Genomic DNA, 288,358 nt, shown 5'->3' with positions numbered 1-288,358 from the left:
GAGAAGAGGCTGCACAGGGGGGGTAGGAGAAGAAGGAGGAGGAGGCTGCACAGGGGGGGTAGGAGAAGAAGGAGGAGGAGGCTGCACGGGGAGAGAGAAAGAAAGAAAGGGAGAGAGAAAGAGAGAGGGAAGGGCGGTTGGGGGGAAGGGGTGGGCAGTTGGGGGGGAAGGGGTGGGGGGGCCCGTGGGGGGGGCCATGGGGTGGTCAGGTGGGGGGAAGGGTAGGGAAGGGTAGGGACAAGGGTAGGGAAGGGGGGTGGGCAGGGTGGAGACAAGGGTAGGTACCCCCGTCCCGCGCACATGCGCGGGGCGGGGTAAAAAAATTTGCCGTGACGGGATTGAAATGGCGCGGGGAAGACGGTACGGGTTATGCGGACACGACCGGGGCGCGTGGAGACTCGTAAAATCGAAAAAGGGCGCGTTCACGCGCAAAACGGGAGCGAGAAAAACGTAAAAATAAAGAAAAATTAATAACTCCCAAACCGGACGTCAAAACGAAATAGCGTAAAAACGAAAAGTGGGCAGGACAACAGGGGGGAAACAAGGAAAATACGGGACGGGGGTTCCGGGAGGGGTAAAGGGCGGTCACGTGCAAAAAACACAAAAAACGAACCAAAAACGCAATTTAAGAATTAATATCGAAAGATCCGTGCATCGGAATGAGGTGCAGAAAAAAGGAAAACTGTGCAGAAAGATGTACCCGACAATCCTATCATGTCAAAACATAATCCCGACTGAGAGAAGATGCGTTCACATGGGAAAAACTCAAAAAATAAACCCAAAAATGGGATCGAAAATTAATATCGAACAAACCATTCACCGGAATGATATGCAGTAAGAAGGAAAAATGTCCGCAGGAAGGGGTGGCACAGGGTTATCACGTTAAAACACAGTTCCGGCGGAAATAGGAGGGGTTCACATGTGAAAAACTCCAAAAATACGCTCGAAAACTCATTTAAAATTTAATAAGTAAAAATCCAGAAGTCGAAAAAGGGTGGAGGAAAAAGGAAAAAAGGAGGGGAAGGCACAGGGGACACGGTTGTCAAATCAAATTGGAATTCCGATGCAAATAGGGCAGGTTCACATGAACCATGTATCGAAATGATGTGGAATAAAAAGGAAAAATGTCAGGGAAAAAGCGCTGGTCAGGGCTATGACATCAGATCACGGTTTTGAAGCAAGAAAAGCACGTTCACATGGAAAACCGTCTAAATTGCGTAAAATGCTTCAAAAATTAATAACTCAAAAACCGTGCACCGAAACAGGGGTAGGTAAAAAGGAAAAATGGACCGTTCAATGGGAGGAACAGAGCTATAAGGTTGGATGGGGACTTTGGTGAACGTAGGGTGCATTCACATGGAAAAATCTCAAAATCAGGGAATGAAGGAAAACTGCAAGGGAACAGCCCCAAGGGTGGGTGAAATATAACCGGATGGGTGGAAAGGGATCCCATTAGGGTAAAAGCAAGTCATGGCATACATGCATGAGGAGGGTAAGGCATATGCAGAGGGGTAGACAATACAGACGCGCAGGGACGCGTCCCCACACTTAAGATCTTAACGGATAGGGTTAACCGAGCAATAGGGACCTAGGACCACACCACAGACCATCCACTAACTTCCCCACACTTAAAACATGAACATCACTAAGAAACAGAAGTTGTAGGGTTAGAAAAACTTGGCCCGTTGCGTCAAGAATCAAGGTTGAGTATCGATGGCACGTCCAGTGTTGTTGTCGGCGCTGGAGGGACCAAGGCATCTTCACAGCACACGTTTGTCATGGCAGGGACCACGCCGCAGCACCCAGGGGGGTAGCTGATGGAAGGAATCGCAGGAAATTCGTCGATGATGAGGGATATTGCACTCAATTCACAATCACTCAATTGAAATGAAAGAACAGTCACTCGCCCCATGACTAATATCACTCGAGGAAGCATGATTAAAACCCATATCTCATACCCGGTTGAGGAATCGTCAAAGGGGAATTGGTGCAGAAGGAGTATGCCAGGGTGCACAGTTGATGGTGCATTAGTGCGTCCAACCCGTCTGGCATAAGTGCAAGGAGGAAGGCAAGGGAGCCTTACAGTGCAGTGTACAGAACAGGGTAATGTGTCTTGTGATGATGGCAAAAACCCATCCCGTGGGTGCATAGGGAAAGTGGAACATACCTGACTCCAAGTGTCGTAACGTCCCTCAATCTCACCTCTCGGTAATTGATTGAAGAAACTCCAGTCACACTCATCCCACCCTCTGTCTCACTCTCTGTTGATAGATACAGGAGGGCAGCCTTTTCCTGAAACCCATTGATGTAATCCTCACAGTCGCTTGTGCAAAGGGTGTATGCCTTGTGCGCAGTTGATGGTGCAACAGTGCATCCCGCCCTGTGCCGGCATACAGTGCAAGAAGGAAGGCCAGGGAGCCTTATAGTGCAGTGCACCGAACAAATCGTGCTTTGTGCTTTGAGAGGCCCATCCCATGCGTGCAACACTTCATTCACACTTCTCACCTCGCATTTGATTTGAAGGGAAAAGACTGGTCTCTCGACCCACCCTCTGTCTCACTCTCTGTTGATAGATACAAAGGGCAACCGTACTCACTTCCCCATCCGGTTAGGATGAAAGCTCACATCACTCAAGGGGTTGTCGATGAAGATCGCGTCATCAGTTGTTGAAGAGGCATACCCAGGGAGGTAGCCATCAAATCGAACATTGTATTGGATAGGAACATGTCGTCTGCTAGAGGACAGTTAGTCACTTTGCAAAGAGACCCAGGACACAGCGTACCAAGGGAGGCAGCGTCGGAATTGGATCCTAGGGATATCAATTAATGAATCCACTTTCTGGACTGCTGGGTGTTACCACCTTTTCCACAGCCAGCTTCTCGCCCAAGGGTGTTTATCACCTTTTCTTGGAACGAGGCCTGCTATGACAGGGAATTGCTTCCTTTTCTCTCATAACAGATTTGTTTTTTTTTTCTCTCTTCTTTGTTTTTTCTTGTTTTCCCCTATTCCCGAGGGTGTTTCCACCTTTTCTCGAAGAATAGGTCGGCATGACAGGGACCTAAGTCCTTTTCTCCCATGACCGATATGTTTTGTTTTTTTTTTTCTCTTTTTTTTTTCTATATTGAACAAGGGAATGGTAGAAAGACCATTTGTCAGAACCCACCTCGCCACTGTCGCTGGTGGAAAATAGAGGATAAGAGATCAAGGCTGGAAGGGGGTTTTGAGGGGACAAAGGGTTGCGTCCACCTCATCAGAAGTGGCTGAAGAATGGCTATCAGAAGTAGCATCATAAGAAGTACAGTGCTGCGCCAACGAGGGAAAGGATCAAGTGTCCATAATTGTCAAGATCCCCAAGGAGGGAAGTACTTCTTCAGGCGATATCCATTGATCAGAAAGGGATCATCAGAGGCATCAACGGTCTGCACTTGGATAGAGCCATTAGGGTTGACTGCAAGTACCTTATAGGGGCCCATCCACCGCTGTTGGAGCTTGCCAGGAAACTTGCCAAAGTGTGAATCATAGGCTAGGACCAAATCACCTTCTTTGAACTCCTTGTGCTTGATGAAACTGTCATGGTAAGCCTTACGTCGAGCTTGCGTGGCTTCCATGCATTGTAGAGCCATCCTACGAATTTCGTCCAAACATTCCAAGTGCAGAAGACGGCGTTGCAGTGAATCATCATCCCCCAAACGCTCTTTGATCGCCACTCTCAAAGAGGGTAGTTCCAATTCAACAGGAAAAACAGCTTCTGTACCATACACCAACTGGAAAGGTGTCTGTCCCGTTGCTGCTTTATGGGAGGTTCTGTACGCCCAGAGGGCCTCTGTAAGTCGATCGTCCCAATCACGACGATCTGCAGCAATTGTTCTTGTCAGAATCGAGCAGAGGATGCGATTGGTGACTTCGACTTGGCCGTTGGCTCTGGGGTAATAAGGAGTGGACTTGCGATGGCGGATCTTATACAACTCTGTCAACTCTTCCATGACTTTGTTGAGGAAATGAGTACCTTTGTCACTTACCAGCTCTAAGGGACTGCCAAAACGGGTGATGATATTCTCGTACATGAACAGGGCCACGCTGTTACCATCGTCCCGCTTTAGGGCTTTAGCTTCACACCACTTTGTAACATAATCCGTACATACGAGGATGTATCGGTTCTGTTTCCTTCTGGTAGGAGGGTCGATTGGACCTACGAAGTCAATGCCCCACTTCTCAAACGGCTTCAAAGGAAGGATAGGTTGCAATGGCATGGCACTTGTCTTGGTGGGTTTCCCCATTCTTTGACAAGCATCACATCTTTTACAGTAATCATAGGAATCTTTGTGGATGGTAGGCCACCAATATCCCGCTAGCAGAGCCTTCCTGGTTGTAGCTTCTCCTGCAAAATGACCTCCACATGGCTCGTCGTGGCGAGCCTTCAGAACAATCCCAATCTCATCTCCTGCAACACATCTTCTGAGTACTTCATCTTTGCCTTTCTTGTACAGTGCACCGCCTAGCAGGGTGTATGGGGCTGATTCTAGCATGAGCTTCTTCCTTTCCCGACTAGAAATACCAGGAGGATACTGCTGGGTTGCCAGCAGATTGGCAATGTCTGGATACCAGGGAGTTACAGTTTCTACCAAGAATAGGGAAGCATCAGGGAGGTCTGGATCATCCTGCTCCTCGTCTGCAGTTTGTGGGATACGCGACAGATGATCAGCCAGAACATGGGAACGACCAGGCTTAGTAATCACCTCAAAGTCAAACTCCTGGAATAAAAGGAGCCATCTCATCAAAAGTCCCTTCACATCTGCTTTGTTCATCAAGAAGGACAGGGCCTCATGATCCACATAAAATTTAAAGTGGGTAGATAGGAGGTAATGGCAAAACTTCTCCAGGGCAAACACCATTGCCAAGCACTCCAGCTCTGTCACTGTATAGTTTCGTTCCCTATCAGTGACTTTTCGGCTTGCATAATAGATCGGTTGATCCAACTTTGAGGAGCCCTTTTGGCAGAGGACAGCACCTAAGCCTTCAATTGATGCATCAGTGTGTACATGGAACTCGTTCGTCCAATCAGGAGGTTGCAGAACGGGTGCCTCTATCAGGCACTGCTTCAGAGTGTGGAAGGGTTTGTCACATTCTTCCATCCAAGTAAACTCTGCATCTTTCCTCAAAAGCTTGTGCAAGGAAGTTGCCTTTGTTGCAAAATGGGCTATGAACCTTCTGTAGTAACCCACATGGCCTAGGAATCCCCTCAACTGTTTGAGGTTGGTGGGTGCTGTCAGAGCTGCGATCTTTTCGATCTTTGCAGGGTCTGTTGATATCCCTTGTGCTGAGACAATGTGGCCCAACAGAACTCCAGAAGAGACCCCAAAGATGCATTTGTCGGGGTTGAGGGAAATCCCATACTCCCGGCATCGATCAAAGCATTGCTCCAAATGTCCCCAGTGTTCACTGATCAAACTGTAGACACAGAAGTCATCCAAATATACCTCGATAAAGTCATGCAGATGATTCTGAAATGCAGCCATCATGACTCGTTGGAAAGTAGCAGGGGCATTGCAGAGCCCAAATGGCATCACTCGGTAAGCATAGGTCCCCCATTCTGTGGTGAAGGTTGTTTTGGATTGGTCTTCTTCTGCGATTTGGACTTGGTTGTATCCACTGAATCCATCCAGAAGGGAATAAAGCTCATGTCCTGCCACTGTGTCCAATAGTTGGTCTGTGAAAGGGATAGGAAAATGATCCTTCTTCGTCTTGGAATTAAGCTTTCGGAAATCCACACATATTCGCAATTTTCCATTCTTCTTGGGTACAACCACGATGGGTGAAACCCATTCACTGTTTGCCACTGGATAGATGAACTCAGCTTCCAAAAGCTTCAACAGCTCCGCTTTCACCAATGTGGAATAATTCGGGTTCATTCGCCTCTGTCGTTGCCGTACTGGCTTGGCATCAGGCTCCAAGTCAATATGATGTTGACATATTGTGGGATCAATCCCCTTTAGGTCTTTGTAAGACCATGCAAACACGTCCAAATTCTCTTTCAACAAGTTGTACAAAGTTGACAACTCCTATTCTGGGAGACTGCTACCCACCTTCAAGTGGCGTTCAGTGCCTTCTGCATCCACAAAGGTTAACTGCCTTTCACCTTCTACTTCTCGGATGAAGGTCCCACGGACCGCTTCTGGATACAGATCCGACTCCTTCAAGGGAGTGGTGTCCTCGTCTGATGTCCCACTAGAACCAACTTCTTCTTTTGGTGGAGACTTAGGTTGCTCGTTAAGATGTTGGAATGGGATTAGAGCTGTTTCGGGTTTGGTTTCAAAATTAATTACCTCGTGGCTTGAAGACTCATCTTCTGAAGATGACACATCCAGGAACGTCACATAACAGGGACCCTCTGATGCTTGTTGGGTTTGTGGGATTGGTGCTTGTTGGCACGGTGCATCATCATCATCTTTCTTTGGCAAAGATGGGTTAGGACGGCAGGAGCCACTCTCAAAAGACGGCTTGCTCTTCTTAATCCATTTCTTATAAAGGTTTTGCATATGAGAAGATCCATTTACCAAACCAAATGGTACCATTGCCATTCTGTCCCGTAGCATGAGCTCGTCTGCTTCTGATGCTTCTAGAACTTCTTCCTCGAATGTATCCTCTTCAGGTGGGATAGACTCTTCTGTTTCTCTTTCATAACCTTCTTCGTCCATTTCATATCCAACCTCTTCTGTCTCTGTCTCTGCTTCTGCTTCTGCTTCTGTCTCTGTTTCTGCATCTGTCTCTGTAGGAGCTCTGTAACAGAAGAACAGATTCTCTGTTTCCTCTCCATCCTCTGTCTCTGCTGTGGCCATGTAACAGGGAGAGCAGTACATCCATGCTTCTATCTCACTGTCAGAAGTGATTTCAGAAGTCATTCCTGGTTCAGGCAGGAAGTATTCACCCATTGATAATGGCTTTGCCTCTTTTGGAAGTTGGCCTACAGTATCCACTGTTAAGGAATGTGCCAGTGTTTTCTTGGGAAGGATCTGTTTGACAGCATCTTCGTCTGCTGATGTTCCATCCGCAACCTCATTAGGGGAGTCAGAAGATAATTCCAAGGAGGTGGATCCATGTCCTTTTTGAGAACCATACAGTTTCAGCACCACTTTGTTGGGTCCTCTACCCAAGGTCAAAGTTCCTTTAAACCAATCCGTCCTTGCTCGGGCTTCAAAAAGCCATGGTCTGCCTAGTAACAGAGGATAGGATGTACCATAAGAGTTTGGCTTCACCACCAAATAGGTCAGCCAATAATATTTTCCAGCCACAGTAGTCTTCACATATGGAAGAATGCCCAAAGGCTTGATTCTACTCTGATCCGCCAGTCTGATGAGCCATTGGGTTGGTTGCACACCTTGTAGGCCTAGATCCTTCATCGTCACATCCGTCATAATGTTCACTGATGAACCACCATCAATCAGTGCATTTGCAATGAAGCAGCCTTCTATCCATGCGCCAGTCTCTGGAGTACCCGGATCTAGGAAAGCATTAGCCACATCCACTTCTTTTACAGGCTCTAAAGCCTTGTTGGGCTTTGTTGCTGTTGAGGGAGCAATCCTTAAACCACGTCTTTTTGTCAGTATACTTTTGAATCTTTTCCGGCAACTGGGAGACAACATCAATAATTGTCGGAATGTGAGGTTTGGTTTAAAGGTATCTAGATCTCTGACCAGATCGTATTCCTTAATAGGATCCACTGGCTTCTCTAACCGATTAGGGAATGGGGCAACACCCATTTTCATTTTCCCTCTTCCTTCCATCAGAGGAATTACAGGAACTTCTTCTGCCACTTGTGGCACTTCCTCCTCTTCTGTATCCTGGACCTCTGGTCCTGCCTCTGTAACTGTCTCTGCTTCACTGTTCTGGCAGGAGGGTTATTTTCTTTCTGGATAGGTGGTTCCTTCTGCTTTGCACGCGTGATGGCAGCAACTTCCAATTCTACCAAATTGGAGGTAGGCTCTTGGGCCTTGACCGGACTATCAGTAGCACTGTTTTTCACTGGGGCTGGGCTTGGACAGTCTTTTGCAATGTGGCCTTCTCCTTTGCATCGACTGCATAAGGGCTTGTAATCCATTGACCTTCGAGGATTTGGACAATTTGGTGAGACGTGTCCCTTTTCTCCGCATCTGTAACACTCCACTTCTGATCTCTGACCACCGCCAGACTGTCTTCCTCTGTAACTTTGAGAGGGAAATCTTCTGGGTCCGAAATTAGGACCAAACTCTCTAGGCTTGGGTCCAATATCTTGTGTTGTCATTTTGGATTCCAACAAGTTAAATCTTGCGTCTTCTTCCTTTCTTCTCCTATCATGCATCTCCTTCAGAGAGCAAATGTCCTCTGTATGATTCTTTCGCAAACAGTAGGAACAGAAGGCTCCAGGGATGGTTGGTTTCCGTGTACATTCAGTGGCTAAATGGCCTGCTTGATGACACTTACCACACCAAGTATTTGACCGCATCACATCTCTTCCTGCTCCTGCAACGTTGGATATGCTAGCGGTATTCACTTTCAACGTCTGTAGTTGCTCTGTAATCACATCCATCAACTCCTTCTTAATGTTTGCAACTGAGTTGGATAAATAATCCTTCAAGCTTTCTCCTTCGAACGTACTGGCAGGAGGGTTTTGAGGAGTCTCTGTAATCACTGCATAAACGGGTTGGGCTGGTACAGAGGGGTCTCTGTTCTGGTTCTGATTCAGTGCTCCTGTTTGAACTGTTGGCTGTTGACTCCAGTTGGTAGGGTTCCACTGTTGCTGCTGATTTGGCATTGAGGAAATTGGTTGAGACCATGATTGTTGTGGTGGAACCACCATTTGAGGCATGGATTGTGGCCACTGTGGATTTGGTGCACTATACTGTGATACTAAGGGCATCTGTTGGTAGGGATAGGGAACAGTCCCTGGAACTGCATTTGGTGGGTACATCATTCCTGGCATCAGAGGAGGTAGGACTCCTCTTCCTGAATTCATCGCCAATCGAGCTTCCACTTCATCGTACAGTCTTGCACCTTCTGTTGCAGCTTGCAGTGTGGCTGGTCTTTGCAGCTCCACAAACTTACGGACTTCTGGTTGTAATCCTCTGAGAAACACTCCCTTCTGAATGCCATCATCTAGATTATGGTTAGTCCATCTCTTCAGGATGGATTCCATTCGTGAGACATAGGCTTCCACTCTTTCTCCAGAGGACTGACTTAGGTTCATAAATTCCTCTCTCATCCGCTCTTCAAAACCTTCACGCCTGAATTTAGTGAGGAAGGCCAACTTCAGGTCGTCCCATGTGCCAAAAGTTCCTACTGCTTGTCTCTCATACCACTGAAACACCGCGCCCTTGAAAGTGGCGGGGAATATTGCTAACCAATGCTCAGGGGTTCTGGCATTGTTAGCCACACATGCTACCATAAAATCTGCTACATGAAGATCGGGGTCTTCATTGTACTCTCCCTTAAAAACTGGCAATGGGACTACATTCGCTGGTCTGTCATCAATATTTCCAGGACGGATCTGGCTTGGAAGTGGACCTCCAGCAGGAGGAGGAAGGGCTTGATGTGCCATTGGGACTTCTGTAAAGAGTTCCGCAAGGGCGTCAAAGGCGGCTTCTGCTGCGAGCTCGCTCTTGGCTCTGATTCTTGCTTTCTCTCTTCTCACGTACCTCTGGACTCGTTCCAACGCTTGCCTTTTTATTGCGTCATTCATCAGGGGGTTGACTCCACTATGTTGTTAGTGCTCCACAGAGGGTTAACAGAAGGCTTCAGTCTCTGGAGGACTCTCTTGCCAACATTTCTTCTACTTCTTTCCTCTCAACGTCCCTAAATTCTGCTTTCATGCCACTGCACAGAGGAAGGTATTCGGTTCTGAAGGTGTCAAAATGCATACGTCTGAGCATTGTGGTGGTGCCATCATTATAGTAATGCCAGCTTCTGATGGTTTCAATAGTGTATGTTGTGAAAAACACTCTGTCTACCAACTTCCAGTGGGTTGCTAATTGAACAAACAGAAGATTATCAGTACACCAAGCATCCCATATATCTTGCTGTTGAGCATCCACGAAAAAATTCCAACTCTTTTCCTTCTTGTCTTTGTGAACCTCTATAGACCAAGACTCCTGAAGCTTCTTCACAATCTCCCACTTGATGTTGTCTGGAAACTTCTCAATGAATGCCAAATCTTCCATGGATGTTTATTCTCTCTGTTTCTGCTCTTCAGTTTGTTCCCAAATAGTTTGCCACCAAGATGCAAGTTTCTGCTGCTTCAATAGGAAGAGGAAACTGTCCACCACATAGAGCATGCATCATGATGGTGATGTGTTTCCGCCATTGTGGGATGAACTTCTTGTGGAAAGTGGCTTTGATTATGAGAAATTCCAACTCTTCAGTGGAAGAAGGAACTTTACAAACATCCATTGAATTCTTCTCTTCTTGGCAATGCCATTTCCTTCATTTTCAGCCTCTTTTGGTGCTTGTTGATGGCAAGATTCCCCGGCTGCGCACCAAAAACATGGAGCCCCGAGAGGAACACCAAGGAAAAAGGAATTCTCTTGCAAGAAAATCTATCTTGTAACATCAACAAGCTTGTTTATCATGTTTCATATGATCCCAATGAAGAAAAGAACACCAGGCACAACAAATCTTCATGCAGCATCATGTAGATCTCCCATGGTTTTTAATAGAATCAACCATATTCTTCAACATCTTCACAAAATCCATCAATAGAACAAAGAAAACAAAGAAATACACCATCTTTGAATGGAAATACATCACATAGTATTCATCTTCAATATCTTCATAGTCTTTTCTCTCAATCTCTCATATACAATCACTCTGTTTGAGTAGAATTGGCTATCTCTGACTCTCTCTATCTCACTCCATCAATAATACATCATGTCCTCACTACAATCTCTCAAAAATTACTCTCAATAATCACTCTTAGGTCGTGGATACCCCTCCCAAGAGGTATGTCTGATATGAAGAGTCACCAGAGCCACTACAGTGTCTCTTCATAGCTCACTACTGTCACTTCACTCTAGTCTTCTCTTGAGTCTTTAACAGCTACTTCTTCCACTTCCTTCAGCTCTTTTGCACTTGTATTCACCTCTTTCCAAGGCTAGAAAACTTTCCCAAAGTCACACATACATTCCACAGAACACTTACAGAAGCATACATAACAGTCTACAGAACAGTACCAGAACAGAAACAGAACAGAAGCAGAAGCTCTACAGAAGACCTACAGAAGGTTACAGAAGGTCATCAAAACTTCATAACTCATTCTCAAATCATTCCAAACTCTCACAAACCATTCAATAAACTTTCACAAGATCTCAATCTTCATTAATCAATACTTCATCCCTCCCTACAGAAGACAATCAGAACAAAACAGACCAAAACAGAACAAAACAGAAGGTATACAGAACCATTCAGAACCTATCAGAATATCACAGAACCACCAACAAACATCATGAACTTCCAAAACACAATCAATATCATCCAAACAATTCTCAAACCACTTCCAAATCAACCAATCATCCCATAAAATCAACCATTCAGCTCTCAAAAACAACAAAAATCAGCCAAAAAACAAGTCATTTCAACACTCAACATAAATGACAGCAACCCTCCCACAGCAGAAAATAAACATGAAACCAAGGTAGAAGCATGCAAAATCTATGCACATGACTGAGCCATTAATCTCAAAATTGAAAAGAAACCATAAATCTTCCACTTAATAATGAACTGATTCGTTATCTTCATCATCTTCATCCATAGCTTCAACCATTATACAAGAACAAAAGGGAAAAGAAGAATTTCTGCATAAAAGACAGAGGAGAGAGGAGAGAGAACAACTTTTTGCACCACCAAAACGGAGAATGTGCCATCGGACAAGAGAGGGAAGGGAAAGAGGCACATAACCATTCGTGCACTCCACCCCATCTCTTCCCCAAAAAGCACACCCCTTCGTATTTTATTATTTCTTTGAAACTTTTTTTTTGATACATTTGATATTATAAGACCTTTGGCCTTTAATTTTGAGTATTCCGACCCTTCACAAATGCATGCACGTAACACTTTTGTGTATACCATTTATTTATGATGGTGGATGTGGATGTGGATATGGATGTGGATGTGGATGTGGATATGGATATGGCCCCCTCATATCTCTATCTTTTTTTGGTGATTTTGTAACAATGTAGTATTATTCTCTTGACAAAAAATGAAAATATGATGCATGCTTGGATTCTTTTGTGCCTTGTTTTTATGCTTCTTTGGGTGTCATCATATTCCTCCCACACTGAAATGTGAAGCGTCCTCGCGAACCTTGTTAAAGAAGAACCACTGTCTAACACAAACAACTTTCAAAATTGTTAGTAAAACAACTTCGATCATAAGGATGAGGCCTAGCCATGGTAGGGTATGGGACTCCAAATCCATGACCACCAGAGTAAGGAAACTCCTGCCTCAAATACTCCCACACTAAAAAACTTTACTAGTCTTCAAAAGATAGGGTTCTATCTTCAATAATGATCACAACAACAACTTCTCCATTCCAATAGAGGAAATAATGATGACTCCCTTCATCATGTAGCTCCAGACACACTCGAGGTTTGGTTAGCATTGTTAGTTTTTAGGATTCAACTTTAATAGAAATTTATATTTATAAAGGGGTGTTCATTTTGAATGTTAATTATAAACATCAAGCTTAGAAAGGCTTTAGGGTATGTGTTTAAGTTTGATATTATATTAGTTAATTTGTTTGGTTTGTTTATGATTCTAAGTTTCATATTGAAATTGGTTTGTATGTCCTCTGAAGGAAAAAAACTATTGGAGCTACATAAGAAAATGGTCACAAGGACTCCCCCTTAGTAAGGGATAATGGAGGAAGGAGAGCGACGTAAGAATTTAGAAGGTGAAGGGAATAAAATACCATTGTACTATGAGGAATAGGAGGGTTATGGTGGAGAGGCATAGGGTAGAGCGGAAAGGTGGATTGATTAGGTGCCATCCAATCTAGAAGGGTATGTCTATGAAAATTTTATCTAAATGCTTTTTATTTGTTTTTTATAATTTCTTTCTTGAATAAATTATCCCTTTATTCACATTTAGGGTGTTTTGGAAGAGAAGACGAAGGGATGGGGATGAAGAAGATGAGGGTGGAATGGAGAAGAAGAGAGTCGTTTTTTATGAAGGACGAAGATGGAGGGCTATCGATGAGGAAGAAGAGGCCGCCTTTGTATTTTTTTCTTCTCATTTTTTTTTCATCATGTATGATGCCTCATGCTAGCCTCGCTCTATATCTGTGTGTGTGTATCTCTGTGATCTCTCTGTGCTCAGGAACATTGTAAAGCTTCAATTTGCCAGTGGTCTCGTCCTTAACAACACGGTACGATGGCGGTATGGGAGGGAAGAAGGTGAATCTGGCAATGACAGAGGAGGTGACTGCCCCCATGGCAGAGAGAGGGGGAAGAGGAGGAGGAGAACCCGCAATGGGTCCTCTGAAGGCACACTGGGTGTTAGAGAAGCCACATCTTTCTCTCTCTCTCTTTGTTTTCCTTCCTTTTGTGTTTAGAGGTGTTTGTGACGAAAGCAACAGCAGCAGCAAGTGGAGCCCTCCTTCTCTCCCTCTCTCCTCCTGCTCCTCCTCCCCCCCTCTCTCTTCTGTGTCTCTGTTCTAGTGTCGCAGCGTCTTCCACGTAGCTTTTCCATCCGATTTTTCCTTGTTGGCCACTTTGGCATCTTTGCTCAAATTAGACATTTGTTCCCACCCACATTCGATTTGGCCTCTTTTCTTCATCCTCTACATGCCTTCCCCTGTTTTCCCCCCCTCTCTCCTGCCGCCCCCTTTCTTTCATCCCAATCGATGAATCTTAGCACGGCTTGAAAGCATGGACCTGCTTTATCTTCTTATTTGTCGTTTTTCTTGTGAATAGTCATGGACGGAGGAGACCTAGCTCCCTTGATTCCGATGTCAAGCTCGTCAGACCGGCCACAGCTCAACATACCTCTTCTGGACTCCAGCAACCAACAGCTCCAAATCGAGGTGGAAGGACGGCTTGTATGATCACAGTGCCCTTTTCAAGATCACATTCGCTCTCCTTCCCTCACTACTTCTCTCTCTAACTCTCTCTTGGATAGACGTTGATTGAGCTAGAAATGCTATGACCACCGTGTGGTGGTTTCCTCTCGCATCTCATTGGTGTCCGTTGTCTACGTCAAGTCTGGAACCAAGTTGCCCGTCGCGTGGTACTATGGATGAGTACATTATACCTCCCTGTCTCTCTCTCTGGAATCGTTGTCTGTTTGTGCTAATGGTTACTATCCATATTCCATCCCAGCCTCTTTGATCTCTTGCAAAATCTACCTATACTTAAGAAGAAATGTTGTGATTGTAATAGAGAGAGGGGCAAACAAAGGACATGCATGCACAGGGCCAGAATGGGGTGCATTCATTTTCTTCTCCCTTCTTCTTGGGATGGCAATCTAGCAGAACTTTCATGAACCTTCTTTTGAGCGCCTTTGATAGGAGTACTCAGTGACAGGAAGCCATGGCGAACTACCTTATGATATCAACCTTTATTCTTCGTCTTCTTCTTTCCTTAGTAGGGTACAACTCTCTCTCCTCTCAACCAGCAAATTCCCGATGTCAAGAAGCCATCGCTCTGTCTCTCTATCTATATATCTATATATAACCTTCTAATGTTTGTAGCAACATCTCTCCAACTAGCTTTTCGGTTCTCACATTTTTGTCTCAACATTGACAATCATCTGCTTTGCAGCTTGACAAGATTGCTTCCTGAGTGTGGTTTTGTTTGAGCCATTCTGGTTGTTGATGTTGTTGTCAGGTGCCTCTTCATGTGGCGAGCCTATTTTCTTCCTCCCAATGTTGTTAACGAACGATAAAGGCCTTCTTTAGAATCCTTCCTCTATTCAAAAATCCCTTCTGTTTCCTCCATCCTCTATCAGAATCCAAATCCAATCCTTTTCCTGTTATAACTTATAAATCCTTGGGGTATACCTCCTTATTCAATTCAGCATCGGCTTCTTTTGCAACTCCTGCATCTACTTCTTTTTATTCTTCTATTTCTAAAAATTCCTCCCTCATCAAGAGCTATGCCACCACAACTGCTTCCACATTGATGCACACTATTCTCAACATTTGAAGTTTCTTAACAAGATTTGAGATTAGTTGTTCCCCGGCTGCGCACCAAAATGACAGCAACCCTCCCACAGCAGAAAATAAACATGAAACCAAGGTAGAAGCATGCAAAATCTATGCACATGGCTGAGCCATTAATCTCAAAACTGAAAAGAAACCATAAATCTTCCACTTAATAATGAACTGATTCGTTATCTTCATCATCTTCATCCATAGCTTCAACCATTATACAAGAACAAAAGGGAAAAGAAGAATTTCTGCATAAAAGACAGAGGAGAGAGGAGAGAGAACAACTTTTTGCACCACCAAAACGGAGAATGTGCCATCGGACAAGAGAGGGAAGGGAAAGAGGCACATAACCATTCGTGCACTCCACCCCATCTCTTCCCCAAAAAGCACACCCCTTCGTATTTTATTATTTCTTTGAAACTTTTTTTTTTGATACATTTGATATTATAAGACCTTTGGCCTTTAATTTTGAGTATTCCGACCCTTCACAAATGCATGCACGTAACACTTTTGTGTATACCATTTATTTATGATGGTGGATGTGGATGTGGATATGGATGTGGATGTGGATGTGGATGTGGATATGGCCCCCTCATATCTCTATCTTTTTTTGGTGATTTTGTAACAATGTAGTATTATTCTCTTGACAAAAAATAAAATGACAGCAACCCTCCCACAGCAGAAAATAAACATGAAACCAAGGTAGAAGCATGCAAAATCTATGCACATGGCTGAGCCATTAATCTCAAAATTGAAAAGAAACCATAAATCTTCCACTTAATAATGAACTGATTCGTTATCTTCATCATCTTCATCCATAGCTTCAACCATTATACAAGAACAAAAGGGAAAAGAAGAATTTCTGCATAAAAGACAGAGGAGAGAGGAGAGAGAACAACTTTTTGCACCACCAAAACGGAGAATGTGCCATCGGACAAGAGAGGGAAGGGAAAGAGGCACATAACCATTCGTGCACTCCACCCCATCTCTTCCCCAAAAAGCACACCCCTTCGTATTTTATTATTTCTTTGAAACTTTTTTTTTGATACATTTGATATTATAAGACCTTTGGCCTTTAATTTTGAGTATTCCGACCCTTCACAAATGCATGCACGTAACACTTTTGTGTATACCATTTATTTATGATGGTGGATGTGGATGTGGATATGGATGTGGATGTGGATGTGGATATGGATATGGCCCCCTCATATCTCTATCTTTTTTTGGTGATTTTGTAACAATGTAGTATTATTCTCTTGACAAAAAATGAAAATATGATGCATGCTTGGATTCTTTTGTGCCTTGTTTTTATGCTTCTTTGGGTGTCATCATATTCCTCCCACACTGAAATGTGAAGCGTCCTCGCGAACCTTGTTAAAGAAGAACCATTGTCTAACACAAACAACTTTCAAAATTGTTAGTAAAACAACTTCGATCATAAGGATGAGGCCTAGCCATGGTAGGGTATGGGACTCCAAATCCATGACCACCAGAGTAAGGAAACTCCTGCCTCAAATACTCCCACACTAAAAAACTTTACTAGTCTTCAAAAGATAGGGTTCTATCTTCAATAATGATCACAACAACAACTTCTCCATTCCAATAGAGGAAATAATGATGACTCCCTTCATCATGTAGCTCCAGACACACTCGAGGTTTGGTTAGCATTGTTAGTTTTTAGGATTCAACTTTAATAGAAATTTATATTTATAAAGGGGTGTTCATTTTGAATGTTAATTATAAACATCAAGCTTAGAAAGGCTTTAGGGTATGTGTTTAAGTTTGATATTATATTAGTTAATTTGTTTGGTTTGTTTATGATTCTAAGTTTCATATTGAAATTGGTTTGTATGTCCTCTGAAGGAAAAAAACTATTGGAGCTACATAAGAAAATGGTCACAAGGACTCCCCCTTAGTAAGGGATAATGGAGGAAGGAGAGCGACGTAAGAATTTAGAAGGTGAAGGGAATAAAATACCATTGTACTATGAGGAATAGGAGGGTTATGGTGGAGAGGCATAGGGTAGAGCGGAAAGGTGGATTGATTAGGTGCCATCCAATCTAGAAGGGTATGTCTATGAAAATTTTATCTAAATGCTTTTTATTTGTTTTTTATAATTTCTTTCTTGAATAAATTATCCCTTTATTCACATTTAGGGTGTTTTGGAAGAGAAGACGAAGGGATGGGGATGAAGAAGATGAGGGTGGAATGGAGAAGAAGAGAGTCGTTTTTTATGAAGGACGAAGATGGAGGGCTATCGATGAGGAAGAAGAGGCCGCCTTTGTATTTTTTTCTTCTCATTTTTTTTTCATCATGTATGATGCCTCATGCTAGCCTCGCTCTATATCTGTGTGTGTGTATCTCTGTGATCTCTCTGTGCTCAGGAACATTGTAAAGCTTCAATTTGCCAGTGGTCTCGTCCTTAACAACACGGTACGATGGCGGTATGGGAGGGAAGAAGGTGAATCTGGCAATGACAGAGGAGGTGACTGCCCCCATGGCAGAGAGAGGGGGAAGAGGAGGAGGAGAACCCGCAATGGGTCCTCTGAAGGCACACTGGGTGTTAGAGAAGCCACATCTTTCTCTCTCTCTCTTTGTTTTCCTTCCTTTTGTGTTTAGAGGTGTTTGTGACGAAAGCAACAGCAGCAGCAAGTGGAGCCCTCCTTCTCTCCCTCTCTCCTCCTGCTCCTCCTCCCCCCCTCTCTCTTCTGTGTCTCTGTTCTAGTGTCGCAGCGTCTTCCACGTAGCTTTTCCATCCGATTTTTCCTTGTTGGCCACTTTGGCATCTTTGCTCAAATTAGACATTTGTTCCCACCCACATTCGATTTGGCCTCTTTTCTTCATCCTCTACATGCCTTCCCCTGTTTTCCCCCCCTCTCTCCTGCCGCCCCCTTTCTTTCATCCCAATCGATGAATCTTAGCACGGCTTGAAAGCATGGACCTGCTTTATCTTCTTATTTGTCGTTTTTCTTGTGAATAGTCATGGACGGAGGAGACCTAGCTCCCTTGATTCCGATGTCAAGCTCGTCAGACCGGCCACAGCTCAACATACCTCTTCTGGACTCCAGCAACCAACAGCTCCAAATCGAGGTGGAAGGACGGCTTGTATGATCACAGTGCCCTTTTCAAGATCACATTCGCTCTCCTTCCCTCACTACTTCTCTCTCTAACTCTCTCTTGGATAGACGTTGATTGAGCTAGAAATGCTATGACCACCGTGTGGTGGTTTCCTCTCGCATCTCATTGGTGTCCGTTGTCTACGTCAAGTCTGGAACCAAGTTGCCCGTCGCGTGGTACTATGGATGAGTACATTATACCTCCCTGTCTCTCTCTCTGGAATCGTTGTCTGTTTGTGCTAATGGTTACTATCCATATTCCATCCCAGCCTCTTTGATCTCTTGCAAAATCTACCTATACTTAAGAAGAAATGTTGTGATTGTAATAGAGAGAGGGGCAAACAAAGGACATGCATGCACAGGGCCAGAATGGGGTGCATTCATTTTCTTCTCCCTTCTTCTTGGGATGGCAATCTAGCAGAACTTTCATGAACCTTCTTTTGAGCGCCTTTGATAGGAGTACTCAGTGACAGGAAGCCATGGCGAACTACCTTATGATATCAACCTTTATTCTTCGTCTTCTTCTTTCCTTAGTAGGGTACAACTCTCTCTCCTCTCAACCAGCAAATTCCCGATGTCAAGAAGCCATCGCTCTGTCTCTCTATCTATATATCTATATATAACCTTCTAATGTTTGTAGCAACATCTCTCCAACTAGCTTTTCGGTTCTCACATTTTTGTCTCAACATTGACAATCATCTGCTTTGCAGCTTGACAAGATTGCTTCCTGAGTGTGGTTTTGTTTGAGCCATTCTGGTTGTTGATGTTGTTGTCAGGTGCCTCTTCATGTGGCGAGCCTATTTTCTTCCTCCCAATGTTGTTAACGAACGATAAAGGCCTTCTTTAGAATCCTTCCTCTATTCAAAAATCCCTTCTGTTTCCTCCATCCTCTATCAGAATCCAAATCCAATCCTTTTCCTGTTATAACTTATAAATCCTTGGGGTATACCTCCTTATTCAATTCAGCATCGGCTTCTTTTGCAACTCCTGCATCTACTTCTTTTTATTCTTCTATTTCTAAAAATTCCTCCCTCATCAAGAGCTATGCCACCACAACTGCTTCCACATTGATGCACACTATTCTCAACATTTGAAGTTTCTTAACAAGATTTGAGATTAGTTGTTCCCCGGCTGCGCACCAAAATGACAGCAACCCTCCCACAGCAGAAAATAAACATGAAACCAAGGTAGAAGCATGCAAAATCTATGCACATGGCTGAGCCATTAATCTCAAAACTGAAAAGAAACCATAAATCTTCCACTTAATAATGAACTGATTCGTTATCTTCATCATCTTCATCCATAGCTTCAACCATTATACAAGAACAAAAGGGAAAAGAAGAATTTCTGCATAAAAGACAGAGGAGAGAGGAGAGAGAACAACTTTTTGCACCACCAAAACGGAGAATGTGCCATCGGACAAGAGAGGGAAGGGAAAGAGGCACATAACCATTCGTGCACTCCACCCCATCTCTTCCCCAAAAAGCACACCCCTTCGTATTTTATTATTTCTTTGAAACTTTTTTTTTTGATACATTTGATATTATAAGACCTTTGGCCTTTAATTTTGAGTATTCCGACCCTTCACAAATGCATGCACGTAACACTTTTGTGTATACCATTTATTTATGATGGTGGATGTGGATGTGGATATGGATGTGGATGTGGATGTGGATGTGGATATGGCCCCCTCATATCTCTATCTTTTTTTGGTGATTTTGTAACAATGTAGTATTATTCTCTTGACAAAAAATAAAATGACAGCAACCCTCCCACAGCAGAAAATAAACATGAAACCAAGGTAGAAGCATGCAAAATCTATGCACATGGCTGAGCCATTAATCTCAAAATTGAAAAGAAACCATAAATCTTCCACTTAATAATGAACTGATTCGTTATCTTCATCATCTTCATCCATAGCTTCAACCATTATACAAGAACAAAAGGGAAAAGAAGAATTTCTGCATAAAAGACAGAGGAGAGAGGAGAGAGAACAACTTTTTGCACCACCAAAACGGAGAATGTGCCATCGGACAAGAGAGGGAAGGGAAAGAGGCACATAACCATTCGTGCACTCCACCCCATCTCTTCCCCAAAAAGCACACCCCTTCGTATTTTATTATTTCTTTGAAACTTTTTTTTTGATACATTTGATATTATAAGACCTTTGGCCTTTAATTTTGAGTATTCCGACCCTTCACAAATGCATGCACGTAACACTTTTGTGTATACCATTTATTTATGATGGTGGATGTGGATGTGGATATGGATGTGGATGTGGATGTGGATATGGATATGGCCCCCTCATATCTCTATCTTTTTTTGGTGATTTTGTAACAATGTAGTATTATTCTCTTGACAAAAAATGAAAATATGATGCATGCTTGGATTCTTTTGTGCCTTGTTTTTATGCTTCTTTGGGTGTCATCATATTCCTCCCACACTGAAATGTGAAGCGTCCTCGCGAACCTTGTTAAAGAAGAACCATTGTCTAACACAAACAACTTTCAAAATTGTTAGTAAAACAACTTCGATCATAAGGATGAGGCCTAGCCATGGTAGGGTATGGGACTCCAAATCCATGACCACCAGAGTAAGGAAACTCCTGCCTCAAATACTCCCACACTAAAAAACTTTACTAGTCTTCAAAAGATAGGGTTCTATCTTCAATAATGATCACAACAACAACTTCTCCATTCCAATAGAGGAAATAATGATGACTCCCTTCATCATGTAGCTCCAGACACACTCGAGGTTTGGTTAGCATTGTTAGTTTTTAGGATTCAACTTTAATAGAAATTTATATTTATAAAGGGGTGTTCATTTTGAATGTTAATTATAAACATCAAGCTTAGAAAGGCTTTAGGGTATGTGTTTAAGTTTGATATTATATTAGTTAATTTGTTTGGTTTGTTTATGATTCTAAGTTTCATATTGAAATTGGTTTGTATGTCCTCTGAAGGAAAAAAACTATTGGAGCTACATAAGAAAATGGTCACAAGGACTCCCCCTTAGTAAGGGATAATGGAGGAAGGAGAGCGACGTAAGAATTTAGAAGGTGAAGGGAATAAAATACCATTGTACTATGAGGAATAGGAGGGTTATGGTGGAGAGGCATAGGGTAGAGCGGAAAGGTGGATTGATTAGGTGCCATCCAATCTAGAAGGGTATGTCTATGAAAATTTTATCTAAATGCTTTTTATTTGTTTTTTATAATTTCTTTCTTGAATAAATTATCCCTTTATTCACATTTAGGGTGTTTTGGAAGAGAAGACGAAGGGATGGGGATGAAGAAGATGAGGGTGGAATGGAGAAGAAGAGAGTCGTTTTTTATGAAGGACGAAGATGGAGGGCTATCGATGAGGAAGAAGAGGCCGCCTTTGTATTTTTTTCTTCTCATTTTTTTTTCATCATGTATGATGCCTCATGCTAGCCTCGCTCTATATCTGTGTGTGTGTATCTCTGTGATCTCTCTGTGCTCAGGAACATTGTAAAGCTTCAATTTGCCAGTGGTCTCGTCCTTAACAACACGGTACGATGGCGGTATGGGAGGGAAGAAGGTGAATCTGGCAATGACAGAGGAGGTGACTGCCCCCATGGCAGAGAGAGGGGGAAGAGGAGGAGGAGAACCCGCAATGGGTCCTCTGAAGGCACACTGGGTGTTAGAGAAGCCACATCTTTCTCTCTCTCTCTTTGTTTTCCTTCCTTTTGTGTTTAGAGGTGTTTGTGACGAAAGCAACAGCAGCAGCAAGTGGAGCCCTCCTTCTCTCCCTCTCTCCTCCTGCTCCTCCTCCCCCCCTCTCTCTTCTGTGTCTCTGTTCTAGTGTCGCAGCGTCTTCCACGTAGCTTTTCCATCCGATTTTTCCTTGTTGGCCACTTTGGCATCTTTGCTCAAATTAGACATTTGTTCCCACCCACATTCGATTTGGCCTCTTTTCTTCATCCTCTACATGCCTTCCCCTGTTTTCCCCCCCTCTCTCCTGCCGCCCCCTTTCTTTCATCCCAATCGATGAATCTTAGCACGGCTTGAAAGCATGGACCTGCTTTATCTTCTTATTTGTCGTTTTTCTTGTGAATAGTCATGGACGGAGGAGACCTAGCTCCCTTGATTCCGATGTCAAGCTCGTCAGACCGGCCACAGCTCAACATACCTCTTCTGGACTCCAGCAACCAACAGCTCCAAATCGAGGTGGAAGGACGGCTTGTATGATCACAGTGCCCTTTTCAAGATCACATTCGCTCTCCTTCCCTCACTACTTCTCTCTCTAACTCTCTCTTGGATAGACGTTGATTGAGCTAGAAATGCTATGACCACCGTGTGGTGGTTTCCTCTCGCATCTCATTGGTGTCCGTTGTCTACGTCAAGTCTGGAACCAAGTTGCCCGTCGCGTGGTACTATGGATGAGTACATTATACCTCCCTGTCTCTCTCTCTGGAATCGTTGTCTGTTTGTGCTAATGGTTACTATCCATATTCCATCCCAGCCTCTTTGATCTCTTGCAAAATCTACCTATACTTAAGAAGAAATGTTGTGATTGTAATAGAGAGAGGGGCAAACAAAGGACATGCATGCACAGGGCCAGAATGGGGTGCATTCATTTTCTTCTCCCTTCTTCTTGGGATGGCAATCTAGCAGAACTTTCATGAACCTTCTTTTGAGCGCCTTTGATAGGAGTACTCAGTGACAGGAAGCCATGGCGAACTACCTTATGATATCAACCTTTATTCTTCGTCTTCTTCTTTCCTTAGTAGGGTACAACTCTCTCTCCTCTCAACCAGCAAATTCCCGATGTCAAGAAGCCATCGCTCTGTCTCTCTATCTATATATCTATATATAACCTTCTAATGTTTGTAGCAACATCTCTCCAACTAGCTTTTCGGTTCTCACATTTTTGTCTCAACATTGACAATCATCTGCTTTGCAGCTTGACAAGATTGCTTCCTGAGTGTGGTTTTGTTTGAGCCATTCTGGTTGTTGATGTTGTTGTCAGGTGCCTCTTCATGTGGCGAGCCTATTTTCTTCCTCCCAATGTTGTTAACGAACGATAAAGGCCTTCTTTAGAATCCTTCCTCTATTCAAAAATCCCTTCTGTTTCCTCCATCCTCTATCAGAATCCAAATCCAATCCTTTTCCTGTTATAACTTATAAATCCTTGGGGTATACCTCCTTATTCAATTCAGCATCGGCTTCTTTTGCAACTCCTGCATCTACTTCTTTTTATTCTTCTATTTCTAAAAATTCCTCCCTCATCAAGAGCTATGCCACCACAACTGCTTCCACATTGATGCACACTATTCTCAACATTTGAAGTTTCTTAACAAGATTTGAGATTAGTTGTTCCCCGGCTGCGCACCAAAATGACAGCAACCCTCCCACAGCAGAAAATAAACATGAAACCAAGGTAGAAGCATGCAAAATCTATGCACATGGCTGAGCCATTAATCTCAAAACTGAAAAGAAACCATAAATCTTCCACTTAATAATGAACTGATTCGTTATCTTCATCATCTTCATCCATAGCTTCAACCATTATACAAGAACAAAAGGGAAAAGAAGAATTTCTGCATAAAAGACAGAGGAGAGAGGAGAGAGAACAACTTTTTGCACCACCAAAACGGAGAATGTGCCATCGGACAAGAGAGGGAAGGGAAAGAGGCACATAACCATTCGTGCACTCCACCCCATCTCTTCCCCAAAAAGCACACCCCTTCGTATTTTATTATTTCTTTGAAACTTTTTTTTTTGATACATTTGATATTATAAGACCTTTGGCCTTTAATTTTGAGTATTCCGACCCTTCACAAATGCATGCACGTAACACTTTTGTGTATACCATTTATTTATGATGGTGGATGTGGATGTGGATATGGATGTGGATGTGGATGTGGATGTGGATATGGCCCCCTCATATCTCTATCTTTTTTTGGTGATTTTGTAACAATGTAGTATTATTCTCTTGACAAAAAATAAAATGACAGCAACCCTCCCACAGCAGAAAATAAACATGAAACCAAGGTAGAAGCATGCAAAATCTATGCACATGGCTGAGCCATTAATCTCAAAATTGAAAAGAAACCATAAATCTTCCACTTAATAATGAACTGATTCGTTATCTTCATCATCTTCATCCATAGCTTCAACCATTATACAAGAACAAAAGGGAAAAGAAGAATTTCTGCATAAAAGACAGAGGAGAGAGGAGAGAGAACAACTTTTTGCACCACCAAAACGGAGAATGTGCCATCGGACAAGAGAGGGAAGGGAAAGAGGCACATAACCATTCGTGCACTCCACCCCATCTCTTCCCCAAAAAGCACACCCCTTCGTATTTTATTATTTCTTTGAAACTTTTTTTTTGATACATTTGATATTATAAGACCTTTGGCCTTTAATTTTGAGTATTCCGACCCTTCACAAATGCATGCACGTAACACTTTTGTGTATACCATTTATTTATGATGGTGGATGTGGATGTGGATATGGATGTGGATGTGGATGTGGATATGGATATGGCCCCCTCATATCTCTATCTTTTTTTGGTGATTTTGTAACAATGTAGTATTATTCTCTTGACAAAAAATGAAAATATGATGCATGCTTGGATTCTTTTGTGCCTTGTTTTTATGCTTCTTTGGGTGTCATCATATTCCTCCCACACTGAAATGTGAAGCGTCCTCGCGAACCTTGTTAAAGAAGAACCATTGTCTAACACAAACAACTTTCAAAATTGTTAGTAAAACAACTTCGATCATAAGGATGAGGCCTAGCCATGGTAGGGTATGGGACTCCAAATCCATGACCACCAGAGTAAGGAAACTCCTGCCTCAAATACTCCCACACTAAAAAACTTTACTAGTCTTCAAAAGATAGGGTTCTATCTTCAATAATGATCACAACAACAACTTCTCCATTCCAATAGAGGAAATAATGATGACTCCCTTCATCATGTAGCTCCAGACACACTCGAGGTTTGGTTAGCATTGTTAGTTTTTAGGATTCAACTTTAATAGAAATTTATATTTATAAAGGGGTGTTCATTTTGAATGTTAATTATAAACATCAAGCTTAGAAAGGCTTTAGGGTATGTGTTTAAGTTTGATATTATATTAGTTAATTTGTTTGGTTTGTTTATGATTCTAAGTTTCATATTGAAATTGGTTTGTATGTCCTCTGAAGGAAAAAAACTATTGGAGCTACATAAGAAAATGGTCACAAGGACTCCCCCTTAGTAAGGGATAATGGAGGAAGGAGAGCGACGTAAGAATTTAGAAGGTGAAGGGAATAAAATACCATTGTACTATGAGGAATAGGAGGGTTATGGTGGAGAGGCATAGGGTAGAGCGGAAAGGTGGATTGATTAGGTGCCATCCAATCTAGAAGGGTATGTCTATGAAAATTTTATCTAAATGCTTTTTATTTGTTTTTTATAATTTCTTTCTTGAATAAATTATCCCTTTATTCACATTTAGGGTGTTTTGGAAGAGAAGACGAAGGGATGGGGATGAAGAAGATGAGGGTGGAATGGAGAAGAAGAGAGTCGTTTTTTATGAAGGACGAAGATGGAGGGCTATCGATGAGGAAGAAGAGGCCGCCTTTGTATTTTTTTCTTCTCATTTTTTTTTCATCATGTATGATGCCTCATGCTAGCCTCGCTCTATATCTGTGTGTGTGTATCTCTGTGATCTCTCTGTGCTCAGGAACATTGTAAAGCTTCAATTTGCCAGTGGTCTCGTCCTTAACAACACGGTACGATGGCGGTATGGGAGGGAAGAAGGTGAATCTGGCAATGACAGAGGAGGTGACTGCCCCCATGGCAGAGAGAGGGGGAAGAGGAGGAGGAGAACCCGCAATGGGTCCTCTGAAGGCACACTGGGTGTTAGAGAAGCCACATCTTTCTCTCTCTCTCTTTGTTTTCCTTCCTTTTGTGTTTAGAGGTGTTTGTGACGAAAGCAACAGCAGCAGCAAGTGGAGCCCTCCTTCTCTCCCTCTCTCCTCCTGCTCCTCCTCCCCCCCTCTCTCTTCTGTGTCTCTGTTCTAGTGTCGCAGCGTCTTCCACGTAGCTTTTCCATCCGATTTTTCCTTGTTGGCCACTTTGGCATCTTTGCTCAAATTAGACATTTGTTCCCACCCACATTCGATTTGGCCTCTTTTCTTCATCCTCTACATGCCTTCCCCTGTTTTCCCCCCCTCTCTCCTGCCGCCCCCTTTCTTTCATCCCAATCGATGAATCTTAGCACGGCTTGAAAGCATGGACCTGCTTTATCTTCTTATTTGTCGTTTTTCTTGTGAATAGTCATGGACGGAGGAGACCTAGCTCCCTTGATTCCGATGTCAAGCTCGTCAGACCGGCCACAGCTCAACATACCTCTTCTGGACTCCAGCAACCAACAGCTCCAAATCGAGGTGGAAGGACGGCTTGTATGATCACAGTGCCCTTTTCAAGATCACATTCGCTCTCCTTCCCTCACTACTTCTCTCTCTAACTCTCTCTTGGATAGACGTTGATTGAGCTAGAAATGCTATGACCACCGTGTGGTGGTTTCCTCTCGCATCTCATTGGTGTCCGTTGTCTACGTCAAGTCTGGAACCAAGTTGCCCGTCGCGTGGTACTATGGATGAGTACATTATACCTCCCTGTCTCTCTCTCTGGAATCGTTGTCTGTTTGTGCTAATGGTTACTATCCATATTCCATCCCAGCCTCTTTGATCTCTTGCAAAATCTACCTATACTTAAGAAGAAATGTTGTGATTGTAATAGAGAGAGGGGCAAACAAAGGACATGCATGCACAGGGCCAGAATGGGGTGCATTCATTTTCTTCTCCCTTCTTCTTGGGATGGCAATCTAGCAGAACTTTCATGAACCTTCTTTTGAGCGCCTTTGATAGGAGTACTCAGTGACAGGAAGCCATGGCGAACTACCTTATGATATCAACCTTTATTCTTCGTCTTCTTCTTTCCTTAGTAGGGTACAACTCTCTCTCCTCTCAACCAGCAAATTCCCGATGTCAAGAAGCCATCGCTCTGTCTCTCTATCTATATATCTATATATAACCTTCTAATGTTTGTAGCAACATCTCTCCAACTAGCTTTTCGGTTCTCACATTTTTGTCTCAACATTGACAATCATCTGCTTTGCAGCTTGACAAGATTGCTTCCTGAGTGTGGTTTTGTTTGAGCCATTCTGGTTGTTGATGTTGTTGTCAGGTGCCTCTTCATGTGGCGAGCCTATTTTCTTCCTCCCAATGTTGTTAACGAACGATAAAGGCCTTCTTTAGAATCCTTCCTCTATTCAAAAATCCCTTCTGTTTCCTCCATCCTCTATCAGAATCCAAATCCAATCCTTTTCCTGTTATAACTTATAAATCCTTGGGGTATACCTCCTTATTCAATTCAGCATCGGCTTCTTTTGCAACTCCTGCATCTACTTCTTTTTATTCTTCTATTTCTAAAAATTCCTCCCTCATCAAGAGCTATGCCACCACAACTGCTTCCACATTGATGCACACTATTCTCAACATTTGAAGTTTCTTAACAAGATTTGAGATTAGTTGTTCCCCGGCTGCGCACCAAAATGACAGCAACCCTCCCACAGCAGAAAATAAACATGAAACCAAGGTAGAAGCATGCAAAATCTATGCACATGGCTGAGCCATTAATCTCAAAACTGAAAAGAAACCATAAATCTTCCACTTAATAATGAACTGACTCGTTATCTTCATCATCTTCATCCATAGCTTCAACCATTATACAAGAACAAAAGGGAAAAGAAGAATTTCTGCATAAAAGACAGAGGAGAGAGGAGAGAGAACAACTTTTTGCACCACCAAAACGGAGAATGTGCCATCGGACAAGAGAGGGAAGGGAAAGAGGCACATAACCATTCGTGCACTCCACCCCATCTCTTCCCCAAAAAGCACACCCCTTCGTATTTTATTATTTCTTTGAAACTTTTTTTTTGATACATTTGATATTATAAGACCTTTGGCCTTTAATTTTGAGTATTCCGACCCTTCACAAATGCATGCACGTAACACTTTTGTGTATACCATTTATTTATGATGGTGGATGTGGATGTGGATATGGATGTGGATGTGGATGTGGATATGGATATGGCCCCCTCATATCTCTATCTTTTTTTGGTGATTTTGTAACAATGTAGTATTATTCTCTTGACAAAAAATGAAAATATGATGCATGCTTGGATTCTTTTGTGCCTTGTTTTTATGCTTCTTTGGGTGTCATCATATTCCTCCCACACTGAAATGTGAAGCGTCCTCGCGAACCTTGTCAAAGAAGAACCACTGTCTAACACAAACAACTTTCAAAATTGTTAGTAAAACAACTTCGATCATAAGGATGAGGCCTAGCCATGGTAGGGTATGGGACTCCAAATCCATGACCACCAGAGTAAGGAAACTCCTGCCTCAAATACTCCCACACTAAAAAACTTTACTAGTCTTCAAAAGATAGGGTTCTATCTTCAATAATGATCACAACAACAACTTCTCCATTCCAATAGAGGAAATAATGATGACTCCCTTCATCATGTAGCTCCAGACACACTCGAGGTTTGGTTAGCATTGTTAGTTTTTAGGATTCAACTTTAATAGAAATTTATATTTATAAAGGGGTGTTCATTTTGAATGTTAATTATAAACATCAAGCTTAGAAAGGCTTTAAGGTATGTGTTTAAGTTTGATATTATATTAGTTAATTTGTTTGGTTTGTTTATGATTCTAAGTTTCATATTGAAATTGGTTTGTATGTCCTCTGAAGGAAAAAAACTATTGGAGCTACATAAGAAAATGGTCACAAGGACTCCCCCTTAGTAAGGGATAATGGAGGAAGGAGAGCGACGTAAGAATTTAGAAGGTGAAGGGAATAAAATACCATTGTACTATGAGGAATAGGAGGGTTATGGTGGAGAGGCATAGGGTAGAGCGGAAAGGTGGATTGATTAGGTGCCATCCAATCTAGAAGGCTATGTCTATGAAAATTTTATCTAAATGCTTTTTATTTGTTTTTTATAATTTCTTTCTTGAATAAATTATCCCTTTATTCACATTTAGGGTGTTTTGGAAGAGAAGACGAAGGGATGGGGATGAAGAAGATGAGGGTGGAATGGAGAAGAAGAGAGTCGTTTTTTATGAAGGGCGAAGATGGAGGGCTATCGATGAGGAAGAAGAGGCCGCCTTTGTATTTTTTTCTTCTCATTTTTTTTTCATCATGTATGATGCCTCATGCTAGCCTCGCTCTATATCTGTGTGTGTGTATCTCTGTGATCTCTCTGTGCTCAGGAACATTGTAAAGCTTCAATTTGCCAGTGGTCTCGTCCTTAACAACACGGTACGATGGCGGTATGGGAGGGAAGAAGGTGAATCTGGCAATGACAGAGGAGGTGACTGCCCCCATGGCAGAGAGAGGGGGAAGAGGAGGAGGAGAACCCGCAATGGGTCCTCTGAAGGCACACTGGGTGTTAGAGAAGCCACATCTTTCTCTCTCTCTCTTTGTTTTCCTTCCTTTTGTGTTTAGAGGTGTTTGTGACGAAAGCAACAGCAGCAGCAAGTGGAGCCCTCCTTCTCTCCCTCTCTCCTCCTGCTCCTCCTCCCCCCCTCTCTCTTCTGTGTCTCTGTTCTAGTGTCGCAGCGTCTTCCACGTAGCTTTTCCATCCGATTTTTCCTTGTTGGCCACTTTGGCATCTTTGCTCAAATTAGACATTTGTTCCCACCCACATTCGATTTGGCCTCTTTTCTTCATCCTCTACATGCCTTCCCCTGTTTTCCCCCCCTCTCTCCTGCCGCCCCCTTTCTTTCATCCCAATCGATGAATCTTAGCACGGCTTGAAAGCATGGACCTGCTTTATCTTCTTATTTGTCGTTTTTCTTGTGAATAGTCATGGACGGAGGAGACCTAGCTCCCTTGATTCCGATGTCAAGCTCGTCAGACCGGCCACAGCTCAACATACCTCTTCTGGACTCCAGCAACCAACAGCTCCAAATCGAGGTGGAAGGACGGCTTGTATGATCACAGTGCCCTTTTCAAGATCACATTCGCTCTCCTTCCCTCACTACTTCTCTCTCTAACTCTCTCTTGGATAGACGTTGATTGAGCTAGAAATGCTATGACCACCGTGTGGTGGTTTCCTCTCGCATCTCATTGGTGTCCGTTGTCTACGTCAAGTCTGGAACCAAGTTGCCCGTCGCGTGGTACTATGGATGAGTACATTATACCTCCCTGTCTCTCTCTCTGGAATCGTTGTCTGTTTGTGCTAATGGTTACTATCCATATTCCATCCCAGCCTCTTTGATCTCTTGCAAAATCTACCTATACTTAAGAAGAAATGTTGTGATTGTAATAGAGAGAGGGGCAAACAAAGGACATGCATGCACAGGGCCAGAATGGGGTGCATTCATTTTCTTCTCCCTTCTTCTTGGGATGGCAATCTAGCAGAACTTTCATGAACCTTCTTTTGAGCGCCTTTGATAGGAGTACTCAGTGACAGGAAGCCATGGCGAACTACCTTATGATATCAACCTTTATTCTTCGTCTTCTTCTTTCCTTAGTAGGGTACAACTCTCTCTCCTCTCAACCAGCAAATTCCCGATGTCAAGAAGCCATCGCTCTGTCTCTCTATCTATATATCTATATATAACCTTCTAATGTTTGTAGCAACATCTCTCCAACTAGCTTTTCGGTTCTCACATTTTTGTCTCAACATTGACAATCATCTGCTTTGCAGCTTGACAAGATTGCTTCCTGAGTGTGGTTTTGTTTGAGCCATTCTGGTTGTTGATGTTGTTGTCAGGTGCCTCTTCATGTGGCGAGCCTATTTTCTTCCTCCCAATGTTGTTAACGAACGATAAAGGCCTTCTTTAGAATCCTTCCTCTATTCAAAAATCCCTTCTGTTTCCTCCATCCTCTATCAGAATCCAAATCCAATCCTTTTCCTGTTATAACTTATAAATCCTTGGGGTATACCTCCTTATTCAATTCAGCATCGGCTTCTTTTGCAACTCCTGCATCTACTTCTTTTTATTCTTCTATTTCTAAAAATTCCTCCCTCATCAAGAGCTATGCCACCACAACTGCTTCCACATTGATGCACACTATTCTCAACATTTGAAGTTTCTTAACAAGATTTGAGATTAGTTGTTTCCCGGCTGCGCACCAAAATGACAGCAACCCTCCCACAACAGAAAATAAACATGAAACCAAGGTAGAAGCATGCAAAATCTATGCACATGGCTGAGCCATTAATCTCAAAACTGAAAAGAAACCATAAATCTTCCACTTAATAATGAACTGATTCGTTATCTTCATCATCTTCATCCATAGCTTCAACCATTATACAAGAACAAAAGGGAAAAGAAGAATTTCTGCATAAAAGACAGAGGAGAGAGGAGAGAGAACAACTTTTTGCACCACCAAAACGGAGAATGTGCCATCGGACAAGAGAGGGAAGGGAAAGAGGCACATAACCATTCGTGCACTCCACCCCATCTCTTCCCCAAAAAGCACACCCCTTCGTATTTTATTATTTCTTTGAAACTTTTTTTTTTGATACATTTGATATTATAAGACCTTTGGCCTTTAATTTTGAGTATTCCGACCCTTCACAAATGCATGCACGTAACACTTTTGTGTATACCATTTATTTATGATGGTGGATGTGGATGTGGATATGGATGTGGATGTGGATGTGGATGTGGATATGGCCCCCTCATATCTCTATCTTTTTTTGGTGATTTTGTAACAATGTAGTATTATTCTCTTGACAAAAAATAAAATGACAGCAACCCTCCCACAGCAGAAAATAAACATGAAACCAAGGTAGAAGCATGCAAAATCTATGCACATGGCTGAGCCATTAATCTCAAAATTGAAAAGAAACCATAAATCTTCCACTTAATAATGAACTGATTCGTTATCTTCATCATCTTCATCCATAGCTTCAACCATTATACAAGAACAAAAGGGAAAAGAAGAATTTCTGCATAAAAGACAGAGGAGAGAGGAGAGAGAACAACTTTTTGCACCACCAAAACGGAGAATGTGCCATCGGACAAGAGAGGGAAGGGAAAGAGGCACATAACCATTCGTGCACTCCACCCCATCTCTTCCCCAAAAAGCACACCCCTTCGTATTTTATTATTTCTTTGAAACTTTTTTTTTGATACATTTGATATTATAAGACCTTTGGCCTTTAATTTTGAGTATTCCGACCCTTCACAAATGCATGCACGTAACACTTTTGTGTATACCATTTATTTATGATGGTGGATGTGGATGTGGATATGGATGTGGATGTGGATGTGGATATGGATATGGCCCCCTCATATCTCTATCTTTTTTTGGTGATTTTGTAACAATGTAGTATTATTCTCTTGACAAAAAATGAAAATATGATGCATGCTTGGATTCTTTTGTGCCTTGTTTTTATGCTTCTTTGGGTGTCATCATATTCCTCCCACACTGAAATGTGAAGCGTCCTCGCGAACCTTGTCAAAGAAGAACCACTGTCTAACACAAACAACTTTCAAAATTGTTAGTAAAACAACTTCGATCATAAGGATGAGGCCTAGCCATGGTAGGGTATGGGACTCCAAATCCATGACCACCAGAGTAAGGAAACTCCTGCCTCAAATACTCCCACACTAAAAAACTTTACTAGTCTTCAAAAGATAGGGTTCTATCTTCAATAATGATCACAACAACAACTTCTCCATTCCAATAGAGGAAATAATGATGACTCCCTTCATCATGTAGCTCCAGACACACTCGAGGTTTGGTTAGCATTGTTAGTTTTTAGGATTCAACTTTAATAGAAATTTATATTTATAAAGGGGTGTTCATTTTGAATGTTAATTATAAACATCAAGCTTAGAAAGGCTTTAAGGTATGTGTTTAAGTTTGATATTATATTAGTTAATTTGTTTGGTTTGTTTATGATTCTAAGTTTCATATTGAAATTGGTTTGTATGTCCTCTGAAGGAAAAAAACTATTGGAGCTACATAAGAAAATGGTCACAAGGACTCCCCCTTAGTAAGGGATAATGGAGGAAGGAGAGCGACGTAAGAATTTAGAAGGTGAAGGGAATAAAATACCATTGTACTATGAGGAATAGGAGGGTTATGGTGGAGAGGCATAGGGTAGAGCGGAAAGGTGGATTGATTAGGTGCCATCCAATCTAGAAGGCTATGTCTATGAAAATTTTATCTAAATGCTTTTTATTTGTTTTTTATAATTTCTTTCTTGAATAAATTATCCCTTTATTCACATTTAGGGTGTTTTGGAAGAGAAGACGAAGGGATGGGGATGAAGAAGATGAGGGTGGAATGGAGAAGAAGAGAGTCGTTTTTTATGAAGGGCGAAGATGGAGGGCTATCGATGAGGAAGAAGAGGCCGCCTTTGTATTTTTTTCTTCTCATTTTTTTTTCATCATGTATGATGCCTCATGCTAGCCTCGCTCTATATCTGTGTGTGTGTATCTCTGTGATCTCTCTGTGCTCAGGAACATTGTAAAGCTTCAATTTGCCAGTGGTCTCGTCCTTAACAACACGGTACGATGGCGGTATGGGAGGGAAGAAGGTGAATCTGGCAATGACAGAGGAGGTGACTGCCCCCATGGCAGAGAGAGGGGGAAGAGGAGGAGGAGAACCCGCAATGGGTCCTCTGAAGGCACACTGGGTGTTAGAGAAGCCACATCTTTCTCTCTCTCTCTTTGTTTTCCTTCCTTTTGTGTTTAGAGGTGTTTGTGACGAAAGCAACAGCAGCAGCAAGTGGAGCCCTCCTTCTCTCCCTCTCTCCTCCTGCTCCTCCTCCCCCCCTCTCTCTTCTGTGTCTCTGTTCTAGTGTCGCAGCGTCTTCCACGTAGCTTTTCCATCCGATTTTTCCTTGTTGGCCACTTTGGCATCTTTGCTCAAATTAGACATTTGTTCCCACCCACATTCGATTTGGCCTCTTTTCTTCATCCTCTACATGCCTTCCCCTGTTTTCCCCCCCTCTCTCCTGCCGCCCCCTTTCTTTCATCCCAATCGATGAATCTTAGCACGGCTTGAAAGCATGGACCTGCTTTATCTTCTTATTTGTCGTTTTTCTTGTGAATAGTCATGGACGGAGGAGACCTAGCTCCCTTGATTCCGATGTCAAGCTCGTCAGACCGGCCACAGCTCAACATACCTCTTCTGGACTCCAGCAACCAACAGCTCCAAATCGAGGTGGAAGGACGGCTTGTATGATCACAGTGCCCTTTTCAAGATCACATTCGCTCTCCTTCCCTCACTACTTCTCTCTCTAACTCTCTCTTGGATAGACGTTGATTGAGCTAGAAATGCTATGACCACCGTGTGGTGGTTTCCTCTCGCATCTCATTGGTGTCCGTTGTCTACGTCAAGTCTGGAACCAAGTTGCCCGTCGCGTGGTACTATGGATGAGTACATTATACCTCCCTGTCTCTCTCTCTGGAATCGTTGTCTGTTTGTGCTAATGGTTACTATCCATATTCCATCCCAGCCTCTTTGATCTCTTGCAAAATCTACCTATACTTAAGAAGAAATGTTGTGATTGTAATAGAGAGAGGGGCAAACAAAGGACATGCATGCACAGGGCCAGAATGGGGTGCATTCATTTTCTTCTCCCTTCTTCTTGGGATGGCAATCTAGCAGAACTTTCATGAACCTTCTTTTGAGCGCCTTTGATAGGAGTACTCAGTGACAGGAAGCCATGGCGAACTACCTTATGATATCAACCTTTATTCTTCGTCTTCTTCTTTCCTTAGTAGGGTACAACTCTCTCTCCTCTCAACCAGCAAATTCCCGATGTCAAGAAGCCATCGCTCTGTCTCTCTATCTATATATCTATATATAACCTTCTAATGTTTGTAGCAACATCTCTCCAACTAGCTTTTCGGTTCTCACATTTTTGTCTCAACATTGACAATCATCTGCTTTGCAGCTTGACAAGATTGCTTCCTGAGTGTGGTTTTGTTTGAGCCATTCTGGTTGTTGATGTTGTTGTCAGGTGCCTCTTCATGTGGCGAGCCTATTTTCTTCCTCCCAATGTTGTTAACGAACGATAAAGGCCTTCTTTAGAATCCTTCCTCTATTCAAAAATCCCTTCTGTTTCCTCCATCCTCTATCAGAATCCAAATCCAATCCTTTTCCTGTTATAACTTATAAATCCTTGGGGTATACCTCCTTATTCAATTCAGCATCGGCTTCTTTTGCAACTCCTGCATCTACTTCTTTTTATTCTTCTATTTCTAAAAATTCCTCCCTCATCAAGAGCTATGCCACCACAACTGCTTCCACATTGATGCACACTATTCTCAACATTTGAAGTTTCTTAACAAGATTTGAGATTAGTTGTTCCCCGGCTGCGCACCAAAATGACAGCAACCCTCCCACAGCAGAAAATAAACATGAAACCAAGGTAGAAGCATGCAAAATCTATGCACATGGCTGAGCCATTAATCTCAAAACTGAAAAGAAACCATAAATCTTCCACTTAATAATGAACTGATTCGTTATCTTCATCATCTTCATCCATAGCTTCAACCATTATACAAGAACAAAAGGGAAAAGAAGAATTTCTGCATAAAAGACAGAGGAGAGAGGAGAGAGAACAACTTTTTGCACCACCAAAACGGAGAATGTGCCATCGGACAAGAGAGGGAAGGGAAAGAGGCACATAACCATTCGTGCACTCCACCCCATCTCTTCCCCAAAAAGCACACCCCTTCGTATTTTATTATTTCTTTGAAACTTTTTTTTTTGATACATTTGATATTATAAGACCTTTGGCCTTTAATTTTGAGTATTCCGACCCTTCACAAATGCATGCACGTAACACTTTTGTGTATACCATTTATTTATGATGGTGGATGTGGATGTGGATATGGATGTGGATGTGGATGTGGATGTGGATATGGCCCCCTCATATCTCTATCTTTTTTTGGTGATTTTGTAACAATGTAGTATTATTCTCTTGACAAAAAATAAAATGACAGCAACCCTCCCACAGCAGAAAATAAACATGAAACCAAGGTAGAAGCATGCAAAATCTATGCACATGGCTGAGCCATTAATCTCAAAATTGAAAAGAAACCATAAATCTTCCACTTAATAATGAACTGATTCGTTATCTTCATCATCTTCATCCATAGCTTCAACCATTATACAAGAACAAAAGGGAAAAGAAGAATTTCTGCATAAAAGACAGAGGAGAGAGGAGAGAGAACAACTTTTTGCACCACCAAAACGGAGAATGTGCCATCGGACAAGAGAGGGAAGGGAAAGAGGCACATAACCATTCGTGCACTCCACCCCATCTCTTCCCCAAAAAGCACACCCCTTCGTATTTTATTATTTCTTTGAAACTTTTTTTTTGATACATTTGATATTATAAGACCTTTGGCCTTTAATTTTGAGTATTCCGACCCTTCACAAATGCATGCACGTAACACTTTTGTGTATACCATTTATTTATGATGGTGGATGTGGATGTGGATATGGATGTGGATGTGGATGTGGATATGGATATGGCCCCCTCATATCTCTATCTTTTTTTGGTGATTTTGTAACAATGTAGTATTATTCTCTTGACAAAAAATGAAAATATGATGCATGCTTGGATTCTTTTGTGCCTTGTTTTTATGCTTCTTTGGGTGTCATCATATTCCTCCCACACTGAAATGTGAAGCGTCCTCGCGAACCTTGTCAAAGAAGAACCACTGTCTAACACAAACAACTTTCAAAATTGTTAGTAAAACAACTTCGATCATAAGGATGAGGCCTAGCCATGGTAGGGTATGGGACTCCAAATCCATGACCACCAGAGTAAGGAAACTCCTGCCTCAAATACTCCCACACTAAAAAACTTTACTAGTCTTCAAAAGATAGGGTTCTATCTTCAATAATGATCACAACAACAACTTCTCCATTCCAATAGAGGAAATAATGATGACTCCCTTCATCATGTAGCTCCAGACACACTCGAGGTTTGGTTAGCATTGTTAGTTTTTAGGATTCAACTTTAATAGAAATTTATATTTATAAAGGGGTGTTCATTTTGAATGTTAATTATAAACATCAAGCTTAGAAAGGCTTTAAGGTATGTGTTTAAGTTTGATATTATATTAGTTAATTTGTTTGGTTTGTTTATGATTCTAAGTTTCATATTGAAATTGGTTTGTATGTCCTCTGAAGGAAAAAAACTATTGGAGCTACATAAGAAAATGGTCACAAGGACTCCCCCTTAGTAAGGGATAATGGAGGAAGGAGAGCGACGTAAGAATTTAGAAGGTGAAGGGAATAAAATACCATTGTACTATGAGGAATAGGAGGGTTATGGTGGAGAGGCATAGGGTAGAGCGGAAAGGTGGATTGATTAGGTGCCATCCAATCTAGAAGGCTATGTCTATGAAAATTTTATCTAAATGCTTTTTATTTGTTTTTTATAATTTCTTTCTTGAATAAATTATCCCTTTATTCACATTTAGGGTGTTTTGGAAGAGAAGACGAAGGGATGGGGATGAAGAAGATGAGGGTGGAATGGAGAAGAAGAGAGTCGTTTTTTATGAAGGACGAAGATGGAGGGCTATCGATGAGGAAGAAGAGGCCGCCTTTGTATTTTTTTCTTCTCATTTTTTTTTCATCATGTATGATGCCTCATGCTAGCCTCGCTCTATATCTGTGTGTGTGTATCTCTGTGATCTCTCTGTGCTCAGGAACATTGTAAAGCTTCAATTTGCCAGTGGTCTCGTCCTTAACAACACGGTACGATGGCGGTATGGGAGGGAAGAAGGTGAATCTGGCAATGACAGAGGAGGTGACTGCCCCCATGGCAGAGAGAGGGGGAAGAGGAGGAGGAGAACCCGCAATGGGTCCTCTGAAGGCACACTGGGTGTTAGAGAAGCCACATCTTTCTCTCTCTCTCTTTGTTTTCCTTCCTTTTGTGTTTAGAGGTGTTTGTGACGAAAGCAACAGCAGCAGCAAGTGGAGCCCTCCTTCTCTCCCTCTCTCCTCCTGCTCCTCCTCCCCCCCTCTCTCTTCTGTGTCTCTGTTCTAGTGTCGCAGCGTCTTCCACGTAGCTTTTCCATCCGATTTTTCCTTGTTGGCCACTTTGGCATCTTTGCTCAAATTAGACATTTGTTCCCACCCACATTCGATTTGGCCTCTTTTCTTCATCCTCTACATGCCTTCCCCTGTTTTCCCCCCCTCTCTCCTGCCGCCCCCTTTCTTTCATCCCAATCGATGAATCTTAGCACGGCTTGAAAGCATGGACCTGCTTTATCTTCTTATTTGTCGTTTTTCTTGTGAATAGTCATGGACGGAGGAGACCTAGCTCCCTTGATTCCGATGTCAAGCTCGTCAGACCGGCCACAGCTCAACATACCTCTTCTGGACTCCAGCAACCAACAGCTCCAAATCGAGGTGGAAGGACGGCTTGTATGATCACAGTGCCCTTTTCAAGATCACATTCGCCCTCCTTCCCTCACTACTTCTCTCTCTAACTCTCTCTTGGATAGACGTTGATTGAGCTAGAAATGCTATGACCACCGTGTGGTGGTTTCCTCTCGCATCTCATTGGTGTCCGTTGTCTACGTCAAGTCTGGAACCAAGTTGCCCGTCGCGTGGTACTATGGATGAGTACATTATACCTCCCTGTCTCTCTCTCTGGAATCGTTGTCTGTTTGTGCTAATGGTTACTATCCATATTCCATCCCAGCCTCTTTGATCTCTTGCAAAATCTACCTATACTTAAGAAGAAATGTTGTGATTGTAATAGAGAGAGGGGCAAACAAAGGACATGCATGCACAGGGCCAGAATGGGGTGCATTCATTTTCTTCTCCCTTCTTCTTGGGATGGCAATCTAGCAGAACTTTCATGAACCTTCTTTTGAGCGCCTTTGATAGGAGTACTCAGTGACAGGAAGCCATGGCGAACTACCTTATGATATCAACCTTTATTCTTCGTCTTCTTCTTTCCTTAGTAGGGTACAACTCTCTCTCCTCTCAACCAGCAAATTCCCGATGTCAAGAAGCCATCGCTCTGTCTCTCTATCTATATATCTATATATAACCTTCTAATGTTTGTAGCAACATCTCTCCAACTAGCTTTTCGGTTCTCACATTTTTGTCTCAACATTGACAATCATCTGCTTTGCAGCTTGACAAGATTGCTTCCTGAGTGTGGTTTTGTTTGAGCCATTCTGGTTGTTGATGTTGTTGTCAGGTGCCTCTTCATGTGGCGAGCCTATTTTCTTCCTCCCAATGTTGTTAACGAACGATAAAGGCCTTCTTTAGAATCCTTCCTCTATTCAAAAATCCCTTCTGTTTCCTCCATCCTCTATCAGAATCCAAATCCAATCCTTTTCCTGTTATAACTTATAAATCCTTGGGGTATACCTCCTTATTCAATTCAGCATCGGCTTCTTTTGCAACTCCTGCATCTACTTCTTTTTATTCTTCTATTTCTAAAAATTCCTCCCTCATCAAGAGCTATGCCACCACAACTGCTTCCACATTGATGCACACTATTCTCAACATTTGAAGTTTCTTAACAAGATTTGAGATTAGTTGTTCCCCGGCTGCGCACCAAAATGACAGCAACCCTCCCACAGCAGAAAATAAACATGAAACCAAGGTAGAAGCATGCAAAATCTATGCACATGGCTGAGCCATTAATCTCAAAACTGAAAAGAAACCATAAATCTTCCACTTAATAATGAACTGATTCGTTATCTTCATCATCTTCATCCATAGCTTCAACCATTATACAAGAACAAAAGGGAAAAGAAGAATTTCTGCATAAAAGACAGAGGAGAGAGGAGAGAGAACAACTTTTTGCACCACCAAAACGGAGAATGTGCCATCGGACAAGAGAGGGAAGGGAAAGAGGCACATAACCATTCGTGCACTCCACCCCATCTCTTCCCCAAAAAGCACACCCCTTCGTATTTTATTATTTCTTTGAAACTTTTTTTTTTGATACATTTGATATTATAAGACCTTTGGCCTTTAATTTTGAGTATTCCGACCCTTCACAAATGCATGCACGTAACACTTTTGTGTATACCATTTATTTATGATGGTGGATGTGGATGTGGATATGGATGTGGATGTGGATGTGGATGTGGATATGGCCCCCTCATATCTCTATCTTTTTTTGGTGATTTTGTAACAATGTAGTATTATTCTCTTGACAAAAAATAAAATGACAGCAACCCTCCCACAGCAGAAAATAAACATGAAACCAAGGTAGAAGCATGCAAAATCTATGCACATGGCTGAGCCATTAATCTCAAAATTGAAAAGAAACCATAAATCTTCCACTTAATAATGAACTGATTCGTTATCTTCATCATCTTCATCCATAGCTTCAACCATTATACAAGAACAAAAGGGAAAAGAAGAATTTCTGCATAAAAGACAGAGGAGAGAGGAGAGAGAACAACTTTTTGCACCACCAAAACGGAGAATGTGCCATCGGACAAGAGAGGGAAGGGAAAGAGGCACATAACCATTCGTGCACTCCACCCCATCTCTTCCCCAAAAAGCACACCCCTTCGTATTTTATTATTTCTTTGAAACTTTTTTTTTGATACATTTGATATTATAAGACCTTTGGCCTTTAATTTTGAGTATTCCGACCCTTCACAAATGCATGCACGTAACACTTTTGTGTATACCATTTATTTATGATGGTGGATGTGGATGTGGATATGGATGTGGATGTGGATGTGGATATGGATATGGCCCCCTCATATCTCTATCTTTTTTTGGTGATTTTGTAACAATGTAGTATTATTCTCTTGACAAAAAATGAAAATATGATGCATGCTTGGATTCTTTTGTGCCTTGTTTTTATGCTTCTTTGGGTGTCATCATATTCCTCCCACACTGAAATGTGAAGCGTCCTCGCGAACCTTGTCAAAGAAGAACCACTGTCTAACACAAACAACTTTCAAAATTGTTAGTAAAACAACTTCGATCATAAGGATGAGGCCTAGCCATGGTAGGGTATGGGACTCCAAATCCATGACCACCAGAGTAAGGAAACTCCTGCCTCAAATACTCCCACACTAAAAAACTTTACTAGTCTTCAAAAGATAGGGTTCTATCTTCAATAATGATCACAACAACAACTTCTCCATTCCAATAGAGGAAATAATGATGACTCCCTTCATCATGTAGCTCCAGACACACTCGAGGTTTGGTTAGCATTGTTAGTTTTTAGGATTCAACTTTAATAGAAATTTATATTTATAAAGGGGTGTTCATTTTGAATGTTAATTATAAACATCAAGCTTAGAAAGGCTTTAAGGTATGTGTTTAAGTTTGATATTATATTAGTTAATTTGTTTGGTTTGTTTATGATTCTAAGTTTCATATTGAAATTGGTTTGTATGTCCTCTGAAGGAAAAAAACTATTGGAGCTACATAAGAAAATGGTCACAAGGACTCCCCCTTAGTAAGGGATAATGGAGGAAGGAGAGCGACGTAAGAATTTAGAAGGTGAAGGGAATAAAATACCATTGTACTATGAGGAATAGGAGGGTTATGGTGGAGAGGCATAGGGTAGAGCGGAAAGGTGGATTGATTAGGTGCCATCCAATCTAGAAGGGTATGTCTATGAAAATTTTATCTAAATGCTTTTTATTTGTTTTTTATAATTTCTTTCTTGAATAAATTATCCCTTTATTCACATTTAGGGTGTTTTGGAAGAGAAGACGAAGGGATGGGGATGAAGAAGATGAGGGTGGAATGGAGAAGAAGAGAGTCGTTTTTTATGAAGGACGAAGATGGAGGGCTATCGATGAGGAAGAAGAGGCCGCCTTTGTATTTTTTTCTTCTCATTTTTTTTTCATCATGTATGATGCCTCATGCTAGCCTCGCTCTATATCTGTGTGTGTGTATCTCTGTGATCTCTCTGTGCTCAGGAACATTGTAAAGCTTCAATTTGCCAGTGGTCTCGTCCTTAACAACACGGTACGATGGCGGTATGGGAGGGAAGAAGGTGAATCTGGCAATGACAGAGGAGGTGACTGCCCCCATGGCAGAGAGAGGGGGAAGAGGAGGAGGAGAACCCGCAATGGGTCCTCTGAAGGCACACTGGGTGTTAGAGAAGCCACATCTTTCTCTCTCTCTCTTTGTTTTCCTTCCTTTTGTGTTTAGAGGTGTTTGTGACGAAAGCAACAGCAGCAGCAAGTGGAGCCCTCCTTCTCTCCCTCTCTCCTCCTGCTCCTCCTCCCCCCCTCTCTCTTCTGTGTCTCTGTTCTAGTGTCGCAGCGTCTTCCACGTAGCTTTTCCATCCGATTTTTCCTTGTTGGCCACTTTGGCATCTTTGCTCAAATTAGACATTTGTTCCCACCCACATTCGATTTGGCCTCTTTTCTTCATCCTCTACATGCCTTCCCCTGTTTTCCCCCCCTCTCTCCTGCCGCCCCCTTTCTTTCATCCCAATCGATGAATCTTAGCACGGCTTGAAAGCATGGACCTGCTTTATCTTCTTATTTGTCGTTTTTCTTGTGAATAGTCATGGACGGAGGAGACCTAGCTCCCTTGATTCCGATGTCAAGCTCGTCAGACCGGCCACAGCTCAACATACCTCTTCTGGACTCCAGCAACCAACAGCTCCAAATCGAGGTGGAAGGACGGCTTGTATGATCACAGTGCCCTTTTCAAGATCACATTCGCTCTCCTTCCCTCACTACTTCTCTCTCTAACTCTCTCTTGGATAGACGTTGATTGAGCTAGAAATGCTATGACCACCGTGTGGTGGTTTCCTCTCGCATCTCATTGGTGTCCGTTGTCTACGTCAAGTCTGGAACCAAGTTGCCCGTCGCGTGGTACTATGGATGAGTACATTATACCTCCCTGTCTCTCTCTCTGGAATCGTTGTCTGTTTGTGCTAATGGTTACTATCCATATTCCATCCCAGCCTCTTTGATCTCTTGCAAAATCTACCTATACTTAAGAAGAAATGTTGTGATTGTAATAGAGAGAGGGGCAAACAAAGGACATGCATGCACAGGGCCAGAATGGGGTGCATTCATTTTCTTCTCCCTTCTTCTTGGGATGGCAATCTAGCAGAACTTTCATGAACCTTCTTTTGAGCGCCTTTGATAGGAGTACTCAGTGACAGGAAGCCATGGCGAACTACCTTATGATATCAACCTTTATTCTTCGTCTTCTTCTTTCCTTAGTAGGGTACAACTCTCTCTCCTCTCAACCAGCAAATTCCCGATGTCAAGAAGCCATCGCTCTGTCTCTCTATCTATATATCTATATATAACCTTCTAATGTTTGTAGCAACATCTCTCCAACTAGCTTTTCGGTTCTCACATTTTTGTCTCAACATTGACAATCATCTGCTTTGCAGCTTGACAAGATTGCTTCCTGAGTGTGGTTTTGTTTGAGCCATTCTGGTTGTTGATGTTGTTGTCAGGTGCCTCTTCATGTGGCGAGCCTATTTTCTTCCTCCCAATGTTGTTAACGAACGATAAAGGCCTTCTTTAGAATCCTTCCTCTATTCAAAAATCCCTTCTGTTTCCTCCATCCTCTATCAGAATCCAAATCCAATCCTTTTCCTGTTATAACTTATAAATCCTTGGGGTATACCTCCTTATTCAATTCAGCATCGGCTTCTTTTGCAACTCCTGCATCTACTTCTTTTTATTCTTCTATTTCTAAAAATTCCTCCCTCATCAAGAGCTATGCCACCACAACTGCTTCCACATTGATGCACACTATTCTCAACATTTGAAGTTTCTTAACAAGATTTGAGATTAGTTGTTCCCCGGCTGCGCACCAAAATGACAGCAACCCTCCCACAGCAGAAAATAAACATGAAACCAAGGTAGAAGCATGCAAAATCTATGCACATGGCTGAGCCATTAATCTCAAAACTGAAAAGAAACCATAAATCTTCCACTTAATAATGAACTGATTCGTTATCTTCATCATCTTCATCCATAGCTTCAACCATTATACAAGAACAAAAGGGAAAAGAAGAATTTCTGCATAAAAGACAGAGGAGAGAGGAGAGAGAACAACTTTTTGCACCACCAAAACGGAGAATGTGCCATCGGACAAGAGAGGGAAGGGAAAGAGGCACATAACCATTCGTGCACTCCACCCCATCTCTTCCCCAAAAAGCACACCCCTTCGTATTTTATTATTTCTTTGAAACTTTTTTTTTTGATACATTTGATATTATAAGACCTTTGGCCTTTAATTTTGAGTATTCCGACCCTTCACAAATGCATGCACGTAACACTTTTGTGTATACCATTTATTTATGATGGTGGATGTGGATGTGGATATGGATGTGGATGTGGATGTGGATGTGGATATGGCCCCCTCATATCTCTATCTTTTTTTGGTGATTTTGTAACAATGTAGTATTATTCTCTTGACAAAAAATGAAAATATGATGCATGCTTGGATTCTTTTGTGCCTTGTTTTTATGCTTCTTTGGGTGTCATCAGATATAAGAGGTTCTTTATCATCATCTCGAACTATCCAACCAGCATCACCAGTTTGAAAAGAGCTCTCGAACAAATTATTCAACCAGCACGAACTCATCACATATAAATTAACCCATAACACAAACATTAAACACAACCATCTGAATGACACCTCCAAAAAGAGAGATATATAATTAAGAATCATCCAAAATACATTGCAAAGGCATCAATGAAGGTGATCCCTTTTGAAGGCTTGGTGATTTCGAAAACGATCCATGGAGAAGGACTCATCCACAAATGTCTTTGGAGGATTTTGAAAGAACTGAAGGCTACACATCCTTTCTAGCAAAACAAGGTATCTACTAGGTAAACATAGGGCATGAAAATATAGGACATCCAACTGTTGGGAATCAATGTTCACATTGACATTCATACAAAGCTTTGGAATGGCCTTTTGATCATTATGGGAATGCCTATGCATATATGCTAGATACCAAGCAAAATGAGCTATCAATCTCACTGAAGGATCTAGAGATTGTGAATATTGGTGAGCAAAATGAAGGTAATTCTGGTATGCTTGACTACTAGCAGTGGTCCAGACCCTTGGAATTAATGGCCAGTTAATCTATGGTCCTGTGAAAGAATCAGTCGAGCTCCATCCTCTTCTTCTTGGAATCTGCTGATCAAATCCTTCATACCCACTAACCAACTGAGGGGATTGAGAAATAGAAGTGGTAGGAGATGGAAGTGGAATAAGTAAAAGAGGATGAAGAGATGGGTAGGCAAAATCATAAAAGGAGAAATAAGATAAAGGAGTGGCTGAAAATTTAAACGAATCAGTTAGGAAAGGTGTCAATTGATAAGTAGGAAAAGTAGAAGATATATGGATAGATGGAGAAGGGCAGGGTGGAGAAGGGGAAAAGACTCGATCTTCGATGAAAGAACAATAGGTAAATATAGGAATTTGAGAAAAACCCTGAGGTTAGAAAAGGAGAGGTAAGATAGCTGCTGAGTTGGTTTGATAAAGGGAAAGATAAGTATCATAGCGATGAGCCATTTGTTAGTAGTACAATAGACTAGGAATAGAGGGACCTAAAATAGATCGTCTCTGATAGGCATAAAAAAAGGATGAATCAAATGGATGGTTCTTGGAAAGATAAGCTAGGAGATCCACCCTCAGTTGGTTAGTGCTCTGCACATAAGTAGAAGCTGTATTCTGACGTTGGTTCAGGACTACAGAATCAATTATTGAATGCCATGAAGTGTCAGGGCAAGTAGCCACTTTAGAAGAATAACAATGGAACATGTCATCTATCCTCAACTCCAAATATTGACATATAAGACAGCTTGCAAAACCACATCCCCCACATACCAAGCTAGATCTACATCATCTGAAGTCAACAGATCACCTCGTAGATACATGTAAGACAGCAACATGGTATCCGTCGTCACAGAATCTTCAAAAACCATGCGGACAACTTCTATCAACAAATCACGAGACCAAGCCCCACTCAAACCATCCTTTGGAAGAGGGAGATCCATCGTTGAAAGCTTCATATAGAAGGCCAACTTCTGCAAAAGCTGATAGTGGACAGAGAAAGAATGGTCTGAAGGAACACACTCCTAAAAGTGCTTAAATGTAGACCATAACAAATCCATCCCAGATTGCAATCTTTTCACTTTATCTTGAAATAATGAACACAATGTGGTCTGTCTCTGGAGAACTACCAAGTCCTGCCGAGATATAGAAGGAATCATAGGAACATTGGGGCTTGGAGGAATGGACTGTGACTGTGTCAGTTGGTCCTGCAACTGCTTAATTTGGGAAGCTTGTGATTCCAATGTATTATGAGTTGTCTGCAAAGCTGATAGTTTCGTATCTAAAAGAGTTTGAAACTCTTGAGCTTCTTTGGACATTTTTTCTTTCTCTTCTGAAACTCTAGTGACCTCTAACTCAACTTCTGTTAACTGAATCTTCAAAGAAGATATTTCTTCTCTCTGGGTCTCAATCATTTGGGTCTGCTGTTCCATCTGCTTAAATAGATCAGCAAGAGTATCTTTAACAGAGGCTAACTTTGAGGTTGCCTTATGCAACTGGTCTTTGGATTGCATCAATTCTTCATAGAAAGAAGAATATAACTGTTGAACACAAGCTGTCATTGAGAGTTCAATAGAACTCTGAATGTCATTACAAAGGAATGGAATAGCATCTCCTAACACTAAACTGTTCAGTGAAGGGACTGATATTTCCAAAGAACCCTCTCTATGTGCCTTGAATAAATTATTGCATGTAAGGTAGGCAGGGAGGTCACTGCCAGAAGTAGCAAGAATTGTGACTGAAGGAAGGACTAGGGGAGTTTTATCTGCCACACGCTTCAAGCATTTCCGCTAAATGACCAATGGAGGAGGGGAATCAAGATGCTCTATGTCAATAGGTTCTAAATCCTCTGAAGGTGGAGAGGGAGGAACTGGATCAGATGGAGGAGGTGGTAGCACACCTTTCTTAAGGTCTGAATATGTCAAGAAAGCATATAAATAGGAACCATAAGTGACATTTGTGACATTTCCTCTGGTCACTTTGACAAAATGTTGGTCCATCTTCATAAGCAGGTAAGTACTCCAATCAGTGTCCACCCCTTTTAACACCATCCTGGAAGCTATGAAGAGTTCCTTGGACAAATAATGAGATGGTGTTTTGGCACGCATGAACCTGTCCTGGAGAAATTGGCAGACTAACTTCCAAAGAGGATCAGTGATCATGGAAAAAGTCACTCCTGAATTGTTAATCACTTTCTTGACATCCAGAATCTCTTTGGTCTGCTTCTGTAATAGCTTGAGAATCTCACCATTGGAGAATAATTGTTTGGCTGTAACAAAGGGTTCTCCTTTATAGGGAAGAGACAAAGCCTTCCCTAACCCTTGGGGTGTAAATACCATGGAAGCACCATGAACCATGCCCGATTTCTTACTGTATGATGCAAGAAACTCATCACACAGGGATGGATCATCTAGAATCAATGGGAGTGAAGTAGCCACGAAAGTTGCAAGTTATGCTTTCGCTATGGGCTCAAAATCCAGTAGGAAATAATAATCCCTACTGATCAACGAGACGTACTGGATAGGAGGAGGAGCATGAGGCGCCATTTAGTTGGAAAACACACACACCAAAAACACAGACAAACACAAAAAATGCCTGCAAAACAACCAAAATAGCTATAAAAAAGAAATCGATCCAAAAGAAACACACACACAGAGGTAACTAACCAATTTACCACCCCAAACAACCCACATCCTAGAAAAAATGCGGCATGACCTCTACACATATGCGACCGAAAACTTCATGCGATGCAACAAACAGGCACCCAGGCCCTGTATCAGGCAAAAAAAAAGAAGAAACTACAAACCGCACCCGTAATCGTAGCACATAAGCAAACCATAATACCATAAAAATCTAATCAGGACCTAACCATAACTTTGACCAACAATTTCAGCTAAGAGGACTTTACGTGCCCATCCTACGAAGCATGTTTATTAAAAGAAAAAAAAGTGCAGTGAGGGAAAATGGTTTTAATGAAGGGTTCATTTTAAGAAATTATTAACAATGGGTGAAATTTTATTAGGTTATAAATCTTAATAAGAAAAAAGAAATTCCTTCTTAAAATTTTAATTACAATTTATTAGGGTGAAGCGGTGCTTAAACGAAACTCGGACTGCGATACCCAGACTGGGATCTCTAAATGCAAATTCATTAATTAAAAATTAATGGTGATGTGGAGCGTTTTTTTGCCAGCGCGTGCTTTTTTTTTTGTGACGACTAGTTCATTTTTATTAAAAATTAAAGTACCTCTAAAGCGCACGTAGTGCGTGCAAAGTGAATGGATGGTTGCTTTTTAATTATTAGAAACATTATGTGTTTAGCGCGAGCGCGCGTAAAAAAGTGGTTGAATAAAGTTCCTTTTAACAATTAACTGTGGTTAAGGGATAATCAAAATGAATAAAGCACAAAAAATAAATACCTAGTAAGGATGTGTATGCAATAGACTGAAGGTGCACTGAGTAGTCTCTAAATGCAAGGAATCCGGTCAAAAAAGCAAAAACCACTGATTGGAAAAAATAAAGCACCTTAGTGTTTTTATTTATTTATTTATTTATTTATTTATTTTTTAAAATTATATTTTAGGGTTTTTTGTATTTTTTACATTATGTGTGTGTGTGTTTTTTTGTTTTCTCTTCGTTCTTTTTTTTAATGAATAAAACGGGATATAGGACACATGAAAATGTTGTGAAGTGTAATGGTGGGATTTCAGCAATCCAACAAGTGTCAACAATGTGTTTGAATGTATCCATGATTTTTTAGCTAATTTTTGGAATTTAAAATGAATTTCCATGAGGTAAAGTATCAAATTTAGGATTTTGGCTTCAAATAATACTTTAGTCATTTGTGGAAGCATTTCCAATTGATAAATTAGTGGAAAAAGGGGCAAACGGATTTGTGAAAATTTCTAAAATTTTTCTAAAAGTATTTTTGAATTTTTACTAATTTTTAATAACTTTTACTCATTTTACATGTATTTTTGAAAGAATTTTGAAGTTTTAAAATTTTTGCAATTTATTTTCTTGAATTCCCACTTTAGAAAATATTGTAAATGATTTCAGCAATGTTGGAAATTTTTTAGGAATTTTGTTACAATTTATTTGAATTTTAAATGAAATTTTAAAGTTTTTTGATGTTTTATGTTTATTTTTATGTGGCTTTCAAGTTTGGAAATGAAAAGGCAGGACCCGAGCTGCGTGTGAACAACTGAGGATGTTGCGTGTGAACAACTGACTGCAACACACCACCGTACGGACAAGTTGGAGGCGCGTCCGCGGGCGTGAACGCCCGCTAGCCACACCCGTACACACACGCACACTGAGAGATTCGCATGGCATGGGAACAGGGGAGGGAGAAGGGAGAGTGGCTACGGGTGAAGAGGGTTGTGGGTGGGAAAAAGGGGCTATGAGGGGGAGAAGTGGGAAGGGGACTTGGGTAGGGGTAACTGGGGTTAGGCTAACTGTGGTTGGGTTAGGGGTTAGGCTAACTATGGTTGGGTGAAGGGGGCTAACTATGGTTGGGTGAAGGGGTAAAAGTAGGGGGGTTAAAATAGTGGGATGGCCAATTCTGGACAGGGGGGTTCAAGGTGTTGGGCGGGCAGGGAGGGCGGCAGGTGGTGGAGCCGAGGCGGAGACGACGGGAAGCGAGGCAGGAGGGTGGAGAGATGGTGGAGGGGCGGTAGGAGCGAAGAGGCGGAGGCGGAGGCGGAAGGAGGGAGAGGGAGTAGGCAGAGGAGTCGAGGCGGAGTCAGAAGGAGGGAGAGCGAGTAGGCGGTGGAAGAGGGTGGAGGAGGTCGAGGAGGCAGGAGGCGTGGGGGGGTGGTAGGAGCGAAGAGGAGAGGGCGATGAAGATGGTGATGCGGGTAGGGGAAGCGCAGGAGATGGAACCAGGAGGGAGGGAGCAACGAAGACCATGGGCGCGCGAGGAGAAACAGGTACGTCGGTTTTTTTTTTGGGAACTATTTCTTTGGGTTTTTTTTGTTTTAAAAAAAATGTTTTTTTCTTTTTAATTTCATTTTTGTTTTTCTCTTTCTTTGGGTTTTTTTGTGTTTTTTTTTTATTTGTTTGTTTTTTTAAAAATGGTTGTTTAATTATGTATGATTAGTATTTTTGTTTTTTTTGGGTGTGGTTGTTTGTATTTTATTATTATTATTTTAAAAAGTTGATTGTTTTGGTTGTGTGTTGTGTCTTTTCTTTTTTGAAATGCGTGTTGGGAGTTTTTTTCTTGTTTTTTAAAAATGTTGTGACTTGTTATGATTATGATTATTATTATTATTATTTAATTGGTTGTTGTTGGTTTTTTTTTGTTGTGTTTTTTATTTTGTTTTTGTTTTTGTGGGTATTTGTTGGTTTTATGGTTATTATGGGTAAACAAATTGAGTGCACCCCCGTCCCGTGTACATGCGCGGGGCAGGGGTAAAAAAATTTGCAGAGGTGGGATCAGATGGGGCAGGGACGACAACATGCGATGCACCAAGGTCAGGGGGCGTCCCAAGGCACATAAAACCAAAAACAGGCGCATGCACGCGCGACACGAGAAACGCAGCCACACGGCAAGAAAGGAAGAAAATTTAATAAAACTCAAACCACACGTCGGATCGAAAAACCATAAAAAGGAAAACTGTGCCCGGAGACGAGGGGAAGAGGATAGAAAAATTCCACACGGGTTCCGGGGTAAAATCAGGGTGTTCACATGGAAAAAATACAAAAAAAACCCAAAAACACTTACGTGTATTAGTACCAGAAAATCCGTGCATCGGAACGAAGTGTGGAAAGAAGAAAAAATGTGCAAAATAATGTGTCCAACAACTTTATCATGGCAAACCACAGTTCCAATCAAGATATGATGTGTTCATATGGGAAAAACCCAAAAAACGGACCCGAAAATTAATATGAGAAAAATCATGCACCGGAACAGAGGACAAGAAAAAGAAAAAATGTTCGGAAGAAAGGGATTCACAGGGCTGGTGCATCAAAACTCAGTTGGGAGGAAATTAGGAAGGGTTCACATGGGAAAAACATAAAAAACGCACCCGAAAACACTCAGAAAAATTAATAACTAAAAATCCAGCAGTCAAAAGAGGGGGAAAGAAAAAAGAAAAAGTGGAGAAAAGACTGACTGGACACATCCGTCAAATTAAACTGGAATTCCGGTGTAAATAGGGTATATTCACATGAAAAAATATAAAAAATAAGCATGAAAAGGGCCTGAAAACCTGCAAAAATTAATAGCGGATGAACCGTGCATCGGAATGACACGCACTAAAAAGAAAAAATGTGAGGAGGAATGGTAGGACAGGGTTGGCACCTCAGATCAGTGTTTCGAAGCAAGAAAGATGTGTTCACATGGAAAACCGTCCATTTTACGGGAATTGCTTCAAAAATTAATAACTTAAGAACCGTCTGTTGGAACAGGGATTGGTAACAAGGAAAAATAGACAGTTCAAAGGGACAAACACGGCTGTAAGGTTGGAGGTGAGTCTTAGTGAGCGTAGGATATGTTCACATGGAAAAATCACAAAACAAAGAATAAAGGCAAACAGTCAGGGAACAGCTTTGAGGACAGGGTGAAATAGAACAGAGGAGTGGGGAAGGGACCCCATCAAGGTAAAATGAAGTCATGGTGTAGGTGTATGATTATAGCAGGGTATAAGCATAGGGGAATGCAACATAGACGCGCAAGGACGCGTCCCCACACTTAAAACCTTAACAGGAAGGATAAACCGAACAACAAGGACCTAAAACCACACATCAGACCAACCACTCCCCACACTTAAGACATGACCGTCACTAAGAAACAAAAGGTGTAGGGGTAGAAAAACTTGGCCCATATTGTCGAGGAGGAATGTCGACTATCGAGGGTGCATCTTGTATCGTTGTCCGCTGCAGAAGGTACCCAGGTGTTTTCACAGCACATGTTCTTCGTCTTTCGTGGCAGGGACCACGCGACAGCACCCAGGGAGGTAGCTGGTTGAAGGAATCGCAGGAAATTCATCGATGACGAGGGATATTGCTCTCAACTCATGATCACGCAAATGGAATGAAAGAGCAGTCACTCGCCCCAGTACTAACATCACTTGAGGAAATAATAATGGAACCCAGATGTCACACCCAGTTTAGGAATCGACAAGGGGGTGGTGTAGAGAGAGTATGCCAGGGTGCACAATTGATGGTGCATTAATGCGTCCAATCCCAACTGGCCATAGGTGCAAGGAGAAAGGCCAGGGAGCCTTGCAGTGCAGTGTACAGAATAGAGTGACGTCTCCTGTGCTGATGGCAGAGACCCATCATGTGGGTGCAGAGGGAAACGAGAATGTACCCGACTCCAATTGTCGTAATGTCCCTCAATCCTCACCTCTCCATAATTGATTAAAGAAACACCAGTCACACTTAGCCCACCCTCTATCTCACGCGCTATTGAAAGATACAGGAGGGCAGTCCATTCCAAAAACCCATTGATGTAATCCTCATCGTCACTTGTGCAGAGGTTGTATGCCTTGTGCGCATTTGATGGTGCAACTGTGCATCCCACCCTGTGCCGGCATATAATGCAAGAAGGAAGGCCACGGAGCCTTATGGTGCAGTGCACATGAATAGATCGTGTGTTGTGCATTGAGAGGCCCATCCCCTGCGTGCAACACTCTGTTCACACATCTCACCTCTCATTTGATTTGAAAGGAAAGACTGGTCACTCACCCCACCCTCTGTTTCTGATAGATACAGAGGGCAGCCCATACTCGCATCCCCATCCTGTTAGGATGAAAGCTCACATCACTCAAGGGGTTGGTGATGAAGATCATGTCGGATAATTGTTGTCATCAGGATCTTGAAGAAGAGGCGTACCCAGGGAGGCAGCCTACAAATCTGGTACTTTAATGATTTGTAAGAAAAGGCGTCTATTAAGAAGGACATACGAATTGATATTGCAGAGACAACGCACCAAGGGAGGTGGCTTCAAATTACGTGCTTGAAAGGTTCTGCTGGTGAGTCAACTATCCTGAACTGCGGGGTGTTACCACCTTTTCCACAGTCAGCTTCCCGCCCAAGGGTGTTTTCACCTTTTCTTGGAACAAGGCCTATTATGACAGGGAATTTCTTCCTTTTCTCCCATAACAGTTTTGTTTGTTTTTTTTTTCTTTTCTTCTTGTTTTTTTTTCGTGAAGAAAGAGAATGGTAGAAATACCATGCGTCAGGACCAACCTCGCTACCGTTGTTGGATCAAACGAGAAGAGAACAAGGTTGGGTTGAGATGTATCTGTGAGGGGCTAGCAGAACAAGACCGCCTCATTCATGAGGAGAATCATAAGGACTATCAGAAGCACGACGAGAAGGACAGTGCAACACCCAAAAGGGGGAGGGTAGGTCGACTGTGATTGTCAAGATCCCCAGGGAGGGAAGCACTTCTTCAGACAATAGCCATTAATCATGAAATGATCATTAGAGGCATCAATGGTCTGCACCTGAACAGAGCCATTAGGATTGACAGCAAGTACCTTGTACGGGCCCATCCATCATTGTTGAAGCTTGCTAGGAAACTTGCCAAATCTCGAATCATAGGCCAGGACAAGATCACCTTCTTTGAACTCCTTGTGCTTGATGAAATTGTCATGATAGGCCTTGCGTCGCGCTTGAGTGGTTTCCATGCACTGTAGGGCCATCTGTTGTATCTCATCCAAGCATTCCAAGTGCAAGAGGTGGTGTTGCAGTGACTCATCATCTCCCAAGCGTTCTTTAACTGCCACTCGCAAAGAGGGCAATTCCAGCTCAACATGGAAGACAGCTTCTGTACCATACACTAGCTGAAAAGGGGTCTGTCCTGTAGCTGCCTTATGGGAGGTTATGTATGCCCAAAGGGCCTCTATCAGTCGATCGTCCTAGTCGCGAGGATGTGTGGCAATCATTCTTGTTAGGATCGAGCAGAGGATGCGATTGGTGAGTTCAACTTGGCCATTGGCTCTGGGGTAATAGGGAGTGGACTTACGATGACAGATCTTATACATCTCTATCAGCTCCTCCATGTTTTTGTTAAGGAAATGAGTACCTCTGTCACTTACCAGCTCGAGGGGACTACCAAAACGGGTGATAATATTCTCATACATGAATAGGACTACACTGTTACCATCGTCCCGCTTCAGAGCTTTAGCTTCACACCACTTTGTGACATAATCCGTACATACTAAGATGTATCTGTTCTGCTTCCTTGTGGTAGGTGGATCAATGGGACCCACAAAATCGATCTCCCGTTCTCGAACAGCTTTAGGGAAAGAATAGGTTGCAGTGGCATGGCACTTATTTTGGTGGGTTTTCCCATTCGCTGGCAAGCATCACATCTCTTACAGTAGTCATATGCATCCTTATGGAGAGTCGGCCACTAGTATCCTGCTAATAGAACCTTCCTGGCTATCGCTTCTCCTGCAAAGTGTCCACCACATGGTTCATCATGGCATGCTTTCAATACTATGCCGATTTCATCACCTACAACACATCTTCACGGCACTTTATCTTTGCATCTCTTGTACAGTGCACCGCTTAGCAAAGTGTAGGGGGCTGATTCTAATAGAAGCTTCTTCTTCTCACGGCTTGAGATGCTAGGAGGATATTGTTGAGTTGCTAGGAGATTGGCTATGTCTGCATATTAGGGAGTAACTGTTTCAACTAGAAACAAAGAAGCATCAGGAAGGTCAGGATCATCCTATTCCTCTTCTGCAGTTTGAGGGATCCGTGATAGATGATCGGCTAGGACATGGGAATGGCCAGGCTTAGTGACCACTTCAAAATCGAACTCCTGGAATAGGAGCAACCATCTCATCAGTTGTCCTTTAACATCTGCTTTATTCATCAGGAAGGATAGGGCTTCATGATCCACGTAGAACTTGAAATGCGTTGACAGTAGATAGTGTCTAAACTTCTCCAGTGCAAACACCATTGCCAAGTACTCAAGCTCTGTCACAGTATAGTTCCGTTCCCTATCAATGACCTTCCGGCTTGCATAATATATTGGTTGATCTAATTTAGAGGGGCTCTTTTGACATAGGACAACACCTAGCCCTTCAATTGATGCATCTGTGTGCACCTGGAACTCCTTCGTCCAGTCAGGAGGTTGTAAGATAGGTGCTTGGATAAGGCACCGTTTTAGGGTATTAAAGGCTTCTTCACAATCATCAGTCCAAAGAAAATCCGCATCTTTCCTTAGGATCTTGTGCCGAGGGGTTGCCTTGGTTGCAAAATGGGCAATAAATCTTCTGTAGTAGCCCACATGGCCAAGAAATCCTCTCAATTGCTTGAGGTTTATTGGTGCTGTTAAGGCGGCAATCTTTTCAATCTTCATCGGATCGATTGCAATCCCTTGTGCAGAGACAAAATGGCCTAGAAGAACTCCTGAGGAGATGCCAAAGACACATTTTTCAGGATTGAGAGAAATCCCATACTCTCGGCATCTGTCAAAACATTGCTCTAGGTATCCCTAGTGCTCATGGATCAAACTATAGACTCAGAAGTCATCAAGATATACCTCAATGAAATCATGCAAATGATTTTAAAAGACAACCATCATTACTTGTTGGAAGGTGGCAAGAGCATTATAGAGCCCAAATGGCATCACTCTATAGGCATAGGTCCCCCATTCTGTGGTGAAGGTTGTTTTGGATTGGTCCTCTTCTGCGATTTGGACTTGGTTATATTTGCTGAATCCATCCAAGAGGGAATACAACTCATGGCCTGCCACTTTGTCCAACAGTTGGTCTGTAAAAGGGATAGGGAAATGATCCTTCTTTGTCTTTGAATTGAGCTTTCGAAAGTCCACACATATTCAAAGTTTCCCGTTGTCAAAGAGATCGTGCAAGAGCTGCAGAACACGGGGTTCAAGGTACAGCAATGGAAGAGGCTAACAAAAAGAACTCAAATTTTTGATGTCAAAGTTCACTATATTCCTTGTCAGGCGAGTTACAGGGAACTCATGTACAGAAAAATCTGAAATATCTCAAAAAGTGTTTTGCATTCAGGTGTATGATGACTGTAACATTGAATAGAATAATGGGCATTATCTAATAATCCAAAAGCCCATCTTGTGGTTATTCTCTCACTTCGCTCGCATTTCTGCTCAAAGGGATGCCTGACTGTAAGCATTTCCACAAGCAGTATCTCAAAAGTGTAGACATCACTTTTCTTTGTGAGCTGGTAAGTTCTGAGATATTCTGGTTCCAGGTAACCGGCAGTCCCCTTCACTTAAGTAGAGACATGGGTGGAATCAAGCTCCCAAGGCTCAAGACGAGAGAATCCGAAATCAGCAACTTTAGCTCGGTAGCTGCTAGTTAACAAGATGTTAGTGGACTTTATATCACGGTGTTTGATAGGTCTATCAGCATATAAATGCAGGTAGGTAACTGCATGTGCTACATCGATAGCAATGTCCAATCTTGTAGCCAAGTCAAGAACTCTACCAAACTGACCATCGTGCATTCCTCATGAAAACAGGCCCATAAACTTTGAAGAAATCCTGTGGAGCGCAGTCTCCAGGAACTGCATCATCAAACTCATCTGTGGAGTCAAAAATCCGCCTCTTGACAGGATCAATCAGCACCTCGTAAGCCTTCTAGACAGCCTTAAAGTGTTGATCTATTACTTCTTTCTTGGCTTCTTTCACAGAATCTGTTTCCTCCGCAAGGATGAAGGCCGCCTGTTTGTCAGGGTGGAACTTTAATACAGCCTCCCGATAACATTTTCGTATTTGATCTTCAGTGGCTAGGTAACGAAGGTGGCCCAACCTTAGCAAGGCATAATACCACCAGAAGACTTCTTTTTCCCCTTTTTGAAGTGAAAAGAGTCCGAGGAAGCGGAGATGCTTTCCTCCTTGATTGTGGATAAGGCCTCCTCTTCCTCCTGTGCCTGAAAGGTCACGAAGCCATAGCCCTGTTGCTGCGAAACCACTTTGGCCTTGGATACATCCCCGAAATTCTCAAAGAAGCTCTTCAGCAGTTCGGAAGTAGTGGCCACGTGCAGGTTGAACTTGAGACGGCTACCACTGAAAGGCTCCTTCCTTTATCCGTTGCTGCAGATCACCATCTAGATTGATTCGCATCTTTTTCATCCGCAAATTGCTCTGTTTTGGGATCGGTTCTATTCGACTCAGCGATGAGCTCTGTGTCACTCACTTTAAGTCCTTGCGTTTCGGTCCAAAGACGCAGGCTCTGAAGGTGGCCCTGCTGCTTCGATTCTCCTCTATAATGGGCGATTCTCGATGTATTCTTTAGTCTGAGTGTTCTCAAGCTTCACACAAAATTAGCTGTTGCTCAATCCGACACTGAATTGTTGTTCATCGTTTGTTGGCAGCAACACAAAAAATAGCTCCTAAAGTACGATATTCATCACTATTTGTTTCATGTCGATCAACATCCTCAGATAGCGCCATCCATCCTTCGACACTATCACTGCCATCTTGGCCTTCCTTTACGCCTTTGAGTCTTCAACTTCTGCGTGAATTCTTCTGATGATGTTTTAAGGCAGAGAGTGATTTCTTTTGATCAAACGATCCCTCTCTGGCAGCCTAGCTCCACCACTTCCTCTGTTCTTTCGAAGCAGGGCGTGCAGAGCCCGTCTTTTCCCTCCCTTTTGCCATTCGAATCCTCTTTCCCCCCCCAATTAGTCTCCTTTTTCCCTTCCTTTTCTCCCTCTGATCCCTGCTTTTCGAAAATCTTCCCTCTATCTTTAGTTTCCTATCTTTCCGTTTGTGACTTCCTCTTTTCCCCAATTAGCATCTTCACACCAGCTCGACTCAAGTCTCCTACGTGCTGAGCCTTTTATGGTTACCCCAGTTTCAGCAGAACCCCATCCATGGGCAGTTGATCCAGAGGTGGGCAGAAATACTCGTACAGCACCACTGTATGCAGAAGCATGATCCACTCGTCGCATTGCAGTTGCGGCTCTTGCAATATCTGAAAATACAGCTAAGGCATTCTTGTCAGTCAACCATACGAGTTCACACTCCCCGCTAAAACGGAGAACAAATATACTAATATCTGCGTCTCTCGGAAGGTCAAAGAGACCAACAACTAGCCTCGGATCCATATCCAGCACCGGATTAAAGACAGAAGCCTATTGCTCCATATCTTTGGCGCCCATGTAAACAACACATTGTAACCCAAAACAAGCACACACTGTAACAGTGATAACTTCATGCTTCTCATAGCACATTTCAATGCTTAGCCTCCTTCTTTCCAACTCCTGGATGTGGAGGGTTATTATCATTAGGTATTTTTGATGTAGCTGGAGAAGGAGAAAACAAAGTCCTAACATGTTCACCAGCATCAGTTGTGCTTTCCATTCAACCTTGCTCAACATAGGCTGAAAGAATCTCATCATATTCGTCACTTTTGTCTCCAACTCCTCCCCACTATACTTATACGCATAAAATAAATGTTATCACAACAACTAAATATGTACAAAGTACCAAATCCCATGCACAACTTTTGGGTGGTTTAAACACTTCGAATGCGCAGCAATACGACATCCACCCCCTCTAAACCTGCGCATCCTCCGGATGTGCCAACTATCCAGGATCATTCAAGTCCACAAACAGGTCAAGTCCATCTTCTGATTCTAGTGGACCTGTTTCTCCATCGGCTTCATCATCTATGTTTTCCTTCTCTTCAGCTTGTCTTTCTTCTACCTGCTCTTCTTCTGTCAATGCTTCAAGTGCATATTCTTCATCCTCTCTTCTCTTGAAAATCTTGACTCGTTTTCCAGCAATAGGCACCCTCAATAATGTTCCATCTAATTCAGCCAGCTCATAGGTACCATTGTCAAAAACCTGCTTCACTTCATATGGTCCAAACCATCTTTGAATCATTTTTCTCATACTACTATGCTGATTTTCTAGACTACTGTCGTAGACTAGAACCCAATCCCCTTCTTTTATGGCTCTAGGCCTCAAGCGATGCCTTAAATCAAACCTGTCCTTGTTTCTGAGACGGGCTGCCTTCAAACGGTCAACAGCTAGCTGCACATCTTCTGTCCTTCTCTCTAGTTGACGAATCCGAAGGGCTAACAGCTCTTCCCTTGATAAATTCTCATGCCACGGAAGAACACTCCAAGTGAGAGCACAAATTTCAGTAGGCATGACAAGTTTTTGCCCATACATCAACTCCGCAGGCATGTATCCAGTAGTCACACTATGTGTAGAGCGATCAGCCCACAATGCAAAAGGAAGTAATCTCGGCCAATCTCCAATCCGACCTCTACAAGCTTTTGCCAATGCTTTAACTATTGGCGGATGTCCTCTTTCACTTTTGCCATTTCCTTCTGGATTATAGGCAGTAGTAAGAGCCAATTTAATCCCAAGCCGTGAGAAGAATTCTCTAGCTTCATCAGCATCTAGCTCTCCACGATCAGCTGTAATCTTGCCTATACATCCATACCTGCAAAATATTTCTTCCAACAAGAATTTACATACTGAAGTGGTGGTCTTCGTCCGCAACGGTCTACCTTCAACATAGTTTGTAAGATCCTCCCTAGCTAAGACAAGATATCTCATCTGCCAAAGTCCCACTGGCAAAGTAACCAAGTCTACCACCCACTTGTAATGCATACATAGTGGATAAGTCGGATGCAACTCATCACGATGTCGCACTAAAGAGTAAAGCTGGAAATCCCTGCAAGTCTCCACAAAGTGAGAAACATCTTTATACATCCCTTTCCACCAGTATCTTTCTTTGATTTTCTCATAGGTAGCCCACACACCTCTATGTCCTGCCCATGAGCTCTCATGAAACTCTCGCATAATCTGTATTTGCATCGCTACATCACAAACTACTCTCAAGGGCAAGCCTCCTCTCTTTCTTGGATGCTTCCAAAGAAAACCATCTTTCAAGAAATACCCATAAGCCTTCCTTCTGATTTTCTTGAATTCATCATCTGTCCAATCAGCTCTTCGAGTCAATGAACTTAGATACTGTCCAATTTGCAGCCACTCATCAACATAAAGTTCTTCAATAAAAGCTTCAACAGTAGATACATGACAATCATGAATAAGGATAGAAGCAGCAAACTCTGTCTCATCATCTTCTGCAAACATTGACTCCTCATCCTCATATCTCGCTCTAGAAAGCATGTCAGCAACTGGATTATCTTTCCCTGCTATGTGTCGAAATTCTGGATTCAATGATTTGATATAGGCAATCCATCGAAGCATCTCTATATCTGGAGTCGAGCAACTAGTAATCATGCCAAGCAAAGGCAAACAATCTGTTTCCACAATAACTGAAGCTCCAATGAAATACCCTTTATCACACTTCAGTGCAGTGACTACTCCCCACAACTCTCTTTTGATCTGCGGATATCTCCTTTGTCGCTCATTAAGAACTTTAGCTCCAAAGCGGATAGCATACCTATTTCCATCAGCATCATCCTGTCCCACAGCCCAACCTATGCCAATAGGGCTAGTATCAACTGTCAACATGATAGGCCGTCCACACTGATAATCCGCCTTGCGAAGAGTAGGAGCTGATTGCAACAGCTTCTTGAGCTTACGCATGGCTTTTGAATGCTTCTCATCCCAATGAAATTTCTGCCCCTTTCGAAGCAGCTGATAGAGAACATCTGCAATATGAGCAAAATGAGGAATCCAAATCATGTAAAATACACAAGCTCCCACAAATCTCCGCACTTCTGAAGTAGTCGAGCAATACTCTGCAATCCTGTTTATGGCATCCACCTTTGCAGGAGAAGGCTTTCTGCCATAATATCCAACCATATGCCCAACTATGATGACTTCATTAACAGCAAAGACAGATTTCAGCCCTGAAAGTGTCAAATTTACCTCCTCTAATCGTGTCAATATTTGCTCACAAGCATTCAAGTGATCAGCCACAAACTGTCTACATCCACGCAAATCAAGACTTTCATTCTTTTCTTCTTCTGCACAACCCTTAATAGGCACATCATCTAGAAAAGGCATGGTAAACTGCGGAATATAGTCACGAAGAACTCTATGCATAGCATTCATCATATGAGCAACTGAGTTTGTAGCACCTTGAGGCAAGGTACACATCCTCACAAGACCAATAGGTGTCCGCATAGTAGTAATATCCCTGCTTTCCAAGGCAAGCTGAAACTGATCATAACCTGAATACAAGTCACCTAGTGAATAGATGGCTCGTCCTGCAAAAGCCTCAGCAAATTCATCCACAACTGGACCTGTTCCCACATTCCTGATTGTCACTTTGTTCACGGGCTGCATATCCTGAATAAATCTCAAAGTACCATTCTTCTTTGGTACAGTAAACCACCTGTTAGAATAAGGTGCAGAAGAGGGTTCCAAAATCCCCATTTTAATCTTCTCATTCAGCAACTCTATCAGCTTTGGCAAGTGTGCTTTAGGCACAGGTATAGGACGTATATTCCATGGTACATGAGGAACAGTGAAGATGACCATAGGTGCAACCAATTCGGGACTAATGCAGCCAATTTCATGTGGAAAGAAAGCAAATGCCTTACCATGACGTCCAAGCATCTCTCTAAAACTTTCTTTTTCCACTGGAAGCAAAAAATCATCATTTCCAATCTTCAATTCTGCAAGAGTTTCAACTGTAAATTTATGTCCAATATTCGCAGGATCCCTCAACATAGGCTGCTTCATAGCTTTTTCAATCTGCTCATCACTATCAGAAGGAAGCGGGCCTGCAACCGGCTTAACCTTCTTATCAACTGTTTTATATTTTGTGTCAACCTTGGCATCATTCAAGCACTCTCTCCTTTGCTGCAATTTCTGCAAATTTTCAGCATCTTTCAACTCTGTTGGCTGAAAAATTTCAGCCTTTAGCTCTATGGACTGCATGGGTGCAGTCTGAAACTCTGTATGCAGAAATTTTTCTGCATTCAACTCTGTTGGCTGAATAAATTCAGCCCTCGGCTCAATGGACTGCATAGACGCATCCTGAAACTCTGTATGCAGAAATTTTTCTGCATTCAACTCTGTTGGCTGAATGGATTCAGCCCTCTGCAATTCTATTAGCTGATCAAGATCAGCCATAAATTCAGTTTGCTGAGTTTTCTCAGCCTCTAACTCTGTTTGCAGCATAAAACCAGAAATTTCCTGAAACATATCCAAGGTTTGCACAGGTATGATCTTTGAACCCTTGCATTCATCAGTTTTCAGCATTGCTCTCATTTCAAACAATGTATCTGCATAAGACATCCCTTCATACAATCCATTCACATGCTCTTCTGCTTGCAAAATACCTGCATTCTTCAACTCTTTCTCCTTACGACCAATGTACTGCCTGGCAGCTCTAGGCAAATCTGAAATTTTCTGATAACTTACCGAACTATCTGAAGTAAACCCAACAAAGTTATTGGAGAAAGACTGACTGCCAGGAGGCGAGATCTCCTCTTTTCTCCGCTCCGTACCACTGGCGTCTCGCAAGACAGCGGTACCTAATGAAAATCCAACTCCTTTGCAGGTAGTGGTGCCTCACGCAAGGAGTCCCTGTTTCTCGGATGATTTACCCCAACAGTCATAAACTGAACAGCTCGCATACCATCTTTACTGCGTATCCGCGCATAAGTTGACCCATCATCCATCACTTTTGTTTCCATTCTTGCTTCTGTAATAAAAGGCTGTCCAAGAATAATCGGATAAGAGCATGAATCCTGAACAAAGCAATGATAATCCTCTTCAACATTACCAATAGAAATTCTGATACTCGGACAAGCAGCATACATATCACCAGAAGTATTATTGGCGGCTCTCATGCGCCAGCCATGCTCTGCATCCATAGGCCACTTGCCACTCTCATAAACACCTCGAGCAATAAGATTAATCTCAGAACCATGATCAACTAAAGCAATCAAGGGAATTTGTTTCTCTCCAATCCTTACCACTGTCTCAGTGGTTGCTCTAGCCCAATGACTTCGTGAAAAATGGCTGCGAGGAATGAGAATAGGGGACTCATCATCTTCATACTGCATAGGCTGCACTATTTTCTCCATAGAAGCATTCTCAACCATCACTGCATCATCATGCTCTTCTCCAAGAGCTCCATGCCACAATCCCTGTAAAGCAGGTCCTTCCATCGCATGTCGTTTCCTCCGCAAAAGATCTTGCATCTGATCCTGTATTTCTCTTCTAGCAATCCCAAGAGCCTCTCCAACAGTAAAAGTGACTTCACTATTCAAAATTCTTTCATGAAAAATCTTACTCATATCCGTTTGCATATCAAGGTCTGACAAGAGCTTGAATCCTGGCTCTTTTCTTAGTTGCCTCTTTTCTTTCTGCTTGTCTTCCATTGGCTGATCGGAACCTGTTTGAGTTGGAGAATTTGACATAGGTGGAGCTATAACAGGTGGTGAAACAAAGTCACCCCCTCTAGTCTTTTTGGAGGTGCTAGGACCCTCCTCATCTCTTCTTCTCTTTTCTTCAACCATGGCATCTAAACCCTGCATTTTAGCCATATAAGCAAAAATAGAATACCTGTCAACAGGAGAATCCCATCCTGTTTCTCCTCGGATGCTAGAGCCCACACAAGTCATAGTAGAAGTTTGAACTTTCCCTCTTCTCGCTATCTCCAAGGCAGAAGACCACAAAGCAGAGTCTCCATCAGATTTCTGCTCAAGCTGGACTCCAAAAGCTGAAGCATCTCCTCTAACACTCACATAAGCTGATCGCGCAGCCATATCATCAACAAGCTTCTTCATACCTCCCTTACCAAAGTTCGTGTCAAGAGGAGCGCCAGTCTCTGTCAGCCATATCTTCCCATCTTGTCCCCAAAACACTACATTTTTCTTACGTGCTTCCTGAAAAGCATCACAATCTCTGCAGTGTTGGTGCTCTGTACTATCACACCAAATACATCGTCGCCCTTTTCTTTGTCCAGCTGGAAAAGCAGTCACTGGAGCAGGCGCTACAGCAGGTACTGACATAAGTTGCTCCTTTAACTTACCAACTTCAGCTTTGACTACTTCAATCGTCAAATCCGCCAAGCCTTTAATAACATCATCTACAGATAAGGGCACTGGAGCAGCAGGAACTGGTGGATTCACAACAGGAGGAGTAGGCTTAGGCAAAGAAGCAGTAGGGGTAGAAGAAGAAATCTCCAAGGATTTTTCAGGAACTGTTCCTGTATTTCGATGCAATCTGACTCTCCTGTGCTGCTTCTTGACAAGAGCATTCACAGCATCAATGACATGTCTCCACTCAGTCTTTAAACCTGAATCAGTAGCTTGATCTTCCAAAAGATCATCCAACTTTTCCTGTAAATCAGCATCTGCAGCTTGCAAAAATAACTCCACTTTTTGCATCTCCAAAGCTTGCTATTCAGTCCCATCCAACTGATCATAACGGCTTTCAAACTCTCGCAGAAGAGCGGTAACAGAAAGTCCCTTATTAGGCATAGAAACCCATGCTAAAAAATTCCTGCGATTCATAAGACCTGTATCCTCCAGGAAATATTCATCTTTTAATGCTTTCTTAAATTCAGCACAACCTGCATGTGCCTCTTGAATTTCTGCAATTCGACCTTCAAGAGTGCGCACCACGATCCGCAAGAAGTAGCGGCTCCAAACATCTTGAGAAACTCCAAAAAACTTCATCTTTTCTTCATACAAATGCAGGTAAGTTGACACTTGCTGGCCATTAAACTGCTTCATCTCCTGTTGGACAGCTTTCAAGGCATCCATAGCATCATTGTCTCGTTTTGCATGAACTTACTGCTGCATATACATGGTAAATGACTGAAACAGGTTCTTCATGACATTATCATCTGTCATCTCTTCTTGCGAGTCTCCCATCTTGCTGATGACGCAGCACTTTCACGTCGGGTTCACCAGAAATGTCAAAGAGATCGTGCAAGAGCTGCAGAACACGGGGTTCAAGGTACAGCAATGGAAGAGGCTAACAAGAAGAACTCAAATTTTTGATGTCAAAGTTCACTATATTCCTTGTCAGGCGAGTTACAGGGAACTCATGTACAGAAAAATCTGAAATATCTCAAAAAGTGTTTTGCATTCAGGTGTATGATGACTGTAACATTGAATAGAATAATGGGCATTATCTAATAATCCAAAAGCCCATCTTGTGGTTATTCTCTCACTTCGCTCGCATTTCTGCTCAAAGGGATGCCTGACTGTAAGCATTTCCACAAGCAGTATCTCAAAAGTGTAGACATCACTTTTCTTTGTGAGCTGGTAAGTTCTGAGATATTCTGGTTCCAGGTAACCGGCAGTCCCCTTCACTTAAGTAGAGACATGGGTGGAATCAAGCTCCCAAGGCTCAAGACGAGAGAATCCGAAATCAGCAACTTTAGCTCGGTAGATGCTAGTTAACAAGATGTTAGTGGACTTTATATCACGGTGTTTGATAGGTCTATCAGCATATAAATGCAGGTAGGTAACTGCATGTGCTACATCGATAGCAATGTCCAAACTTGTAGCCAAGTCAAGAACTCTACCAAACTGACTATCGTGCATTCCTCATGAAAACAGGCCCATAAACTTTGAAGAAATCCTGTGGAGCGCAGTCTCCAGGAACTGCATCATCAAACTCATCTGTGGAGTCAAAAATCCGCCTCTTGATAGGATCAATCAGCACCTCGTAAGCCTTCTAGACAGCCTTAAAGTGTTGATCTATTACTTCTTTCTTGGCTTCTTTCACAGAATCTGTTTCCTCCGCAAGGATGAAGGCCGCCTGTTTGTCAGGGTGGAACTTTAATACAGCCTCCCGATAACATTTTCGTATTTGATCTTCAGTGGCTAGGTAACGAAGGTGGCCCAACCTTAGCAAGGCATAATACCACCAGAAGACTTCTTTTTCCCCTTTTTGAAGTGAAAAGAGTCCGAGGAAGCGGAGATGCTTTCCTCCTTGATTGTGGATAAGGCCTCCTCTTCCTCCTGTGCCTGAAAGGTCACGAAGCCATAGCCCTGTTGCTGCGAAACCACTTTGGCCTTGGATACATCCCCGAAATTCTCAAAGAAGCCCTTCAGCAGTTTGGAAGTAGTGGCCACGTGCAGGTTGAACTTGAGACGGCTACCACTGAAAGGCTCCTTCCTTTATCCGTTGTTGCAGATCACCATCTAGATTGATTCGCATCTTTTTCATCCGCAAATTGCTATGTTTTGGGATCGGTTCTATTCGACTCAGCGATGAGCTCTGTGTCACTCACTTTAAGTCCTTGCGTTTCGGTCCAAAGACGCAGGCTCTGAAGGTGGCCCTGCTGTTTCGATTCTCCTCTATAACGGGCAATTCTCGATGTATTCTTTAGTCTGAGTGTTCTCAAGCTTCACACAAAATTAGCTGTTGCTCAATCCGACACTGAATTGTTGTTCATCGTTTGTTGGCAGCAACACAAAAAATAGCTCCTAAAGTACGATATTCATCACTATTTGTTTCATGTCGATCAACATCCTCAGATAGCGCCATCCATCCTTCGACACTATCACTGCCATCTTGGCCTTCCTTTACGCCTTTGAGTCTTCAACTTCTGCGTGAATTCTTCTGATGATGTTTTAAGGCAGAGAGTGATTTCTTTTGATCAAACGATCCCTCTCTGGCAGCCTAGCTCCACCACTTCCTCTGTTCTTTCGAAGCAGGGCGTGCAGAGCCCGTCTTTTCCCTCCCTTTTGCCATTCGAATCCTCTTTCCCCCCCCAATTAGTCTCCTTTTTCCCTTCCTTTTCTCCCTCTGATCCCTGCTTTTCGAAAATCTTCCCTCTATCTTTAGTTTCCTATCTTTCCGTTTGTGACTTCCTCTTTTCCCCAATTAGCATCTTCACACCAGCTCGACTCAAGTCTCCTACGTGCTGAGCCTTTTATGGTTACCCCAGTTTCAGCAGAACCCCATCCATGGGCAGTTGATCCAGAGGTGGGCAGAAATACTCGTACAGCACCACTGTATGCAGAAGCATGATCCACTCGTCGCATTGCAGTTGCGGCTCTTGCAATATCTGAAAATACAGCTAAGGCATTCTTGTCAGTCAACCATACGAGTTCACACTCCCCGCTAAAACGGAGAACAAATATACTAATATCTGCGTCTCTCGGAAGGTCAAAGAGACCAACAACTAGCCTCGGATCCATATCCAGCACCGGATTAAAGACAGAAGCCTGTTGCTCCAGATCTTTGGCGCCCATGTAAACAACACATTGTAACCCAAAACAAGCACACACTGTAACAGTGATAACTTCATGCTTCTCATAGCACATTTCAATGCTTAGCCTCCTTCTTTCCAACTCCTGGATGTGGAGGGTTATTATCATTAGGTATTTTTGATGTAGCTGGAGAAGGAGAAAACAAAGTCCTAACATGTTCACCAGCATCAGTTGTGCTTTCCATTCAACCTTGCTCAACATAGGCTGAAAGCATCTCATCATATTCGTCACTTTTGTCTCCAACTCCTCCCCACTATACTTATACGCATAAAATAAATGTTATCACAACAACTAAATATGTACAAAGTACCAAATCCCATGCACAACTTTTGGGTGGTTTAAACACTTCGAATGCGCAGCAATACGACACCGTTCTTCTTGGGTACTACCACAATGGATGAAACCCATTCACTGTTAGCCACGGGATAAATGAACTTGGCTTCAAGAAGCTTCAATAATTTGGCCTTTACCAGAGCAAAGTAATTAGGATTCATATGTCTTTGTCTATGCCTTATAGGTTTGGCATCAGGCTCTAGGTCAATGTGATGTTGACATGCTGTGGGATCAATCCCCTTTAGATCTTTATATGACCAAGCAAACACGTCTAAGTTCTCCTTTAATAAGTCTTGCAGGACCACCAGTTCTTCTTCTTAAAGATTGAGACCCACTTTCAGGTGACATTAAGTACCGTCAGTATCTAGGAATGTTATTTGCCTTTCGCCTTCCATTTCGCGGATGAATGTCCCACGGATTGCTTCTGGATAGAGATCTGACTCTTTGAAGAGAATAGTATCATCATCTGATGTTCCACTAGAACCAGTGTCCTCCTTCTGAATAGAGAACTCATTTGTTTGTTGAGGTTGCTGGAAGGGTATCAGAGCTTTGTTTGCTTCTGTGTGAGTGGTGATTTCCTCTGGACTTAGATATTCATCTTCAGAGGATGCATCCAGGAATATCACATAGCACGAACCTTCTAGAAGCCGAGGCTTTGATAGCTCTGGCTTCTGTTTGTAGGGGGCATCATCATCATCTTTTCTCTAGACTGAATAGTCAGGGCGGCAGGAGCCACTGGTGAACTTAATTTTTATGCTTTTAATCCATTACTTATACAGATTTTGCATACTTTGTGGTCCATTGGTCAATCCAAATGGAACCATGGTCATTTCATCCAGCACCCTGAGATCTTCGGCCTCTGAGGTCTCTGTAGGGACATCAACAAGATCATCCGCTATCAAAGAAAATTCTTCATCTGCACTTTCATAACCTGCTTCGTTTTCTTCCTCATCATTTTCATCTGCTTCCTCTGGAAGCTCTGTCTCTGCTTCTGTAGAGGCTCTGTAGGAGAAGAATAGATCTTCTGCCTCTACATCTGCTTCTGCTTCTGCTTTTGTCTCTATTTCTGCTCTGTCTGTGTTCTGCATCTGCTCTGTCTCTGTATTTGTTACTGCTTTGTATCTGTTTTGTCTCTGTTCTGTCTCTGCGACTGTCATGTAACAGGGAGAATAGTACATCCATGCTTCTATTTCACTGTTAGAGGTGATTTCAGAAGTCAATTCGATTTGAGGCAGGAGGTATTCTCCCATGGACAAGTACTTTTCTTCCCTTGGTAGTTGGCTTACAGTGCCCACTGTTAGGGACTGTGCCTCTGCTTTCTTGGAAAAGATGTGTTTAACAGCCTCTTCATCTCCTGATGTACCATCTGTTACCTCGTTGGAGGAGTCAGTTATGACTTTGATGGATGTGGATCCATTGCCTTTTTGAGATCCATACAACTTCAACACCACTTTGTTGGGTCCTCTGCCTAGGGTTAGGGTTCCTTTGAACCAGTCCGTCCTAGCTCTTGCTTCAAAAAGCCAAGGTCTTCTCAATAGTAGAGGGTATGAGGTCCCATAAGAATTTGGTTTGACCACTAAATATGTCAGCCAATAGTCCTCATGCAAGGGTTGTTTTTACGTATGGGAGGATGCCCAACGGTTTAATTCTGCTTTGGTATGCCAATCTGATAAGCCACTGTGTAGGTTGAATTCCTTGCAACCCTAAGTCCTTTATTGTCACATCCGCCATTATGTTTACTGATGAGCCTCCATCAATCAATGCATCTAAAATAAAGCACCCTTCTATCCATACACTAATCTCTGGGATTCCAGGATCTAGAAAGGCATTAGCCACATCTACTTCCTTTACAGGCTCCGGGGCCTTATTGGTCTTGGTCACTATTGAAGGAGCGATCCTTAGTCCATATCTTCTTGTCAAGATGCTTTTGAATTTCTTTCGGCACCTGGGAGATAGCATCAATAATTGCCGGAATGTTAAGTTTGGTTTAAAAGTGTCTAGGTCTTTGACCAAGTCATAATCTTTGATAGGATCCAAGGCTTCTCCAGCTTGCTAGGGAATGGGACTACACCCATTTTCATATTTCCTTTTTCTTCTAACAATGGCAACATCGGCATTTCCTCCGTTTCTGAAAGTGCTTCTGTATCATCTATCTCCTGGACCTCTGGTCCTGTTTCTGGGACTGTCTTTGTAACGCTTTGTGGCACTACAATGCTCTGTACTGTACTGTTCTGTCATGTACTGCTCTGTCCCTCTTTTGGTAGGTTGAACTTCACAATCTTGGCAGGAGAATTATTTTCATTCTAAATAACAGGTTCCTTCTTCTTGGTGCGCGTGACAACAACAACTTCCAACTCTACCAAATTGGAGGCAGGCTCTTGTACCTTCTATTGGCTATTAGTGCCATTGACATTTACAGGGGCTAGACTTGGACAGTCCTTTGCAGTGTGGCCTTCTCCTTTGCATTAGCTGCATAAGGGCTTGTAATCCATAGATCTTCTAGGGTTTGGACAATTCGGGGAGAAATGACTCTTTTCTCCACACCTGTAACATTCCACCTCTGATCTCTGACCACCGCCAGATTGTCGTCCTCTGTAACTTTGAGAGGGAAACCTCCTTGGACCAAAATTAGGACCAAACTCCCTAGGCTTTGGTCCAATATCTTGTGTTGTCATTTTGGACTCTAGCAAGTTGAATCTTGCATTTTCATCCTTCTGTATTCGTTCATGCATCTCTTTCAGAGAGCAAATATCCTCGGTATGGTTCTTCCGCAAACAATAGGAACAAAAGACTCCAAGAATGGTTGGTTTTCGGGTACATTCACTGGCTAAATGTCCTGCTTGATGACACTTTCCACACCATGTATTAGAGTGCATCACATCTCTTTCAGCTCCCGTAGGGGTAGATATATTGGCGGTATTCACCTTTAGTGTCTGTGCTGCTCTGTAATCACATCCATAAGCTCTTTCTTGATACTGGCAACTGAGTTGGATAAGTAGTCCTTCAGATTTTCACCTCCTGAAGTGCTTGTAGTAGGGTTTTGGGAAGCTTTCGTAATTACTGCATACACTGGTTGGGTTGATCCAGAAGGTCCTCTGTTCTGGTTCTGATTCAGAGCTCCTGTTGAGACTTGGGGTTGTTGATTCCAATTGGTAGGGTTCCATTGTTGTTGAGTTGCCACTGGAGGAACTGTTTGAGGCCATTGTTGTTGTGGTTGAACCATCATTTGAGGCACTATCATCTGTGGGGTGACCACAGTGAATTAGGTGCATATCATCTGTGGGGTGACCACAGTGAATTAGGTGCATTATATTTCGGCACTATTTGCATCTGGGGATAGGTATAGGGAACTGTCCCTTGGACTGCATTTGGTGAGTATACCATTTCTCGCATGGGAGAAGGTAAGACTCCTCTTCTTGGAGTCATTGATAGCCTTGCTTCAACTTTGTCATACAATCTTGCACCTTTCACTGCAGCTTGCAGATTGACTAGTCTTCTCAATTCCATGAACTTGCAAACTTCTGTTTGTAGGCCTCTGAGGAACACTCCTTTCTGAATACCTTCGTCCAAATGATGGTTGGTCCATCTCTTCAGGATGGATTCCATTTGCGATACATAAGCTTCTACTTTTTCTCCAGAGGACTGACTTAGATTCATGAACTCCTCTCGCATCCGCTCTTCAAAACCTTCACGCCTGAATTTAGTGAGGAAGGCCAACTTCAGGTCATCCCAAGTGCCAAAAGTTCATGCTACTTGTCTCTCATACCACTGAAATGCTGCGCCCTTGAAAGTGGCGGGGAATATTGCTAACTAATGCTTAAGGGTTCTGGCATTGTTAGCCACACATGCCACCATGAATTCTGCTACATGAAGATCAGGGTCTTCATTGTACTCTCCCTTAAAAACTGGCAATGGGACTACATTTGCTGGCCTGTCATCAATATTTCCAGGACGAATCTAACTAGGAAGGGGACCTTGAGTCGCCATGGGAACTTCTGTAAAGAGTGCTTTTAGGGTGTCAAAGGAGGCTTTTGCTACGAGCTCGTTCTCTGCTTTGATTTTTGCCTTCTCTCTTCTTACGTACCTGTAGACTCGTTCTAACGCTTACCTCTTGATTGCATCATTCATCAGGGGGTTGGCTCCAACCCGTATGTACTCAACATGATAGTATCAGAGAGGGCTTTAGTCTCTGGGGGATTCTCTGGCCAACATCTCCTCTACTTCCTTCTTTTCAACATCTTTGAATTCGGCTTTCAAACCACTACAGAGGGGGAGATATTCCGTTCTGAAAGTATCAAAACTCATTATTCTTAGGATCGTTGTTGTGCCATTATAATAATGCCAACTTCTAAGGGTTTCAACAGTGTATGTTGTTGTGAAAAACACTGTCTACCAACTTCCAGTGGGTTGCTAATTGGACAAACAGAAGATTGTCAGTGCACCAAGCATCCCACGTATCTTGCTGTTGAGCATCCACGAACAAATTCCAACTCATTTCCTTCTTGTTTTCATGAACCTCCACAGACCATGACTCCTGAAGCTTCTTCATGATCTCCCACTTGATGATGTCTGGAAACTTCTCAATGAATACCAAATCTTCCATAAGGTCATTCTCTCTGTTTCTGCTCTTCAGTTTGTTCCCAAACAATTTGCCACCAAGATGCAAGTTTCTGCTGCTTCAACAGGGAGAGGAAACAGTCCACCACATAGAGCATGCATCATGATGGTAATATGTTTCTGCCATTGTGGGATGGACTTCTTGTGGAAAGTGGCTTTGATAATGAGAATCTCCAACTCTTCAGTGGAAGAAGGAACTTTGCAAATATCCATTGAATCCTTCTCTTCTTGGCAATGCCATTTCCTTCATTTTCAGCCTCTTCTAATGCTTGTTGATGGCAAGTTTTCCCTAGCTGCGCACCGAAAACATGGAGCCCCAAGAGGAACACCAAGGAAAAGGGGATTCTACGGCAAGAAAATCTATCTTGTAACATCAACAATATTTTATTTCATTCTTTTGATGACCAAAACAAAGAAAACAACAATTCTTCACGCAACATCATAGTAGATATCTCCCACGGATTTGATAGAATCAATCATAATCTTCAACATCTTCATAAAATCCATCAATAGAACAATGAACATAAAATAATACACCATTTTTGAATGGAAATCAATCACATAGTATTCATCTTCAATGTCTCCATAGTTTTCTCTCTCAATCTCTCATATACAGTTACATTGTTTTGATAGAATTGACTATCTCTGGCTCTCTCTCTCTCAATAGTACATCATCTCCTCACTAAAATACTCTATAATAACTCTCAATAATCATTCTTAGGTCATGGATGCACCTCCCAAGAGGTATGTCTGATGTGAAGAGGCACCAGAGCCACTACAGTGTCTCTTCATAGCTCACTACTGTCACTGTCACTCCAGTCTTCTCTTCAGTCTTCAGCAGCTACTTCTTCCATTTGTTTTAGCTCTTTTGAACTTAGATTCATTCTTTCCAAAAGTTAGAAAACTTTCCCAAAGTCACACATACATTCTACACAGTGGATGACATAAATCCATTCGGATTACACTCAACCTCTTACAATGTATAGTTAATAGTCATATTAACTACAATGTTTTGCCATGGATTTCTACCTGGAAAGGATGCCTAATCCTTAGGTTGGCTATGCCTATATGATATAAGGTCAAGGATGTGTACATCTATCTCCATCCATTGATTAAAGAGCTTAAGGAGTTGTGAGAGGGGATTACAATGGATGACATGAGGAAGCATAGTGTAAGGCAATCAACCTTTTATGATTAGGATGACTATAATGGTTTTTGCCATGGTAGTCAATACATGTTACCATGCATGTCTTGTGCATAGACTAAGGTTGGATTCTCATAGATCAAGGACAAAAAAAAGGGTAGTTTATCAAGGATATATGGTTCTTCTACCAAAGGGCCATGAGATAGAGGTTTGTTGGGCAACCTCCTACAAGGGTGAACATATGAAGCTAGTATGAGTAAAAAATGGTCCATGAAGAGTCACTTCCAAATGGAATGCGATAGCATCTATGAGTTGACACACTAGAATCAATTGCAAATCAATCATCTTTGGATCCCATGCACATTTTCAAAGAGTTTCAATAGCTTGTTATGGGACTGTATTACATGAAAGAGAGATACTCTAGGATTTGAAAGAGATATATAAGATGGAAGTGTATTGGCTATGCAAACCAGCTCAAATGGTTGTCTTGTTCCTTGGGTTTTGTCCACCAAAAAATAAGCATAGGGTGAAGCAAATCATCAAGTCCATTCGTATGCCTAGAAGAGTGATGGACTCTCTTAGGACTACATTTACCAAGGATGACCAACTAACAAGACTCAAATCCCATGATTGGCATAAGATGTCTCAAGTCAATGCAAGCCAAGATAGCCACTAACTTAATTTTAGTGCCTGCATTTTGTATTGTGCATTGATATGTGATAAATAACATGTTTAAATTATGATAGTTCATGCTATCAATCATGATTACAAGTTTCCTCACTCCATATATATGTTCATCCATTTATAAGTTGTCAAACTTAATGCAATGGATCTCATAGAAGGGGATAAGGACATCCTCACTTCAATTGGTAAGGAATGGGGAAATGAAGATGGTTTTTCTTTTTCAAAAGTACTTACCTCATGAGTATGCTCATGATATGAACCCAGCTCCTAATGCATATTGTAAATGTAGAGGTTGTAGAACTAGTGCATAGCTAGTTGATGTTTTTTTTTTGGAGTAGTTTATGAAGACCTTAAAGAGCTTTGTGCAACAAAAGGCTCATCTAGAGGGCAATATGGTTGAAGGCTAACTAGTTTCAAAGGCGCGCGTATATATTTTTTAGTGGCTCATGATGGTGAATAAGAATAGTGCATTTCCATGGAATCTTAAGAAAAATGATAGACTAAGTGAGAACATGGTAATTAAAAATGGGATAGAGAAGATGATGGATGGAAGCATGGAAAAAAAGGTAAATTGTTTCTATATGCTACACCATGCATCCATGGAGACATGGCTTGCTAGGTACAATTTCTATATGCTACACCACACATCCATGGAGATGTGGCTCACTAGGTTCAAGGTTGCTAGAAATGAACAAGAGGTAGCGAGATTAGATTCCAACATAGTACACACCAATAATGTATATTCAATAACGTGAGGGCCTAGAGGAGCCACCATGGTTCATGCATGTGAGTTAATTACATGAGGCATTGGCAAAAGCATCACAAGAAGGTGAGGTAGTCATAGAAGAGGAGTAGTTGTTCTCGAAGGGATGTAATCCAAAGAAGCATGCTCTGTCATTGTTATTGTCTTCACTAAAAATAAATGACAACTAACCCTAAACTTCAATCCACACTACAAATTCTATAGTGTGGCATGGTCGCATGGTTGAAAATTATGAGTAGAGCACATTGATAAAGTACATTTTGATGTCATGATAATACTCAAACTTCAACGATGAGCCAAAGATCCAAATATCATAGTGGCAAAGATTGAGTACTTTGGTATCTTGAAAAGTGTGATTTTAGTGAACTATATTACCTTTTCTATGCTCATATTTGATGTGCAATGGTTTAAAGTTGTCTTGCAAGGAGTAGGGGCCACCATTCGGCAAGGACCATCTAGATTCCTAGAGATAGATCTAGGGAAGAAGTGGAATAAATTGCAATATATTTTTGTCATTTCGAGACATTATGAGCACAAGTACAAGTCCCCCTTTTGTTTTAAAACATCTTCAAAGGTCAAAAAGACCTCTTGTGATGATTGTGTCTTAATTATTCCACACAAATGATCTTCTACCCTAACCCACAATAACCACGTTGGTTGTATAATATCCATGTAACACCTCAGACCACTCATGTATGATGAAAGCAATGTCCCTAACATGGAGAAGGAGGGCATACAGTAAGTAGAGGAGGAAGGCTCACAACAAGTGGAGAACAAGGAGGGCATGCAACACAAGCTCAAAAAAATTGGCATGATAAGTGAAGGAGATGCAGGAATTGTTTGAGACTGAAGTAGACTCCTATTTTTATGGTGATGTTTATTATACCTTCTAGTTTATGTCAAACTATCCCAAGATGAAGTTATGAAGCCATAGATAAGATTGTCTTTTCAAGAGTTTTTTGGGTTACAGTTGTTGAGGTACCTCACTTATATTGGTGCTTTATTACATATTTCTATCTTTTGTGCAAGTGTATATATACATGTGCTTTTCTTTTAGCACCATATTAGACTAACTATTATTTATTTTTATTTGTGATGAAGGTCATCACACTTGATTATAAGGGCATCATGAGCCAATAATATGTAGATGAGAATCTTGAGTAGATTCTTGCACATATGTCTCTTGATCAGATGGCCTATTTCAAAGAGATAGAGCAAACATTGAGTTACCTCATTCAACATAATCACATTCTACCTCACCATGCTTAGATGCATCAATTTTTAGTAGGTGCAATTGATGCTCTAGGCTACTTATAAAGGCTGCCTTAGACAGGTCTCACTCTACTAGTTATGGCATGTTTCAGAGATAGAGAAAATGTTGAGTTACCTCATTCAATGTCATCACATGTTACTTCAGTATGCTTAGATGCATCAAGTTTTAGCATGTGCAAGTGATGTTTTAGGCTACTTATAGAGGGTGCCTTGGATAGGTCTCACTCTACTAGTGAAGATGGTGGCTCTAGTGGGTGCTATGGAGACATGAATGCTATGACTTCTTCTAGTCCTACTAGCACTCCTTGCTTTTTATGCATGGCTTCGAGGGTTGTTTTCGAGATGTGGATGCTACAACTCCACAACCTCTTGCTACTCCTCACTCTCATCAAAGTGCTAGGGAGGGTGTATCTTGTGGATGTTGTAGGGATACAAATGTTGCAACCCATTCTCATCGATCAAGTGGACCATCATTGGCCACACATATAGATACGTCCTCCTCTAATATATGCCTAGATTTTCTCAACCGTCTATAGGTGCCAATCCTATGGGTAAGCCTCTTGCACATGGTTCTCCCAAATATATTATGCAACAACATACTCCCAGGTTGAAGAGGACTCGTGCTATATCAAAATGCTCCTACTTGATGGATAGTGCCATAAGTGTTGTTTTGATGAATGATGAGGGGAAGAGGCTCATATGACATATGCATGAGTTGTGTTACCAGGTGTTTTGAAATAGGATTTAGATAAATGGAAGAATGTATCATAGAATAACAATGATTATGTGATAGAGACCTTGAATCATGAGTTTCCCATACTGCCTTCTATTGGTCAACTCTCCACAAGGTGGATGATCGAGCATATATGCAGTTTGATCATGCAAGGCATTAAATAATAACATGGGAAAGCTCAAATTGGTTAGACAAGGAGGATTATCTGAGAGGAAGATATGTCTTTCCCATAGATCTGTTGATACCAAAGGAAACAATAAGGGCACAATTGGAGGTAGGAGTTGTGTATTGCCTTGGTATATTAATGGTTACAAATCCAACTTAGAGGATGATAACCTATATGCAATGTCTCTAGACATTGTAAGCCTTGACATGTTATACATGTAGAAAATGTTGGATCTAGAGCATGGCTATGGAGGTTGAAAGAGGAAGAGTTAGCCATGAGGTAACAGACATCAAGACCGAATGTTACACAAGTGAATTAAGTTCCAAGATGGAAGCTTTGACTCATAAACACAATCTTGTGTAGTGGACTGACAATGACACAGACACTTTGCTAAAAGTATAAAAGTACATGACATTGCATTCAAAAAGAGAGCAAGTACAATGCTTTATAGGAATAAACTAGGCTGCACTTTCCACCATTGTGCATATGGGATTCTATATCTTGAGTCCACACTGCTCCATACAAAGAGACTAAGCTAAATGTGATTGCCAATATCTAAACACCCCTCCTCAATCACAACCAAAGAAGTACAAAGTGTGTAGAGGCTTTAGTGAGAAACCACTTGAAAAGTGTGGGCACACCACAAACCTGGTAAACACGAGAGGCTGTCGCAAAAAACACTATGTGGGTACCAAAGACATGGTGGACATCTAGAGGCTATAATAGGGGCCTCACAAAGTGTAAAGAGGCTGTAGTACAAGGTTACATGAGGAGTTTACAAGCTCATGTCAGAAGCATAGGGCTAGGTAATACAAGACTAAAAAAGTCTATCATAATAAAAAGATTGATGAGGTTTGTCCTTCTCCTAGTGGTCTTCTTCTTCTTCTTCATCATCTTCTTTTGCTCCATGGTCTTCTTCTTCTTTAACAACAACTAGATAGGCCTTTTGGGACCTCTTCCTCCTGGCATGATAGAATTTCTCCGTGTGCCCGATCCTTTTGCAGATGTCACATACTAGTTGATCTTGCTTGCCCTTGTACATGGTACCTACATATAACATTTTTTCATCTTTAGAGGTGCTTGGTTCTTCTTTGGATTTTACCTTCTTTTCTTCTTCTACTAGCAGGAAGGCCTTAATGTCAACTAGTTTAGGACTAGGCATGTTGATCAATGTAGTTGACATATTATTATAGTTAGAAGGCAAGCTTTTTAAGAACACACCAATACAAATATCTTCATCCATCTTAAGGTCAATTCATGCAAGCTGAATTAAGAGACTTTCTATATAGTTTAAGAGAATTGTAGGAGATGTGTTTGATTTCATATGTAGCCTGAAAATTTCAATAAGTAATCCATACTTAGATGACTTTGATTGTGCACCAAACAAAGTATCTAATCTCTTCCATGTATCATTAGAGGTTTCATAGGTATCCACATGGTGGATGTAGCTGTCATGCAATTCTAGCTTAATGATGGCTTGTGCTTTGTCATCATTCTTTTGCCAAGAAACTACAATGTTCGCATCCCGAGGCTTCTTCTCCTTACCATTAGTGTAATGGCCCAAAGACCCTTCTGCATCAAAATGAGCTTGATACATATTTTCCAAGTGTGAAACCCGACCCCTTTGAACCAAATAGTTGGAGAGTCTTTGCCCATATTGGAGTAGCAAATCAGCACCAAAACACTTAGATTTGAGTAACAGAAGATTTAATTGTATCAAGAGACACAAGGAATGTAGTGTCAAATAACACTTGATAAGTATCAATAGATACTATACTTTCAGGCACTTGAGTTTGATGCTTTGATTCTTGGATTTCTCCCCTCCTTGCTAATTTGATGGGAAATGCTTGCTTGAAATAGCTTCAAAATGGTTTCACTTGATTGAGGTTGATCAGTAACTAAGTTGACTTGTAGTGTGTTGAACAGACAAGCAATGGTAGCATAAAATTTCACTATGCTTGATGCTTGTACTTCAGTAAAAGCTTTAAATCTTCAAAATCTTTCCAAGGCTTGCTTGTTGGATATTGAAATCTTGCTAGAAAATTCAATTCTCACTGGATTAGAGTGTCAGAGGTTTGGTTTAAGTGGCAAGACAGAGAAAATGAAGGAAAAAATGAGCTTCAAGGTAAGTGGGTATGGCTATCAGTTATGGTTTTAGGACAATAGCTTGATATTTTGGTTGTAGCAGCTCACCCAGTGGACCATTTGAGTTTAAATTTTGTAAGGAGGTAGCTCGTATGATAAACTTCAAAAGCCCTATGGTAGCCCTTGACATTGTGAGGCATGATAACGGCACCATCAGTTGAACAACAACATGCTCTGGCTATGGCTTCCTGCAGTACCACCTCTAAGTAATCTTCTAATATCTCTCTGCTGGAGTGGAATTTTCTCAAGCCATATTAGATGAAGTAAGTTAGCTATATGACAAGAAATTCCCTATGATAACTCATGGAATAATTCTCACAGTAGAGAGAGCGAACGTGTCCAATTTATAGTAGTGAAATTTGCACCAAATCTATGTTTTTCAACAATGTCGGGCAATTTTGGGCTGGAAAGACGTGCCTTGACTAAAGAAGAACTCTCAAGAAGAAATCTCAAAGAGATATGGCATGGTTGAAGAGATATGGCTGCTTCAATAGAGGTAGGTAGGTGATGTCTACGGTAGCCAAGAGAGAGAGAGTGAAGATGGAGGTGGAAGATGAAGGGTTTATGTCAAGCTGAGCTAACAAAAAATTGAGAGGAGCTGAAGAGTGATTTATAGAGCTAAGCCATGCCCAACTGGGCTCTGATACCATGTAGAAAATGTCAGATCTATAGCATTGCTATGGAGGTTGAAAGAGGAAGAGTGAGCTCATGAGGTAATAGACATCAAAAGACCAAATGTCGCACAAGTGAATTAGGTTCCAAGATGGAAGCTTGGACTCATAAACACAATCTTGTATAGTGGACTGACAATGACATTGACATTTTGCTGGAAGACAAAAGTACTATGGCATTGCATTCAAAAAGAGAGGAAGTACAATGCTTTATAGGAATAGACTAGGCTGCACTTTCCATCACTGTGCATATGGGATTGTGCATCCTGAGCCCACAATGATCCATACAAAGAGGCTAAGCTGAGTGTGATTGCCAATATCTCAAGTGTACAATTGACTAGAAAGTGAGTGAATCATATGTCTCTGGAGTCAACATTGAAGAGATGATGCACATAACCTAGATTGTGGAATCTAGAAGGGATTATTCCTTAGAGGATTGCAAGAAAATGTAAGAAAGTTTGTGAAATCAAGAAGACCAAAAAATGTGTAAGATACAGAGCTGAAGGTTCCAAGTTGTATAATGAAATGGAAACTAGATTAGCCATGAACCAATGAAGAGGAGTCCTACCTACCTCAATGCTAGGAGCAATGTATTAACCAAATCTTGCCCTAGGGACAGCCACCTATCATTACCCACATGTGCCTATAGTACCCAAATATGGTGCTCCAACCCAACAATGGCCACAAACAATGCCTCTGATTCTAAATGCATCACAGCAACAACATTGATCTCCATCAATTCCACTAGTAGTGAGCCAAAAACAACAATGGAATCCAACAACTAGTGTTAGCCACAATAGTCCACCAACCACAACCCCTTAATTAAAAACAAAATAGGGGCTAGCCCCTACACATTGACAACTCGATCCACATATGTAATGATAACAAAGATGCCCCAAAACTCGCCCATAAATTCCATGGGATATGAAAGTCTAAAGGATTACTTATCCAACTCAATGGCAAATATTAAGAAAAATTTTTGATGCATGGTTAACAAAGTTGTTGAAGAGTGTTAAACACTAGTATCACAAATATAACATGAGCATCTAGAGACACTCTCAAATCAAGCACATGGCGTGGAAAGTGCCATCAAGTGGGACCTAGCCATGGAGTATGCTTAAAACCCAAAAGTCTCAAGTGTCTTCTATTCATACTGCTTAAGGAAGAATCACACTCAAGGATATCTACTCTTTGAAGGACATGCATGAAAGAAGAAATAAGGAAGAAGAAGCCAAGTTCAAATTTCTAGGATTAAAAATGAAAACTCAAGATATCATGCCACAGCCTAATGAATTTGGCTCCAAATTTGGTCTTAGAAAGTTTCATTCCCAAAGTTACAAAGAACATTTAGTTTGGTGGTAGTAAAAGATTGGAAGTGGAATCTTATAGGTGTGGAAAAAAGGGCTACATTTTCCAAATTCCCTAGTAGTCCCTGAAGGTCGATGGGTTATAATCCCTTACATGGTAGATGCAAAGGAGAAAGCTACACGACAAAAGATTGTCCCAATCCAATTCTTGCAAATGCAACTATCATTGATAGCTAGCCAAAAGTTGGCCAAAAGTTTAGGAGTCTATATCTGACTTAGTGGAAGCAAAAGTAGTTGCTATTACACAAGCCAATAAAAAGGAAGTAATAGTCTAAAAAGAGAATATCCCACTAGCAAAAACTATGAAGTTCAAGCTAGCAGTAGAGCCACAAAATAATGCAATGCAAAACACCAATGCAATAGGGGATGCAAGATACAATAGTCCAAGAAGTAATCCAAGAGGTCTAAAAGATTAAAGAGGATCAAATGCCTCCAACCATAGGTGAAGGAGTGTTATAAGCTATGGTTGAAGAAAGGAGAAAGATGAAAATGAGTGTTTCCCCATTTTCCATTTGGTTAGAGAATCATATTCAACCTATTAAGAAGTATGATTTGAGCAAGGGCTTGGGCACATTATTCCAACCCAACTTAAATTTATGCAATTGCCATTGTTGTCCCCCAATTGTAGAAATAGATTCAAATTTATCTTGACTAGGAGATGTGGATTATGAATCACCAAAATTGCAACTGCAACACGAAGTCCAAGAAAGCACCAAAACCTGTAAAGAAAGCTTATGTGGCCAATCCTTTTCTAGATCCTATTATTCTAAAGATTGGAGTTTAGATAGAAGGATGTTTCATTGCTAATGCATTGATTTCACCAAACTGATAGATCAAAGTAAAATAAAGCCCTTGGGCATCCTCCCTTATGTCAAAAAACCTTAGCTAGAAGAGATTAATTGGTTGGCATACCTAGTGGTAAAACCTAATTCCTATGGTACTTCTTACCCACTCTTATTAAGCTAATCTTGGCTATTTGAAGTACAAGCATGAACTATTTGGTTCAAAGGAGCTCTAATGCTTGGGAAGAGGATCAAATAAGGTTGTCTTAAAGTTGTATGGGTCTCAAAAAGAAAATGGATCAACTGTCTCTTAAATATCTTCCGATTCCTGCAAAGGAACTCAAGATGGAACTTCTAAAGAAAAAGAAGACATAAGGCAAATTTTCCTAAAGAAAACAAAAGGATAGTCCTTGATAGTCAATGCTAAGCTAATTTACCAAAACAAGAAAAGGCATCAACCCACAAATATTTTTTGCCAAATCCCTCAATAACCTTTGAAATCATTTTTGAACACTAAGATGGGAGCTTGCATATAGTGTTCTCCTTGCTAGATGCCTATTTTAGAGCTAGAGACCGAAGAAGAGTCAAAAATTGAGAGTTTGTTCTTCTTTTGTCTCGAGCCTTATCAAAAGAACAAGTGGATTCAAAAGAAGATGAGTCACAATTAGTGACAAAGAGTCAATGGAGATATAAGGTGGGCTTAATGATGATGTAATTACTCTTTCCAATCACATGGATCCTGTAGCACCTACAATGGCCACAATGACCCAAGATCCAACCCTCATTGATGACAAAATAGTAATTCCTTTTGGATTGATTAATGGTCCTCAAGACATGTAGCAAAGCTATAAGAAATTATTCATATAGCCAAAAGTATTATTCACCAACAACTCTTGTCATCTTGATAAAGCCTTCCATTGAAAGGATGATGACAATCCATCATGCTGAAGAGCACCTAGCCATCAAGATAAAGGCAATCCTGATGCTCAATCCTTTTTTACCTTTTTGAGATCCTCATTAGATGAATCATCTAGTTAAGAGGTCACTATTTCCCAAACACAATTGAAAGCATCAATTAGTCCATTCTAGTCCCCATTGGCATTAGAGTAGTTGCAATCAGTACAACAAAAGCTATCTCTGATAAAATATCTAACAAGAAGATAACCACCTTGAAGAAGGCTAATCTATATTTAGTGGTAGTTTGAGGAAGGTTCATTAGAGAAGTGCAAGGAGAAAAACTACTCACCTTGTTTCTAACGTGGATGAAATTAAACATCACCTTAAAATGGAATGTAGTCCACCTAAAGAAGAGTGTTCCTTTGTGTCCTCTTGCAAGAGAATTGGGATGTGTTTGCATAGTCATACAAGTATTTGAAAGGGATTGATCCATGCATGTTAACATCACATTGATTTGGAGCTTGATGCCAAGCTAGTACATGAATGCTATGCCCCATGAATCCAAATCCCACCTTAGTAAAAATAGAGTTTCTAAAGATGTTGGATGTAGATTTCATTTACCTCACCCATCATGATAGTATCCAAGAATAATGGAAAGATTTAGGTCTGTGCGGGCTTCTGGAAACTCAACTCCAAGACCAAGAAGTATCACTTTTTCATTCCAATTACAAATCAATTTCTAGATACAATTGCAAGCAATGAGTTGTATGCCTTGTTCACAACTTTAGAGGATATAATCAAGCTCATATTGCCAAAGAGAATCAATCTAAATTATGATTTAATATAGAGTGGGGAATCTATACATTTAGAAGGTAATGCCATTTAGGCTATATAACGCACCAACTACCTTTTAGCACATAACGATGACGGCCTTCCAGAACCATTTAAATGAGTTAATTAAAGTCTACCTAGATGACTTTAGCACTTTGTTTAAGCATTGAGAAAATTAGCAAAAATATTTTGATCAATGCATAGAGTATATGATCTCTCTCAATTCCAACAAATGCATTTTTGAAGTCTCGACAAGAATGCTTCTAGGCCACATCAGATCTATGCAAGGAACATCAACTAACCCAACCAAGATAGAGAATATCACTACACTAACTACACCCAACAAACTAAAGCAATTGAGAGGATTTCTAGGCCATGTCAGATATTGCAGGATGTTTATTGTTGAGCTTGCCACCAAATTGGCACCTTTACAACACAAGCTCCTAAGAAATGGCACAAAGTTTTATCCATAAATGTGAAGAAGCTTTTAATACCCTATAGTAGTGTTTGATTGAAGCACACATTCTACAGCTTCTAGAATGGACAAAAGAGTTTTATATGTATATAGATGCCTCAATGGAAGGATTAAGAGTGGTCCTATGTCAAAAGGGGCCCTCTAGGCTATATTATCCAATCTATTATGCAAGCTGCAAGGTCATTGATAGAGAAAGGAATTATACATTGATTAGAACTAGAGTGCTTTGTTTTGTCTTTGCACTAGAGAAGTTTGGTGCTATCTATTGCCTACACATTTCAAATTATGTTTGCATCGTGAAACTCTATCTTTCCTACACATTTCAAATTATCTATTGCCTACACATTTTAAATTATGTGTGCATCGTGAAACTCTATCTTTCTTAATGAACAAAGAGGACGTGAAAGGACACATGATGCAATAGTCACTCCTCTTCCAAGAGTTGAGCTATTCCAATCATTATCAAGCTATCAATATCATGCAAACTTAACAATGTCATGATGTTTTGTGAAGCTTTGCTACATTACAATAGCAAGCTCACCACTAGCATGTTGCTTTTTGTTTCATTTTTTGGAGTTTTGGGCATAACCATTATGATGCATGCTAGAAATGGGCAAGCTACCAAAGCTAATGCCATGATACTACAACTTATCCTTCCACTCAAACCACTTGAGAATTCAAGCATCAAGATCATGTGTAACCTTGTGTGTGTGTTGAAGTGGTATGAAGCAAAAACTCTCAAGAGAGACAATGGCAATAGTGCGGCATGTTTCTATATAAAAACATCATCAGCCATTTCTATAGTCCCATAGAGTTAGTCAAACAAAAGTATGGAAGAGCTTGCTTATGCATATAAAACTAAGAATCAAAAGTCAACTCCTGACTACCTAGAGCCAATGGCCAAGTCAAAGTCATGAATTGAAGTCTTTGTTCAATGTTCACAAGAACCATTGTAGCACATATATGCAATCAAGACAATTAGCTTACATAAACCCTCTAGTTGTACAAAACTTCCTATAAACCCACTATGGATCAAACATCCTTTCAATTAGTGTATGGTATGAAAGTTATCTAAATCGTGAAATTAGAGCTCCTCTTTATGAATGGCTATCAAAGAATAGTCAAAATAGAAAGAATCCCTTCAATGTCACCTTTTTCATTTGAAATATTTGGATGAAATTAGCAAAATGATACTACAATGCATGGAAACCACTCAAACCTAGCACTAACTATACCAAAATGGCTTCATCAAGCCCAAGGAGTTTAAGAAAGGTGACGTTGTCCTAACATATGATGTGCACTTTGGAAAGTTTTTAGGTAAGCTCTACTAGTGTTGGATTGGTCCCAACGTATTACATTGAGTCCCACAATGAATCTATCCAACTTCAAGGTGTAGAGACTTCTAAAGATCATTTCTCTTCAGTAGATACCATCTAAGTGAAGAACTATTACCCCTCACTAGTGTTCTTGACAATCATAGTAGTCTACAACTTACCTCTCGTGGTGTTGATCATCATTGATCCTTTCGATGCTATTGTTCATAGCTCTAATGATAATTCTAATTTAGGCAATACAATCTTTATATATCCTCTTCTCTAGCAACCACTTATGTTCCATTACCCCATCCATTAGTTCTACAAACATGGGGTGCATATCTCTAGTAAACGATGTTGTTATCCCTTTGGAAAAAAGGAAGGGGAAAAAAACATATTGTGTTATAGGAGAAAAGGATTGTGCTCCCCACAATAACAACCCTTTTTCAAAGAAAAGGTGGAAACACCCTCAAGAAGAGGTGAAAAAAACAAACGAATAAAAGACAAATAAATAATATTGGGGGGAGGGAGGAGGGAGGGAACTATTATCAGAGAAAAGGAAACAATTCCTTATCTCATAATTAGGTCTCATCCAAAGAAAAGGTGGCAACACCCTTGGTATGGAGAGTTGACTAAGAAAAGGTGGCGACACCCTTTAGTGTAGACCTTCTTATCAGTGGGGCTACAAGCATGAGATAGAGAGTGGAGTCAGAGACCAATCCTTTTTCAATAAACAAATGAGAGATGGGGTTGTGAGTAAAGAGTTTCCCTCTATATCTATCAACAAGCATGAGATAAAGAGTGGAGCAAGTGAGAGGTGTGACTAGGCACCAAAATTAAAGCAAAAAATGAAGCAGTTGCGATAAAAATAAAGAGGCGCCAAAGTTTTCTAAGCAAAAGTGTATAGCCCAAAATGCGTTGGAAGTGCTCGTTCGTTAATCGGAGTTTGTTAGATGGCCTATTTAAAGGAACACAACTTTAGCATTACAAAGCAGCTACTTGATCTAGAGGCCGAAAATAGCATTTAGGAGGCCAACTGGATAGAAAATGACTCCATGAACATGGCTATGCTTTTAGATCTCAAATCTGAGCTCATTTTTCCCTCTGATTTTAACAAGGCCACTTGTCAGTAGTGCAAACATATGAGGGCTAAACCAGTTATTTCTTAATAAGAAGCTTAAGGGGCTTAAACACAAAATTTCTCACGATTGGAAAAGGGTGGGTGCATTTTTTGGTGCACCCCTTTATCTCTTTTAAAAATGTCATTTTTGAACTATTTGATTCATCAGAAAAATGGGTATTAGAACGTGATATGATGCAAGCAAATGGAGCAAGGAAGCGTGAAGGTGGTTGTTAAAAACGGCTATATGGAGTGTTAGGAAGCTACATAAGTGGTCCCAAAATCATAAAAAATAAAATTATTTTATGAAATTGTTTACAATGTCTCATTTTATTTAAAAATAACAAAAAAAATAAATTTTATATGTGCATATAAAACATTCTTGCTAAGAAAAAATAAAAAAAATCACTATGCTTGATCAGTATACTTTTTAGAATAATAATTGGTTTTTAAAAGGCATTCCTATGAGAAAATTGAGTAAAATTGCAAAAACTGGAGTTTTAGGGGGGATTGAATGATTAAATAGATCTTGATATATTATGGAATAGTAAATATATTTTATGCAATGTTTGTATGGATTCCACAACATAGAGATTGCCTCATTGTGACCTCATATTGTGTGTTAAGATGCGTTGCTATGTGATTTTTCTCATTTCACTACATGTCTAAGAATATGATAACTTGTAAAATTTGTCAATATGGGGTGGTGAGAGATTAAATGTGCTTATTTTTTTATCCTATTCATATGCATATATGTCAATTTTTTAGTATAAAGAAGATAGGAGCACATGTTTTCTCGGTGCTATCTTCTACATCGACCAATACATATGGCGAAAAGCATGAAAATATATGATTGTGCACATGGGACATGATATTATTTTTTCTTTTTTTGTGTACTTTAGAATATTCCACCTTGCATGGAAGGAGAATAAAATCATGGTATTAGAATAAACCTCCTAGATGCATAGCAATTACTTGAAAAACTAGATTGATCCATGTGGAGTGAAAGAGGATCCCTATCCATGAGTTAGCGTGTTTATTCTTTGGAGAAAATTTATGTGAGGTTATGAAAAGTCTCCTAGAACGATAGATATTAAGAGAGGAGTATATTACAATGTTTTATATGTTTTAGATGGCACATCTTAGGGCCAATCCCTGGGGTGTAGAAGAGCCATTGGGACCACATTAGTTAGCTAGGCATGCCCTTTATGTATGTGATTTGAGGTGAGATAATCACCTATGTGTGGAAAACTTCTTTGCTTGGATTTGGAGACAAGGAGATTGTTAGTTGGACTACAATCCAAAATTCCATCTACAAACGCAGTAGAAAAATCATTTATAGTACCTAGACACTCCTGGCCATGAGGCTATGTGGGATCTTTTGGCATGTTTTAGGAGCCTAATTAGAGTAATTAGAGCTAGTGTCAAGCTTGTTTAATATCAATACATGTAAAAGTGGTAGTTTACCTTTAACACCTAAAGCTAGGCAATCAAATCCTTTCAAGATCGACTGAAATGATGGATCAATGCCACTATCTAGTGGTGCCATTGGTAGTACCGCAGTTGTCCCTCCTAAGCCTATTTCTATATTCATAAGGGTGGCACAACCACCCTTAGTATCCCCTCAAGCAATACGAATCCCACCGACCATTGTTGGCTCTACTCACAATTGTTGGATTCTTAGTATCAATGAGTCTTAGACAAGAATCCAATGAGAGTATAAGAGCATATGCTCAAAAGCTACACAAAGTCTTTCAGTGTTTGGGTAGTACCATCCAATTATCCCTTGCTACTCAATTGCAATTCTTCTTAAGAGATTTGCATTTCACGATCCAACTACACTTTAGTAATACTACACCAAACGATCTAGATGCAGTTATAGTAGATAGCAGCAGAGGGAGTCGAATCAAGAATTTAGGCTATCTATGTGGCAAAAGGGAAATCCCTTTCAATGATTGGGATGGTGCCAAATGCAATACTAATAGGATATAACTCAATACTTGGACTACCCAATAATATCATGTGTCAAAGTGAAGGGACTTTAAATCAATGGTTGCCTCAATTGCCTGCACCTATAGGGTTGAATGTTGCCCAACCAAGATCCACCATGTCTATGAGCAGTGGGCAAGGTCCTATCATAAACCAAGGGTTTGTCCAACCACCAACCCCTTTACAGATCATAAAAGCTTGTGTGGGGGTGGCTCTTGATGTCACTATTACAAATCCTCTGCATCAAATATTATTGAGAAAGTTAAGGACATGATGAAACATTATACCAATATGATTATCGAATAATATTGGCAAATCATTATGGATGTCAATTTCCTAAGGCATCAATAAAACTTGATGGCCACGAGACATCCTAATGATGTAGGTCCATCAAGATTTAGTTGTAAGTAGTGTGGTGGTCAACACTTTCCTCGAAACTATTCCAATGTTAAATGTGTTATATGTGAGAAGTTTGGTCACTTAGCCGAGCAAGATTAGTTCCCTTCAACAAGGAAGTAGATAGTCAAGTCCTATTAATCACCGAGGACAAGGAAACAATCTTTAACAAGATGAGGGACCGAAGTAGATATTGTAGCGAGAAAAGTCTATTGTCGAAGAACTACCTAGTGACAATGGTGTAAGTCTAATTGAAGCAATGCATGTTAATGCCCTTGATGCTTCTAATTTATGAGCAATTATGAGAGGTTAGAAGGCCAAAGAGGGAGATAAAGATAGTGTAAAACCTGTTGAGGCAGCCACTAAACAAGATGATAAGGACAAGCAAATCCTTAGCCCTGACATACAAGGTCATCCTTTGAAGGCTATTGATGGCAAACAATACCTAAGTAAGGAGCTAATGAAGAAGAAAGTGAAAGCCAAGAAAGAGTATAGGTCGTATCTGTGTTGGTGATGAGTGGCTTGATCATGCCAAAAAAACATTGCCCAAAGGTTTATGTGGATGGTATATTGGTGGACCATGCCATTGTGGATATAGGATCCTTCATTAATGCTATGAGCTTAGAATTGATGGGAGAGGCTGAGATTAGAGATCCAAAAAGATACCTCCACGATTCTAACGATTGCTAATGATAGTTTGAGACAAGTGAAATGTTGCATTACTAGAGTCCATGTAACGTTTCTAACCTTGAATGTATCCTAGACTTTAGGGTCATTAGGTTTGTAGAGCGGCCAAGCTACCAAGTGCTATTAGGAAGGTCGTGGATCTTGCAATCTGGCTATCAAGTCAATATATTGGCTGGTTGTTTGATCTTTTGTTGAGGTGCTAGACGAGTTAAAATTGATGCTTATCCAAAATCACCTCAAAGTGAAAGAGCACCCATATCCTCAACATAATTGGATGCATTAGAGGGGCCTTTTGGTAGTGAGACTTTGTCAAGTGATGAATCAAGAGAGGAACTACAAAAGATGTTTACTAGGTAACTCTAAACAAGCCTATAGAAGCTCAAGATAGAATCAAATATGCAGATGTGTTAGAGATAGAACTTGGTTTATTGAATGATTCACAACCGATCAATTTGGGGTCTATGCTCAACATGGAAAAAAGAAAGGAGTATATGTCCTTAATCTACTTCCACAATATATTTTCCTAGAGTTATAATGAATTGAGGGGTATTTCCCCTAGTTTAGCCATGCATATTATTCCCCTGAAAGAGGGGAGTTAGCCTTTCCAACAAAAAGTGAGGCCCATGCCTTTTGAGTTAATGGACGAGTTATTTGAAGAGTTACAAAAATTATGTAAGGCTATTCCGTTTAAAATATACAAAGTCTCCATTCTATCCTAATATGTTGTAATAATGCATTATCTATCCACAAGAGAGACTGGAGCCTCTATATTTAAGGTTGTCAGAGAGAGAACTAGGGAGAGAGAAAGAGGAGAGAAAAAGACTGCAGAGGAGAGAGAAAGATTGCAGGAAGAGAGAGAAATAGAGTGACGAGGAGAGAGAAAGACTAGAATTGGAGAGAGAAAGACAGGAAAGATGAAGAAGCCATGGAAGCTTGGAGCAAGAAGGGAGAGAAAGATTGTAAATGTATTGATTTGTCAAAAGATCTGTAAAATTACAACTTCTCTCCTTATATACCAGTGTCAATGTGACATGGCATATTAATAGCATTCTAAGTATTCTCCCAGCTTCTTACAATCCATCCCTTCCCAAAAGTTTTTGTCCTAAAAAACAAACCTAGAAAGAACTAAAGAAAAGATGGATAGAACAGAGTACTACTCTGTTTTACAGCTTTACAAATGGGAAATGAGTGAAGAATTATCATTACAAGGGCTGAATATGAAGAACGGAAAGAGAACTCCACTATATACATGATTTGAAGAACTTTAGAAGCCATTGGAGCCATAGAATCTTCAACAAATAGTTCCAGAAGAAAGTAGACAGCTTGCTGAAATAACAGTCCCTGCTGGACCAAATCTGCCATAACTTTTGATAGAAGTGTCCAAATGAGGTGTACCACATATCAAAACGAAGCCCTTGTAGTGGTATTGACTTCCATGTTGTAGAGGAGGTATGGACAGGAAAGCCTTCCTCATATGCTCATTTACATGTGAAGAGACTCTCACCTATGATGAGGCTATGCACAAGGCTGATAATCAATCTTGGTATGCAGTCTGAGATTGACTCATTGTATAAGAATTGTGCATGGGATTTGGTTTCCTTGCATAGTGGCAAGCCGGCTTTGCCTTGCAAGTGGGTGTACAAGTTAAAAAGTACCCCTGGACACACCAGACTGGCATACAAGACTAGATTGGTAGCAAAGGGTTTTAAGAAGGAGCATGGTGTTGAATTTGATGAGGTCTTCTCTCCTGTGGTTAGATGATCACCCTACACTTAGTTTTGGCATGAAAGAGCTTTGAGATGAAAGATCTAGGACATGCCTCTCATATACTTGGTATGTGCATTACGTGTGACAGATCTCAGGGACTACTATATCTGTCATAGAAGGAGTATATCCATAAAGTCCTTGAGAGATTCTGTATGTAGGATGTGAAGCCTATTTGTTGTACATTCTCTTTTCATGTTAAGGTATCACATGCCGATTTTTTGTAGATAGATAAGCAGAGGGTGGAGATGGCCAAGATGCCCTACGCATCTACAGTGGGTGGTCTTATGTATGCCATGATAGCCACCCATCACGATATTGCACTTGTATTTAGTGTTGTGGCATGTTATATGGCTACACTTGGAAAAAGGCATTGGGATGCCATGAAGGGTATCATGAGGTACCTGAAGGGCACTACTGATATGGGCATATGTTATGGTAGCAAGGATACATGAGTTGTGGGATACACTGACTCTGACTATGCAGGACATGCAAATAGTAGGAAGTCCACTTTTAGCTATGTGTTCACTTTGTTAGAGGTGTTGTTTCATGGATGTCCACTAGGGTGCAAAAATGCACAACCCTTTCTACTATAGAGGCTAAGTATGTTGTGACCACTAAGGCTTGAAAGGAGGCCATTTGGTTGGGTCATTTGTTTGTTGACCTTGGTATTGTAGATGCTATCCCTACACTACATTCATATTCTATGAGTGCTATCCAATCTACCAAGAATCCAGTCTTCCATGTGAAGACAAGACACATTGAGGTGAGGTATCACTTCATTCATGAGATCATTGAGGATAGGTCTATTGACCTTGTCAAGATCTCAACTGACCAGAATCTTGTAGACTTCTTCATGAAAAGCCTCTCTATAGAGCGCTTTGGCTTCCTTAGGAGGTTAATAGGCATTGGATGAGATGACATCTTTCCTCGTCTTGTTGTATCTATGTATATATTGTACTAATTTTTATTTTTTGTTTTTACTCAGTGTGAGACAGATTTTCCTTTAAGTGGGAGGTTGTTGGGTGTAATATACTAGTTTTCATAGCAAGTCAAATAACTCTTTTGTATGATTACCATGGAACTCAAGAAAATCATCAGCCATTTTCAACAATCACAAGAAATAAAAACTAGGTCACATAATAGTAAAACAACCAAGACAAAGTCATTTTTCAGCACTCCTTAGTGGGGGCACCAAAAAAGAGATGTTATGCAAGCGGTGATCAAGAGCAAGCCTCACTCACAACCTGATAACAAGATGTTAAGGAGCACCGGTTGGGGAAATTGACTTTGTTGGATGCATAGCACGACACAAAAAATTTACATGTTTCGACAACCACCACACACAAACCACACACGAAACCAAACAACACACAATGCCTCTTGTAGCTCAAACAACTAAAAACCCGAATGTGGGTAGAGCATCATACAAACCCAACTCAACATTCAAAATAATCCTCGAAGATAAATTCAACAACATGAAAGATATCATACCTTGATAACCTTGGGCCATCACTCGACGCTTCAACATCCAAATTCTCTGACTTCACAATTAGCACGACAAGAGTTCACACTCCCGCATGCTCTTCTTCTTCAGTTAGGAATCCTTGTGTGGACCTCCCACCATAGCTAAGGGTTGAGTATCTTGCTCTAGCATTGCAAGGGGTGAGTTCCTTGCTACTATTAACCATTTCCATGGTGTAATATCTTAGATTAATAATCTAGTTCATAACTATGATAATCTTGATCATGGCTTTCATATTTTCTTAAGTATATTTCTTGTATTTCTTGGCTATGAAGTTTGACTCTTTTACATTGGTATCAAAGCATGGGTTTTAATCCTATCAAAAATTCTTTTTTATATTAGCATTTAGTCTTAGTTAATTGAAAGTAGGGAACTATAATTGGATCTTGGTTACAAGGTGTGGTCACATCATATTTGTGACTAGATAGACTCTACCATTCTTCACATTATTTGTAGCAAATTGAGCAATAATTAGGGGAGTTTTCATGATTTGATGTAACAACAGCAATCCCAAAAAATTATGCTGCTTGATGTTGGAGTATTTTGCTCATCCAAGATTGCATTCTTTATGTATAATGGCTATGCTATGGCTTTCAAAAGCTTCATGAAGAAGGGGACTAGCAAGGGTAAGCATTACTCAAGGTATATTCATGATCATATGGAAGCTTGTTTCATTTCATTACCATTTTTAGGTGATTTCTAGTTAAACAAGACTAAATAGAAAATTTTAGACAAGTATTACAAACTTGTACAAGATCAAAGATACATATAAGCCCAAGAATAAATCAAGATCTCAATTTAACCAAAGGAATGACACTAGGGATACACACATAGAATATGATGAGTATGGATGTGATTATTTCTATAAGTCATTCTATCCTCAGCCCGTTATCATGCTAAGACAAATAGTGGTCAATGAGTAGAGATCAATCTTGATGACAGACATGAGGGTGCACAAACATCTACACATGGTCAACCTCCAAGAGAGTGACAATCATTTGAGAGACCCTCTAATCATGGAGATGGTTAGTTACCTCACCAAGGGTTTGGTAGGAATCAAAATGGATATGCCTATCAAAGGCAACATTTATGGAATAAATATTCTTGGAAGATAACAATCTTTTGGATAGCCCTCCATATAATGACCGTGGGTATAAGGAGAAAATAAGCATTACCAACTTGAAGGGAGATAACTCATTTGCCTATGGAATGGGAAAAATGGATTAACAAGCTTGAAATGTACTTTACTCTTTACCTAAGGAGTGATGAAGCCAAGACTTATAAAGTAGCCCTTTACCTTGAGGGTTAAGCCCACACTTGGTGGAGGTATATGCAAAAGATTGGGGAAGAGTTTGGTACATGGGATGAATTCAAGTAGGTAATATCTAATGTATTAATGTCTCCAATGGAGAAGAGAAAGTTGCAAAGAAAATCGTATGACTTGAAGCAAAGGGGGATGTCCATGTGGGATTAATTCAATATGTTTTTGAATTTGTCCATGCATGTAGAATGTATTATTGACATAGCCAAGCCAAATAAGTACATTCATGGGCTTGATTTACATCTCTTTAGAGGTGGGTACAATATAACCCAGGAATATCCATACAACAATTCAACTTATTGAACTGTACAACTAAAAGTATTATAGAGACATGTTGTCATTTCAGCCCAACACTAGAAAATTCACTTTCAAATCATTATTTTCATAGTTTTAGCCCAACACTATGAAAAATTCACTTTTAAATTATTCTTCTAGGTTGGGACAATAATTTAGCCAACAAAGGGAGCCATTTAGATAAGAGGATAGGTCTTGAAATTCTTACAACAAGATTCCAACTTTTCCTATAGTTTATGGTACAAAACAAGAAATGAATCCAAGGCCTAATGTTGATTTTGAATCAGCTTTTTAAAGAATAGATTTTTGAGGGAAACCTATAGCACATAGCTCATAAGAAAAGCATGTGTCTAATGACAAATTAAAGAAGATGAATACCAAAGGGTTATGCTTTAAGTGCAGGGAGAAATGGATCCCTAACCATAAGACAAAGTGCAAGTCAAAGGGAGAAAAAATTAGCATGATCATAGAAAAGAGATTAGATGAGGAAGTGAACGAGAGTGAACTCTTTCAAGTGTCAATTTTACCCATAGTAGACGAGTCACATGAAGATGGAGAAATTGAAAACGAAGAGTTTTATGATATGATGGATGGATTTTCTTGATCTGGGTGGTCCTTTTATGATTTGTTCGATATATCATGATGCTTGTATGGATAGTAGAGCTGAAAATACTTTTTAGCTCAAAGGGTTTATCAATGGCAAGGTTATCTATATTCTTGTGAATATGGGTAGCACACATAGTTTTGTGAATAAGAAATCTTTGGAAGGGTTGAAGCTACTACCTAAAGATATGGAGGCACCATTGAGAGTACAAATTGCCAATGGGGCTTTTGAAGCTAGCCATGAAGTGTGCCATGAACTCCTACCCAACTTTTACCATCATGCATAACACAAGTTTCTTTGGTAGCCTTGGAAATGGGACCCATTGATATAGCACTTGGATGCGATTTGGCTAAAAATAGTTGGAGGATTTACCATGGATTTGAATGCTATGTAATTGAAATTTTCTTGGAATGGACGGTTCTTGTCTTTTTTGATGATATCCTTATATATAGTAACTCCAAGTGTTTCAAGCCGAATGCAATGGCTATCTCTCACCTAGCCATATGTGCTCTCAATGTATGGGTGTAGTGAGCTTACCTCCATGCATGATCAAGTTTCCTCCTCTCCCGAGCACTACGGTAGCTCCACGATCCAAGTGAAAGATTCAAGTGAGCTCGATCCTCAAGCTCCATGCTCCAAGCTCCATTGCCGCGAGCAAGAGAAGAGAAGAGAAGAGAAGAGAAGAGAAGAGAAGAGAAGAGAAGAGAAGAGAAGAGAAGAGAAGAGAAGAGAAGAGAAGAGAAGAGAAGAGAAGAGAAGAGGGAGAGCTTCTCCACCACGGTCCCTCACCCCCACACACTCACTCCCTCACACTCTCACACTTCCTCTTTCAAGCACAAGCTCAAGCAAGCAAGAAGAAGAAGAAGAAGAAGAAGAAGAGAACTACTTTTGGCCACACACAAGAATGAGCTTCTCTATTCACTTTTTACCTTTTATACAAGCCCTAATCCACCTTGGGCAGTCATCCCCTTTTTGGTCTACCGGGCTTGGCCCATTCCTCCAACCCTTCTCCTCCTCTTTTCCTATTGGGATGGCCTCAATCTGTGCCTCTAGCCATTTACAATTTGCATGGGTGAGAGCGGCACTCTTTTACAAAATAAATCATGGTGTGCCTTGCGCTCTTTTACAAAGGTATTGACTTGTGCTTTTTCTTGTGCACCTCTCTCCTTGATTTAGGACTTTTGGCACTTCTTGAGTTTCCAGATTTTTCTTAGCATGCCTTCATCTTCTGTTTCACTTTTGCCTTGGCCTTGTCTTCTGCTTTATATTTTTTGGATTTTCCACCTTGTTCTTTTGAGGGTTAACAAAGCATAAACTATTTACAAAAGAATCCAAGAGTTGTAATCTTTTCATTACATGGTCTAGAGGAGTTGAAGTACTATCCAAATCAGGCATGCCATTTTCTTTTATGTAGAATAAGGTGAAATATTTGGGCCACATTGTCAGTGAGAGTAGACCTAAGGAAGATGTAATGTGTTAAGAATTGACCTACCCTTATGACTTCATCTTTGAAAGATTTCCTTAGATTATCTTCTTTCAATCAATGGTTCATTAAAAATCATGCTTATATTGAAACTCCATTAACTGATTGACTAAAGAAAGAATCTTTCTTTTAGGATTCCATAGCATAAAAATCTTTAATGAGCTAAAGTCTATATTAGTTTCAACATCCATTTTAGTATATCTAGATCTTTCTAGAGAATGTGTGGATGCTAGTGAAAGAAATATTAGGGCTATTCTATATCAAGTGGAGTAATTGCTTTTAAGATCTGAAAATTGGATGAAAAGGAACACCAAATGGATGCTTATGAGCAAGAAATGTTATCCATTCTTCATGCAATCAAATAGTGGTATCACTACATCTATGGTAGCCATTTTAAGGTCAATAATGATTATAGAGTGCAACAATATTTTCTTTCTTAGCTCACTTTATCTCCTAAACAATGACGATGGTTGTTTACACTTAAAGGCTATGACTTTGATATATCCTATATGGTGGGTAAATACAATATTGTGAATGATGCTTTGTCAAGAATATGGATATGTGGCATGTGAGACAAGCTAGTAGGGAGGCTAATAATCTCATCAGCCTGTTCTTTGTGCAACTCAAATTGTGTCGCTTTCACCCATTCCTTGAATTTCTCAATAATAAATAACTACTATATTGGGTCAAGATGGGTGTGATCCTTGGCAACTTGCCTTGCACTATGAACAATCAGAATATAAGTGTATGATTCACATTCCGTAGAGTGATGATCCATTTCATTTCCCTTAGCTTGCTCTAACTTCTATGTGCATCTTAAGGATATGCATCCATGCTACCCACATGTCCAATAAGCAATAGAGTTACTAGTGAATAACACTCCTTGCTCATGGCCTCATCCTAACATCATGACTGTAATCCATAAGGATTGGTTGCCCTTCTTCATCATAGTAGATAAAAAGGATTTGTATATTCATCCTCCTTAGCTGGTTCCTCAATTAAGTGGATGGTATCACCAGGTAGATGGGTGATGATGGGGGGCCTAGGTTATTCCTAAAGGATTGATTATTGCTCTTTCCACAATCACTTGGCGTTTTAGAGGGCTGAAAATGCCAATTGTTGGCTAAGTGGGGGTAGTCTAGGATAATTAACACCTTGATTATTGTGTTGATAGGCAAAATTAGGACTAGGGAGTTGCTGTGGGGCTTTGCAATATGCAACTTTATAACAAAAATGGCCACAATTGGTGTACATCCTTGGTGGTTTGGAGCATTGTGAAGGGAGGTGGTCTCCATTATAATGCACACACTACATATTTTGGTGATACAACTTTGAGATTTTTAGAGACTTTGCCATCTTGAATAACTCTAGATGTTGCTTTTTGACAATAGCAATTAATTACATTGTCTCTTTACTTTCCATTTGTGGTTGTTATGCACAACTTTCTAGATGGGATCCCATTGTTCCTTTGTCTCTATTGCACTACCTAATGAAGGGCATCCATATGGATAGCCTTATCAAAGAGGCCATTGATGATGGAGCGGTGCAACTTAGAGTCTCCAGCTAAGGTTTGATCAATCCTTTCATCCATGGGTGCCCTCAATGAAAGCTTTTATGACCACCTTGGATGTGGGTCTCTTTGCAAGGGACATGCGTTTAAGCATACTCATGACCTTAGAGACATAGTCTCTCATACTCACCCCTTCTTGCTATTCAACATTCATAAGCTAGACAATGATGTTATCCTCATAGCTAGCTTTAGAAAAATTATTGATAAATGAGTCTTTTAGTAGTATAAAGGAGGCCTTATCTATGTGGCAACTAGACCTTGAACTAGGTGTGCCCTTTTTTAGCTAGGCAAAGCCTAAATTCTTGAGCCTACTTAGCATCACCCACAAGGTTATTTGCTTCCAAGACTTGTTCAAATTGTCCTATGAAAATGGAAGGTTTATCAATGTCTTGATATTTGTCTAATTAGTTAGCTAGTAGAGAGAAATTCGCTTGGTCTCTATGGATCAATGTGCTTGCTATCTCGGTCAGAATGGTTTGTGTGATATGTGTTCTAACTTGGAGCATGTGTGATGGGTCAAATAGTCTTCTTTACACAAGATCAAAGAGGGAGACTTGTGATGAGCAAGTTGCTCCTGCATTGAACAACATCCTATGGATGCTATCCATTTTTGCTTGCATGGCGGCAAGTTGCAACTTGGTGTCATTGTTGAGATCAACCAAGTGGTTGAGCATGAGCATTCCTTGTCCTTTCAACTCTATTAGCTTTCGTTGTAACATTTTGGGAGTCATGTTTGAAACATCAAAGCTTATGGGTTATTGGAAGCTATCGACTATGGCTTGAGAATCATCAAAATTACCTCTTGAGTTATCCATAGTGCTAGTTGTGGTCCCTTGGTCTCTAAGTTGACAAGGTTGATGATGTGATTTATGAGATCATGTAGACATGTGTTATCTAGGTCAAGAGTGCAACTAGGGCTTGGTTCCCTTCTAACAGGTGAAGCATGAAGCTAATGACCACTTGTAATGTTCCCGCCTGAGCTTTCTCTGGTGGCAACACATTCTTAGTAGCCCATCAAGAGATATCCTAGGAAGCACCATTCGGGATTTTGATGAAAACCCTCGAAGTTTGCTAACTAGGCTCGATTGAGTCTGCCCTGAAGTGGAAGTTCTAGCTGTTCCCATGAGGATCAACTTGAGTCTTTCTGGTCAAATCAATTACTAATGATTGATTAGTATTAGCGGTTCAAGATTCCATCCCTTATTAGGAATTGTTGTGACTGAAACTGCTTTATGTTGTGTTGGGTTCTAAGAGAAGAATGGGAGAAGTATGACACTTTAATCCCTTCTACCCAGGGTTTTAAATGATTCGAGTCAGGCTTTTTGGTCTCTAATGGTCCATCAACAATGTGATTTTTATTCCTTCTTAGGAAAGCTCTCAGCTTACCGAGACCACCCAACCACAAGTCTGGATCTGTCGGGGTCCATCCTTCCACTTCCCTCGAGAGATGTTTTTAATTACCTAATTACCTACCACTTTAGGTTTAACATATTAAAATATCTTCTTTGAATTATCTCCTGATACAAATTCATTACACGCCTTTAATCCATGACACAAAAACATAGTAAAGAAATTCCTTCTTAGTAGTTTCTTTCAGAAAAATGGCTTTTTACAATGTTTTCTATTCGAAGATGTTATTTCAATCCAAGTTCCGTTTCCCAACTAGTATTGGAACTTTCCAAGACACAATCTGGAAAATTGAAGGGTAGTTGGTAGTTCGTAAGAGCCTGAGGGTTTATGACCACAGCCCCCTAGTATCCTCACCTCCTCTTGTCGACTAGAGTTCCCTACGCGACAAGACATTTCAGTCGTGATTGGTCTATACTCACTATCGTGAAAAAAAGGAAAAACCCTTTGGAGTAGGTGTTATTCACGATGGCCTTGGGGAGGCCTAATGCCATTAAGAACACTGCCTTGGTCGACAACTATAAACATCTTATTTTGAATGTATTATTTTTAACAAATTTATTTCCAAAACAAATATTTTCTTTTCAAAAATAATAATATCAAGGCAAAACTTAGCGTAAGTGGCAAAATTAGCATAAGTGGCAAATCTTTTCTTTTAAAAAATAATAACATCAAGGTAAAACTTAACGTAAGTGGCAAAATTAGTGTACGTGGTAATATTAGCGTAAGTGGCAATATTAACGTAAGTGACAATACCTTCCAATAGTTTTCTCAGATTTTCCCCTCCTCGGGATTTGGTTAGATTAAATCTAAACAAGAATTTTATTCTTGAGAGTAACCCCTTTGGAGTTTTGTGGTCCTTGCCCACAATAAAAGAAAATATTGGTTAGTTTAATTACGAATAATATTCTTTAGCAATTTCATCTGAAGGTCTCTTATATATCGAGAATTAGCGTCCGTGATTACCCATCACAAGTTTTGTTCAATCAACACAAATAAAAAATATTAAATACTTTAGGGACACAGTACCTTCCTTATACTTGCTTAGGTTCAGCTTGTACAGACCCAAGTTACCCTTTGGAATTTTTGGTTAAGAATTATTTTAAAAAGATTATATGTAGGAATTGAAGAAAATATTATTTTATGAATGCAGCTTTTGTTGCCTTTTCATGGGATGGTAGCCAGCTATAGCTGCCTTAATTATGAAATATAGTACCTGGGAATCCATGATGGGCGCTTGGTTGATGGTATTCGTAGCTTCATTTGTAACCCCAATACTCATCATTCTGTTTGCAGCGATCATGTCCGCAACATTATTGGCAACTCCTGCCTCCGCGACCTTCGTAACTTTCTTCTTCTGGGCCATGGTCTTTAATTGCAAGATTGAAAAGGAGATTTTTGGTGAAGGAGCTTGGGGGTAATTAGATTGACGGAATTTTGATTAATAAGGGAAGGCGATCACCAAGAATTTGGAAAAATCGAGAAGAGCCTTGATTCCACAGAGAAATAGGATAGAGGGGATGGAGAATTTGATTCCAAGAGTTCGTAGAATATCCTTCTTGTCTTTGTGTGACGAGGGTTCCTGTCCTCACGCTTCTCTTGCCCCACTTTCTCTTGCTCTATACTCATGAGAAGGGCCTCTCCTCTCTTGCCCGGATTGCCCTCAATGGCTCCTCATGATGCCTCATATTTATAGTTAAATTGAAGAAGAAGGGTTGTGGCCAAGAAGAAGAGCTCTTTATGGAGGGTATCTTGGCAAATTAGCAATCTAGAAGCTTTCAAGATGCAATCTAATATTGGCAATTTGATCTTTGAGGTCCAGAGAGGTTGCCAGAGATGCCATGACTGATTCACATGGCTCTCGAATGATCTTGCTTCAATCCAAGTCTCTCGTCAAACTGAGAAAACGGGGAGATTGTTGGAGTTAACTATTGAACTACAGAAGGAGAATTCAGAATTTTTCATCCAAAATAGGAATTCGAAAATTGGGAGGGTTCATGGTGTTGTTTTTTTCAATAAGAAAAAGGGGGAGGGGAGGGGTGGCGACCTATTCGTGACGTTTTCTTCTCCTTCTTCTTTATTTCATAAGATTTTAAGCTTTTAAAGCTTAAAGCTTTGTGATTTATCTTACTTGCCAAGTTTTAAATGGGTTTGGTCAAATTCAACTTATGGTTCATAACTCACATTCATGTGGTGACTTCCGTGACATGGATGGCTATAGTCCTTATCAATCCAGGAAAATGTCGAGTTACAAACCTTGGACCATTTTGCTCGAGATCTTCTCTATTTAATGATTTAGAGTTCTTCAAGTTCATTTTGCAAGAAGTTAGAAAGAGTTGAAATTAAAGTCAGGATATCAGACCACTTCTTAAGCGCATGCAACTCTTGTGCAGATCCTTGTCCATGGGCCAGAAAACATGCAGTAGCGGCCCACAAGCGGATGAGCGGACACGTTACAGTCATCACTTCTATCTTAGGCCCCAATATTTGAGAATGGCTCAGCTAGTCCCTAATTCATCTCCAATGGAAGGCACACCAAAGAAAGTACCTTCCTCAAGGGTACCTCCACAAACTCTTCTAACTAGATGTAGTACATTTATTAGTTGTTTTAGAATATTATATTTAGTGCATGTCTTTGCATCACAATGAAATTGCAACACACATATACTTTACTTGCCACTAGTAGTTTTTAACTACTTGATCAATAATTTATGGTGAGAAATTTCTCTATGTTGCACATGCTCCATGGATAAATAACATTTCTAATAAATTACCCACTTACACTGAGTGCATGGACATGGGATACATTAATTACTCATATTTGCTACAATATAGGTAAGGGTGAAATTTTCATTGCTCTACTACTCTCTTAGTTATTCTATCTCCTATTCTCTTCTACTCTTACTCAATAATTCTCTCTCTTACTCTCCCTCCGTCTCTCTCTATCTCTTTCTATTTTTGTCCCTCATACTCTCTTTGTCTCTCTTATATTGTTTCTTATTCTTTTTTTCTCTCTACATCTCTCTCTTTCTCTTTCTCCGTTTCTCTTTCTCTCTCCCTCCCTCTATTTATCTCTCTCTATAGCTCTCTTTCACACACACACACACACACACACACACACACACACACACACACACACACACACACACACACACACACACACACACACACACACACACACACACACACACACACACACACACACACACACACACACACACACACACACACACACACACACACACACACACACACACACACACACAATGATAAAGGACAATGGCCAATAGCCAGGTGGCACCCCTTATATGTGTATATTGTATAAATGAAGATAACAATGAATAAGGGTGCCAGTCATTTTGTACTCACATAACTTTCTTGTGTTCTCTCTCTCAACCCTCTTGCACTTCATAGCTTCTACGTCATATCTCACAATTTCTTCCCTCTCAATTGGTATTAGAGTGGTGTTTGGTGTTTTTAGAACCTTGTGCTTGGAGTGAGAAGTGAAGCTTTGTTAGTAAAGATATAGGGTTTGAGATTCTTCTTTGATGTTGTTGCTTACTACCTGCACATTGTTGATAGAGGTACTATTCTCATCGCCAAGATCTAGATCTAAGTCAAGTAGGTGCTTGAGACATTGAGGATCAATTTGGGATCAAAATAACCCATTCTGGCATTGATTTGGGTAGACATTAGTGGCTAGAAGTGATGCAAAATAGCTTGGCTTTAGATATTCCAAGAGATTGAGCAACATTGAAGCCTTTCAAGAGAAGATAAATCAACATTCTCTTTCATTTTATTAATCTCAAATGTATGTATAGTGGAGGAGAAAATAAAAATACATTTCAAGAATTTAGTTTGGAGCCATTCTACCCATTTTGAGTGGACACAGAGCATGTTGTAGAAGTTGTAAATAGGTGGAGTAGTTGATAACACTTTCATATTTTGGACATAATTTCACACGTTATATTAAATTGAGGTGTTTTATATCTTAAAACAAAGAGCATGATGAGAGCTATAGATTTGAACAACCTTAGAGTTTATTTTATGTATTCTTCAAATCTTTGTTTTGCATAGAACAAAACAGTTCTAATTTGGACAACAGCTTGCACTTGGAGGCTCTTGGAATACTCTTGGCTTGGGATTGTACATAGGTTTCCATGGATTTGTTGTATTGAAGGATTTACCATGCTAGTTTATCCTCATTTTGTAGAGATTATTTAGGCTAAAACTAATTTCTGAAGGCATTTTGCATGTATTTGGTCTTAAGTGCATATGCTAGTCATTGAAATGAAAGCTTTTTGTTGTTTTGACTATCATCATTGTCTAAATCTTTCTAATCTTGGCTTTTTGAGCATTGTCTCTTTGAAAAGTATACTAAAATGTCACATAAGAGAGATAGTGAAAGTAGAAGATTATAATGTCTTGATTTGGTTCATAGTGATTTGTATGGGCATTGCCTATGGTTTCATTAGGTAGAGCTTTATACTTTACCACATTTATAGATGATGCCACAAGGAAGGTTTTGGCTTATCCTCTTCACAAGAATAGTGATGTATTAGATACATTTCAAAAGATCTTAGCATTTGTAGAAAGTCAATCAAACAAAAAGCTTAAGTCCTTGAGGACCGATAATGGTTGAGAGTACATCTCACATGCTTTTATGAACTTTTTGCAAGCCGTGATATCAAGAGAGAGTTGATAGCTCTTTAGAATCCTGCTCGAAATGCTGTGGTTGAGAAGATGAAACATGATCCTTTAGGAAAGGGCCCATAATATGCTCTCTAATGTTGGTCTCACTAATGAAATTTGTGCCGAAGTTGTAAAAACAACAATGCATTTGTTCAAAGGGTCTCTTGCAAGCCATTGAATGGCAAGGTACTAGAGGAGTTATGGTATGACAAAAGACCTAGTTATGATCATTTGTGTGCTGAAAGACCTAGTTATGATCACTTGTAGGTTTTTGGCTGAGACATTTATGCATATATCTAGGGACAAGCGGATTAAACTTGATCCTAAGTCTAAGAAATATGTTTTTCTTAGCTATGGAGAGTCATGTGAAATGGGGTATCTATTGTAAGATCCTTAATCAAAGAAGGTGATACATGATAACGATCTCCTCTTTAATGAGGATAAGATGCATAAATAGCATATAAAAAGATTGAGATTTGCAGAGTGGTATTTTAGGAGAATGGTGAGAAAATTGTTTGACCTATTTCCATGATGTAGGGCTTGGATAACTAGCAAAGGCTGAGTTGGGAGTTCCAGGAGATGGTGTGGAAAGCTTCATATTTTATAGGATAGATAAATCAGATAGCTAGAGATTCTAGTCGAGCCAGTTTTATGTAAGTCTATGAGGGTTTCCAGACTGCCAAATAGATATACTCTATGTCCAGACTATGTCATTCACGGATTGTGGTGAGCCTTCTTGTTATGTAGATGCTATGACTAGGAATGACAGCCATAAGTGGAAGAAGGTTATGTGGTCAGAGATGGATTCTTTGGAAAAGAATACTACATGGGAGTTAGTTTCTTTATATAAGGGCAAACATGCATTAATATGTAAGTGGGTCTACAAGTTGAAGGTATCTCCATCTGAGGCATTGCCTAAGTATAAGGCAAGATTGGTGTGCCAAAGGATTCAAGGAGGAGAAGGAGTTTGACTTTGATGAGATATTCTCACCAGTAGTTAAGATGACTACCCTTCGTATGAACCTTGCTTTGGTTATTGGAGAGGATTTGAAGTTAGTTCAAATGGATATAAATATGGCTTTCTTGCATGGGGATCTGCATGAGGATATTTAGATGTAGCAATGTGAGGGGTTTATTGTAGAAGGCAAGGAGCAATTGGTATGTAAGTTGCATAAGAGCTTATCTGATTTGAAATAATACCCAAGGAATGGTATCATAAGTTCAATGCCTTTATGTGGCCTTAGGGGTAACTTTGATATGAAAAGTAAGTTATGGATATCAATTTCTAGAAATTCAATTATAGATGTGGATGCTTTAAAGAAAAGGTTGCACAATACCTTTGACATGAAGGACTTGAAAAATGCTAGTCACATTCTTAATATGTATATTATGTGAGATTGAGATAAAAAAATTCTCTATTTGTCTCAAAATAAATACATTGGGAAGGTATTGGAGCATTTCAATATGGAGAGGGGAAAGGCATTGGTGTTCCAGTGTCTCCATATTTGAAACTTAGCCAAGATAATAGCCCTAAGCTAGATGAGAAGAAGATTGAAATGGCCAAGGTTCCTTATGCATCTATAGTCGGTAGCTTAATGTATCCAATGGTTGCGACATGTTCATTAGACATTGCCTATGTAGTGGAAGTAGTTAGCAGGTATACTACAAATCCTAGCAAAAAGCATTGGGAGGTAGTAATGAGTATTATGAGATACTTGAATGACACTAACTCTCTATGCATATGCTTTGAAAGGACAGATGCATCTGTTTTTGGATATGTATATGTTGATTTTGCATGGAGTATAGACTCTAGGAGGTCTACTATAGGTTTTATCTTTACTTTCACAGGTGGTGTAGTCTCTTGGATCTCATAATTGCAGCCATATATGACTTTATCTACCATTGAGGTAGAGTATGTTACATGTAACCAGTGAGGCTTGTAAAGAAGTTATATGGCTTAGTTGTCTAGTGGGAGACTTATGCATTGAGGGAGAGGTGCCAACATTGCATTGTGATAGTTAGAGTATCCTCCTCCTCCTCCTTCTCTCTCTCTCTCTCTCTCTCTCTCTCTCTCTCTCTCTCTCTCTCTCTCTCTCTCTCTCTCTCTCTCTCTCTCTCTCTCTCTCTCTCTCTCTCTCTCTCTCTCACTTACTCTCTTTTTCACACACACACACACACACACACACACACACACACACATACACACACATTCTCTCTCTCTCTCTCTCTCTCTCTCTCTCTCTCTCTCTCTCTCTCTCTCTCTCTCTGTCACCTAGCTAGCTAGCCAGCTACACATACCCGTACTCTCCCCCTCCCATATGCTCACACATACATTCACATACACACCTACACACACACACACACACACATCTCTCTCTCTCTCTCTCTCTCTCTCTCTCATCTTCTTTCTCTCTTTGTTTAATATGATAATAATATTTTATAATATATACAATATTTTAAGTCACTATGTTTTTTAAATAAATAATGTTAGCTCTATCTCACACCTACTATTTTTATATTAAAGATAATATATTTGATAAAAGTAACATTTTAAATGATCTTAAATAAATTTTAATACTCAATCCCTCTCTTTCTTATACATGCTTGCAACTTCTAAATTAATCTAGTCTAATATAAAAAATTTCCATAATTATCTTTCTCTCTCACTTTCTCACTCTCCATCTCCACTAACTTTATCCTCTCTCTTTCTAAATATTCATAATTTTCTCTCTCCCTCTTCCTCTTCATCTTCATCTCTATCTCCCTCCCCTCTCTCTTTCTCTTTCTCTTGCACTTTCTGTCTAGTTTTTCATAATTTTCTCTCTTCCTTCTCTCTCTCTCTCTCTCTCTCTCTATATATCCAAGATGTAGAAAGGAAAGAGGGAGGGAAGGAGAAAATGGCTCACTTCGAGGCTCAAAGATTTGAGCACTCTTCTACTCTCTCTCTCTCTCTCTCTCTCTCTCTCTCTCTCTCTCGCAAACAATCACATAAAAAATGCCATGATTGTTTTGCCTTTTTTTTTTTGCACTTTACAACAACTTGCTAATAGTGATACCATGAAATTTGTCAATAACTTAGTGTCAATACACCTTGTATTCCTTGTAGTGATAAAAATAAATTGTAATAAATAAATAATATATTGTTTTTATTAAAGTATATCAATACATAATTCACAATGAGAGAGGGGAGATGAAGTGTATATATAAATATTATGGATTAATTATATATTCATTCCAATCAAGATTATAATAGTTATAGATTACACATTATTTATAATATAACTAATGTATACTATGTACATTAACATATAAAATATAATGATGTAATATTATATTAACATATACTATATTAACACACACACACACAGTAATTAAACATGCATCGTGCCATGAGGTACGAGAGAGAGAGAGAGAGAGAGGGAGAGAGAGAGATTATCCTTTTCAGCATCGTCCAAGCGTGACGTGCGAGCTCCTGGGCGGCTGCGCCAGCCATGCCACGAAACGAATCCATCCAAGCAACAATGTGGAGTCACATGGTTTGCATGCTCCACACAAGCGCCATCTTTACAAATGTGCTGCAGGTACGCTTCTGCCCCCAAAATTAAGCAGTAAACAAATAAAAGGTGAGATACGAACGAGAGCCACCAGAGATTCTGTGCGCGCTTGGGTCTAATCAGTTTCAAAAGTGAAGGAAGTTGGACGGTGCTTGCGTACCTCCAACCAGCTTTTTCACGATTCCGCGAATCCCACGCCACGCCACTTTTAACGCCTTTAGGCTTTCGGCCAAAGCTTCTCCTCTCTCTCTCTCTCTCTCTCTCTCTCTCTCTCTCTCTCTCTCGTGCTGCATTAGCCTCGAAGAGCAGAGTATGGCCTTTTGTGACGTAATAACACGACTATCCTCATGTTCGTCATGCAAACTTATGCAAAGCCTCATCCAGCATGCATGCAAGTAATGCTTTGATTCTCTTGCGACATTCTAGCGGGCTGTTTCTATGGCATATATAGTACGTAAATCATGTTGCATATGACTTATATCTAACACATGATTTCCGTTTAACTAACCTTAGTTGTGGTCCCAATACACATTACATGACATATGACATGTTTGTCATACATTGGGCATGCACAACTTGCATGTCTTGTTGTAAAGATGGGACCAACAAACAATCTCATTTTAACTAACCACAATTGTGGTTCTTCTGTACATGACCTATGACATGTTTGTCATACATTAGGCATCCACATCTTGCATGTATTGTCGTGAAGTTTGTCATCGATCGGGCATGCACATCTTGCATGTCTTGTTGAAATGACTCCACACCTATCAATGATCAATATTCACATACATCAACGAAGCTATATAATTCCATGTAAAGACAATGAGCGTCCAAATATAATATTTATAACATCCAAAATGATATAATTTCAAATCTTAAAGAGCAAGAAAAGCTTGCACAAGTCTACTAAGTAGCATACACATCTTCTTATTCAAAGTATTGATGAATTATAGTTGATATCAAGAGGTGATATGCAAAGTTTGAGGACAAATCAAAATCCACCATGTGATTGGCGTGCAACGTGTGCCTATGTTAAGCATTTTCTACCAAAGTGTACAATTGCTTATGTCAAGGAATGGAGCAAAGTTTGCTACCTAATGTTATTATGTCTTCTTGACAAATAGAGTTAGCATCATGTTGACTATCCTAACTATTTTGCCACAACAGTCCTTAGCAAAAGTAGGTAAGTTATTTTTGTTTGGGATTTATTTTTGTAGTATATAATGAGTGTTAATCTTCACTTGTATTTCAATAAGTCATTTGTCAATTAATCATTTCTAAAGGTATCCTTGGTGCAAAAATGAAGTGGTTTAATAATAATCTTAATGAGAAGGGTGTTTCTCTGGATTTTTAAAATATTATACATAATTGTTTTAGGGTTTTCATATAGAAATATCCTAAATTTAAGCTTAGAGCAAATACTACCTGCCACGATCAATATGAGTGTGGCAATAATGTTCTTCCACGAATAGTCAAAGCTTGTGGGTGCTAAGCCAATCAACTTTCTTGAGAAAAGATAGCTAGTTTTAGTTTTCTGTAACGTGCCCGCCTAACGGCTGCCCAAGCACGTCTTTTGCGGTCCATCGAGAAACGAATCTAACAGTCGTTGCCTGGCACTCCCATAGAATGATTCAGGGTTTGTCGCCTAGGGTTTCACGAGTCCACTTCGCAACGAAATGTTCACGGCCGAACCCACTGGGATCGACCTGAAATCCGGGTCCCTCGTGGTCAAGGTCTCTTAACAGCATTCTAGCGTCGGGTCTTGGACATCCTACTTTATGCAGAGATACCCAAGCTGAAGCAGATCCATGCCGCCCTTGGTTCAAAGAGAATGGGAAATGAGAAGGATGCGCCGCTCAACCTCTCTGCCTGTGGGACATAGTCCCATTTTGGTCCCCTAAACGATATGAACCGAGTTCTAACTTAATACCATCTAAAATTCGGTCGTTGCTAAAACCTCGTGAGAAGCCTCCCAGTTCTCTAGGACCACCCTTCCGTAGGATGGCGGACCTTTGGGGGTTTCGTCCACCCGCTTTCCTCAATAGGCATTATTTAGTTATCTAATTAGGTATTACCACATTTATGTATGACATTTAAAATAAGCTTCTTGAATTAAGCCCTTTTAGAAAACATGATTTGTTCACGTAATCTTATGGCACTGACACAAAAACAATTCAGACATGTTCCTTGGAAGTAAACTTAATATTAGCATTTTAATTGAGATACAAGTCTTGTTCAAAAGAGGGACGATTTTTGCAATCTGTGAGGATGCACCTTATTTCTTCCAAGATTCCGCCCTTGCACTAGTAATAGGGGCCTCGAGAATCTATCTTGAGTCACGCAGGTCCTTTGAGTAGGACCTAGAGAGGCAGGGAATTTACAACAAGAGCCCCCTCTAACATCCAGGCATCCTCCTACATTCAAACTATCCCACAGAGAGGCCTCTTGTGGTGGGTTCGATCCACGTTGTCATCACGGTTATTTAGAATCCCCTAGGGGGTTAAGGGTGGCACCAGCTGGGGGTGGCTTGGTGCGCCCTCCATGAATTCAACCTGATTCATTATTTCAATTTCTTGTGAGTTTGGGGTCATACAATCCTTTCACAGACATCGTTCCTAAATTTACAAGCACAAACAATAGTGAAGATGAGTGCTTGGGACATCTGCTAAGGTGGAGTTCCCATCTTTGAGCTCTTAGCGTTCGCCCTTCTTGGGTATTTCTTGCCTTGGTGACATTTTCCATGACGTTCTGAGGGATAAGAAATACCCTTGTTTTTACCTCATTCCTATGTGATAAGAGCGAGCAATTACGCTATTGTGTTAGTCTTTGGATGGTAGCAGCCCTAATTTGCTAGCTCGAGCTTTCTTATATTGACATCGAGTTGTATCATGGTTAAAGGTGATATCTCCAAGGGTGTTTTGGATTTATCGTAGGTAGTTGTTGCAGGATAGAAACCAATGAGTGGTTTACTTGTCTCTAGGTCACTCTATGTTTATAACAATAGCTTGGCTTGTTTACAATTAAACCCTAATTAAGTTGAATTAAACCCTAGCCTTATGTAACATACATGGTTTCATTTATCGATTTGCCTCAGACAATTAAGTTTAGCAATTCATATGCGTATCTTATATCTATCTTTAAGATGAATCCCTAGCATGTAGTGTAACTGAAACTATCTAGGATGCCACACAAAAAGAGATGCGAGTCCTTCCTAAGTTGATGATGCAATGTGGCTCTTCTATTCTTGGGAATTCATTTCAATGCACTTATGCAAATCATAAATAGTGATTGTATTTTTTTCTTTTGCGAAGAACATGAAATCATCATGTCTAATGCAAATGCGAGTCGCTTCCCTTTAAAGGTTTATAGGATACCATCGTCTTGCATGGACTTGTATATTTTATAAATTTGTAACCTATGATGCACTTGTAGAAAAAAAATGTGCCTAATACTTGGCTTGGTATTGCAACAACCCATAGATACTTAATCGATTCGTGGCAACTCATGATCATCATGGATTTGATTCAAGCCTTTACACTTGCCTTACCAATTATGAAAATTTCGCGTTGCAAAAGTATGATTTCTTCCTAATGATGACTATGCTTTATCATTTTGATAACCCATTTTTTCAGTTTCTTTTACCTCTCAAGCATGCCAATGCTAGTGCATAAATCTAATGCTCTATGAACACAATCAATAAAGTCCTTGATTTCAATGTGCACCAATGCATAATCTTTTGTGCAAATTGTTCATTCTAAAACATACCAAAGTGCAATAAAACACAATACCGAACATGATTTTATAATACAGCCTAGTTGGTGGTTAGCTATCATAGATTTTCGCATGGATACTCCTCCTAATGTAGTTGATCTATGCTTTTAAAGATTCATGCCAGAGTAAGATTTATGGAATGCACCTAGTTACTAAGTGTCACGGTTCCTTGATCTATAGCTCCATCGGTTGATGTGGGATTCACACTCAATTGGACCTTACTTCTCTTGGGAGGCATCGTATAGTTCGACTTTTTCTTCGTAGATATGCACTTGGGCTACAAGGGCGTTGACTCCTCATGGAAGAAATCGGCCGTGAGAACCCTCTCAAAGAGGGGGAGGGGAGGGAAAGGAGGAAGCTTGAAAGCTTCCAAGGACATTCCCCCTTTCGCTCTCTCTCCTTCTCTCTTTCTCTCTCCTTCTCTCTCTTCTCTCTCACACACACACACACTCCCTCTCTTTCTCTCTCTGTCTCTCCTTTAGTCCATCAGCACAAGGGAGAGCAATGATTTAAAAAAAAGCCCTTCTTCTCTCGCCTGGGGGGGGGTTTATAGTGGCATTGGGGGGGGAAGGGGGGGAAAGAGGAATGGCATGGCATGGAGGCCCCCCCCCCCCCCCCCCCCAAAATCTACCTAGTCGTCCATGTGGATCTTTGCCATGCAGGATAAGTTAGAGGGTAAGAGAGAATAGTTGTTGCCTCAATGCTCCACGTTGACCCGTCCTTCCTTGGAGTCTTCGGCCACCACTGCAACTCCTCGGACCTCCGCTATTCCGTGCCGTCATCCCACAACAACCCCCCTCTCCATCTACCAGTTGGCGGTGTGAGTAGGGGGCATTTATTATTTTTAATTTTTTTTCATTAATTTATAAAAGGGGGGCCTTACGGTTATGGGCGGGGGAAAATATTACATCCTCCCCCCCTTAAGGAATTGAGATGTCCTCATCTCAAAAGGAATTGGGGGTATTGTTGGTTGAGAGTACTCTCGTCAATCCATTTGGCATCTTCTTCTGGATAGTCCTTCCACTGGATGATGTACTCTTTGAGGGTTCTACTTCTCAATCTCTTTTCTCGAATATCTAGTATTCTATTTGACCAGAGCTTAAGGACTCCTTGACTTGGCATTAAAACTTGTTGATCATTAAGTACATTGCTAGGACTGGATACATGTTTCTTTAGTAGGCTAACATGAAATACATTGTGAACTTTTAAGTTCTCGGGTAGTTGGAGTTTATAGGCATTGGGCCTTAGGCACTTGAGGATCCTATAGGGCTCGGGACTCAGTTTCTTAAATTCTCCCAATGATAAAGAACTCTTCTGGTCGTATACAAATAAAAACCATATCCCCTTCTTTGAAGAGTCGCTCTTGTCTATTTAGATCTGCATAGGCTTTTTGCCTATCCTTGGCAGCTCTAATGTCCCGTCTGATGGCCTTAACCTGCTCATCCATTTCCTCAAGCATTTTCCTGGAAGCTTCTACCCTTAAGGTAGGATTTGAAAAATTCAATGGAGTACGACAATAATGCCCATACAATGCTTGAAAAGGTGTCATTTGAAATCTTTGTTTATAGGAAGCATTATAGGCGCACTCTACCAATGGTAGATATTGGATCCATTTCCTGAGTTCACGACAACAATATGCTCTAAGAATATCTTCAATGACTTGATTAACCCTCTCCATTTGGCCATCAATTTGAGGGTGATAGGATGTACTGAAATAGAATTGAGTTCCAATGGCCTCGAATATCCCTCTCCAAAAGTGAGATGTGAAGAGGGAATCACGGTCACTAACGATCCTTCTAGGCAACCCATGGAGTCTGAATATCTCCTTAATGAATAATTTGTCAATATCTGAAGCTTTATATAAAGTTTATCTTGACTGGAACGAGGTGTGCAACCTTGCTGAGCATATGCTGTCTACTATAACCATAATTGAATTGTAGCCTCCTTGCACTGAGGGTAACCCAAGAATAAAGTCCATGTTGAGAAATTCCCACTTCATTTAGGGAATGTCAAGAGGTTGCAGCTTCCTAGGCATCTTGACATGTTTTGCCTTAATGCACTGGCAAGACAGACATTCCATGATATATTTGAGTACGTCTCCCTTAAGCCTTTCCCAACAATAGCTCTTTCTGATCCTGTTGAGGGTCTTGACATATCCGGGATGGCATGAAAAGGGGGAGTCATGTGCTTCCCAAAGTATTCTTTGTTTGAGTTTCTTGCTTGAGGGTATGCATAATCTTATCCTAAAATAGACAAGTCTCTCATTGACGGAGAATTCTTGATTCTTGACCTTAAGTCTGGGGGTTTGGTCCTTTTCCAAAATTTCCTTTATCATCTCCAGATATTCTGGGTCATGGCTAGCTTCTTCCTTAGCTAGTTCAAGGATAGGGTTGCTAGGCATTGACACCATAGTTGATCAAAACTTGTTTGTTCAGTGGGCGTCCACACTATGGCAACTTGCTTCTTTAGCAAATTTGTGAGGGGTGTTGCGATTAAGGTATAGTCCTTAATGAAAATCATGTACTAACTTGTTAATCCAAGAAAGATGTGCACTTCTTTGATAGTAGCTGGTGGAGACCACTCTTTGGCATCCTTAACCTTTGTAGATCTACAGAGATTCCTTTATTTGACACAATAAATCCAAGATATTCAATCTACCTTTTGAGGAACACTTTTTCTTCTTAGGATAGAGCTTATGAGTCCTCATGATCTCAAAGACGATGCAGACTTGAGATTCATCATCCTCCTCTTCCTTGGAATAAAGCAAAGTGTCATCAAAGAAGACAAGTACAAAATCATCAAGATATGGTCTAAAAATGTCATGCATTAGCCTGTTAAAGGTGACAGGGGCATTAGTCAATCCAAAAGACATTACTGCAAATTTGAAATGACCATATCTGGTATCGAATGCTGTCTTAGGAATACCCTCTTCTTTTACACAGATCTGATAGTATCCTGACCTCAAATCAATCTTGGAGAAGATTTTTGCTCCCTGCAATCGATCAAGTAACTCATCTATCCTTGGAATGGGGTGTTTATTCTTGATGGTTACTTGGTTCAAGCCTCTATAATTGATGCAAAGGTGAAGTGTACCATCCTTCTTCTTTTGGAACATGACTGGAGCCCCCCCCAAAGGAGAACTGCTGGGGCGTATGTACCCTTGGTCCAGTAGCTATTTGAGTTGTTCCTTTAACTCAATAGGTTTAGGAATGGACATCTTGTAAGGCCTTTTCGCAACCAGTGCAGCTTTTGGCATAAGCTTTATCTCATGATCCACTTTCCTAGGTGGTGGTAACTCAGTCAATTCTTCTGGGAACACATCCACATATTCTTTTAACCATGATGGTTCTTCATTGGTGCCCTCTACCTATTTTGGTTTGTTTAGCTTGATCAGGTAGACGGGTGATTCTTTCCTTATTCCTTGAACTATTCGCATTGCCTTAGCTAGGTGGAACTTTGGTTTATGTGATTGTCCCTGTGTTGTAACTAGCTTACCCTTAGAATTCCATAAGGAGACTTGACCCTTTCCACAATGGATGTGAGCATCATTGGGGATTAGCCAATCCATCTCGAGTAGGCACTCATGGACTCCTAGATTCATTACCCTAAATTTAACAAATGTGGGCTTGTTTGCGAGTAGGAATTCCACCTTAGCAGTTTGTCTAGTGCAAGTGATTTCTCGCCCATTTATTAGTTTGACAAGCAAAGTGGGTGCAGCTACAGTGGCTATCCCTAACCTTCTTACATAAGCTGGTGAAATGAAGGAATGAGTGCTACCACAATCAATTAGGGTTTTGAATTTCTTACCTGGTAGTCCGATTGTGTTTGGATCATCGAAAATTGGCAATTTGGCTCCTTTTTATGGAGGGCGGCATGAATGGTTGCCCTCTCAATCTCAGCTTCCATGGATTGGTCTTCTTCTTTGTTGATCCCCTTAGTGGTAATATTTGAAGTTTTTGCCCTTCCCAATGCTGCACAACCACGGCCATGGGTAGCCCTTGCTTGGCCACCGAATTTTCCTCGACGGCGGTCTCTGCAAAGTTTGGGACATTCTCTTTTGAAGTGTCCAGGCTCATTGCAGTGAAAAAAACATAGGCTTTGATCACTTCTTTGAGTGGGGACAAAGTCATTGATTGAATTTGCTCTTGGCTTCTTTCATTGGCCTTGACTATGTCCTTGCGCCCTTGTAATTTGAGCTTTCAACATCCCTAGATTCTAGTATTTGTAAGACCAAGGTCTAGACTTCGGCTGGACTTCTTGGGCAATAGGTCCTGCTCTTATCAATGCATCTTGCAAATCCAAAGGATGCATTGATTCCAACCAAGTGTTCATTGGTGGGTTCAGCCCATCACATAACTTCAAGACTTGTTGGGGGATACTAATTATCGGGGGCGTATTTCAATAAGGAGAAAAATTTCGAGTAGTACGCCTCCAGAGACAAGCCCAATTGTTTCAACTTAAAGAACTCATTCAACTTTTGAGTTCTGTACACAGGTGGCATGTACCTTCCCTGCATTGCTTCCTTTAGTTTATCCCAAGTTATTGTGATTTCCGTGGACTGCTCAGTCTCTACACCATTGCTTCCACCACAGTCTAGCTTCACCAGTGAGCTTGAGCTTGGCAATCATGGGTTGGTTCACAGGTGCTGTTCCTGCCACACTGAAATAATCCTCCATGGATTCAATCCATATTTTGGAATCGGCTTCAACAGTCTTTCCTTTTTTGTAAAATTCTAGTGGTTTAATTTTTTTGAGAAGAAACTTCTTCTCTTGTGCCTCTACCGGGCTTAGTGCGGAAACATGATTCTAGTTCTGCACTTGGGGTTGTATCTGGCTACCAATTTAAACTTTCCGTGTTATGATTGCATTTACACATTTCTACACAACTTAAATCAATGCGCACATTATTTTTCGTCGTACTATGCAACAAATCAAATGAACATAAAATTCTTATTTATCCACAAAGAAGCATAAGCCTCAAGTACTATTCGGAAATAGATAGAGGTTGACTGTGACGATTTCCTTTTCAAGTGATACATCATCGCCAAGTTAGTAATTCCCTATTGGATTCAGCTACAGGGACAGAATAGTAATATGGATTGGGGAAATGGATTCTCAGGAAGCGGTAAGTCATGGGAAGTTCAAGAAATCCCCATTTTTGATAGCCGCGACTTTCACTTCGCCCCATTACTTTAATTCTATTTGCTTGCAAGACTTTGACCACCTCATAGATATAGTGATTCTGTTCTACTTGCCGGCGTCTGATGTAGGGTCAAGTTCTCACATGCCTCATGGAAGATGAACGACTTGATAATCTTCAAGTCCTCCAACCACTTTAGCCTCTTCAGATTGTTTTGAAGATAGGCGAGCCGGTTGACATCTAGGTAGTAGTAGTATCTCGTGCTCCAAGTCCAACGCCTTTCCACATACAACGGTGAAGGGTTGTAGAGTTGATCTAGGATCCCCATCATGTCGAATTGTCTGCGATTACTTGAAGAGTTTATACCCATCCTGAACATGATATGCAATACAAGAAACCGTCTCCATGCCTCGTAAGTATGGAAGCGGAAACAATCCACAAGTGAGTAAAAGGAAAAATATTTTCTAGTGAAAACATCACTTCACTCTTCCTGATCTATCCTAATTGTTTTATTCGTTGGTTTGCTCTGATACCAACTGTAATGTGCCCGCCTAATGGAAGCACGTTTTTTGCAGTCTATCAAGAAATGAATCTAAGAGTCATTGCCCGGCACTCCCATAGAATGATTTGGGGTTTGTCGCCTAGGGTTTCCCGAGTCCACCTCGCAACGGAACGTTTACTGCCGAACCCACTAGGATCAACCTAAAATCCGAGTTCCTCATGGTCAAGGTCTCTTGATAGCATTCTAGTATCGGCGGGTCCTGGACATCCTACTTTACACAGAGATACCCAAGCTGAAGTAAATCCATGCTGCACTTGGTTCAAAGAGAATGGGAAATGAGAAGGATGCACCGCTCAACCTCTCTGTCCGTGGGACATGCTACTTTACACAGAGATACCCAAGCTGAAGTAGATCCATGCCGCACTTGGTTCAAAGAGAATGGGAAACGAGAAGGATGCACCACTCAACCTCTCTGTTCGTGGGACATAGTCCCATTGTGGTCCCCTAAATGATATGAACCGGGTTCTAACTTAATACCACCTAAAATTCGGTCATGGCTAAAACCTTGTGAGAAGCCTCCCAGTTCTCTGGGACCACCCTTCTGTAGGACGGCGGACCTGTCCGGGGTTTCATCCACCCGCTTTCCTCAATAGGCATTATTTAGTTATCTAGTTAGGTCTTACCACATTTATGTGTGACATTTAAAATAAGCTTCTTTAATTAAGCCCTTTTAAGGAGCATGATTCATTCACGTAATCTTATGGCACTGACACGAAAACAATTCAGACATGTTCATTGGAAGTAAACTTAATATTAGCATTTTAAATGAGATACAAGTCTTGTTCAAAAGGGACGATTTTTGCAATCTGTGAGGATGCACCTTATTTCTTCCAAGATTCCGCACTTGTACTAGTAATAGGGGCCTCGAGAATCTATCTCGAGTCACACAGGTGGTTTGAGTAGAACCCGGAGATAGGGAATTTATAGTCAGAGCCCCCTTGGCATCCAGGTGTCCTCCTACATTTAAACTATCCCAGGAAGAGACCTCTCGTGGTGGGTTTGGTCCAAGTTGCCATCACGGTTATTTAGAACCCCCTAGGGGGTTAAGGGTGGCGACCAGCTGGGGGTGGCTTAGTGCGCCCTCCATGAATTCAACCTGATTCATTATTTCAATTTCTTATGAGTTTGGGGTCATACAATCCTTTCACAGACATCGTTCCTAAATTTACAAGCACAAACAATAGTGAAGATGAGTGCTCAGAACATCTGCTAAGGTGGAGTTGCCATCTTTGAGCTCTTAGCGTTTGCCCTTCTTGGGTCTTTCTTGCCTTGGTGACATTTTCCATGACGTTCTGAGGGATAAGAAATACCCTTGTTTTTACCTCATTCCTATGTGATAGGAGCGAGCAATTACGCTATTGGATTTGTATCTGTTAGTCTTTGGATGGTAGCGGCCCTAATTTGCTAGCTCGAGTTTTCTTGTATTGACATTGAGTTGTATCATGGTTAAAGGTGATATCTCCAAGGGTGTTTTGGATTTATCGTAGCCAATTATTGCAAGATAGAAACCAATGAGTGGTTTACTTGTCTCTAGGTCAGCCTATGTTTGCCTAGCAGGGTTAGGGTTGGGTTGGGTCAAGAGGGCTCCCAAACCCTACATCTTTACCAAGGTATTCTTGACCAGGGAATACCGTGCGATGGGAGAAATGATCCCACAAGATAGGTGCGACACTTGTCTTGTGCAACAAGTTGCAACGTCGCATGATTTGGTGACTACATCACAAAATAGTATTGCTACTCCTTAGAACAAGTTTGGCAAGTTCTACGTACAAGTCTAATTTGCAAGAGGATGAGTAGTCATCCTGCTACATCACCCTTCCTTGGGCTGATTTGCCAAGTTAAGGAAATTATGAATTGCCTAGCAAGAAATTGACCAATCAGATTGGACACCGAGGTTGTCCAGGATTTATTGACCTTAATATAAGGAAACGTAAGGTGGAAACAATTTGGGTTAACTGGGTATAAACCCTAACCCAAGGATAAAAGGGTAAACAAGCAACTCAGCTTACGAAACCCTTGGGATCTTGCCAAGTCGCAATTGATCCCGGATCGAATGCTGGATGCATTGGGAGAGAAGGATTCACACCTTAGCAGTTGGCTGTGCAAACGACTACTGGAATGCTTGTGTTTGTACACTTAGGAGCACTGTTTGTACTTCTTTGCTCAAGGAACTAATGCTAAAAAATAACTAATGCTTTAGGTTAAAATCCTGGAGGGAGAGGCAGCATCAGTTACCCCCGACTATCTGCCTGACCCTATCCAAGAGGGTTGTTAGCCACGCTGGGTACGTGGACTGAACTCGCCGTGAGAGGTCTCTCCATGGGTGGTACTTGGAGCAAGAGGACGCTTGGGTGCCAAGGGGGGCTTTGGCCGTAAATCCCTTGCCTCCGGGTCCTGCACAAGAGGCCGACGTGACTCGAGATTGGATCTCAAGGCCCGCATACTAGTCTACGGGTGTAAACTTGGGATAGTGATCCCTAAGGAATGCTGGAATTGCCTTCGGGCGGATTATGGAATAGCCTTCGGGCTGGATTATATGATGTATTCCAAAGACTGATAAATAAGATCAATTGTTGAAAAAGGAACTTGCTTGACATTGTTTTTCTATGTCAGTGCCTAAGTTACGTGAAGAAACCAATGATTAATTGGCTAATTAAGGAAGCCGCTTTTGCATGTCAAACTAAATGTGGTAGGTAATTAGGTAACTAAAGCAACCCTAAGGAAAGTGCAGTGGATGCAACCATGGGTCCGTCCTACGGAAGGGTGGTTCCAGTTGGCTGGGAACTTTTCTCAACAGAATTAACAGCAAGGCAATGATGACCTAGAATCTAGAAAGCTAGAATCCTGATTTATGCTGTTTTAGGGGAACGGAATTGGACTATGCCTTATGGGCAGAGAGGTTGAGCTTTGCATCCCTCTTGTTTCCCATTCTCCTTGAATCAAGGGCAGTATAAATCCGCTTCTACCCCGATGCTTCTGCGTAAAGTAGTTTCGATGCTAGTTACCTCCGAGGAACTTGACCATTAGGGAAACCCCGATTCAGGTCGATCCTAAGTGGAAATGGACGGAATGCTTCCGTTTTGTGGTAGACTCGGGAAGACCTAGATCGCAAACCTTGTGACATTCTGTGGGAGTGCCGGGTGGCGCTTTCTGGACTCTCTTCTTGATGGGCTGCTAAGACGTGTCCTATAAGTGGACAGGTGGACACGTTACAAGAAGCTATGCACAACATTGATAAACTCTTGCTTATCTCCATTATCAAACACCATCTTTCAAAGCAAGGGAGTTACTTTATCGAGTCTAATCCAAACCTTAGCTTTGGCCAATCTTGTTTTACCTCCATTACTTCAATTAGGAACCACATAATGTAACTTTTTCCACCCATCATAATCTTGCAGCCCCTCTGAGCTATGCCATTTTCTTCCTCATTGATGGGTGCTGAAAGAAACTTCCTAGCCTTTGCTCCTCCAAAGTAAGGATTTTTTGACAAGTTACTATTTTTTCATGGTCTCTTCTCATATTTTTCAATCGTTACATGATACTTATGTAGCTCAATTTTTGATGGCACTCACTCCATATTCCTACACATTGCAACAACTTCTTTTTTTGCTTGCATCCTATAAACAAATAAAATATACTCACTCATATATAATTTTCTCCATGATTTTGACAAAAGCATGTAATGAATAAATATTAACACAATCCAATTTAATATTGAAGATGGTTTTCCAAGTGGAATATTCTATATCATGCATCGGTGCAACACTTGTCACTCTTTGCAAGCTCTTCTTCCTATTCTTTTCTTCTATGTTAAGCAGCATAGGCATGGATGATTTTAATTTGCACCCTTGGAGATCTCACACACACATTTTAAAGTTTTCAAGTCTTCTACAAGATGCCATTCTACCAAATATTGACTATACCCTTGAATTGAAAGCATCTCACTATGTTTCTGATGATGGATGATGTTTGGAATGCTTTTGTGAATTAAAAAAAGCTATATCACCTCATAGATTCCCCCATCAATGTACAATTCCATGTACTTCAATCCCATGTGCATGTAATGATAGAGCCTAAGGGTTGTCATTGGTATACTAGGTCCTTTAAAAAATGGGGCATATTTGACCTCTACCTCAATATACAACTCCTTTTTTTCTGTATTTATCTTACTTATAATTGTGCCCTAGTTGCATGTATATGAATTGATTAGATAGAGATGCTAATGAGAATATGAGGTTTAGTATCTAGAGAGTTAGATTGGAGAGAAGCCAGATGATACACTTATATGTTAATAGAAATAGGGCTATTATGTTTATAGTGATAAACTAGAGAGGCACAAGTAGAGACACTAAGATGATAGACACATAAAGACGTTAATGGAAATAGCTGGTTTGGTATCTATATGGAGATACATGGGAGAGGATGCATATAGATATTAATAGAAATGGAGAGCCAGGCTTGGTTGTCTTAGGAGATAGAGTAGAGATGCACTTAGAGACACACAAAGACATCAAAGGGAAGGAGGTAGCTTAGTGTAGTGAGGGAGGATAGATAGATAGGCAGACATTGATAGATTACATATAGTGATTGTGAGTAAGACATGTATAAGTAGTTCTTTGTGTTAATGGAGGATGCATCATTAGGGAGAAGAGGCCTCAATAGAGCCATGAGAGAGTAAAGAAATAGGGGAAAATGACTCAAAGAGTAGGGGTTTCCAAGAGTTCTTATATTTTAGAAAATTCAAATTTACCTAAAAAAACATCTCTAAAAATTGAAAAAATTGACCAATACATTTGTTTTTTGATCAAAAGCTAAAATATTTTTTTAAAAAATATCTTAAAAGGAACTTTTAAAATTTTATTTTTCTTGTTTTTGATTGAAATGTTAATTACTTCATATTTATGAATTACTTTGCATTGAAAACCATGCGTCATACTCCCATAACTAACTCCTTTTTGAATATAAAATTTGGTTGAAAAAGGGTTCTTACATGAAAAGAGAGAAGGAATTTGAGAAAATCCATTGTGGGTAATATATATAAACGAAAAAATAAGATTGAAAAAATCGAGAGAGAGAAGATGATTATTTTACTTTTTTCTCTTTTCTTTTCCTTATTTTAAGGAGGAGAGAGGGAGGTTGAAATGACCATTTTTGAGTTCATTTTTTTTTCTAATGCAAGTCGACTTGCATAAAATGACAAAAATATCATAATTGAGATATCATTTTCGACTCTCTCTCTCTCTCTCTCTCTCTCTCTGTGTCTGTCTGTCTGTCTCTCTCTCTCTCTCTCTCTCTCACCCATGCTTTCTATCCCTCTTGCTTACTCTCTTTTTCTCCCTTACCTCCTTCCTCTCTCAAGAATAAGAACTTGATAATGGTAAATATAGTTACAATTGCAATATATTAATACTTGGGATTATTATTCACGCGAATACTAAATACTTAAAGTAGTAAGCATGGACAATCACTTCCTTATGTAATAACTTTATCATTGATAGTCTCAAGTCATACCTAGTAGAAGAAGATGAGTCTTAACAAAGGTCAATCAAAATGTAAGATCTTTTCTAAAGACATTTTAATTCATTCCATAATTGTTGTTACTGATAGAAAAAGGACACAAGTTATCTAGTCTTTTTTGAAAGAAAACTACAATAAGGCAATGAATTAGAAGATATTCAAAAAGAGCATTGCATTTGGATCAATAATTATAAAGTTTGCTACCTTGTTTAACCATGTATAACCATCCTCCAAGGAGAGATGACCTCCCACAAGGAAATGATGGCATTCTCCTTATCATACCTTAATGTATTTAGTGTTTTCATTATATAAGCGGTACTTAAGAAAAATGGTAAAGATTTAGCATGTATCAAATACAAAAAGGCCAATATCACTCTTAAGAGGAAAAATTAAATACACCATTGTATACTAATATATTTCAATGGGTGATAGGCTTATAACTTTCTTGATGGATGTTTTTAATATAAGAAAGTGTAGTCCATATAGATGACAAGCACAAAGATACCTTTACTATAGAATGGGGCATGTTTGTATGTATTAACATTATTTTTTCTTAACTAGTGCATTAAAAACCTCTAAAAATACTAGTATGTACAATATTTAAAGACATGATATGGGATTTTGTTGAATTGTTCACTAATGATCTCTATGTAAAATCTAGATTGAGTGAGCACTTTGAGCAAAACTCCTTGAAATGCCACTTTTAGATTAAACATGGCTTTATCTCTTCCCACTTTTCGCCTTTTGACAAATTTCTCTCTTCTTCTTCTCTCTCTCTCTCTCTCTCTCTCTCTCTCTCTCTCTCTCTCTCTCTCTCTCTCTCTCTCTCTCTCTCTCTCTCTCTCTCTCTCTCTCTCTCTCTCTCTCTCTCTCTCTCTCTCTCTCTCTAACTCAAAGCCTTTTGGATTAGAGGATGAATGCCCTTTCTCTAAATCTTGGGTCTTTTATTTAAAAATGGAATAGTGGAAATTTTTTGAAAAGGAAAAATAAATAGTGTACAAATTTTGAGGGTCTCTATCCTCCTTCTCCTCTCTTTTTTGGTAAATTTTTTATTTTACTTTTTTCCCTCACACAAAACTAATTTGATCCAAAAACTACTTTCCCTCTCTTCTTCATTCTAGTGAGTTTCCATCTCCATTAAAGCTCTCTCATGAGAGTAATCAAGGTTTTGATCATTATGCTTACCTCACAATTTCTTCTTCTTAAGCTCTAGAATTTAAACAAAACATAGGTGCTTATCTCTCTTTACGTTTTCTCTTATATTTACTATTTTTAAAATAGGATTTGATATCATTTCTAACTCTTGCTCTTGTTTTGTTGTAAAGATTACTTTGGACAAGAGGTCACATGTGCTCTTTGTGTGTGTGTGTGTGTTATTTCTCTTTTCTACTGTGTTTTCAAAAACCCTTGATTTTGGTTTTAACTATTGTGATATTTTTATGAAATTAATTTTGGACAAAAGGGTTAGGTGCTCATCTGTGTGTGTGTGTATGTGGGGGGGGGGGGGGGGATTCACTAGTAGTAATAAGGAGGCATCACCTGCATGCAAGAAATATATGAAAATACCCCTTATCTACCCCCTATTTATGGAACCTTACCTTATAAAATGTACATTCCTTCCCTTAAATAACCCCCTCCCTTACACTCACATGGTACCATATGGTAAACCCTAGTGGACCCCCCAGCTCTCTCTCTCTCTCTCTCTCTCTCTCTCTCTCTCTCTCTCTCTCTCTCTCTCTCTCTCTCTCTCTCTCTCTCTCTCTCTCTCTCTCTCTCTCGCTATTTTCTCAATACAATTTGATGTTGCTTGGTTCTAATTCTTGTTGTTGTCTTATTGTAGAGATCATGAGTCAGTTCAAACTCTATTCATTATAATGAAATTTTGTTTTACAAAATTCTATGAGTAATCTTCTACTATTCTTTCTTTTCTCTTTTATGTAAATACTATTATCAATGTGACACATTATCTCAATAGAAGTATACAACAAGAAAGATGAAGAAGACAATTGGATCACTGATACATATCATTGCTCATCTTGGTTGCATATGCATCCAAGTATTAAGGGAGCTTGAATTCAAGATGAAAGCATCTGCAATTGTTGTTTCAAATGTATCAAAGCACTAGAAGGAAAAATTTTTAGCTCTTAGATAAAGAAAGGTTGATTCTCACCTTATAAAATAGGTGTTGGTACAACATCTATTCATGCATAATCAAATACATGTTGCATCTAGTGTAATCATTCAATGAAGCATTACAAATAGTAAGTCTTTTCAACACATTGAGAGTGAGCGATTTCATCATATCCACATGACTAATTATCTTATATTTATAGAAACGTACCCTTATGATTATTGTGAGTGAAAAAATTTCAAGAATTTTACACATTCTTTCAAGTGTTACCACATGAAAATTGGTTGATTTCTTTTTTAGGGATATATGGCTAAGGAGCTTGCACAGAGAACCTTGTTTTCTTCTATGATTCCAAGTACATCTTGCCCAAGGGAGATTAACAATATGGAACCCTTAAATCTATGCTTGTATCAAATTTCAATACCAAAGAATGGCCATTGTGTGGTAGCAACATTTTGCACATGTGTAGCACAAAAATTTCAACACTCATATTAAACTCCATGCAACTAAGGACTAGCTCAAAGAATCTGTACCTAAGTTGGTTTATACCAATTGCAATTTTTGTGCATGTGGGATTATGCCCAAAGTGTAGTAAAATTCAATAATATATAAATATATGATCGCATTAAAAAATTTACTTTGACTTTTTATCATGTGAGATGGCATTATGTGGGTGGAAAGCTTGTACCAATTGATTAAGATTTATAGAATAACATTGATAATCTTATGATGATGTTTGAGGTTTGATTAGAGGATGAGCTCTTAATGACGTTAAATATAAGGGCAAACATATCTTTATGTCAAGTGTAAATGGACCTAACAAATGAGGATATAAGTATCCCTATTGCTTATTCATTCAAGTGCAATGGTTACAATGTGCATAGAATATGTAATTCAAAATTGTGCAGCATTTTTAGGATACACACATTTTTTTGCTAATAATGCTAATCATGGTGAATCTTATGTGTAGGTATTCCAAAGAAAAGATAAAAACACTTTATGTGGAGATATTATCATAAAATAAGTTTTCCTCTTGCCACAATGTATTTGATAGAAATATACAATAGTTGTAATAGGAACAAAATGCAATAAAAAAATAATTTGAATTCTATTATCAATGATGGCATATAAATACGAGGCTATGTTTTATATACAACAAGGCAACTTTTGATGTGTGTACAAATCTATGGCATATTTATAGTTTTTGCATTCTTTTTACATTTGAACTCTAAAAAATGTTGCTATTGTTCCCCTGCCTTGTCACTTAGCTCCACATCATCCAAATATATGGTATTCCAATGGGATTTAGTCCTCTTACTTCTCTGGGAGGTGGGCAAGGTGGCAGAGTTACATATGTAGGTGGTATTGAGACATTCTTGTATGTTACACAATTAATTAGATTCTCGACCACCTCTGCTCTAAAGAGAACAAGGTCATCATCCATGTAATTTTCTAGATCACCCTACATAAAATTATACAAAATAAGTCTAATTATAAAGTTATTAATATATGCCATGATAATTTTAGAAAAATTAAACTTACATCATTGGCTTGGATCCTTAGCAGATGCTCTAAGAGTACTTTGGCATTGTAACAAACTCTCCATCTGTAGCTAAGGCCATCACCTTGCTCTAGCACTTTACAACTAACTACACATATATTCTCTAGGATATCATTATCTTGGATGATGGCCTTGAATTGTTTGATGAGTTTCTCAACGAATCTATTTTGATAAAGGAAGAGAATGTTAGTACCTCTCTCTCTTTCTTCCCCCCTCCCTCTCATGCTCAAGTTTTATCATATTCTAATAACTTCAGGCAGGTTAGTAATCATGTTGTTGATTTGACCATGTGGTTTAGGATATACTATATATAGATGAGTATGTATCAATGTAAGGAGGATTTTAGCATGTGGATCAACAAAAGTAATCAACCTTGAAGGAGCACATCGACAACCTTATTGCATATGTGGTGGTCTTTCATAGGAAATGCTCACCACCATGAAGGGAGGAAACAATTATGAAAATTTAGGCATTCACTAAGGACATTTCAAACAATACATATAATGTCTAGCTTGAAGAAGGTAGTGCTAATCAAGCTATCAAAGCTACTTTACTTATTTGATTAATGTATGTGCTCACTACCATTGTTTTTCTTTTAGGTAAATTTTTACTTTTTAAGGCTAAAAATATGGGTCCCCAAACAATTAGGTGAAAAGTAGGGCTATTTTTGGGGCCTAAAATCATAATGATTGCCTTAAGTTACAAAAATATATAACAATATGTGATAAGGTTTCTCTCAAGTTAAGGACCTTGTCACCAAATAACAATCAATTTTCAAAGGGACGTATTTCAAAAAAAAAAAGCACTGCTCGCTACATTAGGTGAGCTTGCCAAAGTGTCGAACCTACTTCTCCTAAAGCAAGAGTTGAAGGAAAAGTGTCTCATTTTTTAAGCAAAGAAAGAACCCCTTTTTGCATCCAAAGGCCTTTCCTTACTAATGAGACTCCTTACTTGCTTGTTGTTATATCTACCCTTTGCATTAGTCATTGCTATTAGCTATCACAAGTATTTTTCTTGATGAATAAAAATATTTTGCTTTGTCCCAATAAATGTAGATTCATTAAGTAAAAGTATAGTTCACATATAAGGTTGTGATAATGTGTGGTATGTGAACATCGGGTGATGTGCTATGTATTTACTTGTGATAGCAAATGATGAATTTGTATACATTTATGTGATCGAATTTAATTATGTAAACATGTGATACATACACATGCAATTGTGTACATGTGATAATGTAACTCATATCCATACAATACATGTATAGTATATCATGCACAATACATGTATCTACTACTACTAGCAATGCATACATACATTAAACATAAGTTAATGGTCAAATATTTCAAGAAACAAAACAATCAACTTTACTCAAAATTATTGGAATTAAGTGCATGTCTCATGAGATTGAATATTTATATATATTCCATTGTCACAAAATATACAAAATTTGTGGCTTTTCAAGATGTAGTATACATGGCAAGTCCTTACACCACAAGTGGTATCATCCTATTGGAAATAACTCTTGCCATGTTTCAAAGCCAAATGATGTTCATATCTTTGTCAATGATTGTGACATGCTTTGTATAAATGGTTGCCAACTAAGTATGATGAAATAGATCAATGAAAAAATCCATTATAGTTGTTTAAAGATCTACATGGCTGCTCCAGTCCACTTGCATTTGTCTTTCTTATTGAAATTGACAAGGATAGCAAAACTTGCAATGATGTAGTAAAAAATACATTAAATTTGCATTTTAAAGTTGACAGCAAAGGCCAAAAGCAAAAACTTTATTCATACTTGTGGTACAATAGTTTTGCTATGTGACATAACCACATGTTCTATGCACTTGGAGAACACTATTCTAAAAACGATAACATTATAAATAGCATTCATTCCATTAGAATGAATGCATCATTCACTACTTGAAGATTTCTTATAAGTTGAAAGTCCTTGAGAACTACAATAATGTGCTTGTACAAATTGCATAATGCTAAGCATTGGTTACATTAAGTCTACCAAAAAAGCATATGTAGCCTTCACTACCTCTACAAAGCATGAAAATATTCTTTTGTGAAGCACTCAAGTCTATCTTGACCATGCACCAAAAATTATCTCTTGCTTTGTGTTTGATAGAGATCTTGCTAAATCTCATGAACAAGTCTTAAGAAGCTAGCCTTTGGAATGATGAGAAGAGCATTGATACTTCATGATTTCTCTTACGGCTACTGTACATGGACTTCAACTTGTCTTTCTTATGGGATGCTAAGGAGGACACGTTGGGTTTGACAGGTTGCAAGTGACATTATCAAAGAGTGCATTTGAGCCTGTAGATGCTCCATTAAGCCGAACACGATATGGAATTTTGAGAAGAACCTTCTTTGTGGCTACCTTAAGCCTAGCCATCCTTCGTAGAGAGTAAGAGATTTGAAAACTTAGTGAATAAGATAGAGAATGAAACCCTAATATATAGTGCTTCAAATTTAAGACTCATTCACATAGATGCACTCTCTCTTCTTCTCTCTTAAAAATCTAAGTTGTTTCACATTGAAAGTATTTTTCATCTTACCATCTTAGCTCTTTTCAAACCCATTTGATACCTTCTCAAAGCCTTGTTTCTAGTCACTTGGCATGGTTTTCCTTGGCACTTGATGTATCATAACACGTTCTTCTAGTGAGAGGGCACAATTTGATTATGTTTGCAGCCAATTTGTTAGCACTCTCATTTTCTCTCTTATGCGAGAGTTGAGCTTCATTTGCCACTATGATTCTTTAATACCACCAGGATACCAATTGGATCAATGAATTACTTCCATTCACCCCTCCACCATTATTGATTGTTCTTTTGTATGCACGCCACACTATCCAGTGTGAATTTTCCATCCCTTATGTAAACTTTGATGCTTCACTTTTTTGCAAACTATGGCCAATGCGCCTCAAGGATATGCTACAAAGACATAATCACACGTGAATTTTAAAAACGCAGAATAACTTATACAATTTATATCATTCTAAGATCTTGAATTTGTACATACCATATAATGTGTGATAGAACTTTTATCCTATGCTTGTATAATGTTTTTATAGAAGCTATGTACATCATCAGTAAACTCTTGCTTATCTCCATCATTAAACACCATTTTTCAAAGTAAAGGATCCAATTTATTGAGACTAATCCAAACCTTGACTTTTTCTAGCCTTTTTTTTCTTTGTTACTTCAAGCAGCAGGGAACCATAACATGTAGTTTTTTCCCCACCCATCATAATCTTGTGGCCTATGAAATGTAACATTTCCTTCCTCATTGGTAGGTGTTGAAAGAAAATTCCTAGCCTTGGCTCCTCCAAATAAATGCTTCTTTAGCAAGTTATCACATTTTCCTTATCTATTTCCATTCTTTTTAGTCATTATTAATGCTTGTATAGCCCGATCTCTAATAGTTCTTGCTCCACATGCTTACATGTTGCAATGGCTTCTTATTTTGATTGCATTTTGTAAGCAAAGAAAATATATTTATGCACAATTTTCTTCATAATTCTTACAAAAGTATGCAATGAAAAAATATGATTATGATCTAATGGAATGTTGAAAATGGGCTTCCATGTGGGATCTTCTTTATTACCTATTGGTGTAGAACTTGTCATTCTTTGCTGGTTCATCTTTCCATCCTTTTCTTCCACCCTCTCTATCAAGCAATATGGGCATGTGTGTTTTTTATTTACACCATTGGAGATTCCACACATGCATTTCAAGTTTTCAAGTCTCTTACAAGGTGGCATTCAATCAAGTATTCACCATACCCTTCGATTGAGAGCATCTCACCATGTTCTTGGCAAGATTGATGATGTTCCAAATGCTTATGAACATTAATAATAGATCTAGTACCTCAAATATTTCCATAGGAACTTCACAAGTAGCAAGCCACCATACATGGAACTTTGATTTGATACTAAAGGTCCTTGGGTTGTTCTTGTGGAATTGTAAAGCTTTACTCATCTTTCAAGCTATACGCCCTTGACGACCTCACTTTCATCCAATTTGATGACAAATCGTAATTTATCAATACATTCTTCAACAAACATACCATTGCTGATAGTACCCTGCATAGATCCGAGTAGTAATTGTTGAGCTCTATAAACTTAACATGAATTTTTTGTCTTCATCTTTAGTGTTTTCACAACAATAACATGCACATGATCTTCTACCAGCTCAAAAACCTTAGTGTTGAGTTGCCTTTGAGCCTCTATTAACATTTAAAGGTCTAGGACATGCACGATTCAGTTGCTCAAACCTATCCTTCACACCCTTGATATTTTTAAGCAAGTCATGCTAATGCCAACCATGTCACAAATAGATTGTGCATCCAAAACTGAGAACTTGTTTGAGACATACTTCAATGTGAACTCAATCACCTTTTTCTTTACAGCCTTGAACTTTGGGTTATTCAAAGCATCTTCTAATGTACTTGCCTTTAGCAATCTTTAAATGGATGATCCAAGCTCACCCTCATCTAGATTTTCATTCTAAGAGATCTTCCATGCCTTGATACATCACTTCTAAAATTAGCTATTCACAATTAACTCATAAATTAGATTTTCCTTTTGTTTGCACTCTTGTGTCAACTTGGCATTGATATTCTTTAAGTCGTCCAATTGTAGCTTTGTCTCCTCCTATAATATGTTGATGTTATGAATAGTGTATTGCATTGTGATAATTTGATTACTTTTTTGACTTATAATTTCATTCAATTACTTCACTTGTCTTATTAGCTATTGTATTTGAAGTTGATGTGCAACGATGACATCATGACAGTTTTACTGCTGCTGGAAGGTTGTGAATACTTTTAATACTTGTTCATTGAGCTGTCTAATATAACCACACAACCCACTTTCACCTTCACTCACATAATTCAACAAGTTTGTGATTCTTGAGAAAATTAGAGGTTTATTGGTTAGGGGATCAATTAGGTAGATTCACCCATCAACCCCATGAGTCCACATGCTTTAATCCCATTTGCCTATATATTTGTAGAAATAGAGGATTAATACTGGTATGCTCTAGGCTTTTGAATAATGGGAGATATTCAAGCTCTATCTCAACATATATGTCCTTTTTGCTTGTATTCATTCTTCTTATTGATTTAGATATGTAAATTAATTACACAATATAGCTCAATTTATGTTGAGTGTGTCAACGTACTCTACATAGACACACAACGATGTTAATGAAAATAGGGGGTTTGATATGTATGGAGGTAGACTAGAGAGACACAAATAGACACGTTTAGATGTCAATGGTATTAGGGTGCTTTATTTAATGGAGGTAGATTGGAGAGGCATAGATAGACACATAGAGATGTTAATGAAAATAAAGAGTTAGATGTTTGAAGAGATAGACTAGAGAGGCCTAGATAGACACATAGAGATGTCAAATGAAAGCAAGTAACTTAGTGTGTGAATATAGGGCTTATATGTTTGAGGAGATAGACTAGAGAGGCATAGATAGGCACATAGAGATGTCGAAGGAAAGCAAGTAGCGTAGTGTGTGAGGATGAATAGACACAAAAAGATGTCAATGGAAATGAAATACTTGAGTATGAATGTAGAGTGCACAAACACAGATATATTGCGTACACTAGGTATTGATGATTGATTGTGAGCAACAGAGGAAGGTATTCATTATGTTAAGGTAGATTGCATAGACACAGAGAGTAGGTCATAGTAGAGCTATGAGAGAAAAGTGAAATGGAGCAAAACAACTTAGAGAGAAAAGATATCTAAGAGTCCAAAAACCTTTTTAAATAATGGAAAAATTGACATGCATGCTTGTTTTTTACCAAAATCTAGAATATAAAACTTTCCTTAAAATTCTTGAAAAAAACTCTCAGATTTTCATTTTTCTTGTTTTCAATATAAAAATGAATTATTTATTCCATATCTAGAGATAATTTTGCATTTAAAACCAAGCATCACATTCCCATAACCAAGTGCTTTTTTAATATAAAATTTAATTGAAAAAGGGTTATTGAATGAAGAGAGAGAATAATTTGAGCAAATTCTTTGTGGATAATATGAAAGAGGAAAAATGAGATCGGCAAAGTGGACGGAGAAGAGGATTATTTTAGCTAGATGATGGACATATACCTAGGTCTTAGCTAGATGGTGCACATGTGCCTAATATGATTGACATTGGGCTACCCTCTCTAACCACTATAATCCTCCACTAAAAAGGGTTAGCTTTATTGCCCTTGAAGAACATATCATAGGGGACTCAAGGAGCACTACTATAACTTGAAGTGATACTTTTAAGAAGAGTATGAGCCACCCAAAAATTGGCAATATACTAGGCTTTTTATTTTATCACAAATCACTAAGACTTTCTCATTAAGGAGACTAGACAAACTCAAGCATTAGGATAAACTATGGAATATTCTTGATATCTATCCCATGTACTAGAGTGTTTTCCCTAATCTTACATGGATCCTCAATGTTTGTTGGAGTTCCAGTTTGGGAAAACCAATTGGTTTACACCATTTGGATTTCACTCTCACTACGAAGTAGAAGACCTTGAGGACTAGTTGCATATGCTCTAGCATCACATTGTGATCCTTCACATTCAAAGCCCATGCCATTTGCATATGAGGTTTTTGTCTCCCTCTTTATTGGAGGTATTAGAATGTGTAGACCATTGGCTCTAGATGTGAGAAAAGAAGGTATGTGTAGTCCAACCAAGTTCAATAGGAGGGGTTGATTGCATGTGTAGCTAAGGCTCAAATTATTTGATGACATTGCAATTTTATAATTTGCTAGCAATAGTTGCGCAAAACAAAACAAGTTGACTTGGATGGTTGATGAGCCCTATTAAAGGTAAGGCACTATTAAAAATTCCTCAAACTGTATATTATTCCCAATCCTTCCCATAATTTCATTGAGTAATTCATTTCTACATCGATAAGCTACCTTATGAATCTCAATGGAGACTCTTACATTCCACAAGCTGTGATCCAAAACAACTTCTCTAATGACAGTCTTGGATGCATCAATGTGAATGTAGAATGTTAGCAATAAATCCATGACTCTTGAGGTGGGTCAAATAATTAGAGACATTTTTGAAGTCTCATATGATTGCCTTCACTCCTTACTCTATTGGAAGATACAAGCTTTTAAATTTTTGTTGACTTTGATTTTGCTCCCCTCTCCTAGTTGCAATTCAATCGAAAAAGTGATGCTAGAGAGCTACAAGATGAGCACAAGATGCACAATACAAGAGCATCATAGGATACTAGAAATGAACACTCTCTCACACAAATATTAAAGAAGGGGGTATTCATACTGGCACAAGATGCACAATACAAGAGCATCATAGGATACTAGAAATCAACACTCTCTCACACAAATATTAAAGAAGGGGGTATTCATACCGGTCCCCAAGTGAGGGGGGAGTAGAGGATCAAAGGCAACCTTAGAAAAAGTATTCTGAATGTGTGCAACTCATAAGAGCATAGGGTTTATGAATATTCCTTTATTTCCTTAATTTATGGCTATCTATTTTGCTATTAGAGGCCTAGAGTCAATTCTTGGCCTCGAATAGAATAAGTTCTTGGAGAGCTAGAATAAGTTCTCGGGTTCCGATTTCGGCCTCTAGTAGAATAAGTACTTGGGGTCTGATTTTAGTGCCATAAAATTCTAGAGTGCACAACTCTCGAGCATTGAATATTTTTGGGCACTCCATCCTAAAATCCATCCATGTTGAGCTAACTAAAGGACACTATGTTTTCATGCCTAATAGGAATTGAATCCCTACTAATTAGCATATATCAAAGCCTTTATACCACTTGGCCATCCTTCTCTTATTGTCAAGTTTGAATCATTGAGATTCAACCTAAAAGAATACTTGATGTAAAAGAGAGGATCTTTGGAATTGTGACACTTACATAATATCTCACTTAGTTGAAGAACTGTTCCAAAGAGCATGCCACTTAGATTGATGAGGATGCTTTATTTAAACAATACCCCTAGTTTCTCTTGATATGAGGATATCTCAATTCCTCTAAGGGGGAGAGGATACAATATCCCTATATGACACTCTCATGCACATGAACTAACAGATTGTTCCCATCCTCAAATCGAATGGCTCCATTGTGTGAACCTAACAAACTAATAGAGAGAAAGAAAGAAATAAAGTTATATTAACGTCTTCTAAAGACCAAAACTGGCCTATGAGACAAACTGTGATACAACTGATGAGGTCCAGCTATCCAAAATAAAAGTGCTGAATGAAAAGCTAAAAACTGGAAACTGAAAATACGGTGCTGTGAGGGTGATAAGTGTCGTGTATGTGTATGTGCGTATGTAGCTTTGAGAGAGAGAGAGAGAGAGAGAGAGAGAGAGAGAGAGAGAGAGAGAGAGAGAGAGAGAGAGAGAGAGAGAGAGAGAGAGAGAGAGAGAGAGAGAGAGAGAGAGAGAGAGAGAGAGAGAGAGAGAGAGAGAGAGAGAGAGAGAGAGAGAGAGAGAGAGAGAAAGAAATAAATAAATAAATACATATATATTACTTTCTACAAAAGGCCAAAGTGGCCTATAAGACAAAACCAAAGTGCATCTCTATCCAATGTTATCTCATCATCACGAAAGTGAAAGAAAATGCATCCTCATATAAGGCTAACATCTAAAGATCTCTATGTCTAAAAAATTGAATGTATAAATTGTCTAGCTATAGTAACTCCTCTCTATATGTCAAGATCAACACATGATCGTGACTGTGATGTGATCTAGGGATGCCCTACTAATGCATCAAGGGATGAGTCTCATGTGTCTCGTAATGATAAGTATGATCTAGCTATAGTATGGGCCCCTCAGTCATCAACCACATGGTCAAGGTCACCATGCTTGATAAAGTGCAATCGCCCTATCTAGTGTGACTCCATGGCATGGAGTAGGGGTAGTTTAACAAGATGAATTTGTGTCTGTGTGCTGAGCTAGTAGTGCATGTGGGGGTTTGATCTATGAAATAAATCTACCACCGCTAGTCTTTGCTTGGGTCCATTTGAACGAGCTAGTCCCCTTTCTCATAGTACTACTATGTGACACCTTTGGAGCTCTAGGAGGAAAACCCCTAGACATCTTTGGTCCTCATACTCCATGACATGTTGAAGGGGGATCCATGACATGACATAACAAACTAATACACATAAAGAGAGAGAGAGAGAGAGAGAGAGAGAGAGAGAGAGAGAGAGAGAGAGAGAGAGAGAGAGAGAGAGAGAGAGAGAGAGATGCACTTTATCGATTGTAAGGAGAGTGAGATAGTTGAGTGATCAAGAGAAGGGGAAAGAGAGTGTTAAGTATAGCCTAAGGTGATATAATCTTAGGCTCAATGATTGATTCCTAGCATTTTAAAACATACACCATCACCTTGCTAAGTTTAGATTTAAGGATGTTAGAGTTTCAAGATTGACAAAATCCAAAAGGATCGGAATGAGTGATGGTAAGAGTTTATGCATTTATGATGGCCTTGAAACAATGGACCATAGGAGTAGAACAAGAAGTAGCACATAAAATTGACATCCCTATCCTAGTGATTCAAGATGAAGTGCCCTATGTTATGCTTGCAGTGTGAGTTTATGCATTTGTGTTGGCTCAAAACAATGGTGCATAGGAGTAGAACAAGAAGTAGCACATGCAACTGAAATCCCTATCCCATTGATTCAAGATGAAGTGCCCTATGTTATGCTCACAATGTACTTCTAATGTACTTCTAATATCTTAGATACTGGTCGTTAGTAGTTTAGAGTGGATGACAATGCATGCAACTACTAGATTTTTTGCATCTTATTTTGATAGGTAGATTCTAAAGTTGACACCCTAGGTGGGAATTTCCAAAAGGAGTCTCCCCTCCCATGATGGGATTTAATATGAGCATTTCATGATGGTTCCTCAAGTGGATTACTCATAGATATCTAAGTATATCATGTGGGTTGTTGCAAAGAAGGGATTTTTAAAATACCATGTTGTCCCTTTTTAAAAAATAAATAAAAGGGTGCATTATAAATAGATTATTCATAGATTGAATAGAAAATGGGTATGCTTTATTTAGAAAAAATACACACCTTTAATGATATTTTTAAATAGACCTTGAATGCACATGATATAGAGAATATATATATGAATATAGTGAGCTCCCCAAGATTCCATGTTAGTTAGCATAAATTTTGTATTGATAATGATAGTCTAAATATAAGACAAGGAAAGAAATGGTGGCCGAAGTTACAATAGAAAGATTATTAGAATTTCTTTTTTGCCTAACATGCAAAGGGATGCTACTTTTACTTATTTCAAGAAAAATTAACCCATAAGGATGTAAAGGATTGTACATGTCTAAAAGGTTACTTTTGAAGATCCTTGTTGAAAGAAACTTCACATAGTCTTACTAAATCACATGTAAACTTTTATGCCCAAAAAGGGAGACTACAATCTAGAGGAACCATGGAGGTCCTTAATATTGAGTTAGAGAGATAAAAGATTCACAAGGAGGGGAAACCAAACCTTATCTAAGATGTGAAAATCAATTGAAGGGTTGAATTCTCTTTAAGAAGGGGCTAGGTTGGTGCCTCCCCTAAGTTGATGGAAACTTAATAAGGCAAGTGGGATCTCAAATTGGAGGAATGATACTTAACAAATTTTGATACTTAGGTTATATATCAAAGATTTTTTGGTGCATTAGGGAGGATTTCTTGTTGATTGAGTATTCTAATTAAATTTATCTCAAGCTTTGGATGTGCACTAGGCCTCTCCCAAGACTAGTCATGAAGCCCTTCACCAAGGGGCTGCTTTTGTCTACTCTAAATGCTTGGACTTGTGCACCGGATGGAAGAGGTTTCTCTGTAGAGACTAGATGTTTGCTAGGATATGACAAGGTATAATAGGGGATTTGGCTCTAAATTCCTTGGCTATTTAGGATCACTATAGCCCCCTACAAGCCTAGGATGGTTCTCTTAGAAGGCCCTAATGCTAGATGAGGGCAAATTGGTGGTTTCTGACCTTCAAGCGGAGTATTATACATGGACCATTGATTAGAAGGCCCTAATGCTAGATGAGGGCAAATTGGTGGTTTCTGACCTTCAAGCGGAGTATTATACATGGACCATTGATTAGGTATAACAAGACAAGATTACCTAGCTTAGAATTATTTTTTGAAATGATTGTATTTTTTTGTTGTAATGTTTATGACTAAGTTATGTGAATGAACCTTGTTCTTAATGGGATAAATAAGGAACCTAGTTTAATGTATTCAAATAAATATGGTAGGTAATTAGATAACTAAGAAAATGTATCATGAAAGGAAAGTGGAAGAGAAGATCCTTGAGAATTTTGTCTTATGAAAGGATGGTACAATTGAGAAGTTTCCCTTAGAAGTAATAGATTAGGAGAACTTAGGAAAGGATGGATGTTGAGCATCATAGGAAATTGTCATAGAACTCACCCTTTTGTCATTTTAGGGGGGAGGGTGAGACTTTTTCTTATGGGTAGAGGGATCAACCCATCAACTTCTCATAATCTCTTGCCCTCTTTGAATCATGTGGCAAGATTCTAGTTTGGTTCAGGTTGGCTTGCACAAGCACCTACCATAACTACTGTTAGAAAAACTATTAGGTGACCTTGGAAGTTATTTTAGGAACCTTGTTATAGGTCAATCCCCATTGGAATGGAGTGGAGCTTCCACTATGAGGTAGAGTCAAGTGACCCTACGCAATAAAATTTGAATATTTTAAGAGAGTTCTAGATGGATTTTCCTAAGTCTTGGACTACCAAAATCCTAACGTCAAGGGTTTGTTAGATAGAGACAGATAGGTCTTTAGCCTTTGGGAATTTTGGGAGACCATAAGTAAACTAGTAGGGTCAAAAAATCAATACATCCTTCAAACTTAGATCCTCTTTGAAAGCATTACGTTAGATGGTTCATGCATCAATACCTTTTGCATGAGAAGCTTATGACTGAGATATGTGTTCCAATTGTCATATGTATGTATCAGAAGAGGAATATTGGTCCCTTACTTGTAGCATTATATGCTTGGCTTATTGATATATACCCAAATGTAAGGAAACGTTTGTGGGAATATCATGGTGATGCAATGCATGGTGCTTGCGGGGCAAGGGTGTAAAAAATGCCAAAAATGTACACATAGATGCAAATAAGTTTGATGATGAATAGGAGGAGGAAAGGCATTGGAATCTTATGTGCATCATTTGTATATGAACAAAATGCCTATGGATACTACTTTGCATAATGACTTTTTAGAATGAATGGATTTAGATCTCAAGGAATTTGAGAAGCAAGATGTTGGGGTACTCGGAATGCTAAAGAAGATCATATTTTCTAAATGAAAAGTGAATCTTCTATTATGTCTAAATTGGATTGCCATGTAAACATTTTGCCTATCCATAATAGTGGGATGCCATCATCTTTGGTGTCATGTATGCCATCACATTTGAATGAGGCTTGTTCATGGGCCAATGGTTTGCACAAATTCCTCATGGACTTGCAGATAATAGGGCTTGTCACATTAGTCCAGATTCGGAAAAAGCAATTTCAAGAGGAAAGGGAAAAGAATGCAATGCTGGAATCAAAATAAAAAAATGCTTAGGGAGATGCATCAAAATGAAGTCATGGATCTTAAGAAATTGATCGAGGACTATAGTGGTACAATTGGAAAATGCAAAGTGTATTCCAAATTGTTTAAAAAATGGATAGTGGATATGTAGGATAATTTTGATGCTAAAATTCAAGTAGTCATGCAATACAATGCTAGGTTGAGGACCAAGAGAGTATTGCTTGATGCAAGGCTACAACCTTTGTTGCAAGTTAAGAATCAACTTATGCATGATATAAAAGTAGATTTGGAAGGAATGGTTTTCATATAAGAAGATTTGAATGAATATAGTTTGTAATGTTATCTTTTATGAAATAGTGTTCTCATTGTGCATTGGATACATAATTGTGTCCCAGTCCAAAACTGTTGCACCCGTTTTAAAATATGAATTAATTTTTTGCTCTCATTCTTTACTCTCAATTTCAATGTGTATCTTCACCATATTTTTTGCTAGCATTGTCAATTTCAATAGGAAAAACATGTCAAAATTTGCCATTTCTCATTGCCAACTTTACTTCTAATACGTTTGTATAGTCTATATGGTCTGAACTCTCTAAGGGACAGTGATCACAATGTTGATGTCTCAATTATCAATCCATTCATAATTTTAGTGTAATAAAATTTTAAAAATAACAAACTATATCGAAATGTGACAAAACTTCACATGCACACTCGTTAGGTAGCCAAAAATCCAATATATATTGTTTGATAAAAAAAACTAGAAGACCCCTTGTCCAAAGTTTGTGTCTAGAGCCACTGACTTCGGATATTGTAAAATAGCTAGTTACACAGTTTCAAGGAAACATATAAAAATGAATAAGAAGCATGCATAAGCCATGATCAAGGTAGCCAAAGCTCTAATATTTGATTTCATGAAAGAAATGTAACAAGTAGCAATGAACAGGTGCAAGGTACACAACCCTTATAGTGGTGCGAGGTCTAAGAAAGGAGTCCTTAAGAATGAGATTTAATAAATAGCAAAAAGATTATGGGCATGTTATTCCCACAACTTTATTTACCCCCATCTCTCTAACACTAAGGCCTTGATGCTTTATTACAAGCCTACCTGAAGAAGCTTTGTCCTCAAAGCTTGTAATGAAATTTACAAATGATTTATAAAGAGCTTGTGAGGAAATAGATCTCTACAAATAAAGACATCCATAGGTTGATGAAGAGTCTATATGAAATATAATGTTGAAGAAAGTGAAATAGGTACAACTACTAAAACTGTCCAGACAGGGCTATCGGTAGAAAGATAGCCATAACTTGGTGTAGACATGTTCAAACCCATGAAATGATGTGGTATAGAATAGATACCAAGGGCTATCAGTAGAAAGATGGCCATAACTTGGTGCAAACATGTTCAAATCCACGAAATTATGTGGAATATAATAGACACTAAAAGTAGAGACTGCTCTATCAATAAAAGTTCTATTTTGACCAAGTTAAGCTAATTATTGCAAAAATTTAATACAACAAGTTGTCCTACTCATGGATTCACTATTCTTCATGTAAAAGCCATTGGAATGATAAGACCATTCTCATCCATTGGAGACAACTCTTCCAAAACTATAATAACTGGACCTATATACTTCTTTAATTGAGAGACATGAAAGACATCATGAATATGCATAGAAGAAGGAAATTCAAGCTTATAAGCAAGCTCTCCCACGCTTGATAATTTGGTAAGGTCCATAAAACTGATGAGCAAGATTATTATTGTCTCCCTTCAAAAAAGTATAATTAGACTTGGTAACTTTGAGAGAAATCGAATCTCCTTCATTAAAATCCATTGGCCTTCATTTCTCATCAAGATAACCTTCATGATATCTTAAGCTTTGCGAATATTTTCCTTACATTGACTCATGAAAGCTTCCATATTCTCAAGTTGGGCCTTAGCTTGCTAGTTAACATCGCTATGAAAAAGAGTAAAAGGAACTTGTACTTTGTACACATAGAGCACTTTGAAAGGTGACATATCAATACTCAATGATGAGTGTTATGTAACAAAATTTAGCCAAATGCAAACATTGGTCCCAAGAAGTTTGAGTATCATGGTAAAAATGGCAAATATAAGTTTTTAATAATTTATTGATGCGCTCCATTTGTCCATCTGTTTGGGGGTGATAGGCCATACTATGAGTCAACTTAGTGCCCATAGAAGAGAAAAGACTCCTTTGAAAATTTCCCATGAACTTAATATCACGTTCAGATACTATCTTTAGTGGCATTTCATGAATCTTGAACACACTTTTCATAAACTGATCAGCCACTTGCTTGGTTGTAAATTGGTCTATAGTAGGGATGAAACGGGCAACTTTTGTCAACTAATCAATAACCACATAAATGCTATTCCATACATGCTTCATTGTTGGTAATCCTATAATAACATCCATACTAATATCAGTCCATTTGCCTTGAGGAATAGGTAATGGTTAAAGTAATCCCTTGGGTAGAAGCATGGAATCTTTATTTTGTTGTCATGATAAACATTTCATGATATAATCCTTGACATCCCACTAAATGCCCTTCCAATAAAAACTCTCGTGGATAGTGTAAAATGTCTTAAATAGTCCATGATGACTTGCTAAAGGTGATGAATGTATTTTTTGCAAAATGCAATGTTTGAAAGATGTTTGAGGCATAAAATAAACCTGACTTTTGTACCATAATAATCCATTAAGCCATATAAAGTTGAGATATTCTTCACCTCTTCCTTGCTGAAATGCTCTCGTCATAGTGATTGCATTTTCATCAAGCAAGTATTCTTCTTATGTATCATGAATCCACTCTTTGTACAAAGCAAAAATAGAAGAAAGTGAACATGCCCATATTATTGACAAAGCATTAGCCATAACATGATTTTTACCAGCCATGTCAGAGATATCAAAATCATAGCTTTGAATGTACATAACCATAATATTTATTTAATGTATACAGTAGGTTAATATAGAAAATATTTTAGTACTCTATGATCACTCTCGACTATAAAATGGCTACCATAGATATAGTGATAGCACTTTTTGATTGCATGTAAAATATCTAATATTTCTTACTTACAAACATGGAGTCGGTGTTCCTTCTCATCTAATTTTATGCTCTCAAAAGAAATTACTCCATGATCTAGATATAAAATTGCTCCAATACTTCTGCCACTAGCATTTGCACATAGTGAATTCTATAGAAAAACCTTGACATACTAGAATGGGTGCTGAAACTAACATAGACTTCAATTCATTGAAGCTTTTGTCTACTATAGAATCCCAAAAGAAATATTCTTTCTTTAGCCTATCAATTAATGGAGCTACAATATGATCATAATTCTTGATAAATCATTGATAGAAAGAAGATAATCCAAGGAAACCTCTCAAAGATGTAGAAGTTGTAGGGGTAGGCCAATTCTTAACACATTGCACCATCTTTAGTTCACTCTAATCCCTTGTTCATCGACAACGTGGCTCAAATATTCCACTCCATCTTTCATAAAAGAACACTTCTATTCTTTGGTAATGAGTTTGTGCTTCCTCAATGTGTCAAACACCTTCCTAATATACTATAAATTCTCTTTATTGGATTTACTATATATGAGAATATCTTCAAAGAGCACAAGAACTAACTTGAACAAGAATGGTTGTAAACCTTTATTCATAAAAGCTTGAAAAGTGACTAGAGCATTGGATAGACCAAAAGGCATCATAAGAAACTAATACAATCCCCTCTTGGTTCTGAATGCAATCTTGTACTCATCTCCTTCTTTAATGCAGATTTGGTGGTATCATGAACATAGATCAATAAACTTTGTAAAGACCTTGGCATCCTTTATTCATAAAGAAAATCATCAATGTGAGGAATACAATACCTATTTTTAATAGTAGACTTATTTAGCTCTCTATAATCAATGCGAAATGTCCCATCTTTTTTCTTCACTAAAAGCATGGAGAGGTGAAAGGTGATTGACTAGGCTATATCAACTCCATTTGCAACAACTCTTTAACTTACCTTTCCACTTCTTCATGCTCAAACTTTGAAAGTCATTAAGGGGTTTTATTTATAGGCTTGGTATTAGGTACCAAGTCAATTGGATGATCAATCTCTCTCTTAAGTGATAATGAAGTTGGGGGTTAAAATATGTATTTATATTCCTCCAAAAATTCACTCAATACAGAATCTTATCTTTTTGAGTAGGTACAGGATAATCTTCATTCTCTTTAGTAAGAAGAATGACGAATATACAAGACTTAACATTAATCTCTCTCTTCAATTTCTTCATGGAGATGAGCTCCATATGCTTTTATCCACTCCATGAAAAATATATTGGCTATATATTCTAAGAAAATTCAAATTGCATGTCAATCAAATCCATAGCAAATTTGCCTATTGTTTCTAGCCAATCACAACCAAGTACTACATCAATGGGTTCCATCTCCAAAGCTACCAAATCAACTTGTATAATGCATGATAGTGAAAGCTCAATAAAAGTACATGGATACACTTCACAACTAGCTTCAAAATCCTTATTAGCAACCTGTACCCTCAATGGTGTCTCCATCTCATTAGGTAGTAGCTTCAACCCTTTGAAAGATTTTGTATTTACAAAACTATCTGTGCCATTTCTCCCCACACTTAAAGCACAAAATTATAGTGTACATACTCAATTTGTCATTATACACATGCTTGCCTTGAGAATTATTTGATATAAGTTTACCTTCAAAATTTGTCCTTTTAAACTCTGATTAAGAATCAACATTAGGCCTTGTATTCATTCCCTATTTTGTGCCATAAAATGTAGAAAAAGTTATAACCTTATTGTAAGAACTTTGGAACCTATTCTCTTATTTAAATGGCTCTGTTTGTTGATTGATTTTCTATCCCAACCTAAAAGAATGATTTGAAATTGAAGATTTCACGGTTTTGGATTGGAATGATGATATGCCTCTACAATAATTTTTATTGTACCATTCAACAAACCAAATTTCCTCATGAATATTTTTAGATTGCATTGCACCCACCTCCAAAGAGAGCTATAAATCAATCCCAAAGATATATTTATTTAGCTTGGCAATATCTATAATGCCTTCTATATACTTGGAAACATTAAAGAATATATTGGAGTAAGCCCTCATGGATATTCCCCTTTGCTTTAAATCATACTATTTTCTTTGCAACTTTTCCTTCTCCATTGGAGAGACAAAAACATCAAACATTACCCGCTTGAATTCATTCCATGTACCAAAATCTTCCCCAATATTTTGCACGTACCTCTACCAAGTGTGAGCATAACCTTCAAGGTGAAGGGCCACATAGTAAATTTTTGCTTCATCTCTTCTTAGGTAAAGAGTGAAGTACATTTCAAGTTTGTCGATCCATTCCTCCCACTTTGTAGGTGAAGAACTATCTCCCTTAAAATTGGTAAAATCGATATTCTCTTTATATTCATGATCATTGTATGGGGACTGATTAGAGTTGGGCAATCCAAAGGATTTCTATCTCCAAGAATCTCTATTTCATGATTTATTGTCCTTGATAGGGTTGTCTATATTGTTTGCTACCAAAAACTTGTTGAAATGAGTGACCATTTCCTTGGTTGGAAGGCCTTTCAAATGATTGTTATTCTCTTGGAAGTTGATCTTGCATAGATCTTTCGCACCCTCTTGTATTTCATCATAGTTGACCTCTACTCTTCTTAGCATGGTAGGGGGACTAAGGATAGAATGACTTGTAGAAAGGATCACATCCATGGTCTTTATTATCTATGTGTACCTCCTCCTCATGCCTATTTTCATTCCTTTGATTGAATTGAGGTCTTGATTTATTCTTGGGGCAGTATGCATTGGGTTGATGTGTATCTCTAATCTTAGAAGGTTCTCTCAAATATTGTAGAATAAAGAATTGGAGTTGACTATGGGTCTTTAGGGAGTGGAACACTACCAATTGTAGGTGGTACTTCATGCATTTTTCTTCCTAAATTTTTAGTAAATGTAATTAGCTCATCAAATTCATTGTTCATAGTGTTGTTAAGCATGCATATATCCCCACGATTCCCCTAATTCATGCTACTCAACTCCTTAGATAATTATTGGTACTCGTTAGGATCTTGAGGTACATAAAACTCCTTAGATAATTATTGGTACCAATTAGAACCCTGAGATACATAAAGCTCTGCATTTTTAGGACGAGTCTGCTGAGCATTGATAGTACTATTGCCTTCATCATCATCTTCTTGATGATTTAGCCCAAGGTTGGGGACTCGTTAGGCTTTGATTGGTATGCCATGAAATCTTCATTAATAGTTTCTAGGATTTGATATTTTTGTATATTGCTGGCCATCTTGAATGTAAATCTGTCTATAGTGAACATTATTAACAAAAACTGTGATAGCATTTGATTTTGGTGTCCAAATGGAATTATTTCACTCTCGAAACCTCAGTAATAAAGTCCCCAATACTTTTAGGTACTTTTTTTGGTTAGAAAAGTTTTTATTGATCCTGAAATTAATTTTTAACTATCTATCTAGGGTAATTGAGACACATGTATAAGCCTTGTTTCGACTTGCAAATACTTTTGAAATTAATCTTAACTGTACCGAATTTGAGTAACCCTGAAATACACCTATAAGACATGTAATACCACTCTAAGAGTGGAAAAACATACACTTTACTGAAATGGTTGTCAAGAGAAGAGAATCCCTTCAATAAGAAAATAATGCAATCTTGGTTGATCCTTGAGATATGATAAAGAGTAGATTCATGGGATGGGTTAAGACCAAAACCCCTTTGAATTTAAGCAAGATTAGGTAGAAATTTCAAGTGAAATCCATGCCGGCCTATTTTGTCATAAAAGAAATGGGAGTAATCTTCCAAGATTGAGTGATTTTGCTTCAATCTTGCATCATTGATGCATGCTGAAGGTTTAGAGTAGTTTTTAGAAAGAAATTGAATGAAAGCCCCATGCAAATTTCAAGAATTATACAAGATTTCACTTGATGTCCACAGACTCCATATCTAGGTTTACATTAGGGTAAAAAACACTTCAAAAAATGCACTTTTGTTAATCACGGGATTAAGGAAAGGGCCAAAGACTATTTGCCACATGTGCAAGAATATGGTATTCTTGTCTCCTCCTTTTTGGAGATAGTAGAGTCCACTTCGTGATTCTCTTCTCTCTTTTAGCCAAAATCTCCAAAGTCTGACATGTTTTGGTAGTCCCGAAGTCCTTATTTATTTATAAAATCTGACAAAACCGGTTATGATAAAGATGTTGTGAAGTTAATAATGACTTTTTTGAAAGTCGAGAGCTTTTGGTGCCCCCAATATATTTTCATTAGTCTTTTCAATATTTCTTTTTAGTTAATTCGCCTTTCTCGATGAGCTTCTTTCTTTGCTCATTTGCCTTTCTTAGTGAGCGCTTTTCTCTGCGAATTCAATCTAAGTATGGCATTCAAAAGGCACGCTTCTCATTTAATAAATTCTTGTACTATCTATAGCCAAGGAGGTAGACAAAAATTGGGAGCCCAAAACCTTTTGCATAAACAATTGGGTTACTATGTTTCCCTCTTGCAAAGGCTCTCACAAGGTCAAAAGAAGAAAAAGAGAGGATATAAAACATCATTGGAAAGGGTGTATCATTGCTTTCAAAATTATGCATGAAGGGCGATTACTCAAAATGCAACATGTTTACATGACCAAGGATATGCACTTGTCTCCTTAAATGAATGTGTTTTTGCTAGGAGACACATTGTAAGTCTTAATTGATAACATATGTGATATTTGTTTTCATTTAAGCAAGTTTTAACATCGAATTCTTGGTTGTAGATATATTTCAGTCAACAAGTATTGAATGGCAACCTATGGAGAGTTTGAGTGGAACTTTCAATGCAATTCATAAGGCATTTGCATACATTATATATGCTGTTGAGACTATCGGTTATTTTAGTGAGAGAATAATTTTATATATTATGCACAATATGTGGTTCCGTCTAGAGAGGGTACATATGTACATATTGAGGATTTGCCATTGCCAAGTCTCTCATCTCTAATTTGGGAGGTTCTTGATAAGGCAACGCTGCATAGTTTTAAATTCAAAATATGTCAAGATATTCAAAAGTCCATGACAGCTGGAAGGATCTCAAGAAGAATATGCTTGTCATGGTTTATCCCCTTACATATCTTTGTGAGCTGCTTCAAAATAGTAAACCTACAAAGAACAAAAGTATCTTGGCTAAGTGGAAATTTTGCAAAAGTAGAACTAGATAACATTATAGGAAGGCTTTGAAAATCTAGAGAGGTTGACCATAAGGGAAAAACCATGAGGTGTATTGTATGCCCCCAATCCTTGTCTCTATGTTATAATATAGCACGATAAAATCTTGCTTTGGGCTTTGATGATAGGAGATACAAACTTAAACTAGGCATCTGGATTCCCTTGGATTCTGATACAGATTACATGCCCTTCAAAGTTAAGGTGCAAGTTATAGAAAATGAAGTAAATATCACTTCCAATTGGAATCTTAAAGATGTAAGGAATACCTTGGAGATGCTAGATTGTACATCCCCAGAATATAATTTCAAAGTAAACGGCAAAATAGTTGGGAAAAATTTTGAATGCTCTTTCCCACAATTGTAAGCTTTGAGCCATAAATATGAAAACATCGATGACATTTACATTTGACAAAAAGCTTTTCATTGAATTAAGAGTTACAAAATTGGAGTATAAATATAGAAGGATCTTGCTTTATTTGTATCTATTTATCTTCTTTTAGCTTAGTAACTTCTTTATCACTTTCTAAAAAGATATCTAATCTCCTTACAGTGGCTTTTTCCTTTGGTTGGTTGAAGAATTTGACTTGGACAAGGGGCCTCTTCTCTTTAGGGGGCTGATGATTGAGGAGATGGATGAGAAAGCATTAGGGCCAAAAATGTTTTAAAATGGCACTCCTAAGAAAATACGTTAGGGCCAAAAATACTTCCAAAAATGAACTTTTGTTAATCACGGGATTAAGAAACAAGCCAAAGAGAGTTTGCCACATGTGCAAGAATATGGTATTCTTGTCTCCTCTTTTTTAGAGATAGTGGAGTCCATTTCATGATTCTCTCTTCTTTTTAGCGAAAATCCCCAAAGTCTGACATGTTTTGGAGTCCCAAAGACCTTATTTACTCACAAATCTGACAAAATACGTGACAGAGATGTGATAAAATTAATAATGAGTTTTTTGAAAGTTGGGAGATCTTTCAATATTCTTTTTGGCACCCAATACATATTCATTTGTGTTCTTGACGCTACTTTTTAGTTCATTCACCCCTCTTTGAGCTTCTTTCTCTATGCTTTCATTCTTTTCATGGCTTTCTCTAGGCGCCCTTCTCGTTTAATACACTCTTGCATAGTCTATAGCTAGGGAGTAGATGGAAATTGGGAGCCCAAAACCTTTAGTGTAAACAATTGGGTTACCATGCTGCCATCTTGCAAGGGCTCTCATAAGGTGAAAAGAAGAAAACGAGATGATATAAAACATCACTGGAAGGGGCGTATCATTGCCTTCAAAATTATACCTGAAGGGTGGTTTATCAAGGTGCAACATGTTTACATGGCCAAGGATATGCACTTGCCTCCAAACGAATGTGTTCTCCAACAAACACATTGTAAGTTATTAGTTGAATAACATATGTAATTCTTTTCCATTTAGGCAAGTACTAACAACCGATTCGTCATTGCAGATATCTTTCCGTCAACACGTATTGAATGGAAACCTGTGGAAAGCCTAAGTGGGACTTTCCATGCCATTCATAAGGTATTGGCAGACATTATTTATGCCAATCAAACTATGTCTTTTCTTAGTGAATGCAAGGTTTTTATATATTATGCACAGTATATGGTTCCCTCTAGAGCGGATAGATATGGGCATATCGAAGATTTGCCATTGCCAAGTTTTTCATCTCTAAACTGGGAGATTCCTGACAAGGCAACGATGCAGAGTTTCAAATTCAAAATATATCAGGATATTCAAAAGTCCATGACAGCTGGAAGGATCTCAAGAAGAATACGTTTATCATGGTTTGTACCCCTCCATATCTTCGTGACTTGCTTCAAAATAGCAAATTTACAAAGAACGAAGGTATCCTGGCTAAGTAGAAACATTTCGGAAGAGGATTTGGACAGCACTATATAGACGCTTTGGAAATCTAGAGAGTGCGACCATAAGGGTGATATCTTGAGGTGCAGTGCATGCCCTCAATCCTTGGCTTTGTCTTACAGTATCTCTAGCCAAACTCTTGCTTTGGGATTTGATTACAGGAGATACAAACTAAGATTGGGTATTTGGGTTCCCTTGGATTCTGATACAGATTGCACACCGTATAAACTTGTGGTGCACGTTTTGCCGCATGAAGAAGAAAAGAAGGCGAATGTTACTTCCAATCGGAGTCTGAAAGATGTGAGGGATACCTTGGAATTGCTAGACAATACATTCCATAGATATAAGTTCAAAGGGAATGGCGTAACAATTGGTAAAAGAGCTGAGTGCTCTTTCTCTTATACGAGTTGTTTGTCTTCCACAATTGTGAGTTTTGAGTCTTGAGAATGAAAACTTTGCAGGAATTTATCTTAATTGAGTGATTGTCCTTAAGATATTTCTTAGTGGGAACTCATAAGCTATCATGAAACAAGTTGCCTTTCGAATGTATAGAAATAAATGTACATTACATTCTATTTATAAGTGAAAAAAAAGTTCATTACATCATGAGGTATAAAAATGTCATATAAATGTACAAAGCCAAAATTATAAGGCTTGTGTATGCTTATGTTTGCTCTTTTGATTCTTCTTTATCTACTGCCTTCTCCTTTGTTGGCTTTGTGGCTTCTTTATCAATTTCTTCAAAGATGTTTTTTCTCACAGGACCTTTCTTCTTTGATTGTTGAAAGAATTTCACCTTCATAGGTACTCTCTTTTCTCGGGGCTTAAGAGGGGATGGATCAAATTTCAGAGGAGAAAGGGTTGGCATTCCTTTTCTTTTAGACTCGACAGTAGTGGTCTTTGTGTCTGACTTGCCATTACCATTGCCATTGCCATTGCCATTTCCCTTGCCATTGCCGTTACCATTGCCTTTGCCCTTTCCCTTGCCATTGCCATTACCGTTGCCATTGCAATTTCCATTACCATTTCCATTGCAATTACCATTGCCTTTGCCCTTTCCCTTGCTTGTGCCCTTGGCCATTGAAGTTTTGGGAGGAAGAGGGGAGTCAGGATCATATGGTGCAATTGCCTTGTCTAAAATCAACTCAATGTATCTCTCCCTTATCCACCAAACATACGAATCAAGATAGTCTCTACACTGTAAGAATAAATGTTATAAGTTAGTTAAAAGACATCATAATAAGGGCCACACAAAAATCAAATGAAATTAATAACTTCCATTCACTCCTTCTATTTGTAGCAACTTTGAATCCACTGTTCTGCAAATATTTGATATAACTCTCCATCCACAAGAATGCACATCACTGTGCAATGGTACTTCTTGTAGAAGAAACATATAAGGCTTTTGAGGATCAACAAGATCCTCATATGTAGTATCCAAAAACGTAGAAATAAGTCTACCAGCACTACAAAAGGAAGCTTTGTCAGTTCAAAATATAATTTGTAAATATAATCAAAGCAAGTAATTTTCTTTCAATATACATTCATGCTTGGCCATGAACACCTGTAAGAGAGTTCATAAAGATAATTTCTCTAGTAAGACAGTTGATATAGATAAGACTCCAATGCCCTCTGCAAATTCAAAATAGAGGTGAGCAGAAGGGTGAAAACAAATGAATATAAATTTTCCTCTATAGAAAAGAAAAATACCTTTCTACATAAGGGAAAAAGATGTGGTAATTTTTCACACTATCAAAATTACGAAAGAATGGTGCAATATTAGACCCAGATCTTGCAAATAGTTCCACTGAGAGAAGTGGATTAACAACATATATGGCTCTACGGATATCAGGAGTGAGAGAGGAGATGAATGCCCTGCAGTCAATAGCAAAAGCTATTTGAATCGATCAAAATCAATACAAATTACATATAAAATATACTTGAACCTATAAGCCTTATCTTATGCAACAAAAACAACGGAGTCAGATAGTTGGGCATCCCTTTTCTCCAACATGGGCTTGTCCTCGGGAGATATACTAAGGTAATCCTCCTCAGGTTCTGCAGAAACATTCACAAGTATTTTCCCATACACTTTACCCATCCTCTCATAGTTGATGGGACCAAGTGATGCGGATTTCCTCTTGTAAACTTCATCTTTAGTTTCCAAGACCTCCTGCCTTTTTTCTTTCAAGATAGACTCCTACTGAGTGGCACCCCTTGTAGAGTAAAGGTGAGTGACATCCTCGACCTTTGGCTTTTTCCCTTTCCTGGACAATTTTGGGGGAATGTTAAGGATGTCATAGGCTTTTTGATTGGTGGAAGGCAAGGGCTTGAACACTTTATCGAACCTATACCTGATTCTATTGATCATGCTGAAATATTTATTTATTAGGGTAATTCTATGAGCATGCACAACAGCAATGTAAGCATCGTTCATGAAATCAATGAGAAAATCTTCTATTGCCTCTTGTAGAGCAAGAATTGCTGAGAGTTGCCACTTCTTATGAAAACCAGAGACAGTTGCCACTCTAGAAAATCTGTTAGAGATTTCTTTTACAACTCTTATGAAAGCAGCCTTTGGAATCACGTGCTCTGTGGCTCTCTGGGCTTTTCTAATCTCACTGAAACACCTCTGCATGTAGAATAACCGAGACTTCCTCTTTTTCTTTTGTGGCTTGGGAGGCTCACTGGCTGCAGTAGAAGTAGGCTCAGGTGCAATTGGAGGGGATGAATCCTTCACAGGGGAAGTCTCACCCTTAGCTTCTTCAACTTTAGGAGAAGAAACATTCTCTGCACTAGAATGCTTTAACTCCATGGAAGATGCCTAGCCAACACTTGGTGTAGGGGGGATCTCTGTGGCAAAATCCTCTGGGGCCTCTAATGGCCCAGCCTCAGCAATATTTGAAGGGAGTTCCTCCTCCGATTCATCAAATTGTAACTTCCTTCTATCCCCAGTGTCCTTCCTATCTACATAAACTTTTCTTGCAGTTTTCCTTGTCCTTGCCATACAGAGGAGGAAATAAAAGAGCTAGGAAAGACAAAAGAGAGATAGGAATTTTCTAGAAAATTTGACAAGATAGCATTTGCTTGGTGGGCAGTAGGCATGATACGGCGCGAGGAGGAACAAACGCGCAAGACGGATCTGAGCATTCCCGCCATATCGGAGATGATAAGCACAACTCTAATGCCTGCGAAAAGCCAACCCGATATGATGCGAGAGGGTAGTTACGTGGACCCCCAAAAGACGGTCTTGCTCCGTAACGAACAAGGGGCTATGAAACGACGTGAAATGAGGAAACCGAGAAAGAGGTAGAAGCAACCTCGCTCTGTATCGATCAAGCGGCCACGAAATGGTGCGAAACGAGGAAATCGGGAAAGACGTAGAAGCACCCTCGCTCCGCATTGAACAAGCGGCCACGAAATGGCGCGAAGTGAGGAAACTAGGAAAGACATAGAAGCACCCTCGCTTCGTATCGGGCGAGGGCAACCAATACAACGCGACAGGAGAGGAACGCAATAGGCGCAGAACTAGGATCACTCCATATCGGGCAAGCACAGCGTGAGAGCTCGAGAGAATGTAAAGTGTACACGTAAGCAAAAGGGTCCCTTATATACCCTCGTTAACCATGCCACGTGTTGTGACATGTGTCTCGCATTAACTGTGCCACGTGTTTGCCTAACGTCTATATGCCACGTGTCGACTAACGATCGGGCCACGTGTTTGCCATGTGTTTGTCGGCCACGTGTCGCATCATGATAGTGCCATGTGTCAGTGCCCAATGGCTAGTGCCACGTGGCATAATTGCATGCCCTATATAAGGAGGTGTCGGTCATTTGTATGGCTTTTTCGGCTGCCTTTGCGGACTTCTTCATTTGTCTCTCGATACGGCACGAGGGCGAGTGTTCGTGTTTTTTGGGTTTGCCTTCTCGCGTCATTTTGGGTGTAGCTATTCTTATCTCAATTCGACGCGGCCTATTGTGTTCATTCCTAGATTCTTAACCCGATACGGCTCGAGGGTGAGTGTTCGCTTTATTGGGATTTTCCTTCTCACGTCGTTTTGGACGCCGCCTTTTGCTTTTGCAGATTGTGGTTCGTTCTCAGATTCTTGTCCCGATACGGCACGAGTAGCAACATATGTCTTTAGCGTTTGCGTCTCATCGTGCCGTATCATGCAAGCGTTGGAAATATGTCTGAACCTACAGATTTTGAGGGCTCCAAGGTTCTGCCAAGGATTAGGAAAAGGAGAAGGCTTTCTATAGGCTCAAGGGCTTCAACATGTGATGAGCCTGTGCATTCTGTTTCTTCCCCATGCTCCGCTACCAGTGTCAGAATGCCAATGACATCTCCAGGGAAGGGAAAGTCTACAATGAGAGTTCTTGGAGTATCAGAGCTTATTGATGTCACTCCATTAGAGAGGCTTCTTGACTTTATCCTTCAGAATGGTATGGATCTCTCTTTCTATGGAGTTGTTAAGAATGTCTTTAATCCTGATTGGAATCTTGACAGCGTTTTGCAATGTTGTAAAAAATATTTTTTGGAGGACTTTTTGGAGTTTGAAAATCTAGCAGGTCCTACTATTGAAGTTGATACAAAGGAGTATGTCCATGTTCCTATTGGGTCAAGAGGCAATGAAAAGTCAATGTTTACTAGGAGGTGTGGTGCCCACTATCTGGACAAGTTTTATGCAAGAGACATATTATGCTCCACTCATTCCAAGAACTGCAAGATTATGTCAAAGTCTGCTACTTTTATTGTTTTCACCCTTGTCAAATATCCTATGAAAGCTAATGAGCAATAGTTAGAAGGAGCAAAGTCTGCTAGCTTTTGTATGTTAGATGACCTGGAAGATGAAAAGGAAACAGAGGAGGTTGTAGATGTAGATTTTGAGGCTTCTATTACTGAGAAGCTAGATGTTGCTCAGTTCAAAGCTGAGACCATCATTGAGGAGAGCCAAGGAAATGCAAACCCTGCAAAACTGATGAGAATTCTCACTATACTGTTCCTTCTCTACCATCTATACCTTTCAAGGAGAAGGAGTACATATTAGTGTCAGATATTTAAAAACTTTTCAATCTTAGGGAATATTATTGTCTAGCCATTATTGCAGAGGCTTCTGATGCTGCAAATGGGATAGTTGACATAGAGAATGAATCAAAGGAAGAGATACTCAAACTTGATACTGAAACTGGAGATGATAAGTTTATTGATGCTCGTGAAGCCCTCTCTCTTTGTTTTGACAAGACAAAAGATGCTGAGCAAGAGTTAAGTATTACTGATGAGTTTGATCGCATGCAAAGCCAACTTGGGATTTCCAATTTTGGAAGAGAGGAGTGTGAGTACGTTAAAGAATTGATAAACACCAACAAGACATCATCATCAATAAATTTATGGAATCCAGTTAAATTGGAGTATGATGAAAACCAAGTGGTAAGATTATTTTGAATTTGCTTTTACACATTGGTAGGTTTGAGTCCCACACTCATTTGGTATGGGTGTTATTTGCAGTTGGAGATTGCTGATTCAAATAACTACTTGGGATGTGGCAAAGGATCAAGAGCTGGTGGTAGTGCATTGAAAGACATTGCACTTGGCCACTACTTAGCTAGGATTGACCCTAATTCCTTTTTAGTACTTCATAGTAGTTTCTCAGAGGATGCAGCATGGACCATACTTTGTATTAAAGCTCTTACAAGGCTTCTAGGTTTCTCAGGATTACAATATAATGCCCACAAAGTAATGTTTTTGGAAAAGACTGCAGCAATTAGGATTTTTGGCTACGGTCCAGGTTACTCTGCTTCTAGAGCAGGATACTTTTTGGCCTTCACATCCTACGCCTTGGCTGCAAACCGAACTGATGTAAAATCCATAGCTGGCTACAAGAGAAGAAAATTTCTACATTATAGAAGAAAGATCCTTGAGGAGGAAGAGAATGTGAGAGCTTTGGAAAGCTAGCTTTGTATATATTCTATCTTATATATAAAAGTGTGACTGCTCATGTGTCATTGCCATCTTTTATCTGCATTCTTTGAAGTTGTCGTCGAAAAAACCAATTGAATAGCTCCTCCAAAGCATTGCTTTTTGTAACTCCTCCCCTATGCCTTGTGCTTCGAAAATAACTTGTGCGTGCTTGATAGTGGGATTTTTCCATGCCTTGGCTACTATAAGTTGCTAAGGGGCCATGCTCCTCCACAAAGTAAGGTCCATGAATATGAAGAATATGTTGCAACACAAAGTAACACTCATTTTATACCAATTGAAAAACTTGTCAAAATAAACCCATATTAAATAATTGTTACTTTACCAGATAAAAAGTGATATCTTTTTCTCCCCATGTCTCTTTTATCGCCTGAACAAGATTTGTGATTGATCTTTTGAACTCTTTCGCATATGTATATGTTGGAAAAACATCAAGGTGTATCCAAACCTCCATTCTAAGAAATGCAAGCCTCAACGTGCTTGCAACATTTTTTGTGATCTCACATAGCTCTCTCCAACACTCCCAAGCCACATTCACCTGCTTTCCTGAATGGTTTCCTAAGAATCGTCTAGCTTTTGAGCCTCCCATAGAGACATCGGCCAAGATATCTCTTGTTTTTCCTGAAAGTATTGGATCCTTTCTCAAGTGAACTTGGCCTCCATGAAATCCCATTTTCGATAATAATGCCTCGCATTTATCAATACACTCATTTGATAAAAATAATGGTTTAATGGAATATGCGTAGTCAAGATGCAACTTGAGAAGCTTATCGATTATTCTAATCTCTGCATGCAAAGTAAAAATATGAACATTCTTAAGAGAGATTAAAAGAATGGGATCCCAGATGTCTTTTATGTTTTTAAATTTACTCAAATCTATAGAGTCTCTATTTGGGGCTCTTCTTACTAGTCGCAAACTACAATCTTTAGATCCAACACTTTCCATGCAATAAATGCAAGGATATTTTGCATTTGCACCATTACATATTCCAAGCATGCATTTGATAGTTTTTAAATCAGCACTCATATGCCATTTCACATTAAAATTACAAACCCCATCAACTACTAACATTTCGTCTTCACTTTGAGACTTAGTGATATTTGGAATACCTGTATGGTTGAACAATCGTTTCAACGTTTGATGATTTTCAATTGGTACCTGGGCTGAACCAAATCTCCATCTTGGATTGGATCTTATGCAATGGAGCTTGGCCCTCACCATTGCTGTGGTCCAATGCCATGTTCATGAGGTAAATGCTAACTCTTTCCATCTTCTGTCCCTTTTGAATCTGTGCTTCATCCAACTTCAAGGCAAACTTTAAAACGCCATAACTTTCTTCTACTGTGATTTTATACATGTGAACCATTGCAATTTGCACCTTTTTTAGATCAACCCATATATTGTTAAATGCATTGTAATAAAAAATTGCATTTTTTTTTGTTTTTCATAGGACATAGACCCTTCGATGTGAATGCACTCTCCAAAAACATGTGGAATCTTGCAATTCATGGCAATTCTTGCAATCAAAACTGCAAGGGCTCGGGGCAATCCAAATGCAGTTACCCTATTGCATCTAAGATTTTTAAACCATAATCCAGAGATAGCATGATAACCTTTTCAACTTATACCCACAGTATCACACGTCTCTACAATTTCATTTGCTTTCACCGTGCCTTTTAAGTCCTTCACTAACTCTTTGAGAGTTGGACCTCTCAAATCCGCATTTTTGGGTGACTTAAGAATCCTCAAAATATCTTTCTTATTCATGGTTTCCTTCAAAAGTTCGATTCTTTCCTCATTCTCTCGGATATTGATGCCTAATATGTTAGAGACATATTTCTTTGTAAGATTTAGTCTCCTTTTCTTTGCTCTCTCACACAAGTTGGTTATATTTTTTAATGGTCTCTTCCTCTCTCTCTAAATCCTACTGGAGTTTCTCTCAAGCGTGTTAGCTTATCCTGCAATGACTTAACATTTTTCAAAACATCAATCTGACTTGTCAACTCTAAAATATTTGTTTGTGCAGTTTCTAGTGCTTTTTTCATTTCGTGCATTTGAGCTATATATGTGTAAGATGCAAAGTATAACCTCATACAGTAGCCAAGCATCCCATTGTAACCTTCTCCAACATATCTTATATAGTCATGGACATTGAAAAAAGGAGGCGGTTTACCTGAAGAAGGATCCCTGGGATAAATATTTCCGTCCACCCACAAATCTATATGCTTCATTCCTTGTGTTCACAACCTATTGGCTTCGATCTCATCTATCAATACTCGATGATGTATACTTCTCCAAGATATATAAATCGAATCTAGCTAAACAGTTAGCTTGTATTTACGTGTGCTTGCACCTGTGTTATTTGAAGAGGTATTGCTAGACATTTTAGCAAATGAACCGAGCAAGAATCTCATAGTGATAGGAAGCAAGTGCAACAAAAAGAATGGTGAAAGAGAATAGTGTGTAGAAAGACAATGTGGGAGCAAACAAATTCGATTTTCATGCAAAAATCTTGAAAATACAAAATCTCTCAAGTTCCAAGACAAAAACGGCCGAAAAGGTGACCCCTGACTTGGATTAAAAGATGAGGGCAATTAATGGCCGACCTCTTGAATGAGCCAAATATTCTCTCATTAATCACATCTGGATAACCAAATTTAGAGGTTTCATTCTTCCTAAATCCCAACTAATTAGCAACTTAATCACATTCTTACAAGTGCATTTTTTGAAGCGTTTTTGGCCCTAATGGATTAAGCTGCTAATTAGAAGAGATTTAAAAGAGAAAAACCCTCCAAATTTGACTGTATGAACATGATTAATGAGAGAATGTATGATTCATTTAAGAGGTCGGGTATTAATTATCATCAATATTTAATGGATGTTAAGTGTCACCTTTTCAGTCTTATTTTCTTGGAAATTGTAAAATCTTGTTATTTTGAATTTTCGCACCAAAAGATGCCACTCGTTTATTCCTCGACATTCATTTTTTGCACCTCTCTTTCCAGTGGTACTATTTCCTTCTATGTGATATTGTTGCCCCGTTTAGGGTTTCCTACCAAAATGTTTACCGTTACCTCTTCTAGCAATACAAGCGTAGCCCCACCACGCAAGTATAAACTTACTATTCAGTTAGATCCTGTCTATTCATCTTGGATGAGTATACACCATCGAGCATTGTTGGACAAGGATGAAGCTAACATGTTGTGATTACAAGGAAAGAAGCATGTAGACTTATGGATGGATGGAAATATTTATCCTCCGGACCCTTCTATAGGTAAACATCCTCCTTTTTACAATATTCACAACTTCATAAGGTATGTTGGAGATGATTGTGATGGGATGCTTGGCTATTGCATGAGGTTATATTCTGCACTTTTACATTTAGAGAATAAATGCATGAAATGAAGTGTTAACATTGGCACAAAAAACTATTTTTGAGCTAACGGACAAGGTTGATAATCTAGAAAAATCTAATCAATCATTGCAAGAAAAATTATTGCACTTGAAAGAAACTCCAATAGGACTTAGACAGAGAAAAAGACCACTTAAAAATATAATGGACTTGTGTAGTCGAGTGAAGAAAAGGAGACTAAATCTTGCAAAGAGATGTGTCTCTATTATTTTAAGTATTAATATTCGAGAGAATGATGAGAGGATTAAGCTTATTAAAGAAACCATGACAAATAAGGAAATTATAAGTATTCTTAAATCACCTAAAAATGTAGACTTGAGAAGCCAAACTCTGAAAGAGTTAGTAAAAGATTTAAAAGGAACAGTTAAACCAAATGAAATAGTGGAGACATGTGACAGTATGGGTATTAGTTGTAGAGGTTATCGTGCTCTCTCTAAATTGTGGTTTACAAATCTTAAATGTCATAGAATAAGTGCATTTGGTTTGCCTCGGGCCTCTTGCAATTTCAATTGCTAGAACAGCTATGAATCGTAGGATTCCAGATGTTTTTGGAGAGTATATCCATATAGAAGGATGTATGCCCTATGAAAAACATAAAACAAAGGCCTTTTTTGAATACAACACATTTAATAATATTTGGATTGATATTAAAAGAGTCCAGATTGCAATGGTCCATATGTATAAATTTACAGTCCAAGAATGTGGTGGTATTTTGAAGTTTGCACTAAAATTGGATGAAGCACAGATTCAAAAGGGACAAAAGATAGAAAGAGTTAGTATCTATATCATGAACAGGGCATTGGATTACAATACTGGTAGGGGGCAAGAACAACAGTATAAGATACAATCCGAGATGGAGCTTTGGTGGATTGGTGCAGCCCAAGTACCAATTGAACGTCATGAAATCTTGAAATGGTTATTCTCTCATACAGGTATTCCTGAAATTATAAAGTTTCAAAGTAAAGGTGAAATGTTGATAGTCAATGGTGTTGGTAGTTTTAAGGTTGAATGGCATATGAGTGTTGAATTAAAAAGTATCAAATGTATACTTCGATTAAGAAATGGGGACAATGCAAAATATCCTTGTATTTATTGTATGCAGAGTTTGGGATCCAAAGAATGGAGTACTTTGCGGCCAGCAAGAATGGAGTACTTTGCGACCAACAAGAAGATCCCTGACTCGGAACTCTATAGATTTGAGCAAGTTCAAAAACGTGGATGGCTTGTGGGATCCTATTCTCTCAATCTCTCTAAGGAATGTTCATATTTGTACATTACATGCAGAGATTAGAATAATTGATAAGTTGCTTAGATTGCATCTTGACTATGCATATTCAATAAAACCAGTATCTTTGTCAGATGACTACATTGATAAATGTGAGGCTTTATTGTCAAAAATGGGTTTTCATGGAGGTCAAGTTCACCTAAGAAAGGATCCAATAGCCTCAGGGAAAACAAGAGAGGTCTTAGCAGATGTCTCTATGGGGGGGTGCAAAAGCTAGATGATTTCTAAGAAATCATGCAGGTAAACAAATGAATGCATTGTGGGAGTGCTAGAGAGAGTTGTGTGCAATCACAACAAATGTGGCTAGCACACCACGAATTGCATTCCTATGAATGGAGGTTTGGAGACACCTTGACATATTTTTAAAAATGCTCAAGGAACAAAAGATAACATCTAACATTCAATTGTGAATTTTGTTCAAGCAATTAAGGAAGCTTGGGGAGAAAAGGATATTACTTTCTACTTGGTAAGATAGACATAAATTTGAACATTTTTGCTTTGAAAACAAGGTTTAATGAGTTAAACTGATTATTGTTTGTTGGGTTGTCACATCATATTCTTCCTATTCATGGGCCTTATTTTGTGGAAGAGCAAGGGCCCCTAGCAACTTACAGTAGCCAAGGTATGGAGAAATTTCACTACCAAGCACATATGTGTTTCTTTCAGAGCACCAGACATGGAGGAGGAGCAATAAAAACCAATGCCCTTCAGGAGTTATTCAATTGGTTATTTTGAAGACAACTTCAAAGATCGAGAACACAATAAATGTGGTAGAATCTAAAATACTGATACTATTTTCAAAATATTATATACATGGCTAGCTTTTAAGAGCCTTTCTATCCTCGTCCTCCTCATGCATTTTTCCTCTATAACATAAAAACTTTCTTCTCTTGTATCCAGCTATGGATTTGATTTTTTTTTTTTTGCTGCAAAAACATAAGATGAGTATGCCAGGAAGTATCCACCCCTGGAGGCAGAGAAGCTTGGACCATAACCAAATATTTGGATGGCTGCTGTCTTTTCCAAAAACATAACTTTGTGTGCATTGTACTGCAAGCCTAAGTATCCAAGAATCCTTGTAAGTGCTTTAACACAAACAATTGGCCATGAGGCCTCCTCTGAGAAAGTGCTATGCAAAACCAATAGAATATTGGGATCAATCTTCGATATATAATGCCCAAGTGCAACATCCTTTAGGGAACTACCACCAACTCTTGATCCTTTGGCTCTTCCCAAGAAATCATTCTCATATGCAATCTCCAATTGTAAAAGCAACAGTGAGAATGAAAAAAATGAAAAAATGTATGTGGTTCCACAAAAACAAAAGAATGCATTACCATTTGATTTTCATCACTCTCAAGTTTGCTTGGATTCCATAAGCTAATTGATATCCCCTTGATATCCTTGAGCTCCTTTACATATTCTGACTCCTCCCTTCCGAAATTGGAGATTCCAAGCTTCTCTTGAAATTGGTCAAACTCTTTGTCAGCAGCCTGTAACTCTCTCTCAGCATCTTTAACCTTGCTTAAACATAGGGAAATAGCATTTGATGCATCTATAAACTTATCATCGGAAATTTGAGTATCTAATTAAAGTAGGTCCTCCTTGGACTCATTTTCAACATCCACTATGCCTTTTGCATCTATAGATTCCTCTACAATAATTGCCAAGCAATATATTCTCTCAAATTGAAAATAATTTGGAGATCAGTCAATAATATGTACTCCTTGTCTTTAATTGGGAAAGTAGGCAAAGATGGAATGATAAGGCTTGAAGGAGTGTCAGATGGCTCATCAACCTCTATAGTGGTCTCTTAAATTATTGTCTCTACTTTGAATTCAGCAACATCTAGGTCCTTTGCAACTAATGCTTCCATTTGGGTGTCTAGTTGCTCCTCAACATCAACTTCATCTACAATCTCTTTAAGAAGGCAACAACTAGATAATTTTGAGGTTTCTTTATTCTTTTCATTAGATCTTAGAGATTATTTCACAAGGGAAAATACAATGAATGCAGTAGACTTAAGCATAAGCTTGGATTTTTTTTGGGTGTAAATAGCATAACTCAGGTGCATATAAAATCTATCAAGAGAATGTCAACCATAGTTATTGGTAAACATGGGCGTGAATATACTCCTTGGAATCTAACTGAACAATAGAATATGCCAACTCTTCAAATTTTGCAAAATCTTCCTTGATAAAATCATTTGAGAAATTAAGAACTTGATCAAGGTCCCACCCTGGATTGAAAATCTCCCTAACTGTTCGATAGAAAGCAATGTTAATATTGTTTTCTATGAGAAAATCCAAAAGCTTCTCAGAGGTTGTGACATCTATAATTTGAGATAGCCCTGGGATCCTCACAAGAGACTTTGAAGCCTTTCCCTTGTTTGGATCCTTCCTTGAACCTTTAGTTATGAGCTGCTACTATTGAAACATTTGAGCTAATTGGCTTCTTTGTCATTGTGGGGTCAAGGACTCTTTTCCTCTTTATAGATGTGGAGGTAGACATGTGTGACATCTTCGTACCAGACATCTTCTTGAGATTCAATAGCTCTAGACTACCTGCCTATACAATGCGAATATCAAGGTATAAGCCTTTTGAACTAGTGCACTCGCTCCGTGTTGGAGGAGTTATGAATACGACACGATTAGAAGCCTTTCGGAATCTCCAAACCCCACCATCGCGTCGTTTCCGCAAGAGTAGGAAATTGAGTGTTGGACGAGTCAGGAATACGACACGATATGAAGAAAATCAAAATCTTTCTATTCATCTTCTCATGTTGTGTTGGACGAGTTAGGAATACAACGAGCTAGGAATATGATACAATAGGATTGTGCCTACAGTGAGTACGACCTTGACGGAGGGGGTGATCGAGTATGGACAGAGGGGGCAATGTGGAGATTGAAGGTGGAGTATGGACGTAGGGGTTGATGTAGGGGTGACGGATGGGGCATCAGTGTGATGAACAAGGCGATGAAGGGGGTGTTGCAAGGGGTGACGGAGGGGGTGTCGGTGATGAACAAGGAGATGGAGGGGGTGATGCAGGGGGTGATGGAGTGGGTGATGCAAAGGGTGATAGAGACGGTGTCGGAGACGTTTGACGCGTGAGGAAATGGGGAAGAAAAGTGTGCAAAAAAATTTGGGTGGCTTTAAATAGGCACGGGGGAACAAGGAACATTCAAGAAACCCTAATCAAATGGCCAAGGAGAATATGACATGTGGACATCAGCACCCACGAGTATATAAGAACTTCTCAATTGGCACGAATGCGATTTCACACCTTACATCATGACTATCATTCGTCCGACAGTTTTGACGTATTCGATCGACAGAGGTGCCGTCCGTCCAACATTAGAGGTGCCGTACGACTAACGTTAATCACGTTGAAAGCTACTAAGTTGTCCAAAACAATGCAATAGAATACTTCAGCAACTAAGGCAAGAACCTTCATCACGTTGTATTGGAGCAAAGGGTGATAGAGACGGTGTCGGAGACGTTTGACGTGTGAGGAAATGGGGAAGAAAAGTGTGCAAAAAATTTTGGGTGGCTTTAAATAGGCACGGGGGAACAAGGAACATTCAAGAAACCCTAATCAAATGGGCAAGGAGAATATGACATGTGGACATCAGCACCCACGAGTATATAAGAACTTCTCAATTGGCACGAATGTGATTTCACACCTTACATCATGACTATCATTCGTCTGACAGTTTTGACGTATTCGATCGACAGAGGTGCCATCCGTCCGACATTAGAGGTGCCGTACGACTGACGTTAATCACGTTGAAAGCTATTGAGTTGTCCAAAACAATGCAATAGAATACTTCAGCAACTAAGGCAAGAACCTTCATCACGTTGTATTGGAGCTGTGGAGGTGCTGAGTTGTCCGAAACAGAGCGATAGCATAAATCAAAACTTTTGCAACAACTTGCATTGTGTCGTATCGGAGCTATAGAGCTTCTTCTTATCTTCTCGCACTACACTGCGACCAGGGAACTTGTGCATTCGCATTGTGTTGGAATACGCCAATACGAAGTGATTAGGGAAAAGGAGGAACTCAAATTCTCTCTATCATGTTGTATTGGTCCAACCTTTATTGCGAAGCGAGTAAAAGAAGAGGTAAAAGGAATGACAATCAACCAAACAAGGCAATTTTTAAGCTAATAATGCGAGTTGAAAGACGATACCTTATGAGTGACATTCGATCTGTACATATGGCGTGAATACACAGCAACATCGAGTTCAACAATTGTCGCATCACCCCGTATCGGTAATTTCTACCCAAGAACATTCAATATCCGTCAACTGCATTTTCATCTAGTGAGTAGGCTGCCCAATGTTTGAGATATGACCCGAATATAAGGATTTTCAAGGGAGCAACTCATTTCTTATCATTGTTTAGCATTGGTGTATGATTTCACTCTGAATTTCTCGTAGACATAATGAATTTAGGAGCCTATATAGCTTGGTTTATGTGCCTGTAATGATTTCACTCTAGAGACCCTCTAGGTTGTGGGAAAAAGGATTTATATTCTCTACGAGAGTTGGGAGAGACTCTAGGGTGACCTCAAGTGGGCAGTAGATATGGCACGATTAGGTTAATTTTGATCTTGCACTTGACTGCATTCACACTATATCGGTCATCCGCAAATATGACGCAAATGTATTCCCTGCAATCTGATAGTTGAGATCATTTGCATCGTATCGCTCATCCACAAATACGATGCGAATGTATTTCTTGCAATCTAACAGTTGAGATCATCCATGCCATATCGGTCATCCGCAAATATGGTGCGAATGTATTCCCTGCAATCTAACAATTGACATCATTCACGCCATATTGGTCATCCACAAATACGACATAAATGTATTCCATGCAATCTGACGGTTGAGATCATTCGCATCGTATCAATCATCCGCGCTGTATCAATCATCCGTGAATGCATTCCTTGTAATCTGAATGTATTCATTGCCTCGAGTGCATTCGCGTTGTACTTGTTGTTTGCAAATGCGAAGCGAATGTATTTCCTACAATCTAACGCTCAAGTGCATTCGTACCGTATTTGTTGTTCGAATCTTTGTCTCACAGACACAGTGCGAATGAATCATATTCCAGCTTGAGCTTCCCTCCTTTCACACCGTATTTAAAGTTTCTAATTGGGATTTAAGGTTTTTGATGTGTTTAAGGTTTCTGATTTTAGTTTATGATTTGCATTTAAGGTTTTAAAATGTTCTAACATGTCTCATTTTCGAGCAATTCATGGCTACAACAAAGTAGACTACAAGGAAGGTGTATATAGATAGAAAAGATAGTGAGGAAGAGACAAGGCCATCAGTGGTTCCTCAATCTTTCCCTTCTGAGATCCCTCCTACCCCCTGGTTACCCTCAGTCTCTTGCCATGCAATCCAAGCAATCTAGTCCAGAGATAGTGTCTTCTCCTACCCATAGTAAGCTTCATCATGTACAGTCCTCCCCTACAATTTCCAAGTTTCCAACCTCCCTTAGAGCCCCTATTCAACAAACAAAGCAACCTGGACCCTCTTATGCCCATGGAGAAGAAGACCCTTCCAAGTCCAAGAGAAAGAGAAAGTCTAGATTTTATTATGTTCAGAAATGTTTTAATGAGATAAGGAAGGCACAAAGAGCTACACAACATGTGATTCCAAAGATAGCATTTATTAGATTTGTCAAAGATATTTCTCATAGATTATCAAGGGTGTCCATTGAAGTTGGCATGCAAAAAAATGGCAGCTTGTAGCCATTCTTTGCCGTTAGAAGGCTGGTAAAGACTTTGTTATTGATTTGATGAACGATGCTTACATTTCTTCTGCCCATGCTCATAGAGTGACTTTGATGAATAAAGACTTTAGTATGGTCAGTAGAATCAAGTATAGGTCCGACAATGTATTGAGGCCCTTGCCCACTATAGATAAAAAAGCATTTGAGATCCTTAACGTTCCTCCAAAATTGTCTAGGAGAGCGAAATGGCCAATGATCGAGGAGGCAACACATTTATACCCAACAAAGACCACCTCCCAATAAGTGTCTATCCAATAAGAACGACCACAAGAGATTATAGAGTCAGAGGATGAAGTTTGCAATAGGAAAATCGTGATCCTTGGTCTTGTCAATCTAAAGAGAGTGGGGGAGGTATACTGGCAAATGGTTGTGAATGTCTCTTGCACTTCTTTAGAAGAGGACTATCTAAGTATTTCCCCTAAGGACAAATCCATGCTTGCTAAGAAAGATATTCAATTGTATGATTTTGTAGTCTTTTGTTCCATAAGGTAAGGCATTTTGACAAAATTTTTACTTTGTGGAATGATAATGTTCTTCATTGCAAAACTAACATTCCTTTGTTTTTGCTATTGGTTTTAGGGCATTGATTGCTTCTCTCAACCAAGAAATTTCTAAAACTATATTTATCATTGATCCACTGTTATTAGTGGAATTGTTTTCAAGATCTCGTTCAAATATAAAAATATTTATCAAAACGTTCGATCAATCACAAACTACATTTTTTTTTCCTTACGTCAAAGGCTATGCTTTTTTGCAAAGGGCTTAATGTATACTTCTTTATAGTATGCATTTCTTACTAACATTTTACTTTGCAGAGGACATTGGAGCCTAATATATATTGATATTCTCACTAGAGAAATTATCCTTATGAACTCTCTCAGTGGTATCCACAGTCAAGCAAAAATATGCATTGAATACAATAATCCTCACTTTTTGGTTTATTATTTATTTTATTTTATTATCTTTTTTCAGTAGCATGTTTCCATTTACAATGTTGGTAGGTTGGTGGTTACCTTTTTTAACACCACTTATGAGGATATTGCTGATCCTCGAAAGCCATATAGCTTTCTCTTACAAGAAGTGTCCTTGCAAAATGATGTGCATTCTTGTGGATGGAGAGTGATTTCGAATGTTTGTAGGACAATAGTAGATTCAAAGATTCTCATGATAGATGGGGTAAATGTAAGTATCTTTCACATTGTTTTTTGAGCAACATGTCTTTGAGCTTTCACTACAATTGTTGCATTATCATCAAATTTTATAATCATTCCATTTCTTTATTTTAACTCCCTACAAGTACGAACTACCACTGCCCTAACAACTTTCGACTTTTTAAGATACATGTTGGGTACACTTTTCAACTTAAATTATACTTTTTCTCGCAGTGCCAAGATTACCCTGATTCATACACATGGTGGATAAGAGAGAGATGTATTGAGTTGATTTTGGACATGGCAATCATGCCAGTCGACCCCGAATCTCCTCCACTAAAATCCTTAACTAAGAATAAGAGTAAGGAAAAAGGCAAGTCATTTGGAAATACAAGGTAAGCTCCAAAAAGACAGAAATACCAACACATTAGGGCCAAAAAACATTAAAAACAACACTTTTGTTAATCCATAGATTAAGGAAAGGGCCAAAGAGATTTTGCCATGTGGACAAAAATATGGTATTTTTGTCTCCTCTGCTTTTGTAGTAGAGTTCATTTTGTGGTTCTCCCCTCCTATTTAGCTGAAATCTTCAAACCCTGACAAGTTTTGGTAGTCCCAACGATCCCTATTAACTAATAAAAGCTATCAAAACCTCTGACGAAGACATGACAAAGTTAAGTTAATTAAGACCATTTTGAAAATCGAGAGAATTTTCAATGTTCTTGGTACTCGTAGTATTTTTAATTTGTCTCCTTGACGTCTCTTTTTAGGTTTCTTTCTTTGCACGTTGTCTGCATACTCATTGTCTTTTACATGGCGTCCACAAGGTATCCTTCTCATTCCATAAACTCTTGCACCATGTGTAGCAAGAGCGCAAATGGAGAATGGGAGCCCAAAACATTTACTTCACCTAAAGGTTGTATAATACTTGTATATCATAGAAACATAACCCTTCAATAACAACCAAAATAACTAATTATTCTTGAGTTCTTGTAATATAAAAGAGAGAATTTACATATAAGGTAGAATATCTACACCGCTCTATTGATTGCAGTAACAACAATAGATTTAAAACTTATGATCATCGAAACCTATTGAAATCATAGACATGAGAAAACTATGATTAGATTTTTCAATTTGATGAATCCCTTTTAATAAAAAATATCTAGATAGTTGAATGAATAAAAGTGACACAAAATTGCGTGAATTTACCTATAAGCTAATCTACTAAAGATAAGATTGAATTGTTGCTAATCAAAATCTAGAGCTACAAAACCTTTACTCTACCTTGTGTTAAGTGTTGTAATAACAATTGATTGAAAGTTAGAACTAGCATCAAACTCTATTGTAAAGATAATAGAAAAGGGAAAACACATAGAGGAAGAAAGCGAGTGTGTGAGTGAATGGGAGAGACAAAGCAATGAGCACCTATCCAATCTTACCCAATTGATCTATGCAAAAGAGACAATAGCAAGAGTTAGTATTTACATGAAGGTATACTAAAAAAACAATAGAAAAGAGGCATATATATATATATATATATATATATATATATATATATATATATATATATATATATATATATATATATATATATATATATATAGAGTGTGTTGTGTGTGAGGTCAGTACCTCATCTCTTGCTCCAAATGAACTCTGCAAGAAAACAACAACAATTAGAATCAATATCAAGGTCTATTCACTCGTGTCTCCTGTCCAAAATAACCTCTGCAACAAAAGAACAATAATAGTAACAAATAATATCAAATCCTATTGAAAAAACATCAAATAAGAGAAAATAGAAAGAGAGATGGATACCTGTGTTTTCCCCAAATTTTGGAGCTGCAAGGAGAAAAATGTGGAGAGGTACGTAGAACACTCAAAACCTTAATTTCTCTCACTAGAGAGCTTCAATGGAGATGAAAAGTTTACTAGAATGGAGAAGAGAGAAAAAGTAGTATGTTGCTAAACTTTAAGGTTAAACACATTTTGTGAGAGGAAAAAAGAAGAAAAATTGAAAGTTCACTAAAATATGGGAGAAAACACAAGGTGAGAGAGACTCAAATTTAGTGTGCTATTTATTCATCCCCTTTTAAAAATATCCACTACTCTTTTTTAAAATAAAAAACCTAAGATTTGGAGAGGAAAGATTTACCCTCCATGGATATCAAAATCTAACCTTCCTATCAGACAATTCAAAAGGCCCATATCTTAAACTATATTATTTTTAAGGGCCCATTTTTAAGTCTAATTTTTTCCTAATGATTTATATCACTATATAGTGACACCAATAGCAACATCACTAGTAATGCTAATAGCAATTAGTTTGTAGTGATACTAATAACGATACCTTTAGCGATGATAGGAATGCTTTTTTTCCTAGATTAAAGGCATTGCTATAGGTGTCACTATAGGCCCAATATGTTGTAGTGTACTAAGTATGCTTCTCTCTCTTACTCTCACACTCTTTTTCTCTCCTCCTCCTCCTCCTCCTCTCTCTCTCCCTCTCTCTCTCTCTCTCTCTCTCTCTCTCTCTCTCTCTCTCTCTTTGTATTTCTCTTTCTCTCATACTCTATGCCTATGTGTGTGTGTGTGTGTGTGTGTGTGACACACACACAAACTCTCTCTCTCTTATACCCTCTCTTTTTCCAAATCATCTTTTTTCTCTCTTACATTAAAAATAAAAATTAAAATAATTTTATATTAATATAATTGTTTATAAATACCTATCTTTTATAGTATTAAAATGATATTTTAAGTAAAAATAATATTTTTGATTTAAAAGAATATTTTTAAATGCTTTATTAATTCTCTCTCTTATGCCCTCTCTCTCTCTCTCTCTCTCTCACTTTCCTACTTTTGATAGTTTTCTCTCTTCATCTCCCTCTCCATCTCTCTCTTCCCACACATATACACATTCTCTCTCTCTCTCTCTCTCTCTCTCTCTCTCTCTCATCAAAAGTAGAAAGGATAGAGGGAGGGAATGGCTTACCTTGAGGCTTGAAGATACATAGCTTCTCCCTTGAAGCTCTCCTTTCATGGTGTTTTTCTTTTCCTTCTCCTCCACTTTCCTTCATGGGTTTTTTCTTTTCCTTCATGCTCTGCTTAGCCTTCTCTTTCTTTTTATTTTCCTTGTTGTGTGTGTGTGTGTGTGCGCGTGCGCGCGTGCATGTGTGTGTGTGAATTAATTTGGCCCTTTTTTCTTCATTGTATAGCAACACTAATAGCAACAATAAGAGAAAGCATTGCTAACTAGCATCACTATAGTTCCATTCCCTTGTGGTGTTTGCTAATGTATCAAACACACCATCTTAGATTGTAGATAACCAAGTTATTGATGGAAGCCAACAAATTGGCTCTCAAATTTTGATGTATATTGCTTACTTTTTTGTAATGCATAAAATGGCATTCTTTGGAAGCTTCCAAATCCTCTTGTCTAATGATTGAAAGAAAATTTTGTCTTTCAAATCTTTATGTACAACCTTGAATTTTGTGATAATATAAGAAGGTCTACCATTTAGATGCTCTTAATTCTTCTTTTAAATTTGAAGTATACATTTTCTCATTTTTGTCTTATATTCACATTGTACATTTTCATATGTCAAGCTATATTCTTGATTGCAATTTTTTTTTTGGTGGCCGATTCAAATTGTATAATGTTACTTTATAGTTGGAAGGGCCATTTGTGTGAAATTTATAGATAGAGTATGTTTAAAAAATCATTTGGATTACTTTGAGTTTTGCATACAAAGCATATCTAAGAATGCAATAAAAAACGTGCTTATTTTTAGTAAAATACAAAACTATAGATGTTGGTCTTTTAATACGAGCCTAAACACTGATCTTCGACATTCATATAAGTTTTTTGGAAAAGTTTAGAAGTTTTGCCAATGTGGCCATCTATGGGCCTAGTCACTTGTAATGTATATAATAGTCATATCTATTATGCAACCTTATAGATCACAACTATATTCTTTGTGAGCGTGTCTCATATCTATATACATTTTGGCCATATACTATATCATAGTTGTACATATTATGGTCATATCTATTATGGCTACATGTATTACCATAGAAATGAGAAATTTCATAGAGACATTGGTGTTCAAAGACACATCGCGCATATGTCTATCACATGACCATCATATCCATAGCAGGGAGAAAACCGCCTAGCATATATGACTATCAAAGGTGAAAAGTACTTGAAAAGTGGACCATCAAGAAAAAACACTCACAATCAATGCAATCATCTCCCTTAAGTCCATCAAAACACATACTACGGGACCACATATTTCTCAACCCATATACATTTGGTTGTGTTTTAGCCAATCTGTATCTTCTTAACATCTTGTGCATCGTGTCTCAATAGTCATTCTAAAGTCTCAATGGTTGTTGTAAACATATCATTGCACCAGGATATGCAACACAAGAATTCATATTTGAAATTTTGTTTTGGCACTACCTTGTGAAAAAATACTTATGATGTTATATCATCAATATTTGCTTATGCCAAGAAGGCTACTGAAATGTACACAATTTAGAACAAATGTACGCTTTTAGATTAGATCTAAGACTTCAAAATGAAGATAGTTGTAAACAATCAAACTTTTCATTACCCAACTTTATAACCATGTGGTATATCCATTACGAGCAAAGGTTCACTATTAAAAATACCGTATTATTTTTAAGTACTATAACATAATAACATGCCATCATTTTCCTTTATTTCTATGACATTTGCAATTTATGATATGAGGATATGACGTCATGTAAACAAAAAGTGCTAGAACCCCAATGCAATGCAATTGTCTTGGTTATCATGGAAAAGTCCCCGTGTGGTATATCCATTACGAGCAAAGGTTCACTATTAAAAATACCGTGTTGTTTTTAAGTACTATGACATAATAATGTGCCATCATTTTCCTTTATTTCTATGACATTTGCAATTTATGATATGAGGATATGAGGTCATGTAAACAAAAAGTGCTAAAACCCCAATGCAATTCAATTGCCTTGGTTATCATGGAAAAGTCCCCGTGTGGTATATCCATTACGAGCAAAGGTTCACTATTAAAAATACCGTGTTATTTTTAAGTACTATGACATAATAATGTGCCATCATTTTCTTTTATTTCTATGACATTTGCAATTTATGATATGAGGATATGAGGTCATGTAAACAAAAAGTGCTAAAACCCCAATGCAATTCAATTGCCTTGGTTATCATGGAAAAGTCCCTCTTATGAGCACCTTAATTTGAGGGGTTTCAATAACTCACATGTTAAATTTCACCTATTTTCTAGAAATGAGATGTTTCACAAGATTATATAGGAAATCTGGGGAAGTCTCCTTAAGAGAAACATGCAACTTACATATTAAGTGCAAGTGCATTGTTGATGGAAGATTAAGACAAGCTTGTGTGATGTACTTATTCCCTTCCTATTTAAAAGGACCTTGTGAATTGTCTCAAGAAGGAAAGTTTATTAAATAGATTTCGCATCCAAGCAATTTTGGAATCTCAACTAGTTCTTTCCACCAATAGACGCACTGTGTACATATTTATAACTCGCTTTAATTTAATACATGAAATTCAGAAGCTTGGTTTTACAAATTCCATGGTGCGTAAACCCTCACCATTGTAGCATTCTAGCAATGGATGCATCTCTCTAATGAGAGTGGATGGATATTCATAACATCAACTGCATGTATTGACATCTGTTAGTGATCAAAATGACGGCAAGCCTCATGAGTTGTTTCTCAGGAAGGTGGCTCACTACTCAGGCTACATATCACGAGGAACGCAGCATAGCCTTAAAATAGCCTAACTAAGAAGAAGATGTACAGCGGGAGTTCGAAATTGATCGCAAGATTTGATTCGAGGAACCCCATTGTGGGCTCCTCCAGATCACGAGGGGCTCATCAACTTGAGAAGGTGAACCACTCAAGTGTACTATTCTGGCCAAAGATCTAATACGTATGAGATCTAGTACACCTCGTTAATTTAATTGTAATACGTGGGGTAATCTGGCGCGTGAAATTAATCTTATGTCATTGGTTCTAATCGGTCTGAGAAACATCTCTTTTGCTCGGTACGGGTACATTTGGTCGGCTATGTGGTTCCCACCCTTTAACGTAATATTCGATTGATCGTCTTTACATGCTAAGTTCTCGGCTCGCCAATCAGCCTTACAGAAAGATTGCATCGTGTCACTACCATGCTTGCTTGCCCGTCCTCATGGACCCGCTCTGCAAAAGATCCTCCATCATTGCTCCCTTCTTCCTCAGGTGCAGCCTTTGCAGTGCCATCTCTGGCTATAAAGAGGTGCGTTCACGGGCCACAAAGACAACAAGTAGTAGCCTCATACTCTGTCATACATGCATGCTAGTAATATCAATCCATCTCAACGGGCCACTTTGATCCTGTTGCGAAACAGCACATGAATCAGTTACTTTGTATACCCCTATTTATTCCACAGGTTTTCCCTATGCCTGTGCTATATTCTTGACAAGACACGTGCACAATCAGCATCGGTCGCATATGATGATCTAGGACTAGATCAATCGTCTAGGTTTCTAGATGATTTAGCGTCGTATGCCAGTTTCCACGTCTTAATGGACTGCCATGGTAATTAACGCTTCCAGCAAAAGCTGAATACAGGCCTCATATTATCCTAAATCTGCACAACTAGTGCCCTAATTATGTCGGATGATTGCGCAAAGAACCGCGCCAGTAGGAGTAATTTGCCCTGTAAGTATCTGGTCCAAAAGTGTTTAGGAGGGCGAAGCAATGAAGCCATCAAAAAGTCGGACGTCGGTGAGGTACAATTGGAGAAAATGGAGCAGGGCATGAAGCCAAGCAACGAACATCAGTGCGTGGCTTATCGAGATAACAAACACGAACCCTCGTCGGAGCAGGATCTGGAAATTAAGGCGGAGAAACAGCACCATGGTGCTGCTGGCTGGAAGGCCATGCCTTTCATCTTCGGTAAACGTCGGGAATAATATATGATTTCAAGAGGCAAAGCTGCAACAGAAACATTAGGTGTCAGTCCAATTTACAATATGTGATTATTAATGAGTAGCATATTGTGCTCTATTGTTATCAATCAGGGAATGAGGTGTGTGAGAAGCTAGCGGCGATCGGATTTGGCGCCAATTTGATAATGTATCTGACACAAGAGCTGCACATGGATTACGTCAAAGCTGTCAATGCATTGACTAACTTTGGAGGGACCTCTAGTCTTACGCCGCTTGTGGGAGCCTTCCTGGCGGACGCCTACGTGGGACGTTTCTGGATAATCGCGTCCTCCTCCATCATCTATTTCTTGGTAAGTATAAGATGCTGCCAGCTGGTATTGTACATCTAATCTAAAATAACAATAACGAGGCTAGTAATAATATGAGTAGTCTTATTTCAAATAATTAGAGATCATATTAATGTTAAACGTCTTGCTTCTGCAGGGAATGTCCCTTCTCACTTTGACGGCCGTCGCGCCATCACTCCACCCTCCTCAATGTGACATATCAAGCAGCAGCAGCACGAATGGTTGCCAGGTGGCGACCAGCAGCCAACTGGCATTGGTGTTTCTGAGTTTCATGTTGACGGCGGTGGGGGCGGGAGGCATCCGACCATGCGTGGCGGCGTTCGGGGCGGACCAGTTGCAGCAGCATGGATCATCATCGGCATCGGCATATCATGACAGTTCTGACGATAAGAAGGACGACGTAGCTGCCAATGATCGGGGGGGGAGTAGTTATAAAATTGCAAGCGATGCTAGTAATAATTCTCATGATTACGTAAACTATACTGATCACAGCAACAACAAGGCGTTGTGGAGCTTCTTCAACTGGTATTACTTCTGCATGGGGGCGTCGGCGTTGTTGGCGGTGACGCTGATTGTGTGGGTGCAGGACAACGTGGGGTGGGGGGTGGGCTTCGGTATCCCCACGGGGTTGATGCTGCTGTCGATCCTGAGCTTCCTGGCGGGCTGGCGCCTTTACGTCCACGCCCCGCCCACGGGCAGCCCCTTCACCCGCCTCGCTCGCGTGCTTGTCGCTGCCTGCCGCAAGCGTCATCTGCCCATCCCAGCCAATCATCCCCTGGACCACTATGAGCCGCACTCGCACCCGCAGCACGACCACGGGCTCCTCACTACCAACTCATCCCCATCCTCATTATCATCGTGCCCCAAGCCACCAGCCGCCGGCGGCACCAATTTAATTATTCCAACCACCTGCCTACGCCACACTTCTCAGTTTAAGTGAAGTATCAGCTCCCTGCTCCTTGTCTTGTGTTGTTTTATTGACGTGTGCAATGGTGGCATAAACGTCACCGTAACTACGTAGATATGTGTGTAATTTAAGATAAAGTTGGAAAAAAGTTACAACAACATTGGACTTTTGTTCGGGTAGTCCGGGCAGCCGGACTATCTCAACCACATGAAAGTAGCACTCCCACTACAATGCAATATCTAGTTTTTGTTGGTAGAGAGCACATGCTTACAAACACGTATGCCTCATCGAGAACTCGAATTGTATTCTCAGACTATTTGTATCGTTCCAATCTCCTCTATTGTAGTCCCAAATGCTTGTTATTTGTTGAACCACTTTTTGGATTTATTGTGTCCAATGGGGAATTGATATGCAATTATTGAACTATGAAAGCCCTTTCTCTTTGAGAGTGAGCCAAGCACTCTGAATGCTCTTCATGAGTTTTGAGCATGTCCCTTTGACAACAACTTTAACTTGGTTGAAGGCAACTACAGTTGTGTGCCTTTTCCATCTAGGGCACTCCTCCACAGGAAAATTATAGCAATTGTTGAGTCTTCTTGATCATGTTGGAATGCTTTTACTACCCATACGGTAGCTAGTTTATTTACCAGCTTGACTAGGTTAAGCAGTCAAAGCCCCCTCCTCTCTTCTTTGCCATGAGTGCAATCCTCCCATGTGACCTTTGGGACTTGAAGCTTCTCATTGTGACCACCAAACCTAAGGCTAAGTAGAAGGTTTGAATATAGTTCTAGAATGCACTTATTGAGGAAGGGTCATTACTAACTATGCCATATGTATCATCAACGAATACGTTAAGGACCATGTCCTTGTTACCGTGTAGCCTGATGACTTGTAGTCTTCCCCTTTTTAGTTCTTTCTCTACCAACTAGCCAAGAGTATTAGCAAAGATGACAAAGAGCAGGGGGGCTAGAGAGTAACCTTGTTTGATAGATCTGTAAAGGGGGATAGATGTTGATAGTTCACCATTTATAACAAATAACATTGAAATTTTAAAATAGAGTACTCAAACATTTGATAAACCTCCTACCTAGTCCCATATGTTAGCACTTAGGATGTGGGCCATGGATTGTGTGTCTAGCTTTGGTAACTTTGTCTTTTGCTAGCATTAGTTCATGGGACTATTCTTTGGGAGGGGAGAAGATGTATTGAAAGGATAATCTAGTAGTCTCTAGATTTTCTTCCTTGGAATTACCAAGGGAACCATCCTTTTTGGAGCCTTTTTTTAAATCAACATCTATACCAAATCCTTTTCCTTCTTTTTAAAAAATGTATTGAACATCTCCATAGTTGGTGTACATAGTGTACATAGAGTCTTATATTATTGGTTTCTTCCTCTTCTAGGTTTGTAAGTCCATGTTTGACTGTGAGTAACTCTTCTTGAAGATCTAGTTTGCTAGCATTAACATGTATTCTAGCTTTATTAGCATGGCATACTTTTGCTACCTAAGTTCTTTGCTTTTATTCATTTTATCTCTTTGTTTATTTTAGCAAAGCTTGAGTTGTCTTAACAATGGTAGCTCGAGCTTGAGAAGGTTGTGAAGTATTAATAAAGGCATCTACCCTAGTCTTGCAATACAAGTATTACTAGACAATATTGTCATAACCGAAAAGTGATTAGAAACTCTTTATGGAATTTGTAGCTTTGGAGAAAACAGAGAGCAAACCTGTTGAGATATATGTCCTATCTAGTCTTGCCTTCTTGGCCGCACTTCATTTTTTATTGTTTGACTAGGTGGATTTAGTTTCTTTAATGATATTATTAGGAAGTCCATGGAAGGAGACATAATTCAACCAACCATCTTACCATTACTTGAAATTACTTGACCTTTCATTTGTGATTTGTTACGGATGTCTTCAACCATGTTGAAGTCCCCTACTAGTATTATTGGGTATTGAATTTGCATTAGTGAATTCCATATGCCAATTGCTCTCTCTTGGTCTAAGCATGAGGCATATAGTGAGACATTACAAATTCTTCCTTGACTTTGACATGGGAAGGAACCCATCTATTGCCAAGGTCAATAATATTGGTTTTGATTAAAAATCCTTGGAGTTTATTATTACTCGAACCATGGCCCCACCACTCCTGTGATCGTGCTGGATAAAGGTCCATTGAAAATTTTGATGAACTAAGTTAATTTTCTTGATTTACTACAACTTTGATCTCCTACAAATAGATAATGTTTGGTTCATGACCCCATTTTTTAGGGTTCTTGGTGTTCTAGGGTTGACTTGTAAACCCTTTACAATTGTTAGTTAAAAATTTGAGGGAATTGATAATGTTAATCATTTCTTGCTTTTACCTTTCCTTGGAGTCTCCTTACTCTTAGAATTAGAAAAGGGATTACTAGCATTGTCTCCTACTTTAGAGTTTCTATATTTCATAGTTTTATTGAGGCAGAGTTGATTTTTTGGAGGACCGAGAGAGACTTCAGGATTTTGAAATTGATCAAAGTCATCCTCATTATCATCCACATCCCTAAATTTAATAACATCATCACATTTCTGGTTTGGATTTGGATTAGGGTTCTCTCTCTTTTGGGAATTTTGTGAAGATCTCATCATTGTTAGGTTAGTTTTTGAACTGGCACCTCCTTCATTACCACTCCCCTTAACCGGCTTTGGGCGTGTGGACTCATTGGAGACCTCTAACAAAAGAAGGGGGGTTGGGGGGCGGGGATTATTTATTGTTACCGACCTTCTTTTTATTGGAGCTTTGATTTTTTAAAACTTCCTTTAGACTTGTTGGAAACCATCCTGAGGAGACTTCTTTATCTTCTTTATTTTCTCCAAAAGTCATTTGATTTAAGTTGGGGACAGCTCCTAATAAAGTGACCTTGCTTCATGCATTTGAAGCATGCATTAGGCAGATTTCTGTAAGACACAGGTTGTTTGGTAATCAGATTAATCACCCTCTAAGTCTGAGATGAGAAGAAAGTCGGGCAGCTTATTGTTCAAATCCATTTCTATTAAAAACTTGTGGGAACCACCAGGGATTAATAATGTTTCTTGGCCTTTGCCTCAGCATCTTCCCCAAAGGTGCTGTGATCAAGGATTTCACAAAGGGCTAGAGATTCCTATCGGATTCGTTTGATGGCTTCCTTGGACATGATATGGCTAAGCTCCAGGCCGAGCCTCTGGGTGTCGGCAACCTTCAGGATGATGATGCTATTTCGCCAGACCTTGTTGGGATTGGTAATCCAATCCAATAGCTTGATTTCTTTCTTGGAGAAGTTCTTGAGGGCGGGTTCTCCCCGTGTAGAATTCCCATGCTTCCTTGTACGTTGGCGGCCGGCCATGATTTTGCTAGATATTGTTCTTGGGTTGGCGTTATTATAAACACTGGTGCTAAGTAGGGGATGAAAGGAGGTTCTCAAATAGGCTGCAAGACCTTGACTTTCTGGATGGAAGGTGGGCGCGCATGTAGATGCCATGGTCCCTGGGGGCATAGATTCGAACTGCGGCTCCTGTACGAGCAGCAGCTGAAGTGCCATGATCCGGGTGAGTGGAGCACCTTTTTCCTCTCCCCTGAGGGAGAGAGAAGAGAGCGGCGATTCTCCCCTCTCTCCTGTCTGTAGAGTATCTCCCTTGACAATGACAAGGGGGAGAAGCTGCCGACTAGATGCAATGGGAGGGGAAGAAGGGAGCTGACGGGAAACTTTCCTGTTAGCCTTTTAGTACCTCTCCAGTTCCAAAGAGAGCGTCCAAGGAGAATGTAATCTTGGTATCAAGAGCAAACACACACACACACACACACACATACGATACCCTCAACCCGCAGTAAACGTCGTGACACTTTTGTATTCTTACACATGGATGCAATTGTTCACCTTACAACGTCTCTTTTCCTCTTCCTCTTCCTATTTCTCCTGGCCTCTTCATGCTCTTCACTTCCTACAACATCTACCATAAATAATAAAGCTCTTATCTCGAGAGATGTTTTGAAGATAAATGTTTGCTCTTCCATCTCTTCTTCACATTCCTATTCCTCCTAGAATCTTCATGCTCTAATTCACTTCCTACTAACAACCTCCATGAATAAGAAAGCTTTTACCTTGAGAGATCTTTTGAAGATAAATGCTTGTTATTCCATCTCTTCTTCATCTTCCTCTTCCTTCTCTCAACAACACTTAAAGCAACAATAAATTTTCCACAATCACATTTACTATGGCAAGTTGTACAACTATATTCCTTAACTCCATATGTTTTTCCACCTAGAAGTGAGGTGTCCATGAGAGAGTGTATGTGCACACATGTGTGCACATGGATGTGCCACCCATGCAAAACAAAACACATGTATACATATGTAAACCCCATAATACACATGTGACTGCAAGGCCATATCTAAATACCTTTGAGCATGTGCACATGTCTGCATTGGCATGTTTATAGCATGTGGACACTTTTGTGGGTGCGTGCATGACACATGAGAAGATTTGCATATTTTAGTAAGTGTAGTATGGTGTCGACATGTTCTTGCTTATTTATGCATGCAAAATTAGTGCATGAATATATACATCCTTTAGATGGAGCCATTGTGATAATTCACTCCATTACTTTCAGCAAGGCTTTCAAAAATGCATATTTTCCATTTACTATAAGTCATCATCCTTAGTGATAGACTCTTGCAATTCCATAGGTTAAGATCATTGTATTGTTTTTTTTCTTTTCTATATCTAAGCATATATCTTTTAAAATTCTAATGTTCTATTGAAAATTTGCATATCTATATGTACCCTTTAATGTACTTGGTACATGTAATCACTTGCCTACGTATCATTTGTTGTGTGAAAACTCAATACATGCAAAGAGATGACTATCTTGTATAGCCCCTTTGACTCTAAAGATATCATAATGAACTGAATCCTTATATGGCAACTTATGTTTATTATTAAGCTCATAATTGCTTGATTATATGTTTTAACCTATTTTTGGAGTTCTATTGTATCCGTGACCTAGTTTGTATATTGTATATCTGTGCATATTTGGATCCATAATGGTGCATGACCCATCCATTTCAGGGACATGTTGTGATAGGAACATGCCAAGTTATTGCACACTCCTTTCTTGTTTACTACAACATGCCTTAGAAGATCTTCATTAGTAGATCCCAAAATGAATAAAATGTCATGCAGCAACATTAATATCGGGGAATTAAAGAATCTTGGGAGTTATTTGTGGTAGCATCTCACTAATACCTTGTCAAAAGAACCAAGATAGATCACAATATGAAGTGCAACGCTCATCTATCAATCATACATTGTGCAACTTGTTGTAGTGGGCATTTGAAGTGTCTCTTTGATCTAGTGATGTCAAAAATGCATTTGATTTGAGACTCAAGTGTCATTTACTATTCCTTGTATGTGACCACTAAAGGGGAGCTTACACGAAAATCTGGGTGCAAAACATAATGAAGGCAAAATTGAACGAGTGCCGGAGTTTTTACTTGTTTAGACATAAGGTCCTACTTCGAGAAAATGCATTGATGCATGTTTCAATGTTGCGTTCGAAGTGGATATCCAATGCAATATATCCATGGACCATGTAGCCTTCAAAGTTCAAAGTGGATATATCACCGACAAAGATTCAGTGGAAGACGATTGAATATGGCACTTATGGTGGGAGGTTTCTGTTTGGCTGCAGCCTGCACGTAAACATGTTTGAACTTTGGGTGCCAGGTGGGGACCAGGGTATTGCATGTCTACACGCGCGCTTAATGTGCGTACCTAAGTGGGATTGGAATTGCCAGAAAAGTTACTCGGTTACATAATATACAGATTGAAGCAGCACATCCATGTACAAGTACACTTGAATTATAGAAGTTCATGAAACGCCCCTGCAATATGAAGTTGCAGAGAAGTTAGAAAGAACTTTTGGTTTTTATCATGTATCTCGCGAGAGTACTACTGTAGAATGTAGATGGTGGTTGGGGTTGGTAATAGCGGTGGGTGATTATTTACCAATCACTTGTTAGTGACTTAATTAATGTGCTTTGTTTGTACTGGATATGAAGGTTTCTGGATAGAGCAGCTGTGAGGATGGACGGGGACGTGACACGAAGGGAGGATGGACGGGTGAGCGTGAATACGTGGCGGCTGTGCAGGGTGACGGAGGTGGAAGAGCTGAAGAGCATTCTGCGGATGTTCCCCATCTGGGCAGCGGGCATCCTGCTGGTGACGGCGTCGGCACAGCAGAACACCTTCTCGGTGCTGCAGGCGCGGACCATGGACCGTCGGGTGTTCCACCACGATCATCAATTATATTCGATTATGTCGTCGTCGTCGAACAGCAGCAGCGGTGATGCTCACGCGGCGGGGGGAGCCTTCCAGATACCGCCGGGATCCATGAGCGTGTTTTCGATCGGGGCCCTCCTGCTCACCATCCCGCTGTACGATCGCGTGTTGATGCCCCTGGCCCGCAAGTGGAAGTTGAGCCGCCACCCGCGCGGCATCACCTTCCTCCAGCGCATGGGTGTCGGCTTCTTCCTGTCCATGCTGGCCACCTGCGTCGCCGCTCTCGTGGAGGTGAAGCGCAAGCGCGCGGCCGCCCGCTTTGGCCTCCTCGACGCGCCCCACGCCACCATCCCCATCCCGGTGTTCTGGCTGGTGCCTCAGTACGCCCTGCATGGTATTGCCGAGGCATTCATGTCTATCGGCCACTTGGAGTTCTTCTACGACCAATCCCCGGAAAGCATGCGCAGCACTGCCACCGCACTCTTCTGGACTAGCATCTCCGCAGGTGCTGGGATTTCTTATATGTCTAATGAATCATTGAATTATCATCTTAGTCTACTTCACATAAAAGAAAATGTCACTCATGTTATTGCACATTCAATATTCTCCAACTAAATCAGGTAGCTTACACTATTTCTTTCCATTTGCATTGTTCAACCAGACCATTAATGAATGTGCGGCCGATACTAGTTTTAGCATGCCATTTTGTTTGTCACTACTATTATTGCACATTTGGAAATGCAAGTTCTTTGCACTTTCAAAAGACTTCCTCATGAGTATGGCCTCACATAGAAGAGTTAAAAATGTCAAAAAACAAGAAAAAACACAAAACTAATTCATAATCTCCAAGATGTGAACACTAACCCCCCAAACCTTGATTTGCATTGTTGAAGCAAACAATTAAATGTACACATGTTACTAATTTCAACATGCCAATATTGTCTTGATCCCATTGCAGGCAACTATCTCAGTAGCTTTCTTGTGTCCATGGTCCATCATTACACTACCGGACCTCAAGCTTGGCTTCCCCAAAACCTCAATCGTGGTCATCTTGATTACTTCTTTTGGCTACCAGCATCCTTCAATTTGCCAACTTTGTCTTCTTTCTTTTGTCTGCTCGTTGGTACAAGTACAAACAACCCCTCGACATGGAAACTGACAAGGTGGATGAACAAGATCAGCAACAACCATCTGTTACCCATCCTTAATGAACATTCTTGCATATAGCTTTTGGTTTTATCTTCTTGTATGTATATATATAGATTGTAGATGGAGATATCCAAATATACATATGGTCTAGGGGAGAGGAGAGAGAGAGAGAGAGAGAGAGAGAGAGAGAGAGAGAGAGAGTGTGTGTGTGTGTGTGTGTGTGTGAGTCTTAAGGAATTCCCACTCCTCACGATCAACAAAAAACTATTGTAATGTTGCACAAATACAAACTTATGAGATATAGTTTGAATACAAGTGCCAAATTGAAAAACTAAGACCTATAAAGATAATCTATCCTATGAGAGTGATTTGTCTTAGATCATCTCACTAGCTACACATGATATCACTCTTAGTTTTTGAAGCACTTTCACATTTAGACACTAGTACTCGCATCGAGCATGTATGCACTCAAACTTTGCTTTTAAATAGGTCATGTGGGTCACATAATTTTAATTTGGGGTCCATGCAACTCATTAGGAATATACATATAAAAAATACACCCAAACACTTTTAGATGGGACAAATTTGGCTTTGTACATGCATGCTTCTCCTCAAGTTTCACATAATGTATAGTGACTATGGGTGTCTTCTTCATAATAGATATAATAGTAGTAGTTGCTTTAGTGCAATAATAATGAGGTAAGTTTTTTCAACATGAGACACCTCTGTAATATTTTTTGTGTAAGAGCTCCATTTTGCCATGAATTGTATCTACATGTAGATTACCTATATATTCCATTTTTCCATAAAAACTCAAAAATTTCATTGAAAAAGTATTCTCTCCCTCCATTTGACCCTAGGTGCTTGATTTGCAACCATGCGTTCTTCTCAACAAAAGCTTTAAACCTTTTAAAGTGAGTAAACACTTCTCTTTCTTGATGTATAAAATGATCCCATACTTTTCAAGTATGATCAACAATGAAAGAGATATAATACTTGCATCCCCACATAGTTGCAATCTTCATAAGACCCTACATATTAGAATATATCAACTCAAGTTGTGGCTCCTTGCATACATTTTTTTAATGTAGAAATGCATAGCTTCCTTGCTTGCCAAATTGACATGTTGCACACAATATGACATATACGACCAATAGCAATGTCTATAGCAACACAATTGGTTAGGATATTATAAAATGTCCACATTGTTACTAGTATTACCAAAAAAGTGTCCTAGATATTTTAGTGATGCTTTTGGTAGCACTAAATGCGCCTAGCTATAGAAAGACAAAACATAGTAGGGCTCTACAACCCCATCACACTTCTCGCCACATCGGGATAGTAACCAAGTCTTGCTACATTACTTAATATTGTGGTAACCCTAGTTAACTGCTCTGGTTAAAGATGTAACTGAATGGAAGAAACAAGAAGAAGGAAAGTAATCAAAGGAAGGGGGTAGTTGGATCGACGCCCGGCTGTTAAGACATCTCTCTCTCTCTCTCTCTCTCTCTCTCTCTCTCTCTCTCTCTCTCTCTCTCTCTCTCTCTCTCTCTCTCTCTCTCTCTCTCTCTCTCTCTCTTTGATTGGATTGTCACATCTAGTGGAGATGACGATGCCAATATCACCACTCAGCCCTAATAGCTTGAGATCTGTCCATCAGGACGAACCCATGTATCAACAACAAGAACAACCAGCAGCCTACCTAGATCAAATGATGAATGTTTTTAGTTCAATGCTACAGCAGATGACTGCCACAAATCATACCTTATTGGCATTTATGGAACATCAACAACATCAACTAGTAACAACTTTAACTCCCAGAGTCTGTTTGCAATTTTTTGCCGCATCACCCACATAAGATGTACTATTGTGGCTTGACCATTTTGATAACGTTACCATTTATCATGCCTGGTCATTTAAAGGACATTGCTGCTACTTGGTATGTACAACAACCAAAACATATCAAACTCAATTGGTCACAGCTTCAACAATCTTTCATAATAAGGCACTTTGCCAACCAAAACATCACACAATCAGCCTTGAAGCAGTTAAGAAAGTGCAAAAAACAACCAAGTGAAACCATTGCTCAATTTGCAGTCAAATTCAATCAAATCATCACAAGGGCAGATCCTGCAATGTTAGAATCCATGAAACTCTTCTTTTTGTGGCCCTGATTAAGACTAGATATGGCATGACAAGTGCAAGGTCAAGGACCATAGACTCTACATGATGCCATACAAATAGCACAATGGATAGAATGAACTATTGAAGATGTTGAAATTCCAGAGAGTAAATTGAAGACAAAAGTCACATTGGATGGACCGACTCCGATGGAAATTTATGTTTAGAATACACAGATAGCTGACAGATGGTCATTACCAAACAAAGATTCACAAGGTTGTCCCAAATCTTTTTAGTGCAATAAATATGGCCATGTGAAAAAATATTGAAACCTCTTAAAGCCGGACAGTAGCAAGTCCAAAATGTTCAACTTACAACCCGCAATGCCACTACACTAGCAAGTGTCTCGGAAAACTTTTCAGCGAATGGTTGTTGGGGTGTGGTCCTTCACATGTGCAGGCCTCTACAATTCAAAACACAAAGTAGTTTAGTAACACTAATAACACTCAACATGGGACACACCACAATAACTGTATTATTAGACTTAGGAGCATCATTTTCTTTTGATAGACAAACTTTAGCACAAAATTTACAACTTCAAACACAAGCAATTTTTGAATTGAGAGAAAATCTTACGGGTGTGTCTATAAGCCTATCTAAATGCACGTGTACCATTTCGCATTTATAGTCTCGTGTATAAGGAAATCCATATGCACCAATAGACGCGCTTTAGACGCACATATACACGCATAAATAAACGCGCACATGAAAACCAAAATTATTATTCATTTAATTTCTTTTGTGCATCTACAAGCGCGTCTACATGAAAGATTAGATGGGCACATAGACACGTGCATAGATGCGCTTTTACATACGCCAATAGACGCGATCGTAAAACCAAAAATCTCATTTTTTACAAAAAGATATTTAATTTATTTTTATTAATTTGAATTATATAGCGCATCTATGGGCGCGTGTACTCTACATTCTAGACGCAAGTATAGACGCGCATTTTCTGCATCAAATTGTGCATTTGGAAAAAACACAATGGATCTGAAGGCATAAGAATTGAAAACAAAAATTCATGTATTCATTATATATAAAACGCATTTACATGGGGAGTTTAAGTGCTTGCGACCTAAAGCGTGGCCGCAAGTAGTAGGCTCAAAGATGGATAATAGAAAAACAAGGAAACAAGGCCATAGAGGAGGCATGGTGCTCCTCTACGAATATGAAGAAGAAACATCTTCGCTAGCACCACCATCGCTACTGGCGTCGCTATCCCCCTCCTCGCTATGCTCCACATCGGGGTTCGCCTACACACACAAAAGATCAAGGTTGCTTACGTACAATTGCAAAGAAAAAGTTATAATTAGCCATACTTTTAATAGGAAAGTAAGAAAAATATACCTCCTCTGGTTGTTGAATCCTCATAGCCCGGTTGTATTGCTCCTCAGTGATGAGACCCTCCTCATAGAAGTGAAGCCATGTGGCTGCGCGGTTATGGCCTCGATGGTAATCTACCTCTCTAGGAGTAGGCATCCTACCAATGATAGTAGTCTGCAAAACAATTATGATATACAAACAATTATGAGACACAATGTATTAGAAGAAATTATGTAAAGAATTAAAAAATTTACAAATTTTAAAAAACTAGAAATCAAAATATACTTACAAACTTTGTCTTCCACGACTCTCTGTCGCCCGATCCGTAATGCGACAATCCCATAGTTTCCATTTGGATGCGTTGCGCCTCTGCGTGCTGGCGACTCTTCACTTTCTCTGCTGCTTTCTTCTTGGCTTTCTTCCACTTTATGCGGTGGCACATAGGTGGTTGGATATAGGCTCCACACCCCTCATCTTGTCTCTGTAGTGACTCCTTGGCATGTGTCATGAGGTGGGTACTTTTGTTGTGAAGCAAATCCCTCACTTTTATGCGTCCCCAATCATCCGAGAATCACTGACCCTTAGGATTTGGGTACCTCCTATGGACTACCCTCAGCACCTCCTGCCACAAGCCGCTTTTCTGATTCTTGAAGTAAATGAAACAATCTTTATACGTCGCATGCATGACGCTCCTCATGTACGCCATTACATCCCTTCCTTCATCATCATGGAAGATGCCACCAGTATCTGTAACTCTATAGTACTGGCATACAGGCTCCTCTACATGATCTTCTGGTGAGGGTGATCGCTCGCCACCTCTTAGGCAACCCCCACACAAGCCTCGTCCTCCCCCTCGACTCTTCCTTCTCCCTCTCTGTCGACTACCCTCTGCCTCGTTGGATGCACGTGCGTCGGCTGACGCTTGTGCTTCAGCCGATGCATGTACAAGAGTTGCATGTGGAGTATCTTCAATTGGGGTTTGGACATTTGGTGTTTGGGAAGCAGTGCTAGGTAAAGACGTCAGAGGCGTTCCAGACATGACGCTGAATACCTCGTCTGCTGTGGGAGAGTGGCCAAGGTGTCTAGTCATCTCTCCCATGAAGTCTTCCTTACTAGGAAAACCTCCAAAAAAAGCATTGACCCCTCTGTTGAACTGCGCAAAAGTATCATTCATGCGCTCTAAATCTGGGTCATTGCTAGATGAACTAGGATGCGACATCTGCAAACAAAACACAGGAATAAGACAAATTTGCTAAACTGCAATATTGTGTAAATTGTACTATTGTGTAACATGTTTGTACAATTCCAGAAATAAAAGCTTGTCTTTTTTATCAGACCTGGCGCGTGTATATTCGAGTCTGAGATGCAGAATAGATGTGCTCTTAGATGCTTCCCTGAAGTCAAAGCCTTTGTTTTCTGAGTAAAGCGTGTGTATTCTCACGTCTAGTATGCAGAATAGACGCACTCAGAGACGCGGTACCACCATGGAAAAAACAAAAGCTTTTTTTTGAGCATGGCGTATGTCTACTCGCATCTATCATTCAGAATAGATACACCTGTAGATGCGATAAAAGAAAACACAACTGCGCATCTATATTTGCGTCTACTCTGGAAACTACACGCACTCTCAGACGCGCTAAGTCGGTCGCTCTCAGCCCGACAACCGCCATGATTTTTTTGTGATATAAAAGCTTCAAATTCATAGAAAGAAAGATCCTAATACAGAAAGAGAGAGAGAGGGAGGGAGGGGGAAAGAGAGAGAGAGAGAGAGGACTCACCTTGGGTCTTTGGTGTGGACGGGTGGTGGCGCTGCTTCCTTCCCCTTCTTCCTCTCCTTGGTGAGTTGTTCTCCCTTGATGCTTGCTGCTTGTTGTCTCCTCTCTTTGCCGCTTGTTCCTCTTGTTCCTCTTGTTCTCCTCTCTTTTGTTCTCTCTTTCTTCCTCTCCTTGGCTTTCTTCTCTTTAGCTGACTTCTTTCCCTTCTTGTCTCTTTGAAGTGAAAGAAGAGGTGAGTCATGAGGAGGTGAGTCATGAAGAGACTAGTGGAGGTAGATTGCATGTCGGCTGAATTCGAGCTCCAGAACGTGCAAAAAACGTAGGAAATGTGCAGTTTGAAAAGAAATCACTTGTATCTTTTGAATTTTGACGTTTGCGTCTATTTCTGCGTGTATATGCGCATCTAATTTTACGTAAACGTGCTAATAGACACGTATTTAGACGCGCAGACAGACATAGGCATAGATGCGCATTTAGCACGCTTGCATTTTTATCATAAGTTTTTGTATTTAAGATAAGTTTTGATAGTAAGTTTTTATCATAAGTTTTTATGTATTTATGATAAGTTTTGTGTATTTAAAATTAAATATCTTAGAATAATTAATATGCCCTGAAGTTTTTATGTAAACATATTAATAACAACTTTGATGTTGTCATAAATTAGGTTTAATCATGTCGTCATCATCACCTAGTGCGATGCATGCTGATGAGTCAATGAGCACATCCTCAAGTGAAGATGAAACATTACGTCTTCATAATCGAGATGCATGGCTACGATGAAAAATTAAATGCATGTGTGATCGTTGTTGAGGGTGTATTTTTCAAGCACGTCGAGTTGCAATGTCACACCTCAACATGTATGTAGAATGGGACCGAGAAAAATCACCGGTATTCATTGTTTTTTACACTAAGGTTGCTAGTCTATGTTTGAAATATATATCAACGTACATGTAACTCCCTTTTGTGGTTGAGCAGGATGCGGTGCCACATCCTCAGATGCTCCCCCCCGGGTGTCGAGAGATTGCAAAACGTCGACGCGAGGAGGCAGAGTCTTCAAGAAGAGTGGAGACTGATGACCATGATAGTAGCCCTCATGAAATGCCCCATCAAGTTGTAGAGGATGAGATTTTGGACAACATGGTACACAATCTATTTTCGCAACCGGTTCGGGGAGAAGGTCACTCGACGAACCCAGATGACCCACTATACGTAGTGTCATCTACTCCGTTGTATGAAGGTTATACGTACTCCGTTCTTCATGCGTCACTCGAGATACTTAACTTGCAAACAATTTATGGATGGAGTAATGTCAGTTTAAATACGTTATTGAAGTAGGTATCAATTCAGTTTGGCTTATGAATCATAACATTAATTGTTCTATTTTGAAATCAGTCACAAATATATGTTGGTGGTTTTTTAACTCACTTTTAAAAATATATATAGGTTATTATCGCAAATCTTCCAAAAGGAAACAAATTGCCAACTAAGAGAGAGCAAGCAAGACATTACTTGACATCTGTGGGAGGCCTCGATTATGTCAAGGTCCATGCATGCGTCAATGACTGTGTCTTATTTCGTGGGATTCATGAGTTCGCACGAGAGTGTCCTGTTTGTGGTGAATGAAGATACGAAGTGGAGATATATAATGAAGCAAGGGCAAGAAGAAAAAGCGAAAGACAAGCATTTCGCACCAGATATGGACGTAATGTCTCATTTCCAGGTCATCTAAATGTGCTCCCACATCATATTGATATAGATTGGTTACATGAGGAAATGGAGAGAATGGAAAAAGAGGAGGGAATTAATATATCTCAAGAAGAGTGGGAATACGCACGAGGTTGCTTATCAAAGGTGAGATATACTATCAATTAATTTGTTTCTAGTTATATTTTATATAATAAATTGACATGTTTGATCTTAATCTTTTACTACTAGTGCACATTATTCAATGCTATTTGGTGTGAGGGCAAACATATTCAAACTCAACGTATAGATGAAAAGAGAAATACCCAAGATTGTGGTATCCTTACTCACTTTGAGGATGCCAATGGTACCATGGAAGGTTATTGTGGCTTGATCCAAGATATTCTGAAGCTTGACTTCAGACAATTCTTTATATATGTACTGGATGTGAAGTGGTTTAAAGAAGTGGTAACAAATGGTGAGCATTGCATAATCAGATGTCATCCAAGTGGTTTTGTAATTATTGACTCTACAAAATTTCACCAAAACAAGAATGACACATTAGTACTACCTCAACAATGCGAGCAGGTATATATGTAAAAGCTAATTTTTTTATATGTATGCATATGATACATATACACAATATAATAAGTATTTAAGTTTCTTGCTTTTGTTTTTCAAATACAAGTTGTGTATCATCCAATGGTAAACAATAATCGATGATGGTATGTCATCCCTATATCTAATCATTCAAAACCAATATATGGTAATATTACCGACATAGAGGTAGGAGATGACAATCCAACAATTAATGATGATGTACATGATGACACCATAATGGATGATATGCGTGATATAGTACAAGATGAACCTCGCGAGGATGTTCAAGGAAACGCAGAAGAGGACAATAATGTGGTTGATGATGATGAAGTTATTGAGCAATATAGCAATACATCTGATAGTGGGATAGACTTATTTGTTTCATTACCTCTTGGTAACATAGACCTAGAAGTAGATAGTTTAGCAAGGGTTGATCTCATTGAAGATGAGATGGATCATTCACTCTAACATACTTAATTCGCTTAATGATTCAATGTGTATTCTTAATTCTATGGAAAATATCATACGCACATGTGCATACTCAAGAATCAATAGTCAAGTTTAAAGCTAAATTGAATTTTCCATAATAAAAAGAAAGTATTTTTTATATTCTTCAAGTAGAGAAATTACGAGATACATGCAATGCTTGCTACTAATTGTATAATAAGGTTTGTGTCGCTTGTCGCTAATTAATTATATCAGGCATGTCAACTAGAGGATCTACCATTCATTAGAGAGCAATGCAAAATTAATTATTAAATCTGGTTTTTTAATTGTATTAAGTCCAATTTCAAGTGGTTTAATAATTACACATTTGAAATCGCGTCTATATTCGCGTCTATGTTCGTGTTTATCTGCGCGGATATATAGACGCAAAATTTGCGTCTATTTACACGCTCTTTTACACGCATATATAGATGCAATGATAGACGCACCCGACTTTGCGTGTCTAACATGCGCATCAATGACTCATTTTTGTTGTGGTGTTTCAGGAGAAAGAAGGCCAAGGTTGGCATCCCATATGTTACATAAGTTGTGGTTTCTGAAGCAAACTACACTACAACTGAAAAAGAATTGTTAGCAATATTATGGGTCTTTGCAAAGTTGCACCCTTATTTACATGGATTGAAGGTCATTGTGGAAACACACCACAACCCATTGATAACATTGCTTCATGAACAACATCCTCTTGGAAGTTTGCTGAGATGGATATTGGCACTCTAAGAATACAACTTCAAAATCAAACATTGCAAAGACATAACAAATACAGTTGCAGATGCATTGAGCAAAAGCATTCCCAAAATAAACAATGTACGAGAAGTTGTTACCATGCATACTGAGCTTCCAATGACTCCTGAACAAATCACAATGGCATAAGTCACAGACCTAGAAATCATAAAAATCATTGGAAATCTGCAATCTTCAAAGGTACATCCTGATCAAGGTTTTATATTATGTACAGCAGAGTCATCAGCCACACATATACATTCCTCAAAAATTGTAGAAAATCTATGTAGATTACCACCATAGTCATCCATTGTTTGGTCATGTTGGTGAAAAGAAGGTGCTACACATGTTGAGATCAAGGTTTTACTAGCCCTTGTATGAGATGAGTATGAGACACACGATCACCGCCTGCTTGGAGGCATACTCACAATGTCAAGGATTTAAAATACCTATCCATAAACCAGATGGTTTACTCCAATCCATAAAGGTGCAATGATCATTTCAGTTAGTGGCATGGGATTTGATGGGACATTTTCTAGAAAGTATCAATGGAAATAAATGCATAGTTGTACTTATAGAATATATCACTAGATGGGCAGAGGCAAAACCTATTCTAGCAGCAATAGCAGACCACCCTGCCAAATTTTTAATTGAAACAATCATCACAAGGCATTCTTGTCCAGAAAAGATCTTATCAGATAATGGCAAACAATTTACCTGAGAGGTCTTGTAGGTCATAAGTAAGGTAATGGATATTCAACAATTGTTTACATCCCCATATCATCCACAAAGGAATGGTCTCACAAAAAGGCTGAACAAGACAATTAAGAGTATGATTTCTATGTATGTGGATCCATACAGGAGCAATGGGATAAGTACTTACCATACCTTTTGCATGCTTATAGGACTATAGTACAAGCTTCCATAAGAATTAGCCCTTTCAGAGAGCCCTTTATGGCAGAGATCCCAGATTACAAAGTGACATAAGCACATTGGAGATTCATCCAAAAACTAGAGATCTCATGGATTGGTAGATTCAACTGAAAAAACATCAGCCACTTATGATCACAAGTATTCAATGAAATATGCAAATATCGCAAGAAAAACAAAAGAAAAAATTTGATGAAGGAAGAGTGCAACCAAAATACAATATACGAGATCAAGTGAGAGTATATTACTCGATAAGGAAAAAGGGATTAAGTGAATCTTGGATGCACAGGTGGATAGGTCCCTACAAAATATTGCAGCAGATAAAAAAGACAACATATTTAGTATAACATTAGGAAAGGGGAACAAGAACCATTGCTCATGTTTGCGGAATCAAGCCATATTACCTTGAAAATCAAATTATCTTTCAGCCTTAGATGCATCAACACCAACACAAAAACGACCAGCACATGGAACAATAGCAAGCAGTCACACAGATGAAGATGATGGAGAAGAGCAATTGGAAACAACTGAGTACTCCACACATCCATTGGAAGAATAAAGACAAAACTAAAACAACATCATCACGATGATCAGCTCCTATTTCGTATGAAAACATCACTCTCACTACTGCAATAGGGTAAGCAATTCCATGCCTCAGAAAATCAGGACCCTGTCCAAAACAATCGAAAGCCAAGCGTCATCAACATGAATCACACAACACAACGACTAACCTGAAAAGCAAAGCAACAACACAAGAGTCAGAAGAATCCAATGAAAGGGCAAAAACACACTCAGAACTCGACAAATTCAGATCCCCAAAATCAAAGCCATGCAAGTATCATGTAATCCACATGTTCCATGTGGGGGGAGAAGTGTGGTAACCCTGATTAACTGCTCTGGTTAAAGATGTGAATGGAAGAAACAAGAAGGAAAGTAATCAAAGGAAGGGGGTAGTTGGATTGACGCCCAGCTGTTCAAACATCTCTCTCTCTGTGATATGGATCGTCACAATATATTACAAAAATACTTTAAAAAAAACATATTGATGGAAATTTGTAGAATATGTGTATGTATCCACTATTAGTAGCAAAAAGAAACATGCAAACTCATGGTTTGGATAATGGATAGAACTAGTATAAGTTGCATACAATATAAATGTCACTGATAAGAACAAAGTTGAAAGGAGAGAAGGATTGAAGCTTGCTTGGAAGTGAGCTATGGCGAAGAGCAAGAGCAAAAAGAGAGAGAGACACAAATGGGAGCTCCAATAGTCACAATGTGTGATCGGGCCTTCCTTTATTCAAACTGTCACTAAAAGAATAAAGAATAAACTGACGGTGATAGGCATCCACCACCTGCAGCATGCAATGGCGGGTATTATCAATGTAGTAATACACGGGCAACCAGGCAGAGGCACCTTTACCCCCAACAACCTTCCACTTAAAGGCAAATCTACCCAATGAGGAGTGAAAAGAAAAAAGAAAAGACAATACAATGTACACATGTACACCAGGATGACAATGCCCATCAATCTTCAAAGAAAGGCAAAGTGCTCAGTAGTGAGGCTTTTCGTGAGAAAATCTGCAAGATTTTCAAAGTGGAGATCTTGACAAGGTCAACTGACTTGTCCTCCACGACCCCACGTATGAAGTGATACCTCACCTCAATGTGTTTTATCTTTGCACGGAAGAACGGATTCTTGGGTATATGAATAGCACTCATAGAATCCGAATGCAGTGTAGGGGTAGCATCAATCCCAAGGTCATGAACCAAATGGCCCAACCATATGGCCTCCTTTCAAGCCTCAGTGGCTGAAACATACTTGGTCTCAGTGGTAGAGAGATCCTATACTTCTGAACCCTGGACATCTAAGAAACAACACCTCCAACATAGGTGAAGACATAGCTAGAAGTGGACTTCCTACTATCTGCATGTCCTACATAATCGGAGTCTGTGTAGTCCACAACTCTTGTATCCTAGCTTTCATAGCAAATACACAGATCTACTTTGCTCTTCATGTATCTCATGATACCCTTGATGGCATCCCAATGCTTCTTGCTAGGTGTAGCCATATAGCATACCACAACACCAACTGCAAAGGAAATATTTGGACGAGTAGCTATCATGGAACACCATATTGGGAAATATGGGAATTTTCCATAAGTTTGGGGCACGTGGTCAAATCTTTGTATTTGTTATAACTTGAACACTATGACTCCAAATCGAGCACTCTATAGCTCAATAGATTCCATTTTTCAAGCGCTTTCCAATGATAGGTCATATCATATGGTTTTGAGAAACGTATGGGCATGTTATCTGGGTGTCACTTTTTTAGTATTAAAAAAATGGGAATTGGGAGATTCCCAAACTCACTAATATTGTGTTATGGCATACGTCAAACTGCCCATAGTTGATGCATAAGGGATCTTAACCATCTCGGCCCTCTGCTCATCCATCTACAGACAATCGGCCTGTGAAACCTTCACATAAGAAGGTAATGGACAGCCAATAGACTTTATGTCCTGCATGCGAAAACACTCAAGGACTTTTTGAATGTACTCCCTTTGGGAGAGGTAGAGTAGTCCTCCCCGTTTTCTATCGCACTTAGTGTGCATACCAAGAATGTGAGAGGCATATCCCAAATCCTTCATCTCAAAGCTCTTCTTCAGCTGGGATTTAAGAGCATCCAACTCATCATGAGATTTCCATGCTATTAGCATATCGTCCACATAAAGTACCAAAATAAGCAATGAGCCATCACGGGCTTTCTTCTGTAAAGACACGGATCCATAGCACTCCTGTTGTAGCCCTTGTGACTGCATAAAGGCATCAAACTTATGATACCACTCCCTAGGTGCCTGCTTCAAGCCATAAAGACTTTTCTTCAATTTGCACACTAGGTGCTTCATATCAGGTTCTGCAAAGCCCTTAGGTTGCTCCATGTATATCTCATCATGTAAATCCCCATGCAAGAATGCAGTCTTGACATCCATTTGGTACAAGTCCAAGTCAAGCTGCGCGACTAAGGCCAAAACCAAGGATAGGGTAGTCATCTTGACCACAGGAAAAAAAACTTCATCAAAGTCAACTCCATGCTCCTATTTAAAACCCTTAGCGACAAGTATTGCCTTATAAGTGGACTTGGGGTTTCCAAGGGTACTTTTTAGCTTGTACACCCATTTGCATGCCAAAGCCTTCTTGTCCTAAGGCAGTGCAACCAAATCCTAAGCCATATTCTTGTGCAGGGAGTCTATCTCAGACTACATAGCCCTCTCCCAGGAGTGACTGTCACCCCTGCGCATAGCCTCATCATAGGTGAGAGGCTCTCCTACATCTGTAACTAAGACATAATGCATCGAGGGCTCAAATCTATCAGGTGGATGTCTAACTCTAGTAGACTGTCTCACAGCAGGCTCTGTGATCGGTCCAACACCCTGGCCATGTGTACCATCTACTGCTGCAAGCTATCCAATTGGCTATGCAGGAGCATGTGGCTTATCTTGGAATATAACCATGCATATCTTTACCACCTTCTCAGGCTGCCTATGCATCTTGTCTTCATGGAAGACTACACTGTGGATGACTTTTTGCACTTGCGGATCCCATAGGCGGTAATCCATCTCGCCTGCATCCCCATAGCCAAGGAAAATGCATTTGACACTCTTAGGATCCAACTTAGTATGCTTGTCTTTGGGCACATGGCAAAATGCCTCACATCCAAAGACGTGTATATGTGCATAAGACGGAGGGGAGGTTTCCCAATCCATACCTCCTCTGTAACTTGGAAATCCAAAACTCTAGAAGGTGATTTGTTTATGACATACACAGCTATATTGACTGCCTCATCCCAAAAGCTCTATGGTAAGCCTGCATGGCTAAGCATATTGTGTACATGCTCCTGGATGGTTCTATTCATTTGTTCAGTCAAACCATTCTAGGGTGGGGTATAGGGGGTGGTCAACTGTCGCTTAATACCCCTCTCATCACAGAGTTGCTCAAAATCATGTGACACATATTCCCCCCCATTGTTAGTACTAAGGCATTTTAGCCTATGTCCAGTCTGGTTCTTGACCAATACAAGCCATCTCTGAAACATAGCGGAGACTTCGGACTTAAGCTTTAATGGGGTAAGCCCATATTTTACGCGAAAAATTGTCTATGAACATCCAAATGTATCAATGCCAGGGGCTCACTCATATGTCTCCTACCAGGCTTCTTATGTGTATTCCTAGTCTGCCTGCCATAAAGACAATGCTCACATGAATCAAAACATGCGTAGTCAAGGAGCGGTAAGTACTGCAAACCAGAAAGAATTTTCATTCCCTTCAAGGACATATGGCCCAAATGGGCATGCCAAAGAGACATGTGGGATGGAATCCACTGACAAAACATGGTCAGCAGAGGACCCATCACCTACAAGAGGATAGAGACTGCCAGCTTTGGCACCTCTAGCAAGCACAAGTCTACCATGGGCGATCTTCTAGGAAGAATCCCCAAATGAAACATGAAGCCCAGCATCATCAAGCTGCCCTGCAGACAGACTGCATGTAAGTGCAGGTACATGACGCACATCCTCTAATAGAAAAGTAATGCTAGTAGAGAACTGCAATCGTACATCCCCAATGCCAACAATAGCAAGTGACCGTCATCACCCAAGTAAACTAAACTAGAGATAGTGCGGTAGGAGTGGAACCACTCACGGCATGGTGTAACATGAAATGAAGCACCAGAATCCAAAAGCCAGCATTGCATATACATAGAGTGAACATCGGTCAATGATGTAGCATCACAAGAAGTAGCTGCAAGTATGTACTCCCCATTGGAGTCATTAGTTTGCATGACATTTATCTCCTCGATTTTCACACTAGATTTTGCAGGCATAATGTTGCGATCAGAGGACTTTTCCTGTACTTTGTCTTTCCCCTTCTTTTTGCACTTCTCATTGAGAAACTCATGACACTGTGGGCGTATATGAACCTTCTTGCTGCAATGATGTCATGTCACATTAGCATTTCTCCCACGAGACTTGCTACGTGACTTACCACACAACTTAGACCCAGACTTCTACGAGTCTCTGCCACAGCCATTCCCACGATCATTCTTGCCATTACCATCTTTGCCTTTAATAGTCAAAGCATGCGACACACAAAAGGCATCCGAGTTCTTATGGTTGATCTCTTCATGCATAAGAGCACTCTCTACATCAGGCTAGTTCAAAATAGTAGCAGGAGCACATAAGGCAGTGCGAAAAACAACCCATGACTCACTTAGAGTCCCAAGCAAAAACAATGGAGTAATCTCATCATTAAAGGTAATACCCTGCGAACTCAAGTTCTTGAGAATAGCATGGAATTGGCTCAAATGAGCAGACATTGTCATATTCTCCTTCATGCGCAGGTCCATAAGCTGCTTCAGCCAATACATATGACTTACTGGACTTTTCTTGTCATAAAGGTTCTTAATTTTATCCCAAAGCTGCCAAGCACTCTGTGCTTCCTCAACCACATTGTAATGCACCTATTCAGTGAGAGACAAGATGAGGATAGACTTGGATAACTCATCAAGCTCATCCTATTCATCATCAGTCATAGTTTCAGGCTACTCGCAATGCATCCTTAGTGGCTTTATTTGCGATTTTTGCACCAATACTTGCCAAACTTGGCTCTTCCAATGGGCATAATTCGTACCATCAAGCTTAGTGATGTTAAAGTTAGCATTGCCAATGGAAGAATAACCCATGCAAAATGACCACAAACTAATAGTTAATGACGCTGCCCACCAAGTACCATCAAAATTACATAAAATCAGGATGATTCAACATGAAAATTCCACATCAATCCATACATAACTGCTTGGTGTAATAAATTATAATCAGGTACAAAGAGAGCAAACTGTAGGCAAAATCAATGCTCCAAGTCAACCATTTACTGTCAAAGCATAACTAGCATCAAGCGGGCATAAATCAACACAGTCATATGGACATCGAGCAAACACCCAAGCATATCAAACGAATCCATCAGTAAGCCGGCACACCCCTTGTGTAACAGGGAAAAGTGTACACAACACTGGCAACACCAAAGAGATGTATGCTCAAGAAGTGCGAAGCCCAAATCAGCCCAAGTACATGTATGCGGACCACGGCATATCAACCATGCAACATCCAAGTGAAGAAGATCCCAGTCTTAGAAGACTCAAAGCTCAATAGCATAAACCACCTACTCAATGTTTGTCAAGTATCCAAAGATGCTTCCACCGGCAAAAAAAGTCATATGTATCAAGCCAAGAGGCTCAAGAAAGACATATCAGAGTACTAGTGACGAAAGCTCCAAGACCAGACATCAATAAGACATCATGAGAATATATGCTCTATAGCCTCCAAATAGAGCATCCATAGACATCAACTGTATCCCAAATACAACTCCGGCAAGCCAAGAAATATCCCAAGTAGTAATTGGCTCCAAACAATGTAACTAGCATGTAGTAGTGGCATAGGCCAAGCATATCAAGACCGATCAAACATAGGTAACATACATGCCATATGTACATCCAAGACGGAGCATGAAATGCATTCAAAACCAAGTTCAAGCTCAAATAAAGATCTGGAACCAAAGACAAGCTTGATGTCGTAACCCGAAGGTCAATACTTCATTACATATCTCAAAGACATAGCCCGAAACCAATAGGCATAACCAAACATGAGGTAATAGGCTTCAGCCCACTATTGTACAATAGTGATTTACTATTCAAAACTAAGTATTTTAAACAAGAAAATCAGTCCAAAATGATGGCATAACATGTGCCTTGCATCCCCTAAACAATCGGGTATTAATTAGGTACCAAATTGCTTAAGTAGGAGTGCCCAAACAAGCATAGCATTAGATGCCAGTGTTACTTCTGCATAATATGACTGTGGGACTGCTATAAACAGTCCTAGGAATGTACAGATCAGACCCAAATCTAATGCCAATGATCAAGGAGGCTTCAACACATTTTAGAGATCAATGCCAAGTGCTTTGCCAAGCCTGAAGAAGCATGACATAGCCATCACTGAGGAGTAGGTGAGCTGCTGTAGTATGCTATCCAGATCAACCAAAAAAATGGGGTAAATTTTTTAATGTTTACTTCTGCTACTGTGCATCCATGTGGCCTCAATGGTAGTGGTTAGAGGCTCCAGGGGGTGCCCAAGGAGGCACACAACAAGCCTCAAGTGCCCAAATGCAAGAGGGAGCAAGATACAAGCTGCAAGGGTTTGAGCTATGGCTGCTCTGATTAACTGCAATCTAAGAACTGAACAAAAGCACTAAAATAACACTTCGATACCTCTGGTGCCTCAATAGGCTAGGAAGGTGCCTCAATAGGCTAGGAAGGTGCTTGAGAAGCCGAGGAGTGACGGGAGCTCGAGAAGGTCGACTATGGCTACCAGGAAGGAGACCCAATGCTGTAGGTATTTGAATGGAAGCTAAGAATGGCAAAACCAAGCTTAGGAAGTCAGGAAGCCTCGCCCTGATACCAGTTGAAATGAGAGAAGGATCGAAGCTTGCTTGAAAGTGAGCTATGGCGGAGAGCAAGAGAAAGAAGAGAAAAAGACATAAATGGAAACTCCAACAGTCATAATGTGTGACCGGGCCTTCCTTTATTCAAACTATCACTAAAAGAATAAAGAATAAACTGACGGTGACGGGTGCCTACCACCTGCAGTGTGTAGTGGTGGGTACTATCAGTGTAGTAATACACGGGCGGCTAGATAGAGGTGCCTTTACCCCCAACAAAAGTCACATACAATGTATGAGTTGCATACAATGAACATTATTATCATCATTATTATCAGCATAAGTGATGATGGCCCAAAAAGAAACAACAATGCTCCAAAAAACCAAACAGTGAGGGACTCTAAGATCTACTGTAGCATGGGGGATTCACTAGTAGTAATAAGAAGACATCACCTACGTGCAAGAAATATATGAAAATACCCCTTATCTACCCCCTATTTATGGGACCTTACCTTATAAAATGTATCTTCCTTCCCTTAAATAACCCCCTCCCTTACACTCACGTGGTACCATACGGTAAACCCTAGTGGGCCCCCCAAGTGCTGTAGTTTCTAGCCATATGAGAGATCATCATGATGTAATGTATGAGTTCCATACTCATGGTTTGGATATTGTATAGAAATAATATAAGTTGCAAACAATATAAATTTCATTGATGAACAAAGTCACATACAATGTATGAAATGAACATTATTATCATTATTATTATCAACATAAGTGATGATGGCCCAAAAAGAAACAACGGTGCTCCAAGAAACCAACTAGTGAGGGACTCTGAGATCTGCTCTAGTTTTTGGCCATCCAAGAGATCATCATGATGTAGTGTAAGGGTTCTACAACCAATCATTAATCCAAAGTTAGATGCAGCATAATTAATACAATAAATTTTATGTCATATTGGATCACTACACACATAGAGCTTATCAAAATGAGGGTGTTCATGCCATGATTTTCCATATATACTTTTTCCAATATAGTGGGTTGACAGAGTACTAAACCAAAGAATATAAGTAAGCATTGTTAAAATCACATAAGTACTATAAGTAACATGGAAAATAGTAAATCTTCAATAATAAAACTAGAATCAAACTTGCAAAATTCTCTAAATAGATTTACTAGCCAACGTTGCCAAGATTATGTATCTCTCTAGTCTCTAGTCACATCCTTGCCAACTCCCTTTGATATCCTCTACCTCTCACTCTAACCAATATTCCCTCCCATTGTTCTTTTGTGCTTTATATGCATTGGATTGCCTATGGAATGTATTTAGCTACATTTTCTTCATCATCCACCTAGTGGGAGAATTGATTGGAAGAAGATGATGTGGAAACTTTGAATGCAGAGAGTCTAGTACATGTTACTTGGAATTCTCAAAAAAATGCTTCCAATGGTCTAAGACATTACGCTAAAAGAGTTTCTTACAAAACTCATGCATACGTGATATGATTCTCTTTCTCTCGTCCCATTATGAGAATACTACTAGTATCCTCATTCATCAAGCAAGAATAGCCTAGTTGAACAACTCCAGTGTGGGCTCACTTAAAACTAGGAGTATGCCATGAAGCATATATAGGCCCTCTTAAGTACATACATTCCCAAGGCAGGCATCTATAGACAGTTGAGCAATACAAAGGGTCTATAACATCTCTATCCCTCTACAGTACCCACATTGAAGCCACCCTCTTGCGTATGCCAGCAAGAGTGATGAGTACAACAAGCTAAGAGATCCTACAATCCATGTCTCTAGAACACTTCCTAGAGCCACCTATACTAGAGAAAGGAGTGCCAATAGGACAAGGAATCACAACAAGGACATGAAGACATACCGATGGTTGTTTTTTATGGAAATTGGCAGTGTCAACACTGAGTGTTGCAAAAAGCTTTTTGTGATGTAGATATAGCAAATCCAATAGCAACGGCATTCAAAGAAAAAAAATAGGTCCAAAAACTCAAACATAACATTTTTAGTGCAACAAAATGAAAAAGAGAGAGAGAGAGAGAGAGAGAGAGAGAGAGAGAGAGAGAGAGAGAGAGCAAGCACTGCCGCTACCACCATTCACAAGGCAAGAGAAGAGGAGCATGAAGGAGAAAAGGAAGGGAAGCCATAAAAGCAAATGGTTTCTTCTTCAAGCCCTTGAGATAGGTACATTGTGTCTCCTATCTTCATTTTTGTATTTTCTTCTCTTTTCTTTATCTTCTTGTTGGTGAAGAGATACATTGAGAGAGAAGGAGAGAGATAGAGAAATAGAGAGAGGGAGGGAGGGAGGGAGAGAAACAAAGAGGGAAAGAGAGGGGAGAGAGAAACACAAAGAGAGGGAGAGAGAGAGAGAGAGAGAGAGAGAGAGAGAGAGAGAGAGAGAGAGAGAGAGAGAGAGAGGGAGGGAGAGGGAGGGAGAGAAGCAAAGAGGAAGAGAGAGAGAGAGAGAGGAGAGGGGGAGAGAGACAAAGAAAGGGAGGGAAGGAGGGAGGGAGAGAGAAAAATAGAGGGAGAGGAGAGAGAGAGGAGAGAGAGGGAGAGAATGAGAGAAGGGGAGAGATTTAAGAGAAAGAGATGGGGGTAGAGAAACAAAGAGGTAAAAAGAGTGAGGAGAGAGAAAAATAGAGAGATAGAGGGAGGTAGGGAGAGAAAGAAATAGAAACAAACATAGAGAGAGGGAGAGAGAGAAATATAATTATAGAGGGGAGAGAGAAAAAAGAAATAGATGGAGGGAGAAAAAGAAACAAAAACAATGAAATAAGAAGGGAGAGAAACAAAGAGGGGAGAGAGAAATATAGAGAGGAGGGAATGAAAGAGAGGAGAGGGAGAGGGATAGAAAGGGAGAAAATGAGAGGGAAGCATAGGGAGAGAGACAAAAATAGAGAGAGAGAGAGAGAGAGAGAGAGAGAGAGAGAGAGAGAGAGAGAGAGAGAGAGAGAGAGAGAGAGAGAGAGAAGGGGAGAGGGAGAGCGGGAGAAGAGAGAGAATGAGAGAAGCTAAGAGAATGGGATGGGGCGTAGAGAAATAGAGGTAGAGAGAGGGGGAAAGAGAGAAAAATAGACTCGGAGATGGAGGAATGGAGAGAAAGAAATAGAAACAAAGAGATGGGGGAAGAGAAATAGAAATGTAGAGGGGAGAGAAAAATAAAGAAATAGCAGGATGGAGTGAAACATAAACAAAGAAATAAACAGTTTTAAAAAAAGAGAGGGAGAGGGAGAGGGGAGAGAAACAAAGAGAGAGGGGGGAGGAAGAGAGAAATAAAGATGTGAGGAAAGAGAGAGAGGGGAAGGAAGAGAGACAAAGAGAGATGGAGGAAAAGAGAAATAAATATATGAAGAAAGAGGGGAAAAGAGAGAGATAAAGAAAGAGGGGGAGAGAAACAAAGAGATATGGTAGGAGGAGAAATAAAGATGAGAAGGAAGAGAGAGAGGGGGAGAGAGAGACAAATAGAGAGAGTGAGAGAGAAAAAAAGAGAGAGAGAAGAGAGTGAATGAGAAAGGGGGAGAGAAACAAAGAGGAAGGGATAGGGGGTAGAGAAACAAAGAGGGAGAGAGAGGGGACAAGAGAAAAGGAGAGGAGTGTATTGTTTGCCATGACATGGAGAAAATGGAGAATGATGAGAGCTGTGACATTCAAATTTGAGGAACATATCTCAATTAGTATGTCCCATATTCATACTCAATGCAAACTTGCAATTCAACAATAACTTTGATTATCTATAGACCATGTGCGACGCTTTGATGAGTTTCAATCAAGAATTATCAATCAAGCAGGGGGAAGTTACTATATGTATATCCTCTACATCACGTGCATTCAAGGCCTATTTATAGACATCCTTATCTAAATAAAATATAACCATTTTCTATTCAATTTGTAAATAACCCCTTTATATTACACCTTTCTATATGTAAAAAATGTATACAAATTGTATTTTAAAAATACATTATTTTGAACCCACGTGATGCACACATATATTCATGAGTAACTTACTCGAGGGTCTTAGACTCTCCTTAGACTTTGAGTTAACAATGAGCAAAGTGTGTATCATTCATGCTTTTCAATCAAAATCTAGTTAAAATAAACTTCAATAATATTAAATATGCTATACAAATGTCCACAGGGAGGTGTCGGTCCATCTTGAGCTACTATGCACCTATTATGGTCCCTCAGAAGAGTTCGTGGCCATATAGTGGAAGAAGTGGCCAAGCCGATAAACCTATTAGAGGGTACTCCACCAACTGTGCTCTCGATACCAGAAGACATTGGGGATTGTCTAGACCTTCCTCAAATGTTGGAGCCTAAGATAGAGGCTATTATCAATGCATTACTACTACCCATGGATACAAGGTCATTTAATCCACTAAGATAGGAGGCCTCCATAACATTATACAATGGGTGTCAGATATCTCACTTAAGGATGCTCCTTGCACTCCTAGGTATACATGCAAAGTATGGATTTAGCAATATAAGTGTGATGGAGTTGTTCTAGTAAATATTACACTCCTTTGTTTGATGTATAGATAAAAATAGTTTTTTATTTCTTCAAAGGTATTTGGATGTTTTTCAGGTTGCTAAAATATCACATACTACCATTTGAAAACATAATGCCTAAGTCTTGTGATGATGTATAACAAGTTTTGCAAAAGCTTGGTATGGATTATAACAACATTTATGCATGTGTCAATGATTATGCGCTCTTTTGAGGAGAATATCACATACTCTCATTTGAAAACATAATACCTAAGTCTTGTGATGATGTATAACAAGTTTTGCAAAAGCTTGGTATGGATTATGACAACATTTATGCATGTGTCAATGATTATGTGCTCTTTTGAGGAGAATTACAAGCCATGAAAATATGTCTGAAGTGTGGTGCTCACAAGTATTGCTAAGACATGTAGGGATAAATTATCCCTTAGAATATTCTCACACTTTTCACTTATACTACATACCTCACATGTTTTGCACAACAAGCATGGTGATTTTGACAACGTGGCATGCACAAAATAGGTCCACAATGGAAATCCAATAAATATTAGCAAACTCACGAGGATGGGATTACATTGACTTAAGCTTTTCAAGCTTTGTAGGAGAACCAAGAAATCATTGGCTCAATTTTGCTATGGATGGTGTGAATCTATTCAAACTTTGCTCAACTTTTTATAATGTCTGGCCAGTAGTCCTTGTGAACTACAACATCCCACCATGACTTTCTACAAACAAGGGACACCTAATCCTTAGCTTGTTCCTAGGCTCTACAGAGTCAAGAATATGGATGTCTATCTTTGTTCATTAGTTGATGAGCTCAAGATTTTGTGGGAGGAGGGGATTATTATGGAAGACATGAGCAAGCATATTGGGAGGCAGTCTGTTAAGATATGAGCCATTCTTATGTGGACTATGAGTGACTTTTTAGGATTCGACAAGTGCTTAGGTAGGTTTGCTTTTATTCTCATTGTTGGCATCTTATATGGCTTGTTTATGTTTGTGTTGACTAGATATATTTATTGTGATAGGCCTAGTCATAACAGATTACCATGCATATCCACTATTTGGAGACTAAAGTTGGACCTTGGAAGGTTGTAGACCATGAAGAAGATGGTTTATCAGTGTAATGTGCCCATTTGTCCGAACATGTCATAGCAGCCCATCGGGAGGAGGGTCTAGAAGGCTCCGCTTGGCACTCGCAGAGTATGACATAGGGTTTGCGATCTAGGTCTTCCCGAGTCTACCCCGAGCGGAAGAGTCCAGCCGTTCCCACTTGGGATCGACTTGAGGTCAGGGTTCCTTTCCTACCCGCAAGACTCTAGGTCCTCATTGTCTTATCATCTCATCATTTGAGAAAAGTTCCCAGCTAACCAGGACCACCCTTCCGTAGGACAGATCTGAGTCACGTCCACCACACTTTCCTCAATTTGCTTTATTTATCTAATTACCTAACACATTATGTTTTAACATGCAAAATCAGCTCCCTTAATTAAACAATTTTAATCACAGGTTCCTTCACGTAACTTAGGCACTAACACCAAAACAATGTCAAGCAAGTTCCTTCTTCTCAAGCATTTGTTCTCTATTTATCAAAATTTCGGATTACATTCAACATCATGCCGAAGGCCATCCCAGCAATCTACAAGATCGTTGTTCCAAGTTCCGCCCGTAGATTAGTACATGGGCCTCGAGATCCCATCTTGAGTCATGTTGGTCTCTTGTATGGGATCCAGAGGCAAGGGATTTACCGCCAGAGCCTCCCCTGGCACCCAAGCGTCCTCCCACTCCAAGCAGTACCCATAGAGAGACCTCTCGCAGTGGGTTAGGTCCATATACCCAACACGGCTAACAATCCCCTTGGATAGGGCCAGGCAGACAGTCGCAGGTAACTATTCCTGCCTCTCCCTCCAGGCTTTCAACCTGAAGCATTTAAGTGTATTTCTTGAATTAGTTCCTTGAGCAAAGAAATCAAATACTGTATCTAAGTACAATCACGAACATTTCGGAGGTCGTTTGTGCGACCCACTACTAAGGTGTCACTCCTTTTTCCCGGATGCCCAGCACCCGATCTTGGGCCTTTTCGCGACTTGGCGAAATTACAATAATTTCAACAAGAGAAAATGGTCTTGGTAAGTTGACTTATACTTTCTTAGGGTATGCTAGTCCCTAACTAATGCACTAGCTGGTCTGTCAAGGCAATGGATATACCTTATTCGCAACCCAACCAAGGGTCTTATAATCTCTAATTTAGCCAAGCTCAGTTTACACACATGGCAACACATACTTCCTCATTTGAACTTTCAAGATGCGGTTTAGATACATGTGGTCATTCCAATTCTCTTAGAGCAGTTCAATGCAGGAGGTCCCAACCATCATGCACGTTGTGCGTTTTAGTATAGTTGTCCCCTAAACAGCTTTTATCTCCTTTATTCTTGGCAATGAGTACTTATTTCCAATGCACCGGATCACATGTGACTTGCATCTATGGAAGTCTAGGGTTTTATTTTTCATTGATGCGGGTGTAGCCTATGAACAGAAGTTAACATTTCATGTGTTTCTTTTAACCATAACCGCGAAATGTGAATTCCCAAGGACTATTCATGCATTGAACTGGTTAAAAAGCTATCATTTTATGTGGAATAAGGCGATAACCCTATCATTTTATGTGTGTAGAAGTTATCATTTCATGTGAGGTAAGGTGATAACCTTATCATTTTTGACGAGTAAAACTTATGTGTGTTCAACCCTACCGTTGCATGCAACTTAGTATAAACAAAACCTTATGCACGACATTATCCCCTCCACGAGAACTAGGTCCTAAATTAATTTTTTTAATTGCTTGGAAGGCTTGATTCGTGTGTGTTGCGTTGGTCGTTCCGCTCATCCCTCCAGCATTTATGGTGGCTTGGGCACCTATGCTTCCCACAACTTTCTTTTTGGGAGCCATTCGCCTCGCGGAGATTGGGCAGTTGGGTCCTTGACAGGTTTCGAGTAGATATGTTTGGTTTGAGAAAAACCCACTGAATGGGGTTCGTTGTTGAGGGAGTGGTTCGGGTGGCTCGTTCTGCTCCTTCCTCTTTTCCTTCCTCTACCACTTCTCTCCTTTCTTCCTCCACCTCTTCTTCTTGTTCCTCTACCTCTCCTTCTTGTTCCTCTTCCTTATCTCTCTCTCCTCTTCCCTTCTTCCACCTCCTTCTTCTTGCTCCTTCTTTTCACCTCCTTCTTTTCCTTCTCTCTCTCTCCTCTTCCCTTCTTCCACCTCCTCCTTCTTTTCTTTTTACTCCTCCTCGCTCCCTCTTCCCTTCTCTTCTCTCTCTCTTCCCTTCTTCCACCTCCTCCTTCTCTTCTTTTCACTCCTCCTCCTTCTCTCTTCTTCCCTTCTCTTCTCTCTCTCTCTCTCACCCTCTCCTTCTTATCCTCACCTTTTTCCTTTTCACCGACTTGTCTGGGCCCAAGGTGGGAGTTTGTTTGGGGCCCAAGGTGGGTCCGTGACGTTACGTCACTGGGGGGTTTGACTTGGACCAAAGGCCTAGATGGCCTGCGCTCTGGTCGATGGGGGAAAAGAAAACCATGTGGGGAGGGAAATATTGGGTGGCGGAGCGGGCCGTCGGCAGCATTCTGCCGCTAATGCAGATAGTCACACTGGGGGGGAAGAAGACCCATTCAAAAGGTTGCAGGGAGGTGGTGATGCCTAGAGTGGTGGCCGGGGGGATGGCGTGCGAAGGATGACGCCCCAGGTGGGGGGGTTTGTGTAGCATGACCGCGGCAGATTGATGACGACGGCGTAGCCCCTCTTCTTCTTGGGAGGGGAGAAGCCCTCCCCTATATAAGGGGAGGGGAGGGAAGAGCTGGCATGGCCACCCGCTACCTGGAGGGTGCATGCTTCCCCCACCACTCCCACTTCCTCTCTCCTTCCCCGACAGCTGTCAGCGGGGAGAGGGGAAATTTTAAAAAAATTTGAGTTGGAAGAAAATTTTTTTTTCCCTTTTCCTTTAATATAATGGGGAGGTTCCTATTCCCCTTACATTCTCTCCCCCTTAGAGGAATCGAGATGTCCTCATCTCGAGAGGACCTGGGGGTAGTGTTGGTTGAGAGTATCTTCGTCCATCCAGGTGGCATCCTCTTTGGGATAATCTTTCTACTGGACGAGGTATTCTCTCAAGGTCCTTGACCCCAAATGCCTCTCCCTGACATCCAAGACTCTATCAAGCCATAGCTCAAGGACTCCTTGGCTAGGCATTACAACTTGCTGATCATCAAGTACATGATTTGGATTAGGTAGATAATTTTTCAATAGGCTAATGTGGAATACATTATGAATTTTTAGGGTTGTGGGCAATTGTAGTCTATAAGCATTAGGTCCTAGGCACTTAGTAATCTTATAAGGTTCGCAATACCTTGGACTCAACTTCTTGTACTCACCCAAGGATAGTGAACTCTTTTTAGGGCGTACGCAGATGAAGACCATATCACCTTCAACGAAGGATCTGTTTTGCCGTTTCAAGTCCGCGTAAGCCTTCTGTTTGTCCTTGGTGGCTTGGATGTCTTGTCTTATTGATTTGATTTGGTCATCCATGTCTTCCAGGATCTGCTTTGAAGCTTCAACCCTCAAGGTTGGATCCGAGAAGTTCAAAGGAGTACGACAATCGTGCCCATATAATGCTTGGAAAGGGGTCATCTGAATGCTTTGTTGGTAAGAAGCATTGTAGGCAAACTCAACCAATGGCAAATATTGATTCCACTTTTTGAGTTCGCGACAGCATTGTGCCCTAAGTATATCTTCAATGACTTGGTTGACTCATTCGTTTGACCATCAGTTTGGGGATGGTAATCCATACTAAAACAGAGCTGAGTCCCAATGGCCTCGAAGATAGCCCTCCAGAAGTGTGATGTGAAGAGAGAGTCATGATCACTAATGATCCTTCTGGGTAACCCATGCAGTTTGAATATCTCCTTGATGAATAATCTTGCGATGTCTGAGGCTTTATAGTTTGTCTTGATAGGGATAAGATGTGCAACCTTGGTGAGCATATCTACTATAACCATAATAGAGTTGTATCATCCCTGAACTTGGGGTAGGCCAACAACAAAGTCCATGCTAATAAATTCCCATTTCATTTGGTGAATGTCAAGTGGTTGCAATTTCCCTGGCATTTTGACATGTTTTGCCTTAATGCATTGATAAGACAAATATTCCGTGACATATTTGAGAGTGTTACCTTTGAGCCTTTCCCAATAATAGCTCTTCCTGACCGCATTAAGGATCTTGGCATAGCCAGAATGTCCTGAGAAAGGGGAGTCATGGGCTTCCCAAAGTATCTTCTGCTTGATAGATTGGCTTGCAGGGATACATAATCTTGTCCTAAAGTAGACAAGTCCACTACTAAGAGAGAATTCTTGATACTTTGTTTTTAGCTTCGCGTCTTGATCTTTGATGGGGATCTCCCTTAGCAATTTTTGATAGATTGGATCATGACATGTCTCTTCTATAGCTAGCTCAAGAATTGGGTTTTTTGGCATTGATACCTTTGTGGCTAGAGATCTTGCTGTTGATGGATCTTGCAAAACCAGAGAATTTAGAAATGCCTTGCGACTGAGTGCATCGGCAACTACATTCTCTTTTCTAGGCCAGTATTTGATTTCAAAATCATATTTTTCCAGCATTTCAATCACTACAAGATATAGGCTTTATACCGACGTTGAAAGCGACGAAAATGCAAATAACAAAATTTGCCCAGTCGTCGCAAAAAGCGTCGTTATTGGTGATGCCATAGAACAGTCGGTATCACCGTCGCTATCAGCATCGGTATCGCTGATACCGACGTCATCTCAAAAAGTGTCGTTATTGGCAACGCCATAGAATAGTCGGTATCACCGTCGCTATCAGTGTCGGTATTAGATACCGATGCCAATACCGATGCTAATAGCGACAGTCTACGACGTAAATAATGACGCCAATAATGACGCGAGCAATAAAATTTGCGACACTAATAGTGACGGTAACAGGGGGAAAAAAAAATTGTGACAGGGCAGCAAGCTGCCCTGCCACATATAGCACTGTGTGCTTTATTAGAGCCATACAAAATAGTTCCTGCACTGTGTACAATGCGCTTGCAAACAAAAACAATGTATACTGAAATCGTAACACTCATACATGAAATAAATACATGATCGCATAATAAGTGATTGCTACAATCATGATAAGATATCACTAATATATAGAAAATGTCTACATAGATCAGGCGACTCAAAAATAAAGGTGTGTGAGCTCCAGGGATCCAAGGGCGAGCTACATATCCTTGTCCCCCGAAAGCTCGTCCCACCGCAAAGGAGCATCGGTCCACCATACAATAATGCATTATAATTAAACATGGTAACTACGGACAAGAAAGATGAGTGACTTACACGGCCGTCGTATCTATACAATCGGTCGATCAATGAAGTGAGACCATGCCTCTCTGCATATCGAGTCTCAAGGCCAGTCGGATCGCGATTTGTAATGGAGTGCTGCAAAGAAAACAGAATGCTAACTCTTAGAAACATGATTGTCAATACAAAGAATATTGCAAAAAAATAAACAAGCAAAACAAAATAAAAACTTACAAAGTTCTCCAAATATATCCTATGGCCGCCACTCCCAAGATGATGGACCACTCCGGCCTCCAGCCGTGCCCTCGCCGCCTCGCGCTGCTGACTCCAATGTCCTGGAGAATCTGTAGCCTCCTCCCTTAGTCGGCGCCAATCGTCTGCATCTAACCACTTGGACTTTGCAACCCCACTCTTGATTGCCTTGCGTGCGTCGGATCGTCTATGTGACATGTATGCACGCATGCAATCCATCATCGAGCCCGTAGAGAATCTATCTACTGAGGCTAGAACCAAAAACTCCTCGTGTAAGGATGCTACTATGTAGTCCTTGCTTCCCTCCAGTATGTTCTTCCAATGATCCAAGACGTTGTGTCAAAAAACTTGTTGACACAACTCTCTCATGCGAGCCATCACCCTCCTCCCCTCATAATTCATGATGATGGCTCCTGACCTACCATCGACTAGATATCCATATCCCCCTGGAGTCTGCCTAAGATGGGTCCTCTCCCATCTACATCCACGCTCCTCGGCATATCCAGGAGACCCATGTGCATCCGGTGTACCGACCGGGGTAATATCTCTCGGAGTGGCACCCATAGGGGTGCCACCTGCTGACGGCTGAGCAAAAGCCGGAGTAACTGGAGTAGACATCCCCATAGGTGTGACAAATCCCTGAGGTAACGCAACTCCAGCTGAATGATGAGACGGAGATACCACGTCCGTGTCTCCACAGTATCCACCTGAGCCTGAGCCACGCTCCCTGGAAAGGCCACGAGAGCGAGGAGTCGCACCTGTATCCCATGTCGATTGCGGGCTCACTGTCTTTGTATCTCTGCAGCATCCCCCTGACCCCGAAGCACTCCCTCCCTCTGGCCCAAGTTTGGAGCGTTGAGCTCGTCTACTCGAAGCCGAAGCATCCGATCATGCTGAAGTAGATCTAGCAGAGTGCCCTGACGAAGACCGAGACAGCTCATGGTCTACCATATCTCTGAATCTCGCGATTTGGTCTGGAGACATGCGTGTGAATATATTATGTAACTCCTCATCGCTCATCCCTCGACTCATCCTGAAAATGTCACCTGCACAGACAAAAAATGATGTTAGAATAATCAATTTTAATCATACAAAGGACAGTAATATAAATCCTTTTTTAAAAAATCTCACTTAAAATGCATATCTTATGTATCCTTATAAGCCGATTGGTCAATGAATTGAGTAAGTGGATGCTCCAAGTATGAAGTATCCTATGGTCCCATGTTAATCTCTTGACACAACTCCGCATACACTGGAAGGTTGATAGACATGTCACCACAAAAGAATGAGTCCACCTCATTCTCAAAGAATTCTTGGACTCCTGTATTTCCATCATTGTTAGCCGATGCTGGCTCCAAGCTTTTGACGGCCTCCACCCCTTGCAATATCGACCCCTCTATTTGCATATTATCTTCATCTATGCTCGGAACATCACTTTGATCATATACTCTCGCACTTCAGGGAGTTGAAGGTATAACATACCACCATCGAGGTTGTCGGGGGTTTGGATAGAAGATTACCTGTTCACAAATACGTACAAGAGAGTTCAAACCATTGTGATATAAACCATGTCGTAATACAATTAGCAAACAAATGAGTCCATGCACCTGTTCACAATGGGCGGCAACACAAAGGTGTCATGCAAATCCATCCATTTTTTTTCGAAATCTATTTCGAGAAATCCAGATGGACCTCGTCGAACTGTTGCTCCAGATCCTCCAAGTGCCACTTTGAACCACTGCACATCGAATAGTATCATGGAGAAGCTACGATAATCCACCGTAACAATACTTTGCAAGTTTCCAAAATACTCCATCTCATCCACAATCATGTTTGGATCCGTTGCTCGTCGCCGGCTCTCTTGCTCGAACCTTGCCATGATACCACAGTCCATTGTGGAGCGCATTTTGTCAATACGCTCCACGCGAAAATGCCGTTCGCATAACCACCCTACACTATATATTTTGTATTGTACATTGAAACACTCAAATTAGATGTCACATATAAAATTTAGATACGACAAATTCTAAACTCCTCATCACCTTTGGACTACATCCCCTCGAGAATTTCTACTCCTCCATTGAGACCTCTGTCCCTTCGCGAGATGCTACGGTCAAAGCTCCATGCAACCATCGCGTTGACATGAACCGTGGCATCTCCTCCATGCCTTTGGGATATCGAATCAGTCGATGACGCGTACTACGTTAGAATTCAGCTCGCGTTTCCTCTCGATCTTGCCTAGCGATCTGGTACTTGGCAAGCCACGTCTCCATAGAGGCATGGTGCAACATACAAAAGCGATTCACCTTCTCCTCCATTGAGGCATCCATTCTTTTTTCTATCCCATTTCCAACCACCACATCTCTAGTCAGTCTATCATCATCCTTTAACGACCATAACATTTCATTTTCTAGATCCACCATTCGTAGCCATTGTGAAATATGCACTAGCGCCTCAGACACCAACCAACCTTCAGCCATGCTACCTTCTGGCTGAGCTCGTTGTCGCATAAAGCCTTTCAAGGTTTCATGAAGCACTCCCAAGGAGAACATCCATCGCGTATGGACAGGTCTAGCAATCTCCACTTCATCTAAAGATGCACAAGAAGGTGGATTTGTATCGTGAGCATGCTGGTGTGCAGGTATTTCTCAAAGAGACAGACCATCTCCACTGCTCCCCGCCTCGTGGATTCAATAGAGGATGTCTTAATCTCCTTCTATGAGATCCATTGCACCAAAGTCAACAACCTGTAAATGGCTCCGCGTATTTCTGGAGTAAGACATCCTGCGATCGTGATCGGTAGTACAAACTGCCACACTTGGTTCAAAGAGAATGGGAAATGAGAGGGATGCACCGCTCAACCTCTTTGCCCATAAGGCATAGTCCCATTCTGGTCCCCTAAAACTGCATGAATCCGGTTCTAATCTAATATTACCTAAAAGTCATATGTTTATAGAACCTTATGAGAAGCCTCCTAGTCCTTTGGGGGACCACCCTACTATAGGACAGATCTATCACGTGTTTTGCCTACCCACTTCCCTCAATGGCATTCTTTAATTACCTAACAATTTTGGTGACAAAGGGGGGGAAAAAGAGAAATAACAGGTCTTTTGAAAGAAAAAGGGGAGAAAAATGAGTTATAAGGGAGGGAGGTGTTGGTTACGGGGGACAAAAGAAGAAGATTATCCCCCTTGTCAAGAGGGGCAAACCTGACATATCTTATGCCAGTCATGGGATTTTAGCCCCGATAATTGGTCGTCTTTAGAAAATGCGGACCTAAGAGAACGCATCATACCCGTCAGAGTGCGGATAGACTTGATTACTTACTTCACAATGCACTCTTCTTTAGTGGACAAAACCCAAGGAGCACGAGGAAGCTGCACGCGGCCATTAGTACTCGACTGCGGCCAAAGCACCTCCATCTTACCTACCTCCTTCAAATCCATTTATGCCCCTATAGTGTCTCTCTTTCCTGTGATGTGGTCCCATAGCAAGCTGCCCACATTCTTGAAAATATGCATGGGATCCAACATGGGATCCAACAAGTAGTTGACCTGTAAGTGGATCCAATATGGCAACTCGTAGAAAACTGAGAACCGCCGCATTCCGTTTGGATGTGATTCCGCGTGGACCATTTTCAGCTCGTACCAACTTATGGCATTCATATGTGTTGGAGATCGTCCAAGAAAACCTTCCCTGAGTTCATGATCCTTTGGTAAGAAAGCAGCGTGTCCTTGATATACCATCTTCTTCATGGTTCGTGACCTTCGAGAGTCTAACTGTGGCCCACACAATGGACATGCATGATAACCTAAGGTAACCAGACATGTTCCAATACCACAACTCAGTGAATACTTGCTTAAACGAGATAAAATATAGATATTACCAACGAGAACGGAGGCGTGCTCACCCGAGCACTCTCCGAATCCCGAAAAGTCATGCATCGTCCACATGAGAATGGCTCGAATATTGGCTGACCGCCGACCATCGCACCTGCTCATATCTTGCACGGTGACCCCCTCCTCCCACAAAATCTTAAGCTCATCGAATAATGGATGAAGATAGACATCCATATTTTTGACTTTGTAGCGGCCGGGGATGAGTAAGCTAAGGATGAGATGTCCTTTCTTCGTAGAAAGCCATGGAGGGATATTGTAGTTGACAAGGACTACAGGCCACACACTGTAAGAAGTTGAGTGCAGACCGAATGGGTTCATGCCATCCATTGCAAGACTGAGCCAAAGATTCCTTGGCTCTTGGGCAAAGCCTGGAAAGGTAGAGTCAATGTGGCTCCATGCGCGTGAATCCGCTGATATTCGTTGAACTCCATCTATGGACCTATTCTGCGCATGCCATGTTGTCAAGCTCGCCATGCCGGACGTACGAAACATGTGGTTTATGCGGGGGATAAGCGAAAAGTGTCTGAGAACTTTTTGAGGGATGGTTTGCCCTTGCAAGTCGTGTCGATACCTATGAGCACCACACTTTGGACATGTCTCCATAGTTTCGTATTCTGCTCGAAACAGTATGAAATCGTTGATACATGCATGGATGTTATTATAGTCCATGCCAAGCTTTTGTAAAACATGTCATGCATCATCACGAGACTCAGGCATGGTATTTGCAGGTGGTAATATATGATATTTCAATAACCTGAAAAAAAATCATGAACACCTTGAAAAAGCACAAATGTTTGTAATAATAGTACCGAAACAAAAAATCAACAAAGCGTATGTACAAGGTACCTGAACAACTCGGTTGCACTCGTATCGCTCCAACCGTATTTTGCTTGCACACTTAAGAGTGCAAGCAATGTCTTCAGATGAGATACTCGGCACCCATCATATAATGGTATGGATGCTTCCTCTCTAAGCGGATCAGAAGTCTTGACATCCATGGGAATCAATGCATCAATCATTGCCTCCCTCTCAGGCTCCAAGATTGTAGGTAGCTCTGGAAGGTTGCCTGTCTCCTCTAGCATTGATGGTATAGATTGGCCTTGCAAGTGGTGGATTGGCTCCTGCACTCCATCCATCGCACGCCCACGTACTCTTCTAATTGGCCGCAAAGAGTGCACTCCTCCTTGGGATGAGACATCACCTCCTTGGATAGAAAATTTACCAGCGAGACCCAATCTTATTGTATATGGTATTCAATTAGCTTGCGAGTACAATGCATGATTGATATTAACTTCAAATTACCGTTTGCTAAAAATCTGCAATCGCCTGATCAATGATCTCAGATTGAAACTTGCCAAATCGTCGTACTTGTTCTATAGACAATCAGCATTTTCGTCTAATTGCTAGCTTGCATTGAGAGCAAGGACATGGGACACGCTGATTAAGATACGCCTCACGATCTTGAACAATGGGACCTTCTTCGTTTTCCATTTTGTCTACGTTACAACAAACAATTTGTTTTTGTTATCATTGTTTTCTTTTCTTAGATTGTTATCCTCTCCTTCCATCTCTCTCTTTTTCTATGACCGAGCATATAGTATCATATATCAGCGTCACATTTAGTACCTAGTACTCAGTACCTAGCACATAATATCATAGCATCTTAGTATCTAGCACCTAGTACTCTGGTATCATAGTGCCAAGTACCCAGTACTATGATACTATGTAGGAGATGCGAGGGTACCCTCTCTTTCTCTCTTACCCTATTAGGTTTAATGATTTTTATATCTTTTTCTCTCTTCTCTCTCTCTCATATTTCTTTTTCTCTCTCCTCTCCATCTCTCATTTCCCTTTCTCTCTTTCTCCCTCTCTCATTTCCTCTCCCTCTCTTTCTCTCTTTCTCTCTTTCTCTATTAGGTTTAATGATTTTTTCTCTTTTTCTCTCTCCTCTTCCTATCTCATTTTTTTCTCTCTCCTCTCTCTCTCTCTCATTTCCCTTTCTCTCTTTCTCCCCCTCTCTCATTTCCTCTCCCTCCCTCACCCTAACCCTCTCTTTTTCTCTTTCCCTATTAGGTTTAATTATTTTTCTATTTTTCTCTCTCCTCTCCCTCTCTCATTTCCCTTTCTCTCTTTCTCCCCCTCTCTCATTTCCTCTCTCTCCCTCACCCTAACCCTCTCTTTCTCTCTTTCCCTATTAGGTTTAATGATTTTCTCTTTTTCTCTCTCCTCTCTCTCTCATTCCTTTTTCTCTCTCCTCTCCCTCTACACCGGTCCCATGTGCAAACATTGCTGCACTCAATTCAGGCATGTCTGCATCCAATGTAAACATTCTGCCCTTCTTCTTTCCTTTTGCTATCAAGCGACCTTTATTTTTCATATCCTCAACAAAGCATCCATGAGAATTAAATCTGACCTGCAAGCCCTGCTCAACCATTTGACCAACAAAAACCAGGTTCTTTGTGATATTCGGGACATGAAATACATCCGAAAGGTATTTCTTTTTCCTATCGTGCATAGACAAAGGAAATTTTCCAATCTGCACAATAGGATGTGCAGTATCATCACCAGTCTCCACAAATCTTGGTTTTTCCATTTTCCTTGCATCCTGCATCCATTCTGCATGACCTGTCATGTGGTTTGATGCACCTGAGTCAACATACCACACATCATTGCTTTCTTCTACACTTGTCACAGAATTGGTCATGTGCTGCACCATAAACAAATGCTCATTTCTGTCATCACCCTGTCTACTAGAAGATGCATAATTCCCTTGTTGCAATTTTCCATTCATGATGTCATTCTGCTTTTTATAGCAGTCTTTAGCCATATGACCCATTTTACCACAGTAGTAGCATTCAACATTACTGTTTGCATTTTGGCCTCTTTGCCATCCACCACGACCTCTTTGGCTCCCCCTCCCTCTAGAGTTACCATTTCCTCCTCCATAGGACTGGTTTTCTTGAGTTTGCTGCATATTCTGATTTCTACCACAGCCTCCAGATCGGCCTCCTCTACCTCTGCCTCTACCTCTTCCAGCATTTGAGTAGAAGACAGCTTCTTTTGAAGTTCCTCCTGAAGAGGATGCACCACCATTTCTCTGCTCCTCAGAAATTAGAAGAGCAATCAACTCCTCAAAATCAGGAAATCTTTCATGGATGGAAATGGATGTTCGAAACTGTGCATAATCCTTTCCTAGACCATTCAAGGTCACAGAAACTAAATCATCATCTTCCACTAGTGACCCAATGGAAGCAAGTGCATCTGCAATCTTCTTCACCTTCATGTGGTAGTCATTGATGCTCATACTTTCTCTTTGCACATTGTGCAACTCTTGCTTGAGCTACATTTTCCTGGCTTGCGTATTTGTGCTATACATTTTTGACAAAGTATCCCATGCCTTCTTTGGCGTACTTGCATCTTGAATATGCACAATCATAGAGTCTGAAATACTGATAGACAGCCAGTACATAACTTTTCTGGCTCTCTCATGCCATCCTTTAAATGCCTGCATTTGCTGTTGATTGGGAACAGCAGGAAGAACTGGTTCTTCTATTTCCTGTAACAAATTCCCAATATCCTTTTCCCATAAGGAAATTTGTCATTCTAAACTTCCATGCTTGGAAGTTGTTCTTGTCAAGCTTTTCAGTGACAATCTGTGAAAGAGAATCAGACGCCATTACAGAACACTACAAAAAATTCTGTCACTGTAAAAAACACAGCTTCAGCCTCACAAGGGCAAATCTGCAAAACTGACGAAAGTGGTATTTGACCACACAGTCACTTTCTAGTGATGATTTTGCATCAACAGGCAACAAGGATGATTCTGTAACTCCCAATGTCTCTGCGCACAGGCATACGATGCAATTTCTACAGTAACTGTTCACCGACCTGTAGAACAGTGGTCGCACAGCATAAAACAGGGCCTTTTCCTGAGTGCGTGCAAAAAACTTCCGCCTCCAAAACAGGCCCTGAAATGGCCTCAAATAAAAAAAACAAAGCAACCGAGGGCTAAAGCTATTCCCCGCAGCATATACTGCCCTCTTGCTACATCGCGAGACAATGCACTCTTGCACTTTCCGGCTGTGCTACCTGCAGAGACTTGCTCCCAAAACAGAAAAATGAAAGCAACACTGGTCCTCTTACCAGAACACCGCAAACTTGGTTTGCTTTCTTGAGCTCCTTACCATGAACAAGGCTCTGATACCATGTCAAGATTGTGGGAGAGAAGGAAGGAGTCTCACTTGTAGCTTCCTCACTTGCACAATGGGGGAATACACACAGAGGTGGAGGCTGAAAAATAGTTTTCCTCTTCTTAGTTGTGTAAGCCAAAAAGAACTCTCATACAAAGAAATAGAAGAACCCTATATATGGGTCTCAAACCAAACTCAACTAACTAAGGTGGCATACTAACTGAATCACGAACTAGAGTAGATAAGGATAGCTGTCATCTAGCTATTATTCATGGGCGGTGTACCAACCGCATCTGCAACTAACAAGTCGGTGACATAAATACACAACGGTCACCCTGGCATACCATGAGTAGAGCTCGATATCTCAACATCTCTCTCATTCTTTTTTCTCTCTCCTCTCCCTCTTTCATTTCTCTTTCTTTCTTTCTCTCCCTCTCTCATTTCCTCTCCCTCCCTCACCCTAACCCTCTCTTTCTCTCTTTTCCCATTAGGTTTAATGGTCTTTCTCTCTTTTTCTCTCTCCTCTCTCTCTCAATAATGATTTTTCTCTCTTTTTCTCTCTCTCTCTCTCATTTTTTTTCTCTCTCCTCTCCCTCTCTCATTTGCCTCTCTCTTTCTCTCCCTCTCTCATTTCCTATCCTCCCTCACCTTGAACCTCTCTTTCTCTCTTTCTCTATTAGATTTAATGATTTTTTTCTCTTTTTCTCTCTCCTCTCCCTCTCTCATTTTTTTCTCTCTCCTCTCCCTCTCTCATTTCCCTTTCTTTCTTTCTCTCCCTCTCTCATTTCCTCTCCCTCCCTCACCCTGACCCTCTCTTTCTCTCTTTTAGCATTAGGTTTAATGATCTTTCTCTCTCCTCTCTCTCTCATTTCTTTTTCTCTCTCCTCTCCCTCTCTCATTTCCTTTTCTCTCTTCCCCTCCCTCTCTCATTTCCTCTCTCTCTCCCTCGTCCTCACCCACACCCTCTCTTTCTCTCTTTGCCTATTATGTTTAACATCTTATCTCTTTTTCTCTCTCCTCTCCCTCTCTCATTTCCTTTTGCTCTCTTCCTCTCCTTCTCTCATTTCTTCTCCCTCCCTCTCCCTCTCTCATTTCCCTATTATATTTTCGTCTCCCCCCCCTCCCTCTCCCTCTCCCTCCCTCATTTCCTCTCTCTCTTCCTCCCTCTCCCTCTCCCTCTCTCATTTCCTCCCCCTCCCTCTCCCATTTCCTCCCTCTCCCTCTCTTTAATTTCCATCTCTTTCTACCTCTCCCTCTCCCTCTCCCTCATTTCTTCTCCCTCTCTCATTATACACAAATTATACAAAAAATAAATAAATAAGAGAGAGAATATACTCTCCCTCCCTCTCGTTCTCTCATTTCATCCCCCTCCCTCTTCCATTTCCTCCCTCTCCCTCTCCCTCTCCCTCTCTTTCTCTCTCTCTCCCTCCCTTCCCCTCCCTCTCCCATTCCCTCCCTCTCCCTCTCCCTCTCTTTCTCTCTCATTTCCTCTCCCTCTCTCAATATATATACACAAATCATATAAGCAAAAGTAAAAGAGAGAGAGAATGCACTCTCCCTCCCTCTCCCTCTCTCATTTCCTCCCCATCCCTCTCCCTCTCCCTCTCTTTCTCTTTCTCTCCCTCCCTCTCCCTCTCTCATTTCCTCCCCCCTCCCTCTCCCTCTCTTTCTCTCCCCCTCTCTTTCTCTTTCTCTCCCTCCCTCTCTTTCTCTCCCATTTCCTCTCCCTTCAATATACACAAAGTAAACCCTAAACAAGAAAAAGAGAGAGAGAATGGACTCACCTCTTTGCGACGGCGGCTCCTCCTCTCCTTCGTGAACGGCGGTGGCGGTGGCGGTGATGGCGGCAAGCCTTCTTCCTCTCCCCCTCTCACCCTCTATGCAAAACGGTTGCTCTCTCTCTCGCTCTCCCTCTTGAAGTGTCTCACGAAAATGCGTGAAATGAAACGCGCTCGGGTTTTGGCCCTCTTTTTTTTCCCTGTGGGGCGTCGCTATTTGCATCCCCGTGCTATTCCTGCGTCACTATCCGCCGTCGCTATACCTCTCTTTCCTTGTAGTGAATCCATCGACGTTACCTCATATTGAGCTCATTCTGAGTGAAGATCCATTTAAGACTCTTGTGGTCTGTCACTAGGGAAAATTTGTTACCTAGCAAGTAGTGTCTCCAAAGTTTGAGGGCATGGATGAGAGCCAATAGCTCCAGATCGTGGGTGGCATAATTCCTTTCATGGCTCTTCTGTTTCCTTGAAGAGTATGCTACAGGATGACCTTCTTGCATAAGCACACATCCTAAGGCAAGTGCACTAGCATCAGTTACCACTTCAAACTCCTTACTAAGATCACAAAGTTTCAGGATGGGTGTTGATACCAAGATTTTCTTTGGTTTGTCAAAGCTGGTTTGTTCAGCAGGTGACATACAATTGCTAATTGCTTCTTTAGTAGATCAGTTAGAGGCACTGCAATCAAAGCATAGTTTTTGATAAAGATCCTGTACCATCCCGTCAACCTAAGAAAACTACGTATTTCTTTGACAGAAGTTAGTGTTGGCCATTCCAAAATGTCTCTGGCCGGATCCACTGAAATTCCTTCCTCTAGTACAATGAATCCCAGATATTCAATCTGGCGCTTGAAAAATGCACACTTCTTCTTCTTGGCATACAGCTTGTGTGCCCTCATTGTTTCAAGAACAATGTGAAGCTAGGGTTCATGATCTTTTTCCTACTTAGAGTAGACTAGGGTATCATCAAAGAAGACGAGTACGAAGTCATCAAGATAGGGTCTAAAGATATTCTGCATTAACCTGTTGAAGGTAGCAGGAGCATTTGTCAGTCCGAATGACATCACTAGGAATTCAAAGTGTCCATACCTAGTGCTGAATGCAGTCTTTGGGATATCTTCTTCCTTGATCCTTATCTGATAATATCCAGACCTAAGATCTATCTTAGAGAAGATCTTTGCACCTTGAAGACGGTCAAGAAGTTCATCTATTCTTGGGATGGGGTATTTGTTTTTAATGGTCGATTGATTCAACCCTCTGTAGTCAATGCATAGCCGAAGTGTTTCATCTTTCTTCTTTTGGGACAGCACTGGAGCTCCCCATGGCAAACTACTAGGACGGATGTAGCCTTGGTCTAACAATTGCTTGAGTTGCTCCTTCAGTTCAATCGCTTCCGGGATGGACATCCTATATGGTCTCTTTGCAACGACTGGTGCAACTTCTGGCGCCAGCTTGATTTCGTAATCGATTTCCCTTTAAGGAGGAAGTTCTGTCAGCTTTTCAGGAAATACGTTTGTGTATTCCCTTAACCATGAAGGTTCTTCCCTAGGTTCTTGATTTTGATCTAGCTTATTTAGTTTAATCAAGTAGACTGGTAGGCCCTTTCTAACTCCTTTTATTATCCGTGTTGCTTTTGCCCAGCTGAATCTTTGGCTTACCAGCCTCTCCTTGAGTTGTAACTAGTTCCCCTTCAAAATTTCGGAAGGAGACTTGGCCCTTTCCACAGTGGATGTGGGCATCATTGGGTATTAGCCAATCCATTCCGAGCAAACATTTGTGGATACCTAGGTTCATTACCCTGAATCTCACCGAAGTCAGCTTTCCACCTAGTAGGAATTTCACCTTAGCAGTTTGCCTAGTACAAGAGGCCTCACGACCATTTTCCAATTCCACAAGTAAAGTAGGTGCGTCTATTGTGGCTATCCCTAGTCTTTTTGCACAGGTCGGAGGAATGTGTACTGCCACAATCGATTAAGGTTTTGAAGCTTTTACCTTCATAATCCGATGGAGTTTGGATCACTGAGAATTGGTGATTCGGACCCTTCTTGTGAAGAGTGATGTGAACCGTTGCCCTCTCAATGTCAGCATCCATGGATGGATCTTTCTCATCGCCCAACTCCTTGTTTGCAACATTGGAGGTTCTCCCTCTGGCCATGACGATGGCTCCTTGGCCATGGGCGGCTCCTTGGAATGGCCCTTGGCATTGTCCTCGGCTAAGCTTGGGACACTGCCTCTTGAAGTGTCCAGGCTTGTTGCAATGGAAGCAACGGAGGTTGCGGCCATTACCTTGTGTAGGAACGAAGTTGTTGACAGCGTTGGTCCTAGCTTTCTTCCTTTGTCCCTGATTTTGACCTTGGGCTCTCTTAGATTGGGCCCTATACATTCCCTTGTTCTGATCCCTGTAAGGCCAAGTCCTGTTGTTCCTTGGCTTGGTCTGCACCTCCTGTATTATTGGTGCAGCTCGAATAAGTGTGTCTTGTAGGTTCGTTGGTGGGTGCATTGATTCCAAGCGGGTGTTTTTGGGTGAATTTAAACCAGCACAAAACTTTGACACTTGCTGTGTCATATCCATTTGTGGCGCGTACTTTAAGAGAGAGACGAACTTTGAATCATATGTGTCCAGGGATAGACCAAGCTGCTTCAATTCATAGAATTCGTTCATCTTCTGTGTGTAGTAGGCAAGGGACACGTACCTCCCTCACATAGCTTCCTTAAGCTTCTCCCAAGTGACTGTCCCTTCCGAGATCCCTTGGTCTATGCACCACTATTTCCACCAAAGTCTTGCTTCGCCAGTAAGCTTCAGTTTTGCGAGCATAGCTTGGTTAGCAAGTGCAGTTCCTGTTGCCTCAAAATAGTCCTCCATGGACTCGATCCAGACATCGGCGTCAGTTTGAACAGTCCTTCCCTTACCATCGAATTCAGGTGGCTTGATTTGTTTGAGAAGTAACTTCTTCTCTTGAATCACAGTTGTACTTAGTGCAAGGGTCGAACTTGGAATCTGCACTTGGGGTTGCGCCTGGGCAATAAGATTATTCATGTTAAAACTTACTAAACGATTCTCACGTTACATTATTATGACCTGCACAGCTTTTAGCCAAGTAACCTAATCACTTAACTCCTTTGCCAACATTAACAGCCAGGATAGACAGTAATACAAATCTTATTCATTCATGAGGGCATAGCCCTTTTGAGTACCACATCAGTTTAGGGAAAATAGGATGGTGTTACATTTGGCTAAAGGGACTGAGTAATAATATGGAGAGGGGTCATGGATTTTCAGGAATCGATAGGTCATAGGAAGCTTGGGGTATCCCTTCCTTTGATACCCGTTCTTCTCATAATGCCCCAGCACTTTGATTCTGTCGACAGGGATCACCCGAGTCACTTCTTCATACACATATTTATTCTGCTTGACTTGCCGACCGCCAACATGCAGGGTTGCATTTGCCTGAGCTCCGACAAAGATGAACAGCTTCACGATCTTTAAATCCTCCATCCACTTGATTCTCTTCAATTTGGTCTGAAGATACGCAAGTCAGTGGACTGCTCTCTAATATATTCCTAACTTCCCCATTCATCTCCGTTCCGCGTATAGGGGTGAAGGGTTGTAGATGCGGTCTAGAATATTCATCATGCCTAGCCTCTGTCAATAATCCGAAGCATGCATTGCAGTCATAAACATAACCTGGAACACCAAGAATTTGTTCCATGCTTCATGACTCTACAGCCCAACATCCATAAGTAAGTAAGAAAACGTTCTCAATAGCAACATTGCTCTTCTTTCCTCCATTAAGTTCCTTTGTAAATATTAGATTCCATTGGTTCGCTCTGATACCAACTGTAACGTGCCCATTTGTCCAAACATGTCTTAGCAACCCATCGAGAGGAGGGTCTAGAAGGCTCCGCCTGGCACTCACAGGGTATGACACAGGGTTTGCAATCTAGGTTTTCCCAAGTTTTCCTCGAGCGCAAAAGTCCAGCCGTTCCCACTTGGGATCGACCTGAGGTCAACGTTCCTTTCCTACTGGCAAGACTCTAGGTCCTCATTGTCTTATCATCTCATCATTTGAGAAAAGTTCCCAGCTAACCAGGACCACCCTTCCGTAGGACGGACCTGAGTCACATCCACCACACTTTCCTCAATTTGCTTTAGTTATCTAATTACCTAACACGTTACGTTTTGACATGCAAAATCAGCTCCCTTAATTAAATAATTTTATTCACGGGTTCCTTCACATAACTTAGGCACTAACACAAAAACAATGTCAAGCAAGTTCCTTCTTCTCAAGCATCTGTTCTTTATTTATCAAAATTCCGGATTATATTCAACATCATGCCGAAGGCCATCCCAGCAATCTACAAGATCGTTGTTCCAAGTTCCACCTGTAGACTAGTACACGGGCCTCGAGATCCCATCCCAAGTCACGTCGGTCTCTTGTACGGGATCCGGAGGCAAGGGATTTATGGCCAGAGTCTCCCTTGGCACCCAAGCGTCCTCCCACTCCAAGCAGTACCCATGGAGAGACGTCTCGCGGTGGGTTAGGTCCATATACCCGACATGGCTAACAACCCCCTTGGATAGGGCCAGGTAGACAATCGGAGGTAACTGTTCCTGCCTCTCCCTCCAGGCTTTCAACCTGAAGCATTTAAGTGTATTTCTTGAATTAGTTCCTTGAGCAAAGAAATCAAATACTGTATCTAAGTACAAGCACGAACATTTCGGAGGTCGTTTGTGCGACCCACTGCTAAGGTGTCACTCTTTTTTCTCGGATGCCCAGCACCTGATCTTGGGCCTTTCCGCGACTTGGCGAAATTACAATAATTTCAACAAGAGCAAATGGTCTTGGTAAGTTAACTTATACTTTCTTAGGGTATCCTAGTCCCTAACTCAAGCACTAGCTAGTTTGTCAAGGCAATGGATATGCCTTATTCACAACCCAACCAAGGGTCTTATAATCTCTAATTCAGCCAAGCTCAGTTTACACACATGGCAACACATGATTCCTCATTTAAACTTTCAAGATGTGGTTTAGATGCATGCGATCCTTCCAATTCTCGTAGAGCAGTTCAATGTAGGAGTTCCCAACCATCATGCATGTTGTGCGTTTTAGTATAGTTGTCCCCTAAACAACTTTTATCTCCTTTGTTCCTGGCAATGAGTACTTATTTCCAATGCATCGGATCACATGTGACTTGCATCTATGGAAGTCTAGGGTTTTATTTTTCATTGATGCAGGTGTAACCTATGAACAGAAGTTAACATTTCATGTGTTTCTTTTAACCATGATTGCGAAATGTGAATTCCCAAGGACTATTCATGCACTGAACTAGTTAAAAAGCTATCATTTTATGTGGAATAAGGCGATAACCCTATCATTTTATGTGTGTAGAAGTTATCATTTCATGTGAGCTAAGGTGATAACCTTATCATTTTAGACAAGTAAAACTTATGCGAGTTCAACCCTACCATTGCATCCAACTTCGTATAAACAAAACCTTATGCACGACATTATCCCCTCCACGATAACTAAGTCCTAAATTAATTTTTTTATTGCTTGGAACCTGGGCTTGATTCGTGTGTGTTGTGTTGGTCATTCCGCTTGTCCCTCCAGCATTTCCGGTGGCTTGGGCACCTATGCTTCCCACGACTTTCTTTTTGGGAGCCATTCGCCTCGCGGAGATTGGACAGTCCTTGATGGGTTTCACGTAGATATGTTTGGTTTGAGAAAAACCCACTGAATGGGGTTCGTTGTTGAGGGAGTGGTTCGGGTGGCTCGTTCTGCTTCTTCCTCTTTTCCTTCCTCTACCACTTCTCTCCTCTCTTCCTCCACCTCTTCTTCTTGTTCCTCTACCTCTCCTTCTTGTTCCTCTTCCTCTCTCATTTCCCTTCTTCTTCTCCTCTCCTCCTTCTTGCTCTTCTACCTCCTTCTCTTTCTCTACCCACTTCTCTTTTCCTCTTCTTTTTCTTCCCTCCTTCTTCTTCTCTCCTCCTTCTACCTCTTATCCTCTCCTTCCTCTGCTTCTTATCCTCTCTTTCCTCTACTTCTTACCCTCTCCTCCCTCTTCTCTCTCTTTACTTCTTCTCCCTCTCTTCTTCCCCTCCCTCCTTCTTGCTCTTCCACCTCCTCCTTCCTTTCTCACTCTTTCTTCCACTCCTTCCTCTCACCGTCTTCTCTTTATCCTCCTTCTCCTCTTCTCTCTCTCTCTCTCACCTTCTTTCTCTTCTCCCACCCTCTTCTCCTTATCCTCTCCTTCTCCTTCTCTCTTCTTCATCCTCCCTTCTCTTACTCCTTCTTTTCACCTCCTTCTTTTCCTTCTCTCTCTCTCTCCTCTTCCCTTCTTCCACCTCCTCTTTCTTCTTCTCTCTTCTTCCTCCTCCCTTCTCTTCCTCCTTTTCACCTCCTTCTTTTCCTTCTCTCTCTCTCCTCTTCCCTTCTTCCACCTCCTCCTTCTTCTTCTCTCTTCTTCCTCCTCCCTTCTCTTACTCCTTCTTTTCACCTCCTTCTTTTCCTTCTCTCTCTCTCCTCTTCCGTTCTTCCACCTCCTCCATATTTTCTTTTCACTCCTCCTCCTTCTCTCTCCCTCTCTCTCCTCCTCCTCCTCCTCTCTCCCTCTTCCCTTCTCTTCTCTCTCTCTCTCTCTCTCTCTCTCTCTCTCTCTCTCTCCCCTTCTTCCACCTCCTCCTCTTCTTTTCACTCCTCCTCCTTCTCTCTTCTTCCCTTCTCTTCTCTCTCTCTCACCCTCTCCTTCTTATTCTCACCTTTTTCCCTTTCACCGACTTGTCTGGGCCCAGGGTGGTGGTTCGTTTGGGGCCCAGGGTGGGTCCGCAGCGTTACGTCGCTAGGGGGTTTGACTAGGACCAAAGGCCTAGATGGCCTGCGCTGAGTGGTCAAGGGGGAAAAGAAAACCACGTGGGGAGGGAAAGATTGGGTGGCAGAGTAGGCTGTCGGCAGTGTTCTACCGCCACTGATGTAGACAGTCACACCAGGGGGGAAGAAGACCCGTTCGAAAGGCTGTAGGGAGGTGGCGACGCCTGGAGTCCTGGCAGGGGGGATGACGTGCAAACGAGGCCCCAGGGGGGGTTGTGTAGTAGGATGGTGGCCGGTTGATGATGACAACATAGCCCCTCTTCTTCTCAAGAGGGGAGAAGCCCTGAAGAGCTGGCATGGCCACCCTCCACCTGGAGGGTGCATGCTTCCCCCACCACTCCCACTCCCTCTCTCCTTCCCCGACTGGTGTCGACAGGGAGAGAGGGGAAATAAATTAAAAAAATTTGAGTTGGAAGAAATCTTTTTTTCCCTTTTCCTTTAATATAATGGGGAGGTTCCTATGCCCCTTACAATCAGGGCGTCTCACTCACGAGATACATTCAATGATTTATAAATCTACAAGATAAGGAGCATTGGAAATAGTCTATCTCTTTGAGAAGTACTTACCCACAAGTATACTCATGATATAGAGTCAACTTAGTACATCTCGTGGATGAAGTGGAGATTGCAAGACCGGTTCATACTAGATGGTTGTTTTTCTTAGAGCACTTCATGAAAACCTTGAAAGCCTTTGTGTGAAAATGGGCTTGTCCAAAGGCTAGCATGGCTCAAGGTTGGCTATTATCGAAAGCACTCATGTATATTTTGGAGAGGCTACTGACGATAGATACTGATAACAAGATATTATGGATGTTGAAGAATGATGATCAACTAATAGGAGATGTGGTGGTTGGAAATGGAATAGGAAAGAGGATGAATGGCATAATGGAGGAGAAACTGAATCATTCTTGTATGTTGTACCATGCATCCATGGAGAAGTGGCTTGGTAAGTATAAGCAGACCTAAAGAGAAGACAAGGTAGCGCAAATAGAATATTGACGTAGTGCATGCTAAGAGCTAGTTTGATATCTGGAGGGCATGGAGGAGATGCTAACATAGTATCTAACCTAGGCATTTCAATGTGTAATACAAAATCTATAGCGTGGTATGGCCATGTAGGTGAAATTTTTGAGTTGAGCACATTGACAAAATGCACTCCACGACCGCAGTTGTGGGGTCATGGTGAAGTTGAGCAAGAACGTTAATGGTGGGCCATGTATCCAAGCATTATAGTGGATGAGATGGAGTATTTTAGTAATTTGTAAAATGTTCTTTTAATAGATTATCTTAGCTTCTCCATGGTCATATTCAATATAAAATGGTTTGAAGTAGTATTGAAAGAAACATGAGCAATTGTTTGGTGAGGAGGATCCTCTCAATTCTGGAGGTAGACATTGAGAAAAGATGGAATATATGTACGACACATTTGTCTTGATGGATCATTGTGAATATGTGCATGAAATTTTTCTAAAATTTATCCATAACACAAAGTATCCACTGTTAGATATACTCAATGCCCCACCCTCATAAGATGCCACCAATGATCCATGGTGCTCAAAGTTGTAAGGGCCCCATGATGAGGAGAAGCCAAATGTGAGCCCCGCCATTGGTTGAGCCTTGACTTGTATATCAGATGAGGTCTATGTGACCGGATGGAAAAAATGTGACCATTGTGGGTCTAATCTTTGGGTTGGACTGAGTAGTTAAGCTAATAGCAATGCAAGGCACATTGCATCGAGTTGTGGGGTAAGGGAGTTAAAAGGGGTCCCTATTGCAGGGTCGGGGTCTGATAGTAAAGGGAATATTCCCTAGCCGACTAGTGGAGGCTCATATGGTAGGTTAGTCATGCCAACCTAACCGCCTTCACAGGCTATAAAAGCTAAACCCCTTCATCAATTATCTATCTTTCACCCAATCAGAGTTGCTCCAGCTAGCCTTAAGCTCTTCACCTATCTTCTGTCTAGATCGCCATCTAAGCTTCACTGTGGAAGTGCACCGGTGGACAAAGCCATCTCTATATCAGTTGTTTGGAGCTAAAGAAATTTTCTAATTCTTCTCTTATTTGTTGTGTACTCTCTATCTCTATCTCTTTCTCAGATTCTGTTCGCTGCGCCGTGTAATTTTTACATCCACAAGTGCTTTCTTATTCTTCACAGAATGCTCTCATGACATATTATTAAATATGTAATCTTCTACCCAATGAAGAGTCTACAGTACAAGAATACTTTGAGAATGAAGTAGACTTCTCTTTCTATATGAATTTATTAACTATTCACTTTTATCGATATTTTATTACATGCTTTTAAACTAACATCCTTTTTTGTAAATATGCATTATCGTGATTTACCTTCACACTTATATTAATTGTGCGAACATCTTTAATTTGGTTGTGTAGGTCACTGTAGAAGATCCAAAGAGTAGGATGAGCTAAGGGATGATAGATATCTCTGGGTCAGATGGCATGCTTCAGAGATATGGCAAACTAGGAGGTGTCTTGATCATCATCTTGGTGTTCAGTGCATTCTATCTCGGCATGCTCTGATGTATTGATCTTCAACACACAAAGTTAATGATCTAGGCTAGCCATATAGGCTAGCCATAGAGGGAGGCTAAGGGATACCTCACTCACCAGTAAAGGTGGTAATTATGGTCCTCTATGTCCAATCACTTAGGCTTTGGAGTGCTACTCTTGACTATCTTGTGTGCATCCAATCGTCTATGAGACATATATATGTTTACAATCCATCATCCGTCCAATGGAGAATTGATTAGCCACTAAGATATCAAGAACTCCTCGTGCAAGGATGTGATCACATACTCCTTGTTTCCATTGGTATGTCTTTCCAATGGTCTAGAATATTTTATCTAAATATCTACTAGCATAACTCCCTCATGTGTGCTATCACTCTCCTCCTCTTAACATTCATAATCATGATACCAATTTTCTCATCCATTAAGTACCCATACCCTAGTGGGATGAGTCTAATATGTACCCTCTCCCATCTGTGACCACACTCCTTGGCATAACCAAGAGGCCCTTGTCCCTCTATGGTACCTGTAGAAATTGTATCTCTCGGAGTAGCACTCATAGGGATACCACCTATGGATGGCTAAGTGAAACTTGGAGTCAGGAAAGTAGACATCTCTATAAGTGTAGCAAATCTTGGAGGTGACAAGAGTCCACTCGGCCGATGAGATGGGGACACTACATCGATGTCTCTATAACATATCCACTTGAACTACCCTCTCTAGAATCAGTGTGAGAGCAAGGAATAGCAACTGGTTGCAGTGTCACAACATCTATATCTTCACAACACCCTCAAGAACCACCCCTAGAATAAGGAGGAGAGGAAGTCTAGTGCTCTCTAATTGGTGGAGACTCAGCAAAAACATTGTAGAAGCTCCAAGTTTATGGTGGTAACAACATGAGGTGGCGAGGGCATGGTTGGAAGTAGGGGTCATGAATCATCTCGGGAGTGGCAGACATAGAACTTATTTGGAGGATTTGGTCAGTTTTCTTTTAGTTATGTTCACTTTTTTATTTGGTGTAGTACTTATACTAATAATCTTGTTTCTTACAATTCTACTTTGTTTTCCTTACATCATTGGATTCGTGATCCCATAGGGTTGGAGACTCAATATAGAGAGAAATATAGTTTCACTTCTCATATCAATAGATTGTATGCACATGGCGGTCTGATAAGTTATATCCTTTTTCTATTTTTAGTTTCTAGTTTTATTGTGATACATTATGTTATATAGATTAATTTTGGTTGTTATTTTATATGGCAGATTTTGTTTGATGCTTCATTGTGTTGGGACGAAGATCTCAAATGGTGAGGAGTTGTAGCAACTGCTTGGATTTGTGGAGTATATATCCCTTCAATTTCCTAGCCCTATAGTCCATGCAAGCTCTTTCTATATAGGCTTCCTTCGATATATCTCTTATCTTTTGTATGGACTTGCATTTTGTGATATTTATTGATACGTCTATCTATTTTTTAATTTTGCTCCCTATTAGTCCATGTAGTTTCATGATATATCATTTGTCAATGTTGTACTTATCTGTTGTACCCCCTGTTAGAAAAATGGCTATAACTTGGGCTAGAGAACTCCGATTCCAAAACTTTTTAGTTCAAATTTAATTCAATAATGCCCTCTTTGAGATGAGCTATAGCATTCTATAATAGGTTTAGGATAAAAAATTATGCAACTCAATCTTTGAGTCTAAACTCTCTAGGCCTGCACCCTGTTTTAACCAGTGAATGCCATGTTTCCACCCTATAAGATAAAACAATAACCCCAAATAGCTACCAAAACCCTATAGAAGACTAAGTAGGACCTATGGGTACCTTGTAGTACCTACACCGGTACTTCAGTAATGAAGGTTGTACCTGTAAGGACCTGTAAATGCCCTATAGTGTCTTGTTTTACCTTGTTTTGCTCCTGAAGGTACTTGAGCCTTTGGAAACTCTTGAATCTTCAATTCTCCACTTATTGTACATGTGTGAGGGATAAAACGGCATGACATGCTCCCTAAATGGGCTCCGAATCACTGGGAGGTGGGCAAATCTCCCCCGGATCGGTTGGTTGCACTTTCGGGATATTCAATAGTGAGGGAGGGTCACCTCTCTTTTTTCGCACTATCTCCCCCGACATCCACCTTTTTCCTCGGTGGGTATATCAACATGACAGTAGCATTCTATGCTAATCAATCAGTATGAAATGCATTTTTTAAATATTCATTCAGCCCCTTTCATGTAATGCAATTGGGTGGAATCTGAAAATTTGGATAAGAAGAGGATCTTACCAATGCAATTCAGTGACTCACTGGTTGCTAGTAGTTACCCTTTTACAATATTTCGGCTTGGGTAAAAGAATTCAGCCAATCAATGGATTAGAGTGAGCAAACTCATCAATCAATAGATTTCATCAATTGGATTAAAATATTATGCTAGAAATTTCAGATTGAAGCCTCTAATTCATTGATTAGAACTAATGCATAGAACAAACATTGCATTACATGAATGGATTGATTTAAGAAAGGGTTGGCTGAAATTTGATGGAGACTATTAAATTCTTTAATCTCTCAATCAAGTGGATTAAGCTTAGCAAATGGATTAATGAGAGAGATTATGAATTGAAGAAGAGTACCTTTGACATGGTTGATGATGACTTGATCAATTCTCATATGCTTGATAAAGCCTCCGGTGGTCCAATGTTGCCAGAATAATCTTCAAGACTTGTATATTTAATGCTTGAGAGCAATCTTGAAGCTTCAGATGCTTGAGATTGAAGCATTAAACCTGTTTCCCCCAAATTTTGGCTCCATGGAAGCTCTTGAGCTTCAATCTTTGACCAATCATGCTTAATCCTTGCAATTTGTTGAAGAATCCTTACTGAAATGATCCCATGGACTGAAAAGATGAAGAATCTTCAAGAAATTGTTGAGAAATGAAAGCTTGGGCTAGAGCTTTCATAGCTGCCATGGCTAGGGTTTCTTAGAAATGGGAGAAGAGGAGAATGCCACTTTTGCCATGAATTTGTGGGAGCTTCAGCATGCAAAAGATCAATGACAAGGCCACAAACTTCAATATGATCAGCAGGAGGAGAATCAAAGCCTGGAATCAGCTTGAAATTTGTGGCGCAATTTTTGGGGCTGTTCTCTGCAGTCCACAGCTCAATGCAGGCACAAATTGGTAATCCACTTGTTGAGGATGAAGATTAGAGAAAGATTCTAGCATGGGATGCCTGTCAAACCTCATGGGCTGAAGGCCAGGAGAAGATCTGTGTTGCAAACTCCATGAAAGCTTGACCAAAGCTTGAAGAAAGAGGAAAGGAAGATCTCTTTTGAAAAGTAACCACAGTTTAACCCCAAACTAAGCCCAGTTAACTCTCATTTAGCCTTGTTACCTCCAGATTGCATAAAATTTTGATGACAACTTGCTACTTTAGCTATCCTCCGCCATATTTAACCTTGAAGATCTCCAGATGTAGTCTCCTGCTAACTGTAGATGGTTTGCAACCCTCCACTAGTCATTGTCTTTGTTAAGTACTTGTCTAAAATTGATTTTTGATGGAGATAGGATTGAAAATAGAAGGAAAAATTAGATCAATGACCAAAGCTCTGATACCACTTGTCAAGAAGTGGACTACTGGAGAGAGAGAAAGAGGAGAAAGAGAGAGTGCAGAAGAGAGAGAAAGACTGCAGGAAGAGAGAGAAAGAGAGTGACGAGGAGAGAGAAATACTAGAATTAGAGAGAGAAAGAAAGGAAAGAGAAAGAAGCCATAGAAGTTGTGAGCAAGATGAAAGAGAAGGATAGTAATGTATTAATGTGTCAAAAAAAGATGAGAAAAATTACATGTCCTCTCCTTTTATACCAATGTCAGTGTGAAATGGCATAACATCAATATTATTTGCACGCTGAACCCTTATTCTTCCCAACTTCTTACATTTTTTCACTTCATATATTGCCCTACTTATAAATTCTGCTTGAGAGGTTTTGGACTTCTTTTCTTTTTCCTCATATCGTATCTCTAATCTCCTATACCACCATTGTAATAATTCATGGTCCTCCTTTGGTACTTCAAATGCTTCAAGCCACCATATTTCATTCTCTGACTATACATTAAAGTATAAAGGATGGTTTTCATCGATGTTGGGATCCAATGCTCGATTCATAAGTGTTATACTCACACGTTCAAGTTTTTTCCCCTTAATAATCTCACTCTCATTAAGTTTGAGAAGAAACTTAAGCTTGCCTCTACATTCTTCCATAGATATATTATAGAACTTGACCATAGCAATCTGAACCCTACATATATCCAATACAAAGTTTTTGGATGCATTCAATACAAATGCAACTTCTTTGGAACTATACTTCAGTATGTGTGTATTTTCCAGATGCGTTGGCTCACCAATTAGTTCTAAAAATTTCTCATCTAGTTGTTTTTTAGCCTTCTTTATGTGAAATGGTTTTGGTAGAGGCATTACTCGCTTAGTTTTGAAGACTTGCTTAAATCCTGTATCCAATTGTTGATAGATCATACTATATGACTCAGAACTCATTCCCACCTTGTCACATAATCCTTGAGCATTTGTAGCAATAAACAAGTTGCTCACATCCCTAAGATGTTTACTTGTGACACCATCTACAATGTTCCAAAATTTACGATTTTCCAATGCATTTTTTACCATATCCTTGCTTAGGACTTTGGCAATAGTATCATTCTCTGCATGAGGGAACATATTTCTCATTGTAGCAGATCCGTCTATGATATTGGCCACTTCCTTTGGTTAATTGGTGAATTGGTTTAACTAATCGGATGCGTCGACGTGCTTTTTTGGTTTTTAAAGTGGGCCCAATCTCCAAAGTTTTGTGAGCTTCCTCTTTATGTTTCGATTCTCCTTCTCCAAGTCCATAACTTTAGACTGTAACTCTATATTTTGCACATATGTAGCCTGCATAGCATCTTCAATGACAAACATTGCTTGTTGTAGGCTCTGGTTCTCCCTATCCTTCTTAGCCAATAATCTATCATTTTCCATCAAAGATTGCATATTCCATTGTAATCTTGTCTACATATTTGTCAAGGCTTGATGAACCCCTGCTAATCCTTGTGTGACAAGTCTACATGTGTATTCATACAATCCTTCATTGCCTTCACAAATGAACTTTACAAATGATGTAAGCCCTTCAAATTGTGGTGGCCTTTGAGTGACTGGATCGGGTGGATAAATGCACCCATCAACCCAAAGGTCCACGTTTTTTTCCCCTACATTTATTTCTTGTTGCATCATGTATCTTATTGTATCATCCCTTTCTACAGCTCTTTTGAACATTGGTGCATATTCATCCTCCAATTGAAAGTGAATATCTCACTTTCTCTTGGTATGTCCTGCACCTGCATCTTGTAAAGAAAAATATATGCCAATTTTAACATTACACAATTATACCCCTTTGATTAATAGTAAGCCAATGAGTCGATGCCAATTTTCTGATCAATAGCAAGATTGTCTAAATATTTGGGAGTTGCAGGTCAGCATCAATCCAGCAACATGCAGCTAATTCTGGATTGGCTCAAATTAGACAATTATACCCCTTTGATTCACTATATTTATGTTCTTTTTTATCTAGTTGGATCTTGTCTATTTCTCTTTATTTCAGTCATGATAGACCCTAATCAACCCCTAATCTGTCTGTAATCTTAGCTTTTAATCTACCTCTAATCAGCATCCAATTTTATCTTCTGTTATATCCAAAATATTCTCTCTCTCTCTCTCTCTCTCTCTCTCTCTCTCTCTCTCTCTCTCTCTCTCTCTCAGAATTGATCAAATATATTTAAACACATTTTTACAGAATCTTGGCTAGTGGAGAATAATAACATCATCTTATCTTCTACCCTAATTTACTCTCTGTCATTCTATCACTTATTTTCTTAGTTCATCTCACATAGTCCTCTCTCTTCCCCTTCCCTTCTCCCTCTCCCTCTCCCTCTCCCTCTCCCTCCCTCCCTCCCTCCCTCCCTCCCTCCCTCTCTCTCTCTCTCTCTCTCTCTCTCTCTCTCTCTCTCTCTCTCTCTCTCTCTCTCTCTCTCTCTCTCTCTCTCTTTATGAATTGACACTTAAGGATTAAACAACGACTATGAAGAATAATAACCTCACAAAGATTAAAAAATAAAGATACCTCCATTATCACTTGATTTCTTGTAGTATAGAGTGTTGAAGAGGAAGATATCTTATAGCACAGTACTGAAGAGGGAGATTGCTTGTAGAGGAGGGTAGAGAGTGTTGTAGATAGAGATTATTTGATTTCAACAAATGCTATCAAAACGACTCCTGAGATTGCTTGTAGCAGGGTAGAAAGTGTTGTAGATAGTACTGTGTATTGCTTCAGAAGAATTCGTATGCAAGAAACCATATTTTGGAGGGAAGGAGAAGAGTACACAAAATTTCGTACAAAACTAGAGCTTTGAGAGGGAACGAAGAAATGCCTAGAAATAGGCATATACTTGTCCAAAAATAATAAAAATTTACAAGAAAACTCTCGAGTCAAAAAGGTGTCTTTGGGTAAAAAATAATCTTAAAATATGATGTGCACATCATTTTATATCATTTTTTAACTTTTGCCCTTTTAAGAAGCAAGAATCAAAATGATTTTGATATATTTTCATGTTGAAAAGTCATGAGGGCATTAAAGAGTCGTATATTAATGATTGTCTCCATTTTTACAGAAAATAGAATTGTATTTTTTTAGTTATGAGGATTTTGAGAAAAAGTGATCTTATCCTACAGTTTGAGAGTAAAATAATAGGTGAAATCTATTGAAAATAGAAATATGAGATTTACTTGATTGTAGAATATTTCTTATTCTAATATTATTTTGGAATCTCTTGAGAGAGAGAGAGGTGAGAGAAACCCCTTAAGGGGCAAAAAAGAGAGTCCACATTTCTCCTAATGTTCCTTCTCTTCCAACTTTTCCTATCAAGAACAATAAATATATACTACTATTAGACACATAAAAGCTCTTTAATCTTAGAGTAAATTATTATTTAGCAATCATTACAGAGGCTTTCAATGTTGCAAATGACATAGTTGATGTCAAGAATAAATTCCAAGAAGAGTTACTTAAACTAGACACAGAAATTGCAAATGATAAAATTATTGATACAGGGGATTCCCTTTCTCTTTGCTTCAACAAGGCAATAGATACTGAGAAAGAGTTGGGAATTACTAGAGATGAGTTTAACCATCTTCAAGACCGACTTGGAATTTCTAATTTTGGAAGAGAACAATCAAAGTATGTTAAATAATTGCAAGACACTAAGGAGACATCATCGTGGTAATATTATCTCTGATTTGTTAAGATACATTGATAGGTTTGAGTTTTTCATTTGGTATTTGTCTTTTTTGTAGTTGGAGATTGCAGATTTTGATAACTTCTTAGGATGTGGCAAAGGGTCGAGAGTTTGTGGTAGTTCATTGAAGGACATTTCACTTGAGCATTACTGTGCTAGGATTGATCATCATGTTTTCTTAGTATCTCATAACACCTTCTCAAAGGAAGCAACATGGCCTATACTATGTATTATACTTGGTTCTCTAGGTTATAGTATAATAATGGCCTATACTATGTATTATACTTGGTTCTCTAGGTTATAGTATAATAACCACAATGTGATGTTTTTGGTGAAGACAATAGCAATTAGGATCATTAGTTATGGTCCTAGCTACTTTGTTTCTAGAGTAGGATACTTCTTGGCCCTCTCGTCTTATGCTTTGGTAGCAAATCAAACAGATATAAAATCCATAGTTGGCTACAAGAGAAGAAAATGTATACATTACAGAGGAAAGATCCGTGAGAAGGAAGAGGATGTAAAAGCCCTTGAAAACTAGCTTTGTACTTTTCTTTCTTAAAGAATACTATGAATTCTCAGGTTTCATTATCATCTTTAGTTTTCATTCTTTGAAGTTGTTAGAAAAAACCAATCGAATAGCTCCTCAAGAGCATTGCTTTTCGTAACTCCTCCATTTCTTGCGCTTTTAAAAAAACTTATGCATGCTTGATAGTGAGATTTTTCCATGCCTTGGCCACTATAAGTTGCTAGGAGGCATTGCTCCTCCACAAAGTAAGGCCCATGGATATGAAGGATGTGTTGCAATATAAGAGAGTAACAAACATTTTATATCATTAAAATTTTTATCAAAGAAAAAGTGCATTAAATATTCTTTGTCTTACCAAATAAACTACTATAGTCCAATACCCTATTCATGATGTAATGACTGTTTTCATCTTCTACCCTTTTTGAATCTGTACTTCACCTAACTTCAAGACAAACTTTAAAACACCGTGATATTCTTCTACCGTGAATTTATACATGTGGACCATTGCAATCTGCACTCTTCTTAGATCAACCCATATATTGTATTCAAAAATAGATTTTCTTTTTTTCTTTTTGTATGATGACATAGACCATTTGATATGAATGTACTACCCAAAAACATGTCGAATCTTATGCTTCATAACAATCCTTGCAATCGATACTGCAAGGGCTCAAGACAACCCAAATGCACTTAGCTGATTACATTTAAGGTTCTTAAGCCATAATCTAGAGATATCATGATAACCTTTCCGGCTAATATTCACAATATCACATGTCTTTATAATTTCATTTGGTTTTACAATGCCTTTTAAGTCCTTTAGCAATTCTTTGAGAGTTGGGCCTCTCAAATCCACATGTTTAGGTGGCTTAAGAATCCTTAAAATATCTTTTTTATTCATGATTTCCTTTAAAAGATTGATTCTCTCCTCACTTTCTTGGCTATTAATGCTTGATATGTTAGAGACATATTTCTTTGTAAGATTTAATCTCATTTTTTTTACTCTCACACACAAGTTAGTTATATTTTTTAGTGGTCTCTTCCTCTCTCTAAATCCTATTGGAGTTTAGATTGTCTTGTAATGACTTATCAACATTTTCCAAAATGTAAATCTTATTTTTAATCTCAAAAATAATTATTTTTATAGTTAATAAGGTTTATTTTATTTCATGCATTTGAGCCATATATGTATAAGATGTAGAGCATAATCTCATACAATAGCCAAGCATCTCATCATAATCTTCTCCAACATACAATCATAGAGTTGACTAGGGGATGTCTTGTGAAGAAAGGAGTTGTTCAAGAGAGAGAAAGATACCAAGAATGTGGGCAACAACATGAAGGAGCATTGCTAATCATTTGCTACATCATTCTTAATCTTTTCCAGCATATATTGGTTGCAAACTATCCCCTCTTCCATCTCCTTTCTCATCATTCCATTCATGAAGGCCATTTCACTATGTAGAGGAATAAAATTACAGTAAGATTAAGGGCAAATTAGAATATATTAATGTGGAGTGAAGGAGATTAGAGGATATAAAGATTGTTGGGCACAAAGGGAGAGGAGAAGCAATTAGTAGCATTATCAAATACAACTAAAAACTTGTCTTTCTTCAATCAAACATGCACTTTCTTTTATAGATAATGTTCCTTTGTATTAGAAGGATTGTTCCTTTGATTTTTAGGTATTAAACTAGGAGAATGGAGTTGAATTGTTGCATTTCATGGATTAAAATAATAATAAAATTATAGAAAAGTCTAAAATTAGATTTTAAATCCCAAATTAGGGTATGTTGAGAAATCTAAGTATTATTGATAAGAATTGAGTCAAAATAAAGTTAAGATATTTTAAAATTCTAAAAATAAAATATCATCTTAAGGTGATGAATAGAATGAGAGATTGGAGCATTTAAGTATCTAAAGTAAATAGTTTTTGGGCATAATTAGAGATAATTAAGAAAAAAACAAGAGTTAAATTATGGCTAGAGAGACCTACTTATAAAATTTTAACCTTATGGAGCTCGGAGGATAAAGTTACATAAATTTTAATGGTAAAAAGTATAGTTTTTAGGTATTTTTAGGGAGTAATTAGTGAATATTAAGAGAAAATGATAACATTCATGGATGCTACTTTGCATGTAAGATGTATTGATTATGGGAAATTTGTGATTAAGAGGATTTTTATTTGTATGCTTCATAGTAATTATTATGAATATTTTGATTTTTTGAACATAATTAAAATAAAACTAATAAGTAAAGATAGAGAGGGACTTTGCTAAAAGTATGAAAAGTGACAATAGTTTATTTTTTGGTCATAATGTATTAAACTTTCATGGTTTATGGAATTTATTTAAGGATACTTTGTTTGTAAAATGAAGTTTAGAATAGAAACAATAATTAGTAAAATTTAGCAATTATGTTAGATTGCTAATGGGAGTTAAAAGAATATTAAGGGTTTTAAATTAAATACTTTCTTTGATATAAATATTGAAGGAATTGGGTTTAATGTATTAGTAGCTTTAGTTCAAAATGTGGACCCATATTTTTAGTCTAAAAAGTGCAAATTTATAAGAAGCTAGGAAGAATAGTTGTTTTTAGTGTGAAAATATTAATAAGACCATGTCACACTGACGTAGGTATAAAAGGAAGGGATATGTAATTTTTCACATCTTTTGAAACATTGATACATTACTATCTCTCTCCTCATTACCTTGCTCACAGCTGCAATGGCTTCTCACCTCTTTGTCTTTCTCTCCTCGTCACTCTCTTTATCTCTCTTTTGGACTTATTCTCTCTCTTATACATTCTTCTCTCTCCTCTTTTCCTCTCTCCAGTTCACTTCTTGACAAGTGGTATCAGAGCATTGGTCTTTGATCCATTTTCTTCTATTTTAGTCTAAATTTTCACCATAAAAACCAATTTCAGACAAGTACTACAGATACAAGACATGGACAATGACTAGCAGTGGCTCTTGTAGGACATCTACAGTTAGATGAAGACTATATCTAGAGATCTTTGGGATAGATATAGCGATGGAAGGCCAAAATAGTGGGTCATCATCAAACTTTCATGCAAATTTTGGAGGTATTTGGTAAAATAGGGACTAAGTGGACTAGGAGAAGACTTAAACCTCAGTTACTTTTTTTAGTAGAGCTTTTCTCTCTCTCTTTCTCTTCCAGGATTTGGTTGAAGCTTTCATAGTGGCTGTCAAGAAATGCATCCATTTTTCTCTCTAGTGACATCTTCTTCCTGTTAAACCATAGGGCAATGATTCTTCAGCCCTTGTGCATCAAATAGAGTACCAATGTCTAGCAGGCGATGTAGTGTTGAGGCTAGGAAAAGCAACCCAAAAAATGCATCAAAAAATGTGTTGAATTCCTGTAGCAGCAAATCATAGTCCATAGCCATCCACAATCATCTTCTTTGATGGATCACATAATCATTGAACTACTATTGGGCCTTGTCAACAGGAACAAGCCTTAAAGGTCATTGATCTTCATCTTTTCTCTTTGAAATCCTAATATATACAGGGCAGCCATAGCTTTAGACAGGGAAGCTTCAATTTCTTCAATCTTTGGCCCTTCTCAATCTCCAAAGTTTCTCTACCATCATTTTGAAGCAAAATGAACTCCAAGATTGAAGACATTGCAATGGTTTCAACCTATTGAGGATCTTGAAGCTCATATTGAAGGATTATTTTGGGGCTTTTCTTCAAGAGGCTTGAATCTTTGACATTCAAGTGTTCAAGCAAGCTTGAGGCATAGATTCTTTATGGATTCAACCATATTCGAGCTTGTATTGGCTAATCTTATGGAGTTTTCAAGCTTTATGATGGATTCATGGTGGATTATGGAAGGCTCTTCTAATATTTGGATTTCAGTTTGTTGAGAATCTGCCAATCACACCCTATGTATGCCCCTTTGTATGGAACAACTAGGCTAGGAAGAGAGACAGATCCCATAGGCACAGTGATGAAATGTGCTACCAAGCAATCCTATATAATGATGTACTTGACTATCACTTTCACATGATGATAATGCAATAGTACTTGTCTCTTTCTGTCAAGTCTCTATGTCATTGTCAGTCCTACACAAGATTGTGCTTATGAGTTCAAGTCTCAAACTTGAAACCTAATTCACTTGTGTAACAGTTGTCTTCTTTGTCAATGTCAACATGAGTAGTATCTTCATCTTCCATCCTCCATAGCTTCCATCTTTGTCATGCTCTAGATCCCGCATTTCTAACATGGTATCAGAGCCCAGTTGGGCATGGCATTGCTTCTCCAGCCTCTCTTGATTCCTCTCAACCTCTATCCAGCTCACATCCAACTCAGTGTGAGTGTATGACTCCAATCTCTCACTTGAACCCCATAGCCACTGTTTGGCAACCATAGCCAGACAGGATATACAGCACTTGGAGCTTCTATATCTTACTCTACAGGCCATCTTAGCCCACGATTCCTTCTGGAGAAACATTCCTCTACTCGTGGCGAAGCTCCCTGATACATCACAGTCCAACATTGCTCATCATCGAGCCCAACATTGCGGAAATTCGAGCTCGCTATTCAAATCTGCGTTGTTTCCTGTCGTACTGCTGGATCTCCACGCACAAGCCGCGATTCACTCTGCAACCATAGGGCTTTGTAAGCCCATGACCTAAGCTACCTCCAGCTCGAGTTTGACGCCGGATGATCGTGTTTGTGGGCTGATGTAGCAGAAAACTCAGTCAAGCTGAAAACCCTAACTGTGGGACTCCATAGATTTTTCCACTCAAGCTCATAAAACCACTTATTTTTCTCAGTCATGCTACTTGGATCACCCTATTGACATCCAGATTCACTGATTTAGTCAGTGCCACACATCAAGGAGGAGAAGTTCTTGGAGATACTTGGATATTTTCAAAGATTGGAAGACCAAGCATTCAAACAACCACATCAAGCTCCTCTTCCAACTCATCCTTCTCACTCTTCTCACTCAACTAAAGGTTTTGCTAATCTGATCTGAGTATTTACTCAGTGTCCAGCAAGATTTTACCAGCAAGGAGGGGACTCAAACAACGGGTTCATCAAGCAAAGGATCGGCATCAAGAATCACCATCTTCAACTCTAGTATCCCTTGATACTTAAGAGTGTTGATTTAACACTATCTTCACTTGTGTTTTTTGACACATTGAAGATCAATTTGGTTGCCACTTACTCACAGATTTAAAGCAGATTATTGGTCATATCTATGATAACCAAGAAGATTTATATGTGGATACACTTTATGAAAAGTAACATGACTTATCTACACTACATAGAAGATTTTTGTGATCTACTTGCAGAGAGACATGGAGTTGCTCATACTAAAGTGCAATCAATGATTCCAGTTACCTTGGCCATCATGAAGAATGAGATGTCTTTGCTTGAGGGGGACAAAGACATGGACATGAAGACTAAAGCTGCAAGCAAAGTCCATGGGGAACCAGACCAAGAAGACCATAAGATCAAAGAGCAAAGGAAGAAGGACAATAAGAAGATCAGCCATGAAGACCAAATGATCACATCATTCAAAGCTGAAGAACCAAAGATGAAAGACAAGAAGATTTTCCATGCTGACAAAGAGAAATCATATGCTGAAAAAGACCACAAGGGCCTATCGGTCCTTGTCTCTCATTTTCTGTTTTAAAAGCATTGTACCTGCCTTAATGTTCCTTTCATAAGCTTGAAAAAAAACTCCTCATGTAGCCTTGTACTACAACCTCTGTACACTTTGTGAGGCCCCTATTACAGCCTCTGGATGTCCACCATGTTTATGGTACCCACACTTAGCCTTTTCTGCGACAGCCTCTGGTGTTTTTCCATGTTTGTGGTATGCCCACACTTTGCAGGTGCTGCTCTCACTAAAGCCTCTACACACTTTGTACTTTCAGGTTGTGATTGAGGAGGGGTGTTGAGAATCTGCCAATCACACCCTATGTATGCCCCTTTGTATGGAACAACTAGGCTAGGAAGGTGCAGTTCATTCTAGAAAGAGAGACAGATCCCATAGGCACAGTGATGAAATGTGCTACCAAGCAATCCTATATAATGATGTACTTGACTATCACTTTCACATGATGATAATGCAATAGTACTTGTCTCTTTCTATCAAGTCTCTGTGTCATTGTCAGTCCTACACAAGATTGTGTTTATGAGTTCAAGTCTCAATCTTGAAACCTAATTCACTTGTGTAACAGTTGTCTTCTTTGTCAATGTCAATATGAGTAGTATCTTCATCTTCCATCCTCCATAGCTTCCGTCTTTGCCATGCTCTAGATCCCGCATTTCTAACACAGTTGACATCAATCATATTCTTCAAGATAAAGGTATTCCACTTATTCAATCTCTAAAATCTCTCAATAATCCACTTGCTTGAGCTTTTCCACTTGTTGATGAGAGATTATTGGTCAATTAATTCTCTAAATTGATCAATAGATGAGAGATTAGCACTCTCACTACTAGTAATTAGATCCTATTACTTTAAATCTCAGCATTCATTTCAATCTATTCCATCATGGATATCATTTACAATGTTTTGATGCATAACCTTGATTTGATTGGCTGAATTCTTTTACCCAAGGTTGAAATATTGTAAAGGTAAGTACTAGCAATCCGTGAGTCACTGAATTGCAATGGTAAAACCATTTTCCTACCCATTTTACCAAAATTTCAATTCCCTTACATTTCATGAAAAGAGTTGAATGGACATTTCAGTAATACATATCATGCTGATTGATTAGGATAGTATGTCATTGCCATGTTGATATTCCCATCAAGGAAAAAGGTGGATGCTGAGGGAGATAGTGAGAAAAAATAGAGGTGACCCTCCCTCACTATTAAAGATCTCGAAGGGGTGCAACCAACCAACCCGGGGAGAACTTTGCCCACCTCTCGGTGATTCAAAGCCCATGTAGGGAGTCCGTCCTACCTTTTTATGCCTCACATAGGTACAGCGAGTGGAGAATTGAAGATTGAAGGGATTTCAAAGACTCAAGTACCTTCAAGAGCAAAAAAGGGTAAAACATGGGATTTACAGCACACTGTAGGGTATATACAGGTCATTACAAGTACTATCTTCATTACTGAAGTATAGGTGCAAGTACTACAGGGTGCCAATAGGTCCTATCCAACTACCTATAGGGTTTAGTAGCCATTAGGTGCTACCATTTTACTCTTATAGGTGGAAATAGGGTACTTATAGGTTAAAACAAGGTGCATGCCTAGACAATTCAAACTCAGAGATTGAATTGCAAAATTTTGTATCCTAAATCTATTATGATGTGCTAAAGATCATCTTGAAGAGAGCATCATTTTCATTGATTTGAATCAAAAATTTTAGGAATCAAAGTTTCGTAGCTCAAGTTATAGCCAAATTTCTAACATGGGGTACTGCAAGACTCCACTATTATGGCAAGTCATAAAGGCAAGCATAAGGCCTAGGATGAGCATGCACAGAAAATCAAAGATTCCATGCTAAACAATACAACTCAAGAGGGCCTTGAAGATCCTCAAGTGCAAGGGTAAATTAGTGTGCTCAATAATACCATGTGTGAACATGAGAATAGGTATGCTCAAAGGCATATGGAGTTGTTATCTAGAGTGGAGCATATGGTATTGTCTACTAGTCAAATGAAGTCTACCATTGAGAAGTTGGTGGATTTCACTACCCAAAAAAAGAATTACATTGAAAATTTAGTAGAATCTAATGCTCAAAGAATGGCTCAATTCTCCCAATGGATGCAAATGCAAATGGGAACCAAGGAAGCTAAGGAGAAAGCTCATTCAAACAATGAACATTTAATCCCACTTCAACCACCTAACCAAAATGGTCAAGGTCATGGTATCAATGGATGAAGAGGTATTCCCAATAGTCAATATAAAGTAGGTGAGACTTCACAAAGGCATAATGACTATTTGGGTAGTTTGAGTGTGCTAATTCCCAAGATTTTGGGCTAAATACCCAACTTCCTAGAGATCCTCTACCAACAATGGGAAGGTTTCATACTAGTTCTTAGCCACCTATTGGGAGAGTACCATATTATTTTGGGAGTTCCATGCCTAATACCCATGAGCACTCTATTTTGGGACAACAAACCTTTCATGAAAGAGAGTTGAAGGATAATATCATTTTGGCAAAGTACAATGGTAAATCATCTTCACCATTCGATTTAGAGGAATGGATTTCAAATTTGGAATATTATTTTGTTATATTCCATAGAACTAATGATATAAATATTCATTTTTCATCTTTGCGTTTGGAGGGATTTGCACATACTTGGTGGAGATACATTAAGAAGAATATACTTATAGAGAATTGGGATGCATTCAAGACACTTATGACTGAGATCTTTGCCCAATCTTTGTCTCTTCTGTTGAAAAAGAGAAATTGGCATAGAGATGGTATAGATTAGAGTAAAGAGGCCTAAGTGTGTGGGAGTATACAAACCAATTCCTCAATCTTACCATGTATGTAGAGAGAATTAGTGACGATGAAGCTAAACTCCACAAGTATATGTATGGTTTAGAACCTTCTTTTGGCAACAATCATGTACCAAGTGGGAACTTAAGAGTGCCAACTTATCCATCATTAAATACTTTAAGAGATCAAAGAAATTTCAAGACAACAAACAATCCAATAGTAAAATTTAAACAAGGGGACAACAAGCCTAAATCTATTTCAACAATATGAATCCAAAGTCTATTCCTATGGACCTCTACAAAGAAAGAAGGGAAAAAGGCTTGTGTTTCAAATGTGGGAAAAATATACAACTGACCATGCTACAAAGTGTGTATACAAAAATGCAAAAGCCAAGGTCCATAGTATATTAGTCTTTGAGGATTTTGAAGATGACATTGATGAGGCCAATGCATTTGTACCTACTGTTGAAAATGAAGATCTTGAGGAAGAATTTGAGCAAGGAAAATTTTATGACCCTACCAAATCTTTTCCTTTTGATCCAGGTGAAATTGTTCCTTTCGACCTAGGAGAACTTATGATGAGCCACTTGTTTCCACTAGTTATTCCATTTCCATGGATGCTTAGATAGGTTCTAAGAGCCTTAATATAGGTAATATTCATGGAAAGGATGTGTTTATCTTGATAGATAGTGAAGATACACATAGTTTTGTGAATAAGTCCATTTTGGATAAGTTGAATTGTCTTCCCATTGACCTATAGTGGCCCATAAGAGTTCAAGTAGCCAATGGTGAAGAAGAAATCAACACTCAAATATGCCCATAGGTTTCTTTACAGCTAGCTAAAAATTATGATGCAAAAGTAAACCTGATAACCTTGGTTGATGACATTGGGAAAATTTACTATGAATTTCTCATAGTTGTATATAGAGTTTATTTTTTATGGACAACTCATCCATTTACAAGGAATTCCTAGTAAATCAGATTTTCAGCTTATCACCATTCAACAACTCAAAAAGGAGTACAAGAGGCACTCTCTCAGATCTTTGTTTTGCACATGAATAAAGAGGTTAAAGATGAGTCCACAAATTTAGCAAGTCATCTAACTTTGAAAGCTCTTCTTGAGGAGTACAGGGATTTGTTTGAAGTGCCTACTTCATTGCCTCATAAGAGAGGAGTAGATCACCCAATTGATTTGGAGCCCAACTCAAAGCAAATTAATAAGCCACCTTACAAATGATCCAAGTGTGAGCGTGAAGAAGTAGCCGAGCAAATCAAAAAGAGCTTCTTGAAATGGCATGCATTCTTATAATATCCCCCGTGTCCCCATGTCTTCCCCCATGCAAACCCCCCCTTAATTTTTTTTTAATTCAATTTTTTTTACTCCCTCCCTCTCTTCCCCTGCCGATTGCATGGCAGGGAGAGAGAGTGTGTGTGTGAGTAAAGGGAGAGAAGGGGGCATGTAGTCCCAGGTGGAAGGGGTGGCGGCTGTGAACATCCATCTCCCCCCCCATACCACCTCCCTCCCCCCCTCTAGAAAAGGGAGCCCCATCGTGGGGCCGAAAGGAAACGCCCTCCGCCCTGGTGATCTCAAAGATGGCCTCCTCCTCGTCATCAACACGCACCCCCCCCCCCCCCCCCCCCCCGGTCATTGGCAGCAGCCTCCCCTCCCCTCCCCCCTCCTCGTCATCAGGCAGAAAATCCCCCCTGTTGAGAAATAGACAAATGATGTATACTCCAAGAGGAGCTGTCCTGAATCCCATATGCACAGTGAGGAGAGTGGAACAACTCAAAATCTATAAAGCATTGTACTTGACTATGAAATGAATACAATATCATGATGCTTTGTACTTTCAGTTAAGTGTCTTTTCATTGTCAATTCTACACAAGATTGTGTTTATGAGTCCAAGCTAATCTATCTTGGAACCTAATTCACTTGTGTAATAGTTTGTCTCTACTTGTCCATGTCATTATGAACTTGGTTTACATCTTTGATCCACCATAGCTTGTGTCATGTCCTAGATCCACATCGTTCAACATGGTATCAGAGCCCAATTGGGCATGGCACAGCTCATACTCTGAATCTCTAGTCTCCCTTCACCTCTAGTGATCTCTAACTAGCTCACATTCAGCTCATATCTCCAGTTTCAACTTCAAATCTCAGTTGGACCTTGTGGCAGCCATAGCCAGACTGCCCCTACCCACCTTGGAGCACTTGGATCTCTCTCTACGGGCCATATCTTCAAGTAAATCCTTCTAAAAGTATCTTCCCTTGCTCAAGGTGCTTCAGCCTATCACATCAGACGATGACATTATCATCCACAGAAGGCAGCATTGTGTGATCTGCAGAAACGGCGCAGTCTGCAATAGCGTGACATTTGGTACAGCTGCACGCACAATACGCAGCGCAATTCACGCAGTCAGCATAGGGCTTTTGTAGCCCATGAGATAAGCTTCATTGCCATGTAAAAAGTTTTGAGAATGATCAAGTGTGCAATCCACACAGACCAAAAAACCAGGCTGCTACAGAAACCCTAATCCAGGAAGCCATAGCCATCAAGGTCCAAGGTCACTTTTTTCTTCAAATTCTTTTTCCCTTCAATTTAGGGGACACACTGCCACTCTTATCTGAGTCTGAACTCAGTTCCCAACAAGATTAACACTTCAAATCAACAAGCAAGAAGAAGATCAAGCACCAACATTCAATACTAAGCTCAAGAATAGTATCTATTGATACTTAGCTAGTGTCAGTTGACACTGATCTCCTTGTGACACTTCATAAATTTCCCTTGCTGGTCCTTTTTTAGTAAATTGGAGCTTCTCAACATGGCAGAGCTTGAGAAAATAGCAAAGTTCAATGGAGAAGGCTTCCATGCCTAGAAGGAAAAGACCATGTATCACCTAATGCGGAAAGACTTGTGGGACCTGTTTGAAGATGATGCAGACAACAAGAAGGAAGATGATGAAGATAGGTTTGTTGAAGAAGACCAGTTTAAATCCAAAGAATGGAAGAAGATGAATAATAAGGCACTAGGCATCATTTCCTGGGGACTAAGTGATGATGTGCTACATCATATATCTGGCATTAGAAATGCTAGAACCACCTGGGAGGAACTTGATAGAATGTTTGGTTCAAGCAAAGAATTCAAAGATAAAACTTCTCATGCAGTTTTATAAACTGGATATCAAAGACAGTGCTTCTATGACCATACACATTAATAAGTTTAAGAGTTTAAAAACTCAGCTTACATTTCTTAAAAAGAATATTGATGAAGATGAAGCAATAGCCGTACTGCTTGCAAGTGTAAACAAGGATCCATATGAGAACCTTGTGTCCACTCTAAGTAATGTTCCGAGTCTCTCACTCAAAGATATTGAGCACTCACTGCTTGATGAAGAAAGCAAGTTTAAAAGCAAATATGTAAAAGAAACTAGCCCAAGGGAAAACCACTTATACACTAGAGGAGCTACTGGACCCAAAGGAAGAGGTCGAGGATTCAACACCGACAACAGGAATCGGATGACATGTCATTATTGTGGTAAAACTGGCCATATTGCCAGTGAATGCTTCCACAAGAAAAGAGCACAGTAGATGCAGAATAACCACCACCAAAATCAATTCATGAATGAAGAAGAAGAAAAAGATACTTCCACTACCATCAACAACTATGACAAACTATTTTAAGGAATATGTTTCCTTAGTGGATTTGATTTGTAAAACCCTTGCCAAGATGTAAAGTCTCAAGCTTTAACTTGACTAGGCTGCCTATGAGCTAGTCTTCCGGGCCATGTTATCATGTAGGGGGGGCAAAATCCAGCAAGTGTAGGGACTCATCATTTGAGGGGGGGCGTTGAGAAATAGACAAATGATGTATGCTCCAAGAGGAGCTGTCCTGAATCCCATATGCACAGTGAGGAGAGTGGAACAACTCAAAGTCTATAAAGCATTGTACTTGACTATGAAATGAATACAATATCATGATGCTTTGTACTTTCAGTTAAGTGTCTTGTCATTGTCAATTCTACACAAGATTGTGTTTATGAGTCCAAGCTAATCTATCTTGGAACCTAATTCACTTGTGTAATAGTTTGTCTCTACTTGTCCATGTCATTATGAACTTGGTTTACATCTTTGATCCACCATAGCTTGTGTCATGTCCTAGATCCACATCGTTCAATACCCCCCTGTGGAGAGAGAGAGAGAGAGAGAGAGAGAGAGAGAGAGAGAGAGGGAGAGAGAGAGAGAGAGAAGGAGAAGAAGAGAGAAGAAGAGAGAAGAAGAAAGAAGAAGAAGAAGAAGAAGAAGAAGAAGAAGAGGGAGAGAGAGAGAGGAGAAGAAGAGAGGAAGAAGAAGAAGAAGAAGAGAGAGAGAGAGAGGAGAAGAAGAAGAAGAATTTCTGAAAATACGGCCCTCCCCCTTCATTATCTTCTCACCACTCAAGGAGAGGCGGCAAGAATCTTGCATAAGAGAGTGCGAGAATCTTGCATAGGAGAGTGCGAGAAATCTACCTCTCATGCATGCACCTTTGAATATGGCCCCGAAGCATAGTTCCACAAAGATGGCCAGAAACCCTACAAGTGTGGATGGAAGTTCGAAACAAGGTGGCACCACAACCGCGAATGGTTCATCAGGCATCAATACCACGGGAATCACGGCATCACTCCAAACCCAGGTTGCTATATTATTAATACATAGGTTATAATCATTACGGCGTAAAATCATATTCACATGCATCACATTAATTGTGTGTTTGATAATTTCCTAGGTATGAACTTAGTTGTGATGTATGTAACGAGCAAGATAATTTCCCTTGTAAGATGACATCATAATAGGTGAAATTGATTAGATAGTTGCATCGTAAATTACCAAAAATGTCTTGCAAGAATTCCTACATAAAGTGCATTGTTCCTTCCACAAGTTCTTGCTTAAAATGCATTTCAGAGGACATTGAAAGAAATAAAGTGCATGTCCATATCGCAAGATGGATTCTAAGGTACATGTAATAATCTACAAAAAAGATTAAAGTGCAGCTAGACTCATACAATGATCACATAAAGGTAGATCATTCAAGAAGGTTATAGATCGTGTAAATAGTTACATAGAGGATAATATTAAGATTGCATGCATAAAAAGTACCTTCACATGTGTGGCTTAAAATAACGTATAGATTATAGCAAAATTGTAAGGATTGAAATGAAGGCATGGCATTATGTTGCGTGCATTAAAGTTGTTGGGAAAATTCAATGTTGTTTGTAATTTACCAAATGGGACTGAGATCCACGAATCCCATGACAAAGTCCTTGGTGACTTCAAGAGGGATAGGCAAAAGCTTAGTGCTTGTGAGCATTATTAAGAAGGCTTAAGAAGATTATACTTAAGTCGGAGTAGGAATTGTTCTAAACAGAACCATCTTGACCAGCCATGGTCAAAGGGATAGACAATCTTGATCAATTAAGATCAAAGATAAAGGTACATAGGTACTTCAAGGGACCTAGGAGATAACCAGCAAGTTGACCAACTAAGGACAACAGGGTTGTCCATGATCTATCTTGCAAGGAGACCTAAGGTAAGGATAATTAGGGTCGGTAGGGTACAAACCCTAACCCGAAGGAAAATGGGAAACAAGCAACCTAGCTTGCCAAGCCCCTGGAATTTCGCCAAGTTGCAAACGACCCAAGACCGAATGCTGGGAGCATTCGAGAAGAAGGAATCATACCTTAGCAGTTGGTCGTACGAACGACCACCGTAATGATCATGATTGTACACTTAGGTACACTGTTTGAACTTCTTTACTCAAGGAACTAATTCAGGGCAAAACACTTAATGCTTCAAGTTAAAATCCTGGAGGAAGAGGCAAGTTCAGTTATCTCCGACTACCTACCTGGCCCTATCCAAGGGGGTTGATTAGCCGTGCTGGGTATATGGACCAAACCCACTGCGAGAGGTCTCTCCATGGGTACTACTTGGAGCAGGAGGATGCTTGGGTGCTAGGGGAAGCTCTGACTGTAAATTCCTTGCCTCCGGATCCCACACAAGAGGCTGACGTGACTCGAGATGGGATCTCGAGGCTCGTGTACTAGTCTACGGGCGAAACTTGGAGCAACAATCCTGTTGACTGCTGGGATAGCCTTCCGGTATGATACTTGATGTATTCCAGTACTATGATAAATAAAAATCAGATATTTGAGAAAGGAACTTGCTTGACATTGTTTTTGTGTCAGTGCCTAAGTTACGTGAAGGAACCTATGTTTAAATTGATTAATTAAGGAAGTTACTTTTGCATGTCAAACATAATGTGGTAGATAATTAGATAACTAAGCAAACCGAGGAAAGTGCGGTGGACGTGACTTGGGTCTGTCCTACGGAAGGGTGGTCCCAGTTAGCTGGAAACTTTTCTCAAACGGAACTGTGAAGACCTAGGGTCAGTAGAGTAGAATCCCGATCTAAGCTGTTTTAGGGGAGCGGAATGGGACTATGCCTTATGGGCAGAGAGGTTGAGCTTCACATCCCTCTCGTTTTCCATTCTCCATGAAGCAAGTGCAGCTTAAATCCTCTTCGACTCTGTTGTTCCTACGCAAAGTGGTTCATCTAGAGCTCGACGCTAGCTACTTCCTAAACACTTTTCTGATAGGAAAGAAACCCTGACTTCATGTCGGTCCTAAGTGGGAACGATCGAATACTTCCGCTCGGGGCAGACTCGGGAAGACCTAGATCGCAAACCCTGTGACATTCTTGCGAGTGCCAAGCATCACTTTCTAGACTCTCTTCCTGATGGGCTGCTAAGACATGTCCCACAAGTGGACGAGTGAACACGTTACAATTCTTCACCCTATGCATCTCTAGTCTTATTAGTTAAAAGGAAAGATGGATCTTTCAGGATGTGTATTGATTATAGGGATCTTAACAAGATCATAGTAGTGAAGAACATGTATCCAATACCCAGAATTGATGATTTGCTTGATGAACTCAAGGGGGCTAGATTCTTCACGAAGATTGACTTGAGGTCAAGGTATCATCAGATTCACATGCAGGAGGGTGATGAAATCAAGATAACTTTTAGGACTGACCAAGGGCTCTACCGTTTTCTAGTGATGCCATTTGGGCTTACAAATGCTCCAGCTACCTTTCAGAGTCTAATGAACAAGATTTTGTACCCTTTTCTTTTTCAATTTATCTTGGCCTTCTTTGATGACATTTTGATTTATAATAAGACCCTTCATGACCATTTATCACACATGAGGAAGGTTTTTGATGTATTGAGGCATCATAGACTCTTTGCTAAGGAGAAGAAATGCTCTTTCATGTAAGATTGAAGTGGAATACTTGGGACATATTGTTAGTGAAAAAGGGATCTAGGCTGACCCCAAGAAGGTACAGTGTGTTAAAGATTGGCCAACACCTACTACCACTACTTTGCTTGAAGGGTTTCTTGGTCTATCTTCATTCTATCGCCGATTTATCAAGCATTATAAGGCTATTGCAGCTCCTTTGATTGATAGGTTGAAGAAGAAGGCTTTCTTTTGGGATGCTCTTATAGATAGTAACTTCAACTAGTTGAAGGAACTCCTTACTTCTGCTCCTATTCTAGTATGCCCAGATTTTTTGAAGGATTCTGCCATTCAGTGTGATGTTAGTAGCCAAGGAATAGGGGCTATTTTGTTATAGAAGTATGGAGTGATTTCGTCGCAAGCTTACAGATAAGGAAATGGCTATGAATGTCTATGACCAAGAGATGTTAGCTATCTTACATGCAATCAAGAAATAGCAGCATTATTTGTATGGTAGTTGGTTTATAGTTTAAAGTTATCAAAGGATGGTTAAGTATTTCCTTACTTAGTCTAATCTTACTCCTAAGCAATGTAGGTGGGTAGCTACACTGCAAAATTATGGTTTTGACATCACTCATACGAGGGGAAAAGACAATATAGTGGCTGATTCTCTTTCTTGTATGTGGGCTTGTAAAGTTTTAACTATGACTAAGCTACACAATGACTAGATTGAAGAATTACAGGAAGCCTATCTTTTGGATGAAGAGATCAACCATATTTTTTAGAAATTACAACAAGGTCTCATGGAAGATAACTCACATTATTAGCTTAAAAATGGCCTAATCTAGTTAGATGGAAGATTGTCATTCCCTCTACTTCTTCTTTTACATGGAAAATTATGGAGGAGTTGCATTATTCTCCTTTAGTTGGACACCTTGGAATTTTCAAAACCTATAATAGGATAAGTAAAAGCTTTTACTAGAAGAAAGGACTGTGAAAAGATGTCAAAGATTTTGTTATGAAGTGCATGCCTTGTAGTAGCAGAATAAGGATAACACCCATAAGCCAGGTGGTTTGTTGTAACCATTACCAATTCTTATGGGCAAATAGACACACATTACCATGGATTTCATTACACTTGCTTGCCTACTACCAAAAAGGGATGTAATAATATATACCCGATGGTGGATAGACTCTCCAAGGTAGCCCATTTCATTCCAACCAAGACTCAGTTTACTGCTTCCTGAGTGGCTAGTCAATTTATAGAGTAGATCTTTAGATTACATGGATTATCGTAGGTGCTTGTTCATGATAGAGATTCAAAGTTCATGAGTAACTTTTGGTAGACAGTATTCACATCCATGGACACTGAATTGGCTTCCTCTATAGCCTATTATCCACAAACTCATGGACATACAGAAAGGGTAAACAAGTGGTTGGAGACTTATCTTCAGAAGTGTAATATTTTGTTTGTATATACTATTTTTCATGAGCAATAGGACTATATTATTATTGTCAATAGATATCTCATACATACCAAAAGTATAGAAAGGCATATGAATCAATATGGTCATCTATCTAATTTAAGCTCAAAGCTTAACATCAATAAGACATTCAATTATGGTCCTAGGTTAGTTGGTTGGTAATTTCCTTCAAGGATATATGGTTAATATCCAACCACACCTAGCCTTTTCTAAGTTCCAAAAACCATTTGGTGAAGGAAAAACTTTAAAAGCAAGAATTTTCTATGGTTGTAAAAGTGTGGGAAGGTGAAGGTGTGTAGCAATACTTTAAAACAAGTTTGTGCTTACATCTTATTGTTTCATGGTTATTAGTAGATTTACATGTATCCATGTTGAAGAATTTCATATCAAGAGATGTTGTGTGAGTGTGCATAGTGGGAGAGAGTGTGAGAGTATAGTCAAGTGTGTAAGCATAGGATCAAAAGTGTACAAGTATCACCTATAGTCTAAAAGAGTAGTAAATAAAACTATAGTCATGATGATGTGTGTGTGTGTTTGTGCATATGTATGATGGGGAGGAACCACAAATATACAAATTTAGGGAGTGCGTTTGTCACTCTATGTGTTTGCTTTTGATACCATAGTCCTAATTATATGTGTGTGAGCAAGACTTAATTATTGATCAAAAGAAAATTGCAACCACTTGGACACAGTTAAGGAATAAGTGCAAGGTAAATGAAAAGTGTTAAAATATAGTGATATATGTGTGTTTGTCACTCTATGTGTTCGCTTGATACAATTGTCATAATGATATGTGTGTGTGAGCAAGAAGTAATTATTGTTCAAAAGAAAATTGCAACCACTTGGAAATGTTTAAGGAATAAGTTCAAGGTAAATGACAGGTATTAAAATGTAACCAAGACAATAGCTTAAGCCAAACAACTACAAGAAATTATAAATTATTTATCCTTGTGAAACAAGAGCAATGAAATCTAGTAAGATGAAAGTGCAAAAGTTAGAAGGGTTTGTCCTACTACTACCTACAAAACCAAACACAAGCCTAGTTAGTGAGGACTAAAATATAGCTTTTGTGTTGTAGCTATCACCCAATTGCTATCCATGTCATGAACCCTAACACAATTACCTTGCTAGATTCCATTGATGAGAGGTGGGGTTGGGGAGAGGAGGGAGGTGCTGCACACTTGAAAGCTTCTTTAGTCATGAGACAATCATGTAAGGTAAAGAGGAGTGATAAGCCTATTTATAGTTTCTATGGGCAAAGGAAAGGGCCATCTTTTTTAAGGTTCTCCTTATAATTATTTTCTATAGAAGAAAAAGAGGGGTTCTAGTTCTTGTAGGGTAATGACTAGGTCTATTTGTATGAGAAAAGAGGGTGTTCTATGAGATAATATTGCTCACGTTCATTAAAAATATAGTTATAAAATTGAATCACAAATTTAGAAAATAGCCTTGGGTTATAGATAATCAAATATGGTTATTGAGAGGTTCAAAACAATCTACTAAAAAAATTGAATATAATAGAAGTAAGGGCTGCTAGCAAGTGTGGAATGATATGTGCCATAGGAGAATACATTTGGGAAGAAGGTGATATATTTCTTACAATATGAGAGAGAGAGAGAGAGAGAGAGAGAGAGAGAGAGAGAGAGGCAACAGTGGTCTTATCCCTCTCATGAATCATAGCAAAGTAGGGTTGTTGTGCTTACTTCTATGTAGTACAATCATAGGGGAGCATGCAGTCCCCCAGGTGGGAGGGGTGGCGGCCATGCCACCCTCCTCCCCCTTCTATAAAGGGAGCTTCCTCTCCCTCCCTTGTCGACAGACGTTGTGCCCCCTTGGACATCCATTGCAAGCTTCCCCCCCTCCGTGCGACAGCAACGGCCCTGGGGCCTTCCGACAGAAACTCCCCCCCTCCCCGTGAGTAGGAAAATAAGAAGAAGAAGAAGAAGGAGAAGAAGAGGAAGAGAGAGAAGAAGAAGAAGAAGAGGGAGAGAGAGGAGAAGAAGAAGAAGGAGAAGAAGAGGGAGAGAGGAGAGAAGAAGGAAGAGAAGAAGAAGAAGAAGAAGGGAAAGAAGAAGGGAGAGAGGGAAGGAGAAGAAGAGAGGGAGAGAAGAAGAGAAGAAGGGAGAGAAAGAAGGAGAAGAAGAAGAGAAGAAGAAGAAGAAGGGGAAGAAGAAGGGAGAGAAGGAAGGAGAAGAAGAGAGAGAGAGAGAAGAGAAGAAGGGAGAGAAAGAAGGAGAAGAAGAGAGAGAGAGAAAAATAGAAGAAGGGAGAGAGGGAAGGAGAAGAAGAGAGGGAGAGAAGAAGAGAAGAAGGGAGAGAAAGAAGGAGAAGAAGAAGGAGAGGAAAAGAAGAAGAAGAAGAAGAAGGAGAAGAAGAGAGAGGGAGAGAAAGAAGGAGAAGAAGAGGGAGAGAAAGAAGGAGAAGAAGAAGGAGAGAGATTGAGAGAGAAAGAGAAGTTTCGAGAACCTTCTAAGGTCCCCCCTCCTTAAGGCTTGTTCCTACTCATCCTTCCCCCTCACTTAAACCGAGGGATCATTGCCACTATTCCCTTCAAATTAAGGGCTGTCGAATTCCTAGCAAAGCTATGGAGTTCCTTGCAAGGTTCACTCTTTGAGGAAGAAGGACGAGAGCTCGTTCGACGCAATCGAAGTACGAAAGTGGGAGCTGCGAAAGGGGAAAAGAAGCCGACCGAATCAAGTGGAACTGTTAATGTCTCAATTCTTGCGGATCTAAATCAGGTTTCACTAAGACCCGGGATTTATGGTAAATTATAAGTTTGAAAAGATAGTTTAAATGCATTAGAACTTGGGACGGAAAAATTCTCCTGTTCTTCCAGGAAGGGGAGACTTATGTACTAGGGCAAGGACGTCCTAGTGGACTCAATGCACAACAACACTTAGGAGTTAGATAGTAAACTATCTAGGGAAAAAATCCTATGAAGACCTAGTTGATGCTAAGGTCGTTGGAAAGGGTGGAGCACCAGTCCATAACTCGAAAAGCACAAGTTGAATTGGCATTGGACTATGTAGATTCTTGTTCCTTACAAGCAAATACAAACTTAGGGAAAACCCCAATTCCTAAGGTATCGGATCTTGCAGGTTGCAATCGACCTAAGGAAGAATGTTGAGGGTATTCACGAAAGGAACTTCACCTTAACAGGAATGTTGTACAAACCACCAAACTTGTCTATGTTTGAAACAATAGGACAATGTTAGCCTTGATCAAATCAAGATCAAGGGGAAGACCACTTAGATCATTTAAAGGATCTAGAAGGAATTTGTTAAATTGACCTTGCGAAGCCCTAACCCAAGGGGGGAGAGCGGACTTTATGGTAGTTGATTTATGCTAAGCATGTTGCTTGGAACTGTTGAAATGGTTTTAACGAAGGTTGATCTTGTTAAAGATGGATTGTTCACCCAAGTTATGCTTGGTTGTTTGAAAAGGGTATCCCCAAGTGAATGTCGACTGGTTGCATTGGTAAGAGGAGAGAATCTTACTAAGGATAGGTGGATCATAAGCAAGGTGATTGCTTGATGTGGTTTTAGATGCTAATCCAAGTTGTTTGTGATTGATGATTGCATGGTGGGGTTTGAGATGATTGATTGCTATGGAAACAAAAGGGATGTTTTCCCTAGTAAATGTTATTAGGTTGGTTGCTTCAGCTGTGGATGATTTCCTAAAGGGATAATTAAGGAAAGATGGCGCTAGCTACCCCCCGCGAACCACCAAACCCTAACCAAGGGGGTTATGAATCCACGCCAGGAATGTGGACCGAATCCACCGTGAGAGGTCCCTCCGTGGAAACTACTTGGCGTAGGAAGACACTTGGGTGCCAGGGGGGCTCTGGCCATAAATCCCAATGCATCCGGACCCTACACAAGTGTTCTACATGACTCAAGATGGAATCTCCAAGCCTTGATACTAGTTACAAGGCAGAATCTTGGTAGGATAAACCTTCGGGTTTTTATTGCCGGAAGACGGAAGGATTTTTTTGTGAAGGCAGAAAGGGACACTTAATTCTCCTATATGGGTGGGAGACAAACATTAATCTGAAGATAAGTTAAGGAAGTGTTTGATCTTGTTTTATTTTGTCTTCGTGTCTGTGCCCTAAATTACGTAAAGGATCCTGTGATTAATGGGTTGATTAAGGAAGCTGCTTTTATGTGTCAAACATAATGTGGTAGGTAATTAGATAACTAAAACAACCCCTGAGGGAAGTGTGGTGGATGTGACCGTCGAGTCCATCCTATGGCAAGGTAGTCTCGGTTAGCTGACAGCTTTCCTCAATGGAATTTATTTGATGCGAACGTTAGTTAGACAAGGACCTTAGAACTTGTAAGTTGAAACCCTGATTCATACCGTTTTAGGGGACCGGAATGGGACTATGCCCTACGAGCAGAGAGGTCGAGCGATTCCTCCCTCTCATTTCCCATTCTCTTTGAACCAAGTGCGATATGAGTCTACTTGGGTCCAGTTGTATCTACGCAAAGTGGAGCGGCTATTGACCGACACTAGAAGGCTGTTAAGAAGACTCGACTACTAGGAACCCGGACTTCAAGTCGATCCTAGTGGGAACGGCCGAATAAGTTCTGTTGCTAGGCAGACTCGAGAGACCCTAGTTGGCAAACCATGTGTCATTCCTTGGGTGTGTCGCGCAGCGTCTTCTAGATTGGTCTCTCAATGGGCTGCTAAGACATGTCCCGCAATTTGAGGGGCGGGCACATTACAGTTGGTATCAGAGCAAAACTGCTTAAGCTAAGGTCTATGCTACATCATCAGAGTTGTGTAATGGAAGTGTAATGGGTCCTAACCCATAGGTTCTAGAACCCAATGATAACGTGTCATCAATGAACCCTCAGTGCATTCGAGATGAGGACATCTCGATTCCTCTAAGGGGGAGAGGATGTAACATTCCCCCCCCCTATGCCTCCCGTGCCTCCCCCCATAGGAACCCCCCTTTAAATTTTATTAACTTTAATTCAAATTTTTTTATCCCTCTCCCTCTCCCTGTCGACAGTACATCGGGGAGAGAGAGAGAGGGAGTGAAGTGTAGTCATAGGGGGGCTGCATGCCCCAGGTGGGAGGAGTGGCGGCCATGCCACCCTCCTCCCCCTCCTATAAAGGAAGCTTCCTCCCCCTCCCTCGTCCTCAGAAATTGCACCCCCCCTGGATGTCCGTTGCAAGCTCCCCCCCTCCACTGCAAGCTTCCTCCCCCTCCATGCGACAACAACGGCCCTAGGGCCTTCCGACAGAAACTTCCCCCCTCCTCAATCGCCAGGGAGCTGCACCCGCCTCCCCTCCCCTCCTCGTGAGTAGGAAAAGAAGAAGAAAGCAATTGGTCGTGAGCCGTTTTCAATTTCATATTTTTCCCCCACTGTTTTGTTTGATGTTTTTTTTTTTTTTTGAAGGGGAAGGGGAAGAAGAAGGGAGAGAGGGAAGGAGAAGAAGAGAGAGAGAGAAGAAGAGAAGAAGGGAGAGAAAGAAGGAGAAGAAGAAGAGAAGAAGAAGAAGAAGGGGAAGAAGAAGGGAGAGAAGGAAGGAGAAGAAGAGAGAGAGAGAGAAGAGAAGAAGGGAGAGAAAGAAGGAGAAGAAGAGAGGGGGAGAAGAAGAGAAGAAGGTAGAGAAGGAAGGAGAAGAAGAAGGAGAAGAAAAGAAGAAGAAGAAGAAGAAGGAGAAGAAGAGAGAGGGACAGAAAGAAGGAGAAGAAGAGGGAGAGAGTAGGAGAAGAAGGAGAGAGAATGAGAGAGAAAGAGAAGGTTCTAGAACCTTCTAAGGTCCCCTCTCCTTAAGCCTTGTTCCTACTCATCCTTCCCCCTCACTTAAACTGCGGGATCATTGCCACTATTCCCTTCAAATTGAGGGCTGCTGAATTCCTAGCAAAGCTATGGAGTTCCTTGCAAGGTTTGCTCTTTGAGAAGGAGGACGAGAGCTTGTTCGATGTGATCAAAGTACGAAAGGTGGAGCTGCGAAAGAGGAAAAGAAGCCGACCGAATCAAGTGGAACTGTTCATGTCTCAACTCGTGTGGATCAAAATCAAGTTTCTCTAAGACCCGGGATTTATAGTAAATTATAAGTTCGAAAATATAGTTTAAATGCATTAGAACTTGGGACGGCAAAAATTCTCCTGTTCTTCCAGGAAGGGGAGACTTACGTACTAGGGCAAGGATGTCCTAGTGGACTCAATGCACAACAACACTTAGGAGTTAGATAGGTAAACTATCTAGGGGAAAATTTCTATGAAGACCTAGTCGATGCTAAGGTTGTTGGAAAGGGTGGAGCACCAGTCCATAACTCGAAAAGCACGAGTTGAATTGGCATTCGACTATGTAGATTCTCATTCCTTACAAGCAAATACGAACTTAGGGAAAACCCCAATTCCTAAGGTATCGGATCTTGCGGGTTGCAATCGACCTAAGGAAGAATGCTGAGGGTATTCAGGAAAGGAACTTCACCTTAACAGGAATGTTGTACAAACCACCAAACTTGTCTATGTTTGAAACAATAGGACAATGTTAACCTTGATCAAATCAGGATCAAGGGGAAGACCACTTAGATCATTTAAAGGATCTAGAAGGAATTTGTTAAATTGGCCTTGCGAAGCCCTAACCCAAGGGGGTAGAGCGGACTTTATGGTAATTGATTTATGCTAAGCATGTTGCTTGGAACTGTTGAAATGGTTTTAACGAAGGTTGATCTTGTTAAAGATGGATTGTTGACCCAAGTTATGCTTGGTTGTTTGAAAAGGGTATCCCCAAGTGAATGTCGACTGGTTGTGTTGGTAAGAGGAGAGAATATTACTAAAGATAGGTGGATCATAAGCAAGGTGATTGCTTGATGTGGTTTTGGATGCTAATCCAAGTTGCTTGTGATTGATGATTGCATGGCCGGGTCTAAGATGACTGATTGCCATGGAAACAAAAGAGATGTTGTCCCTAGTAAATGTTAGTAGGCTGGTTGCTTCAGGTGTGGATGATTTCCTAAAGGGATAATTAAGGAAGGATGGCGCAGGTGTGGATGAATCCGCACCGGGAATGTGGACTAAACCCGCTGTGAGAGGTCTCTCCATGGAAACTACTTGGTGTAGGAGGACACTTGGGTGCCAAGGGGGACTCTCGCCGTAAATCCCAATGCCTCCGGACCCTACACAAGTGCTCTACGTGACTCAAGATGGGATCTCGAGGCCTTGATACTAGTTACAAGGCAGAATCTTGGTAGGATAAACCTTTGGGTTTTTATTGCCAGAAGACAGAAGGATTTTTCTGCGAAGGCAGAAAGGGACACTCAATTCTCCTATATGGGCGGGAGACAAACATTAATCTGAAGATAAGTTAAGGAAGTGTTTGATCTTGTTTTATTTTGTCTTCATGTCTATGCCCTAAATTATGTAAAGGAACCTGTGATTAACGAGTTGACTAAGGAAGCTGCTTTTATGTGTCAAACATAATGTGGTAGGTAATTAGATAACTAAAACAACCCCTGAGGGAAGCGTGGTGGATGTGACCGTCGGGTCCATCCTACGACAGGGTGGTCTCGGTTAGCCGAGAGCTTTTCTCAATGGAATTTATTTGATGCGAATGTTAGTTAGATAAGGACCTTAGAACTTGTAAGTTGAAACCCTGATTCATACCATTTTAGGGGACCGGAATGGGACTATGCCCTCCGGGCAGAGAGGTCGAGCGATGCTTCCTTATCGCTTCCCATTCTCTTTGAACCAAGTGCGATATGAGTCAGCTTGGGTCCAGTTGTATCTACGCAAAGTGGAGCGGCTGTTGACCGACACTAGAAGGCTGTTAGGAAGACTCGACTGCTAGGAACTTGGACTTCAGGTCGATCCTAGTGGGAACAGCTGGATAAGTTGCGTTGTGAGGCAGACTCGAGAGACCCTAGTTGGAAAACCCCATGTCATTCCTTGGGAGTGTCAGGCAGCATCTTCTAGATTGATCTCTCGATGGGCTGCTAAGATGTATCCCGCAATTTGAGTTGTGGGCACTCTCCTAAAGTTCGCTCTCCCCCTTGGGTTAGGGCTTCGCAAGGTCAATTTAGCAAATTCCTTCTAGATCCTTTAAATGAACTAAGTTAAGTGGTTTCACCTTGACCTTTATTAATCATGGATACCTATTTAGGGTAGAAGATCAACCCATCCTAAGCCCTTTAATGGCAAATACATGTAATTTTACCTCTATTTAGGAATTCAAGATGCGTGAGAAGAATCTAAATCTTGGTATAACCTGGATATGAGCTATAATTGCTGGAGGGTTGGTGGTATTCATGTCTCCGCTTGCATTGGATATGTTCCTAGCTCTGTTTTCAACTTCAGCACTTGTGCTCCTCGTAACTCATCTCTTGGGTGCCATCCTTGTGTGTTCCCAGTCTTGCAACCCTTGAGGTAAATTGACCGCTCTTGCCTTGGCAGAAGGAAGTGGTACGTGGGTTCACAAGGAATCTAAGGCCAAACAATGTGATTTCAACGTGCATAACTTTTCTTCTTCTTTCACCCTCTCCCCTAATTTGTTTTTCTTCTTTCTCTCCCTTCCTCTTCTTCTTCTTCTTCTTCTTCTTCTCTTCTCTCTTCCTCTTCTTCTCCTTATCTCTCTCCCCCTTCTCCTTCTTCTTCTTCTTCTCCTCTCTCTCCCTCTTCCTCTTCTTCTTCTCCTCCTTCTTCTCTTCTTCTCTCTCTCTCTTCTTCTCTTCTTCTCCTATTTTCCCTCCCTTCCTCTTCTTCTTCTTCTTCTCCTCTCTTTTCCTCTTCTTCTCCTTCTTCTTCTCCTTCTCTCTCTCCCTCTTCTCCTTCTTCTTCTTCTCCTCTCTTGTAACATGCCTGCCCCTCAAATTGTGGGACACATCTTAGCAGCCCATCAAGAGATATATCTAGAAGATGTCTCCCGACACTCCCAAGGAATGACACGGGGTTTGCCAACTAGGGTCTCTCGAGTCTCCCCTGCAGCGGAACTAATCCGGCCGTTCCCACTAGGATCGACCTGAAGTCTGGGTTCCTAGTCAACATTGTCTAAGGTCATAGACCGACTTTTTCCTAACATTTCCTGTAACATCTCCTTTGGGGAAAGCTCTCGGCTAACCCAGACCACCCTTCCATAGGATAGACCATTGGCCACATCCACCACGCTTTCCTGGAGGGTTGTTTTAGTTATCTAATTACCTACCACGTTATGTTTGACACATAAAAGCAGCTTCCTTAATTAACCTGTTAGTCACAGGTTCCTTTACGTAATTTAGGCCACAGACAGGAAGACAGGTTAAAACAAGATTAAACACTTCCTTAACTTATCTTCGGATTAATGTGTGTCTCCTGCCGATACAGAAGAATTAAGTGCTCCTTTCTGCCTCCGCAGAAAAATCCTTCCGTCTTCCGGCAATAAAACCCGAAGGTTTATCCTTCCAAGATTCTGCCTTGTAACTAGTAACAAGGCCTCGAGATCCCATCTCGAGTCACGTAGAACTCTTGTGTAGGGCCTAGAGGCATTGGGATTTATGGCCAGAGCCACCACTAGCACTCAAGCGTCCTCCTACGCCAAGTGATTTCCACGGAGAGACCTCTCACGATGGGTTCGGTCCACATTCCCGACGCCGATTCATAACCCCCTTGGTTAGGGTTTGGCGGTTCGCAGGGGGGGTAGCTAGCGCCATCCTTCCTTAATTATCCCTTTAGGAAATCAACCATAGCTAAAGCAACCAGCGTAGTAACAATTGCTAGGGCAAACATCCCTTTCATTTCCATGGCAAACAGCCATCTCAAACCCGGCCATGAAGTTATCAAACACTTCCCACTTGGGTTAACATCCAAAACCACATTAACAAACAGCTGAATGCACAACCTCTTGCTTCAAGGCATCGCAATCCCATTGCATGCAGAATCGGAATTTCAACTGGATGTATCAAAACAATTGCTTCAGGGATTCACAATCTTTACAAACCGCCAAGCATAACTTGGGTCAACAATCCATCTAGGGTTAGGTCACCAACTTCAACTAAGCTAGGAGCGTATTCATTTGCGATAATCCATCGAAAGATTGATAAAACAATTCGCAGGCAATTATACTTATTCCTAACGCACCGGATCACATGTGTCAATGAAAGTCTAGGGTTTTGTCTAACGATGCAAATGTATCTCATGAACAAAAATTAACATTTCATGTGTTTCTTTTAACCATGATTGCAAAACGTGAATTCTACATGACTATTCAGGCACTGAACTAGTTAAAAAGTTGTCATTTTATGTGAATTAAGGCAATAACCTTATCATTTTATGTGTGTAAAAGCTAACATTTCATGCCTAAAATCTTGTGCGAATTCCAACTCTGCCGTTTCGTGCGTGCAACTCAGTTCCTAGAGTAAACAAAACCCTATGTACGACATCAATCCTTTCATCCCTTCCCCAAGAAATAATTCCTAAATTAATTTTTAATGCTTAGAACCTGGGCTTGATTCATGTGTGCTGCATTGGTTGTTCCACTCGGCTCTCCAGCACTACCGGTGGCTTGGGCGCCTACGCTTTCCGTGACTTTCTTCTTGTGAGCCATTTTCCTTGCGGAGATTGGGCAGTCCGAACCTTGACGGGTTTTGGGTTGAGAGGTTTGGTTGGGAAAGACCGCTAGACAAGGTTCATTGCCGAGACAATGGTTTGGGTGACTTGTGGCGGTTACTCTCTTTCTCTCTCTTCTTCTTCTTTTTCTCCTCTCCTCCTTTCTTTCTCCCTCTCTTCTTCTTTTACTCTCCTACTCTCTTCTTCTTCTTTCTTACTCTCCTACTCTTTCTCCCTCTCCTTCTCTTCTTCTCCTTTCCTCTACTCCCTCTCTCTCCTTCTCTTCTTTTCCTTCTCTCTTATTTCTCTACTCTCTCTCCTTCTCCCTCTTTTCCTTCTCTCTTATCTCCCTACTCTCTCTCTCCTTCTCTTCTTCTTCTCTTCTTCTACTACTCTCCTACTCTCTTCTTCTTCTTTCTTACTCTCCTACTCTTTCTCCCTCTCCTTCTCTTCTTCTCCTTTCCTCTACTCCCTCTCTCTCCTTCTCTTCTTTTCCTTCTTTCTTATTTCTCTACTCTCTCTCCTTCTCCCTCTTAAAATAACAACTTGCCATAACTCATAGAATGCAATAGGATTTATTCCAAGTACAGGACTTATTATCTCAAGAGGATCTTCCTAGGACATCTAGTCATCCTCAAAGGTTACAACAGGCTTCAAGCCTCCATCATCATGTAGTTCATAATATGAGCCAAAAGTATGATTTAAACGGCTTCCTTTGACCGCACGTTCCTGATTCTAAGGGTCCAACTTAGGAGAATCTGTTTGGATGTTTCCTAGTTCATTGCAGTGGAAACATCGACGGTTGGGGCATTTCTTACGGATGTTCCTATCCCTCCGCACTTGTGGCACCTCTTGTCTTGATCTGGTGAGTCATCTTCATCATAGTTGCCTGATTTAAGTTCTTGGACGATTGGATTCGCTTGGAGTAATGCGTCCTACAAGTCCATTGGGCGCATTGATTCCAATCGAGTGTTTTTGGGTGGATTCAACCCAGCACAGAACTTTGATACCTGTTATGTCATATCCATTGAGGTTGCATACTTTAGGAGTGAAACAAACTTTGAATAATATGCTTCAAGGGATAATCCTAGCTGCTTTAAGTCATAAAATTCATTCATCTTCTGTGTGTGGTAGGCAGGTGGTAGATACCTCCCTCGCACAGCTTCCTTAAGCTTATTCCAAGTGACGGTCCCCTCCGAGATTGCTTGGTCTCTGCACCACTATTTCCACCAAAGTCTCGCTTTGCCTGTAAGCTTAAGTTTGGCAAGCATGGCTTGGTTAGGAGGTGCAATTCCTGTTGCCTCAAAATAGTTCTCCATGGAATCAATCCAGATCTCGGCGTCAACTTGAACAGTCCATCCCTTGCCATCAAACTCGAGTGGCTTAATTTGCTTGAGAAGGAATTTTTTCTCTTGCATGTTAGCATTCGTGGGTGTAGAAGGTGCCTCAAAATCAAGCCATACCACTTAGGTCATTTAGGATATGTCTATGATTCGAACATTAATCAATCATGCATCATTAAGAAGTTTTGCTCTGATACCAACTCTAACGTGCCCACTCCTCAAATCGCGGGACACGTCTTAGCAACCCATTGAGAGATATATATATCTAGAAGACACCTCACAGTACTCCCAAGGAATGACACGGGGTTTTCCAACTAGGGTCTCTCGAGTCTACCCCACAGCGGAACTAATCCGACCGTTCCCAGTAGGATGATTGACCTGAATTCCGGGTTCCCAGTCAACATTGTCTAAGTTCATAGACCCTAACATTTCCTGTAACAAATCCTTTGAGGAAAGCTCTCGACTAACCGAGACCACCCTTTCGTAGGATAGACCATTGGTCACATCCACCACACTTCCCTGGAGGGTTGTTTTACTTATCTAATTACCTACCACATTATGTTTGACACATAAAAGTAGCTTCCTTAATTAACCCCTTAGTCACAGGTTCCTTTACGTAATTTAGGCCACAGACAACACAAAGAAAGGTTAAAACAAGATCAAACACTTCCTTAACTTATCTTTAGATTAATGTGTTTCTCCTGCCCATACAGGAGAATTAACTGCTCCTCTCTGCCTCCGCGGAAAAATCCTTCCATCTTCCGGCAATAAAACCCGAAGGTTTATCCTTCCAAGATTCCGCCTTGTAACTAGTATCAAGGCCTTAAGATCCCATCTCGAGTCACGTAGAACTCTTGTGTAGGGCCCGGAGGCAATGGGATTTATAGCCAGAGCCCCCACTGGCACCCAAGCGTCCTCCTATGCCAAGTGATTTCCATGGAGAGACTTCTCACAACGGGTTTGGTCCACATTCTCCACACGGATTCATAACCCCCTTGGTTAGGGTTTGGCGGTTCGCCCGAGGGGGGGGGAGGGGGGGGCAGGTTTTAGCTAGTGCCATCCTTCCTTAATTATCCCTTTGGGAAATCAACCATAGCTGAAGCAACCAACGTAGTAACAATTGCTAGGGAAAACATCCCTCTCATTTCCATGGCAAACACTCATCTCAAACCCAGCCATGAAGTTATTAAACACTTCCCACTTGGGTCAACATCCAAAACCACATTAGCAAACAGTTGAATGCACAACCTCTCGCTTCAAGGCATCGCAATCCCATTGCATGCACAATCAAAATTTTAATTGGATATATCAAAACAATTGCTTAGGGATTCACAATCTTTACAAACCGCCAAGCATAACTTGGGTCAACAATCCATTTAGGGTTAGGTCACCAGCTTCAACTAAGCTAGGAGCGTATCCATTTGCGATAATCCACAGCAAGAGCGATAAAACTATTCGCAGGCAATTATACTTATTCCTAATGCACCGGATCACATGTGACTTGTGTCAATAAAAGTCTAGGGTTTTGTCTAACGATGCAAATGTATCTCATGAACAGAAATTAACATTTCATGTGTTTCTTTTAACCATGATTGCGAAACGTGAATTCTACATGACTATTCAGGCACTGAACTGGTTAAAAAGCTGTCACTTTATGTGAAGTAAGGCGATAACCTTATCATTTTATTTGTGTAAAAGCTATCATTTCATACCTAAAATCTTGTGCGAATTCCAACTCTGCCATTTCACACATGCATTTCAGTTCCTAGAGTAAACAAAACCCTGTGTACGACATCAATCCTTTCATCCCTTCCCCAAGAAATAATTCCTAAATTAATTTTTAATGCTTAGAACTTGGGCTTGATTCATGTGTGCTGCGTTGGTTGTTCCGCTCGGCTCTCCAGCACTACCAGTGGCTTGGGCGCCTACGCTTTCTGCGACTTTCTTCTTGGGAGCCATTTTCCTTGCGGAGATTGGGCAGTCCCGACCTTGACGAGTTTCGGGTTGACAGGTCTGGTTGGGAAAGACCACTAGATGGGGTTCATTGCCGAGAGAATGGTTTGGGTGACTTGTGGCAGTTACTCTCTTTCTCTCTCTTCTTCTTTTTTTTCTCCTCTCCTCCTTTCTTTCTCCCTCTCTTCTTCTTCTACTCTCCTACTCTATTCTTCTTCTTTCTTACTCTCCTACTCTTTCTCCCTCTCCTTCTCTTCTTCTCCTTCCCTCTACTCCCTCTCTCTCCTCTTCTTTTCCTTCTCTCTTATTTCTCTAATCTCTCTCCTTCTCCCTCTTTTCCTTCTCTCTTATCTCCCTACTCTCTCTCTCCTTCTCTTCTTCTACTACTCTCCTACTCTCTTCTTCTTCTTTCTTACTCTCCTACTCTTTCTCCCTCTCCTTCTCTTCTTCTCCTTTCCTCTACTCCCTCTCTCTCCTTCTCTTCTTTTCCTTCTCTCTTATTTCTCTACTCTCTCTCCTTCTCCCTCTTTTCCTTCTCTCTTATCTCCCTACTCTCTCTCTCCTTCTCTTCTTCTACTACTCTCCCCTTCTTCTCTTCTCTTTCTCACTCCTTTTTCTATCTCCTATTCTTCTTCTCTTTTCTCTCTCTTCTTCTCTCTCTCCTTCTCTTCTTCTCCCTCTCCTTCTCTTCTTCTCTCTTTCTCCTTCTCCTTCTCCTTCTCCTTCTCCTTCTCCTTCTCCTTCTCCTTCTCCTTCTCTCTTCTCACCTTCTCCTTCTCTCTTCTCTCCCCTTCACTTCTTCTCTCTTCTCTCCTTCTCCTTCTCTCTTCTCTCCTTCTCCTTCTCTCTCTCCCTCTTCTTCTCCTTCTTCACCTTCTCTCTCTCCCTCTTCTTCTCCTTCTACTTCTCTTCTCTCTCCCTCTTCCCCTCCTTCTCCTTCTCTCCCTTCTCCTCTCTTTTCCCTCCTCACTTCTTCTATCTTCTCTCCTTCCCTCTCTCCCTCTTCTTCTCCTTCTTCACCTTCTCTCTCTCCCTTTTCTTCTCCTTTTACTTCTCTTCTCTCTCCCTCTTCCCCTCCTTCTTCTTCTCCTCATTCTCCTTCTCTCCCTTCTCCTCTCTTCTCCCTCCTCACCTTCCTTCTCACTGAAAAAGGTGGGCTACTTGATCGAATTAAAAAGGGGGGGTGTAATTCGCCAGCAGGAGGGGGGCTGTGTTCGTACACCAGGGAGGAGGGCCGCCTGCTAGAACCCTCGAGGGGGAATGTGCTGATGTCACAGTAGCAGGGGGTGTACAGGCGATGGAGGGGGGGCCGGTGTCCTATGAGAGGGAGGAGGGGGAGGTTTTATAGGGGGCCGCTGCCACCTGCGGCCTACATGCCCCCCAGCTCCCCACACGTCACTCTCTCTCTCTCTCTCTCTCTCTCTCTCTCTCTCTCTCTCTCTCTCTCTCTCTCTCTCTCTCTCTCTCTCTCTCTCTCTCTCTCTCTCTCTCTCTCTCTCTCTCTCTCTCTCTCTCCCTGCCATGCCATGGCAAGGGGAGAGAGAGGGAGAGATTTTTTAAAAAATTTAAAAAAACTAGGGGGGACTGTTCCTATGGGGGGAGCACGGGGGTCACGGGGAGGGGGGAGAGACATTACATCTCTCTCCCTCTTCTTCTCCTTATTCTTCTTCTCCTTCTCTCTCCCTCTTCTTCTCCTTCTTCTCCTTCTTCTTCTTCTCTTCTTCTCCTTTTCTCTCTTCTCTCCCTCTCTTCTCTCATTCTTTCTCTCCCTTCCTCTTCTTCTTCTTCTTTTTCTTCTCCTTCTCTCTCCCTCTTCTTCTCCTTCTTCTTCTCCTTCTCTCTCTCCCTCTTCTTCTCCTTCTTGTTATCTTCTCTCTCCCTCTTCTCTCTCTCTCTCTCTTCTTCTCCTTCTCCTTCTCTTCTTCTCCTTCTCTCTCTTCTCTCCCTCTCCCTCTCTTCTCTCCTTCTTTCTCTCCCTTCCTCTTCTTCCTCTCCATTTATCAGCATAACAGCCCGATCATCCATTCGTCCTGCATAAAGGCTAAGCCCTTTATATAGTATTTCAACCAGAGGGGGGGGTCACCATGTGGCCCATACGTCATTATGGTAGCCACTTGCTCATGACAAAAGGGGGGGGCGTGCTGTACAGAAGACGGGGGGGTGTGCTGCAGTAGGGGGGAAGAGCTCCCCGCCATCTGGGGGGCTGCATGCCTCCCATCAAAGACTTCACTCCCTCTCTCTCTCTCCTCAATGTGCTATCGGCGGGGAGGGATAGGGGGATAAAAAAATTTTAAAAAATTAAAGGGGGGAGTTCTTATAGGGGGGGAGGCACGGGGGGCATGGGGGGGGGGGGGGGGGGGATGTTACACATTCTCGCTGGTAATATCTATCATAGCTCGTTCAAGTTTGTATTCATTGGATAGAGGTGTTGGGACAAGTTTGATTACCTCAAGTTATCATGTATGTCCATTGTGTGGGCCACAATTAGACTCCCGAAGGTCACGAACCATGAAGAAGATGGTATATCAAGGGCACGCCACTTTCTTGCCAGAGGATCATAAACTCAGGGAAGGTTTTCTTGGACGACCTCTAGCATGTATGAGCACCCAAAGCTGATACGAGCTGAAAATGGTCCACATGGAGTCACATCCAAACGGAATACGACGGTTTTCAGTTTTCTATGAGTTACCATATTGGACCTACTTAAGATCAACCACTTGTTGGATCCCCTGCATATTTTCAAGAATGTGGGTAGCTTACTATGGGACCACATCACAGGAAAGAGAGACACTGCAAGGGCACGAATGGATTTGAAGGAGGTAGGTAAGATGGAGGTGCTTTGGCCACAGTCGAGTGTTGATGATCGCTTGCAGCTACCTCGCGGTCCTTGGGTTTTTTCTACTAAAGAAGAGCGTATTGTGAAGAAAATTATCAAGTCTATCCGCACTCCGACAGGTATAATGCATTCTCTCAGGTTCGCATTTTCTAAACATGACCAATTATCAGGGCTAAAATCCCATGATTGGCATAAGATATGTCAGGTTTGTACTATGAATGGATTGTAAGTGGCCTGTGTATTTTGCTATTTGGAGTGTAGTCGTTGTTCATAATGCTTCCTCATTTGTGGCAGTTTGTACTACCGATCGCAATCGCAGGATGCCTTACTCCAGAAATACGTAGGGTGATTTACAGGTTGTCAATTTTAGTGCAATGGATCTCATAGAAGGAGATCAAGACATCCTCTATTGAATCCACAAGGCAGGGAGCAATGGAGACAATCTGTCTATTTGAGAAATACCTGCCCACTAGCATGCTCACGATAAAAATCCACCTTCTTGTGTATCTTGTAGATGAAGTGGAGATTGCTTGACCTGTCCATACACGATGGATGTTCTTCTTGGAGCACTTCATGAAAATCTTGAAAGGCTTTGTGCGACAACGAGCTTGGCTATAAGGTAACATGGCTGAAGGTTGGTTGGTGTCTGAGGCATTAGTGCATATTTCACAGCGGCTACCAACGGTGGATTCAAACAACAGTATGCTATGGTCACTGAAGGACGATGATAGACTGATCGAAGATGTGGTGGTTGGAAATGGGGTAAAAAAAAGAATGAATGTTGCAATGGAGAAGAAAGTGAATCAATTTTGTATGTTGTACCATGTCTCCATGGAGATATGGCTCACTAGGTACGAGCAAGGCAAGAAAGATCAAGAAGAAGCGTGATCTGAATTTCGACGTAGTATGCGCCATCAACCGATTCAATATCCGGAGGGCATGGAGAAGATGTTGCGGTTTATGTCAACACAATGGTTACATGGAGCTTTGACCGCAGCGTCTCGCGAAGGAGCAGAGGTCTCAACCGAGGAGTATGAATTCTTGAGATGTTGAAGATTATGGTTGATTCTATTGCGTGGGAGAAATCTACTATGATGCTGCATGAAGAATTGATGTTTTCTTTGTTTTGATGATCAAAAGAATGAAATAAAAGCTTGTTTATGTTACAAGATAGATTTCTTGCAAGAGAATTCCCTTTTCCTTGGTGTTCCTCTTGGGGCTCCATGTTTTTGGTGCACAGCCGTGGAAACTTGCCATCAACAAGCACCAGAAGAGGCTAAAAATGAAGGAAATGGCATTGCCAAGAAGAGGAAAATTCAATGGATATTTGCAAAGTTCCTTCTTCCACTGAAGAGTTGGAATTTCTCATTATCAAAGCCACTTTCCACAAGAAGTTCATCCCACAATGGCGGAAACATATCACCATCATGATGCATGCTCTATGTGATGGACTGTTTCCTCTTCCTGTTGAAGCAGCAGAAACTTGCATCTTGGTGGCAAACTATTTGGGAACAAATTGAAGAGTAGAAACAGAGAGAATGACCATCTATGGAAGATTTGGCATTCCTTGAGAAGTTTCTAGACAACATCAAGTGGGAGATTGTAAAGAAGCTTCAGCAGTCTTGGTCTTTAGAGGTTCACAAAGACAAGAAGGAAAAGAGTTGGAATTTGCTCGTAGATGCTCAACAGCAAGATACATGGGATGCTTGGTGCACTGATAATCTTCTATTTGTCCAATTAGCAACCCACTAGAAGTTGGTAGATAGAGTTTTTTTCACAACATACACTATTGAAACCCTAAGAAGCTGGCATTATTATAATGACGCAACAACGATCCTTAGAAGAGTGAGTTTTGATACTTTCAAAACAGAATATCTTCCCCTCTGTAGTGTTTTGAAAGCTGAATTCAGAGATGTTGAAAAGAAGGAAGTAGAGGAGATGTTGGCCAGAAAATCCATTAGAGACTTAAGCCTCCTCTGATACTATCTTGTTGAGTCTAAACTAACTGGTTGAAGCTAACCCCCTGATGAATGACGCAATAAAGAGGCAAGCATTAGAACGAGTCCAAAGGTACCTGAGAAGAGAGAAGGCATAAATCAAGGCTGAGAACGAGCTCGCACAGCAGAAGCCTCCTTTGACGCCTTAAAATCACTCTTTACAGAAGTCCCCATGGCGACTCAAGGTCCCCTTCCTAGTCTGATCTGTCCTGGAAATATTGATGACAGGCCAGCAAATGTAGTCCCATTGCCAGTTTTTAAGGGAGAGTACAATGAAGACCCTGATCTTCATGTAGCAGAATTCATGGTAGCATGTGTGGCTAACAATGCCAGAACCCTTGAGCATTGGTTAGCAATCTTCCCCGCCACTTTCAAGGGCACGGCGTTTCAGTGGTATGAGAGACAAGCAACAGGAACTTTTGGCATATGGGACGACCTGAAGTTGGCCTTCCTCGCTAAATTCAGGCGTGAAGGTTTTGAAGAGCGGATGCGAGAGGAGTTCATGGAGCCCCAAGAGGAACACCAAGGAAAAGGAAATTCTCTTGCAAGAAAATATATCTTGTAACATCAACAAACTTTTATTTCATTCTTTTGACCTCACTACAATGCTCTTATAATAACTCTCAGTAATCCTTCTTAGGTCGTGGATGCACCTCCCAAGAGGTATGTCTGATATGAAGAGTCACCAGAGTCACTACAGTGTCTTTTCACAGCTCACTACTATCATTGTCACTTAGTCTTCTCTTCAGTCTTCAGCAGCTATTTCTTCCACTTGTTTTAGCTCTTTTGAACTTAGATTCATCCTTTCCAAAGGTTAGAAAACTTTCCCAAAGTCACACATACATTCTACAAAGCACTTACAGAAGGTCTACAGAACAGTTACAGTACAGTACCAGAACAACTACAGTACAGTACCAGAACAGAGATAGAGCAGAGACAGAGGCTCTACAGAAGGTCTAGAGAGGATTATAAAAGGTCATCAGAACCTCATAACTCATACTCAAACCATTCCAAACTATCAAAAACTATTCAATAAACTTTCAAAAGATCTCAATCTTCATCAATCATCAATCCATGCTTCATACAGAAGACAGTTAGAACAAAATAGAAGCTATACAAAACCAATCAGAAGCTCAACAGAACCTCATAGAGCTTCATATCTCCACTGAGAATCATCATGAACTTTCAAAACATAATCAATATCATCCAAAACACTCTCAAATACTTCCATTAACAACCATACATCACTCTAGATCCATCAAAAATCAATCATTCAGACCTCAAAAACAACAAAAATCAGTCCAAAATTCAGTCTTTTTCCACTCTCAACATATCCCCACACTTAGAAATGAAGCATCCTCGCGACCTAAGGAAAAGAAGAATATAAGTTTACTAAAGAGCTCAATTATGTCTTCCATAGGATCATCAATAATCTCTCCAAAACACAACCCCAACTTATCACATGTATCTGATAGAAAAAAATACTACTAAAGGAAAACTTCCATTATTCATTAACTCATATGATTAATCATTTAAAAACCATAACAAATTTGTAAAGGATATAAGAGGTTCTCTTCAGATTTCCACCATAGGTTTCCATCCACTAGCAATCTTTCGAAAAGAGATCTCGAACAAGTTATTCCCAATCAATACGAACTCATCACATACAATTATTACAACACACACACAAACACTAACACAACCATCTGAATGACACCTCCAAAAAGAGATATATATCATTAAGAATCATCCAAGATACATTGCAAAGGCATCAATGAAGATGATCCCTTTTGAAGGCTTGGTGGTTTCGAAAGCGATCCATGGAGAAGGATTCATCTACAAATGTCTTTGGAGGATTTTGAAAGAACTGCAAGCAGCACATCCTTTCTAGCAAGACAAGGTATCTGCTAGGGAGACGTAGGGCATGAAAGTACATGACATCCAACTGCATTGACATTCATACAAAGTTTTGGAATGGCCTTTTTATCATTATGGGAATGCCTATGCATGTATGCTAGATACCAAGCAAAATGAGTTGTCAATCTCACCGAAGGATCCGGAGATTGTGAATATTGGTGAGCAAAATGAAGGTAGTTCTGGTATGCTTGACTGGAAGTTGTCCAATCTCCTGGAATTATTGGCCAGTTTATATGAGGTCCTGTAAGAGAATCGGTCGAGCTGCATCCTCTTCTTCATGGAATCTCCTGATCAAACCCTTCATATTCACTAACCAACTAAGGGGGTTGAGAGATAGAAGTGGCAGGAGAGGAAAGTGGAATAAGTAAAAGTGGATGAAGAGATGGGTAGGAAAAATCATAAAAGGAGGAATAGGTTAAAGAAGAAGTGGCTAAAAATTTTAGGGAATCAGTTAGGAAGGGTGTTAATTGATAAATAAGAAAGGTAGAAGGTACATGGATGGATGGAGAAGGGCACGGTGGAGAAGGGGAAAATACTCTATCTTCGATAAAAGAGCAAGAGGTAAATATGGGAATTTGAGGAAAAGATTGAGGTTGGAAAAGAAGGGGTAAGATTGTTGTTGAATTGGTTTGATAAAGGGAAAGATAGGTATCATAACGATGAGCCATTTGTTGGTAGTACAATAGGCTAGGAACAGAGGGACCTAAGATAGATCTTCTTTGATAGGCATAAAAAAAGGTTGAATCAAATGGATTATTTTTGGAAAGGTGAGCTAAGAGATCCACCCTCAGTTGGTTAGTGCTTTGTACATAGGTAAAAGCTGTGTTCTGTCGTTGATTCAGGACTACAGAATCAATCATGGAGTATCAGGAATTATCAGGGCAAGCAGCCACTTTTGAGGAGTAACTCTAGAACATGTCATCTATTCGCAACTCCAAATAATTGACATACAAAACAGCTTGTAAAACCACATCTCCCACATACCAGGCCATATCTACTTCATCTGGAATCAACAAGTCTCCCCGTAGATACATATATGACAGCAACATGGTATCCGTCGTCACAGAATCTTCAAACACCATACGGACCACTTCTGTCAGTAACTCAGGAGACCAAGCCCCACTCCAACCATCCTCTGGAAGAGGAAGATCCATCGTTGAAAGCTTCATGTAAAAGGCCAACTTCTGCAATTGATAGTGGACAAAGAAAGAATGGTCTGGAGGAACATATTCCTGGAAATGCTCAACTGTGAGAGAGAAGGAATCAGGGGAACATTAGGGCTTGGAGGAATAGACCATGAGTTGGCCAATTGGTCTTGCAACTGCTTGATTTGGGAAGCTTGTGATTCCACCGTGTCATTAGCAGTCTATAAGGCTGAGAGTTTTACATCTAAAAGAGTCTGAAACTCTTGCGCTTCTTTAGACATCCTCTCCTTCTCCTCTGAGATTGTAGTGACCTCTGATTGAGCCTCTATTAATTGAATCTTCAAAGAAGATATCTCTTCTCATTGGGTCTCAATCATTTGGGTTTTTTGCTCCATCTGCTTAAACAGATCTGCCAGTGTGTCTTTAGTAGAGGCTAACTCGGATGTTGCCTTATGCAACTGGTCTTTAGACTGCATCAGTTCCTCATAAAAGGAAGCATACAACTGTTGAACACAGACTGTCAACTGAAAGTTCAATCGAACTCTGGATGTCTTTACATAGGAATGGAATGGCATCTCCCAACACTAGACTGTTCAGTGAAGGGACTGAAATGTCCAAGTAACCCTCTCTATGTGCTCTGAACAAGTTGTTACATGTGAGATAAGCAGGGAGGTCACTGCTAGATGTAGCAGGAATTGTAATTGAAGGAAGAACTGAAGGAGCCTTATCTGCCACCCGCTTCAAGTGTTTGCGATGTATGACCAGTGGAGGAGGAGAATCCGGATCCTCTATATCAATTGGTTCTGACTCTTCTGAAGGTGGTGGGGGAGGTACTGGATCAGACGGAGGAGGTGGAGGCACACCCTTCTTTAAACCTGAATAGGTCAAGAAGGGAGACAGGTAGGATCCATAGGTGACATTTGTGGCATTGCCCCTGGTTACTTTAACGAAATGTTGATCCATTTTGGTGAGTAGGTAAGTGCTCCAATCAATAGCTACTCCTTTAACACCATCCTTGAAGCTATAAAGAGTATTTGGACAAGTAATGGGATGGCATTTTGGCAAGCATAAACATGTCTTGGAGAAACTGGCAGACCAACTTCCACACAAGATCAGTGATCATGGAAAAGGAGACTCCCAAAGTGTTGATCACTTTCTTAACATCCAGAATTTCCTTGGTCTGTTTCTGTAACAGCTTCAAAATCTCATTATTAGATAATAGCTGTCGAGCTATAACAAAGGGCTCTCCTTTGTAGGGAAGAGACAGAGCCTTCCCTAACCCTCGAGGTGTCAATGTCATGGAAGTACCATGGACCAGTTCCGACTTCTTGCAGTATGAGGCAAGGAACTCATCACACAAGGATGGATCTTCTGGAATCAAGGGGAAGGAGGCAGCCACGAAAGTCGCAAGTCCTACCTTTGCGATAGGCTCAAAAGTGAGTAGGGAAGAGTAATCCCTACTAACCAGTGGGACATATTGGATAGGGGGAGGAGCGTGAGGCGCCATTCAGATGGTAAACACACACACCACAACACAGAAAGTCACAAAGAATGCCTGGTAGGGGTGTGTATGCAATGGCTGGAAGGCGCACGGAAGAGTCTCCCAAAAGCAATGAATCCAGTCAAACAAAATCAAAGACCATTGACTGAACAACAAAGAAAACACCTTAGTGGGTTTGATAATTTTTAATGTATTTATTATTATTATTATTTTTTTTAAAGTTTGGATTGTGTGGAGGTTATATTTTAGGTATATTTGTTTTGGTTTTATAGTGTGGTTTGGTTAATTTATTTTATTATGTGTGTTTGTTTGTTTTATGTGTGTTTTTCGATTTTTGTTGTTTTAGAAATTGTATGTGGTTGTTTTTTTTTTCAAAAGGAATAATAATTAAATATGGATATGTGATCAAGGAAAAAATAAAATTTTAGCTATTTAGGAAATATCCACAATTTATGGTATGAAAATAAGTACTTTATTTGTATGGTTATTCTATTTTTTTTCAAAGAATATTGGTGCCTTGTATGAAAATATTTTGAAGTGAGAAATGAGTGGAAAAAGGACAGGGGGTGGGTGGAATTTTTCAGAAATTTTCAGAATTTTTTTGTATTTTTTCTAATTTTAAATGAATTTTATGCATTTTTTAGGTAATTTTGAAGAAATTGTCAAATATTTAATTTTTTGGATTTTTTGTTGAAATTTCCACGTAAAAAATTTTCCAAAAATGTGCAAAAATAGAGTGGAATTTGTAGAAATTTTTTAGTATTTTTTTGAATGTAAATGAGTTTTTTAAATTAACTAAATCAATTAAATTATGTAAATTAGGTTAGTTTGGTAAGTAGGGTCAAATTAAGTCAACTAAGTCAGGTAAGTTAGGCCAAGTCAAGTCAGGTTAGTCAAGGTTAGTTAGTCTAGGTAAGTTCTAACTAACCTAGCTGAGACTAACTAACTAGTTAGTGGGGTGGGGATTAACCTGAGTGAGGTTAATGAACTAACTATAGTTAGGTTAGGGTTAACCTAACCCCAGTTAGGTGAAGGTAGAATCTAACCCAGGTTAGGTTAGTTTTGACCTAACCCTAGGTAGGTTAGTTGTTAACCTAACCCTAGGTAGGTTAGGTTTACCCTAGGGGGGGTTAGGTTAGGACTAACTAAAGTAAGGTTAATTAATTAACATTGGGTTAGCTTAACTAAAGTGAAGTTAGTATAACTAAAGTTAAGTTAAATTAACTAAAGGGGAGTTAGTCACCTGGGCAGAGGTGGTGGTGGGAGGAGGTGGCGGTGGGGGAGGAGGAGGAGAGGGAGGAGGAGGAGGAGGAGGAGGAGGAGGAGGAGAGAGAAGAGAAAGGAGGGAGAGGAGGAGGGGGAGGAGGTGGAGGTGGAGGTGGAGGTGGAGGAAGGGGAAGAGGTGGAGGTAGAGGCGGGGCGACCGGCGGGGCGGAGGGCTGAGGCTGAGGGCGAGACGGTAGACGTGGCTGGAGCGGCGGCGTCACGTCCAACGGGGGCGTGAGGCACTGGGGCGGGGTGACCAGGACTGGCGGCTGGCGGCTGAGGGCTGAGGCTGAGGGCGAGATGGCGAACGTGCAGGCAATTGATGAGCCCGATGGGCCAGGGCGCTGGCCAGGCGGCGGGATGCGTACGACAGCACCGAGCGGCCGAAGGATGGAGAAGTGGTGGAGGAAGAAGAAGGGAGAAGAGGTGGAGGGAAGGAGCAGCGAGCGGCCGTCAGGAGGAGAGGGCAAGGCAGGCGCTGCTAAGGAGGAGGCAGGCGCTGTTGACCGACGGGAGAAGAAGAAGAAGAAGCATGAGAGGAGGAAGGGGAGGGAAGAGGAGGAGGAGGAGGAAGAAACCAACCGACAGGTACGTGGGGTTGTTTTTTTTTCTTTCTTTCTTTTTCATTTTTTTCTTATTTTTCCTTTTTCTTGTTTTTCTTTTTCCTTTTTGTTGCTATAAAAATGTGGATGTTCCTGTGTGATTGAAGAGTATGTGTGTTTTTTTTTCTTCTTCTTCTGTTTGTGTTTTGTTTTTGTTTTTTTTTGTTAATTGTGTATATAGTTTATGTATATTTTTTGTTTCTCTGTTTATATTAAATTATGAAAAAAAAGAAAAATAAAAGAAATAAGAAAAGAACACATCCCTGGCCCGTGCGCATGCACGGGCAGGGTAAAAAAATTTACAATGATGGGTTCAAACGGACAGGGACGGGGACGCGTGAGCCACGGATGCCACGGGGCATCCCGAGGCGCATAAAACCAAAAACAGGCACGTTCACACGCAAGGCGTGAAACACAGTTAATGGGAAAAAAAAATAATAATAAAAGCCAAACCGTTTGTCAAATCAAAAATCCATAAAAAGGAAAAATAGGCCGAGAGACAAGGGAAATTTTTTGGAAATATGCAACACTGGTTCCGGGACAAAATCAAGGTGTTCACATGGGAAAAAAGCAAAAAATAAACCCGAAAACACATACGGGCATTAATATCGAAAAATCCGCGCATCGGAAGGAAGTACAGAAAGAAGGAAAAGTGTGCACAACAAGGTGTCCGACAACCCTATCACATCAAAAAACGGTTCCGAATGAGGTAGGACACGATCATATGGGAAAAACCCCAAAAATGGGCCCGAAAATTGACTTGGAAATTAATACGGGAAAAACTGTTCGGAATAGCAAGCGGTAAAAAGAAAAAATGTCCGGAAAAAAGGAATTCACAGGACTGGCACATCAAAGCTCAGTTTGGGAGAAATGAGGAAGGGGTCACATGGAAAAAATACAAAAAATACATTTAAAAATGCTCGAAAAATTTAATAACTAAAAATCTGGCAGTTAAAAGAGGGGGGAGGAAAAAGGAAAAAATGGGGGAAAGGCTGGCTGTTGAGTGTTGAAATGACTTGTTTTTTGGCTTATTTTTGTTGTTTTTGAGAGCTGAATGGTTGATTTTATGGGATGATTGATTGATTTGGAAGTGGATTGAGAGTGTTTTGGATGATATTGATTGTGTTTTGGAAGTTCATGATGTTTGTTGATGGTTCTGTGATGTTCTGATAGGTTCTGATTGGTTCTGTATACCTTCTGTTTTGTTCTGTTTTGGTCTGTTTTGTTCTGATTGTCTTCTGTAAGGAGGGAAGGAGTATTGATTGATGAAGAACGAGATATTGTGAAAGTTTATTGAATGTTTTGTGAGAGTTTGGAATGATTTGAGAATGAGTTATGAGGTTTTGATGACCTTCTGTAACCTTCTGTAGGTCTTCTGTAGAGCTTCTGCTTCTGTTCTGTCTCTGTTCTATTCTGTACTGTAGCTGTTCTGGTACTGTTCTGTAGACTATTCTGTATGCTTCTGTAAGTGTTCTGTGGAATGTATGTGTGACTTTGGGAAAGTTTTCTAGCCTTGGAAAGAGGTGAATACAAGTGCAAAAGAGCTGAAAGAAGTGGAAGAAGTAGCTGCTGAAGACTCAAGTGAAGGCTAGAGTGAAGTGACAGTAGTGAGCTGTGAAGAGACACTGTAGTGGCTCTGGTGACCCTTCATATCAGACATACCTCTTGGGAGGGGTATCCACGACCTAAGAGTGATTATTGAGTGTGATTTTGAGAGATTGTAGTGAGGATATGATGTATTATTGATGGAGAGAGAGAGAGAGAGTCAGAGATAGCCAATTCTACTCAAACAGAGTGATTGTATATGAGAGATTGAGAGAGAAGACTATGAAGATATTGAAGATGAATACTATGTGATGTATTTCCATTCAAAGATGGTGTATTTCTTTGATTTCTTTGTTCCATTGATGGATTTTGTGAAGATGTTGAAGAATATGGTTGATTCTATTAAAAACCGTGGGAGATCTATATGATGATGCATGAAGATTTGTTGTGCTTGGTGTTCTTTTCTTCATTGTGATCATATGAAACATGATAAACAAGCTTGTTGATGTTACAAGATAGATTTTCTTGCAAGAGAATTCCCTTTTCCTTGGTGTTCCTCTCGGGGCTCCATGTTTTTGGTGCGCAGCCGGGGAATCTTGCCAACAACAAGCACCAAAAGAGGCTGAAAATGAAGGAAATGGCATTGTCAAGAATAGAAGAATTCAATGGATGTTTGTAAAGTTTCTTCTTCCACTGAAGAGTTGGAATTCCTCATAATCAAAGCCACTTTCTACAAGAAGTTCATCCCACAATGGCGGAAACACATCACCATCATGATGCATGCTCTATGTGGTGGACAGTTTCCTCCTCCTATTGAAGCAGCAGAAACTTGCATCTTGGTGGCAAACTGTTTGGGAACAAACTGAAGAGCAGAAACAGAGAGAATGACCATCCATGGAAGATTTGGCATTCATTGAGAAGTTTCCAGACAACATCAAGTGGGAGATTGTGAAGAAGCTTCAGGAGTCTTGGTCTGTAGAGGTTCACAAAGACAAGAAGGAAAAGAGTTGGAATTTGTTCGTGGATGCTCAACAGCAAGATACATGGGATGCTTGGTGTACTGATAATCTTCTGTTTGTTCAATTAGCAACCCACTGGAAGTTGGTAGACAGAGTGTTTTTCACAACATACACTATTGAAACCATCAGAAGCTGGCATTACTATGATGATGGCACCACCACAATGCTCAGACGTATGCATTTTGACACCTTCAGAACCGAATACCTTCCTTTGTGCAGTGGCATGAAAGCAGAATTCAGGGACGTTGAAAAGAAAGAAGTAGAAGAAATGTTGGCCAGAGAGTCCTCCAGAGACTGAAGCCTTCTGTTAACCCTCTGTGGAGCACTAACAACATAGTGGAGCCAACCCCCTGATGAATGACGCAATAAAGAGGCAAGCATTAGAACGAGTCCAGAGGTACGTGAGAAGAGAGAAAGCAAGAATCAGAGCCGAGAACGAGCTCGCAGCAGAAGCCACCTTTGACGCCCTTGCGGAACTCTTTACAGAAGTCCCAATGGCACATCAAGCCCTTCCTCCTCCTGCTGGAGGTCCACTTCCAAGCCAGATCCGCCCTGGAAATATTGATGACAGGCCAGCGAATGTAGTCCCATTGCCAGTTTTTAAGGGAGAGTACAATGAAGACCCCGATCTTCATGTAGCAGAGTTTATGGTAGCATGTGTGGCTAACAATGCCAGAACCCCTGAGCATTGGTTAGCAATATTCCCCGCCACTTTCAAGGGCGCGGCGTTTCAGTGGTATGAGAGACAAGCAGCAGGAACTTTTGGCACATGGGACGACCTGAAGTTGGCATTCCTCACTAAATTCAGGCGTGAAGGTTTTGAAGAGCGGATGCAAGAGGAATTTATGAACCTAAGTCAGTCCTCTGGAGAAAGAGTGGAAGCCTATGTCTCACGAATGGAATCCATCCTGAAGAGATGGACTAACCATAATCTAGATGATGGCATTCAGAAGGGAGTGTTTCTCAGAGGATTACAACCAGAAGTCCGTAAGTTTGTGGAGCTACAAAGACCAGCCACCCCGCAAGCTGCAACAGAAGGTGCAAGACTGTACGATGAAGTGGAAGCTTGATTAGCGATGAATTCGGGAAGAGGAGTCTTACCTCCTCTGATGCCAGGAATGATGTATCCACCAAATGCAGTTCCAGGGACTGTTCCCTATCCCTACCAACAGATGCCCCCAGTATCACAGTACAGTGCACCAAATCCACAGTGGCCACAATCCATGCCTCAAATGGTGGTTCCACCACAACAACCATGGTCTCAACCAATTTCCTCAATGACAAATCAGCAGCAACAGTGGAACCCTACCAACTGGAGCCAACAGCCAACAGTTCAAACAGGAGCTCTGAATCAGAACCAGAACAGAGACCCCTCTGTACCAGCCCAACCCGTTTATGCAGTGATTACAGAGATCCTCAAAACCCTCCTGCCAATACGTCCGGAGGAGAAAGCTTGAAGGATTATTTATCCAACTCAGTTGTAAACATTAAAAAGGAGTTGATGGATGTGATTACAGAACAACTACAGACGTTGAAAGTGAATACCGCAAGCATATCCAATGTTGCGGGAGTAGGAAGAGATGTGATGCGGTCAAATACTTGGTGTGGTAAGTGTCATCAAGCAGGCCATTTAGCCACTGAATGTACACGAAAACCAACCATCCCTGGAGCCTTCTGTTCCTACTGTTTGCGGAAGAATCATACAGAGGACATTTGCTCTCTGAAGGAGATGCATGATAGGAGAAGGAAGGAAGAAGACGCAAGATTCAACTTGCTGGAATCTAAAATGACAACACAAGATATTGGACCCAAGCCTAGAGAGTTTGGTCCTAATTTCGGACCCAGAAGATTTCCCTCTCAAAGTTACAGAGGTAGACAGTCTGGCGGTGGTCAGAGATCAGAAGTGGAATGTTACAGATGCGGAGAAAAGGGACACATTTCACCAAATTGTCCAAATCCTCGAAGGTCAGTGGATTATAAGCCCTTATGCAGTCGATGCAAAGGAGAAGGCTACACTGCAAAAGACTGTCCAAGTCCAGCCCCAGTAAAAAACAGTGCTACTGATAGTCCAGCCAAGGCCCAAGAGCCTACCTCCAATTTAGTGGAATTGGAAGTTGCTGCAATCACGCGTGCAAAACAGAAGGAATCACCTATCTAGAAAGAAAATAACCCTCCTGCCAGAACAGTGAAGTTCAATCTTCCACCAGAAGAACAGAACAGAACAGAGCCTAACAGTGCCGTACAGAGCCCTACAGTGCCACAGAGAGTTACAGAGACAGTTACAGAGACAGGACCAGAGGTCCAGGATACAGAAGAGGAGGAAGTGCCACAAGTGGCAGAAGAAGTTCCTGTAATTCCTCTGATGGAAGAAAGAGGGAAAATGAAAATGGGTGTTGCCCCATTCCCTAACCGGTTAGAGAAGCCAGTGGATCCTATTAAGGAATACGATCTGGTTAGAGATCTAGATACCTTTAGACCAAACCTCACATTCCGACAATTATTGATGTTGTCCCCCAGTTGCCGGAAAAGATTCAAAAGTATACTGACAAAAAGACGTGGTTTAAGGATTGCTCCCTCAACAGTGACAAAGTCCAACAAGGCTCCAGAGCCTGTAAAAGAAGTGGATGTGGCTAATGCTTTTCTAGATCCGGGTACTCCAGAGACTGGTGTGTGGATAGAAGGCTGCTTTATTGCAAATGCACTGATTGATGGAGGCTCATCAGTGAACATTATGATGGATGGGACAATGAAGGATCTAGGCCTACAAGGTGTGCAACCCACCCAATGGCTCATCAGACTGGCGGATCAGAGTAGAATCAAGCCTTTGGGCATTCTTCCCTATGTGAAGACTACAGTGGCTGGAAAAGATTATTGGCTGACCTATTTGGTGGTGAAGCCAAACTCTTATGGTACATCTTATCCCCTGTTACTGGGCAGACCATGGTTTTTTGAAGCCAGAGCAAGGACGAATTGGTTCAAAGGAACCTTGACCTTGGGTAGAGGACCCAATAAAGTGGTGATGAAACTGTATGGTTCTCAAAAAGGACATGGATCCACCTCCTTGGAATTATCTTCTGACTCCCCTAATGAGGTTACGGATGGAACATCAGCAGACGAAGATGCTGTTAAACAGTTCCTTCCCAAGAAAACAGTGGCACATTCCTTAACAGTGGATACTGTAAGTCGCCTTCCAAAAGATGCAAAGCCATTATCAATGGGTGAATACTTCCTGCCTGAATCAGGAATGACTTCTGAAATCACTGCTGACAGTGAGATAGAAGCATGGATGTACTGCTCTCCCTGTTACGTGGCCACAGCAGAAGCAGAAGCAGAAGCAGAGACAGAGGCAGGAGAGGAACCAGAGAATCTATTCTTCTGTTACAGAGCTCCTACAGAAGCAGAAGCAGAGACAGAAGCAGACGCAGAGACAGAGACAGAGACAGAAGAGGATGGATATGATATGGACGAAGAAGATTATGAAAGTGAGCCAGAAGAATCTATCCCACCTAAAGAGGATACATTTGAGGAAGAAGTTCCAGAAGTATCAGAAGCCGATGAGCTCATGCTATGGGACAGAATGGCGATGGTACCATTTGGTCTGGTAAATGGATCTTCTCATATGCAAAACTTTTATAAGGGATGGATTAAGAAGAACACGCCGTCTTTTAAGTGTGGCTCCTGCCGTCCTAATCCATCCTTGCCAAAGAAAGATGATGATGATGCACCGTGCCAACAAACACCAGTCCTACAAACCCAACAGGCATCAGAGGGTCCCTGTTATGTGACGTTCCTGGATATGTCATCATCCGACCCGAAACGACTCTTATCCCATTTCAACATCTCAAGGAGCAACCTAAGTCTCCACCAAAAGAAGAAGTGAGTTCTAGTGGGACATCAGACGAGGACACCACTCCCTTGAAGGAGTCGGATCTCTACCCAGAAGCAGTCCGCGGGACCTTCATCCGAGAAGTGGAAGGTGAAAGGCAGTTAACCTTTGTGGATTCAGAAGGCACTGAACGCCACTTGAAGGTGGGTAGCAGTCTCCCAGAAGAGGAGTTGTCAACCTTGTACAACTTGTTGAAAGAGAATTTGGACGTGTTTGCATGGTCCTACAAAGACCTAAAGGGGATTGATCCCACAATATGTCAGCATCATATTGATTTGGAGCCTAATACCAAGCCAGTACGGCAACGACAGAGGCGAATAAACCCGAATTATTCCACATTGGTGAAAGCGGAGTTGCTGAAGCTTCTGGAAGCCGAGTTCATCTATCCAGTGGCAAATAGTGAATGGGTTTCACCCATCGTGGTTGTACCCAAGAAGAATGGCAAATTGCGAATATGTGTGGATTTCCGAAAGCTTAATTCCAAGACGAAGAAGGATCATTTTCCTATCCCTTTCACAGACCAACTGTTGGACACAGTGTCAGGACATGAACTTTATTCTCTTTTGGATGGATTCAGCGGATACAACCAAGTCCAAATCGCAGAAGAAGACCAATCCAAAACAACCTTCACCACAGAATGGGGGACCTATGCTTACTGAGTGATGCCATTTGGGCTCTGCAATGCCCCTGCTACTTTCCAACGAGTCATGATGGCTGCATTTCAAAATCATCTGCACGACTTTATTGAGGTATATTTGGATGACTTCTGTGTCTATAGTTTGATCAGTGAACACTGGGAGCACCTGGAGCAATGCTTTCACCGATGCCGGGAGTATGGGATTTCCCTCAACCCCGACAAATGTATCTTTGGGGTCTCTTCTGGAGTTCTGTTGGGCCACATTGTCTCAGCACAAGGGATATCAACAGACCCTGCAAAGATTGAAAAGATTGCAGCTCTGACAGCACCCACCAACCTCAAACAGTTGAGGGGATTCCTAGGCCATGTGGGTTACTACAGAAGGTTCATAGCCCATTTTGCAACAAAGGCAACTTCCTTGCACAAGCTCCTGAGGAAAGATGCAGAGTTTACTTGGACAGAAGAATGTGACAAAGCCTTCCACACTCTGAAGCAGTGTCTGATAGAGGCACCCATTCTACAACCTCCTGATTGGACGAAAGAGTTCCACGTACACACTGATGCATCAATTGAAGGCTTAGGTGCTGTCCTCTGCCAAAAGGGCTCCTCAAAGTTGGATCAACCGATCTATTATGCAAGCCGAAAAGTCACTGATAGGGAACGGAAC

At 40.3% G+C, this 288,358-nt stretch overlaps 1 protein-coding gene and 1 long non-coding RNA gene across 3 annotated transcripts; both read left to right on the top strand.

The window, feature by feature from the left end:
• Positions 1-173,510: 173,510 nt before the first annotated feature.
• On the top strand, positions 173,511-182,952 carry LOC148015650 (protein NRT1/ PTR FAMILY 3.1-like). Its single transcript, XM_087666088.1, is given in 6 exon segments — positions 173,511-174,154; positions 174,280-174,497; positions 174,631-175,430; positions 181,475-182,199; positions 182,653-182,757; positions 182,760-182,952. Coding segments are annotated over 6 exon segments (2,277 nt in total). The 5' UTR covers positions 173,511-173,868; the 3' UTR covers positions 182,903-182,952.
• A 5,841-nt stretch (positions 182,953-188,793) lies between these two features.
• LOC148015649 (uncharacterized) lies at positions 188,794-189,838 on the top strand. Of its 2 annotated transcripts, none has more exons than XR_015688471.1 (3): positions 188,794-188,982; positions 189,101-189,456; positions 189,569-189,838. It is a non-coding gene; the product is annotated as an uncharacterized LOC148015649 (long non-coding RNA). The 2 variants fall into 2 exon arrangements; XR_015688470.1 differs by having other exon boundaries at positions 188,794-189,013.
• Positions 189,839-288,358: the final 98,520 nt, after the last annotated feature.

The sequence above is a fragment of the Lygodium microphyllum genome, chromosome 24 (genome assembly GCF_053477565.2).
Source record: "Lygodium microphyllum isolate KBCC chromosome 24, Lygodium_microphyllum_v1.1.10, whole genome shotgun sequence".
Taxonomy (NCBI): Eukaryota; Viridiplantae; Streptophyta; class Polypodiopsida; order Schizaeales; family Lygodiaceae; genus Lygodium; species Lygodium microphyllum.
This window is presented reverse-complemented; position numbering and strand designations above follow the sequence as displayed.